We start from the raw sequence: 220942 nt of genomic DNA, 5'->3' as shown, positions 1-220942 counted from the left end.
ACAATACTATTATTATATTAATGATAATAATTAATTATTAAAACAATACTTTTATTATTTATCTATAATAATAATATTATTAAACATATTTATCAATTATCAGAACAATATTATTGAGGTTGAATGGAATCAGGTAGAAAGCAATAATAGAACAGATGTTCTTTTTTGAATTTCTATCATATTATTTTGTTATTTCCAATGATTACAACATATGTTAGAATATCACATGTCAATCAATAAATTATCTCATTTCCATATGGCACTCACCTTACCATGTTCATAACCTTACTTAAGAATGAAGGTTTGAAGAATATTTGTGCAAAGTTTCAAGTCTGTAGGACAATTAGTTTGAGCTGTAGTGTGATTTTACAACAAAATTTTCGAAAAATGCCCTCTCCTGGACCCCCCTGTGCTCCTGATCGAAATTTTTCTGCATAGATCTAATTTTTTTTCGTAGCTGAACAAAAAAGTTCCTCATGAATTTGCTGTGCAATGAGCGGTTAAAAAGTACAAAATTTTGGGGGGGCCCAGCTCCCTCAGGGGGGCAAATTTCTGAAAATCCTTTCTTAGTGGATGTTTTGAGGCTACCATAAACAATCGTGCGAAATTTCAAGTTTTTAGGCTCAGTAGTTTGGGCTGTGGTGTGATTTCAGTCTGTCGGGGCTTAGCCTTTTATAAGTATAAGAGATTATCATTACACTGTGAATTGTCAATATGGACAACAGTGGACAACAGTAGTGATATGATCAGTGATATTCGATTGGAGGATCGCAATCAACACTTCCACCTCCCTCCCTGAAGAGTGCTTGAAAAATATATGGTCAATACAACTATTCACTTGCCCTCTTGTAGTATTGAAAGATCTAGTGCATTTATTAATATATTATATGAAACCATGGAGTTGTAAAACACCGAGATACTCATTAGTCAAATAATTGAGGTATTTTGGTCCATTATATTTATATTCATATCTCCTATTACAATGACAGAAACGTTCTTTCTTATAGCCTGCAAATATGATTCCAAACTCAACAAGAAGGCATTTATTTCTAGTGAGGGAGACCTGTAGAGTGCGATCATCTCGTAAGATATGTTATTCAGTTTAAAATTTATTATAATTGAGTTTACATTATCTATTTTCACATTAACTTCCTGAAAATCAATACTCTTGCTAATATATAAACATAATCCGTCATTTCTTGTAAACCTATTGTTTCTGTTTACGGCACTGTAGCTTTCAATATTAAAAACAAACTCTGAGTCATCACAAATCCATGTCTCAGACAATACAATAAACTCAAATTTGGTTTTACAGTGATTAATATAATAAACAAATTCATCAAAATTCTTCTTAATCGATCTTATATTCATGTGAATAGCATTTACAGGAGTTAGCAATCTCATAGCATAGAAAATTTTCTGCCACTACCGTTTCATAAATGTCACAGTCAATTTCATTATTAAGGTTTTCAAACGGCATAATTTTACTAACAAAACAGATAAAATACGTGAACTGAAGTCATGGACCGAGTTTAGAGAGAATTTAAATCTTCCTTGCGACGTATTACAATTTATCAATTATTGTTACCACGCTTGTGCCCTATCCCCTATGGTAGCACGATTATAACAATTTATAATAAATTATACAAATGATTTTAATGCTCAAATGACTTATATATTGACCTATTATACTGATTTATAATGTCAAATGACATTATATAAAAGGAAGTTAAGTATCAAGAGTTAAGATAAGGTCAGTACATGTTCTCAATGGGAAGTACTTTTAAATCGACTCATCAGTTTGATTGCTATATTAAAAGATTTGTAACTGTGTTGTTGGAGTAGGAATGGAAATATTCCATATTGATCTAATACTGATTGACTGTTAAGATTCCTGATGACCTTTCCTTACCTTATACAGCAGATAAGCCGGCATTTGAAATGTGTTTATTCTTTCTGATAGGATAAAAAACAGTATCAGGTAACTTCCGTGAATTCACTAGTTTCTTTGTAGGATCTTACTATTTTGATGAATCTCAATAACATTCGAAAACCTTCACTATCCAGAAGCTAATATAGAAATGGATTTTGTAGAAAATAAGGTTCACATTTTCAAGATTTCTTTAACTTGAAACTAAATAAATACAGGGATTACAGACTAAAACGTTGAGCTATTTTTGAACGTTGCTCAGATAATAGAGAAGGCTAAAAATTGTGAATATTTCATAACTCAAATGAATCAAATAAATCGAACTTCACAAATCCAAGTAGCATTTTTTTAGATTTTCATTTCAATCAATTCTGTCAAATATCACAACAAATGATTCATTTCAAATCTTGATAATTTCGTATGGAATGATTTATTATTGTCAATATATATACTTCATGACTTCTTACACTTTGAGTAATTTTTAAATTAAAGGAGCCAAGATAGTCTATTATACACCCAAACTTTTGATTACGGTGCTAGTGGAACTACTTTTTTGATTTGTTTAGTTCTAAACCAATTAATTTAATATACTTTTGTATAATAAAGTATTTTTAAAGGGCTACTTGAATTTTTACTATGTTAATTGCTATTCATATAAGAATAATAAGATAGTACCCTTTTTCAAAACTATTTTATATAAACACATGGAATACAACTAGTTTCGGCTTCCAAGACATTATTAAGTTTTTCCAAAATTTAATATTAATCCAAGCAATGATACTCAAAAAAGAGTATGGAAGGAAAATTTTAAAAGTCAATTATTTTTGACCCTGCAGTTCTGTTTAGCGTAGTTAGGAGATAAACATAACAAAATTACTAGCCCCTACACCGTGTGCTAAGGGGGTGGGGGTGATTCAAAGGTAACATTTTCTGGTTTCTCGTATATAACTCGAAAACTATGCATCTTACGGACATAAATTTTCTATAAAAAATTAATGCTTACATAATATTCTACAATATTGATCATACAACTTTTTCTACATCTCACATCTATAGTTTACGAGATCCCGCTCTTGAAGATGTAAAAGTTTGGAATAAAACACGTTTGCCTCCAATTTTTTGCTATTTTTGCTTTTATAACTTCAAAAATCGATGTTGAGCTTATAGAGCATTAAATTCCAGTGGCGAGCGGTCAAATGAAGCAAGTGAAGCACTGCTTCAGTAACGAAAACCCCAAAAAAATTAATTTGAATCGTGCGAATTATTAATAGTATAATATGAATTATTGGAATATAAGTTGATTATTAATGCTCGATATATCAATGATTATCAACTGCTTTGATTTGAATGTCAGCGCCTCACCGCCCAGTTGCTAGTTGGTAGGAAGCAGAGCTCGACCTGCTTCATATGCTCTTGCTACGATTTGGATAACAAAGGTTGGTGGAAGGGGGAAGTGGGAGTGGTAAACATTGGAATAAAGCTGTGGAATAAGCTAGCAGGGCCCGGCTACGAAGATAGCCGATCTTGGCCGAATGTAATTTCAATTTCCGAGCATTGCCAACCTGACAAGTTGACAGCGCAAAGCGAACTAATAATTTTCTTATAATAATATTCACTGATAATATAGATTAACAGACAATCTCTACATAAATAATTCATTCCAACAATAAAGATGACTCTATATACAAAAAAATTGAAGACTTTGAACCAATAAAATTAAAAATCACGATGAAACATCTGAAACAGTTCTCATTTCTGTCCATGTTCAGTTCAGTTGGCATTGGTAATTTTCAAACTGTACAACTGCGTCGACTGCACGTGTGTAGTTGTAGTGTGAGAAAGTTTGTTTATCTAGTGCAGCGGTCGCCAAACAGTCGATCGCTCGTGGGGTAGTTTTTGCTAACTCACAGAGATGCTCATGCAAAAGAATGTCGTCCAGTTTGAATACAAACACTTTCCCAGTCTGAAGAAAATCAATGACGAGAAAAATCTTCCACAGCACCGCAGCAATGACCAAGAATACGTTGCAATTCTTTCAGACCTGAGACAACAGTTTGATCAACGATTTCAAGATTTTAAAAGCATATCGAACAAGTCATCAACTCTCTTTCGCAGAGATCAATGGAGAAGATTTTGCAGCTTGTATTGTAAAAGATTTTTGTGGAGATCAGGCTCCAGTTGAAATGGAATTTGTGGATTTTCAAAATGATCTGTCTCTCAGATCACTGTCTACAACTGGAAATATTTGGCCTCAAGTCCCCGAAGAAAAATATCCAAATATTATTCAAGTTGCTATGTTCAGCTCTACTTACTTGTGTGAAGCATCTTTTTCAAGTATGAAATTTATAAAAAATTGATATTGGAACAGACTGACTGATGAACATTTACAACTGTATCAGAATGGCGGCTACAGCCTGAACTCCAAACATCAAGAAAATACTTGATGACCATAAAGAGTTCCACTGCTCTCATTGAAATGTACATTTCAACTTTTTTATACTTTTTGCTATGACATGAGTAGATTTCAACACTAGAAATGTATCTTTATAGGCAATAAAAGTGTGAAAACTTCATTTTGCTGTACTTTCTCAAGTCTAATATTGCTTGGTAGCTCACTAGAAGATTTATAAATTCTATTCTAGCTCACAGGCTCATAAGTTTGGCGACCATTGATCTAGTGCAACGGTTGTAAATTAAATAATTAAGAATGAGTTGATATTTGTTGAGTGAGTTGATATTTTGTGAAGTTATAGTGTAATTAGGCTATAAGATCTATTAGATTAGGCTATTAATATTATTAGGCTATAATATATTAGGCTTATAGTTTAATTAGGCTAGTGTGAGAAAGTTTGTTTATCTAGTGCAACGGTTGAAAATCAAATTATTAAGAATGAGTTGATATTTTGTGAAGTTATAGTTTGATTAGGCTATAAGATCCAGGTATGTCTTGTGTAATTAAAAGTCTTCTGGAACGTCCGTTTTCCTCTCCTTCTTTTGAGGAGAAAAAATACCTTATGAACATTGTAAGACCAATACCTAACCTCCCAAACTTGATGCAAAATTGTGGGAAATTTACAAGACATTTTCAGTCGAATAATTATAAAAAGTGTGAATGGTTAGCTGGAAGTGAAACGTTGAATGCACTATTTTGTTGGAATTGTTTATTGTTTGGAAGGGATAGACATACTTCATGGACAGAAAGTGGATTCAAACACCTTGGGAATTTAAGCAAATCGCTTGCTTCTCATGAAATAACAGTGAATCACATACGTGCTTCATTGTGTGCTGCTTCTTTCGGTCAGATCAGGATAGAGACTGCTTTAGATGATCAATTGAAACAGGAAATTTCGCAACATAATAAAATAATCAAGCGGAACCGGGATCTACTTAAGAGACTTATTAATGCGGTTTGCTTCTTGGGAAAACAAGAATTGGCTTTTCGGGGGCATAATGAAAAAGGAAGTTCGATTAATCGAGGGAACTATATCGAACTACTGAAGTACACTGCTGATTACGACCCTCTCTTAGCAGAACACTTGGAAACAGCAACTGTTTTTAACGGTTTTTCCAGTCACATTCAGAACAACCTCATTGATGCGGTGGGTTCATCTTTATTATTGTCAATAAAGAAAGAGCTTGAGGAATCAAATTTTGTGGCAGTTTTGGTGGATGAAACAACAGATGTATCGAATAAAGCACAATTTTCTATTGTATTTCGTTATATAAATGATGGACAAGTGAAAAAACGATTTTTAGGTTTCACTGACATAAGCACTGACAAGCATGCTTCTGCTATTTCAATGCATATTCTTGAGTTTTTGAATAAGTTTGGATGCAGTGAAAAATTAGTAGCACAGACATATGATGGAGCAAGTACAATGGCTGGTCATCTATCTGGTGTACAAGCAAGAATCAAAGAGAGCCATCCTGAAGCACTTTTTGTCCATTGTTATGCTCATGTTCTGAATTTAGTATTGTCACAACGTGTAAGTGAAATTCCTCAATGCAAAATTTGTTCAGCACGTTAAATGGAATTGCTGCATTTTTCTCAAGATCACCAAAGCGTGTCACTTTTTTGGATGAATTTTTGAAGAGAAGGTTGCCCAATGTTTGTCCAACTCGATGGAACTACTCATCTCGGCTAGTGAACACAGTGCATAAATTTAGAAAAGAGCTCTGTGAAGTTTTCCAAGCAATGCTAGAACAACCTGAGGAGATAGAATCTGATATCCTTGCTCCAGTCGATGGATTCTTACCAGTTTTGGAGGAGTTCCAGTTTGTTTTTCTCTTAAGTGTTTTTGACAAAATATTATGTCATACAGACATTCTTTTTGATGTTCTCCAGCACCAGGCAAGTGACATTGTGTACTGCAGAAAACAAATTGAAAGTATTCGCGAGACCATTTCAAAACTGCGTGATGACTTTGAAAAAAATTATGAAGAAGTTTTGAGTGACGTTGGACCCCCAAATAAGAGAAGGCAGTTCAACTACAAACGAGTGTACGCGAAATTTTTGATAATATTGATGGCCATTTTCAACGCCGTTTTGAAGACTACTCAAAATTTGATTTACTGCAACTTCTTTCAACCGACAAATTTCCACAACATAAAGGAGATTTCCCAGAAGCAGCTCTCAATAGTCTTTTAAGCACATATGGGAACTTCTTTGACCAGGTGCGATTAAAAAACGAACTCATTGTATTTTATTCAAGTGAAGAGTTCAGAGGGAAGACTTTGAGTGAGCTTTGTAAGATTTTTCTGTCGAAATCCAACAATTTGCTCAGAAAAACATTTGAGCAAATGGGATTACTCGTTTCCTTGCTGTATACTATTCCAGTCACTACAGCCTCTGTAGAGTGATCCTTTTCCGTTCTTAAAAGGATAAAAACGTACTCTCGGAACACAACAGGCCAGAAGAGACTTTCTCACTTGGGCATCATTTCAATTGAATCCGAGTTGCTAGTCGAATTGAAAAACAAAGAGACATTTTTTGACGAGGTTATGAAAGTATTTGCTGCTCAAGAAAGAAGAATGGATTTTAACTTTCGCTAATCCCCAAGTTTTTCAATTTAATTCTTATTCAAGGAAATCTTCAATAATTATCACTTTATCACATTGTATTATACAATGTGTTGAAAATTTGGTGTTATAAATTATTTTAAGATTCTAAAGTTTCCGGACGTGGATTAGTGATTTTAGTGTTTCATTTTGTGTTTTTGGCTTTTTTAATCAAAAGATATTCCCAATTTGAATTCATGTGAAATTAAGAATAAGTATCGCAGTTTTCCATCATGGGAGATTGTGGTTCTGTTGGCGGAGTGGAACTTCCTACGGGACTCCCCACAATCCAAGCCATATGCTAACAACAACAACATTGTATTATATATTTCCATTTACAATAATCAAGTGCATAAGTGAATACATAACTCAATGGAACAGACTTGACTACATACTTGATCAACTTTGGTGAGTTTTTTTTTCAATTATATATTATTCTTAGATATATCTCTTGATAATAATAAATTGTAATGCAGAGTTTTTATGTTATTTCAAGTTTAGAAGGAAATCTCTTGTCAGTCTACAGTGAGATTATGCTTCAATAGAAAAAAGAATTAGTAAAAGGAAATGTTACACGCATGGTCAAGGAAAATTACCCACAAAAAACAAACCACAACCACCTCCCTCCCCCCGTCCCACCAACAAATTAGTGCTTCACTAACTTTTTACAGCACCGATCGCCACTGTTAAATTCTCTTCAATTTGATGTATAATTTTACAAGTTTACCCACGACTGTTGCAGCAGCTTTAGTGTTGAGTGTGAAATCTTCAGTTTTGCAACAATAGACCAATTGTCAAAAGAAATTTGGAGGGAATGTTGAAAAAATTGACTTTGCAGCTTTGTTAGGACCAGTTGGGGGGTGAATATATCAAAAATTCCCATCCCTACCCCTTGTACTGAAAGGGTGAGGGTGGCTTAAAAGTTGCGTTTTGCAATATTATTGCTTACACGCTTATATCTTGGGAATATTGCGTTCTACTGACATAACTAATAAAAAATTAAGCTTGATAAATTCCCCACAATTATTGCTCAGTGAAGTTTTGTTATATTTCCAACAGTTTTCGAGAAATTCACTCTTGAAAGTGTGTGATTGTTGAAATAACAGGTTTTCATCCAATTTTTTTTTTGCTCTTTCAGGGCTTATAACTATCCAAAAATGCATCGTAGAACTGATTTTTAATCGTAGGTTAGTGGAGCATTCAATTATCTTTAATCTAGAGTAATATGTCACTATTTCAAGATTTTCTTTCATTGCTTTAGCAGCTTCAATATGGGGGAGGGGGTGAAATTTTCAATTTCATAATCAATTTACTAAAACAAATTAAAATGGATTTGAGTTGTAAAAAAATGAAAACCGTAACATCGATGAATGAAGAAAGAAAACGTTTACTCGATGATAGAAATGCAATTATTATTGTGAATGTATTGTGTGTCAACACAGGCCCATTTATTGCTTCCTCTCCTCTTTTAAACAAGTTTAAACAATAGAACCCTTTATCAGATAGCGATCGCTAGGTGGACCAAATTTTTACGGTCACTGGTAGTACGGTAGCTGAACAGTTCTCAATATGAAAATTCATCCAAGTCTCATTTCTTGGAGAATCACGCTGAGGGGAATAACAAACAGCAATATTTACTTTGAACATATCAGCTGACGAAACGACAATATTCTAATCAGAATATACTGGATGAAGTTTTCTCATCTCAGCATAATCAGACAGAATTTAATTGAAAATGAAATCTTCAGAGCCTGGAAAAGCCCCAAAACTGCTCATCAATAAATCTTCATTATTCTCCTATAATTAAACCAGAAATCATTAGGAACATGTTGAATATGAACGTTGAAAATAATTTTTCCTACAGTTACGTTGAAAAGTGGCCATTGCTGCACTGATTACAGAACGCAAAGAATCACTTTTCCGCTCTAGTGCGGGAAAAATTTTTCTGCACTCCAGATTTGCAACATGGCAACGCAAAATACTTAGTAGGTTATATGGAGCAACAGTGCAGCAAAATCAAAATGAAGTTGGTAACAGTGACTGGGCTGCTATAGTGAGCAGAGGTGCAACGAAGCACAACGCGCTAATTATTATTCATTATATATTATAACCAAGGACAACGAGGACTTTGGGATTTTAGGATTAAGGTTTTTATCAATAATAAAATTACACAGAAAAACATTTGATGGATTTCAGGCAATTTTACCCATAATTACCCACTTTTCATATTCAATGGTAACTGTAGGAAAAATTTAATGTGCAATACGTGCGCAAAGTTCCTCTGCTGCACTCAAGAAACCATTCCGCCCTCGCCTACGGCTCGGGCGTAAACGTTTCTTTCGGTGCAGCAAACTGTCACTTTGCGCACTAGTTGCACAAATAACTATTGTTACATGTAGGCCTTAATCAATTCCAAACCTTCACATACATCACAGTTTATCAAAACCAAGCAAAACATAATAATCCATCACTCCAAATATCAAAATTTCAACACTTGAATTAGCTTCGTCAGCTGTTGTTTATAATCGTGGATTAGGTTTGGCGATACTTTATTTTTATTGCGGATGATACCCATATGAGCTTTTAAACATCCATGTCTACCGGCGGGATTCGAGCCCACGACCAGGTAGCACTAGCATACTGAGGAGTGCAACACCTTACTCGTTTCGGCTAACCTGTCCAGCAAACTATCCTATCCTGGTTCTGTCTACCAATACTCCTATACTCTATCAACTGTACTTGTGAATAAATTATTTTCCAGTTTTTCTAGATTGTTCAATTCTCAATTAATCATTATTTTACTGAAGATTAAAAGTTTCAATATTAGTCCATACAGTAATTTATGACCATAACATTGAATTCCGGCTGAATTCCAACAAGCCCGTCTTATCTCCTAAAAGGAAATTTAAAACCACAGCTCTTGATAATTATTCCTATTGAAAAATATTTCAGATAATTCAATCATGATACCTTGAATGAAAAATGTATGTTTTATTTGTAACCAACACACATATCCTTCACTGCTAAATCTTATTTGAAACCGGTAACATACTATTCCATACGAGGCAGATGTCCCTACCGATTTCCCTACTCTCATTCTTCTGAATAATACAAGTTTAAAATAATATGATAGAAAACATGATCGATGATCGATTAAACATTTATTCCGGTACAAGCAAGCTTTGAAGGAGCACGAACGAAAAATTCTTCCAACTGCTCATAGGGAAATATTTTTCAAATTATAAATTCGTATAACCAATGGATCTATTTTTAAAAAAAAAAAACAAATATTATTATTATAATAAATTGAAATATTTTTCCAAAAAGTGATAGAATGAATTTAGGTAGTATGAATTCAGGTAGTCAAGTGTGATAGAATGAATTTACGTACTCAAGGTTTTTAGATGAAACAATTGCCGCATACAGCTACCCCAAACGTTTATAGCTATAAACTAATTGAATCATAAAAAATAAGACTATTTGAGCAATTTTTAACGTTGCTTCCTCCTGAATGATGCACGTAGCGGGTATATGGAATTCCATGTACTGTATATGAAATTTCATGTAAATGGGATTTATTATTATTGTATATTCAATTCATTTTCCTCATTATTATTCTTGATTCGCTTTCAATATTATATATTGAATCACAAGGATTATTTTTATGTTGAGTTTTAGTTATGATTCATACATCTTTGAATAGCTACTTACGTATAAAATATTATGAACTATATGCTTTACTTTTGGGATTGATGAGCGGAATACAGTAAATACTAAACTGACAAAGGGAAAACAAAGGAAACAGACACTTATCAAACAAAACTGCCCTCAGCCAAGCCTCAGACCAATTAAAAATAAAATTCTACTATGTGCAGATAGCCATGGAAGGAACTTATCGTGGCATATAAATAATAAATTGAAAACTCCATATGAATGCGTAGGCTTTGTTAAACCTGGTGCTGGTACTGAATCAGTTCTGAATAGAGATAATATTGTGAGAGAAATTAAAAATGATGATGTTTTAGTAATATTTTGTGGCACCAATGATGTCGCAAAAAATGAGGCTGCAAAAGCTATGATGGGTATTAAGGATACAGTGCAATATTTCAATAACAATAAAATAATTTTGATTGACATACCTAATCGTTATGATCTAGTGAGTTGGTCATGCGTTAATAAAGAAGTAATAAAAACAAATGAATCTATGAGATCTATTGTCAGAGAGCATAAAAATGTTGTACTTGTGGAGGCAGGCAATGCTGATAGAAACTTTCACACGCGTCATGGTATGCACTTCAATGATTGGGGCAAGAGGTGGCTAGCAGAGAAGATTTGCAGAGCAATCGAGGATGATGACACAGCGTCTGAGTGTGTTGAAATGCTCATTTCTCTAACTGATGACTTCTCTTCATCTCGGACGGTAAATGAGGGTTCTAAGGACAAAACAGATGATTCCTCTCTATGCGGCTCACCAGTGGACCTGCTTGGAGATTTGCTCTCTCCTGTGACTGTGCCAGAGTATAAATCTCCTGATTCTCCAGCGTTGCTGTTGGACCGCGGGATTTTGAGACAAGATGTCGGAGTTGGGCCGCAGTCCCAACCAATCTCTCCTGCATTACTTCCGGGAAACGAGCTTCACTCAGTGGAATCTCCCCATACTTAGGAGCGGGCAACACTCAGGTTTCGGCGGCGAAGGTGGAGGATGGACAGTCTAATCAAACACTGGTGATTTCACACATTAACATACAATCTATAAAAAATAAACTCAACTCTTTAGAGGTTTTTAATCATAACACTTCATGTGATATACTTTGTGTTAATGAACATTGGTGCACACATGATGAGATAGATTTGTATAAGCCTGCTGATTTTACCGTGGCAGCTAGTTTTTGTAGGTCTACTCCCTATGGAGGTTCAGCTATTTATGTTAGAGAGTCTTTCAAGTATCCTCTCACTGTACTAAATATTGACTCCTTCTGTGAGCCCAAACAATTTGAGGCAGTTATGATAGCCTTACATACAATCAAATTGATAGTAGTTTCTGTTTATCGGTCCCCTGATACATCAATTGAGGTCTTCACAGATAAGCTGTCTCAACTCTTAGATTTTATTGATGTTACTCCTAAATACTGCAAATATAAGATTGTAATTGCCGGTGACATTAACATTGATCCTAGAGGTAAGGGCTCACAAACATTAGCTTTTCTCAACACATTGAAGTCTTATGACTGTTTTTGTATCAACTCACTTCCCACAAGATTAGATTCATGTCTAGATAACTACATCTCAAACCTTCACCCTACAACGTATACATGTGCTACAAATCAACCGCATCTATCTGACCACTTAGGGATAGTGTTGACGATTTCTAGCCTGACTCCCTTCAGCACTGGAGAAGTAGATGATGGAAGTGCGAAAACTAGCTATAAGTATAGAGTGTTGAATGATACCAGTATAAACAAGTTAAAACGTTGTTTGAATGAAGTTGATTGGTTTGCAACAATCTGTACAGATAATGTAAATTTAGCATTCAATAATTTTATGCAGGTTCTGTCTAATAATTTCAAAAGATGTTGTCCTCTTAAAACTAGAAAAATCAGCCTCAATAAAAATGGTCAAAAAAATAGCAGTGCAAGGAACTGGTACACTCCTCAGTTGAATAATATTAGAACTCTATTAGATTTTAGCCATATGAAATGCAAGACCAATCCTGAACTATTAGAAAATCATAGAAGATTGAAACAGCTCTATAGAGATCAAATAGATTTGGCTAAGAGAAAGGCAAATGATGATTTTATATTGAAATCTAATAATATGTGCAAAGCATCCTGGAGGGTTATAAATGATGAAACAGGGCGACTGCCAAAGAATAAGTCACAATCTGAACCACTTTTATCTGCTAGAGAGTTTAATGATTTTTTCGCAGGAATTTCTAATACGATTTCGGTAAAGAGTGATAGTTGCAACAATATTGGTTCTATTGATATTCTATCTGCATCTGGGTTGAAGCCTCAGACAAATCAACAGCCGTTTGTGTGGTGTGTGGTTGAACCAGACGTTATTTGTACGATTGTTTCAAGACTTAATAATTCCAGGGCAGAGGATGTTTTTGGATTATCCAATTTTGTTTTGAGGAAAATTATAGATGCCATCATAGAACCTTTAACATTCCTTATAAATTGGGCTCTTGGAGTAGGGGTGTATCCGGACTGCTTGAAAGTCACTGTGACAGTACCAGTATATAAAAAAGGAGATAAGAACAACATGAATAATTATAGGCCAATTTCTCTGGTACCTGTCGTATCCAAGATAATGGAAAGCGCAATAAAAATTCAAATTGAGAAATATTTTGAGCAGAATAGATTGTTTCAGTCGGCGCAGTTTGCTTTCAGACGTAATTTGAACACTACTAAAGCAGTTGAAAGCGTTGTGTCTTTTATTATTGATGGCTTTGAAAATGGTGAAGAGGTTAGTGCTCTGCTTTTGGACCTTAGCAAAGCCTTTGATATTGTCCCACACAAGCAACTTATAGAAAAACTGCACTACTATGGATTGAATGGTAATGAGTTGTCACTTTTCATGTCATATCTCTCTGATAGATTCCAGTATGTGAAAATGGGTGAGCTGAAATCTGATTGTAAGAAGGTCTCAGGAGGAGTCCCTCAGGGCTCTGTACTGGGTCCTTTCCTGTTTATAGTATATATGAATGATCTACCCTCATACATCCCTTATAAAACTGTTCTCTATGCAGACGACACGACGCTTCTGTGTTCAAATAAGTCTTCTGAAATAAATAAAATTATCACAACATTTATGACCAACAGAGCCAATATTTGGTTCTCTGCAAATAAGCTTATGGTGAACGAGAGCAAAACAGAATCTATATTGTTTGGTTTGAGTAGAAATTGTGAAAAAAGATCAGTAAAACTACTAGGGATTAACCTTGATTCCAAACTCACTTGGAGTACCCACACTGAAGCTCTTTGCAGTCGCCTATCCAGAGTAATATTTTTATTGAAGAGGTTGAAATTGTATACTAGTGCTGGTTTAACGTTGATGGCATATTTTGCTCTTTTCCACTCTCATTTACAGTATGGCACCCTATTGTGGGGCAATTCAAGTGGTGCCAGTGACGTATTTTTGTGTCAGAAAAGAGCTCTGCGAACCATTTTTAATCTTGGTAGAATGGATTCCTGCAGGCCATTCTTTAAAAGAAACGGCATATTGACTCTGCCCTGTATATTTATGCTGCAAGCTCTGACATTTGTCAAAGATAATCTGAGGCAATTCGATCTAAGATGCGATGTACATCAGCACTTTACAAGAGAGCGTAAACAAATAAATACCGGACGGGTACGACTTTCCAAAACACAAAATATGTATGTATATATCGGTATAAAATTATTTAATAAACTGCCTGAAAGTATCCGTGATAAAAACTCTAGATCGTTCAGGTACGCAATTTCCAAACTATTCAAAAATAGGGCTTTTTATTCGATTGAGGAGATGTTGGCAGCTGATATTTCATGTTAATATTTGACCTCTATTATAATATTGTTATTGCCAAACTCTCATCTGACATCAGAAAAGGGTTTCTTTTCCGGTCTAGGCCAGAAAGTGGTCTCTTTCCAGCCGGTCATGGAAGTCTGTAGTTGATAAGTCATCCGCTAGATCGGGCAAGTGTCCACTTTCTTCATCAGCTGAAGTCGCCATGATTTCAGTTCGAGTTTCAAATCAAACTAATTCAGCATTCGCTTCGCAACCAGTTTTATTCAATTATTTATTGTTGATTAGCGCATTCCAAATTTTCAAAAATGCTTGAAGATGACGACGCCCGTGATATTCCAAGTGAAATTTTAAAAGAATCTGAAATCCTTACTGCAAATCTTCTACCACTAAAATCAAGAGATAGGTACGATAACAAGTATTCTTTATTTTGTATTCTTTATTTATTTTGTCAGCAATACCTGTAGTGTGGCGAAAAATATCGTTCGCACCACTGGCAAAAATGTTTTTCCAGCTCTCAATCTTTTCTAGTCCTCGGCCTACGGCCTCGGACTTGAAAACCGATTTCGACCCGGAAAAATCTCATTTTCTGCTCTAGGTGCGAAATATACTATTTTGATTGGTTCATTTACTATGTTGTATAGATACAATGTGAATTATTAAACTTTGGTCTATCAAACACAACTCTTCCCATTAGATTCAATGGATCTAAGTATTATTAGTTTAGTATTGAATATTTTTAATATTTGTGCCCACCAAACCTAGATAAATACTTAATATCAGCCTAGCAGCCACTTGAAATCTGACTTATTTGACTAGCGAAATTTTTGACGAACCGTCAGATAAAGTCCATATGCGACAATATGGATATGAGTCTATCCATCTGTTTCTTTTTGTTTTATAGTGTAAATTGATCGATTGGATAATTTGGCACATGACCAAGCATTGATGGATCTACATTTGGTTTGTTGTATACATTGGAATAGAATCAGTTTTGGGATGCAGCCTGTGGTGTCTTACTTAAAGTTCTGATAAATTATAAGTGTTTGAAAACTATATTACAAGAAATAGATACTTTTGGTGACCCAAAATTTGAAATTGCCTGTAGCTATGTAAATAATTTCGTTGGAGTTTATGATGTAGGTCCAACCGCTGTTTCAAATCTGGATTAAAAAAATAGCTTTCAGGGAGTAAAAGTATAAAAATTCATGTGACTTGAATTCAAAAGTTTAATTTTAAAATTGACAATAGAAGGAGAATCCGTGTGGTTTTGTCCCAGGTAGGTCCGCCACAGATGCTTTGCACTCAGTGAGAATCCTTATGGAAAAGCAGAGAGACATCAAATCTGACCTGCACATGGTTTTCATTGACCTGGAGAAAGCTTTCGATCGAGTGCCCAGGAAGCTCATATGGCAAGCATTGAGGGCACAAGGGGTCCCAGAACACTATATGAACATAGTAAAAGACATGTACCATAATGCCACAACAAAGGTTAGGAGCCCGGCTGGGACTAGTGGGGAGTTCAGTGTAGATGTGGGGGTGCACCAGGGTTCTGCCCTGAGTCCACTCCTATTCAACCTTGTGATGAACTACCTCACTGCAGAATTGCAGCTCGCATCTCCATGGGACATCCTATATGCTGATGACATTGTCCTTATCAGAAAAACCCCAGATGAGATGCAGCAAGCACTTGACATGTGGCGAGCCAAACTGGAAGGAGCTGGCCTCAGAATCAGTGGGGAGAAAACAGTTTACATGCACTGTGGTTTTAGTGGCAATGTCAGTCGGGCACCACACCTGCAAGGTACTCCTTTGGAGGCTGTTCAGCAATGTAAGTATTTGAGGTCGATCATCAGCAACGAAAGAAGCATTGATGCAGACATTTCAAGCAGGATTAATACGGGTTGGATGAAATGGAGAGAGCTGACAGGAGTGCTTTGCAACAATAGAATGCCCATACACATTAAGGGCAAAGTGTATAAAGCTGCAGTGCGTCCAGCAATGATATATGGTGCAGAGTGTTGGCCTCTGAAAAAGCAACACGCAGAGAAACTTCATACTGCTGAGATGAGAATGCTGAGATGGGCCGGAGGAGTAAGTAGACTGGACCACATTAAGAACACTCATGTACGTGGCAGTTTTAAAGTTGTGCCGATTGCTGAAAAAATAATGGAAGGAAGACTGCGATGGTATAGCCATGTAAAGAGACGCCAACCCGAAAACATGACTAGAAAAGTGCTGGAGCGCCTAACATGGATGGCACTAGTGCTTAGGGATATGAGACAATTGCAACTAACGCCAGAGACGACCCTTGATCGCAATCACTGGCGACTATGATCCAGGAGAGCCGACCCCAAATAATGGGAAAAAGGCAAGGAAGAAGAAGAAGAAGAATAGAAGGAGAATTCAGATTTCGGTTATGCATCAGTAACCGCAAAACGTATGAGCTTCCTTCAAACGTATATAGCTCACATCATCTGATGATAAAGACAATCTACAGATACTTGCTCCGATAAAGAACTTCATATGAACGATCTATTCATAACAATGATACAAATATTTGGAGACACATCTCCTATACAATACAAGACCTGTACATTAATATACCTGTTTATACTAGTAAAATTTCAATGTATAAGACCCATGTTAAGACAATAAATTATTTGAGAATATAAACCTTTGTTATAATACCTTCCTGCCTTAACTCTGTTACGATTTGTATTATACTACATAGCCAATTTTGGTTTTGATTAATCTTATAATATTTTGTACATTTGAATCGCACTCGCTGCTGGTGAATAAGTTTCACTTATACCAGTAGTATATTTCTATATAAATTTGATGTATTACCACATACTTACTAAAAATGATGTATTATTAATATCTATTGTATTATTTATATTATGCCAGTAGTGTCTTTTGATATAAATTTGATGTATTACTACATACTTACTAATTGTATTATTTATATAAGTACTGATTGTAAATTGTTCTGGAAAATAAATCTTTGAAAAATAAATATCCTATGCTTCGAACCACACCATAAGCTGTAGGTCTACTCATATCTCAACATCATCCACATCATTACCCACGCAAAAGCTAAGTGTTCAAGAGGACATCACTCTCAACAAAAAATGATTCATCAAATTTTAACACTTGAATGACGACTTGAAAAATTTTACATTAGTAAATGTGAAAAATATGATATATTTTCTCACTGACTCGAGCATGCTTTCGTATCGCATAAGATTCATCGTCACCAGTCTGTTTCAGTGTTGACCAGTCAGTTCAATGTTGAACAGTCAGTTTGACTGTTGACAATGATGAATACCATGTGATTTGAAAGCATGCTCCAGTAGTTGGAGAATATATCTCACATTTTTCACAATTACTATAGTCTGCAAGTCGTCATTCCAGTTTTAAAACTTGATAAAACATACGACAGTTCGTAATGGATAAAGAAGTTCAAGAAAAAAATGTGTTACTAAAATTGCATTGTGTAGAGTGAACGAAAAGTCATGCAACATAGTTGCGCGATTTAGCTATCAATCTAATCTATAGTTGCATCATATTCACATTTTCCCTATGAAAGGAATTTTATATTTTCATATTTTAGAATTTGGGCGACTAGAGCTCATAAATCATTATTCTAGCCACACCAATTAGTTATAGATAATTTTTTACAATAAACAGCAAATCATTCAAGCAATTATTAGAATTATTGCATTTTTTATTATAGCTCAATAGAATACATTTTTCTGTAGAGTTTGTTTACATTGTTTTCCATAGCAGATTGTGTCTATTTCAGCGGGAGCGCAGCTGGAGTTTACCATTTTAATGAATAATAATTTACATCCTTCTGAAATAGACACAATCTGAAAGTTTTCTATCCGATGATGACGTCACGATTTGGAGATATGGCAGTAGATGTTGGCTTCAGAGGCTAGACTTCCCAGCGTGTCTATTCCATAACTGGTCTAAGGGTTAGAATAATACGATCTTGCACACATCTGGGATAGTTACTTCGAGAAAGCAGCACATTACTGTTCAACTCCTAGCTATTATCAACTGATCATAACTCTTATTTGATAGTTTATTGGAGTCTAAAGAAGCAGTCCAATGATCAAAGTATCTATACACTATGTCCTTAATACCAGGCGCACACCAACGCGAAAGTTTTGTTGCGGTGCGAATTCAATTCGCAGAACTTGCCGTGCGGAAATTTAATACCATTGTGGTGTATGTGCTGGCGCAAACCAATGCGTTGCGGAATATTCCCTTGCGAATAATTCGCAGCTTTTGCTACATGCAGCATTTGCAGCGCTTTTTCGTGTTGCGAATTTTGTGGCGAGTTCTGGAACTACACTAGTTTCGTCTGCCTTGTAAACAACATAAGTCAACTCAAATCCCCCGCTCTACATTGCGATTATTTTGCTTCCCAGTGTGCGTGCACCAATATTTCGCAACGAAAACTTCGTTTGGAAACCGCAGTCTGAATTCTTGAAAATTTCGCAACGAATTTGTACGCATCGGTGTGTGCATACCTTGACTCGAAGAATGAAACAGTAGTTTGGTACATTTGGTAGGTAGGCCTACTAGATTACTGGTTATCTGGAATAAATATAGGCTACGCATAGGCCTAAAAATAAAGTTTGTCATTGCACAACCAACAATATCATTAATTCATCATCATTGAAGCTTCAATCATTGAAATTATACAGCTGCTGAGCCTTTTCGAATATGTGCCTTTTCATCTATTGTGTAGGCCCTACAACAATATTAACCTAAATATACCAACAATATAGACTTACTGCACATAGCTCCCTACAAATTATATCATACCACTCACATTATATGTTATCTATATTATACGATAAGTAAAGTATCCAACCTGAAGGGATTCTCATAGTTATTTCATAATAATTATAAAGGATAACAACCAAGGGCAAAGAGGGTTAGGTTATAAAAATACACTTTTAAAACCTACTCAAATCTATAGCTTTATGAAGAATGTTTAAATAGGCTATTAAGGATAAATCATCAGTAGGCCTACCTGAGGATGATCAAAGCCAATTAATGGTCTTCTGTTTTGATAATGCAACTTATCACAAAAATATACACTGAACAAATAAAACTTAATTTCAACAAAATTATATACCTGCTTCCTGGACACAACTCGACGTTGCAAGCAGACTTTTGTCCTGATCCTGACGGCTGACGCGTGAGCAGATGGGAGACCTTAGTCACAGCATCGCCTACTAGATCTACATGGCCAGTACATACAGCCGATCAGCTGTTCAAAAGCGTACACTTCAACCCGTGTTTACATTGAAATCCCTATAGCCTTGTCCTATGCTTGAAAACTGTTGCTGGGTGGAACTCTGAATATTTGTCAGATAGCGGAATTGGAAATATCCGGAACTCGAAATATGTTGCTAGGCGGAATTGGGAGTATCTGGAACTCATATTATTTGTTTGTCAGATGGCGGAATTGGAAATATGTGGAACTCAAAATATCGGTGCCAAAGTGGTAGTACTGGTAATGTGTTTGTTATTGAAAAATGGTTCAAGTCTGACTTATTTTCTGGAATGATATGGACTATAGTGAGGTTCACGTTATAATGACAGTATTTGCTCAACTTTGGAATTGCTATCCTTGTCTATCATTTGACAAAGCCGGTGGTACTATCCTTTTCTAGGTCCACAATGATGAATTTATCCACTGTAGATGAATTTATTTTAGGTTACTATAGAACCCTTCATTTGTTTTGCGATAAATTTGTTTCATCCCACATCTAAACAGTCTCGCTAATAACGATCGATATTGTGAATTCGATAAATTTCCAATTCCACATACTTTCAATTCCACCAGCTGACAAGATATTTTGAGTTCCGCCGGCCTGCACGATATTCGGAGCTCCGCCTGTCAACATATTCGGAGCTCCATATATTTCCAATTCCGGCTAGCTGCAAGATATTTTGAGTTCCAGATATTCCCAATTCATGCGACCCGAATTAGGTTATGACGCCTTCAATGTTTACGTTTTGCCTCACCCGTATGGCAACAACGCGTCCACACGTACATTCAATGCGAGTCGTCCTAACGATAGAAGTGGAATTTGAAATGTTTACCAAGATGGCGGCCGACCTTCACAGTGAACTTGGAATGCTGACAGCGCTCCAGCGGGCGTTTTGTGAACTACGAGAGTTACGAGACATGTTTTTTTATTATTATTTGTAGGTTATGTTGTAATTTTAGCGGAAAATAATGGTTGTGTTTACTTATAATCAATAATTATTAGTTTGCAAGTTATATGAATATGTTAGCTACAAAATCCATAGTTTTAAAATGAAATTATTTTTCAAAATCGATTTGAGCTAGACTATATAGCTGTATAACATAAAATAATGATGAAGATTGATGTTATTCTTCACTGTACCAGGTTCCAGGTAAGACAAACAAATTTAGGTAATTAAAAATCAAACTTTTCAAAATAAACAGGTCCAATTAATTATTCAAAAAATAATGCATTTTTTGCCTTTTTATTATGTTATGATATAGTTAGCTTTTCAGGATAATCAATAATTATTCATTCCCGTAACCAGTAGCCTAGCCTAACTTTTGTAAAACCAACAAACATTGCTACTTGAAGATATGCCGTAGCCCTGTAAATTGCATATTCTTATAATGCATTTTAAATTGCATGTAAATATTCTTATAATGCATTTGACATTAAACACTTATTTTGTGTTATGGCGTCTGTAAAAATTATTGTTATCTATCTAGATCTTTATAGACTCACACAAGTTTTTAATGCACTACAATTGTGCATACTTGTCTATATATAGACACTTTACAAATATTACTATATTATAATATAATATGCTTTTATTACCGTTATAATAACAGTGGAGAGAGAGAGATAAAAGAACAGAGTTTCCGATTCTCTGTCTACTGTCTTCTATAAAGGATATCTGATGTAATATTAACTTTGCATTCTTGTTTGAAATAACTAATTATGTTTTATTCCTCAGGAAAAAAATAATGATTGCAGGAGGTTTGTGGCATAAGGTTCTAATCCATCCTGAATGGAGCAAGTCCCTAGCTTAAACTCTTAACCCTACAGAGGCACACTTACTTTATGCTAACACAGACTCACAGTAGACACACTGGGGTGTTGAACACCCCAATTCAATTTTCCATTTTTCTTTGAAAAAATATGAAAAAACAAGTACTTAGACCATACTTCATCATTTCTTAATCATTTTTGTTCAAAGTGCATACTCAAATCAAAAGTAAAGCACTTCTTATCAATATTTATACTAATTTTAGAAGTACGTATGTTCCGCCTAAGTGTTGGAGCTCCTAATCCGGTTTGAACGAATAGCTTGATCATTGCCAATGACAAATTCATCAGAAACTTACGTCTCTTCATTTTATTGTTTTGAATCTCTAGTTGTAGAGATTCATAGCATCTATTCCAAACTGATCCATCATCCTATACCACATTTGTAGTGGCAATACAAGTAAATCTTTGTAATAAAAGTGTTTGATGAAAGTCCCACGTGAAAGACACTCTGGGGTGTTAGACACCCCAAACGAAGAACAAGATGAGCTGATGACCTTGTACAATGCTATTACTGACTGGAAGTGGTGGAGGTGGAGAGTAGTTGACAATACTACAAACCTAATTTAGACTGGGTATAAATTCCCATATGTTTGATATTGTCAACTGCAGAACAGAAAAAAACACCCCAGTGTGTCTCTTAAGGGTTAACTTGTTTACAATTTTAGTTTTTTTTTCTTCCCATTCATATCCAACACTTTCTTATTTTTTAGAAAACATGCAGTCTGTAATCTACCCCCATGTCAGTGTAGAGAGGCCTGTTCATGAAGACACAAAATCCTTCGATGGTGAGTAATACGTTACTAGTTTTGATCATTGGTCTCAGAGATAAACAATTATTATTCGGAAATATCTAGAATCCATTAAACGAGTCTCATTCCCAAACAAAAACATTCAAACTTGTTTCACTTGCCTGCCAATTTGAAACTGTCAGATTATATAACTCTTATGCCCAGTTTCCAGGCCATTTATTAAATCTAATGGACCATTGAATCTTGGACACCACTTATTAAATCTAACTCGACCATTAAACCTATAAATTGTTTTGTCAGTGATTATGTTTAAGAGGGTGTATGATTTCAAATTAAGTTGGTAATTGACTAAGAACTCAATTTCAAATCAAACATCTCTTAACTTATGATGCAAAATTCAAGATCAGAAACATTTATTCCCAGGGAGTTGATTCCCAAAATTCATAAATGCCCGGGAGTTAATGATTATTTTGTATGATAACTAAGAAAACGCCTTTTTTAACTAAACTTATTGATAAATAGTTATATTGGAATGATTAGAATAAATAATTATTTATAATAATGATTAGAATAAAAATAAATAATTATTTATCACTTCTTGATGAGTGTGAGGAGGAATAAGCATTCATTTTCTAATAATTTAAGGCTCCGCGCCACGCTTTTGGAAACTTATTATTGGTTCCATTTTGATTTGAATTCTATCAAGATACTTGAATAGATCATATTTCCAAGGAAAGAATATTTTCATCATATTTTCGTTTTGATATATTAGGCGCTTTAAAAGCGCATAACGTTCAAATATTGGGAAAGATCCATCCTCAAAATTGTATGAATTTATTTGCTATCATTTATGATGTAATGGATCTGCCCCAAGATTTCAACTTTTGGCGCTTTCAAAGCACCCAATATATAAAAAAGTAAAAATGATAAGAGTTTTTTCTTGAAATTAGTCAAATCTAAATAAATTGATAGTATACAATTCGTAATACTTTGATAATTTGCCAGTAAAAAGAATCAAAAAGCGTGGTGCACATCCTTGATTATTGTATACGGCACCACTATTATGATGCTACTTCCATTTTATGTATTGTTAATTAAATCTGTTATACTCATATTCCTAACAGTCAAGTAAGCTTAGTCAACAAAATATTGGGTTTACTTTGTCTTGAATCGCTCAAGAAGTTGAATTTTGGGTTTACTTCGTCTTGTATTGCTCAAGAAATTTAATTATTATAAATCATCTATTATTTTGCAAAGAAGCTCACAATAATTTAAACCCAAAAATAAAATAATAAAGAACATACTAGAATGTTCGCTTCTTCAAAATTTCATTAGTATGTGAATATTTCATTTTTTGTGATAATAATGTGTAATATTCTTTCTACGAAGGCTTGGTTTTGAAGCATCTAAATTTGAAAATATTTTAGGGCTGAAAATTTTGTGAAGTGAAGAACTACAAGACTTGACATATTTCGGACTATGTGTAACTTTATCTAAATTTGGGAGAGGAACAGCACAGGGTTACCTTATTTTTCCTCTCCCTATCATTTTCATGATATACTTATTATGATAAAGAATAAAGAAGGGGACGCTTTGCTTTAATTGAATCAGTAAAATCGATAGTATATTTAATTAATACTATCTAACTAACCCAACTTAATTCATCGATATAGGTGATCACTGGTTCACTCAACGTAAAGTCTAGCCAAATTATATAAAAAATTGATGTAATTTGTGAGCTATTTACACTGCTTTTTCGAATGGATGATTTATTGATTATGATTGTCAAATGTGATTGAAATTGATAAATAATATAAACTATTTTAATGCAATTTATTCCCATGGTTTCTTGGGCAGAGAAATATTACTCAATCATAAGTTTCTTCCCAATGGGAATATTCCCGACTCACATTACTACCCTCAAAAATCAGCACTGACTACCCTGGAAATCTCCCCGTCTACTCACTACACCATGTTCCTACCTCACTTTGTTCAAGCAAATCAGTCTTAGCGCAAAACGCCTATAATATAGTCCAATACAAACAGAAGAGATTTATCACCAAGTCCATTCTGTTTGCATTGGACCATATTTCTATATTTGTAGAGGTGTGAGACACTACGACTCTATGCCACTTTGGTGTGAATTGGGTCTTATGCTTAGTGAACTGTAAGTAGAAGTATATTACAAAATATTTATTCTACCACTCCTACCTATCGCTACAACTTGAACATTCAAAATGTTATTTTCAAATTTCATCAACTTATTTTTTATCATTCGATCAATCAATAATTTGTTTGTTTTTTTCTCTTTCAGACACCAAAACATATTACACAGTGTAGATGGGCGGATAGAAAGCGTGAACATCAAAAGCCATCGTGTGTGTTACCCAGTTTCCATTCTGCATCTAACAATAGCAACAAAGCATCCAACATCATAACTTTATTATTATATAGTCCAGGCAATGAATGCTCAAAAGAGGGTATAGTGAGAAAAGTTTGGAAGACTATATTCGACCCCGCAATTTTGTTTTGGGTATTAAGGAGGTAAAAATATCCCCACCCCTACCCCTTGTGCTAAGGGGGTGGGGTGGTTCAAATGTACCATTTTTTGGTTTCTCGCATATAACTCGAAAACTATGTATCTTACAGACATAACTGTTACATACAAAAGTAAAGCTTATTATAATTTCCTACACTATTCATCTCACAACTTTTCTAGTTTTCGAGATATCCGCTCTTAAATGTGTGACATTTTTGAAAAAAACATGTTCGCCTCCAATTTTTTTCTATTTCTACTCTTATAACTTTTTAAAAATTGATGGGAAAAATCAATGCAGATTATGAGCTCATAGAGCCTCTTTCAGGGCTTATAACTCTCCTTGAAGTCCCTCATACCAAACACATCAGATGCATAGTTTTCGAGTTATATGTGAGAAACCAAAAAATGTTACCTTTGAACCACCCCCACCCCCTTAGCACAAGGGGTTGGGGGAATTTTGATATGTTTACCCCCTTACTACCCTAAACAGAACTGCGGGGTCAAAAATTGTCTTCCAAACTTTTCCCTCTATAACCTTTCCTTGACTGCACTGTATATCATCTAGTTAATTTTGATATCACATTAATTAAAAAGCTTCCCTCATATTATAATTTTTCAATATTTTACTAATTGTATAATACACAAGAAATCAATATATTGCCGAGGTTGTCAAAGATGTGAATTTTCAATGTTTTTTGATGTAAATTATTGCAAAAAACTAATATCATGGTTAGCTATGCATAAAGAGGTATGATAGCATGATGGTCATTCTTTACTGAATCGAAATAAGCTGTTATAACTTTTTCTACTATTAATTTGGTTTTCAATAAACTAGTTATGATCAGATGCCTCATTATTAAATGCAAAATTCATGTCAGTTATGTAGCTTTTCTGCAATAAACAAGAATTACTCAATAATTAAGATGTTTAATTTGCTGTTAAAGTTAGGCCACATTCACACCAGAGTTGTCAACTAACTGAGTTCTCAACAAATTGAGGCGGTTTCTGGATATCCTTGTTCTAAACAAAAAGTTTCGTTTCCCAACCAGTATGAGAAACACTGAAAAAGTTGTGAACAAAGTCTTTTACCTCTAGAATTCCATTAGCTTCAAAAGTTTGAACATGTCAACAATTCATTCGGGCTACTGAGACAAATGCGCAGGTACCAAAAAATAAATTTGTAATGGAATAAAAAAAAAGGTAGGTACGGTAATGGAAAATTAAGTGTCACTGTTTTGATAGAAGCTATACAAGCATTGTTTTAAATGATTCTAAGAATAATAGTTCTAATCTGAAACAAATAATAGCTATAATACTTTGAAATCATTTAAAAAAATACTGTATTTTCCACAGAATAGGCAATGTAGTTATTTTTAGTCACTTTGGGTATGCCTAGGCCTGTATTTCTAATTTTATTTTATTTTTGCAAAATCTCAAATTTATTTTTTCTTCATTCATATACAATATATAATCTTCAATTCCATCATGATACATTACATTAATTCCAATAAGTAAGCATATTATTATTATATTAAATTGATGGTTAGCTGTCACAGGAGAATAGAAAGGCTATTACGTATATATGAACTCAGTCATAGCCATCTCTAATACATGTATTACGGAGTGGTATATTGATTTCAGTGTCTGTATACTACATAAATTAGACATTCTACGCAAAGCATATAGACCTGGGGATATTTTTTTTATAACTTGGCAAACATGATTATCCCATGAAAGATTGCTATCTATTAACAAGCCTAGAAATTTTGTTCTCTCTTCTGACTCTAGAAGCTCGTTATTCACTGCTATGCTTGGGCATAATTCATTCCTACTCTGCCTAGTCATAAAAGGGACAACTATAGATTTTCTTGAGTTCAATAATAGATTCCGGCTATTCAAATATTCATTAATCGAGGACAGGCCTATAGCAGATGAGAGCTCCACATCTTCAGTCGATTTTCCAGTAAAGATTATATTGGCATCATCCGCATATAGGCATACAGAGGCTTGCGGTGGAACCACATTGGGCATACCCCTGATATAGCACAGGAATAATAGCGGACCCAAAATTGACCCTTGGGGTACTCCATATTTTAAACTTTTCAGGTCAGAGCGATAGCTTCTCTTACATATATGGTTACTGTTCTCTTGAGTATGCTCTATTTCTACAAATTGCTGTCTACCAATTAAATAAGATGAGAACCAAGTAAGCTCCTTTCCATGTACTCCTAAATCCTCTAGCGAATGTAACAGAACAACGTGAAGTACACTGTCAAATGCACGAGTCATGTCCAGAAATGTGCCAACAACTTTCTCTCCTTTATCTATATTATTAATTATTGTATTTATGAAATCCACTCCTGCTGTAATTGTTGATTTTTTTGAACGAAAGCCATGTTGTTCTGTGTCCAATAAATTATTTATTTCTAAGTACTCCATCAATTGAATATAAACCACTCGTTCAATAATTTTTGAAAATACTGACAATAATGCTATCGGCCTATAACAACCAGGATCTGTGATACTACCTTTTTTAAATATTGGAAAGACTCTAGCTATCTTCAGTTTGTTAGGAAAATGGCCTGATATTAGGGAGGAATTTACAATATGTGCTAGTGGTTTGATTATTGCTGGTAAAACTTTTTTGACAACTGTTATTGGAATGTCATCCGGACCAGAAGAGTGTTTGTTTTCAAATGACATTACTATTTTTATTAATTGACTCTCGCTAATAGGATTGAATCTAAATCTTAAGGAAGTTTGACAACTTTGTAAAACTGGTACATATACAGGTATCGAACTTTTAGGAATATCCGGAATTACAAAATTGTCAACTGCTGTAACGAAAAAATCATTAAAAATATTGCTAACACAATGAGGGTCCGTTGAAAGTGCACCATTACTTATTACACCTAAATTAGAATTATTCTTTTTACTCTTACCCACCTCAGCATTAATAATTTTCCAAGCTATTTTGTTCTTGTTTTTGGAATCCATTATTTTTTTATCAAAGTATTTCTGTTTATTTTTTCGTATCATAAGTTTGAGAGCTTTTCTATAATTTTTTATTTGAATCTTTAAATCTTCTCTTTTAGTTCGTCTATGTAAATTTTCCAACTCTAATAATTCATTTTTTTTATCAATCACCTCAGTACTCATCCTAATCTTGCTGTTATTATCCTTTTTATATCTTAGTATCTTTGGGAAATGAATGTTGAAGTAATGTGAAAATACTGAGATGAAGACATCATATTTTTCATCAACTGGTGATTGATAAATCTCCATCCAATTCAGATTTGCTAATTCTCTATAAAATACTTCCAAATGACTTTCATCAAATCTACGATAAAATTTCCTAGTTGGTTTATCAAGAACGCCACCCACACCCCGGATCTCAAGCAGTTGCGCATCGTGATCCGATATGTGAGTGATGATGCTCGATGCATTTAAACTATCGTCAACAATGTTCGTAATAAAGTTATCTATTGCTGTTTCGGATGTGGTTGTTATTCTTGTTGGAAAATCAATCATGTAAATCATATTATGCATTTTGAGAACATTCATTAACTTATTATAAGTATTATTTTTCTCTAAAACATTGATATTTATGTCTCCTGCTAAAATAACTTTCTTATATTTTTTACATAAAATTTCAAGTAGAATTTCTAACTTCTCTAAGAATGGATCCAAGAAACAATGCTGAGGAGTTCTGTATAAGCAAGCCATTACAAAATTTAAACCATCAAGAGTGAATTCAGTAACACAGCATTCAAACTCTTTTTCAGTTGTTATTGACAAAATAGCTGGCAACTTTACAGATTTACACTTGGAAAATATTTTATTATGTACTAGGATCATGACCCCGCCTCCAGTACTTTCTAGTCTAGAAAAGCTTGAGCTTATCTGATATTTCGGAACATTGAGTATTTCTATTTCAGAATTTGACATTTTGTGTTCTGAAATCGCTACTATGTCAGGCTCTAACTCATCTAAATTGATATTTAACATTTCCAAGCGTGATGGTAGGTGTTGTACATTTTGATGTAATATGGAGACCTTATCAACATTTGTTCTATTTTTATTCATTGGAATTTGACGAGGAAAAGTAGATATCTTACCATAACAAATATCTTTGGATTCATATGTGGGAATGATTGGGTTAAAATCTGGATGTAGATTGTCAAGAGGAGAGTCACTGTCAAAAACTAGATCAGAGCGAGAAGTATTGTAAATTTCAGTTACCTCGGTATCACTTATGTCAATTAAACTAAAAAAGAACTATAGAGAGGAATAGCTGGAGTCGATTTTCTATACAGGAAGTTACTACGCACGCATCCAATTATACTATCACAGATCATTTTCTTACCTAATTTATTGAGATGCAGACCATGAGATGTGTGGAATCTCCTACCCAGATGACTCATATCAATAAATTTACAATTAGAGAATAAATTACAAATTTTTTCCATGGCTATATTAGTTTTTCTAACCAGTTCATTTACACACGACCAGTCCGGTAAATCGTAGCGGTGTGGAATTGAGAATACTATGACGTTGGTTCCGTAGAGAGCGGCCAGACTCTTTCGCAGACCTGTCAGGACGTCGTTTGCTTCATTTCTACTGACATCATTTGTGCCTCCCTGAATCACCAGCACGTCATCACTGCCGAAGTCTGCCAATCTATCCGGCACAATATCACAAAACTTGGCACCTGGCTTTACGAACGAAGTAAATTTCAAGTTGGATTTTTTTGCAAACTCGTTACCGACTTGTCTGCCCTGGCTGCTGGCGTAGTGGTGGATGGTGATATTGGAAGGGGCTGTGTCGGACTCACACTTCTCTGCAGCGACATCACCATCATCGACAATAATTGGAGTACTTTGTCGACTTGAAGAAGCCGGTTTATTTCCAATTCGTTTGCTACCATCATTGGACCTGGTGCTCACCGAGCCTTTGCTGTTATTATTACATTTATTAGCATTATTCCTCAACGAGTTGTTCTCATTCCTCAAAGCAGCGTTATCGGCCTCCAACGTTTCAATTGTCACAGACATGCATTTCATCTGATCTCCAACGTCTTGTTTATCCCTTTCAAATTCCAGTGTTATTGATTTGATGTGTTCCTTTTGTGTTTCTGTAGGATTCCATTTGCATTTTCAAATCTTGTGAATAGGCTATCAAATCATTACGCTGCTGGAGAAGTTCTACTGCGCGCAGATCGGGCGACTCAATGGAAGTGACATCCCATGTTGTTGGCGTGTTGACACCCATATCACATGTCATCTTAGGTTGAGGTGAGGAACTTCTTTTTGAGCTGACAGGAGTATCTGTTAACTTACTAACTGGAGTTAATTTTCGCATCTCAGGGGTGTTCTTTGTTAATCCAGTAATCGCTAGATCCAGTTCGGGAGCCGGATGATTGTGCTGCCCGCTCGTCTCCAATATTTCATGTACCAGGGAATTTGTTTTCAAAGTAGCTGAACAACCATTGTTAAGACATCTCCACGAAACTCTCCCGTCCAACATTTTACGCTCCTTTCTGTAGTGAAAGCCGTCAATTTCAACAGCATCATTCCCTCTTTGAGTTGAAAATTTATTTATAGTTGGCGACATACTTGAAAATAGCAGTTGTACAGTATTTAATCAAAGCAGAAAGGTACTTATTATCCGATGCCGATATGAAGTAAGTGGACAAATGAAACAGATGGAGAGGAAAAAAGAGAAGGAAAAAGGAGAGTGCCTAGAGAGCTGTCAAGGCAGTATAAGGAAGCTCCTGAATAGATAAAGGATGTGGAGAAACAAGATGAACGACTCAATCACGTCGGCTTGCACAGCAATAGAAAGAGCGGATATCAGTTATTCAATTTGTTTAAAACTGCCGCGCGTGGTTGTCATGGTAACAGATAAACAAAACCGGCTGTTATTGTTGCAAGTAAACCAAAAGTCAGATGGTGATAATATACCATTGGACATTCAATAAATAAATGTATTCATCGCCAACAAGCTCTCAGACAAGACAACGTTTTTTGTTGAACTTGAGTAGAGTTTCTAATTGAAGCTTCAAAAATTGTATTCAGTCTATTTCAAGGAAGTTCTCATTCTTCTACGTTAGGGCCAGATCATATTCAATTTATTACAAGAACAATATTAAGCATTTCTTTTACCAATCGAAGAGCTTCCTGCTTTGCTGACTCTAAAAACGCTCAACTGGCCCTTGTATTGTTGATAAATAACCGGCAACATTAAACTTGTTCATACAGCCAAGCCATCTATTCTATATAGTAGATCTACAGTACTCGTATGCTACTAATTTATAAGCCTACGGTACGAATTACTAACAAAATTAGCAGATATATTTTTTACTAAAGTAAAATCCTCTATTCTTCATGTTTTCAATAAAATTGTTTATATTTTTGTTGACCGCCAACACAAATCTCATTATGGGTACTGTAGTCTATGATAATTCGATCAAGAATTCCTCAAGTAGCCTGGACACATTTATGATGTTAGTTATTCTACTAAGATTCAAAGCTGAAATAAACAAATATCCCTTTTCTATATTATTTTCAATATTATTATAGATGGTCGCCTACCTACCTATATCATTTAGTTTTCTTTAGTTCATGGTTAGCATACAGTATTTGAATTTGCCGGTTGATAACTTGAATTTGAATTTGCCGGTTGATAACTTGAATTTGAATTTGCCGGTTAAGCCAACTTGATAATAGTGTTTGAAAAATTTGAAAATAAATAAGAATGAAGAGTTAATCTACTAATGAATATTTTTTTTCAATCTGAATAGACTCATCAATGATTGATTTGAACAATTTTTCATTATAAAATATGAATATATTCCATTTGAAATTACAAAACAAATCAAGCTGGCCATGTTGTCAGCATTCCAAGTTCAGCTTGTCAGGTAAACATTCCAAATGCCACTTCTATGGTTAAGCCTTGTACACACGTCCGTACAGATTCGCGCGAACAATCGTATGTACATATGCCTCAACATTCACTGTACGTCCTTGTGGACGCGATCCACGTATGCCTCAGCATTCAAAAAGCTAACTGATTTGCAGACGACACGAAGACATGGTCAATGTAGATTTTCCACAACATGAGAACAATGGCGTCATTCCATCATTGAAGATAGTTATCACAAATTGCAGCAGTATCATTTTATTTCAATGACTTATATAATAAAATCAAAAATAAAACTTGACAAACGATGTAGGTGGGTTGAACGATTGTAGGTTGAAGTAAGGGAATAAATTGCTACATGACATAAGATTGACAATTCAATCTTTCTTAGGTTGTCAAAGCATTATGTTGTTAATATACTGAATCTAATTCAACTAGTTATCTAAACAAAAAATGATATCATCATGAGGGGAGCAATAACTCCACAAGAACGATTGGCTCTAACTTTGAGATTCTTGGCATTAGGCGATTCATTTGTTGGTTTCCAATATCTATTCAGAATCTCAAAAAAAAAATTCTACAATGATTCCAGAAGTTTTGATGACCTAATCAAAGCACTTAACACTGTCTCTCAAAATTGACAGTCTTCTTTAAGAAAATTAGCCATAAATTGAATCAAATACTAAATTGCTGCCCATTTTAAACTAACTATGCTCCTCATACACATGACAAAACAAGATTCTCCAAAAGATTACATTCAAGATTTACCTTCAAGGAATACTAGTTCAAAGTTTGTATAAATCTCTCTATAGATATCCTAGCTATCTAAAACGTATAATATCATATTGAAGATTACAATTTTAATTAACAACTCTGATTGATAACATGAAACAAACACAAGATGATTTGATAGCCACAGTAAAATAATATTTGAGCTATACTTCCTTGTAGGAACCCTGTAGAGAAGCTTTTTTCACTTAAATTATGCAGTTCTAAATTTGTTAATCATGATACGAATTATATACTCCATGCATGTTTCTATTTAAATATTTGACAATCCACATATCCTACAATTTACAATTAGTTATTGGATCACAATTTGATTTGTCATTCATTATCCTAAAGCCTTGTACACACGTCCGTACAGATTCGCGCGAACTATCGTATGTACATATGCCTCAACATTCACTGTACGTCCTTGTGGACGCGATCCACGTATGCCTCAGCATTCAAAAAGCTATCTGATTTGCAGACGACACGAAGACATGGTAGATGTAGATTTTCCACAACATGACACCAATGGCGTCATTCCATCATTGAAGATAGTTATCACAAATTGCAGCAGTATCATTTTATTTCAATGACTTATATAATAAAATCAAAAATAAAACTTGACAAACGATGTAGGTGGGTTGAACGATTGTAGGTTGAAGTAAGGGAATAAATTGCTACATGACATAAGATTGACAATTCAATCTTTCTTAGGTTGTCAAAGCATTATGTTGTTAATATACTGAATCTAATTCAACTAGTTATCTAAACAAAAAATGATATCATCATGAGGGGAGCAATAACTCCACAAGAACGATTGGCTCTAACTTTGAGATTCTTGGCATTAGGCGATTCATTTGTTGGTTTCCAATATCTATTCAGAATCTCAAAAAAAAAATTCTACAATGATTCCAGAAGTTTTGATGACCTAATCAAAGCACTTAACACTGTCTCACAAAATTGACAGTCTTCTTTAAGAAAATTAGCCATAAATTGAATCAAATACTAAATTGCTGCCCATTTTAAACTAACTATGCTCCTCATACACATGACAAAACAAGATTCTCCAAAAGATTACATTCAAGATTTACCTTCAAGGGAATACTAGTTCAAAGTTTGTATAAATCTCTCTATAGATATCCTAGCTATCTAAAACGTATAATATCATATTGAAGATTACAATTTTAATTAACAACTCTGATTGATAACATGAAACAAACACAAGATGATTTGATAGCCACAGTAAAATAATATTTGAGCTATACTTCCTTGTAGGAACCCTGTAGAGAAGCTTTTTTCACTTAAATTATGCAGTTCTAAATTTGTTAATCATGATACGAATTATATACTCCATGCATGTTTCTATTTAAATATTTGACAATCCACATATCCTACAATTTACAATTAGTTATTGGATCACAATTTGATTTGTCATTCATTAACCTAAAGCCTTGTACACACGTCCGTACAGATTCGCGCGAACTATCGTATGTACATATGCCTCAACATTCACTGTACGTCCTTGTGGACGCGATCCACGTATGCCTCAGCATTCAAAAAGCTATCTGATTTGCAGACGACACGAAGACATGGTAGATGTAGATTTTCCACAACATGACACCAATGGCGTCATTCCATCATTGAAGATAGTTATCACAAATTGCAGCAGTATTATTTTATTTCAATGACTTGTATAATAAAATAAAACTTGACAAACGATGTTGGTGGGTTGAACGATTGTAGGTTGAAGTAAGGAAATAAATTGCTACATGACATAATATTGACAATTCAATCTTTCTTAGGTTGTCAAAACATTATGTTGTTGATATACTGAATCTAATTCAACTAGTTATCTAAACAAAAAATGATATCATCATGAGGGGAGCAATAACTCCACAAGAACGTTTGGCTCTAACTTTGAGATTCTTGGCATTAGGCGATTCATTTGTTGGTTTCCAATATCTATTCAGAATCTCAAAAAAAAATTCTACAATAATTCCAGAAGTTTTGATGACCTAATCAAAGCACTTAACACTGTCTCACAAAATTGACAGTCTTCTTCAATGAAATTAGCCATAAATTGAATCAAATACTAAATTGCTGCCCATTTCAAACTAACTATGCTCATACACATGACAAAACAAGATTCTCCAAAAGATTAGCTTCAAGATTTACCTTCAAGGGAATACTAGTTCAAAGTTTGTATAAATCTCTCTATAAATAGCCTAGCTATCTAAAATGTATAATATCATATTGAAGATTACAATTTTAATTAACAACTCTGATTGATAACATGAAACAAACACAAGATGATTTGATAGCCACAGTAAAATAATATTTGAGCTATACTTTCTTGTAGGAACCCTGTAGAGAAGCTTTTTTCACTTAAATTATGCAGTTCTAAATTTGTTAATCATGATACGAATTATATACTCCATGCATGTTTCTATTTAAATATTTGACAATCCACATATCCTACAAAATTACAAAAACTCCTACAATTTACAATTAGTTATTGGATCACAATTTGATTTGTCATTCATTAACCTAATTCATTGGAATTAGGTTATGACGCCTTCAATGTTTACGTTTTGCCTCACCCGTATGGCAAAATCGCGTCCACACGTACATTCAATGCTCGCCCGAGTTGCCTTTGAGCACGCCAAAATACCGACAGGGTTCCGGTTCGCCCACATGCCTCAGCGAACAGTGTCCACACGTGCGAATGCAAGCCCATACACGTATGCTCACCTGAGGCAAACGTACGTGTGTACACCGTTTTAGGTACAAGGCTTTTAGCCTTGTACACACGTCCGTACAGATTCGCGCGAACAATCGTATGTACATATGCCTCAACATTCACTGTACGTCCTTGTGGACGCGATCCACGTTTGCCTCGGCATTCAAAAAGCTATCTGATTTGCAGACGACACGAAGACATGGTAGATGTAGATTTTCCACATGACAACAATTGCGTCATTCCATCATTGAAGATAGTTATCACAAATTGCAGCAGTATCATTTTATTTCAATGACTTATATAATAACATCAAAAATAAAACTTGACAAATGATGTTGGTGGGTTGAACGATTGTAGGTTGAAGTAAGGAAATAAATTGCTACTTGGCATAAGATTGACAGTTCAAACTTTATTAGGTTGTCAAAACATTATCTTGTTAATATACTGAATCTAATTCAACTAGTTATCTAAACAGTAATGATATCATCATGAGGAATCAATAACTCCACAAGAACGATTGGCTCTAACTTTGAGATTCTTGACATTAGGCGATTCATTTGTTGGTTTCCAATATCTATTCTGAATCTCAAAAAAAGAAAATTCCTACAATAATTCCAGAAGTTTTGATGACCTAATCAAAGCACTTAACACTGTCTCACAAAATTGACAGTCTTCTTTAAGGAAATTAGCCATAAATTGAATCAAATACTAAATTGCTGCCCATTTTAAACTAACTCTGCTCATACACATGACAAAACAAGATTCTCCAAAAGATTAGCTTCAAGATTTACCTTTAAGGGAATACTAGTTCAAAGTTTGAATAAATCTCTCTATAGATAGCCTAGCTATCTAAAACGTATAATATCATATTGAAGATTACAATTTTAATTAACAACTCTGATTGATAACATGAAACAAACACAAGTTGATTTGATAGCCACAGTAAAATAATATTTGAGCTATACTTTCTTGTAGGAACCCTTTAGAGAAGCTTTTTTCACTTAAATTATGCATTTCTAAATTTGTTAATCATGATACAAATTATATATTCAATGCATGTTTCTATTTAAATATTTGCCAATCCACATATCCTACAAAATTACAAAAATCCTACAATTTACAATTAGTTATTGGATCACAATTTGATTTGTCATTCATTAACCTAATTCATTGGAATTAGGTTATGACGCCTTCAATGTTTATGTTTTGCCTCACCCGTATGGCAAAATCGCGTCCACACGTTCATTCAATGTTCGCCTGAGGCGCCTTTGAGCACGCCAAAATACCGACAGGGTTCCGGTTCGCCCACATGCCTCAGCGAACAGTGTCCACACGTGCGAATGCAAGCCCATACACGTATGCTCACCCGAGGCAAGCGTACGTGTGTACACCGTTTAAATTGCATTCAATGCTCGCCCGAGGCACAGAGAAGGGATCAGAGGGAACATTCTTACTGACTATTGTTTCGCCTAATGTGTAGTATCACTTATACCGGTAGAAAGCGCTTGTATACGCAAATGACGATTTCTGTCTGAGCTTGATTAGTACTGTTGTAGGGGGACGTAGTGGGGAGTCATTGGCATCCTACACTTCCCTCTCCAACAAACCAGTTCACACCACTCTCTCACCCCAACAAAACAACTGCTGTCAGGATTTATGGCTTGAGGCATGCATGCATGTCATTGTTTTGCTAATAATACATACACTAGACATTCATTTTTCTTATTCTAATCACTTGCTACTCTCAACTCTCCAGATCGCATGAATGCTGCGTCTCCAGTGACAAAGAGGATTAATTTTTATTTCTAATCAACAAGAACTAGAAAACAATAAGTGAATGAGTAGCCAGATAAACTGTTGTCCATTATAAAAATGTAAAATAATGCAAACTTTATTACATTATGTACTTCAATTCAATAATTGAAAAAATTTAAATCAATCTAATTTAATCCATAATATTGCAATTTTGAACTTGAAAATTGAGAAAGAGCATGGAATAATTTTAATCATGACATGTTCTTGAGGTGCTGTGTAATGCAGCATTATATTTCTCTATTATTGTTCTAAAATGATTTTAATAAATGATGTCAAAACTGCTCATTAACAATAATATTGTTTCAGTTACTTTTTTTCATTGAATAGCCAAAGATTGTTAACCTTAATAATATTATTTCAGTTGCTTTTTGTTTTCATTGAATAGCCAATTGTTGTCAACCTTTTTCATGGACTGTACCCATAGTGGAAAGTTCTAATTTTGCATATGAACTAAATGCTGTTAGGCTAGCCGTCTAGCGGGAGATTGGGGAAGAGGGAGTAATTTGAAAATTCAATGCATTTCTCTCATTATAAACTTATAAGAATTATAATCTTCTTAGCATTCAGTAAAATAACATCCAGTTTCATTGTATATTATAAGGAGGAAATTGATTGATACTCTTTAAAAAGATTTACCTACCCCTGTTATTATGTATGTGTATTTTTGTCGTAAATGTATTTCCTTTGCTTGATATAATACAAAATTATAAGTAGAGCAATAAAGAGCAAAACTAAAATCGTAAATCGATTTTGAAATAATCTTCATGACCTTTTAGAAGAAACTTTGTGGCTGAATCTGCTAATCAATTCCGACCGTGTTGATAAACTTGAAACGCAAAAAATGCTGTTGATTTTATCATTTTTATTCATAGTTCACTTGGACGCACGGTACGATTCAATCACTTGAAAATATCAAGAGATTGAAGATATTCTCCTCATATTCACGATCTCGGTAGTTCTAAGATGGAAAACAGTAGTTGAAGATAAATATTCAAGGTAACTGAGCTCCTATAGGATAAAATTTAGAACCAATCATGAGTTTCTATGATGTATGATCCTCGTTTAAGCGACTCTTGATCAACAGTGGAATTCCGAAAAAATGGTAAAACTTAAATCGTCACTTTTTCAATCGGTTGCAACTTTCTAATGGTATTGAAATCGAAAATATTGTTGATTGGAGTGAGAAGAGGAGGAAATTCCTCACATCCTTGACTAGATTTTGATTTTATATCTGAATTATTTCATAAGATATGAAGCATTGAATAAATAAATTGTCATTATTTTGCATATGGAATATGGGTTGAAGTACAGTGAACACTCAACAAAAAATTTCCCATTTCTCTTGGGAACTTGACTCATGATATATGATTTCCAACTACCTTGACAAGCCGAAAAGAAAGAGCGTACGGGAAGATCCGAAAATTGTATCAAAAGTTATGAATGAAATTTCGATCCTTGAGGTGTCCTGAAAATCTTTGAGATAGAGCGTTCTACCTGTTCTCAGATTGTAGAGCACAAAATTACGCCTAGTAGGATGTTGAATTATACATTTTTGAATTGTGACAATCGGAAGATATTGTTGAATAAATACTATAAGATTTATCAAAATTGATTTTTCCATGAAATTCTACTCGTTTTGGAAAAACTGTAGGATAGAACTGATTGAAGTTAGAGAGGTCTGAATGATTTCATTTTATTCTGAATTTTATGTACAGTGAAAAAGGAGAGAGACGATTTTTTTTTGTCCAATGACTGGATTTGATTGTAATAGCTCAGAACTGGAGAATGAACCAGACATATTAGGTATTTGGGCCACTCTGTACAAGAAAATTTTGCATACGAAAATTGGTTCTGGACTTCTCTTATGCATACAAACCCTAAAAAATCAGAACTACAATGAATATAAAATATTGCCTCTTTTTCATGTCTAAATTGACTTGACTAATTATAATGTTAGTAATTTGTTTTCACAAAGAAAAAAGTACTCTGAAAACAATTATATATACACACATATACAGTAGTCTGATCGTAGTTTCAAATATGTTGCCGCCAATCGTCATTATGTTATTCCCCTAAATTATTCTCGTTTAAGAATGAGGCTTACAGTTCAATGAGCAAGGAAAGTTGTGTGAGTGTACCACACCAGATTTTTATGTTAGGAACAGATATGGTACACAATAAGAAAACATAATTAAGACGGTTGTTCTAAATCAAGAGACTGCAACAGAGTATTGGGCCGATTTAACTTGCTAAGTAATCAAAACTACATTTGCTACAACACGAGTTTGTTCATCACACTTGTTTAATTAAGTAGAACTCGTCTGACCTTTGCATAGAAAAATTCCTTCTCTAGTTCTTCTAGATCTAGGGACTGAGATATTTTATGTTCGATAGACCACTCAGACGTTCCTGGGACATTGTTGATCTTAGATATTTATGTCTTTATTAGCTTGAGTTTGGAAAAGCTTCTTATAAAATTTTACTATTCACATGAAATTTATTATTTATTTGCATTTAAAAATGTTCTGTTCCTTAAAATTTGCCACCCCTAAAAATCTGCCGCCCTGTGCGGCCACCCGGTCCGCCCACCCCTGGGGCCGGGCCTGCATGAGCATAACGCCCACACAGCCGCACACAATCATGAATGTTCCATTCTATCTGGTACGATTTGTAAGGTGAAAAAACATACTGTAATACCTATATCACGATGAATATTAAATCACTTATTTGAAATATGAAAATATAAAGATAAAACTAAGTGAAAAACATCAGTAAACAACAATATTTACAAAAAAATATGCACATACTCTATCACTACGCTTGGCCCGTGATGGAAAAACTTCCTTCTGACTTGAACAGTCTTTGGCCAAACTAAAAACCCTAACACCCTAACCTACCCAACTCTAATTTTCCAACATTGAAATCTATAACATGCATGAGTATAACGACCACACAGCCGAACACATCATGAATGTTTTTGCAATGTTCTATTCTATCTAGTACTACTGTATTTGTAAGGTCGAAAAAACATTATACCTATTATAAATTAACCCCTACACTGAGCCTCAGAGACACATTATTTAAAAACGGATTTTCGGTCTATTTAAACAAAAACATTTCCCCTCCCACAATGCTTCACCACCCCTAACACTCTATGGTGACAAACTTTCTCTTTTTCGTACATAAAATATGTAAAGAATGACAAGATAGGATCTTTTCATCACTTCCAAACAATCCTCTGAAGTCTGGCTGAACATCTCCATGACTAATTGGCTGAAACGAATTTCAGCCGTGGCATGTGGTGTCATTGTTACAACTTCTACCCCACTTTGCCAGTTCCGATCTACACCTAGCTATAGGACTATTCCAAGTTGCATTATAATACATTTCTATGATAATATTAATTAGTTACCCAGAAATCATTATCAGTGATATGTTAGACGCTTCATAAATACTGCAATGTTTTAAAATTTGATTGACAAATTTTGTAACTGAATAGCTGTTATAATCTTTTCTCACTTTCTCATCCTCGCTTTCACTCCACCAGACTTATGGAAAACACTCTTCTGATCAACAGCTACTTAAAGGACCAAAGAACCTTCCTTGAGGAACTACAGCAAGTTTTCCAGAGTTTAGAACTGTTTCAAAATATTTTTTTCATAGTTCTTGCTTTTATTGGTTTGAATGGAAGAACTCACACAATCTCCATTAAGATCAACACTTTGTATCACCAAGCCGCGCCCTCCTCAGGTGTGCTTAGTCTTAGCTTAATCTGATGCACTAGATTCTTTATGAAAATTATCAAACAATCAGTATTTTTCATCTCAATATGGACTTCCTATGAGCTTAGTTATTAGTTGTACAGCAGTTTGTATTTTTAGATATAGTTGAGTGCAGCTTGCTGGGAAATTGAATGCCATATCTCATTGCTGCTGATTTTCCCGTGCATATTCTAAATCTACAGCATTTCGAGTTCTACAAACAAAGTTTGGACGTCATTCCCACCGCGGCATTATTATTAGAATCAAAATTTTGTGAATCAGTAGAAAGAAAAAATAGAAAAATCTGGTGTGGCGCACTCACACAACTTTCCTTGCCGTTATGAGAAATAAAAAATAGTGCAGTCAACAAAAGATTATAGAGGGAAAAGTTTGGAACACAATTTTCAACTGCACAGCTCTTTTACGAATAGTTAGAGGAATAACATATCAAAAGTCCTCACCCCTACCCCCTGTGCTAATGGGGTGGGGGTGGTTTGAAAGTACCGTTTTCTCATTTTTCGCATATATCTCGGAAACTATGAATCTTATGAACATTCGTATTCTGTGCAAAATTGAAGCTTACAAAATTACCAACAAGTTTTGTCATACAAATAGACGGACAATGACTTTGTCCTTCAGTAAGTCAAAAGTTAGAACTCGCTAACGCTAGTTCAATAATTATTTTATTCAAAACCACTATAAATGAACAAAACATATTTACTAAGCTTAATTTATCATCTACCTAGGTCTCTATATAGGGCAATCAAACTGAACATTTACAATACGCTGATCTGACCAATAATCACCTATGGCTATTTTGATATTTCAAAAAAGATGTATTTTCTTTTTTGGTGGAAGGGGCATTTTATAGTGTTGACGAGTTCTTTGATAATGGAGCCTTACAATGATATAAGAAATTACTCATACTATAAATGATTGATGTAGTAGCCGACTGTATGGCATATATGTTTTTTGTTCTATGTTTTGATTTTATTTTTGACGATGTACTATTTGATACAGTTAACTTTTTGTACAACAATGTGTGAATAAAGAATTTGATTTTATTTGATTTGATGAAGTGGAGGATGATCTCCGGAGAATGGGACTGGTGGCATGGAGACGAAAGGCATGTGACCGTGATGTGTGGAGGGCTCTTGTGCGAGAGGCAAAAGATCACATCGAGCTGTAAAGCCAAAAGAAGAAGAATTTATCATGAGTACCACGACTGGAGTCCTGGGTACACAGTAATAAAATTTTGAAGGAAAATCAGGCAGGTTTCCGAAAAGGGTACTCGACAGCAGATAATTCATTTAATCTTATTTCATTGGCGGAATTGAAAACAGCAAAAAAGGTGGTAAATTATATGCCTTCTTTGTGGACTACCGGGCTGCATTCGATACAGTGAATAGAGGAGCTTTGTTTTATAAATTATCATCTATGGGAATGTCCACTAGGTTTCTTTCAGTAATAAAGAGCTTGTACAGTGTGGCACAAACTCGAGTGTGTGGTATAAGGGTAGTTTTGTGTTCTACAATTTGAGACAAGGTAGAGCGCTCTTTCTCATATAGATTTTCAAGTACACCTGATAACAATGCTCCTTGTATTTTGGAAAATACCTTATTTTTAGCTTCAATCATCACCAGCAACTCCATAATCTTGTCATAACATTGAGAATTCGCACCATGATATAAGTTCATTAGATCATGTTCTATAAGAATGAACATGAGTAATACTAATACAAAGAATAATACTAGGGAAAGTATCTTTGATTTCATGATTTTTTCAACAATCTAATCTTACACTAGGATCATATTCTCCCATGAATCGTTTTCAGCAACTAAAAGAGGAGATTCTGTTCTAAAATTCAAGATCAAGTATTTTTCTATAATTTATCTGAATATAGAAATTGGCCATTTCTTTGTGTACTGGAAAATGAACCATATATTTTAGGTATATTTGGGCCATTCTGTATCTTGCACAAGGAAATCTTGCATGACAAAATTGGACTTCTCTCATGTATCCAAATTGAGAATTCAGATCTACAATATAAAATGCAAGCACAGCCCCTTTTGATGTCTATAGTGACTGAACTATAGTAACTGTAGTTTTTTCAAACACCACTTGTGAAATAGGTGGGGGGGGGGGGATCGGGGCGATCCGCGCCTGTCGCCACCTTCTATAGAAGATAGATGTGACTCACGTTATAATTACTAACATTATAATTAGTCAAGTCAATTTAGACATGAAAAAGAGGCAATATTTTATATTCATTGTAGTTCTGATTTTTTAGGGTTTGTATGCATAAGAGAAGTCCAGAACCAATTTTCGTATGCAAAATTTTCTTGTACAGAGTGGCCCAAATACCTAATATGTCTGGTTCATTCTCCAGTTCTGAGCTATTACAATCAAATCCAGTCATTGGACAAAAAAAATCATCTCTCTCCTTTTTCACTGTACATAAAATTCAGAATAAAATGAAATCATTCAGACCTCTCTAACTTCAATCAGTTCTATCCTACAGTTTTTCCAAAACGAGTAGAATTTCATGGAAAAATCAATTTTGATAAATCTTATAGTATTTAATCAACAATATCTTCCGATTGTCACAATTCAAAAATGTATAATTCAACATCCTACTAGGCGTAATTTTGTGCTCTACAATCTGAGAACAGGTAGAACGCTCTATCTCAAAGATTTTCAGGACACCTCAAGGATCGAAATTTCATTCATAACTTTTGATACAATTTTCGGATCTTCCCGTACGCTCTTTCTTTTCGGCTTGTCAAGGTAGTTGGAAATCATATATCATGAGTCAAGTTCCCAAGAGAAATGGGAAATTTTTTGTTGAGTGTACACTGTACTTCAACCCATATTCCATACGCAGAATAATGACAATTTATTTATTCAATGCTGCATATCTTATGAAATAATTCAGATATAAAATCAAAATCTAGTCAAGGATGTGAGGAATTTCCTCCTCTTCTCACTCCAATCAACAATACTTTCGATTTCAATACCATTAGAAAGTTGCAACCGATTGAAAAAGTGACGATTAAAGTTTTACCATTTTTTTGGAATTCCACTGTTAATCAAGAGTCGCTTAAACGAGGATCATACATCATAGAAACTCATGATTGGTTCTAAATTTTATCCTATAGGAGCTCAGTTACCTTAAATATTTATCTTCAACTACTGTTTTCCATCTTAGAACTACCGAGATCGTGAATATGAGGAGAATATCTTCAATCTCTTGATATTTTCAAGTGATTGAATCGTACCGTGCGTCCAAGTGAACTATGAATAAAAATGATAAAATCAACAGCATTTTTTGCGTTTCAAGTTTATCAACACGGTCGGAATTGATTAGCAGATTCAGCCACAAAGTTTCTTCTAAAAGGTCATGAAGATTATTTCAAAATCGATTTACGATTTTAGTTTTGCTCTTTATTGCTCTACTTATAATTTTGTATTATATCAAGCAAAGGAAATACATTTACGACAAAAATACACATACATAATAACAGGGGTAGGTAAATCTTTTTAAAGAGTATCAATCAATTTCCTCCTTATAATATACAATGAAACTGGATGTTATTTTACTGAATGCTAAGAAGATTATAATTCTTATAAGTTTATAATGAGAGAAATGCATTGAATTTTCAAATTACTCCCTCTTCCCCAATCTCCCGCTAGACGGCTAGCCTAACAGCATTTAGTTCATATGCAAAATTAGAACTTTCCACTATGGGTACAGTCCATGAAAAAGGTTGACAACCATTGGCTATTCAATGAAAACAAAAAGCAACTGAAATAATATTATTAAGGTTAACAATCTTTGGCTATTCAATGAAAAAAAGTAACTGAAACAATATTATTGTTAATGAGCAGTTTTGACATCATTTATTAAAATCATTTTAGAACAATAATAGAGAAATATAATGCTGCATTACACAGCACCTCAAGAACATGTCATGATTAAAATTATTCCATGCTCTTTCTCAATTTTCAAGTTCAAAATTGCAATATTAAGGATTAAATTAGATTGATTTAAATTTTTTCAATTATTGAATTGAAGTACATAATGTAATAAAGTTTGGATTATTTTACATTTTTATAATGGACAACAGTTTATCTGGCTACTCATTCACTTATTGTTTTCTAGTTCTTGTTGATTAGAAATAAAAATTAATCCTCTTTGTCACTGGAGACGCAGCATTCATGCGATCTGGAGAGTTGAGAGTAGCAAGTGATTAGAATAAGAAAAATGAATGTCTAGTGTATGTATTATTAGCAAAACAATGACATGCATGCATGCCTCAAGCCATAAATCCTGACAGCAGTTGTTTTGTTGGGGTGAGAGAGTGGTGTGAACTGGTTTGTTGGAGAGGGAAGTGTAGGATGCCAATGACTCCCCACTACGTCACCCTACAACAGTACTAATCAAGCTCAGACAGAAATCGTCATTTGCGTATACAAGCGCTTTCTACCGGTATAAGTGATACTACACATTAGGCGAAAAAATAGTCGGTAAGAATGTTCCCTCTGATCCCTTCTCTGTGGTTCCGGTTCGCCCACATGCCTCAGCGAACAGTGTCCAGACGTGCGAATGCAAGCCCATACACGTATGCTCACCCGAGGCAAACGTACGTGTGTACACCGTTTATGTCGAATGGAATTTTTCATGAATAAACGTTAATAATTCAACTGATAACTACTTTTTCGAATAAAGGGTTGTTATTTTATTTTACCAATACAATTTTTATCCTTCATCATGAATTTCAAGGGTAGTAATCATCAAAGACCTTAAAGAGATATCTTAAAGATGCATCTTTAAGGTCTTTGGTAATCATTGAGTTCTCTTAATATTCTTAGTTATTGGTTAACCAATTTGTGGGTTACCCTTGTTTTAAATTAGCTTTTTCAAATTCAAACACGTATTTCAATTATTGTCAAAAAATAATATAGTGTTAAGTTGAGTTGCTTGAGCTTTGAATTAGGCCTACCTATTGGTTTTTTCAATTTTGATTATAGTATTGCTTAATTTCTACAAGAGGAATTACAACCAAGGCTTTTGTAGTATGCTAATATTTATAGCTTTATTAGATTTAAGGAATTTTTAGATTAAACATAATTTTTTTAAAAGGTAAATTGGTAGGCTATCACTCATTTTATTATGTAAGTCACTATTGGAATAAGAATTCTTCTCAAATCATAACAAGAATGGCTTGAGATAGAAAACTTTTGCAGTGTAGGTTATCTTTAGTATTAAAACAGAACATACAGTACGGTATTTCTAACAATATTATTATAAACGAAAATATGTGATCAATGATTATACTGCTAGCTTACTCAGTAAAGGATTTCAATATTCAGCCTAATCCAGTAACTTACATAGATCATTTTTGTCTAATCTGTTTCTACTCTTAACAAAGAGAGTTTGACACAATTTAAAAATTTGACGATTCCCCGATCCAAGACCATGAGGAATACATCTTACTCATTGGAAGTAAGTACCGGTAAGTAAAGTGTTCTTTATGGGTTATGGCTGATCGATACAGAGTAAATAATAATTTGTTGCAGAGTGAGATATCAGAGTTTTTTATTTATATTATATGTAAGATCATGTCATATGAAAAATCTATGTATATTCTTCAATAGTGCTTATGAACCAATGATATGTATATTGACGCTCTGGTAGGATACTACCGTACTTGAAAGATTTACTCTTGGTCACAACAGTAATATTAAGAATAATATCCTGATACATGAGAATAAGGGTATGATCACATTGAATGGGTATGTGCAAATTTAATTCGAATCATGCATGACCCGAAAAACAAAATTTGAAACACGTTGCTCACACTGAACACAACCAAGTGCACGCTTACAGTGTGAGTGTTCCTTTTGTTCTTTTCAGATATTGTACGTTTCTCGTCTGCACGCTTGTTTATGGATAATTAAGTGCGCTCTTGCACAAATTATATTAATACTTATGATGGTCTCTTCTAGCATGCAAAGGCTAGAGTCCCCCAACTGAGTAAAGATTATCTTCTAAATGGCAGGGGTATCATTTTAGCGCAATTAATAACCCAATACAGTGTTGCTATAAATTTGTCTTTCATTCCTTGAACTGTTATTTCATATATGCTAAAAATTTGTATAGAATTTGAACATTTTCTGCTCATTTGGTTTTGAAAATGCTGATAAAACACACATAAACACTGGAAACGCCAATATCTAGCACACCTTCTAGACCATGCAATAGCCTACATAACGAATACATCTCAAGTTACCTGAAATTTTGTACCAAACGTAAGAATTTTCTCTTGAATTTTTAAAAAGCTAAGAAAACGCTGGTAAGAGCAGAACAATCGCCTATTCTGGGCGATATAGAAGTCAATAAGGTTTAGTTATTTTGAATTTCTAAACCCTATAACTGAACTTGTATTCAACATTTTTTTGTCAATTCTTGAAAAAGCGCATACCGTATTGGTTGTCTTTGAAATGTTTTTCAATTACGGTCTCAGTCACTACACCTCCATGTTTACGGAGGTAGTGTCTTAGTGCGCCTCTAGAAGGTTGAACATTAACTTTATTTCATTTTGATAACTTTAAAGTGAAAAAACACTCACATTCTTTTGGTGTGGCAACTACTGTTTCGAGTTTCTGTTTGGCTTGAGAATGTACAACACACCAGCACTAAACGGTCGTCGTTACACGAAAAGAATGTGTTTTTTCAGTTTAGAGTTATCAAAATACAATATACTTTGTAATACTGTAATATTGATAAAAAATATGGATAATCAACAATGAATCAACTGAAACACGACTTTCTTACTTATCCGGGTGAGTAAATAGATTAATGGGTGAAAGAATGAGTGTCATTTTACTTCTACCTAATATATATTAATATAAAATATAATGTCAAAAAACTGATATGTTTATACTTCATTCAGTTCTGCTATTCGAATTACAGCACGATCTTTAATAACTTCTGCTTTATCAATTACCCACGGTTGTGGGATCAGAGGAAACACATACCGTAATTCAAAACACTACAGGCAGTTTTAATGAATCTAAACTTTGAAAAAAGTATAGGTATATACAGTAGTTCAATTCAGGGGTGCCCACAAGGGGGGGGCATGGCGCAATTTGCGCCATCAACATTTTTGGGGGGGGCATGATTTTTTTATATTTGATGTAAACATTTTGAATCATGGCTAAAAAATCAAGCTATTAAATAGAAATATTATCCTAATGTAGTTAATTTTAATACTTTTTCCCACCTTTACAATGTTATATTTTACTAAGTGTAACTCAATATACAGCATAAAAAATACAATTGATAATATTTTGTAAGCAGGAATTTTAGTAATTCTAAGCCTATGAGTTTGAAGGTAAATCTTTGACAAAAATAAATTATAACTTCAACATCCACTATTATTCTGATTTCCTTTGCTTAATTAATTTTCAATGGTCCTTTGAGTTTCCTTGCTGTTGCAACTTAATTTTCTTAAAAGCACAATGATAAGTTAAATTGTAATGTACATCTCAATCTAATAATTATTTTAATCTCGAAGGCGTTTCATGATGATATTAATGTCTCTGAAATGGGAATGCAATTATAAACAACATCGCAAACTCTAGTGAATTTGACAGGAGAAAAAACTTCTCTTGTCAAAAATTTGTGAAAAATATCAAATGAAGCAAATTTCAATCTTTCAAATTTACACCCTATTTACCACACAGTAATCAAGTAATTAGTGTAATGCTTTATTACTTTTTTCTGTTTTGTATAATAGTCCAGTCGAATAGTTGTTTTTCAGGAAACAGCCTGAAAGAATTTTTCGCGACGGTTCTATATGTATTTTGGGGCCCTGAATTCTAATCTGAAATTTGCTGACACGCCAGAGGGCGGCTTCACCCCTGAAATTTTGGACTTTTTTAAGTTTTCCATCTAATCTCGAGAACCTTGAATTTTTCGAGAAAAAGCATTCTCTATATAACATTAAAGATACTTAAATTTATATTTAAAATATAAAACATAATAAAATTTTCAATAAATTGAGTGGTTGCGCAGGATTCCACGATTTTTGATTCCAGAGCTAAGAGTTTTCAAAAAAAGGGGTATTTTTTTAAGGGGTTTCCAAAATTATGCAAACCTACCACTTCTACCCTATACAACTAGGTTCTTTTTCTAGTAATGATAGAAATCCACACATCACGTGAATTAACAATATTAATTCTGAACAGAATTCCTTTGGTATTTTTGAATTTAGTAGTGGTGGGAGGGGGAATACACCCAAAAATAAAAAATCATGTCCTACAGCCAAAATTCAAATTTTCATTATAATACCTTTTCATGGCCTTCCTAACAAAAAAGAATCACATTTCGGCTGAAATCACCTTACGAGGGTTATGTTCTATGAGAATCACTCGTAAGATTTCAGTATTTCCTAGTGGGGGGCACACATAAGGATACGTCCAGGATCAAAACTTTAATCACTTATGACTTTTGACTGAATGATCACATCTCCTCGTACTACAGCTCGTTCATATCAGCACGTCAAGGCGGTTAAAAATCATGTATCATGTCACTAAAATTTGTTAAAAGAATAGGAAATTCTCACTTTAGTGTATTTCAGCTCATATTTCAATGCATAGAAAAATGACCGATTTCTATATTCAAAACTGTCGGTAACTCAAAATGATACTTGGTCTTGATTTGAAGAAAATAATCTCCTCTTTTATGGGAGGTGAATGATTTTTGTAAAAAATATAATCGTAAAGTAAGATACGTTTGTTTCAAAAATCAAGAAATTTGCGATATTTTTCTTATTTTCACAGTCTTGACAGTTTTTCGATATAAACAATAATTCAAGATCAATTTAAGGCAACTCAGCTTATAGAGCATGAAATTTTCTCTCATTTAAGACCAATCGCAAGTTTCTATCATGTATTGTACTCATTTTAGAGACTCTTTAATGACAGTAAAATCGCAAGAAAAATTAGAAAATAAAGATACCTAATCATTCAATTGGCTGTAACTTTTTAACGGTATTGGAAACAGAAGTATAATTTATGGGAGTGAAAAGAGGAGAAAATTAATCACAACATCGACTACTTTTTGGATTTTTTATCTGATGTGTTCCACAAGATACGCACCATTGCATATGCGAGACTGTGAAAATGGGGGAAATATCACAAATTTCTCGCACATTTAAAGTTGCGTATCTTTTGGAACACTTCAGATAAAAAATCCAAGAAGTAGTCCTGCGCTACCACTCAATTCATTGGAAATTTAATTATCTTTAATGTTATATAGAGAATGCTTTTTCTCGAAAAATTCAAGGTTCTCGAGATTAAATGGAAAACTTAAAAAAGTCCAAAATTTTGGGGGTGAAGTCGCCCTCTTGCGTGTCAGCAAATTTCAGATTAGAATTCAGTGCCCCAAAATACATATAGAACCATAGAAAAAAATTCTTTCAGGGCTGGTTCCTGAAAAACGACCATTTGACTGGACTATAAGTTGTTATCCTATTATATTAAGCGAGCAATTTCTATATATCTGTTTATATTTTTCTATTTTTATATCTGGCTATCTGGTTATATGGTTATTCATGTTCAACGGATCTCGGAAACGGCTCTAACGATTTTCACGAAATTCAGAATGTAGTAGGTTTATGATATCAAAATTCGATTGCACTAGGTCTCATCCCTGAGATAACTCCCTGAAGGACATGAAAAGGATAATTCATCCTTGGAAAAATAGATGATGATTTCGTCGTCTGTCGATAACAGAAGATGCGTGTGCCTGTGTGGGAGATCAGCTGTGTAATCAATTAGCTTATTGTATCTCGCGAGAAATCTAGAAATTTTAATTGACTCGATCAAAATACAGTAATCTGATTTGTTGAAATGAGATGGTATATATCTTAATATTCAAAGTTAATCATTATTTTACAGTTCTAAGTGATAAGTGAGTGTTATTTTGTTATTCTATTTGGTATGTAAACAATCCAAATTAGAAGTTTTATGTTTTCAAATATTTGGACTAAAAATTTCACTTGAATTCAAGTGTATCCTACTTTTTGGAATATAAAATATTCCAACTATAAATTTTATAGTGTATAAATCAAAATTCGGGGAAGAAACAGTTTTGGGCTGTGCCTGTTAGTCCTTCCCCAATCATTTAAAGAATTGAGTTCTGTTTATCAATGAATAAATAACGAGCAAAGCTCGGTGCCCCGATATTTGGTATTAATAAATAGAATTTACAAAATGTACTTGTTCAGATGATATCTTTATTCCAAAAATCAAACCATTTAAAGATTTTGACTTGTGTTATTTACTCCTGTAATGTTAAAAAGCAAATACTATCAACAACACAACATCAGTGACAACCTGTTCCAATTTATGATAAATATCGGGGCACCGAGCTCCGCTCTGGAGTACCTACAAAAGCATATACAAATTATTACGAAAGAAGAAATTATAATAAATATTCATAGTTCATACAGAAAGGTTCTATCTAATCACAGTGGATTGAGATTGATTCCTAGAGGAATGCAAAAATTTCTCTCACAAAAGCATGTTAAATTAATCCTGATTAATTTCATGAAACAAATCACAGAAGACCATCTCAAGAAGATAGCTTATCTGATTGGTTCTACTGGAATTAATCAGGATTGAAATTGATAAATTTTTTCAATGTCCTTCAGCGAGTTTCCCCAGGGATGAAACCTAGTGCAATCGAATTATTATATTATAAACCTACTATGTTCTAAATTTCGTGAGAATCGTTAGAGCCGTTTTTGAGATCCGGTGAAATACAAACATAAACATCTAAACATTTAAACATCAAAACATCTCAACAGAAATCGCTTGTTTTATATTATAGGATTTAGAATACCTAAGCTTGCCGACATTATATATTGTATGAATAAAATCGTTCCAAATTTGTATGAATGTTTAGGTACCAAAATTGCTATGCAATATTCTTTTGCAATAAAGAATTATCAATTATATTATTATTCAACTTTTTATAAGTAACCTTAACATTCAAAAAGCAAAGCCTCCCCTACTTATCTTTCAATATCCTATTAAAATATTTGTCATGTAGTTTTTCCTGATGTAATTTAGTACTTTCTAGTCCTCCCGAACAAGAACGGGTGCACTGCTAGTCTCAAAAATGATATCAAAAAGATACTTTATTTCTATTTTAATAGAGATAAGGAACGATGGTATATATTTTTACAATATTATGAAAACAGAAAGAACTCCTCACAAGACCAAAGGTAAATAATGTCATTTAGAAGATTAGAATGTAAGATGTGAATTTTATTGTCATACACTGACTAATGTTGAAAACTAAAGGGTTGGGAATTGGGGTACTTTGGGGGGGGGGGGGGGCATTACACTTGAATTGGGGGGGGCTTGCGCCATTGCCCTTGGGGGGGCTGGGCACTTCAATTGAAATATTATTCATGATTGTAAATGTCATAATGTCAATAAAAAAATGACGGTGTTAAACTATACAGTTAATTTTGTAGACCTACCAGGGTACACTATTTTATAAATTGTAACTCATTCTCTATTAAATGTCAAATTCAAATTCAAATATTCTTTATTCCATACAAAATACAGATTACATTGTATTACAGAGCATGTTTTACTGGAATACCCCTACAAGACTATTCGTCTGAGTGTAGGGGGTTGGTTCTTGTTACAGTGGGTAGCCAATAGTCTATTCATAATATTATATAGGCAATAGAATGTCCGGCTTTGTTAACAAGAAGGTGAGTATAAGATAGTTTGTATTAAAATTATGAAATTAAATATTACCTATTACATTGTTCATTGACGAAATTTCATAAACAGAAAAAGATTGATAAGAGTAACATATACAGATTCAAGAATTGAAATATGAATAAATTCTTGAGATTGCACGAGTGAAATATATTTTGTATATACTTATTGTAAAAAATAATGGTAGCTTCTCATATAAAAAAAAAATTACCGAGGAACAGAAACCAGCCGATTCCCCAATGACCATCAAAAAGAATATAGTAATGAAGATATGTAAATCTATAAACGATTAAATAAAGTGTGTGGTAAATATAAAGAGAAGAAAGGTAAGTTATGAAAATTTATAATCTCAAAAATGAAAAAAAAATCTATGTATGTATAAGAAAAGCTATCAAATTAATAGAGATGATCTTAGTGCCAATAAACAGACTGAAGCAGGCTTTCTGACGACTCCCAGCCCAGGCGGTATAGCCACCACTCCACCTTACACTTGAATGCAGCCCCACTGCATTCATCCATATCAGTTCTTATCTCAGCGGGCAAATTACGATAGACCATTTGAGCCAAATAAAAAGGTGTCCTCAGCTCCACTCCATGAACCACCTGCGGCGTCGCAAAACCGAAGTTAGCTCTATACCGTGTAGGATAGGTATGTAAAATATCTGATAAAATTTTAAGTTTATTAGTTTTTAGGTAGATCAATAAAGATTTAATGTACAATTGCCTTACATTTAAAACTGTAAATTCTGTAAAAAGTTGTGCTGTTGGATATCGGCATTCCTTATTTAAAACAGTTTTGATAATTTGTCTCTGCGACACCGCAAGCGGTTCAAGGAGGGTAGCAGGAAGGCCTCCCCAAACCAGTATGCCATACTGTATAATAGACTGGACGTATGCGTAATAGACTGTCTTACACTGCTTCTTGGTCAAAACTTGACTCAACTGGGAAAAAGCATACAGTAGCCTTCTAAGTCACTGCTTCACCAACTGGATGTGCGGACTCCAGCTTAAGGTGTTATCAATTGTTATCCCAAGGTACTTATATTGATTAACTCTTTCTAAGTTTTGACAGTTGCAGGAAATTGAAGTAGAGTCCCCACATGAGTGAAGTTTCAGGTCTTTGTGTCCTGGATCTTGCTGATTACGGGTTACTATAGGCATGTACTTGGTCTTGCTGATATTGACAGTCAAAGAGTTGTGGTCAAACCAGGCCTTAATTCTAGACAAGTCAGCTGTAGCGTTCCTGTATGCGTCGTCCCATAATTTACCAGTTGAGACCACAGCCGTATCATCAGCAAATAAAAAAAGTTTACTTTTGATGCTCAGCAGTGGTAGATTATTAACATATATCAGGAAGAGAATAGGCCCAAGAGTACTCCCCTGCACAACCCCGTAATCAACTTGCTCCAGGCCACTCAAACTATCATTGATCTGAACATATTGAACTCTGTCTTTCAGGTAGCACCTGAACCACTGTAAAGCTGGTTGTTTGATACCCATCATCTCCAGTTTTGTCAAGAGCTTCTCCCTGTCGACTGAATCAAATGCTTTTGCTAGGTCAAGATAGGTAATAATTACTTTGTTCCTCGTTTTTATATTATCTGCAATATATTTAGATAAATCAAATAATGCATCAGAAGAATTTTTTGATTTCTGAAAACCGTATTGTGAGGTGGATAGAAGGTTATGTCTGTTCAAGTACTGCATTAATTGTATCTTTACGCATCTTTCAAGGATTTTTGAAAGTATAGACAATAGTGAAATGGGACAATAATTGGTGTAATTATTTTTTGTGCCTGATTTATAAATTGGAATTACTTTTGAAATTTTCAGAATGTCTGGAAATTCACTTGCCTGGAAGCTCAAGTTTACTAAATGTTGAATTGGGTGTAGGAGGATGTGAACATTTTCTTTGATCACCCTAGCAGGTATACTATCGTGGCCTGGGGCGCTATTACCTCTCATGCTATCAATTACGTTCTTAAGCTCATCTTGTGTAACAGGCTGGAATTCAAATAGGGACTCGATAGCATGATCGGAATCATTTATTTCTGGCTCACCCATAGGAGTTAGCGAGTCGGCCAAACTCTTCCCCACTGAGGCGAAAAACTTATTGAAATTGATGCTAACATCGGTAGCATTCTGTTGAGTCCGCCCATCCTGCGCGAAAACATCGACCGGAAATGCTACCTTTTTATTAGGTTTACCAGAAACTTCATTTACAGTTGACCAAATAACTTCTTGGGATTGTTTGAGACTTCGTCTAATTTGTTTTTATAATAATTGAATTTAGCTTGTTTAATCAGGGAGTGTAATCTATTTCGGTATTGTAAGAATTCATTTTTCAGGTTAGCATTGAAAGGTTGTTTGTTCAATCTCTTTTTTAATTTGTCCCTATGCCTGATTGATTGTATTAAGCCTATGCTAATCCAAGGCTTCAACTTATTATTTCTTGCATTTACATGAATTATTCTAGTATTTAATTTTATTGTATTCTGAAGAGTTTCTATAAAAAGGAGTGTTGCAACACTCACATCAGATTCATCACAGATGGAGTCCCAATTCTGTACTGAGAGAGCATTTTGAATTCCTGTCCAATCTACCTTTGAGAAATACTGATCTTTATTTGTGGTCTTTACATCCTTATTTGATAGAATACTCAAACATATGGCATAATGGTCGGACACAGCAGTTTGGAGAATAGCAGCTGAGGCATTAAATGATAGTGGCAATTTAACAAAAAAATGGTCTATGCAAGTGTTGCTGGCCGGCCTTGTCACCTTGTCTATGCATGCTGTTAGTCCTGCTTCATTCATCACGTCAATGAATTTTTCCTTTATGGAACCTGGGACAACGTTCATGATATTGCAGTTTAGATCTCCAGCAAGTATTTGCATTACTCCATTCCTTGACTCTTTGAGATAATTATCTAGAGCATTCAAGAAAAGAGGTAAGCTGGAGTTGGGACTTCGATACACAGCAAGGACTTCACAGAGTGTTCCCTTCCAGTCAAAGTTTATCGATAGACAGGTGGCCAGACCGCCCAGCTGAAGCTCTCTGCAAGTTACTGAGAGATCACAATCGATGTATACGACCACACCATCGCACTGGTATTAAATGTATGCCAGCTATGAATCATATTAAGTCTAAAAAAGCTTTGATAATATATATATATATAATATTTATCCTACACGATTCAAAATCAACACTTTAACTCCAGAATAGAGTTGAGCGCACTCATAAATACATCGTACTCAAATTCGTTTAAAAAGAAACTAATTTAGTTTATCAACAATGTTTTTATAATTTATTGTTGTTCAATAACATGATAATTCTTATTTATAAACCATGACTCTGCTAAACTTAATACTTTTGTAAAAGAAGTAAGTTTGAATTTGAATCAAGTCTTCTATCTTGAAACAAGTAACCTACAAATTGGTTAACCAATACGGTAACTAAAAATATTAATATAATTCAATAGTGCTAATGAACAAATGATATGTCTATTGACTCTCTGGTAGGATATTACTTGAAAGATTTATTCTTGGTCACAACAGTAATAATATGAATAATATCCTGATACATGAGAATAATGGTATGATCACATTGAATGGGTAAGTGCAAATTTACGTCGAATCATGCATGACCCGAAAAACAAAATTTGAAAAATGCTATTGAAACACGTTGTAACCACTGAACACAACCAAGTGCATGCTTACAGTGTGAGTGTTCCTTTTGCTCTTTTCAGATATTGTACATTTCTCGTCTGCACGCTTGGTTTATGCATAATTAAGCGCACTCTTGCACAAATTATATTAATATTTATGATGGTCTCTTCTAACATGCAAAGGCTAGAGTCCCCCAGCTGAGTTAAGATCATTTGCTAAATGGCAGGGGTATCATTATAGCGCAATTAATGACCCAATTCAGAGTTGCTATAAATTTGTCATTTCATTCTTTGAACTGTTATTTGATATGCTAAAAATTTGTATAAAATTTGAACATTTTCTGCTCATTTTGTTTTGAAAATCCTGATAAAACACAGATAAACACTGGAAACGCCAATTTCTAGCACACCTTCTAAGCCCTTTTGATAGCCTACATATCTAATATGGTACACCTCAAGTTACCTGAAATTCTGTACCAAACGTAAGAATTTTCTCTTGAATTTTTAAAAAGCTTAGAAAACGCTGGTAAGAGCAGAAAAATTGCCTATTCTGGGTGATATAGAAGTCAATAAGGTTTAGTTATTTTGAATTTCCAGACCCTATAACTGAACTTGTATTCAACATTTTTCTGCCAATTCTTGAAAAAGTGCATACCGTATTGGGCGTCTTTGATTTTTTTTTCAATTATGGTCTCAGTCACTACACCTCCATGTTTACGGAGGTTGTGTCTTAGTGCGCCTGTAGAAGGTTGAACATTAACTATATTTCATTTTGATAACTTTAAAAGTGAAAAAACACTCACATTCTTTTGGTGTGGCGACGACCGTTTCGAGTTGCTGTTTGGCTTGAGAATGTACAACACTAGCACTAAACGGTCGCCGTTACACCAAAAAAATGTGTTTTTCAGTTTAAAGTTATCAAAATACAATACATTGTAATAATATTGGTAAAAAAATATGGATAATCAACAATGAATAAACTGAAACACGACTTTCTTACTTATCTGGGTGAGTAAATAGATTAATGGGTGAAAGAATGAGTGTCATTTTACTTCTACCTAATATATATTAATACAAAATATAATGTCAAAAACTGATATGTTCATTCAGTTTCGAAGCTCTGCTATTCGAATTAAAGCACTATCTTTAATAACTTCTGCTTTATCAATTACTCACAGTTGTGGGATCAGAGGAAACACATACCGTGATTCAAAACACTAAAGGCAGTTTTAATAATTCTAAACTTTGAAGAAAGTATATAGGTATATACAGTAGTTCAATTGAAATATTATTCATGATTGTAAATGTCATGTTAATAAAAAAATTACGGTGTTAAACTATACAGTTAAACTATTTTATAAATTGTAACTCATTCTCTATTAAATGTATGCCAGCCATGAATCATATTAAGTCTAAAAAAACTTTGATTATATATATATATATATATATATATATATTATATATATATATATTATATATATATATATGTGTGTGTGTGTAATATGTGTCCTACACGATTCAAAATCAACACTTTTTTACTTGAAAGTTTTGAAATAATAATGCATTAATTTAGTCTTGAACTCCAGAATAGAGTTGAGCGCACCGGTAAATACATCATACTTAAATTCGTCAAAAAGAAACTACCTAATTTAGTTTATCAACAATGTTTTTTTAATTTATTGTTGTTCAATAACAATTCAAATTTTAACCTACATAATAAATTTCAAGGGTAGTTTCATTGAATTATATTAATATTTTTAGTTATTGGTTAACCAATTTGTAGGTTACTTGTTTCAAGATAGCTTATTCAAATTCAAACTTACTTCTTTTACAAAAGTATTAAGTTTATCAGAGTCATGGTTTATAAATAACAATTATTTATTTATAAACCATGACTCTGATAAACGTCTTTATCAAAAGTCTTTAATCAAAAAAAATTGCATGGTTGCCTGTAAAGTTGGTATACGGGCGAAAGTTTTACGTGACAACGACTTTGAGTGGTAAAATAATTTTAATGTGAATATTCATTCGTATAGTAGGAAGAAGGATGAAATAATAACTCACAATGAGAGTGAGTGAGAGGCACGCGTCCCTTCCACTCGGGCATGGTTAGCCCACGCCCACCTAAGAGCGAGAGAGACAACCATTGACTTGACATTTTGAATTAGTGGCGCAGTCGCAGGAGATTGCTTGCGGCGCCTGCGCAGGTTGACTGCTCCGTTTCACTCTCTCTCCAGGTGAATGCTTCGGGTTGCTGGGCTTGCTGCTGCGAGCGTTGCTTGCCACTGCTCCTATTCGTGCTCTTTCCAGATGACCGTGAACCGAAACGAACGCTCTCACTCGCTCTCATTGTGAGCGCATAACGTGGGAACGTAATGCAGTTTCTTGAAGTGTCTCCCGGCAAACCAATTTATAAGACATTGTCACGTCAAAAGTGATTATCAGTTGAATTATTAACGTTTATTAACGATAAATTCCATTCAACATAGGGTTTTCAATGTAAACACGGGTTGAAGTGTACGCTTTTGAACAGCTGATCACCTGATGGTTCTAGCCTTGTAGTTACGTAAGCGACGCTTGTAGTTACGTAAGCAACGGTAACAGTATACATACAGTATGGAAACTTGGCTAGTACCCTGACGCAAAAATCCGCCATCTTGTTAGAAAGCGCCGCATTATAGTATTGATGGTCGGTTCGGATCACTTTAATGATCCGGATCAATTGATCTCATTCACTGCCATGAGCCAATCAGAAGACCAGGATTGGAACTTCCCAAGGTCACGTGACGTGTCTAGTATTTGCGTCATGTAAAAAGCATTGGTTGGATAGGCGTTTTATTGACAGTTTCCATTCTGTACCTATTCTGTGGCCAGGGTACTAGCCGAGTTTCCATACTGTATGTATACTGTGACTAAGGCACAGAATAGGTACAGAATGGAAACTGTCAATAAAACTTCTATCTAACTAATGCTTTTACATGACGCAAATACTAGACACGTCACGTGACCTTGGGAAGTTCCAATCCTGGTCTTCTGATTGGCTCGTGACAGTGAACGAGATCAATTGATCCGGATCATTAAAGTGATCCGAACCTACCATCAATACTATTACAATGTGGCGCTTCCTAACAAGATGGCGGATTTTTGCGGCAGGGTACTATAGTAAGGTCCACGTTATAATGGCAGTGAAGAAAGATAGGAGAAAAACGTTGCCAAGTCTCTCCATTTTGCCACTGACTGTACACAGCTTTTACTCAATTCATCCCATTAAATTAAATCTAATAATAATCATCATTTCCTTGATGGAATAATCAATTTAATGTCAAATTGATCAAGAAAATATATTTTTTTCATAATTTGATTCAAAAATTTGCTTTCATAACTGAGATCAGATTTTATTTTTATACAAACCTGAAGTGGAGGCTAATTTAAAAAGCTGTGATACAAGAATCTGAATATCAAAACAACAGAAATCGAGTTATTTGGTTGGTATTCTATTCCAATTTCCTTTAAAAATAATAGGAAAAGAGAAATCCTATTTAAAAATAAGTAATTTCAATGGATTAATTCTTAAATAACAATATATAATATTTTCAATATTATTTATACCAGTACGAGTAGGTCTAACCTATATGGGTAGGCTAACTTAAGCATGGATGAAGTCTACGATGGTTATTTATCAACTTTTAAATGTCATTTCAGGTATTTTAATTTGTGTTTCTCATAAGGTAATGTTTAAAAATTATTTCATTGTTACAAAAATACATTTTAAATCATTATATGACTTGTGTACTCAAGTATTTTGATAGAATGAAGAAAAAGAATGGCAGCTGAGAATATGGTTTGTTCAGTTTTGTACAGTCACTGTCAAAAGTAAATATAACATATTCTGGCAAATAGACAACATTGCAAAGCGAGAGAGAGATAGTGCTATATGTTTTGTTGTATGATAGAAAAGGACAGCAACAGTATTGTCAATCGTACACTGCCATTATAATGTGGACCTCACTATAGCCAAGTTTCCATACTGTATGTATACTCTGCCCAAGGAGGATCTTGGAGACGAAACAATAGGCTATCCCCAAAGACCTTAAAGAGATATCTTTGCATCTTTAAGGTCTTTGGCTATCCCAATGGTACACTCTGACACCACTTTTTCCCGCACTAGCCATCTTGGATTGACCATAATTCAAATTATGTCATTCCAATTCATGCATTTTCTCATCATTTTTCATGAATGATTATTATCAATGGCTCTAGTTGAAAATAAGTATTTGAACAAAATTGATAATACCAATGTTTTTATGTATATACTAATAAAATCCAAATACCACTGACTTCTCACTGATAATGATTTGTGGAAAACTACTTTAGACTACCGTATGGATTGCAGTGATTGGAATAGATTCGTTATTTCTGCACTTTACAAACACATTGAGTTTTTCTCTATGAATAATATAGCCTAGTTCATAAAGCTATGCAGTTCCTATTCATAGTTGAGAAAATAATTCACTATATAGGCTCACTAAATTAGTAGTTTGCAAGTGATTGATAATGATGTAACAACAGAAACTAGTTTCTCAATTTCTTAATAAGTACATTCTGGGAATCTTACCAATGCGTTATGATAGTTGGAGTGGGGGAAACCTGCTCATGCGCATTCTGAGACAGTGCACCCTGACTTATGCTCACCCCAGTAGCTTCCTTATTGGCCCTAGGTGCTCACTAACAAATAATATTCTCAGGATATTCTTACTTTACGTTACAATAGTTCTAAAGGATTCAAAATAGACCATAAGCATTGATGAATCAATACAGTAATGTTGAAAAAAGCCATATTATTTTTTTCAAAATAGTTGAATGCTTTGTAATGCTAATACAGTTTATGTTTGAAGTATGATGTAGGATAAAAGAGAAAGGGAGACTCACCAAAACATAAATATGTTTCCAACTCTGACGAAAATCTTTGAGTGTTATTAATGCTAGGATTTACCAAGTCAGTCAAATAAAATTTGATAATGTAGTGAAAACATGCACTGGCTGACACTGGACTGGAGTAAATCACCCATATATGTGATTTTGTCTTGTCAATGGGATTACAAACCCATGTTTATGTCATCAATGGATTATTGAACCCGGGCCTCTGAATCATAAAGCCAGCATCTAATCCAATCGACCATGGCCACTCCATATCATGTTTTAAATTCAACATACTTCTGTGCAACTTGATGCATGGGCATATGTGTTATTCTATCAGGTAGTTTGTACTGTAATCTTGACTTACCTTACTTCACAATAATTGAACACGTTTCGATTCTCCATGATATAGTATACATTTAAAACGTAGTATAAAACACCACAATTATTGCAGATTCACAATAAAAATATTTGGCTACTATGAATATTCATTGGAGATGTAATTCCCAACAGAAATTGTCAAAGTTGATTTAAATACTTTACTAAAAAAAGGGTTTACAGAATAAATGAGTGAATCAGCTCCCCTATAAAAAATGAGAGGCTATTCAAAGTTCACTACAAAGGGGATTAAGTAGAGCCTATAAAGGATCCACTTAAAACAAAGCCTTTACTTCTCAGTCGATTACTGTTTATTCATCCCATAAGTTTATTATTCGTTTTATATAATATTATAAGCTATAACTAGATACTGAAGCTTTCTGTAATATCAGAATAAATTCATGCACAATGAATAACCTGATTCTCTGAATAAATTGATTATTGGTAAAATTATGTCAAAAATGATTGATAAACAGAGAATGACTATACAGATTAAACTATCAATTACTAAGATATCAATTATTTACATATGACTCAAAACATAATTCACGACCTTGTTTATTTGAATGCTAGTATTTTTAGTAACAAAAATGTCGTACTTTTCATTTTTAAATACTTTTGTTTGTATAAAATGAGTGTTGAATGAATTAACTGAATAACAATACATAGTGGAGTTTTATTTTCCATATCCATAATAATAATAATATTGAGTGACCTGGCTGGCTCAGGTCTGGTGTCAGAGTTTTCAGGTCGCAACTGATCAATTTCAGGGCCTCTGACATGACCTAATGACTGCTTTTTAGGCAGCTGGGACCGACGGCTTAACGTGTCCATCCAAAACACGGGAGTGGCCCAAGATAAATATCTTGCCCGGGCCGGGATTTGAACCCGGGCCTCTGAATCATGAAGCCAGCATCTGATCCACTCAACTACGGCCACTCCTTCATATCCATGTAACTGTGGTTAAGGTAATTGTTATGGACATTGGACATTTAATTCTTGACAGACTATTCTAGATAAAAGTATATTAGTGTTTTCTCCTATTACTAAAATTTTTTTCGGGAATGGAATTTGTGATAATTATTTTTTCACAAGTGCCTACAATAAGATTAAGATGTTTCCACCTTAAAATAATAACTATCAAATCTGACTGACAGCTTTGGTCATGCCTAAGAATTTTTTGTGTTCCTTTTGAATTATTTGGATGGAACTTGTATTTATTGTATTTAATCAGTATTGTATGCTTGAACTCAACAATAAAATTAATTATCCATCTATCTATCCAAGTGTAAATAAGTGAGCAAATTAGTAAATTTATAATTAAAGTTATAAATCACTAACCTGTGAAAAGTCACTCCTGGAGTCTTCTTTGAGCTTCGATTTGTACATCCAAATGCACAACAGGTTACCATTTTCATCAAAACTTTAGTTTTTTTATTTAAAAATCAATTAAATGACCACATTAGCACATAGGTACTGTAATGCTATGACTGCAGTTGCAGTGCAATGTTTTGGTCAAACAAAGATGGCCGAAAAGCTGCGCGGGCCAGAATGCGCGGAGACAGCCAAACTTTGTTTTGCCCTTAGACCATTTATAGAATAGACACGTTGGGAAGCCTAGCCTCTAAAGCCAACATCTAACTGCCAAATCCGCCCACCTTGACGTCACAACCAAGCTAACAACAATGAATTGAATAACAACAATGTAAGTTAAACGGATCGCATGAATTGGGAATATCTGGAACTCAAAATATCTTGCAGCTGGCCGGAATTGAGCGCGCCTATTGTAGCCAGATTCGATGGTGAACTTTGGTGTCACATTGTAAAAATTTCATATCAAAATCCTTAGCATAATCAATCATCCAACTTCAATTTATTTTGTCCACTCAAATAAATTGATTCAACCGTCAAAATATTGACCATTATATTTTTATATGATTTTGTCATTGCCATCTCGATCATACTGTCAACTGTTCCAAGGAGGATAATAAACTGGTTACCTACCATAGCATCGACAAACCACAGCCAATGAACTCTATACTAACTAGAACGGGCTGTCCAATGCTAAGCTACAGCCAAAAGTGTGTAAGGCGGAGTGAGTGAGACAGGCCTACCGTGTGGGATTCCCTTCTCTCTCGTACTCATACATTTAAGCAGGTTGTTGCAGCTCTTGAGTACGATTTTTCATTTTTAAAGTTGAAAAACGGATTTAAATGAGTATTAGGGCTATCAGTATTAGATCACAACCTTTCCTCTTGAATATTGTGATGTATTTGTCGTGAAATGCGTAGAATTGAATAAAAATACGACCGAGAAATTGTGATGTATTGTGTTGCATTAGGATGCAAGAATGGGCCTGTTAAAGGAAATGAAATACCATTTCACATGTAAGTCAAACATTTTTAGTAAAGAAAGAAAGAGATATTTATTGCCAAAATCATTAAACAAACTTTACAAATGTGAAAAATATAAAAATTTTCATATACAATACATTACAAAAACTTAAAATTAAAATATTTTCCATTTAAAAATCGATTATAATATTATCATTGGCGTTACCAGCAAAACTAAGTAGTTTGAGCGATGGCAACGAGTAATCAGTCGGCTATAATTAGTGGCTTGAGATTCAGTCGAAAATAGAAAAAATATAATAAAGAAAAAAGAAACATATGGAATGTATGAAAAACTAGAAAAAAAATAAAATTTTAATCCGAGAAGAAGAAGTACTAAGAGTGAAATACTAAGAGAGCAGAAAAACTAGAATGAATTCATAATAATTTAAAAACTCAAAAGAAAAAGAGATGATTCATGAAATTATTAATCTACAATTCACTGTACAAATGTAATCCATTTAGTAACATAATGTAATTCATTTGTAGCATATATGCAATTCCTTTTGTAAGCAAAGAGAGAATTAGAAAAATAATACAATACAGTACACATGACACAAAAAATAAAACTTAAACTCAGAGAGAGAAAATCAATCTGGGAGTATAGCCCTACTAATAATAAATTGAATGAGGTGTAAAAAGATGTATATGGTTGCTGATATATTTAACAAGATTTCTGATATACAGTTGCCTTACTGACAGAACTCCGAACTCCATAAAAAGTTGCTGGCTAGGGTACCTTCTATGCACTCCTAGTGCTGCCTTGAGGATACTCTTTTGAATAATATTTAGTTTATTGAAATGAGCATTAAAAGCACCACCCCAGACCCTAATTCCATACTGAAAAACTGATTGGGCGTATGCAAGATAGACCATTTTACTTAAAGATTTCTCTTTTAGTAAGCTCAATTTATAAAATTTATGAATCATGAATTTCATCCTGCTACACATCTTATCTATATGCTTATTCCATCTTAGATTTGGGTCCAAAGTGACACCTAAATACTTTGTTTCAGTTACCCTCTCTAACACAGGATATGAACAACTCATATCATCATTGTTGGGGTCATTTAAGCAAGTCCTTTTATGTACTCTAACTGCATTTACATTATCTATTTTGTCAGTTGGCTGTGTACTCGAGTTCGGAGAAAATGTCATATAAACACTTTTTTTATAATTCAATGTCAAAACATTCTTCACAAGCCAAGACCTCACCCTGCAAAGTCCACTGTTAGCAAGAGATACAACACTGTCCCACGAGGATCCAGTAAAAGCTAATACAGTGTCATCCGCATAAGACAATATCCTACACCCCTGAATAGGAAGACTCAATAAATCGTCTATGTAAGCTAGAAATAGGATCGGGGATAATACTGTTCCTTGAGGTAGGCCAAATCCTGACAAAGCTATTTTACTCTCCCTTCCATTCAAATTAATCACTTGTGTTCTGTTTTCCAAATAACTAGCAAATAGTCTTAATACTGGACCACGAAAGCCATTTCCTTCAAGTTTCTCAAGCAGGTTTGAATGAGGGATGGTGTCATACGCCTTAGCCAGTTCCAGGAATACAGCTAAAGTTTTTTTATTTGACTTATAGTTATTTGTTATTATATTTACAAGTTCAGCCATGGCATCCTCAGTGCATTTATTTTCTTGAAAACCATATTGATATTTGTTTATTAAATTGAATTTATTCAAGTATGGAACAACCTGTTGTTTTATATTTTTTTCAAAAACTTTGGATATATTACTTATAAGGCTAATTGGACGATAATTGGTTGGGTTTGTTTTATCTCCTGACTTGTGTAATGGAATTATGTTGGCAATTTTGAAATGACTTGGGAAATGCCCTGTTTCCATACATTTATTGAAGATTAAAGTTAGAGTTAGAGCTATGAAGTGGGCTATTCTTCTAAGACAAACGCTACTTAAATTATCGAAACCAGGAGCAGCACTATTTTTTAAACTATTTATCTGATTTATAACTTCATCATAATTTGTGGGACGTATGAAAAATGAATTCAGAAATCGAAAGTTAGAATTATTACCAGTTTCTTGAGGAAAATTTTCATTTTCTTCAAATAGTTTTTCTGCATATGTCTTTCCCACCTGTGAGAAATAATTATTTAATAATTCAGGATCAATATCAGGGGGGAGCTTATGACGTTTAGTGTCTAATATTTCCTGGATGCAGTTCCATACCTTTTTATTGTTTCCTTCACATGATTTCAGTTTGTTTTTATAGAATTCGAATTTAGCTGATTTAATAAGTTTATTTAATAAGTTTCTATAGGCTCTATACCTCTCTTTCAATGTGACATTAAAAGGTTGTGGTCTGGCCAGAGCATTCGAATTGTAGCGCCAAATCCCTGACTACAGTTCAGCCAATAGCAGGCTTGTTGGCACCAGTGCCGACCGTCCAGCTGTTTGGCTTGTCGAGAAAAAAAGCCCCAGTCATTCTTGTTTCGTCCATTCGCTTGTCTTGTCAGCCCGTTGTCTTGTTGTGAAGACCGAGTTTGTATTTTTGTCATGTAATTTCGATCGGAAATTTCTTGTAGATAATTGTTTGAGTGTAGTGTGTGTGAATTATGAATATAACAGCGTAAATAGTATTGAATTGAATTAATTTGAATCAGATTTGAATTTATAAAGAATCCAGTTTGAGCTTTGTTCAAACACAGTGTATGACCTGCAAGTGGAACACAGAATCAACACGAAAAAACAGCCTGGAAGCGAAAACCTGTCTTTTTCCCAGATTTCTTCCCACCCTGAATCTGATCAAAACACCTAATAAAGGCTTTGAAGGGCAAGTAGACAAGCTTGGATTAAATCTGGTGAGTTTTTGCTCTTTTTTATTGTTCATTAATGCAGAGTTTAACTGTACAAATAACCTGGCTCAAATTGAAGATTAAATTTTACCCCTTGTTTGTATTTGATTATTTGAATAGTAAATTACAGTACTCTAGTAGCTCTAGCCTGAGCTTTGTTCAGAACATTTCTGATCCTCCGAACCGTGATGAATTTAAATTTGTAATTTGTTGATTAATTCACACACATTGGATTTAAGCAGTTTCGTGTTTGTCCAATGTTGGCATGTTCAGAATGGTCTGATCTATGCTCAACTTAGTTGTTGTAGCCTTGTTCTAAGAGCAAGGTTTCTTGTCAATTTGTATTTGTCTGAAATAAAATTTATTTCAGTTTAAATTGTAATATTCCTGAAACTAGGCTCATTGTGCTCTTTTTCGGGAATTTGTTTGTTGGAATTTTGTATTGTCCATTTTGTTATACATGTTAGTGAAGGTTAATCACAGCATGATTTTGTTTGTTCAATTCAACAAGTTATCGTTTGTTTGTGAGTTGTTGGAAGAACATTATCTAATCATATAGTTTTGTCTTCAGCAGTAACTTATCTCGTGAATTGATAATCAAAGTTTGACTTTGATAACTTACTAGTCGTGATTCTTCCTTTCATCTAGTTTTTGAACTCATTCTTGTTTTATTGTCTGTTGTTTTGTATTGTTGGGGCTGAATTGTTTTGTGTATGAGTTCAAGATGGAGGAAAAATTACAGAAACAAATCAGGGTTCATCGCGCTAAACTGGAACAATTGTATGCCAGATTGCAAAGGATTTATGAACTGTCTAAAAATGTCTCTGATCCAAAAGTTGCTGAGCAATTTTTAGTGTTGTATCCTCGGGTGTCTCAGACCATTTCAGATTATGAAAAGACAGAATTAGTGGTTAATGAGTTGGAACTTGAGTTGAATAAAGACTATGTTGTAGCATTCAACGACTCACATCTAGATCTGTTTCAGTATATTGAAGTAGCGGCTAACACTCTCAAACAGAAAGAGGCGACTGATGCTATTGCTCAATCTTTGGCAGCTGCAGCAGCTAGTGCACAGCCGGTCGTGTCCGAGTCGGTACTGCCCAAAATCGACCTTCCGAAATTTGATGGGAACCAGACTCAATGGTCGGTGTTTTATGAACTATTTAAGGCATTGGTACATGACAACAAGAGTTTGAACGATCAGCAGAAGGTCCAATATCTTGTAAGTAGACTTACTGGACAAGCAGCAAATATTTGTCGTCATTTGCCACCATTGGCGAACAATTATCAAATAATTTGGCAGGCATTATTGACCCGCTATAACGATCCACGGGTGCAAGTCGGTGCCTATTTCAAAAAAATTTTTGAATTTCGTCCAATAAAATCAGAATCAAAAGCAGGTTGTATTGCGATTTTGGATGGGTTTTGCAGCTCAATCAATGCAGTGAAGAGATTGCGACTCACTGATTTGTCAGACTCGATATTCCTCTCTCATGGCTTGAGATTGCTGGATCCAAGTTCTCGTAGAAATTTTGAATCGGCCGTCCGTGACAAGGCTATGCCAACTTATGCCGATTATGTCAAATTCATTGAAAAGCAAATTAAGACTCTTCCTTCTGATGAGAAACAGTCTGAATCGTTTAATATGAAGCACAAAAAGGATAATAAATCAAAGGTGTTTGTGGTTCAATCTAATGATTCATCTAACGATGCATCTAGTAAAAATCCCAATTGTCTGAAGTGCTCAAAACCGGGTCATCGGTTAGTAGATTGTGCAAGTTTCTTGAAAATGACTCCTTGGGATCGTTATTGTTTGATTAAAGGAAAGTTTTGTTGTTTTCGTTGTCTTGATGTGGATCATTTGAGTAGAGATTGTCGTAGTAAAACTCAGTGTGCTCAATGTCGAGAATCTCATCATTCGTTATTGCACTTTTCCAGATCAAGTTCCAATGAAGGTGTTGCGTCCTCGTCAAACTCCAAGGCAGGTGGCACATCACCTATTAGTTGTTGTTCTACATCCAACGATGTAGAAAATTCGACCGTTGTGTTGTCGACTGTCACTGCACATATTCGAGATTGTAATGATCAGCTTTGTGATGTTCGTTTCTTGGTTGACACCGGGAGTCAGTATCATTTTGTTACAGCCAAATCGTGTCGGCGTTTGAGACTACCATTCCAGCCCATGAAAACCGTTGTTCGTGGATTCGGTGGTGGTACTAGTGAAGTTCGAGGTTGTACTTGTGTGTTGATTCAGTCGAAGTTGGATCCTACCATCAAGCTTTCGATGGATGCCACAGTGGTAGATAAAGTCATCGACAAGTTGCCTTCTTGTGAAATCGACAGATCCAAACTTCATCATCTTGAAAATCTCACACTGGCTGACGACAAATTCTACCTTCCTAGTAGAACAGATGGCATCATTGGTGCAGAGTTAGTTCCTCACTTGCTACGTGGGAGTCCTAGTATAGGTGAATCGCACGAATTGATGACTGTTAATAGTGTCTTTGGTCACATTCTGATGGGGAGAGCGCCGATTCTCACTTCAACAACGAATGTGTCGAATTGTTTTACAGCCATCTGTAGTCCATTCGTTAGTAGTCCATCGTTGGATAGTTTTGTGGAACGTTTTTGGGAGTTGGAATTGTGCCCTGCACCAAGCTGTCAACTGAAACCGGAAGAGTTGGAGTGTGAGGTAAATTTTCGGAAGTCTGTACATCGTGTGAATTCTGGTCGTTTTGTTGTTGCCTTGTCATTTGCGGAGCCGCCCAGCAGCTTGGGAGATTCGTATGCTGTCGCTAACACAGACTGCTGACTTTGGAGAGACGACTAGAGCTTGACAGCAATACTCGTATTTCATATCATGAAATATTGATAATATTGATCGATTACCTACGTCAGGGTCACATGTCGTTTGTAGCAGATCAGACAGACCAAGGTGGTTACTACATACTGCATCACGCCATCATGAAAGCAAGCAGCACTACCACGCCCATCCGAATTGTATTTGATGCTGGTTCCAGAACATCATCGGGTTTGTCATTGAACCAGGTTCTTCATGCTGGTCCCAGATTGCAGACTGACATTTTTGTTTTGTTAGTTAATTTTCGTTTGTTCCCAATCGCACTAACTGCCGACATTAAACAAATGTATCGACAGATATTAGTGGAGGATTCCTGCCGTCGTTATCAGCGTGTATTGTGGAGATTTTCGCCGGAGGATCCAATCGAAATTTATCAGCTCAATTGTGTTGTTTTTGGTGTTTCAAGCTCTCCATATTTGGCGCTTCGCACTGTCCACCAGCTTGTAGAGGAGGATGGAAATCGTTTTCCAGCAGCCAAGGTGAGAATACCAAGAGACATGTTCATGGACGACTTAGTCACATCTGTCGCCACAGAGTCAGAGGCCACGGAGCTGTATCGTCAGTCCAAGCAGCTGTTTGAGGGAGGAGGTTTCTCACTCACAAACTGGACTTCAAATTCACCATCAATGTTGGAGAAATTCTCGGAGGAAGAGAAATCGTTTTCGTACAAGGATTTCGAAGCAGACAACTCCTTGGCTATCTTGGGATTGAATTGGCAACCTAGTACTGATCTGTTTCAGTTTTCAGTCAAGAGTGGTGAGGTCGTCGCTACTAAGCGTTCTATTCTGTCAGTGATGGCTCGTATCTATGATCAACTTGGTCTCTTGTCACCGTTTACATTATTTCCAAAATGTCTTGTCCAGAAACTGTGAAAATTAGGAGTGGATTGGGACGAGAAGCCGCCTGAGTCTATATGCACTCTTTGGGAGAATTGTCAAAAAGAGTTGCCTCTATTGTTGAAATTTGCTGTTCCACGTCACGTTGGTTTGTTTCAGGATTCTCACATCAGTTTGATTGGTTTTTGTGACGCATCATTGTCTGGTTATGGTGCCGTTATCTATGTGAAGTCGCAGGAGAGCGAGGAGCCAAGAGTTGTATTATTGTGTTCAAAGTCCAAGGTAGCACCATCTTAAGTTGTTTCAATACCTCGTTTGGAGTTGTGTGCGGCACTCTTGTTGGCAGAACTCATGAATTCAGTAGTCACTATTATTAGTGAACGTTGTCATGTGTCTCGTATTGTCGCACTCTCTGATTCGACAGTCACCTTGTGTTGGATTAATGCTCCATCCGCGAAATGGCAAACTTTTGTTGGTAATTGCGTCGCAAAAATACAGGATTCTTGTATACAGGAGTGGATGCATGTTGCCGGAATTGAAAATCCCGCTGATTGTTTGTCTAGAGGTTTATCACCAGTTGAGCTTGTGAACTTTCCGTTGTGGCTCTCAGGTCCATCATGGATAGCAGAGGACGAATGCGATTGGCCCATCCGAACTCAAATGGAAGAGATCGTGGATCCACCGGAGGCGAAAAAACCGTCAGTGTTGACAGTCACAAAATCTCCTGATTGTAACAGCAATGCAGTATATTCATTGATTGGTCGTTGTTCGGATTATGGTTGTCTTTTGAGAATTGTAATTCTTGTTCTCAAATTCTTACGAATCTTACCCCAATCAGAAGAATCAGATTTTGATGTTGCTGAGAGGTATCTTTGTAAAGTGGTACAGAAGATACATTTTTCATCTGAATTTGTGCAATTGGAGAAGGGAGAAGATTGTTCTATGCGCCTACGTCGCCTGTCTCCATTCATTGATAGAGGTGTGATTCGCGTCGGCGGTCGTTTGTCTCATGCTGGACTGGAATTTGAGACTTGTCATCAGATGATCTTACCAAAATCCGACACTTTCGTATCGATGTTGATTGATTATCATCACAAGAAGAACTGTCATGCTGGACCTTCGTTATTGTTGTCCTTGATCAGACAGAAATTCTGGATACTGTCTGCTCGCTCTATTATTCGTATTTGTGTTTTTAAGTGTAATTGTTGTTTCCATGTTCGACCTAGTAATAATGCAATTATTCCAAAAATGGGTGACCTGCCTGCTTGTCGAGTGTCAAAATGCAAACCATTTGAAAATTGTGGTGTGGATTACGCTGGTCCTCTGCGTATTACTATGACAAGACGTCGTAATCCTTGTGTTTTGAAAGCCTACATTTGTCTGTTTGTGTGTATGGCAACAAAGGCGGTACATATTGAGTTGGTATCGGATCTATCAACGCCCATGTTTTTAGCTGTGTTTCGTCGTTTTTTGTCACGTCGTGGACCCTGTCGTGTGATGTATTCCGATTGTGGTACTAATTTTGTAGGTGCCAAGGAACAGTTGCGAAAAATATCTCAACATTTGAACTCATCCGAGTTTCAAACCAAATTGACTAGTCAACTCGCCGAACACAAAATTGATTGGAAATTCATTCCCCCTGGTTCACCACACTTTGGAGGTCTGTGGGAGGCAAATGTCAAATCTGTAAAGTTTCATCTGTTCCGAGTAATTGGCAATCAACTTCTCACCTATGAGGAACTGAACACTGTATTGGTGCAGATTGAAGGTGTCCTGAATTCCCGCCCACGGTGTGTACTGAGTGAGGATCCGTGTGAACCGCTGGCTTTAACCCCAGCGCACTTTTTGACTCTAACACCATTGAAATCGTTTCCGATGCGGGACGTGGACAGTGTCCCTGTGAATCGTCTCACCAGGTATGAATTGATTGGTCAACTCATTCAATCGTTCTGGAACCGATGGAGAAGAGAGTACCTGCACGAACTTCAAAGTCATAAAAAATGGTTGAAATCACCCACTTCTATCAGTGTGGGAACGGTTGTGGTAGTAGACCAACCAAACACACCTCCATTGCAGTGGCCACTGGGTGTCATTGAGCAAGTGTTTCCGGGAAGTGACGGCGAGGTTCGAGTGGCGAGTGTTCGCCTAAAAACTGGTATTTATAAAATACCAGTAACAAAATAGTATCCACTCCCAACTCAATAGTTGTTGTGCTTGTTGCATTTTTTCTTTGTGTTGTTTTTTGGTGTTGGTGTTTTTTGTTCTTTTTGGCATGTCTGGATTTTTTCCTTTCTGTGGTTTTTTCAGTTTTTGTAACTTGGCTGAAAAATAGTATTTCAGAGGCGGGGGTATGGTCTGGCCAGAGCATTCGAATTGTAGCGCCAAATCCCTGACTACAGTTCTGCCAATAGCAGGCTTGTTGGCACCAGTGCCGACCGTCCAGCTGTTTGGCTTGTTGAGAAAAAAAGCCCCAGTCATTCTTGTTTCGTCCATTTGCTTGTCTTGTCAGCCCGTTGTCTTGTTGTGAAGACCGAGTTTGTATTTTTGTCATGTAATTTCGATCGGAAATTTCTTGTAGATAATTGTTTGAGTGTAGTGTGTGTGAATTATGAATATAACAGCGTAAATAGTATTGAATTGAATTAATTTGAATCAGATTTGAATTTATAAAGAATCCAGTTTGAGCTTTGTTCAAACACAGTGTATGACCTGCAAGTGGAACACAGAATCAACACGAAAAAACAGCCTGGAAGCGAAAACCTGTCTTTTTCCCAGATTTCTTCCCACCCTGAATCTGATCAAAACACCTAATAAAGGCTTCGAAGGGCAAGTAGACAAGCTTGGATTAAATCTGGTGAGTTTTTGCTCTTTTTTATTGTTCATTAATGCAGAGTTTAACTGTACAAATAACCTGGCTCAAATTGAAGATTAAATTTTACCCCTTGTTTGTATTTGATTATTTGAATAGTAAATTACAGTCCTCTAGTAGCTCTAGCCTGAGCTTTGTTCAGAACAGGTTGTTTTTTCAAGGCATTATGCATTTTGTCTCTTGTTCTTATACAATTTACCAGGCCTGAGCTTATCCATTCTTTTAGGGGTCTATTCCTCCTTTTTAATTCTATTTGACTAGTTGGTAATTTTATATAAGATAACAACTTATTTACGAAACGGTCAACTATATTATCTAAGTTAGTAGAGTTATCCAATTCTGAAATCTCATCTATCCAGGTTTCTTTTTTTAAAAAATCTAAGAGTTTGTCAAAATTTATTTTTTCAATGAAATTATTGGAGTTATTCGATTTTTCAGATGCCTGTTTTTCTATTCTAATGTGAAAAGTTGTACAATAGTGATCAGTTATAGAAGTCTTTTGAATTACTCCTAGAATGTTTTCTTCACTAATTTTTGCACTTCTATAAAATATATGATCGATACAGGTTTTTGTATTATTCATTACTCTTGTTGGCTTGTTAATAAATGACTTGAGACCGTTTTTCTGCATCAAACTTATATATTCATTTGATATTCTACTGTTTTGCAATAGATCTATATTCAAGTCGCCCACCAAGATAATTTTTTCCATTCTGTTAATATCTCTCAGTTGTATATCAAGATCAGATAAGAAACCATCAATGTCAGCGGCAGGAGACCTATATACGGCAATCAAATTTATTATTGAACCATTCATTTTTAATTTTATTGTAAGAGTATCCTCTCCTTTGTTTACCCCAGTGACTTCATTAAATTCTATATTATTCTTTATAAAAACGCATATACCATTACTGTTATTCAGTTGCCCTGGTTTGCTTATTGCAGTAAATCCATCCAAACTATAGTCAAAAAACCCATTATCACTTATCCAAGTTTCTGATAATACTATGATATCATAACTCACTTTACAATTATGTAACATATAGACGAATTCATCAAAATTTCTTCCTATACTCCGAATATTCATATGAATAATATCAAAAAAATCATTGGATAACTCATTCTCAAACTGATTGGGGTGAAAATTTAATATATTATTAATCTCAGCCATATTGTAACATTCTAAATCTATAAAATCATCGAAACTATAATTATTATTTGTCATATATCTTGAAAGATACCATTATTTTCCTCCGTTTCCTATGTATGTTGTTCCTGCTGCTTGTCCTCCGATCTGTCATTGTTGTTGGTTGATGTTAACTCCTTCAGTGTGTGGGTGTCGTATATCCGAATCGCTCGTGAAGCTTCATCCTTCTTGACAAATATCTTCCCATTCCTTATCCAGTTGAATTTATAGTTGTTCTTCTTTGCCTCCATCTTAGTTTCGTTGAATAGGTGTCTTGTGTGAGGTGTCAGATTTTCGTTTACAAATACCGGTCCGTCTTCAAATTTTGTATCAATGTGAGTGCTCCGCAATCCATTACTGTTGTTTTGTCTCATTTCTTTTTGGTATGCTTTATAGTTTGTTATCCAATTGTCTCTGGTTTTTCTTGACGCGAAAGCAACAATAATAGGAGGCACCTTTCTCCTATCTCTGACAGGAATTCTATGAGCAGCCTCAATTCCCAGATTTCCTTCATTATTTATTTTTAGGACTCTTGCCGTTTCTTCGATTATTTTTTCAATATTCTCATTATTTGTTATCAGTATTCCATGAATTTCCAGGTTTTTCATTCTTCCATATTGCTGGAGCTCTGTTAGGTCTTTTTCCAACACAAACAATTTTGTTTTCAATACTTCGTTTTCCTTTTCCAAAATAGAGTGATCCACCTTATACTTTCCAATCATTACATTATATTCATCGATTTTATTAGAGAAAAAATCCACCGAGTTTCTTAGGTCAGAAACGTTTTCATTTGTTTTTTTAATCTCAGCTCTTATCTCTTTCATTTCTTCACTTATTGCATCTCTTATTTCTTGTTTTAGTTCAGCGATCAATTCTCTACTTAATGATACCTGGTTGTCTGGCATATTTATTAAATTATTATTCTTAGAACTCTTACATGTATTGCAACGCCACCTACTTGTAGCTTGTTTTGATAGTTTCTTGAAATTACTTTCCGTAAACTTAGCACATAGGTAGTGAAAATGAAGTTTACATGAAGAGCAAATTAATGTAGTTTTTGAATTGAAGACTTTATTACAATTGCACTCGCATCTTTGCATAGCGTGCAATCTTCATGAATCTTCTTACTTTTATTTACTATTTGTTAAAGAAAACCCAAAAGTTAAAGGAACACCCAGTTTAACTGGTCTAATAGACTTGTTAGTCTATTAATTAATTTGAAGAAACCTTCTTGTTTTACATTCATTTCCAATACTTTTTTCTATATTGATCAGTTTATTTGACCAAAAATAAAGCAACAAATTTGGTTATATTCCTAGTGGAATATGGTGATAGTTTCTATGCTAATTGAAAATTTAGGCCTACTTTAAAGCATAAAATAAAGAAACATAGTTGGAGAACAAATTAGTCCTTATTGAAAAAAGAATAAATACAAATGATTAATTATTCTGTGTTATCATTATGAGATGACATGATAAATTTATGTTAGGCACCTACTTTTATTTTGAAAAATATGATATTGATATTGCAGCTGAATTATGATTAATTTTTGAAACCTTTCCATTTCAAATAAATAATCGTTCAATTTACAATATTATAATAATTATTTAGCATATTTTACTGTTTTCTTATCATATGGTCATAGTTATAATACAATTATTAATATAAACGTTTCTTCATAGATTTCTTTGCATCATTATTTTCTGAAACTCCCACACATACAAGATTTGAAATGTTATCAGAATACCTAGTATATTGCTATAATTACATATTCAATAATCTCATGTTATTGAATTAACATGAGTCCACATAATTCATTTTATTTACCTACTTTTATTTTTAAAAATATGAGATTGTTATCAGCTGAATTGTAATTAATTTTTGAAACCTTTTAATTCCAAATTGTTCATTTTACTCTGGTAATTATGTAGCATATTTTACTGTTTGCTTATCATAGTCATATAATAACATGTTTCCTCGTTATTCGCTCCATTTCTGAAACTCCCACTCTTACATGATTTGAAATTACACCAATGCACACCTACATAATTCTACATTCATAGCCTGCTGTAAGTAGGCCTATATCATTAAATTGAGATATTTTCTTAAAAAAATCATATAAATCTTTCCTTCTACAAATAATCATATAATCCAAAAAACAATAGTATATCCTATCAAAATAAACATAAGACTGTGTTTAATAGTTTCAATCAAACACAGCCCTCCTTTGGACTGTGTACAAAGAAAACTCAGGATTGGAATAATAAGGACTATGAGCCTGTTTTTTCATTCCTAATCATTTCATGTCAGTTTATATTTGTCCTTGTTGAATAAATAAATGATATCGTTCTCTGAAATCTGGCCCAAAGTTATTCCCTTGCTTGTGAAAAGTTGACAATACTAAAACTACTGCAGTCACAAATGAAAAAAATCTTTTCTTTATTCATAATTCAACCTATTTCATTATTTTTGCTCTCAAAAAGTTATCAATGAACTGCTCAATAAAGTAAAAATAACGCTTCCATGGAATAAGACATACAATATAGAAATAAAATAGAAATTGAAACTGTGCAATGCATTTTCCATAAGAGCCAATGTGTTACAAAATGACGAATCCCACAGCAATGTGGGTTGCTTATCTTTACTAGCTGCCTCACTTTCTTTGTGTTGCTAGTCCATTCCAGTTAGTATAGAGTTCAGTGACCACAGCATCGACACGACATAGCATCGACAAACCATAGCACCGACACGACATAGCATCGACAAACCATAGTATCGACAAGTATTTAGTCCTTATACCTATTACACAATTTATTGGGGAACCACCATAGCATCGACAAACCACAGCATCGACACGACATAGCATCGACAAACCATAGCACCAACATGACATAGCATCGACAAACCATAGCATCGACAAGTAAAATTAAACGGTGTACACACGTACGTTTGCCTCGGGTGAGCATACGTGTATGGGCTTGCATTCGCACGTGTGGACACTGTTCGCTGAGGCATGTGGGCGAACCGGAACCCTGTCGGTATTTTGGCGTGCTCAAAGGCGCCTCGGGCGAGCATTGAATGTACGTGTGGACGCGATTTTGCCATACGGGTGAGGCAAAACGTAAACATTGAAGGCGTCATAGCCTAATTCCAATGAATTAGGTTAATGAATGACAAATCAAATTGTGATCCAATAACTAATTGTAAATTGTAGGATTTTTGTAGGATATGTGGATTGTCAAATATTTAAATAGAAACATGCATGGAGTATATAATTTGTATCATGATTAACAAATTTAGAACTGCATAATTTAAGTGAAAAAAACTTCTCTACAGGGTTCCTACAAGAAAGTATAGCTCAAATATTATTTTACTGTGGCTATCAAATCATCTTGTGTTTGTTTCATGTTATCAATCAGAGTTGTTAATTAAAATTGTAATCTTCAATATGATATTATATGTTCTAGATAGCTAGGCTATCTATAGAGAGATTTTTTCAAACTTTGAACTAGTATTCCCTTGAAGCTAATCTTTTGGAGAATCTTGTTTTGTCATGTGTATGAGCAAAGTTAGTTTAAAATGGGCAGCAATTTAGTATTTGATTCAATTTATGGCTAATTTCCTTAAAGAAGACTGTCAATTTTGTAAGACAGTGTTAAGTGCTTTGATTAGGTCATCAAAACTTCTGGAATTATTGTAGAAAATTTTTTTTTGAGATTCAGAATAGATATTGGAAACCAACAAATGAATCGCCTAATGCCAAGAATCTCAAAGTTAGAGCCAATCGTTCTTGTAGAGTTATTGCTTCCCTCATGATGATATCATTTTTTAATTATTATTTAACGAAAATCCTAAATAAATGCTGCAAATCACCCCGAAGACCTCTGGTTAAATAATAATTATATATTAATTAGCATTTGAATAAATGCATTCTCTATTTAATTCCATCTATATCATTTTTTGTTTAGATAACTAGTTGAATTAGATTCAGTATATCAACTAAGAAAGTTTGAATTGTCAATATTATGTCATGTAGCAATTTATTTCCTTACTTCAACCTACAATCGTTCAACCCACCAACATCGTTTGTCAAGTTTAATTTTTGATTTTATTATATAGAATATTCATTGAAATAAAATGATACTGCTGCAATTTGTGATAACTATCTTCAATGATGGAATGACGCCATTGTTGTCATGTTGTGGAAAATCGTGTCGTCTGCAAATCAGATAGCTTTTTGAATGCCGAGGCATACGTGGATCGCGTCCACAAGGGCGTACAGTGAATGTTGAGGCATATGTACATACAATTGTTCGCGCGAATCTGTACGGACGTGTGTACAAGGCTTTAAATTAGGCCTGCCACCACAGCCTCGACACGACATAGCATCGACAAACCATAGCCACAGTATACATACAGTACGGAAACTTGGCTAGTACCCTGACGCTAAAATCCGCCATGTTGTTAGGAAGCGCCGCATTGTATTAGTATTGATGGTAGGTTCGGATCACTTTAATGATCCGGATCAATTGATCTTGTTCACTGCTACGAGCCAATCAGAAGACCAGGATTGGAACTTCCCAAGGTCACGTGACGTGCTTAGTATTGGGGTCATGTAAAAAGCATTGGTTAGATAGGCGATTTATTACAAGTATCCATTCTGTACTTATTCAGTGCCATAGCATCGACAAGTCACGTGGTACATCTATGGAAGTGTGACCAACTTACTTAATGAACATGCAATAATACTGGGTGCGGCAGGAAGGGTGGATGTTTTTAGAACAGATAGTATTCTGATTTGGGTAGTCGGATTGGGCCAGCTGAAGTGAACATGTGTTCGGTAGATCATACCATTTTTTCTAGTCATTGTTTAATCGGCATCAGGGATTCGTGGAATGTGCAACATCGTGTGTTTACTTACAACAGTTTTGTGCGTAATAATGAGAGTATCATTACAGTTCAGCGCGAGTTTCGTCGTCATTTCAATCTTGCGAGAAATGAAAATGTACCCACTCGTAACACCATTTTAACACCAGTTGGATAAAATCATTTCGTTCAGTAGGAACAGAAATGAATAAACGACCACCAGGGGCTCATCACACTGTACGCACTCCACAAAATGTGGAAAGAGTTCGGCAAGCCATACTCCGTAGTCCTAATCGATCTGCTAGGAGACATTCTTCTGAACTGAAATCAGTGATCGGTCAGTAAGGCGTATTTTACATAAAGATCTAGGATTTCATCCCTAATGGCCATGGTTCAACAATTGAATCCTGGCGATTATGTAAAGCGGCTGAATTTTGCTCGAGAAATGGAGGCCATATTTGACCAAAATAAAAAAATAATTTTGTTTACGACAGATGAAGCACATTTTCATTTGAATGGTACCATTAATCAGCAGAACTATCGTTATTGGTCAGATGAAAATCCAAAATTTATTAATGCATGAGAGACCATTACACAGTCCCAAGGTGACAGTTTGGTGTTCTGTGAGCAGTATATTTGTTATTGGTCCATACTTTTTTGAAGACGACAACGGGACCACTGTAACTGTAACCTCAGAACGTTATAGACAGATGTTCACTGAATTCTTCCTTCCTGAATTAAGAAGGAAACGTATTCCTATCCGGAAAGTATGGTTTCAGCAGGACGGGGCGACAGCTCACACAGCAAGAAATTCAATGGAAGCAACTCGGGCTGTTTTTCGTGGTCGCATCATTTCTCGGTTTGGTGACATTGATTGGCCTCCTCGTTCTCCAGACCTGTCCATGTGCGACTACTTCTTGTGGGGTTTCCTGAAGTCACGTGTTTACCAGCATAAGCCACGTACACTTCAAGAACTAGAGGGAGCAATTCGTGAGGAAGTCGAACAAATTGGCAGGGCAATGTTAGAAAGAGTACAATCTAACTTCCAAGAGCGGCTTGTAAAGTGCATTGCTGAAAACGGCCGTCACCTGTCAGATATTGTTTTCTAACATTAATTTTCTAAAATTGTAAAATAATGTGAATATTGTTCTGTAAATAAATGTTTTTTTTATGCATAGGTAACGACATATTACTTTTTTGAAAACCGTTCATCCTTTCTGCCGCACCTTGTATAATAAATGAAGTTTTTAGTAGAATAATAAATAGTAGAAAACAATTATTATCAACAGCTTTTCAAATGAAATTTTCATTTATCATTGAAATATATTGAGCCTCAGGCTTAATTATATAATGAAATATACAATGTACGGACTTTTGTTTTCTTTTCAGGATAAGTTTTTAGGTTATTTCTATTTTGCGCGGTTATTCGATATCGGTTCTCGGTTGTTAGGTAGACTGTTTTTTAAAAGTCTTGAGTTAAAAGTTTAAAAAATTAAATGTTTTGCTAACAACAGCATTAATTACATTTTTATTCACTACAGAAACTTGAATAAATAATTTTCCACATTTCTTATTTCAGTTTCTTAAACAAGATGTTGGAAGTTGAATGTTACAAGTTTACTCATCACACTAGAAGGTAAGTGAAAACTTTTAGTTGTTATACCTACCTATTACATGATTAATTATAAATAATAATTACGTAGATGATCATATTTTTACTGTTTTGTTTGTTCATAGTCACGGATTATAAAATAGGTGCATCGGACTACCTATGATACCGTACCTACTTTAAACCATCCATTTGCTTTATAGACCTATAAACTATAATACAAGAAAAGCATGCATTATATTATTTCATAGTTGAATTTGCTTTTTGTATCTAGTCTGTGTTGATGTTAACCCATGAACATACTCTGGACTTGAGAATGATTTGTAGAATGAACCTGACTTGGATATGATTTTGATAGGATCAATTCAGCTTTTATTGTTGATTACGATGTTTGTTTTTTTTTGTGGTACTGATATAAAATTTAGCCTTTCCAAAAAGAAAAAAGGAAGACACTAAGCTGGTTCTTATGTTGTTTAGTACAGTACCTAGGTACCGTGAAGCCGGCGTATTTTATTTGTACTGCCAAACTGTAATTCAGTATATTCAGTCCATGACCGGAAGTCGCCAGACAGACTTTGTTAAAGTATAAATCAATTAATATCCAAATAGCTAGAAATGGCTGCAGATAGGTCGTTTCATTTGGCACTGTAGATGGACTGCAATACTAATAAATCATGAAACAATCTCAAACTGGTCCACAAGTCCACTGGTCTCATCATCTCTCAGTGAGTTCATAGGGTAGCTGATGAGTTTCTCACGTACCAGCCTACAGAACTTCCCATACTCCAGCTCACAAAGACAAATCGGCAGTCTGTTAAATTTCCGTAAGATATTAAAAAGTTAACTTATTGATATGTTACTAAAAGATCGATTAAAGATAATTTTTTCAGTCCCCAGTCTGTATGATGTGTACATTTAACAGTCATTTTGCAGAGTGAAAGTTGACTCGATTACTGGTGAGGATATTTATCATTATGGTACTCAGTCCAGAGGTTTGATTAGAGTAGAACAGCACAGTACTACAAAATAATATTTTTGGAGGAATACGCGGCGCAGAGAAATGGTGGAAGATTAGCCAATTACAGTGATGAATAGAATCATAGGTAGAAGCGCAGTTGCCAATTCGTCGATTAGACTCAGTTGACTGAGTGCTTTCAGACAGGAAGCTTCCCATGTGTAGCATGAGCACATAAACAGTCACTAGAAATTAGAGAACTCTGGCCGGTTCAGAACGGAAACATCGCGTCTCTGTATTTCCTACCTATCTCTGCTGCGCATGTCCCTCAAAAGTAATTTTGTACTGACTATAACTTATTACATATGAATCCAAATTATAGATGTAGGTAAGAAAGTATTCAACGCCCTGCCATTGAATTTTCAAGGCATGCCAGTCAACCCAGCAATTTAAAGCAGGTTTGAAAGAATGGCTAGTACAGAAATGTCTATAATTATCAGTCTCTTTAATATTGATGGGTAGACAATTTGTCATCAGATATTATCCTGTACAGTTTGTCATTTTTTATTGCTTCAGAGGCAAGGGATTTATTTTTGTATGTTTGTAAGCTTATTGACTAATTTTTTAATAATAACTTATGTGAATGCTCTAACCTTTAGGCTGATTGTAGTATTATTTCTTCCTACTATAATAGGTAATGATAATTGGACGTAACGTACCAGAGGCTGAGCAGGACAGGAACTGGCCTTGCCCATCTTTATGCGAGATTCTTCAACAAGCTGCCAATAGCAAGAGACCTGTCGACCAGGCGATTCAAGGGCGCACTGAGGGAATTGCTGGTGGAGAACCCATTGTATTCCATCAGTGAGCTCTTTATTTTGGACAATATGCTGGTGAGTTCGTATTTTTTACTTTTTTGTTGTTGTGACTAGCTATTATTAGCTTTCTTTCTCGTTTTTATTTTTTGACGTGTTCTTGTGGTCTTTGTGATCACATTATGATCCTAGTAATACTAAATCCAATATGAGTTTGTATATTCTAGTAATGATAGTAAAACAGAATTTGCTTCTCTTTAAGGGATACATATTCCATAAGGTAATGATATCAAGTGTAATTAAGAAATGTTGGGATTTATATTAGAAAGTAGTTTTGGTTGTGAGCCTCACATCATAGATTTGTGTAAGAAACTCTACCAAATTATCTTCCTTAAATGATTTAAACTAAGATTCCTTGGTACTTGCATACTATGTACTTTCTCATTCCGTCATATCTTACGATATATGCCTGCAATGGAGATGATATTGAAATAAACTTATTATGGGTTCGTGTTTTCTTCAAGATTATTTATTGATTTAGTTAATTAGGACCTTTTCAATCAGACTCAGTTGAATATTCTGTGAAAAATGTATTTTTCTGTTGAAAAATAATTCTATCACATGAAGATTTTGCTAACTTGCATCAGGAAAGTAGTCAGTTTTCAATTTTATGCAGGGTTGAGGTATTCTCACGGAACTGTATTTCCGTTAGCGATGGAAAATACACTAGTATTTGGTAATATTTCAAACTTGCATTTCTCTGTTCCCACGGAATTGTGATCTGTCTACACGTGGACCGTCGTCTCGTTGGTGGAAGGGGAACATAATTTGTAACTCGAATTTTTCTTCTAAATTGTATGAGGAGAAGCAGAGGATGTTGATTCGGTACGTATGGAAAGTGTAATGTTGAATTACGGTATGGTATCTTTTATGTTATAGTTGTAAAATAACACCTTTTTTATGAAAACAACTTTTTTTCATATAAAATACAATACCTAACAACTAGTTTCGGAATGTTGGATCCATTATCAAGTTTTTCTTGAACTTTTCTTAAGAGAAACTTGATAATGGATTCAACATATTTCGAAATTAGTTATTGTATTTTATATGATCAAGTTTAAAAAAAGGGTAGCCTACTTTAAAATTATTTTTAACTAACAAGTCAAGTAGCCCTGATAAAATAGGCTACTTAATTAGAAAATGTATGTCATTTTTTGCCATTACACTTCTTTCACTCCCTATTTTAATGCCTTTTTGTAGCAGGAGAAAAATATTTGTATGATTGTGAAAAAAGACAGTAGGCCTATATAAAACAACATACATTTCACATTCCTTGCCTTACTGAGGCTACTAAAATTTGCATAAGCATTTCTAAAGGAGGGATGAATAAGGTATTTCCTGTCACCACTGTGCCATGTGTTACCATACGAATAAGAACTGGCATTTGTAATATTTAAAGGAAATGAGAAGACGAAAGAGGTATTGGTTTTGGTGGGTGTGATTGATGACAACTCTAGAAGAGGAAAGGTAAACACTTTATTTTACTTTACGTTCACTGTTAAACAATATATAATAATATTATGCTAATAATCACGCGGACAGAGTTTATTTACTAACTTCAATTATTATTGAAACTAGAAAAAACTCGCTATGGCTGTTAATTAATATTGGATTGAGCTTAAAATTCCTATTATCTAAACTCCTACACCGTATGGACCCTGGTCTGCACCCAGCACATTTTTATAGATTTTTTCTTGCTATTTGTCTTTTATGAACGCAGCGTTTCTAATACAGAAAAAATGGAGGCTTTTCCCTGGATCGCTGGCCTGGCTTTTCAACTGGCTCGCAAACTCTATTAGCAACTTGATAAGGTCCATGGATTTAATCATAGATTAAGTTAGATCTGTGATTAAATAATGTCAACTTATTCAATAATAATAAGATTTCTGAAAGTGAATCCATATCATTAATCTTGTTTTCACTTAAATCAATTGAATGTTACTGGTGGTATAAAAGTTCAGGAGATACATATGTAACAATAGTTTAATATCTTGTTGTCTCACTTGTCAAGTGCCTGATTAACATATTCATTTCAAAATTGTAATAATTATTGGTGATTGGGACTTATATAAGTACTATTAGGATGACACAACAATGACGCGTACACGTCGGACATGCATTATCCAACATCATGGGAATACATGCCGTGCAAAGGCGCTAAGTAGGCAATGTGCATCTCACGTTCATAGAAAATAACACCAACACGGGTCGGTAAAATGTTTCATGTCACAATAATAGAAAATCCTTCAAATCTATGCTACGATATTTTTGGATCATAACTATATTTCCTGAAAACTTACCAATCTTCAAGCGTTTGATTTCAAAATTAATAGAGGTGGGTTCAACTGAAATACCAAATTTGCAAGGCGCCAAGTAGGCAATGTGCCTCACAATAAATTTTTAAGTTTATTCGGATTTTTGGACATTCTCAATTATTTAATTTTTATTTCAATCTTATTCTATTATGTTAATATATCAACTATTTCAAAATACGAAAGTTATTTTCTTGGTATGGTGATGTAAAATATTGTTCATTTTAAAATGTGGCTCTCATAATAACCTCTATTTTTGGACTGAGTGTTGTTCAAATTGGAATAGGAACAGTTTTGGGTTCAAGGCTGTTATTTTTTCCATAAGTAATATTGTATTTAATGTAATAACAAAATAATTCGCCAGAGTTACTAACTAATCTATTGGACCTCTGAAAGTGAGTCATCAATGAATTGCCAAGAGTATCAAACCATTTTCTCGATTGAATAAAATTCTTACTGTATTGTCCTACATCTATAATCAAGACATATAAAAGGTAAACTAAAACTTGTATACTTACCCTTTCCCAATTATTAAAATCCATATCTTGCGAAGGACAAACTAAAAGGTTAAAATGAAAGTTTTAATCAATGATTTTGTGGAAGTACCATTCAATAATAAATTGCATTCTTATCATCATACAACCCTGTCAATAAGAGAATAAGATGAAATTAGGAGCAGGATAATTCAAATAATATTTAGAAAATAATGGTATCATTTTTTCGTATTAATACGGAATTATGTGAATAATGTAGTTAGTTATTATAATCGAATGGCTTTATAGGTGGGGATCCCTGACGGAAGTTCCATCTTGCATAAATAGGTATTTAATTTACGTCGTCAATGAGCCTCACGACTATCAGTCGGGACCAACGATTCAATGATTGTCACCCATCTGATAACATAATCATCTATCTCTACAAGAATGATCTAAAAAATAATTCAGGAGCGAAAGATGTTCGAGCTGGAAGTCTAGTGTTACATTTGCAAATAATTGTCAATGGATATTACAGCAGTATAAGGGAAATAACGGATGCGGCAGTGCATTTTTAAGAATAGTTCATTATGAAGAATATTCAGTCTTAGTGAGATCATTGTTACCCTGAAAGATGCATGTCCGTTTTCGTATTTATTGAGAGTGTGCTATGACATTTTCTCCGGTTCTCATTCAGACATTTACCATTAATTTCATAATTTTATTATGATGAGAGCTACACTTTGTACAACGAGAACAATTTCCTCTCATGGAGGGAAAACCATTTGGCATGGTTTCGAACACCGTTGAGAACATTCAATGCGGTATAATGCGACGAATAATAATAGTAATTTATATTTGATGGTGTACAATCTACCACTTATAAAGGTGCGTACAGTAATGCATCATGAACACGCGCATTTCACTTTTAATCAGCTGATGCTATTCTTATATCTGTATTTGTACAGAAACAGTAAGATACATACATAATAAGCATAAACTGATAGGACGGCACGCATCGGACGATTAGATTTGATGCATTGTTTTCAATTGTAGTGCGCATGCCTATACGATGCAGATAGGTATGCGTACTCCAATTGAAAACAATGCATCAAAGTCTGTACTCACCTTTAGAAACAAAATCGACATCGAGCGTACAGCCTAACGGACACAGGTAAAATTATTATAAAAGCTCAAGACAGGGTATTTAGTAAATAGAGTTTTTAATAAAAATTTTATGCAATCTATTACACATTATGAGAATTATAATGAAATTATATAAAACAATTTCAGAGTATAAAATGTGACAAACTCTTTACATAAACAGACAACATTACTTTTCAAGTGTTAATTTCGTTTGTTCAAATACTCTTATTATTTATTATGTTTATTGATAAAACACTTCATAAGTGTATAAAAAATATTGGATTGCTCTATGTAAAACAAATAATATGGTGAGGTATCAGTGGAGTTGGCACGTTCATCAGTCTGAAAAAGAGAATGAAAAATTAATAGAGAATAAATAAATGAATTTATTTCTTCCTTGAATTAACATATTAAAATATTAAATTTACATTTTTAATTTACATATTATAAGTGCAGATGAAATATTAATCACGTCTTCAGTTGTCCGATCAGTGATTAAATGAAATATGTTTGAGAACGTAAAATATGCATGAAAATAACAAAATAATTACAGAGGAAAGAATTGGCTTATACATGTACATTATGGAAAATACACGTTTGACACATTACCACTTATGAACTAATGGAAGAACTGATCAACTTGCAATCTTACATGCAGATTATGAATTTACCGAGGTTTGATAATAGGCTTATTTTCATTGTCTTCAATCAAGCACTTTAAATGTAATAATTAAAACAAATTTATCAACAAAAGTCCATCCAAACAGAGCTTTCTCCAAGAGAATCTTTAGCGTAATTGGTAGTACACGCGACTCATGAATCAAACATAGGTTGCGGGTCGAGACCAATCAAACTCACTTTTTTCCTTTGTTGAGAATTTTCAACTCGGATAAAGATTATCCAACGGTATCTAGAGAAAGCAGCGGTGAGACCAAGTGTCCTTCCGATGAACCTATGTGAAAGATACAAGTATTTTTCTCAAATATTCCGGACCAGTACCCTCCACAATTATTTTGTAGGTTTCACATAGTATTGAGTACTTTAGTCTTTGTCGTAATTTCAGCATATCAAGTTCTCTGATGAGGTGTTACGTAATTATAAATTATGTGGTTATATCATTGCATAACTTTAGTCAACAGAGCATCCTCTAATGTGAGGAGACTCCCTCTCTTGGCGGCTGATAAACTCCAAGGACCAAAACGGACTCAGCGCCCACTCTCACATCAAGTAGAAGCTAGAAGGAATTCGGAAGAATGAGAGTGCACCGGCTTCAGAGACATTACCACTCAGGGCCGGAAAAGAGTATCTTACGTAGATAATCACTCCTCCGCCACCTTTACAAATGGTCGTTTCTAAGAGTAAATATCCAACAAGAATACCGTAAGCTTACGATTGTAAACTAGGTTTGAGTCAAGACTCGCTTAATACTACAATATCCAGAGGAGCTGAGGATATCATTGAGTTAAAATGCGCCGGCATAGATTGAATGTTTGTATGACATATTTTCAAGGAGTTGTTGATCATTGAAGAATGCATCAACGAAATACAGTCAAACATTTAGAGAGATAAAAGTAGCCTGGATAAATTTAAAACAAATTGTTACATTCTTTCAAGAACTGCTACATTACTTTGAAATGATAAGAGATATAGCATACGCATGATTCTCAACGTATCTAAGCGATGGCTTAATAGCGCAACCACTGAGTCAAACCGCTTCTTAAATTTTGCACCAAACCTTAATTAGTATATAATATTTATTGTTAGAGTTGTTGGATGTATTCCCTTATATCTTTGTATTGCCATTTGTCATCTTGTACCTGAGAATCTCACTATAAAAAGTCTACTGAAGTCATTAAAGCCAAAACGATTATAGGCAAGGAAAATTGAGACGGAAAGTTAGTAGCAACTAGTGCTTATCATCAAGTTATTTTCCATCAATTTTCACCACCAAATGGAGCATCTATGAAATGGAAATCAAGTCATGCTTCCTGCTAAAATTCAATGCTCACCGTACTTATATGTCCAGATACCAAGTTATTTTCGGACGCGTTTCGTCATACTGGCCTCTATCTTGAGCGTGACTATTCATTCAATTTCACTTTATTTTAATAATTACTTGATCATTGTAGAACAAAAATTGCACTCACCCAGCATCCAGCATCCCATTCTCACCATCACCGGGCCCGCGTCTGTTATTCATTTCGCATTCCCACCGCCTTCATCCATCTCGCGGGACGGCGCCTGGGGACGACGACAGCTACAGGGGGCACTTGACTACTGTGACAGGGTCGTCGCTCGGCTGCCCACTGGCTCTAGGGCGGTGGTTGCCTGCCTCAAATATCACACAGCAAATAGATTTTCAAGTGAACGCTGAATGAGACCACATCTTTCTTATGTCATCTTAAAAATTAAAAAAAAAAAACATTTTTAGACTTTCCAATAAAATGATTATGCAGGGCATGATGAATATGAATATATGCCATTTTATTAGTAATTTGCTAGTATGTAATTTATTGGTGGAAAGTACATTATTTCAAAGTATCCCGTTCCTTGCTCTATATACCATAACAGACTGCGAAAGCCAATTAATTGTGAGCATATCTTTTTTAATTATCTCAAAAAGAAACTTTCAACTACCTTTTTCGGATGGACACGTTAAGTCGTCGATCCCTGCTGCCCAAAACCAGTCATGAGGTCATGTCATGTCAGAGTCCCTGAAATTGATCAGGTGCGAGCAGAACCAGACCTGAACCAGCCAGCTCGATATTATTACACATATTATCAGCAAGGTTACTTCTACTGTAGATGAATATTATTATAACCATAGTTGAGGGTCACTGATGAATTATTACTCATCACTGCAAGTTGACGACAAAAACGACAAAATAATTCTACCTCTTATTTTGAATAAATAATTTAATATTAGTATTGAATTAAGGAGAAAATTCCTATTCCTATCATATTATCCTTGGAATGCAAAATAATTTCAAAAAACCTTACACGTATATCGACGCGCAATTCAAAAAGGAACATTCCTGTCAGTCAATTTAATGAAAAAGCTGTTGCCGCGTCGATAAAGCGAAATAAAGCGAAAAATATCGCGCGTTACTTGGCCGTGAATGTCTTGCGTTATCCTCAGGGCTTGCATAAAACATCATGCTCTCCCTGCTAACGGCCACTTCCCGGTCACGTGACTTGAATAGTCAGTAAGTTGAATGTGTTATTTTTATTGTAAATTTTTTATTATTACGAGGGTGAATCAAATGAAAACCTTAAAAGTGTTGTTAAGTTTCGATAAGTTATAGGATTGATCCAATAGTTGGCAGGGATGTTCGTTGAAGCTTACACAATGACTACTAGGTGCGTTAGTGACTTTGCTACACACAATTAGCAGTGACTTCAGTTACAATATGGCCGCCCCATTATCAATATGCACCGCATTAGATCAGCGATCAGTCACTCGTTTCTAGAGTAGTGAAGGTGTCAAACCAATGGAAATTCATAGCAGGATGACAGTACAGTATGGTGATTCATGTTTGTCCAGAAACAAACATTGTCATCAACCAGATACACGAAAAGGAAATGTTCCATAGCTCATCGCCAAAATAAAAAAAAAAACCTCCGAAATCAGCGATCAGCAGGAAAACTCTTGCTAACTCTCTTCTGTGATGTGAACGAAGTAATTTTGGAGCATTACATTGACAGGGGAATGACAGTTAACATTAATTCTTAGAAAATCATTTTCGACCAGCAATCAGGAGTAAATGGCGAGGACTTCTCCTTTCATGTGTTTTGTTACAGCATGACAACGCCCGACCACATACAGCCCATCTCTCGGTTCAAACTATCCAGAATATCACGTTTGAATGCCTCATTCATCCACCTTATTCTCCAGACCTCGCCCCTAGTGACTTTCATGTGTTCGGAAATCTTAAAGATGCAATGGAAAGCATTTCCAAAGTGATGAAGAAGTGAAAACCGCGGTGCACGAGTGACTACAGGCACATAACACTTCAAGGAGACTATCTCAGAAAATTATAAATATAAGTTTCACTTGGTTATCAAAATAAATAATATATACCGTTTCAAGGTTTTCATTTGATTCACCCTCGTATAAATTGATTGCAATACGTATTTTTAAGAAATTCACTGTAGTATTAGAGAGCTGTTGAAACGTCGATGAAAAAAAACCCACGTTTTTTGAAAAACTATTTAAAGTAGGTTCAACTTACAGAATGGTTAGCCTCTTTCTTATTAGAAGTAATCCACTTGTATAAATCGCTCGGATGAAACTCTTGTTCTGTCAAATTTCTCCTTGATTGGATAGTTGTATTTGATCCCTTGCTCCATGTTTGCTGCAGTATAAATCGAAATCTGTAAAAATAATAACAGAACTGACTAAGTAATGAAATTTATTTTTCTCAATTACAACTAAGTGTAATTACAACAAAAATAAGTGAATTTGAACTTTCTAATTGAATGAAAAATCATTAAAATAAACAATTACGTGTCTAAATAGTAAGGTTACGGCGTACAGAAGGCAAGCGTTAGGTCCAAACTTTACAAACATATTTTTTTCCGCTGAGGCGCATCTATTCCGCTCGACAGTGCTTTCCATAAAATACAATGCATCTTGTAAATTGACAGAAAATTCCTCGCTTCTGTACAGCTCTTTTACTTTGTGCCGAAAGGTATAATTCCTAATCGACGACTCTAGACGCGCGTCTATGCTAGAGCCGTCGCTAAGAAATTGTACCTTCGGCATATACTCTAATAATAAGTATATAATAATATTAGTAAAATTAAAATAATATAGGTATTGATGTCATTGTACTTGACATTATGTGGAACTAGGCTATTTATTTTCAAAAGTCTTTCATTTCATGTATTAGTACCGGTAGCATATTAAGCTGGGTTTACACCAAAGTTATTAACAAAATGTTAGTAACTTAATCCTTATACTATTAGATTATTCTATAGATTGAATATATTCTATTAGATTGAACGGATCTTGACAAACACATATGATAAGTTATGTTCAATCTGATAGGATCTATTAGGATTGAGTAATTGAAATTTTGTTATTAACTTTGGTGTAAACGCAGCTTTAGCCTATTCATTCCATAGTAGAATATTACATTAATCTACATCAATATAGAGAAATTGAACAACATTGCTGTTTCTAGCGTGAATAATATTAGTAATTTTTATTAGGGAATCTTCTTGCTACATTGATACTCTGTTGGGTTTTGATTACCAACTAAGACTTGATTAAAAACTATTTCCAACCTAAATTCATCATTTGATCATTAGTTTAACTGAAATTGGATTAAATTATTATGTATTATTTAACTAAAATTGTAATTAATTTAATGAAAATTGTAATTAATTTAATGAAAATTGTAATAAGAATTACTGTTATCAATATAATTTAGAATCGTCGTTTCTTCAAAGTAAGGTTAGTTTTGAAACAGCTTTTTTAATATTAATATTGAATTAGATTGTATCAAAATAAGCTAGCACGGTTTATTTTTCACCCCTGTTTCATTTAAAAAATTGAGTCAATATCTTTAATAATAGCCTAACTGAGATAACAGTGATAGCTGACCAGCTAGACTTTAGCTCAATTCCTTCAAACTTCCCGAATCGGATTAAGCAAAATCACATAATTATTTCAACTATAACCAGTACGGTAGCTACAAGACCCATAGCAAAAATTATAAGAATTTATCTACTTAATATAAACAAAATAATAACATAGGTAAGCTTACATACCTGAAACACAATCCAGACATCGTCTAGTAACTAGGCAAAGAAGTATAAAATAAACTTTATAGAACATTTCCTAGTTAAATGGTCTACCTTATTCAATTTACATAAACATATAAACTTTGTAGAAGAATAAAACTTCAAGTCAATTTATTTTGAAATTTGAAAACTTTCAAAATTGTGGTAATATATCGTCAATCAACATGTAACCTATAAAATTGAACAGTTTTGGAGTTAGAAGTTTTTCAACGGTCAAGACACAAGCCCTACAACACAAAAAAATCAGAATTATTCGGACGTCAGATACGTGATAAGTGGAATGTATTATTAAATAACAGATATGGAAAATTTCATTTTAAAAGTTGTTGATAATTGATTGATTGTTTTCTATTTATAATTCTACTAAAAACTTTATTTATTATAATTATTATCGCATGTTTATTTAGTAGGTTGGCCACATTTCCATAGATGTGTCACGTGACTTGTCGATGCTATGTCGTTTCGAGGCTGTGGTGGCAGCCTAATTCACAGAGAAGGGATCAGAGGGAACATTCTTACCGACTATTGTTTCGCCTAATGTGTAGTATCACTTATACCGGTAGAAAGCGCTTGTATACGCAAATGACGATTTCTGTCTGAGCTTGATTAGTACTGTTGTAGGGGGACGTAGTGGGGAGTCATTGGCATCCTACACTTCCCTCTCCAACAAACCAGTTCACACCACTCTCTCCCCTCAACAAAACAACTGCTGTCAGGATTTATGGCTTGAGGCATGCATGCATGTCATTGTTTTGCTAATAATACATACACTAGACATTCATTTTTCTTATTCTAATCACTTGCTACTCTCAACTCTCCAGATCGCATGAATGCTGCGTCTCCAGTGACAAAGAGGATTAATTTTTATTTCTAATCAACAAGAACTAGAAAACAATAAGTGAATGAGTAGCCAGATAAACTGTTGTCCATTATAAAAATGTAAAATAATCCAAACTTTATTACATTATGTACTTCAATTCAATATTTGAAAAAATTTAAATCAATCTAATTTAATCCATAATATTGCGATTTTGAACTTGAAAATTGAGAAAGAGCATGGAATAATTTTAATCATGACATGTTCTTGAGGTGCTGTGTAATGCAGCATTATATTTCTCTATTATTGTTCTAAAATGATTTTAATAAATGATGTCAAAACTGCTCATTAACAATAATATTGTTTCAGTTACTTTTTTTCATTGAATAGCCAAAGATTGTTAACCTTAATAATATTATTTCAGTTGCTTTTTGTTTTCATTGAATAGCCAATTGTTGTCAACCTTTTTCATGGACTGTACCCATAGTGGAAAGTTCTAATTTTGCATATGAACTAAATGCTGTTAGGCTAGCCGTCTAGCGGGAGATTGGGGAAGAGGGAGTAATTTGAAAATTCAATGCATTTCTCTCATTATAAACTTATAAGAATTATAATCTTCTTAGCATTCAGTAAAATAACATCCAGTTTCATTGTATATTATAAGGAGGAAATTGATTGATACTCTTTAAAAAGATTTACCTACCCCTGTTATTATGTATGTGTATTTTTGTCGTAAATGTATTTCCTTTGCTTGATATAATACAAAATTATAAGTAGAGCAATAAAGAGCAAAACTAAAATCGTAAATCGATTTTGAAATAATCTTCATGACCTTTTAGAAGAAACTTTGTGGCTGAATCTGCTAATCAATTCCGACCGTGTTGATAAACTTGAAACGCAAAAAATGCTGTTGATTTTATCATTTTTATTCATAGTTCACTTGGACGCACGGTACGATTCAATCACTTGAAAATATCAAGAGATTGAAGATATTCTCCTCATATTCACGATCTCGGTAGTTCTAAGATGGAAAACAGTAGTTGAAGATAAATATTTAAGGTAACTGAGCTCCTATAGGATAAAATTTAGAACCAATCATGAGTTTCTATGATGTATGATCCTCGTTTAAGAGACTCTTGATTAACAGTGGAATTGCAAAAAAATGGTAAAACTTTAATCGTCACTTTTTCAATCGGTTGCAACTTTCTAATGGTATTGAAATCGAAAGTATTGTTGATTGGAGTGAGAAGAGGAGGAAATTCCTCACATCCTTGACTAGATTTTGATTTTATATCTGAATTATTTCATAAGATATGCAGCATTGAATAAATAAATTGTCATTATTTTGCGTATGGAATATGGGTTGAAGTACAGTGTACACTCAACAAAAAATTTCCCATTTCTCTTGGGAACTTGACTCATGATATATGATTTCCAACTACCTTGACAAGCCGAAAAGAAAGAGCGTACGGGAAGATCCGAAAATTGTATCAAAAGTTATGAATGAAATTTCGATCCTTGAGGTGTCCTGAAAATCTTTGAGATAGAGCGTTCTACCTGTTCTCAGATTGTAGAGCACAAAATTACGCCTAGTAGGATGTTGAATTATACATTTTTGAATTGTGACAATTGGAAGATATTGTTGATTAAATACTATAAGATTTATCAAAATTGATTTTTCCATGAAATTCTACTCGTTTTGGAAAAACTGTAGGATAGAACTGATTGAAGTTAGAGAGGTCTGAATGATTTCATTTTATTCTGAATTTTATGTACAGTGAAAAAGGAGAGAGACGATTTTTTTTGTCCAATGACTGGATTTGATTGTAATAGCTCAGAACTGGAGAATGAACCAGACATATTAGGTATTTGGGCCACTCTGTACAAGAAAATTTTGCATACGAAAATTGGTTCTGGACTTCTCTTATGCATACAAACCCTAAAAAATCAGAACTACAATGAATATAAAATATTGCCTCTTTTTCATGTCTAAATTGACTGGACTAATTATAATGTTAGTAATTATAACGTGAGTCACATCTATCTTCTATAGAAGGTGGCGACAGGCGCGGATCTCCCCGATCCCCCCCCCCACCTATTTCACAAGTGGTGTTTGAAAAAACTACAGTTACTATAGTTCAGTCACTATAGACATCAAAAGGGGCTGTGCTTGCATTTTATATTGTAGATCTGAATTCTCAATTTGGATACATGAGAGAAGTCCAATTTTGTCATGCAAGATTTCCTTGTGCAAGATACAGAATGGCCCAAATATACCTAAAATATATGGTTCATTTTCCAGTACACAAAGAAATGGCCAATTTCTATATTCAGATAAATTATAGAAAAATACTTGATCTTGAATTTTAGAACAGAATCTCCTCTTTTAGTTGCTGAAAACGATTCATGGGAGAATATGATCCTAGTGTAAGATTAGATTGTTGAAAAAATCATGAAATCAAAGATACTTTCCCTAGTATTATTCTTTGTATTAGTATTACTCATGTTCATTCTTATAGAACATGATCTAATGAACTTATATCATGGTGCGAATTCTCAATGTTATGACAAGATTATGGAGTTGCTGGTGATGATTGAAGCTAAAAATAAGGTATTTTCCAAAATACAAGGAGCATTGTTATCAGGTGTACTTGAAAATCTATATGAGAAAGAGCGCTCTACCTTGTCTCAAATTGTAGAACACAAAACTACCCTTATACCACACACTCGAGTTTGTGCCACTACTGTACAAGCTCTTTATTACTGAAAGAAACCTAGTGGACATTCCCATAGATGATAATTTATAAAACAAAGTTCCTCTATTCACTGTATCGAATGCAGCCCGGTAGTCCACAAAGAAGGCATATAATTTACCACCTTTTTTGCTGTTTTCAATTCCGCCAATGAAATAAGATTAAATGAATTATCTGCTGTCGAGTACCCTTTTCGGAAACCTGCCTGATTTTCCTTCAAAATTTTATTACTGTGTATCCAGGACTCCAGTCGTAGTACTCATGATAAATTCTTCTTCTTTTGGCTTTACAGCTCGATGTGATCTTTTGCCTCTCGCACAAGAGCCCTCCACACATCACGGTCACATGCTTTTCGTCTCCATGCCACCAGTCCCATTCTCCGGAGATCATCCTCCACTTCATCAAATCAAATTCTTTATTCACACATTGTTGTACAAAAAGTTAACTGTATCAAATAGTACATCGTCAAAAATAAAATCAAAACATAGAACAAAAAACATATATGCCATACAGTCGGCTACCACATCAATCATTTATAGTATGAGTAATTTCTTATATTATTGTAAGGCTCCATTATCAAAGAACTCGTCAACACTATAAAATGCCCCTTCCACCAAAAAAGAAAATACATCTTTTTTGAAATATCAAAATAGCCATAGGTGATTATTGGTCAGATCAGCGTTTTGTAAATGTTCAGTTTGGTTGCCCTATATAGAGACCTAGGTAGATGATAAATTAAACTTAGTAAATATGTTTTGTTCATTTATAGTGGTTTTGAATAAAATAATTATTGAACTAGCGTTAGCGAGTTCTAACTTTTGACTTACTGAAGGACAAAGTCATTGTCCGTCTATTTGTATGACAAAACTTGTTGGTAATTTTGTAAGCTTCAATTTTGCACAGAATACGAATGTTCATAAGATTCATAGTTTCCGAGATATATGCGAAAAATGAGAAAACGTTACTTTCAAACCACCCCCACCCCATTAGCACAGGGGGTAGGGGTGAGGACTTTTGATATGTTATTCCTCTAACTATTCGTAAAAGAGCTGTGCAGTTGAAAAATTGTGTTCTAAACTTTTCCCTCTATAATCTTTTGAAGACTGCACTATTTTTTATTTCTCATAACGGCAAGGAAAGTTGTGTGAGTGCGCCACACCAGATTTTTCTATTTTTTCTTTCTACTGATTCACAAAATTTTGATTCTAATAATAATGCCGCGGTGGGAATGACGTCCAAACTTTGTTTGTAGAACTCGAAATGCTGTAGATTTAGAATATGCACGGGAAAATCAGCAGCAATGAGATATGGCATTCAATTTCCCAGCAAGCTGCACTCAACTATATCTAAAAATACAAACTGCTGTACAACTAATAACTAAGCTCATAGGAAGTCCATATTGAGATGAAAAATACTGATTGTTTGATAATTTTCATAAAGAATCTAGTGCATCAGATTAAGCTAAGACTAAGCACACCTGAGGAGGGCGCGGCTTGGTGATACAAAGTGTTGATCTTAATGGAGATTGTGTGAGTTCTTCCATTCAAACCAATAAAAGCAAGAACTATGAAAAAAATATTTTGAAACAGTTCTAAACTCTGGAAAACTTGCTGTAGTTCCTCAAGGAAGGTTCTTTGGTCCTTTAAGTAGCTGTTGATCAGAAGAGTGTTTTCCATAAGTCTGGTGGAGTGAAAGCGAGGATGAGAAAGTGAGAAAAGATTATAACAGCTATTCAGTTACAAAATTTGTCAATCAAATTTTAAAACATTGCAGTATTTATGAAGCGTCTAACATATCACTGATAATGATTTCTGGGTAACTAATTAATATTATCATAGAAATGTATTATAATGCAACTTGGAATAGTCCTATAGCTAGGTGTAGATCGGAACTGGCAAAGTGGGGTAGAAAGAAGTTGTAACAATGACACCACATGCCACGGCTGAAATTTGTTTCAGCCAATTAGTCATGGAGATGTTCAGCCAGACTTCAGAGGATTGTTTGGAAGTGATGAAAAGATCCTATCTTGTCATTCTTTACATATTTTATGTACGAAAAAGAGAAAGTTTGTCACCATAGAGTGTTAGGGGTGGTGAAGCATTGTGGGAGGGGAAATGTTTTTGTTTAAATAGACCGAAAATCCGTTTTTAAATAATGTGTCTCTGAGGCTCAGTGTAGGGGTTAATTTATAATAGGTATAATGTTTTTTCGACCTTACAAATACAGTAGTACTAGATAGAATAGAACATTGCAAAAACATTCATGATGTGTTCGGCTGTGTGGTCGTTATACTCATGCATGTTATAGATTTCAATGTTGGAAAATTAGAGTTGGGTAGGTTAGGGTGTTAGGGTTTTTAGTTTGGCCAAAGACTGTTCAAGTCAGAAGGAAGTTTTTCCATCACGGGCCAAGCGTAGTGATAGAGTATGTGCATATTTTTTGTAAATATTGTTGTTTACTGATGTTTTTCACTTAGTTTTATCTTTATATTTTCATATTTCAAATAAGTGATTTAATATTCATCGTGATATAGGTATTACAGTATGTTTTTTCACCTTACAAATCGTACCAGATAGAATGGAACATTCATGATTGTGTGCGGCTGTGTGGGCGTTATGCTCATGCAGGCCCGGCCCCAGGGGTGGGCGGACCGGGTGGCCGCACAGGGCGGCAGATTTTTAGGGGTGGCAAATTTTAAGGAACAGAACATTTTTAAATGCAAATAAATAATAAATTTCATGTGAATAGTAAAATTTTATAAGAAGCTTTTCCAAACTCAAGCTAATAAAGACATGAATATCTAAGATCAACAATGTCCCAGGAACGTCTGAGTGGTCTATCGAACATAAAATATCTCAGTCCCTAGATCTAGAAGAACTAGAGAAGGAATTTTTCTATGCAAAGGTCAGACGAGTTCTACTTAATTAAACAAGTGTGATGAACAAACTCGTGTTGTAGCAAATGTAGTTTTGATTACTTAGCAAGTTAAATCGGCCCAATACTCTGTTGCAGTCTCTTGATTTAGAACAACCGTCTTAATTATGTTTTCTTATTGTGTACCATATCTGTTCCTAACATAAAAATCTGGTGTGGTACACTCACACAACTTTCCTTGCTCATTGAACTGTAAGCCTCATTCTTAAACGAGAATAATTTAGGGGAATAACATAATGACGATTGGCGGCAACATATTTGAAACTACGATCAGACTACTGTATATGTGTGTATATAATTGTTTTCAGAGTACTTTTTTCTTTGTGTCAATTGTGAAATTCAATGATTTTTTAAAAGTCGTCAAAACAGCTGTTCTACAGATGAAATATCTCGACTATGTGTTATTTTAATAAACTGCTCTAACTACCTACCTCATGCACGAGAGGGAGTTTACAAAGTCCATTTCTCAAGGATGGGGTGGACCCCATCAAATTCTCAGGGAAAAGACTCATGCCAGCTGATAGAGCTGATAAATAAGTATATAGGGTATGAATTTGAAATAAATCAGTCAAGTCATTTTTGAGAAAATCGTGAAAAACATGGTTTTTTAGTAACTATCCGCCATTTTTCTCAAGAATATTACGGAGCTCCTACAATTTTCCCAGAAATGAGACTCATGTCAGTTGATTGGGCTTATAAATAGCTATCCATGGTATAAATTTGAAGAAAATTGTTAGAGCAGTTTTCGAGAAAAACCGTGAAAAACATGTTTTTTTAGAAATCATCCGCCATCCTGAATTGAATTCTATTGAATTTCTTATTGTCGGGTCCTCATGGTATAAGGACCTTAAGTTTAAAATTTCAAGTCAATCGGTTAATTAGGAATGGAGTTATCGTGTTCACAGACATACACACATACACACACACAGACCAACACTGCGAAAAGTATTTTCACCAAGAAAAATATTTTTTTCTGTATACCCAGTTTCGAGTAAGTTACAATTAATCCAGAAGATATAAAGAATAACTTTATTTGACTTCAATTTTTATTAATGGACTAATCATATGAATAGATGGTATGGTGATTTAATAATAAATTATTTGATTTGAAGTTTCACTTTGAATTGAAAAAAAAGTATAACAATAATTGATGGAGCCTCAATTTAATCATTGATAAAAATTATTCTGGAAGGATCTCATTATCAGATTATTTGTCAATGTGTAATAGAATCGATTCATTCATTTATTTATTTATGCATTCATAGAAATAAAATAATTCCAAACTTATTATGAATTACCTATATTGGAAAAGGAACAACAGCTTTTATGTTGATATCAGCAGCATGAGATAATACTGAGAGGGAAATTATGGAGTACTGTAGTATCACACAGAAAATATATTTTCCTTTCTCCTCTCTGAGAAGTTACTGTACTAGTGTGTGCTTCATAAAATTGAAAAGACAGCAGAGCAGAGCAAGCCGATCATCTACTAGTAATATTGGATAATTGCCAATCGTGACTTGTTTTTATTTTGTTGAATGTGGATGTGGAATGACAATAGCGGAGCAAGGGGAGGAGACGACAGAGTACTACAACTATTGGTGGGGGATTTCTGAATTAGCGGGGAAGGCCTGTCGATGGTACTGATCTCTCGTAGCGAGTTGAAGAACTAACTGTTAGTCACCCACTTTACCCCCCTCCGCACCCACTCCATACTGCTGGTCACCCATTTAGCGAAACATTAGCAGTGAACTCTAAACTAACTGGAACGGGCTGTCCAATGCTTAGCTACAACTAAAAGTGTGTAAGGCGGAGTGAGTGAGACTGGCATACCGTGTGGGATTCCCTTCTCTCTCGTACTCATACATTCAAGCAGGCTGTTGCAGCTCTTGAGTACGATTTTTCATTTTTAAAGTTTAAAAACGGATTTGAATGAGTATTAGGGCTATTAGTATTAGATCACAACCTTTTCTCTTAAATATTGTTATGTATTTGTAGTGAAATGCGTAGAATTGAATAAAAATACGACCGAAAAATGGTGATGTATTGTGTTGCATTTGGATGCAAGAATGGGCATGTTAAAGGAAATGATATACCATTCCACAGGTAAGTCAAACATGTTTATTCTGTTAATTAATTTAAAGAAATCTTTTAGTTTTACATACATTTCCAATACTTCTTTCTATATTGATCAGTTTATTTGACCAAAAATAAAACAACAAATTTGGTTATATTCCTAGTAAGTTATACCGTACTGTGATAGTTTCTATGTTTATTGAAAATTTCAGCCTACTTTATAGCATCTAAAATAAAAAACATAGTTGAAGAACAAATTAATCCTTATTCAAAAAAGAATAAATAATATCTGATGCAGAAATTGTGAATGTTTCCCTACAAAGACTATCATTCATTCTATCACACATTCTATGTATGATGTAATTTATGGATATAAATTTGGTGCATCAGCATATTATAATAAATATAGTATATTTATCATAATATTTGTATACGGTATATTATGTAGGTACAGTAGGCATATCATACATTTTATGTATAATGTATAATATAAATTTAGTGTAAGTAGCAGCATATAATACTAATAGAATCTGATAGTATAATACTATAATCTAATAGAATCTATTAGTACGAAAAAATAAACATTTAATGAATTTTGTGTGAACACAGCTTTACAATAATGATTAATAATTCTGTGTTATCATCATGAGATAACATAATTTATTTTAGGTACCTACTTTTATTTTGAAAAATATGATATTGCTATCAGCTGAATTGTAATTAATTTTTGAAATCTTCCCATTTCAAATGAATTTAATAATCGTTCAATTTACAATAATAAAATAATTTTATGTGTATAATTATATGTGTATTATTGTTTATATAATTTATAATTATAAAATAATTATTATTTAGCATATTTTACTGTTTGCTTATCATATGGTCATAATTATAATACAATTGATATAATGTTTCTTCATAGATTTCTTTGCATCATTTCTGAAACTCCCGCACTGATTTGAAATGTTATCAGAATACCTAGTATATTGCTATCATTACATAATTTAATAATCCTGTGTTATTGAATCATCATAATTTATTTTATTTACCTACTTTTATTGTGAAAAATATGAGATTGGACTATGAGCCTGTTTTTTTATTCCCAATCATTTCATGACAGTTTATATTTGTCCTTGTTAAATAAATAAAAATGAATAAATAATACGCTTCTCTTAAATCTGGCCCAAAGTTATTCCCATGCTTGTGAAAAGTTGACAATACTAAAACTAACTGCAGTCACAAATAAAAAAATTCTTTTCTCTATTAATATTCAACCTATTCCATTATTTTTGCTCTCAAAAAGTTAACAATGAACTGCTTAATAAAGGAAAAATAACGCTTCCGTGGAATAAGACATACAATATAGAGATAAAATAGAAATTGAGACTGTGCAATGCATTCTCCCATAAGAGCCAATGCGTAACAAAATGAACGAATCCCACAGCAATGCGGGTTGCCTATCTTTACCAGCTGCCTCACTTTTTTTGTGTTGCTAGTCCATTCCAGTTAGTTTAGAGTTCACTGAACATTAGATGAGTTCTCTGTCATCTTCTCTGTGCCTAATTTTATTTTACTTGTCGATGCTATGGTTTGTCGGTGCTATGTCGTGCTGGTGCTATGGTTTGTCGATGCTATGTCGTGTCGATGCTGTGGTTTGTCGATGGTATGGTAGGTAACCCTAATTTAATTTTACTTGTCGATGCTATGGTTTGTCAATGCTATGTCGTGTCGTTGCTATGGTTTGTCGATGCTATGTTGTGTCGATGCTGTGGTTTGTTGATGCTATGGTGGTTCCCCTAATATACTGTTCCAATACTCCTTCGACCATTAATAGAATAGACACGGCTTGAGCGTAGTCACTGAAGCAAACATGAATTGGGTGTGTGACGTCACATGAGAGAGACTTCGAACTACACACCATAATCAGCCTATGCTAAATGAGCAGTTTCATAGCTTCTGAATCAGAATTTGAACTGATTTATTATTCTATTTGAATAATTAATATTGGAAGTTAATTTATCCATTATTTATTCATATAATTGCATACGTGAAGCCTATGTTTATATTGCCTAGTAAATGTATTTAAACAGATTATGTTGTATTGAGATTTATTTCAGGGCTTTCTCAAGCCGATAATAACTTGCTTCTTCGCGAGAATCTATGAACAAGTATGAATAGACTTATTGAAAATTCAGGAATCATTGTATGTTATGCACACAATCAATAACATAATCTTGAGCCTGTTCAAAAGAATAATATTAACATTGAGTTTGAATTCTCGACCTAGACACAACAGATTTTCTTATCACACATAGAAACACAATAAAATTATGATGGCAAAAAACTGGAATACAAGGATTAGGGATTGGATGATTTGAATGAACAAATCAATATTGAAATATTATTACTACATTATATTCAATCAATATAATATAATAATCATGATATAAATTCTTTGTAGCAAATATATTGGCAGTAACAATAATTTATTGCATTCTATGATTAATAGAGTACCTAGTAGTTTACAGAAATATGTTAAAAGAAGAGTAGATGGAGAGCATGAGAAATTACTTATCAAAATTAAGTAGGTACATATGGTAATATTAATTAAAAATATTAATATATGGTAATATTAATATATAATATGGTAATATCAATATAAAATAGTGATCATTAACATGCTTGCATTTCTCAGCTTAGAATCAGATTTCTGACGAATTTCTCTATACCCATAATATACATTTCATATTATGCAATTCACGATTATATTACATGATTATATAATGCATGATTTGAGTTTCATTCTATAATGTGTATAATTTTTCATCGAATATGCACTTTATTGTATAAATACCTTTTAAGGAATTCATCTGTAGTTCAGTATACTCTTGTACTGAACTATTACAACTGTTGTAACTATTACAACAGTTTTCAATTGAATTTAGTACTTCGTGAAGTGGAGGAATATCAATGCCACAAATCAGGGAATTATTCATTGGTGAATTTTCATTTTTAATTAGCTAGTCTACTAGTGTAGAATCTTAATTCAGATAGCAACTAGGTCTATTGCTTGGTAGGATTGAATGGAATTATTAATTATCAATTGGGAAAGAGTTCAGCAAGTGACTTCTTCATTTCTTCGTCATATTCTCTGATGTGGTGCGATCTTTTCAATTTTTGAGGGACAAGACGTGCCCCTCAAAAAGGTGGAATGAACATAAAAAATGAAAGGAGAGTTGAACAAAAACATATTTCATATGGACTGAATGGAGGTTTCTTTGGAATCTAGTAACATAGCATAAAATATTATAATATATAATCTGAAACATGATAAGTCTGCACCTATATTTTTCTCTCATGACTCACTTTTACGCCAATTGTCTAATGACTCATCATCCATGTCTAGTCTATTCTTTATTCAAATGTTATTCACACTCTTATTATCTCAGTCACTGAATTCACTCCTTATCCAATGTCTCAGTTTTAAAAGTTTACTTAGTTTTTTTTTTTTAGTTTATCTCCCTTTTCTCCTTCTGATTATCAAGATTTATTGACTGATCCTCTAACCTTAAATTATGATTATTATACAATTTCAGAAGCTTCAATCAATGTAATTAGTGATTCCATTCAGGGTTGATTTCGATCATGAACTTCAATAAGAGTTCCAGTTCTATGCCAAACACCAGTTCAAATTTTAATCCACCAAAACCGTAGGCCTATAAGCCTACATGTTGTTTGATTAAGACTCTTGAATAAGCGGTCAACCCTTCAATAAATAGCTCTGATCAGTAATAAAATATAGCTCAGCTACTTAGTAATAAGTAAGGGACAATTATTGTCTAGAAAGCCTTATACCGTGAATAAACAGGTTTTCTATGTACTATCATCATAAAAAATTGTATACATAACAATCGATTGAACAATAACATTGATTACATTCAAAGTCTACCCTTAAAGAAAATCTTGATTTCATATGAAGATGTGTCAAATAAATTATTCTCTTGTATTTCTTCTTCTGTAAAAGGGGACTCAATTAATGAAACATTAGAGTTACTATCTTCAATATAATATTAGGGCATTTCCAGCAGCTGAATAACTTTTATAACTGAATACAATGAAAAAATACCGAATCAGACCAATTCAGCATTAAAAAAAGGCGCTGCACTAAACTTTAGTTCAAAATTCCAACACATGAACACTACAGGTTGGTCTCCTCTCCCCTGTATTGGAGGAGATTTTGGAAGGGAATATCCAAAAAGACAATGTAAAATAGGCTACTCGAGGATTGTTTGACACTCGCAATAGAAGCAAAATTCAAGGGAATGCATAGCAAACCATATTCAAGATCAATTCAAATCGGCTTTAACTGACAAGGGGTTTTCAAGGCAAAGTCAAGACTTGTTTGACCCATGCAATAAAAGCTGAATTCGAACGAATACCTATCGAGCCATATTGAAGATCAATTCCAATCAAGTCTGCCAGCTTTAACTGACAAGGGGTATTCAAGGCAAAGTCAAGACTTGTTTGACCCATGCAATAAAAGCAAAATTCGAACAAATACCTATTGAGCCATATTCAAGATCGATTCCAACCAAGTTTGTTAGCCTTGAAAAACAAGGGTATGCTGCTTTCGATTCCAGTATGGAAATTCAAGGGGATTTCGAGTTGAATGTCAAGCAAGATCGTTTCCAGCTGGATTCAACTTCAGCCTTGATTGACAAGTGAAGGCTGCTTCTAATTCAAGCCTTGAATCAAGCCTTACTGCTGACTGGGATAGCCTGTATCAGAGTCGAAGGAGAGGTAAATCAAAGATAAACCAAATTTCCTAACTCTTTTTTAGGATAGAGGCTCCCACAAACTTGATCACAATTTATCAAGAAACAGTACAAAGAAACCCATCAGGAGATGTTTTTCAGTTAGGTAAAACCTTTAATATTATGATGTTATGGGCAGTTCCAACACTTTGCATTTACTTTTTAATTTATTAATTCAAAAGTTCTTTCACACACTTTATTCACACTGTTCTTCCACACTCTAATTACACTGTTATTTCACATTTTATTTACACTGTTCTTTCATACTTTAATTAAATTTTCCACTCACACTTTATTTACATTGTTCTTCTACACTTCATGTAAACCGTTGTTTTGTAGAATTGAAGCTCTTTCTTCTTATCGTTCGTATACATTTTCGTTTCAAAGTATCATCTTTCGAAAAAGTAAAAAAACCGTTTTAAACTTTAAAACCGTACGGAAACTTTTGGAATCTTGTTATAATTCCCGCAACAATTAGGTACACAGCAGTATCCCAATGATTTAAAACCCCAAATTCATTATCACTTTTCACAAACAAATATTAGAAGAATGATAAACAAACCATATTCATTGAAATGGAACACCGTGAAAATTGAATTTGTAATTCCAATTTTGTTGATTACCATATCAGATGTGATAACAAGCATCAGCACCCTTATTTTGCTTGCTTACCGCCAGTAGATCATCGATGATCTACATGTGATGACGTCATAGTTTATTAGAGATCAGTTGTGGGGCCTGAAGTGATAGTAGGTATTGGTTAAAGCCGATTTGAATTGATCTTGAATATAGCTTGCTACGCATTCCCTTGAATTTTGTTTCTATTGTGAGTGTCGAACAATCCTCGAGTAGCCTATTTTACATTGTCTTCTTTACATTGTCTATTTCTCATTGTCACTTCCAAAATCTCCTCTAATACAGGGGAGAGGAGATCAACCTGTAGTGTTCATCCCACACAGCACAAAAAGTTTAAAAAACGTTTAATAAATTTATAAATGTTTAAAATGTATAAATCCGATAAACATTATTAAAGCAACGTTTAATAAACGTTAGGGAATTTTACTAAAATGAACGTTTACTCTATAAACGTTTAATAAACGTCAAGAATGTATATTACTGATAAACGTTATGAAAACAACGTTTGATAAACTTAGAAATGTTTACTAAAATAAACGTTAGAAAGGTTGGTACAGTATGGAATTTCTACAGTACCTACCCAGTCAACACACTAAGTGAAAATGTTATAAGTGAAAATCAAACATTTTTTTCAGAAGGTGTCTCCCCCCCCCCTCACCTGTGTAACTTAATCCCTAAAAATGTCTCAATTTAGGCTTTCTGACCAATAGGCCTAATTCCTAAGTGGAATTGAATTCCAAACCCTTTCTATCTTTTTCAAAAATCGTCTCCAACTCACCATTATCGAGATAAAGAAAATGTTTTACACAAATTAAGACTGAAATTTTTTTGAGTTTTCCAAAAAGTCTCACTTTAAGCTTTTTGTTAATCAATTCGGGTGCAGAATTGCAATTCAAATACTTTTTGTCTTTTGCAAAAATCGTCAAAAATGCACTGTTAACGATATAATTGACCTTTTGCGCTAAATCCAGAGGGACTTGGAAAAAATTTGCCAGATGTTCAAGTTTCCCAAAAAAGTCGAAAAATTGTATTTCTAATCAATAGTTCGGATGCAGAATTGAATTTCAAACACTTTTTGTCTCTTGCGAAAATCGTCTACAATGTACTGTTGATGATATAATACACCTTTTGTGCTAATTTTAATCCAGATAGGGACTTGGAAAAAATTTGATCGATTTCTAAGTTTCCCAAAAATGTTCAAAAAAGCAGTCTTTTATCACTTATTCAGCTACAGAAGTAGATTTCCAGCACTTCTTCTCAATGCAAAAATCCCGTTGACAGGCTACTAACGTTTAAAATTTTAAATAGTTGGTAATTGATGATGGAAAATTTTGAAAAAAATAATTAACGATTCTGTTCATGTTATAAACATTGTCCTAGAATTTCAAATGTTTCTATCCAAAATTGAAAAAATTATATCATTTTTCCAAATTAGATTCCAGTTTGTGCTAGAAATCATGTCACACACCAAGCCTATGAAATAATTTTCAAGTTTTAAATTCAAATAATAATAAACTAGGTACTATTTTATTGATTCCAACATTATTTCAGTGGAAGCACAAATGTCCCCCATAAAGAAATCATTAATCCGTCCCAGAAATATGGACTGTTTTAATGTTAACAATAAAGATTGTCTATATCAATAACTTTGAAATTCCTGGGGTGATTCATGCTTGTGCGCTACTGCGCTTGAGTGACAGCCATTAAAGATGTCCTGTCTCCTTCAGTTTTCAGTAGTTGAAGGTGAAGTTGGTTCGTTGTTTGTTTATCCTTTATTTTATTGCGTCATCAAGTTGATGATGATTTTTGATTGCTGAAGGTCTTAAATTAAGGTAAGATCATTCATTTATGTCTAGGATATTTATTGATAAGTTTAATAGCATACAGAAGTTACCTACTAAACAAAGCTGTTTAGCCTAGTTTTGGCAAAGCGTTATTCCCCAGATAAATTTGTAAAGCACATGTTGTTTTTAAAAGCACTATGGTAAATAATTATGTTAGGCCCTATTAATAACCCTGATACAACATTATTGCAATGTTTAGTGTGTATAAGTTAATTTTTTTCCATTTTTAAACCCAAACAGTTGATTTAACCAACTGTTAACATTGTTGGTACCTTAAACTTGTAAAACAACTATCAAGTGTGGTTTCGATTTTATGATTTAGGTAATAATTTCTAAACTAGTGATTATATGATTCAGTAATATCATAATAGATTGATTTAATTATTATGAATGTTTAAGATATAAGAAGCTATTGTAAAATGTTACAATAATAAAGCTAATACCAGAATAGGCCTACCCACTAATAATATTAGTTATTTATAGGCATATTAGGGACTATGGTTACATTTGACCTAATTAACTTTTTGAATACAGTATTTTGATTAGATAAAACATTATTTATTTCAATATGACTAGTATCAAATCAACCTCTTGAGAAATACTCTAAATAAACTGTAAATAGCAGCAATCATTCTTATTGATAGGCTACAATTTAATAATTAGTTCAGTACTATGTAAGGTCCTTAAATACTCCCTTGTATTGGTTTATTGTTTTAATACTATCAATTTATTAAAACCATACTAAATTATTACTTCAAAATTTTGGTGTAAATGTACGTCCAGTGCCAACATACCTGTCATCAAATTTTTGGTTGGGATCGATTATTAAGTATGCTATTTTGAGCACAAAATCACAAAAATTAAACGGCGGTCACTATTGTTTTTGAAATAAACTAAGTTCAAAGTAGCACAATTTTACATGCATTTAACCTATGAGTAGCAGCCATTTTGATTATTGAAATCATCAAATTATGATATTCCTAATCTGAGTTTTCCTAACCCAAAGCTTTTCCTAACCTAAGCTTTATTAACCTAAAGCTTTTCCTAACCTTAGCTACTTATGGTTGCTACTTATAGCATAGGTTAAATGCATGTAAAGTTGTGCTACTTTGAACTTAGTTTATTTTGAAAACAATAGTGACCGCCGTTTAATTTTTGTGATTTTGTGCTCAAAATAGCATACTTAATAATCGATCCCAACCAAAAATTTGATGACAGGTATGTTGGCACTGGACATGCACTTTAGCCAAAATTTTTTTCAATTGGATAATTGCTTTCATACATGTTCCATTTGATTTCAGACGAAGGTGGGAATAGAACTGCAGATACATATTATACTAAAATCCACCATGACAGATGAATATGATGCCAAGGATTAGATTTGAAAAAAGTTCTTCTCCTCTCTACATTTGATGAAAGCCATTTTCAGTAAGTTGCACTCTATCTCCTTCAATAATCAAATTTTTCAACATACATAAACAAACTTACTTGTAACCTTAACAAACAAACTTAGGCTACCTACAATAGCCTATATTCAAGAATTACTGGAGCAGTTTTAAGATTTTATGTCAAGCCCTATTAATAACCCTAATATAACAGTAATTGCAATTTTCAGTGTGTATAAGTTGAATGTTTATCATTTTCAAATACTAAGGCCCGGTTGCACAAAAGCTGGTTAAATTTTAACCTTGATTAATTCTGCGAGAGCCAATCAGAGAAGCCGTTTTATCAAAAACGCATTCTCTGATTGGTTCTTGTGAAGTTAATCACAGTTAAAATTTAACCGGCTTTTGTGCAACCGGGTCTAACAGTTGATTAAACTGTTACCCATGTTGGTTAACTTCAAACTTGTAAAAAACTATTAAGTAAGTGGTTTTAATTTCATGATTCAATACATTTTAAGCTAGTGATTATATGATTCAGTAATATTATAATAGATTGATTCAATATCATGGATGGTTATGATATAAAAGAAGCTATTGTAAAATGTTACAATAATAGAACTATTCATAACACCATAATAGGCCTACCTACTAATTATTAGTTATATTTATTAGGGACTATAGTTACATTTTTGTTAGGGACATGAACTAAATTTTTTTTTTAATATTTTGATTAGATTAAACCATATTTATTCCAATATGACCAGTATAAAATAACCCCCTTGAGAAATACTTTAAATAAATTGTAAATAGAAGCAATCATTCTCATTGATAGGCTACAATTTGATAATTAGTTCAGTACTATGTAAGGTCCTTGAAAACTCTCTTGTATTGGTTTATTGTTATATCATTTACTATCACTGATAAAATTCCTTTCAATTAGAAAATCGCTTTCATACATTTAATGTATCATTTGATTTCAGGCAAAGGTGGGAATAGAACTGCAGACGCATATACCAAAATCCACCATGACAGACGAATATGCTGCCAACTACAGTTTTAGATTTAAAACTCCTTTCTACATCTGATGGAAACCATTTTCAGTAAGTTGCACTATACTATTTCCTAATCACTAAAGCAGTTTTAAAATTTTAAAATGATAACTTTATAATTGAATAGGCTCAGATTTTTAATTTCATATGAAGCACAAATTTATTGTAAAACAAGCTGCAAATTAGTATAGTAATTTCCAAAGAACCATATTGGAGACTTAAGTCACAATAAATCTCAATAATGTTGGATATGTTACAAGAAGTTTGATGAATGAGTGAACTGGCAGAAGTGTGAACCGCGGCTAGAGTCGGTTTAAGGTTGTGCAAAGGCTAAAAATAAAATTTATACTGGTGATATTTTTCAAAGTTTTCCGGTTTGTATATCATCAACATATCAAAATGAAAAGGTATTCTCAGGAAAACATTTTTCCCAATCATTACTTTTTGAGATATGAGAGCCTAAGGTTTGAATTTTTGGGACAGAACATTTAAAATTCGGTAAAAGATAAATCCTTGAGATTTAGAGGATAGATTCTTCATAGTATTGTTGAACTATTAAAAAAATATTTTCTGAAAATATCCATTTTATCGAAAATACAAGGTTTTTGGGCCACTCTGTATCTATATAGAACAAGACAATTATTTATCATGCAAATATTGGTTGGTTCTGAATTTATTTATCCTTTTTGGATACAATCACAAATCATAAAAATATAATTTGGAAAGAATAGCAGGCTTTGCCCAAAACTATTTTATTCTCAAATTTTGATAATGAATAATATGTCCCAAAATGTTTTTATAATTTTACTGCTGAAAGTTCAAGTTTAATTTCCATTGATGTTTAAAAAAATATAGGTATAAAAATCAGAAATAAAATATAAATTACTAGCAGGCCCTCTTTTTCATGTCTATATTGACTGGACTAATATGGTTGCAACTTTGAGTGAGTTAGTGTGAACGCATTACTGGGATAAAACATACCTATAGTCTTTTTTCTTTAGGGCTACTTTTGAATAATACTTGAGAATAGAAATCAAAGAAAAATAAAAATAATATTATTCTAATATTTTTATTTCTAAAAAGAAATATGCCAATTTTAAAATGGGTACTTGAATTTCTGTTTTTATTTATATACCTACAGGTATGGTTTGAAAAACAAATACGGCTATCTACTACAGTGCAGTGTAAATATTGCCTTAAACGCTAACCTTGCTAACATATAAAAATTAACATACAATAAAAATAAATAACATCCATATTTACATAACCAAAAATGTCATATATTCGACTATAAAGGAATAGCACATTCGCTCCTGGGTGGCACATATATGTGTGACATGACTAATCAACTCCTCCCAATAAAAAATTAGGTTTACTTCATATATACCAGTCAATTAATACAGGATACTCCACACATTCCAAATTATATCACCTGTTGAAATGAATATTTCCTTAACAGTAATTTGAATTACTCTGGAATATCGTTAAATTCCTCAAGTTTCTCAAATTTCAGGGGTTTTTCACTCGTGACACATATATGTGCCACTCGGTCTTTATATAGAATGGTGAGTGTAAACCAAGGATAGTGTATAGCAGGTTGCCTCAATCGCGTTTACATACGCGGATGAGATGGCATGAGCCTACGTGGCAAACGCCGGCTTCCCATAAGAATTACATACAAAACACCACGTCAAATATCACTTCCTCACATAAAAACCGCTGTATTGATAAAAAATATGAATATGCTATTCAATTCAGAAAGAAACAAGCTCCACATCAATGTGTATTTTGAAAACATTAATTCATTTCGAAAAGTGTAGAAAGTCCTTGAATCTATCACTATATTCAATCGGTAAAACCTATTCATATTTGTGAAAAGGCTGGTAACTTATTTGTTTTGGACTTCTTTAAACAATAATATGACAAAATGAAGCGAACTTATTTAATTTTATGCTGGTCGTCCAATAATATTTAAAAATGATTGTTTCTTATTTGACAATTGTTTGTGAAAATTGATAGTTGTATCGTCGCCCGGAATGCTAGTTGCAAGCATTTGTATTAATGATATTTGTTTAAGACTTTATTAATTGACATATACCTAGAACCAATTTAGCGAAATCATGGAACTGTTCACCATGGTTACAAGTTATTTTTAGAACGTTGAACTGTCTGGTTACTAATAATTATTTCAGTTGTCTACTGGAAAGCGTAGTGCCAACACGTTGTTCTTCTATTGTGTTTTTGTTTCTGCTCAGTGCAGTATTATTATTATTATTGACGATTATTAGTATATTTTATTGATTATTTTCATGGGACACAAATTTACAAAGGAAATACCATATATTATTCACGGTAGTATGATATTTTTTATTTCAATGTGTCCATGGGATACTTATGAATGCAAAAAACACTTGTGTAAAGCAAGAATAGATCTTATTATAATTTAAATAGTTCAACAAATTATAACTTCAAATAATATAACATTAATTATTCATGAAATTATTCAACTACTTTACAGTACAGTAGTGTAATGCGCTTTATTTTTTGATAAAATAACAGCATTAAAGTCATTAAAAGTCATGATTATCTATTTTCTTATCATAATTGAGATAAATAAAAATCTTTATAATGTTTAAATGATGTTCATATATTCTTAGGGCTTATCTAGACTGTTTATTTTTGTGATAAAGCTAGGCAACCGTTGATGGGTTCGCATTGCTATGTTTCAGGAGTTGTTGATAAAATAACGTTAATATCCTGAAATTCCTAAAGAAGCTGTTAGTTCTTTCCACAGACTCCATAAGGATAAAATTTCTAAAAATGAGAATAGAATCTGTTTAAGAAAAAGAACTTAAACGATGCAGAAAAAACTAATAGAAAGTACAAAAACGTATTTGAAATGGTATTATCAAATCAAATTGTGTGTTCAAACGATTTGTTTTAGACTCGCCGGTAACATTTATAGGATTTTTACTGAAAATTAGTTTGATATTGTTTCAAAGGGGATAAAATGCTGAACATTTTGATGTCAATCACTTCTATGTAAAGTTGATGGTTGATTTGCTATGAGGGCTCAAAGTTGGCATTTTTACATTTGAATGCATGTTAAGCCAGGGCGAGAGGTCGCAGCATGACGTCACACCATAGCAGGCTGCGTTCTCCACGCGTCTTATGTGATCAAGGCAACCTACTATTATACTATTCTTGAGTGTAAACCACCTGAACCAACCCATTTTTTTTCAATTATAAGGAAATAGCAGTATCATCAAAGGCCAATGACATACATATACATACAAAAAATTCATCATTCGTAAATTATTATTATTGATCATGTTTTCAAAGTATAAAAATAAAAATCCAAGAAAATATTTGACTTACAGATAGAAAATTGAATTGTCCAATATGTTGTGAAATGAAAATAGTCCATTCAATAAACTTATTTGTGAATAAAACAATCATGTCAAAAAGGCTTTCTTTTATGAAAGTATGGAATAATCATAAATTAGTAGTCCCAATACATGTGGAGAAATTGCAAATCAGTGACTTGAATCAAAGAAGAACTCATCGTTTCGTACACTTCACCGCTTGCTCCCAATACTCTTTTCAAATTTCTTCCACATGTTTGCCTTTTTACAACCAATGTCCAATCACTGCTACCCAAAGACGGAACCTCCTTCAAACACAGTTTTTCAACAACCTTTGAAATTTAACGATACATATGCACATATACAGAGTGAGTCATATGTATGGGAACCCTTCAATAATTTGGAGACTGTTGTAGATATAATTCTGTAACTTTCAGGATAAGTTATTGATAGAATACTCTACCTTTTAATGTACAACCGAGTTCCAACCCCACTTAACGGGTTTACTTGGGGGTTGTAACTGGGATATTTAAAATGTAAACACCCATTGTGTGGTTAATCATTTTGAAGGTCTTTTTAAAACAAGAAAGATGACATCAATAATAATGTTCTATGATAATTGTATTCAAAATGGCGGCTGATTGAAGTTTTAGTTTTTGAAGAAATGAGGGTTTGTAACTCAAATATTTAAAATGTAAACACCCATTGTGTGGTACTTAATTTTTAACGCCTTTTTAAAACAAGAATGACGACATCAATAAAAATGTTCTATGATACTTTTATCAAAAATGGCGGCTGATTGAAGTTTTAGTTTTTATAGAAATGATTGATAAAAGTAATAAAACTTAAAACAACACTTTTTTTGATGAATAACGAAACACATTGAAAAACTGATTATTTATTTAGTAATCTGTTTGGTACTTTTTACTTTCCTTGCCCTATTACCATAGGTAAGGAAAGTATTGCTTTCTGAAAAAAATTAAGGTACCCCAATTTCTAAATTTCTATACGTTTGAAGGTCCCCTGAGTCCAAAAAACTGGTTTTTGGGTATTGGTCTGTGTGTGTGTGTGTGTGTGTGTGTTGGAACAAGGTATAATACGGGGAGACAATCAAGTATACACAGCACATTAAGGGGAGGTGTGTACACTAAGGGGAGACCCCGTAGTGTCACTGCTCAATTTTAGTAAAAATCACTTCTACATGCTTAAAACCATGTAAAAACGTAATAAAAAAAAATCTCCCCATTTTGTTAGTACTCCACCTAATTGGGATACACTCCAGTTTCCAAAATTGCCACCACGTTGTGCTACGATCGCTAATACACACTTACACAAAACTCATTTACGGATTGAGCATACAATGCGGGGTACTTGCATATCCCTGCATATCTCCATTGTCTCCTTCACTGTTCGAAGTAACTGGTTTGCTATGGGGCTTGCCGTGAATTTATGAATCAGCAACTTATCTCCTTTTTCGTTCAGACTCATTGAGTCACAGCTTAGCGAATTCATAGTTTATTTTTCTGTTCATTCACTTGAGACATGAGAAGGGAGGGAGGAAACATGCTGCCAGAATGTATTGTGGTACTGATTTTTTAGTTATTTGGTACAAATAGTCTGAAAATGATTCTTCACAAAAAAATACCCTCTGCTAACCTTACAGTGTTAAAAATACCTGTTTTTTTCTCCATATAACTCAAAAACCTTTCATAGTGAAAAAATCCAGAACTGCTTCCAAGAGAATAAAATCCTCTACAATTCAACGCCAAATTAGGTTCATCACAATCAATGGTGACTTGGTAACACAATTTCCCGAGAATTTTCCGCATTGAATTTGGGTTATTGCTAGAATGATGCGAATGGGAGGCTTGTTAAGATTCAAGAATAGCACGTCAGTAAGTTTATATTCTTGAACAGGCTTCACTGAGAATTCACTTACTGTTTTAGAGAAGCAGATGCCTCAAACTTTGCTAACCTAACATTGTATCTCAAGATCAGGATAGCCTATGATAAAATGAAATTTGTCTCTTAGTTTCTCTCCATATTGACATTTTCTTCTGTGTCTGTCAATCCTTGCAAAAACTCTCTTGTAAACCTTGGATTGAATATTTTACTTGTGTACGGCATGCTCACTTTTTGTGAAAAGACGTTGTTCCGGAGAAAAGATTTAGTAATCATACCCTGCTCAAAAAAAAAAAATAGTAGTCACAACACCTTTTCCAATTTTATTTGAGAAAGTAAAAAGTTAATTTGAGAAAGTATCAATTGTATTTGAGAATAGTCACTTGTAATTGAGAGAATGTCAGATGTAGCCTAAATGAGAATAGTCAATTGTATTTAGGAAGTCATCACACATGTAATTGAGAGTAGTGAATTGTATTTGAGAAATCGTCAAATGTAAATTAGAAGATATCATATCATGAGCAGACATTTGAAAATGAGAAAATTTTCCAATTGACATGTCGTGACTCTTCTGTAGCCTACAGTACAGGTTTGATTTGAGCAGGAAAGGATACTGTACTACGTACACAGTATTCCATAGGCTTTGTATGTGTGAAATTATTATTTTCAATTGTGAAATTTATTTCCCCTGTACTGTTCACGAATGATTAATGAGAATCATTTCTATGTATGTATTGGCAACACGACTTTTGTCTCCAAACATTTGAACTTGATGAAGATCAAATTCTCTATGTTCACGGCGCAATTGAACTTTATCATCAATCAATTGAATCTCTTGATCAAGCAATTCGGTAACTCTCCAATGGATTTTGGGGCTCAAAAATATTTTTTATTTAAAAACTAAACGTTTCATTTGAATATAAAATATATTATCATATTATTTTTTATGAGTACAGTTATGGAAAATAAAAGTATTGGTTTTTTAAAATCATTCCCCAATTACAACTGACAACTTTTCGATTTCAAATCGTATGTTCTCAAATTAGGAGTTGATAGTGAGCTGTTGAACGGAGGGGTCGCAGAATTGTTTTGCTCTCTTATCTCAAGTTTCCGGACGGGTCGTGCTTAATCGGTTCATTTAGTGCATGTTTAACCTAAAACGTTCTTTCGTAATAAATTGAATTATCAATTTGTTATTTATTTGTGAAATTGTTTTCAAGTGAATCGAAATATTCAAAGTTTAAATTAATAAAAACAGTATCCAGCAATACTTTCCACCAGACGGTAGTGCTAAAAAGAGACCTAGAGCTAAAAGTTCTTTCGTAATAAATTGAATTATCAATTTGTTTTTTATTTGTGAAATTGTTCTCAAGTGAATCGAAATATTCGAAGCTGAATGAATAAGAACAGTATCTAACAATACTTTTCACCGGACGATAGTGCTAAGAAGAGTCCTCGTGCTAAAAGTTCGCCTGAGCTCAAAGAGATGGAACAGAAAAAGCGTGCTCCAGACCCAAGTGTTAAAGCTTCCGGTAATGTGAACTCAGACTTTATTGAATCACTATTTGACCGTTTTGAAAAGCGGTTTAGTAAGGCTATGGATGAAAAACTCGCGCTGCTAGCTACAAAGGTGGATTTAAATGGTCTAATTGAAAAAGTGAATAAACTCTCTGTCGAGAATTAACAGTTAAGAAATAAAATTGTTGCTCAAAAAATTCAGAATAATCTCATAATCAGGAAGATGGAAAATTTTGAAAATAGATCGAGAAGGAACAATATAATTTTTCGCGGGCTGAAATATGAATGTGCAACAGTGGATTACGTGAGAACTGTCAAAGACTTTTGTGTGAGTCATTTGGGGGCACGAGCAGGTACCTGGGTTAATCAAGCACATGCATTGGGCAAGAAAATAGATAACGGGCCAATCATTGCGCATTTTCCGGACGATCAGGACATCCATTTCATCACGAGAAACAGTAGGAAGCTGAAGGGTACACAGTTTGTGATTCACAAAAACTTTGCTTTCGACACAAGAAAACGACGATCAAAGCTTTTCCGGGTGCTTGGCGAGTTGAAGAAACAAGTTCCGGGAATGAGAGGAGAGTATCGGTTGAAGTGGATCGTTTAATCGTGAATAGTCGGGTTTTCACGCTGGATGAGGAGAATGGACTGGTCTCGGAGGGAGAGGATGGGCTGCAGAAGATCGGGAGCATGTTCGATGAGAGTGTGATGCGGGCCGTGAGCGGGAGCATGTGTGATGAGGAGTGAGGCGGCGAGGACGAAGACCGCAACCGCTGAGATAACGCCATCAGTCCGTGTGAGAAGGGACAGTTGAGTATAGTAGCGTACAATGTGGCTGGATTAAGTGGTAAGATTGTTCAAGTATATAATTTTATTTGTAATTATGATGTTTTTGTACTATTGGAGACGTTTGTTGAAAGAGGAAAGCAATTGTATTTTGAAAACTGTTTTCCAGATTACAATTTATACTGGGAATTCGCAGTTGGAGAATCAAACTGAGGTAGAGCAAAGGGAGGAAAGTTGATAGAAATTAGTAAAAGAATAGAGAGTTTTTGTAAGGTAATCGATGCGCTTGAGAGGAAAGTTATTCACATGAATGCAGGACAACGGGATGAATATTATATAGTTCCAATTTACCTGAGTGGTGGAGGAGACATGGAATGGGAGAGAGAATTCAATACATTATGGGAGTTTATGATAGTGCAAGAGCATAATAGAAATAATATAAATATAAAGAAAATAATTGAAAATCTCAGTACCCTTTTTTAAAAAATATGAAATAATATGATTTTAATTGGAGATTTTAACGGTAGAATAGGAAATGGACAGGACATGTCGGAATTAACAGATGTAATAGAATTGGGAAATGCACTGAGTAATAAGCAAGAGTCAAAGGATGAGGTGATTAATATGAAAGGTAAGAAAATATTGGAGTTCTGTGAGGTTTTTAATTTCATCATTATGAATAGAAGGATAAGTGGAGATAGGTGGGGAGACTTTACTTTTATAGGCAGAGGGGCTTCCGTAATAGATCTATGTTGCATGGCTGTCGAATTAGCGCAAATAGTTGGAAAATTTTCTATTGTGCCAGAATTTTCATCTGATCATTTCCCAATTGAAGCTACGCTAATCACGGTTGATACTCTAGAAAGAGATAGCACAATTTTACCACTCTTACCGAAGTTGAAATGGAAGGAAGCGAGGAAGAATGAATATATATCTAAACTCACCAATGCTTGTAGAGAAATAAATGGTCTTCCCGAGAGTAGTGAAGAGACTTATGAAGTATTAAATAATCTTGTATATAGAGCTGCAAATTATGTGCCCCAACCTGATAGAAAGAGAGAAGGATGGAGAGAAAAGTGGTTCGACAAAGAGTGTGCGGTTATGAGAAAGCGAGTGTTCAGCCTATTGAATGTGTTTAGATAATCAAATTCGGAGCAGGTGAGAGAAAATTATATGAAGGTAGTAAAGGAATACAAACTGCTATGTAAGAGTAAAAGGCAAGCGTATTACAGCGATATAAAAGAACAATTCAGAAGAGTCAAGGATTCCAGTGATTTGTGGGCTCTGATAAAGAAATTCAAGTGTAGAGAGTTCAAGATTTCGGGAACTGTGAGTGCTGAGGATTGGGTTGAACACTTCAGACGAGTGTTTGGATCAGTTTGCGGGGTAGTCACATATTATGCGGCGTGGAATGTTGAAGATCAAACTCTTGACAAAGACATAGATATGAATGAATTGGAAAGTGCCTTCAAGACAATGCGCAACAATAAGGCTCCAGGTGATAACAGAGTTCCTGCTGAGTTTTACAAGAATGCGTCAAAAAATTACAAAGAGATTATTTTGACTTTTTCCAATGCCATCGTCAGAGGTGGACAGATACCAACAGGGTTTCCACGTTCAATTATATTTCCATTGCATAAAAAAGGTGATACTAATGAAGTGAATAATAATTATAGAGCCATATCTTTTATAAATGCTGTCGCTAAAGTATTTTCATTTATTTTACTGAGAAGGTTGCAGTTGTGGGAGGAAAGAGAAAAGATTATTAAAGAGAATCAGTGTGGCTTTCGGAGAGGTTATTCGGCTACTGATAATATTTTTGTTCTATTCAATATAGTAATGAAAACGTTGAATAGACCTACAAAGAAGTTGCACTGTTTCTTTTTGGGCTACGATAGTGTGGACAGAGAGGCTTTATTTTTTAAACTGAGTGAATTGGGAGTGTCGACTAAATTTATTGCGATGTTGAGGAGTCTATATAGAAATACGAAGTCTCCTGTATGGCATGGCGTGGAGGGTAACTTAACAGAATACTTTGAAACCAGAAATGGATTAAAACAGGGATGCGTATTCTCCCCGTTGCTATTCACACTATTTTTGAATGATTTGAGTGATGTTATTGGTGGAGGTATATTATGTTGGGCAGAGGCTGATAAATTCGCTGTTATATTCTGATGACGTGGTATTGTTGTCTGAGAATCCTCGACATCTGCAGTCAATGATAAATAAGTTAAAGGGATATTGCATAAGGTGGAATCTCACAGTGAACATGGCTAAATCCAAGATTGTAGTTTTCAGAAGAGGAGGACGATTGGGAGAAAGAGAGAAGTGGTACTATGGAAATGAAGTTATTGAAACAGTGAATGAGTACAGATACCTGCGAGTTGTTTTTTCATCAAGACTTGCCCTTACCGCACATTTTAAATGTAAGATAACAGCTGCCAGATTTGGGATTGATAGTGTATGGCGAAGACTCATTTTGAATGATGAAGCACCTCTGTCAATGAAATGAGGAATTTTTGATTCGATAAGTAAAGCAGTTGTAACATATGCAGCACAGGTATTGGGATATGCGGAGAGAGAAGAACTAGAAAAATTTCTGAGGTTGTTTGTCAAGAAAATATTTGGACTACCGTGTAATACGCCAAATTATATAGTATACTTAGTGACAGGAAAGGAAATTTTGTGGTTGTATACTTTGAGCGTTCATATAAAATTTGTATTGAATTCTTTTGAGATACCTGGCGACCGATATCGAACATTGATCGCAAGGCATTGTTTAAGATAAAAGTGTGGTTGGTATTCTGAATGGAGACGGATATTAAGTGAGTTTGATATTGAATTGCCGATAACAGCGGACAACTGGCAAGCAGCAAATTTCAGGAGGGGGTGGGAAGCAACGTGGGAGAGGGTAATGGAGAAGATAAAAGCTAAAGTTAAAAGTAAGTGGCTAGAGAGAAGAGAGCGGTCACAGTTTCACAGAATCTACGCAGATGTAAAAATTGACGATGGAACGAGAAATTACATGAATGATGAGTCCAAACGGAATGTTACCTCGATGATTTTCAAGGGCCTCCTCTGGGCTATTATCGCTCAATCACGCACCGCAAAGAGATGAGGGGATAGGTATCTGTTCTATGTGCAATAGCCGAGAAACGGAAGATGCTTATCATTTCATCGGTAAATGTTCAATTTTGGGTGAAATAAGAAAGAAATATCTGAGAGGGGCGATGCTAGAGAGAGAGACAGTAATTGAGTATTTGAATGGAAAATTTTGGACGAGTCTAGTAGGATATTGAAGGAGGCAGTGGAATACAGGCGAGAATTGATAAAGGAATTCAATTTTTAGGAGTTTATAATCGATAAGAGTCATTTCCTCTTTATTGTTATTGATATATTGTTATGCATATTGTGAAATGTACATTTTAATGTTGAAGTGGAAAAGTCTTTTTAGGATTATTATTAGAGTTATTAGCTATAAAAGTAGTATTTTATCATAAACATGAGAAGCCGCAAGACTTTATGTATTATTAAGTAGTGCTTGATCTATGCAGATGACTTAATTGATTGATTATTCTAAGATTTTTAAGAGGTTTTGTTTTACTTATTTATTCTTTCTCTCTTTTGTTTCTGTATATTATTTCTCTTTTTTTAGATTACTGATGAATTAATTGAAAGTTGACTGTATTTTAATTCAATTTTATTTTTGTAGAGTACAAAGTAAGAGGCGACTCTATTTAAATTTCAAAGTTTTGGTTTTTTGTTCGTGAAGTTAATAATTATGTTGTTTGTATATTTTATAAGTCCAGCCACATTGACGCATACAAGGTCCCTTAAGAGGGTGAATTTAAGAGTGTGAATTGCTTTTTAAAAGTTGAGTTACAATGTTTAGTTATGATAATTACGAGAAATTAGTTAGGTATGAGTTCGAACAAATATATTTTTGCAAGACCCAACAGCAACTCAGCATTCCGAGGAACAGATTCCATGAAATATGTAGCGAAAGAGTCTGGAGCAAAAAATATTGATAATCTTACCTCAACAAAATTGCGGAAACACATTGCTACTGTCAGCCAAATACTCAATTTAAGCTCCAACGAACTCGAGCTATTGTCAAGGCACATGGGTCACTCGCTGAACATCCACAAAGACTTTTATCGTCTTCCTGATAATACTCTTGAGCTTGCCAAGTGAGTAAATTACTTATCCAATTTGATAAAGGAACAATTGAGCCTGGACAAAATCTTGATAACATTGATTTGGAATTGTTATCAGAGCAAGAAACAGATGAAGAACCACAACCTATTGGAATCTTAGGTGATGTATCACCAGATGCACCAATGAAAAAAACGTGCAAAGGTAATAATGCTACCCATTTAAAAAAAAAAAACAAAAAAAATATCGTGAGAGAATCCTGGACCCCAGAAGAGAACAAAATTATCAAAAATTATTTTGCAAATAAAATTTTGTCTAAAGAAGTACCAGGGAAAATTGAATGTGGAAAATGTATTTCTGAATTTCCTGTTCTCAAGAAGAGATCTTGGGTACAGGTTAAATCGAAAGTACACAATATCATTAAGTCTGGGAAAATGTTGTAATTTCAAAGAAGAATTTCAACAGCTGACTGCTTCTATGTTTCACAGATTCATGTCTATGGACATATTAGTAGAATTATTATTCTTGTTCATTCATTTTTGTATTTCAATACTGAGCCGATATTTAAGGCTGAATTAATTGTTATATTTTCAAATATCAATTTTTTTCTTAGAAATTTGAGATCAATTGTTCATTATTCAATTATTGAAGGAGATAATTGATTTAAATTTCCCAAGTATCTGAATACCGAAGCCTGGACGAGCCGCCGAATTCATAAATGATTAATTCAAAGAATCCACGACAAGGAAAATTTACGTGCGTTATCTTTTATATTTGGGGCCCCACTCTTTGCTTCGAAAAAGCGCAGTGCAAGTAAATTTCGAAATTAATATTATGGCCACGTCGACATGCGCATTTTAATTATAAAGTTCTTAGAATTCAGATTGCTTTATAAATTATAATCTTTCATAGTTGATCAACTGTCCTCTGCCGCTAGGAGAGCAACCTTGATTTTCATTTGTAAATTATTTCATTATTAAAATTATAAGTTTTGTCAATTATAAAATATGTTGGCATGGTGCATTGTATCACACCATCAGAGCACAAATCTAGTAATAATTCTGTCGATGTTAAACTATTGTCAAACTATAAACCTTACTTCTTCATTAGCATTAAATCTTCACTGTCATAGCACATTCTATATTATATTTAAAATTCAGTAATTCGTCTTCTGAGTTCGATTATTTCTTAAGCCTTTCATACATTGTGCCTGCCACGTTATATCCTGTTCAGAGCCGATCAATGACAATCATTGAAATAATTGATACAAGTTTGAATATTGGAACATATATAAGTGGATGTATTGTGTGGGCTGGATCGAGATTATTTATTATTCTTTATCCTCACCTGCAGATAAATCAGCTCTTATCTGTGACCAACTTCAATCTTCAACTCAAGGGCGAGCCTTCTACTACATGACAGGCGCAGCTGGTGGTAATATAATTCCATACAATAGAGCATAAAGTCTGACAAGACTCTATCCTCGATACATTTTCCAAATATTTTCAGGTCTTAGAACCATATCTTATATTTCAGAATTTATTAGAGGCGCAGTCCTGCAAATTATATCAATCAGAGTTTTTGCTCGACCTGTCTGGTTTTATATAATTACGATTACAAGACAGGTAATAGTATTGAGGTCGCCGTACTCAGTGTTTAGCAGCTGCTACACTGCAACTTCAATTTCCAGAAATATTAATACAATCTATCTGAAATGAATATTAAGGGTGTGATAGTGTTTATGTCTCCTGCGATTCTGACGGTTGAACCAGATCTTGTATGGACTCTTTCAGTCTGGTGTTCATAACGCATTAATTCACACATTTTCTGGTTCATAACCTCAACACCGAGAACGCAATACAAGATTTGTTATAAGTGTGACGTCACAACCTGGGCATTGGCTGTTACATGTTATACCAATACCTACTATTACTTCATAGTAGGTAATAGTAATAGTAGGTATTGGTTATACTCAACCCCATTCTGAAAAGTATGAAACAATTGCCCTAACCTGTCTTGCTATTACACACAAAAACACACAAAAAGTAACTTCGATAATCTAATAATACATAAGCGCTGCCTGCAAAACCGGAGTTTGAGTACTGGCGGCAAAAGTATCAATATAAATGTTCAATACAAAAACTCCAAAATTAAAATGAATGATGTTTCACTTTATATTCATACTTTATCAACATGATATTAATCAGTAACTATCTATAATATATATTTTAATGTATTTTTTGCAGTCATCCATTCTTATAAATAGGCTACATTATTTTTAATTTTTATGTGAATAATATTTACAACAGTTTCGCATCACAATATTTTATTGTAATTAGTCATGTTCGTTTAATATTATGTTATCCTTTGCTATTTTTTATTTTGTTAGATTTTTCGCTCACTTCCAATCTCTTAGTGAATGGATGCACATTCGATAATTCCATTGAGTGTTTGATGTAATCTAAAGTAATAAAATCTTCAGCTTGGCATTCAAGTCTCAAAAATAGCCTAGCATAATTAATAATAGCCCACAAAAGTTTTACATCATAATAATTTAGTTATTGTAGTGAGGTCTATGTTTTAACTCGGATTTTCTTTTGTCTGTCTGTCTGTATGTATGTATGTAACGCGTTGATAGAATTCTATGAGATTTGGCAGAATATTCCTTTTTCAACTGCGCGTCGATGTATTAATACACAAGGTTTTTTTCAAATTTTGCATTTTAAGGATAATATGAAAAGAGAAGGAATCCCTCATTACTCCGACATCACTGTATATATTGACCGAGCGAAGTGAGGTCTAAGATTCATGTCGACGGCTGTGCATTTCTCTTATGTTTATATGTTGCGCATTCACAGCGATATACGGCAATATATTCCATGAAATTTAACAGGTATGTTCCTTTTTAAATTGCGCGTCGACATATATACGAAGTTTTTCAAAATGTTGCATTTCAAAGATAATATAAAAGGAAAAGGAGCCTCCCAAAGATACTCACAAAGATACAGAATATCTCTTGCAGTTAACAGAAGGCTTGATGAACATGGATCTTTGAAAGTTGTTTTTTTTTGCATGCATCCACTCTTTCAAATAGGATACATTATTCTGAATTATTCTGTGAACATAGGTGTAGACTACTTTCTAGGATCATGTAAATGTTAGGGTCAAGCTACTGAGAAGTCATGGTGGGGGGAGTGAACAAGGCCGTCGTGTTTTTCTTAGGCTAGTTTCACACGGCAGAATCCCGTCTCCTGAAGATCATATTTCAGATCATTTCATATTTCGCAGCTCGAAGGCTTTCACAAGGGGATCTCAAATTTCAGACGCGTTTGCTCAGAGTATGACTCATTACTTTTCTCAAAGTATTCGGATTTGGATTCAGCGACCCCAAATTTTTTAAAGCGTAAGTCCCATTTTCGAAAATACCCAAAAACAAGGGAGTTACAGCAGTTTTTAATATAGCTTTTACATTATCATAAAGTTATGTTTAGTAAAAATGTACCTACTAAGATAATAATACTTCTGCCTCACAGGTAAAGGTTTTTAGAAGCTTTTAAACACTCTTGAAAAGTTCAAACATGAACATTTTAAAACATTAGGGGCCGAGCTCGGGATTTAGCTGAGTCCAAGACTTTAAACAGCTGGAGTCAGAAATTTGGTTTTCCAAGACGGGGCGTAGTCGCAGTCATTGTCATAGTCACGTTTGAATTAAATCTCGAAAAACTAGAAAATTGAACACAAAATAAAATAAAGAGAAAATAGTGTAAAGTTTCAGCTATTTTGAATTATTCAGGAATGTCTAATTCCGTCAAGGAAAAACGTTTCCAATTATAGAAATGAGAAAATAAAAACTAAGACTTCTATTATAAAAGCTGACCTTTTGGAAAGCCAATTTTCTGACTATTGCTGTTTAGAGTCTGGGACTTAGCTTAATCCTGAGCTCGGAAACCGGCCCTAAAAGTTCTAGTTTAAAAAGAAATTCCAGCTTTGAAAGTTTCAAACTTCAAAAGGTTGAATCCAAATATGGAATCAGAAATCATCTCCCATTATCACTCAATAAAATACGAGAAAAAGTAACCTTGTACAGTTAACTTCACTGAATTATTTACGTTGTCGGGATTTCAATTTTGTCATACAACAATTTAATTCATTAGGTTGAAATCGTTGAATATTACCATGGATTTCCTGTTGAATCATTGACTTAAAATCTTTGCAACAATCAATAAAATCTATTACACAGTATAAATATGCAGTCAGTGAGTATAGAATGTAACATTCTATACTCACTGCATACAGTAGGCTATAAACATTGTGCTGATCTGAACAGTGAGTATAGAATGTAATTACATTATATTACTCTAACAGCTAACTGGATCTGAATTGATCTATTGTAATAATGGACATAATGAAATAATGTCTTACTATTCCAAGTAAAACGAAACTAATGTTTGTGTTTGTATAAGAGCTGCTGAGTGGATACTGCATACTAAGAAATTCATAAATGATCCAGACCAGCCTGGCGACTTTGATGCTATCGACACCGGAATCTCCTTTTATTTCTATCAATGAATGAATCTGAATTAAAACCATGTATTGTATCAACTATCGTATTATCGTATTGTAATTCGTGAAGCCTGTTTAGTAAAAGTCAGTTACATACACATCAATTTTTTACCGTCCTTATAAAATTCTATTAGATCAAACAGATGATGTTTGACAAGTTGCACTTATTCGAATTCATAAGGATGGCAAAAAACAATCGTACAAAAATCAACGTGCATGTAACTGGCTTTCGAAGACCCATACGATATTGTATTCTATGATCAAATAGAATAGTAAATATCGATATAAGTGTTGCAGCCAGAACTTGTGTTAAGAACCGGTTTTGTCCCCGCTTTGTAAGTTAAACTAAACACACAATTCCTCTCCGGAATGTGGGTTTGAAGTGTACACACCATTTCTCCCCGCTTTGTGCAGTGGAAGTGTACACACATTTCTCCTCGGTTTGTTCAGTGAAAGTGTACACACATTTCTCCCCTTTTTGTAGGTTTAATGCGTAATTTTTTTTTCAAGTTAACAGAAAAAAAAAGTTACAACTGTATTGAACACATATTAATATACTTTCTAAAACAAAAATTAAGTCTCCAACATGTGTGTAAATGTGTGTAAATCAGCCTCCCCGCAATGTATGTTCATTTCTCACCTCCCCGTTTGTTACCTTGTTCCAGTATGTGTGTGTGTGTGTGTGTGTGTGTGTGTGTGTGTGTGTGGTGTGTGTGTGTGTGTGTGTGTGTGTGTGTGTGTGTGTGTGTGTGTGTGTGTGTGTGTGTGTGTGTGTGTGTGTGTATGAGTGTATGTGCGTCTGTGTACACAATATCTCATCTCCCGATTAACGGAATGACTTGACATTTGGAACTTAAGGTCCTTTCACTATAAGGATCCGACACAAACAATTTCGATCAAATGCAATTCAAGATGGCGGCTAAAATGGCGAAAATGTTGTCAAAAACAAGGTTTTTCGTGATTTTCTCAGAAACCGCTCCAACAATTTTGATCAAATTCATACCTAAAATAGTCATTGATAAGCTCTATCAACTGTCACAAGTCCCATATCTGTAAAAATTTCAGGAGCTCCGACCCATCAATGCAGATAGAATCCCAATTATCAGGCTTCAGATACAATTGAAACAAAAAAATCAAGTGGAGTAGATTGAGCATGAAAATCTCTACAATTAATGTTCAGTAACATTTTCACCTAAAATTGAAAATAAGCTTTAAATTCGAGAAAATTTGATTATTCAATTGCAAATTATTGTTGATTCTATTAAATCATTCACTATGAAGAGATAGCAGACCTCATGTGTGTCTCCAGCGTTATTACCCTGTCACCAGCTGGCTCAAATCACTGAATAGTAGACTTGAGATGCGCGGGAACAATAGCATCAGGTGATCAATTTTCATAACGGCAAGGAAAGTTGTGTGAGTGCGCCACACCAGATTTTTACATTTATTTCAAAAGATGCTCCCGAAATGCTCCCCTTTATTCTCTCGTTTGACAGTGTGCCAAACTGTCATAAATGTAAATGAGATGTCCTTATGAAGGTCTAAGTCAACCACTTATGAGGGGTTGAAATTCATTTATGTATGTCAAAAGGTAGAGTATTCGACCAATAACTTATCCTGAAAGTTACAGTATGTATATCAGTCTCCAACTTATAAAAGTTTTTAAGCTACATAATCAGCATTCTGAGAATAGATTACCAAGAAATTTTATATTTTACTCATAATAACCTATTAAGTTATCCCACTAAACTGTACATTTTATATTTTACAGGACCAAGAGCAGAGAGACTACGCCTCATGAAGCTCAAATCGAGGACGATAGCAGTTCAAAGTAAAAATATATAATTAGTTATAAATTGAAAGTTCAATTTTTGTAATATTTAATAAAAATCATTGCATTTTATTGAAAATAATGCTTTCTTATTTACATTTTTCACTCATATAGATATACTCTGAAGTTAAGCTTTAAAGAAAATAAACTAATATAGATATTAATATATAATATTTAATATTTTAATAGATATTCAAAGTAATAATTGATGTATTACTCAGATGTATATGAACTGTATTCCATTTGAGGTGTTGCAAGCATAGAGGGCTGTTGAACTAGAGCAGATTTGATTTAATTAATTCATCGAATGGCGAGTGACTCATGCACTGCTCCCTCTCAGGACAGTCTGCAAGCTGTTATTGGTTAGAAGAGGTCGATCTCGACTCAATCAATACAGCTACAGAAACAGTTTATAGACTGCCCTGACAGGAGAGAATGAATAAGTAATTTGCCATTCACAGGAGAATTTTAAAGAATATTTCAATTTGAATAATATTAAAAATATAAAATATATATTAATAATCTGATTCAGTGCAATCCAATATAAATGCTTAATCATAATTCAAATTTCATCCAGAATTTGAAATAAATCTGTAATTCTTATTATTCATGATTCAATTATTCTTCCAAACTAATGCTCCAATCTTACTATTGCCTTAATACTCTATTTCTATACTCAGTGGACATCCATACATTCTATATATAGATGAAATATATATAAAATATATTATATATATATATATATATATAAGGAGAGAATGATATATTATATAATATATATTATATATAATAATATAATAATATTATATTATATATTATATATTATTATATATAATATATATATATATAATATATTATATATGGATTTCATCTATAATTATATAGAATGTATGGATGTCCACTGAGTATAGAAATAGAGTATTAAGGCAATAGTAAGATTGGAGCATTAGTTTGGAAGAATAATTGAATCATGAAAAATAAGAATTACAGATTTATTTCAAATTCTGGATGAAATTTGAATTATGATTAAGCATTGATATTGGATTGCACTGGCCTTGAATCAGGATTGATTCACTCTAAACATCCAGCTTGAATCCGACTCTAATTGATCTAGAATCACAATAGAATCGAGCTTGAATTTTGTGAAAGGTGTGCCAGGTGGCCTTGAATGGGGGGATTGAATCCAGCATGCGTTTCAAGCCTGAGTCAAGACTGCATCTCAATCCTGATTCGACCGTGCATCTCGGGCCTGAATCGAGCTCGCAACTCGACCTTGATTTTAGCTCGCAGCACCAGCCTGATTAGAGCCTGCATTTCGAGTTCGAAACTGGCTTGAACGATGTATAAACAGACTCTTGAATTTAACTCATTTCGAGCAAAACGCATGCGAATGAAATCTTGAATCAAGCCCTTACGTTTGACAAAATGAGCTTGTTTTGATTTCGATTCAAGTTGATTTTGCTGATTGGGATGTAGTATTACAAATATACTGGTAAGCACATATTGAAGATAAAACACTATTATTTATATGATACAATAAGCTGGACTAATTTGAAAATTAAGATTGACCATTTATTTTCTACATAATAATAATCATTATCTTTATTGTCATTAGTATTCTGACAAATAACTCACATGGACATCCTTGTTTATTTTTGTTTATTGTCGATATATTCCATTGATTATTACAATATGACAAAGACATTTCAATCATTTAGCACCAAAACTATATAATATACTTCCTGCAAACTGTTTAATCATCCTAGACAGCTCAAAAAAAATAGTACACAATTGGTTGATGAACAAAGGAAGACAAAACATAGAAAACATTATTTCAAACAACTCATATTTTTAACTAAACACCTAATGACTCATTAAACACTTATTAATTACTAATCTGCACACAACAAAAACAAACAAACAAAACCTATTCTAAAACATGGTACGCCATAATGGATGTAGTATTACAAATATACTGGTAAGCGCATATTGAAGATAAAACACTATTATTTATATGATGCAATAAGCTGGACTAATTTAAAAATTAAGATTGACCATTCATTTTCTACATCAACTGTTCTGATTTAACTTAAAAAAAAATGGTTGATAAATAAAAACATTTTTTTGCTTGTAAAGATAAGAAAAACGTTTTTAATTTGGACTTTGATGAAAACGAAGTGAGATCTGAATATTGAACCATCAAATTACAATTAAAAAAAAAAATGTATTCAAAGTTTTTTGAGTTGTGATGTATTGAAGAGGAATAAACGCAGAGCTTCGGGATGATGGAAGGTTCGTTAATTTTATTGTAAATCATTGTAGCTTTATTGTTTCATTCTTTTAGAATTTCAAAAGGAGCCGATGCCTGTCCAAGACACAGAAAAACGTATTTGTTGATGGCGAAATTTTTTTAAAAATGTCGGTTAAAAATTATGGGAGGCTGCATGGAGTAGGTCAATTTCCACAAAGAAAACTCTAAACATGTAGAAGACACTTTATAAGAAATTGCTGGTCACTACAAAGTTTACCAAAATGTTGAGGCAATTCCACCAAAATGTCGAGGCAATCCAGCTTTTGGACAACTCAACATTAACAAGGAGATTGAAAAGGAAGAAGCCAAGAGATCTGGTGTAAACCTCCAGGAGTGCTTAGTGAAAGTGCAAAAAATTAACATATCTATTTAGTGCAGTTATTATGAATGAGATAATTTAAAACAATGGGAAGCTATTACAAGACTCCCTTGTAAAATTACTTGAAGTATTAATTTAGGATAGAAATAAACTGATCGTTAGTCCTAGTAACAGTGATTTTCAATTTTTAAAAAATCTACAAAATTTAATACAGGAACGCCCTAATTAGTTTCCCCACAAGGCATTTGCACAGTGCGCATCTAAAAGGGAGCTGTAATGGTACGATATCTTCGTTTTCACCCTGCACGTCAGTATTGTGCTAGAACTCGTAGAGAACGGACGTATAGTGGAGTAGTAATAGTGTAGTGTAGAAGTAGTGAGTCAGCAGTCTGTTCGCGATTAAAAGTGGAACAAAAATATTGCATCGAGTATCGGTCGTCAACCTCGGTATTTTATGCAAGCAAAGCGACCTGCTTTTTGTGGCAGTAATATAGCTCCATTCTCGTTTCCATGTGCGTGAGTGTTGATTATGAGTGCTGTTTGAAATGTATGGTAGCGAAATCGCACTATGTTCGACTTAGTGAAGCCACCAAGTTTTCCTGCATCAGAGCCATTAAACGAGAGTATGGACACCAACAACATGGCAAATACACCAGAAATCCAGTGTTCACCAGATCAATACATCAAAGCAAATAAACTCAAATCTTCAGCCAAGCAGGTACTTTTCATCGCCTGGAAGGAATCTGATGAGAAGAGGTAGAAGCTAGAAAGAAGCAATGCCGAACTTTTGCAAAAAATTCAGGATTTGAAAAAAAGATTTCTCAATATTGAGAAGAAGATCCATAGCCCACAGCCTACCAGCTCAGCAGCCGAGCACTACTCGACAAATGAAGAAGAATTGGCTAAAAAAACTGAATGGATCAGAACTTGTACTAATCTTGGTAGCCAAGAAGAGGAAGCTTAGCACCCCATTGCCAGAAATCAAAAATGAGTCTGCAAAAAAGAAGCAACAAAATTTGAATAATAAAATCACTTCTGTGGAAAAACCAATCAGTGAGGAGGAGAAGAGGAAGAAGAAAGAAATGCCACCACCGCCAATCATTGTGGATGGTATTAAGAATCTGAATGTACTTCTTACGAGTTTGAAAAAAGTGTCACCATCTGACAAATTTAGGATAAAACTGTTAAGTAAAGAAACATTTAAAGTAAATGCAGTTGATTCAGAAACTTATCGGAATATCACCAGAGAATTGATTAAAGATGGGCTCAACTGGCACTCCTATGAAGATAAACAGTCGAGACCAATAAGAGTGATGATTAAAAAGCTTCATCACTCATGTAGTACAGAAATGATTCTGGAAGATTTGAAAGTAAGAGGATTGAAAGTTCTAGAAGTTGTAAACAAGCTGAGGTGGAAGACAAGAGATCCATTAGATATGTTCATGGTATCATTCAGCGCGGAAGAAGATATAAAAACAGTATTTGAATTGAAAAATATACTTGGATGTAGAGTGGAAGTTGGAGCATTGAAGAAGGCCAATCTGATACCGCAATGCAAACGTTGCCAAGCATACAGCCACACTAAAAAATATTGTAACAAGGAGCCTAGGTGTGTTAAGTGTGCAGGTAAACACCAAACAAAGGAATGTTTGAAACCCAACGATGCTCTACCAAAATGTATTCATTGCGGTGAAGCACATCCAGCCAGCTATCGAGGTTGCACTGTTGCAATCGAATTGCAAAGAATCAGGAATTCTACTAAAACAAAAACTATTGCAGATTCACGAAAGAAAATCATTCAAAATATCCCACCAAAAATCATGGAAAATACAGAAGCTCACAATCTAAACAATGGTAGTGCAGTTAAGAAATTGACTTTCGCCCAGATTGTCTCAAAAGAAAATAGATCGAAATTGGAAGAGCCAAAAAGTGAAGTAGAAGAAGGCACCAATGATATTTTGCAGCTAATCTTGGCAAAACTGGATAGACAAGTACTTGTCTATCAAGAGCAAATAATGACCTCACTACAATCTTAATTTCAGAAGTTAGAACAGAGTAGACTACTGAAATTCAAATGATTCATTCACTAAAAATAATGGAATGGAACGCAAATGGATTGTTACAACGGCAACAGGAGTTAGAAGCAGTTCTAGACATAGAAAAAATAGATATATGTCTTATATCTGAAACTCACTTTACAAATCAATCGTTTATCAAATTCAAAGGCTTTAAGATCTATCATGCTTTACATCCCAGCAATGTCGCGAGGGGTGGGAGTGCCATCATTATCAGAGACAATCTAAAACATCATGAAGAAGTGAAAAATGAAAGTGATAGAATTCAATTGATAGATGTAGCAAGCAGTTCAAGCAGTAAATTATCACTTCGTTGTTGCAGCTATTTACTGTCCTCCCAGATATTCCATCAGAAAAGAAGAGTATTCGACATTGCTTGATATGTTAGGAGAAAAATTCATTCTTGGTGGTGATTTCAATGCAAAGCACGTGCATTGGGGATCGCGCTTAACAACTCACAAGGGAAGACAGCTCTTCGAAGCAATGAAAGAGATGAGGTGCGAAAGTAGATGAGACTTGGGACTTCAAAGCCACTTTTTTGCTCGAGCACCGTATCAGACCCTATGTAGGCAGGCAGATCATTTATCATGACAAGAAAAAGAAAAGGGCCAAGTATTGAGCCTTGTGGCACGCCTGATTCTATATTTAACAATGAAGACTTATTATTTTCACTGCCTACAGTCACCAATTGCGTACGGTTTGTTAGGTACGACCTCAAAAGCTTAAGGGCAATGTGCCCAGAGTAGGGGTGTTTAGACAGTTCAGACGGGTTTTTTTTGCTCGAAATCCCCCTCCCCCCTCTCACCCCTCTCACATCCCACGTTCTAAAAAAAGATTTTCCCTTCCCCTTCCCCAGTGAAGACGAGGGGGCTCTCTCTCTCAAAATAGATTTTTCCCTTCCCCTGCTCCAGTGGAGATGAGGGGGATGAAGAAAGAGACAGAGATATATCTCTCTCACTCTCTCTCTCAAAATAGATTTTTCCCTTCCCCTGCTCCAGTGGAGATGAGGGGGATAAAGAAAGAGAAAGAGATATATCTCTCTCACTCTCTCTCTCAAAATAGATTTTTCCCTTCCCCTGCTCCAGTGGAGATGAGGGGGATGAAGAAGGAGAGATATCTCTCTCTCGTTTAGATTTTCCCTTCCCCTTCCCGAGTATAGATGGGGGGGATGAAGAAAGTGAGGGAAAAAATAATTTCCCTTTGAGGGGAAAAATTCCCTCTCTACATCTATACCGACAGATTAAAGTGAATTAAGAAATTCCCTATCTCTCTCTCTCTACATCTAATGCTATACTGACAGATTAAAGTGAATTGAGAAATTCCCTATCTCTCTCTCTCTCTCTCTCTCTCTACATCTAATGCTATACTGACAGATTAAAGTGAATTGAGAAATTCCCTATCTATCTCTCTACATCTATTGCTATACTGGCAGATTAAAGTGAATTAAGAAATTCCCTCTCTCTCTCTCTCTCTCTACATCTAATGCTGTACTGACAGATTAAAGTGAATTGAGAAATTCCCTATCTCTCTCTCTCTACATCTATTGCTTAATAATCTATTGCTATACTGTCAGATTAAAGTGAATCCTTATCTCTACAATAATCTAAGTTCTATAATATCCATATCATGCTTGGTTTCCAACTGACAGTCAAGAGTTCAATCAAACTGTTTATCAATATTATGCATGTGTAAAAAATTGAGCTCTTTTGCTGTACAAGCATCCCAGTCATTATTGTTAAAGTGTTTTCTCCGACAATATGTAAGTATAATTGGAATGAGCTAGCATATCTAAACATACTTACATATTCTCAGACCTATTTCACTCAGAGCGGCCTATCTTAATACTCAATGTCTATAGTTACCATGAAACTGTCTTAAGAATATACGATTCCCGCTCGCATTCAATTCCCATGAACAAGAATTAAAACTTCTGATGTTATCCTCATTCAAAACCACTGAATACTCTTTCGGTAACTTAATAGTGTGTTTAAAGTCACCTTCACTATCAATATCTATAATTTTAAGGTGAATTTCGCCATTATCGGCAAATGTTACCTTTGTTACTGCAAACCAATCAAAAGGATAAAATTCATAACTCCAATCGGCTTGTGGATTTGCTTCTACAGAGAACTCATTGAAACTTCTCCAATCAAAATAGTGAGACATTGTGTTAACTTGTCGGCTCGACTGTTTAGAGTGAAGTGACGCATGCGCACACGCGCGTGCTACGCTCCCTCTTGTTGAATGTTTCCCCAGAGAAATGACACGTGTGCTACACTCCCTGTGGGGTGAATGTTTCCCCTTCCCAAATTCTATAGATAAGAGTGTTCGCCTTCATATAACTCCTGTCTACAATTAATGAAGAAAGACCACTTAATTACTCTATAATAGTCCCAGCCTACACTTAGTTTTGTTCATTCGCTTATCATGGATCCGAGAAAGTGGTTGGCTGCTGACAACGAGTTGGAAGTGAGGTTAAAAAACTGTATTGATTGGTATGATGAGTGTGAAAGTGCAATTAGGAAATCAACTCGTAAAAATTATAGTTTGGCAAAACAATTAAAATACATTTTTCTAAGCATGGTTAATTTAAATGACATAAGAGACTATCTATGTTATTATCGTCCTCATAATTTGTGTATAGATAAGTTAATTAAAATTGAAGATGAAATTATGAATAGTTGTGGTGAAATGTGTAAATAAACTTTTTCTGTGTTCAAATGATTTTTCATTCCAATATCCCACTCACTTTTTAGTTTAGTAGCTGGTCAGAGCTAGACCTGACAACACCAGCGCGTGTGGTGTGATCTTTTTTATACAAGTGAGACACAACCCCCTTCAAGCATCTGTTGATGGTAATAAGTACAGGGCGTGCACATTGTCAATTTATAGAACATAGACACATGCCAAACATCTGGGAGGGCATTAACATGCAGTGTTATGGTTTTTCAAAATTCAAAAAATTAACTCGTCTCTTGATGGCAATTTCATTTAACGAATTTGATTCAAAAGAGGGGTGAGAGGAGAGGGGGATTTCGAGCAAAAAAGTGGCTTCGATGTCCCAAATCTCATCTACTTGCAAAGCTCTTTCAACTGGTAATCCAACCTACTGGCCCACTGATACAAGGAAAATCCCAGATCTCATAGATTTCTTCCTGACAAAAAATATATCAGTTAATTATTTGCATTTAGAGGATAGTTTCGACCTTAATTCCGACCACTCACCCATCATTATGACTCTGAGTGATTCAATTCTATGGAAGGAAAATACTTGTCCAGCGTTAGCAAATAGCCTCACTGATTGGGATGGCTTCCAACAGATGCTGGAGGAAAGAATAGAATTGAACTCACCATTAAGAAATGAAGAACATATTGATCGGGAGTTGGAGAAGTTTTTGACTGATATCCAACAGGCAGCATGGTGTAATACCCCACAAATCAGAAGAAGAACCACTGGAAATAATTATCCTGCAGAAATCAGAGAATTAATTGTTGAAAAACGAAGAGCTAGAAGGCAGCAATCACGTTCCTCCCAAGACAAGAGAGTTTTGAACAATCTAACTCAAGAACTAAGGAGAGAGATTCAATGTATCAAGGATGAATCAATTAATAGTTACTTGAGAAACTTGACAGCAGAATGCAGTATGGACTACTCACTCTGGAAGGCAGCTAAAAAAATGAAACAAACCATTCAACAATCTCCTCCTCTCAGAAAGCAGGACAGACAATGGGCAAGAAGTAGTGATGAAAAGGCACAGACATTTGGGGATCATCTTGTAAACGTTTTCCAGCCAATCAACTCAGATGAAGAGGAAACTTTAGAAGCGGATGAGAATATCTTACAGCCGAATCAAGAAATAATGTGTGTCACAGTAGAAGAAGTGAAAAGAGAAATAAGAAATCTTAATAAAAAAAACCCTGGATTTGACATGATAACCGGCTCAGTCCTCAAACACCTACCAAGGAAAGCAATAGTGAAATTAACAAACATTTTGAATGCTTCTTTCAGACTAAAATTTGTACCAGGAATATGAAAAGTAGCAGAGGTTATAATGCTACTGAAGCCAGGTAAAGAGCCACATGAAGTATCATCATATAGGCCAATATCATTGTTACCGGTCCTATCCAAGTTGTTTGAAAGGATTTTACTTAGTAGGCTAAAACCAATAATTGAGAGACAGCACATAATTCCAAATCACCAATTTGGCTTCAGAGTGAAACACTCAACAATAGATCAAGTGCATCAGATTATAAATGTAATAGAGATGTGCTTAGAAGAGAAAAAAGTTTGTTCAGAAGCTTTCTTTGATATAGGGCAAGCTTTTGATAAAGTATGGCCTGAAGGTCTCATTTTCAAGCTCAAAAAAGTGCTACCAAAGCAATATACAGATATATTACAATCCTATCTGACTGACAGATACTTTAGGGTCAGGCATGGAAGTTCATATTCTGATTTGAAGGAAATTAAAGCAGGAGTTCCCCAAGGCAGTGTTCTGGGACCAGTTCTTTACCTACTCTATACCAGCGATATTCCCAGCCTTGATGAGAATACTACAGCAACATTTGCAGATGACACAGCCATATTATCAATAGACAGTAATATCCATATTGCAACAGAGAAACTACAGAGATCCATCAACAAAATTCAAGATTGGACTAGAAAGTAGAGAATGAAATTGAATGAAACAAAGTCGATTCACATCAATTTTACCAATAAGAAGGACCTGCCCATACCAATAACTATCAACAACCAAGTTGTACCATATGCTAATGATGCCAAGTATCTAGGTATGACCTTGGACGCAAAGCTTCGCTGGAAGGACCATGTCAAGAAGAAGAGAGAAGAGCTTGGAATCAAATATAAGAAGCTGTATTGGCTGATCAGAAGAGACTCCATTCTTTCAATCCGAAACAAAGTACTTCTGTACAAATAGATATTAAAGCCAGTATGGACGTATGGTATACAACTTTGGGGGTGTACCAAAGACAGCAACATCAATATCATTCAACGTTTTCAAAACAAAGTGCTAAGGAACATTGTGGATGCTCCTTGGTATGTCAGGAACAGCGATCTTCATAGAGACCTGCACGTCGACCTGGTGTCCACCGAGATCCAGAGGCATGCGGAGAGGCATGAGGGGCAACTGCACCAACATGACAACATTGAGGTGATACAGCTGCTAGACAATGGAGGGTTGGTGCGGAGGCTCAAAAGGAGGAAACCGTTTGAACTAGTGTAGTGCTTGTTCAAGTAGTGTCCAGTGAAAGAGCAGAGCAGTGATTGAGTGAATCTAGCTTCTATAGTGCAGTCAATAAGTGTACATATTAATTAAACAATAGCAGTAAGAGTTCCTAATGAGAAATTCACCGTTCAATTTTTCAAGTAGTAATTTAGGATGGAAAAAATTAGCTCATTAGTCTTTAGTCTAGATGACTATAGTATTGACCAATAAAAAAAAACCTGCACGTGCAGGTATGTTGGCACCCTAATCATCCTTAATGTGCATTCTGCGCAACCTGCCAAATGCCCACAGGGCACCACAAGTCTGCTTGCTATGTTTGTAAGGCACAGCAGGCAGAGTGGCAGAGGGGCATTGTGTTGTAAGCTTTCTTCAATATTATTGAGAAAGTCAACCTCCAGCTCCCGTATTTGATTTGCTACAAACTCGGGAGGTGGACAATCTGCAATTCCCTGAATATCAAGAGCAATTGGTTGAGACCGATAATTCAAAAGATTTGGTCCTGTGTAGTCACCTTCTCCTGTATTAACAAAAATAAATAGAATATTATTCTACATCAAGTGGGTAACAAAAAACTAGTCTATCCATATTCAATTTCATTTTGCTGGGTGCATTGTAAACTAACATGCTAACCGCTTGATTGGTTCTCAGGTTATCGGGAGTAATGTTTGTTGGTCGTGGGTGGGAATTGCTCAATTCTTACAGAAATTTTTACAAAATGAAAAAAAAATCATTCACTTCATTCTATTCCATTTATTCACACACACTTTACAATTTACAATAATTAGAATATATACATAACTGTTCAAAATTATATATAAGGTGTCATTATTTCATGTTGACCCAGGTTATGTAAAATTGCAATATTGGGCTGTAAACAAATATTACAATAAAACAATGATTGGATAACAGGAAATTTTAACCCTCAATGTAAAATTAATAAACTTTGTATTATTGCTAGGAGATAATTTATTGAATGAAAACCATAATTTTAATAACTGAATATCATACTGAACATACCTTTCCAATTACAAAGCAGATTGTGAACAGGATCGATTGAACAGGATGTGATTTGAACAGGATTGGAATTGAACAGTTGGAATGTGTGTGGGGAGGGTCATTTACAATATTGCACTAATATAATAGGACATCAGATTTGGCAGTGATTTTTTTTTTTTTTTGCTGATGTAATAAAGAGAAGATGTGGCAAAGATGTTGGTTCTGAAGAGCTTTTGACATTTAATTCTTTTTATTCATGCATACTATTATTGGTGGAAAGTACGGTACTAATATTTGTGCTACTGTCCATGAAGTTTTCAGATAAAGGATAGAGACTAAAATAATACCGTGAATTTAAAAAATAAGACTTTTTACACTATAATATATTATTTTCTTTCTACCTTCTTCTAGTAAGTTTATAACTTACTCCACTCCTGGATCTCCTACTTCGATGTCTTGCCCCGCCGCTATATTATCATCTGTGAATTAAGAATATAATTTATAGTAGTTTCAGCTGCTTCTTTGTCTTTTGTGGTTATAATATTGTACATAGTAAAGATACGGTGATGCTGCTACTAGTAGATGCTGCTAATTTCATTTTGAATCAAGCTTTGAATCCAACTTACTTTTTTGGAATGGAAACTTGGTCATGCAATCCATGATTTCGATACAGGATTTCAAAAGAAAATTAATGGCAAAATCTGCACATCAATATCTCAAACTGTTTCAATTATCTCAACTATACTAATAAATTATACATAAATGAAATGAATGAATATATACCTACATTGAATCATCAAGTGTTAATAAAAACTAATAGTAGCTTCTACTCACAAATTTAACACTTCTGAACATCTGATGAAAATATTTTTCAAATATTTGAAAATTAATTTTTTTAAATAAAAAATATTATCATTTCTTAAACATTATTTATTTTTTATTGACCGAGCAAAGTGAGGTCCAAGATTCAAGTCGACTGTTTAGCATTTCTCTTTATGTTTAGATTTATGGTCCGCATTTACGGCAAAACGTGGCAATAGATTTCCATTAAATTTGACAGGTATGTACCTTTTTGAATTTCGCATCGATGTATGTATAAGGTTTTTTTAAATCATTCATTTCAAGGATAATACAAACGGAAAAGGGGTCTCCTTTTGATGCCAATATTAAAGTAAAAATAAGACTATGGAATTATTCATCATAAATCAGCTTTCAAGTAAATTATTAATTCCATGCAATTAAAACAGACCTCACAACGTTCGGTCAACAACGTGGACCTCACTATACCTTGGCATTCTCGTATTAGAAGAGGCTGTAGTTTATAAATGCAAGAGTTCTACTGTTTGCAGAACTAATAGTTATATGGAATTCTGAATTTTTATCATTCTATGCTGAAGAATGCATTATTATTAGAAGTATTACATAGGTCCATACTGATTTGAAAGGATATTTGGAAATATTATATAAAATGCACTAACCAACTGGTGGAATGCGCGCCACTGGTGGGCCCAAATCCTCCTCCTCTTCTTCATTGTTTGGTGATGAATTTTCATCATAATGTCGCAGATTCTACCCGATTGTTTCGGCTGCTGCCAATAGGAAGTCTCTGATGTTGATGTTTCCAGCTTCCAATTGGTGGCTCAACCGCATCAGGTTCTGGTCCCGCGAAATATATCGGGCCTTCCGCTCCCAAGACAAGGGTCGGTTCACCATGGCCCGGCCATAATCGTCACTTGGTCGATTTTTCAATTTTTTGAAGACAATCTATCAAATAAAAAATGTTAGTTCTCATAAAACATTCAAAATGTTACTGTAAAGAAAATAAATCATTTTCTTTATCACAGTATTTCGATACTGTTATGCTGTTTGATGGTGAGGGCTGGGTTTGATTTTGGAGAAAGTGTGAGCAAGATATAAAAACAAGATTCGTTTATCATACCTAACCTACAGAGCTATCATAACCTAATTTTTGGACTATTTATAGTGAATAAATCAAAATTCGGGGAAGAAACAGTTTTTGGGCTGTGCATATTAGTCCTTCCCTAATCATTTTAAATAATTGTGTTCTGTTTATCAATAAATAAATAAAAACTATGCTTTTATGCTTCTATGCTTTTTGTACTCTGGATCGAAGCCCGGTGTCCCGGAATTCATTATTGTGTGTTTAAACGAACAGCTGATCTAGCAGCGGCAAAAAGCTACCGTACCAGCGTAGTTTGTTAATAGCATATAATATAAAGTTAGCCTACTGTTTTCGAATTCAAAATACAAATACTATCATATCATAAAATCATATACATGTATATATAATTATATAATTCATGTAATCGTGTTTTTCAAAGTTTTTTTCACAGTAGTTTTTTTTTTTGGTTTTAATAAATTGTATAAGAGTCTTATTGTTGTATTAAGGAAGCATATTTGGGTTATTACCTGTTGTTTCTGTTGTTACATTATGGATGAATAAAATAAATGAAATAAATAAGAGAAATAAAATAAATAAATAAATTGAATAAAATAAATAGAATGAATGATAAATAGATAAAATAAATAAAATGAATAAGTGAGTCCTTGTTGTCACTGAATGAACTTACCAATAAAGTTCCAAGCATTTGGATGTACTCCAATTTCTCTCTTCAACTTCATGTTGAATGATTCTGAATTCTTGTTGGTGCGTCTTACACCCATAAACACACTCAAATGTTCCACACCAACTTCTGCAAATTACAGTACATTTTTTATTCATGTTGCAGTTATTTATCTATTTCATAATAGTTTTACAGTTGTCAAGTACATTTGATTAAATAATTCTTATATTTTCAACCATGGAGCTATAAAATTATAATTCAATCTACTTGTGTTTTTCAGTTTTTCACAGATTTTTCAAAGTGCAGGTTTTGGTCTGCTCATTGAAATAACGTTTAGTGATAGTGTAGTTTAGTTTATGATATGAAAATTCGATTTCACTATGTCTTATCCTTGGGAAAACTCGCTAAAGGACATTGAAGGGATAATTCATTCTTGGAAAATTTTGTTTAAATTCATTTTTGCCTTTTGTTTAATTTTGTTTGAGAGTGAAACTAAATTTTTCACCTTATTCGAACTACTGGTTATTAGCTTAGTGTGGCGTCCTTTTCTGAACTGTCGTCCCCTTACACTATATATTGTTATTATATAATCAATTTAGAAAAACTCTTGCAGTGTTCATGGATCTATCAAAAGCTTTTGATACGATACCTCACAATATATTATTAAACAAATTAGATAGGGCTGGAATTAGAGGTGCAGCAAATGATTCATTTTCTTCATATTTGACTGAAAGGAAACAATACCTACATCTTCAGGGTCAAACTGATATTAAATATACGTCAGGTTTCGGCTTGCCTCAAGGTTCTGTGCTATCACCAATTCTTTTCTTGTTATATGTGAATGACCTACTCAAACTAAACCACCTATAGCCTATAGCCTAAACCACCTATAACTCACCTAAACCGTCTATATTGCACCACTCTGTCTTTTGCAGATGACACTGTATTGATCTTCAGCGGCAAAAGCTGGGTAGAAACTTTCAATATAGTCAATAGAAACCTAATAATTATTAGAAAATGGCTTCAAGATCATATCCTGACTTTAAACGCTGACAAAACTAAGTATATCACCTTTTCACCCAATATAACTGGACAACCAGCAACAGACTTAAATCTTAAAATAGGGACAACAAATAATAACAATGAAAACTCTACAGATAATACAGGAGTACAAAAAACATTAGAAAGGGTTCACACAATTAAATATCTTTGTATATTATTGGATCAACATTTAAAATGGAACAAACACAAAGATCATTTGTGCTCAAAGTTGGAATACCTCATTTACACTTTTTACAAAATAAATAAAATAAAACACATAGACATTATATGGAAAATTTACTTTACATACGCTCATTATTTCAATATATTAATGAAGTATGGGGAGCTGCTTATGATACACATCTGAAGAAATTATTTATCTTACAAAAACATATTATAAGAGCAGCATTAGGAAGACCTCGACTCTATCCTAGTAGGGAAATTTTTCTTGAATTTAAGGTCCCTACAATAAGACAGAATTATATGAAAAATATAATACTCCATATCAATAAGAATAAATCCAATTTTCCTGCACCCATAATACACGTCCTAACAATAGATTTAACACAGAACTCATTAAGCTAACCATATGCAGGCATCAATTTACTTATTATTGCAGCTACATTATAAATAAAATTCCAAACGATTTTATAGATAAACAAATGACACGTAATTTAAGCAAAAGCATAGATTATTGGATTGAGCATAACATATTCTTCAACCAGTTGTATAAAGTATAATATTGTATCCAAGAAGCATTGTTACTAAAAGCATTGAGCAATGGTTTTTCCATTTTCATGTTCTCGAACCAGGTATTGTAAATGTTCCCTCATCATCTTTTTTTTATTGTTTTGTTTTATGTATTCCCTGTCTGAAATATTCACTTCATGATGGCCTCAAGACGTCACAGTGGCTAATTGGATTCTACTTTGTCATATAGTATGTACTATTCTTGAGTTTTTAATTTTTTTCTGAGCCTTTGAGACTTTTGTATATTGCTGTAATACTTTCTTTAGCTCTTTTTAATTTACCAGACCGTTTCTTACTTGACCAGAATTGAAGCAGAATAAGTTCACCGCAACTCACTGCCAACACACAAGGACTCTTATGTTGGCAGTGCCGAGTATTACATTGATCACATTGATAATTATTGTTGTGCAAGTTACAATAAATGTCTATTTGTAGGTAATTGTATATTGCATACTTTAGTGATTGTATTGTACAAATATTTGTATGTGATTTTTGGCAATGAATTCAATTCAATTAAAAAAAAAAAATTAATGTATACTAACTTTCTACCCAGTGTTCTTTGATGTACCTAGTCAAGGATGCAGACAATATTCTCGCTCAATCCCTCTTCCAGATCCACGTTCAGCACATGGTTTTCTTACCTCAGCCAAGCCAGGCTCTATGTTGTCAGCTGGCAGCAAAGGTAAGGACATGCACATGTGCAATACTCTTCTAGCCTCAGCATTGTGGCGAGCTGCACTAGGGATGGGATATCGAAACAGAATATCGATATTGGTATCATTTGATATATCGGTTCCAAATATCGATATCGATATCATATCGGTGAGGGAATATTGATATTATCGATAATATCGGTGGTTTTCAGGTTTTCACTTTTCAGTGTTTTCACTCAGCGTTTGCAAATCGACATTGACGTGGAGGTTATGTTATGTTATTATTACTAACTTGTTCTCGTTTCTTAGTTTTCACATAAGCTATAATTTGGTATATTTATTATATTATATGATTCAATTTATTTATTTCTTTTTTGTTTTTCTAAAATAATATCAAATTGTGTTCAAGTTCAGGATAGGCCTATGTCACCACCAAAGTCGAAGTGGTGGGTCTTTTTTTCTCGAGATGAGAAAAAAAATGCCAAATGCAAAACTTGTGGGCGTATTGTTAAAACATCGGGGAACACAAGTAACCTGAGAGCCCACATTCTAAAAACGCACCCTTCATTTGCTCCATCGACATCCAAGGAAAAACAGTCAACACAATCATCGCCAAGATCTCCTGTTGCTGACTCGGTATTGGATGAGGATGAAGATGATACACATACAGATTCAACAGAACCAAATGTAACTCCATTTTTAGCAGCTCCATCCACTTCAAGTGCAACAACAAAGTCAATAGGTAGGTCAAAACAAATCACTTTAGGCGAGTCTTTTGGGGTTGGGATGCTAGCAGCTATTCAAGAAGGTGGAAAAAGGCATGGACAAATTACTAACCACATAGTACATTTAATATGCAAGGCAGATCTGCCCTTTTCTCTTGTGGAGAATGAAGCTTTTGTCAAGATGTTCAGGACTCTATCACCACACTATAAAGTGCCATCAAGAAAAACGATTAAGAAATATATAATGGATAAATATGATGAGGCATCTCAGCTGTTCAAAGAAAAAGTTTCTGCTTTATCAAGTTTTTCTATAACAACTGACATTTGGACCGAGACACTTCAAAGTAAAAGCTTCCTTGGAATAACTCTGCACTATCTTAGTGACTCCAATCAAATACAATCAAGCACCCTTGGGGTATTTGAATTGGATAGTAGTCATACGTCTGACTACATTGCTACAAAAGTTCTTGAAGTTTTTGATGAATGGGGTCTTCAGAAAGAACTGCTCCACACTGCAGTCACTGATGGTGCTGCAAACATGGTGAAGGCCATGGAAATTGCTTTTGGGAAACATAAGCATGTTGTATGTTTTGCCCACCTTCTAAATTTAGTTGCATTTCGGTCCATGGAGGCTGTGCCTGAAATAAAGCCACTCATTGACAAGGTTAAGAGGATTGTCACTTGGTTTAAACATAGTGTTCGAGCTTCTGATGAATTGAGAGCTCAAAGTCAACTCAAGCTCATTCAGAGTGTTGAAACAAGATGGAATTCCACCTATTCAATGCTGGAGAGGTTTCTAAAACTGAGCCCAGTCCTCAACACCATTATTCACCGCCATACATCTGCTCCACCGATGACTACAGCTGCAGAGAACTGTCACCTTCTAGAAATTGTGGTACTACTTGAGCCTCTCCAAGCAGCTACTGAACATCTTTCAGGGGATAAATATTCTACATCTAGCTTAGCTATCCCAATTGCAACCAATCTATGTAATAAAATTTCAGACATCATCACAACATCTGATCTTTGCCAGAAATTGAAAGCTGCCATTCTTGATCAATTGAAGAAGAGATTGAAAGTTGAACAAGTTCTTGCATTATCAATAAGCACATTGTTAGACCCAAGATGGAAAAATTTATACTTCATGGACCCAGAAGCTAATGCTAGAGCTCTAAATGAGATAAAGAAGAAATTTGGAAAATCATCACCAACTTCATCTGGCCAGGGTTCAGACTCTGAATGTGGAGAAACAGCTTCAAACACATTTTTCGGGGATCATGCAAAAATGGTGCAAAAAACATGGAAGAAACATACATCATCTTTGTCGGATACAACTATGCCAGTTGAGCTTTCTCTATACTTGAGATCACCTGCAGAGAGTGACACAAAAAAGTGCCCTATCTCTTTCTGGAGGAACTCAATAGCAACCTACCCACAACTGAGTGAAATAGCATTGAAGTATTTGGCATCAATCTGCACATCTGTGCCCTCAGAGAGACTTTTCTCACAAGCAGGAAACATTATCAGTCCAGAAAGAAACAGATTAGGTGGAGAGACATTGAAAAAACTAGTTTTTCTTCGATCACTTGGGGAAGAGTACTTTTTTTAACTCTTTTGGAATTTCCCAAAACTAATTTGTTTTCCCCTATTTTATTTTTTTAAATATCTGAGGACCCATCATCTATTTTTCTACATATTGTAACTAGGTTGGAAAGAAAACACATGAATGTATTAATTGTAGATGAGTATATTTGAAGTATGCAGTATCTTATCAGACCTAGATAAAGTAGCAGTACCTATCTAGTGGTTATATTAGTTATGTATAGGTTATATTAGTTATGTATAGTGGCAGTTCCATAAAGAAAAGTTATAAGTTATCTAGTTTGGTAAGGTTGGCTATGGCTAGCTGTGCCAAGGACAGATAATCTACATATAGAATGCCAAAGCTAACCTAACCAGGCTAGATGTATGTAACCAATAACTTTTCTATACAGAACTACTGCCAAGTTGTATCATGGATAAAGTTGAATGGATTAATCTATTCATACAAACATGATTGTTTATTTTACAAGGGGTTGGACTTTGTTCCAGATATACTCATCTTTATTCTTTTTGCTAATTGCCTTTATATCCAACCTAGTCACTGGTAGGGCTTCCTTATTGCTATTCACAGCTATCGCTGAAATTAGTCATCACAAAACATTTAATATTCACCATGAAAGCATTAATTTTATATTACCCATGTGATCTCGGTAGAGTACTGAGGAATAAAATGGTTATTCTGTTTAATTGACATGATTGTGTAATAATGTCAAATTTTCATAACAAATGTACCATAGGTAACTTGAATAAAACGATCGCTGATGTTGTCAAACCACTCGATTTATTTTGCATAGTACCATGGTATCATAATGAATATAATAATGGGGTTACAGCACGACCTATTCATTATTAGGTAGGATATTATTATTATTGAAAGGTTAAAGGAAAGCATAAAATGTCTCATTTTACAAATATAAGTGAAATGAGCATACAACTGAATTGTGTATATTAGTATTATAGCTAATTTTTAGGCTATAGGTACATACAGTGAGCAACTTGGTGATAGCAACGCACCACAAACTTTTTCACAACATACAAAGTTGTATGTGTTGTTCAGATTTTTTAATATAAGTATACTTTCTGAGTTTGAGTTTTATAAGTATACTTTCTGAAGTTCGAGTTGTGTTGCTAACACCAGATGCTCACTGTATATGTACCTAGCCTAACAATGTTACTAGTTATAGCCTAATCAGATTCATTTAATTTGGCGCTTGCGCTTGGCATTAGACAGATAGATAGGTAGCCTATAGTAGGTTTCATGGCTGATGGCATTAGATATAGTGAGGTCCATGTTATAATAGCAGTGGATAAAGATAGGAGAATAGCGATGGCGATTCCCTGCATTGATTAATTATATTTCTACACTGTCAAAACATAATTGGCATCGATGTGGACCTGGAAAAGGATAGTACCACCGGCTTTGTCGAATGATAGACAAGGATAGCAAAGTTGATCAAATACTGTCATTATAACGTCTAACGTGGACCTTACTATAGATATCATTTCTTTGCCATCGTACTCTACGGTCATTTTTCAGCAACGTCGAAAAATAATATCTATCGATCTACCTATCTAATGCCATAAGACAACTCAAATGAAACCTGCTTTGTGTTTTCTTGATATTGCTGATGAACGTAGAGTACAATGGCAAAGAAATAATATCTATCTATCTAATGCAAAGAGACAAATTAAATTAATCTGATTATAAAATAACAATGTTGACATTCACTGTGGACTGTGAACAGTTTTAGCAGAGTTGATGAAAAGTATAATATCGAATCAAATCGAAACAAATTATCGATATTACCGATAATATCGGTTTCAAAATATCGATATGAAAGTATCGGATATCAGAACCAAAATATCGATATTTCGATAATATCGATATTGAGATCCCATCCCTAAGCTGCACCTGTCAGCCTTTTCTTTCTCATCTTTTTGAGAATGCTCTGTAAATACAGATTAACAATAATAATAATAATAATAATAATAATAATAATAGAAGTACAATGATAATAGTAAGCAATTTTTTCATTACACAAAAATCACACAAATATTTAAAATGAGAATTAAAAACTGACAACCTACTGTAGGCTACTCATCAACATAAAACCTCTAATTCGTTTCAATATTTTATAATATTTTATGGCATAAAATATTTATAGTGATGAAACAAAATAAATCTTATAGCACCCTTTATTCTTTAAAAAACTTTAAAATAGTTGAACAACTAGTTTTGGTTTACACCATCTTCAGGTTCTACAATAAAATAAAATTCAATAACTGTTTACAAATTGATATAAAACGAACATAATATGTTTAAATTCATATGACTAATCATTTCTGGTAAAAGATGTTAAATTTTAATTTTAAAATTTATTTTTTAATACTTATAGTGTTTGTAATTTTGATATTAGTTCTATGATTAATTTAGTTTATTACAGACGAATGGTTACCTACCATAGCATCGACAAACCACAGCATTGACACGACATAGCATCGACAAACCATAGCACCGACACGACATAGCATCGACAAACCATAGCATCTACAAGAGCAGCTTCTCTTTGTCTCAGAAACAGAGTAACGGCCAGCAACAGTCACAGTTATAACATAGTTAATCAAAAGTATTCTTTGAGTATCTATAGTGAGGTCCACGTTATAATGGTAGTGTACGATTTGCAATGGTGTTGCTATCCTTGTCTATCGTTCAACAAATGTGGAAGAGTTAGGGGTTAGGTTTTATTTAGGTTATATTCAATAATGTTTCATTAGGATAGGTTAGGTTTTTGCTTTAAAATTGCAATATGCTAGAAGGGGCTAGGGTCTAGGTGGAGTTATGTTTTTTGATGTTTGAAAGGTAAAAGGATTGGTTAGGGGGTTAGGATTTTGCATTAAACCACATGTTTGTGAACATGTTCATGAAATGAACCACATGTTTATGTTTTGTTCTAAAGATGATGAAAAAATCTAAAGTATTAAATGTGAAAGGGTTAGAGGTTAGGTTTAATCTAGGTTATATTCATTAATGTGTTATTAGGATAGGTTAGGTTTTTGCTTTGAAATTGCAATATGCTAGGAGGGGCTAGGGTGCAGTTAGAGTTATGTTTTTTGATGTTTCAAATGTGAAAGGATAGGATAAGGGGTTAGGATTTTGCTATGAAATCTAAATTATTGAATGTGAAGGGGTTGGGGGTTAGTGGTTAGGTTTTTTGGATTATATTCAATGATGTTTCATGAGGTTAGGTTAGGATTTTGCTTTGAAATTGCAATATGCTAGAAAGGGCTAGGGTCCAGGTAGAATTATGCTTTTTGATATTTCAAAGGTGGAAAGATGGGTTAGGATTTTGCTTTGAAATTGCAATATGCTGGAAGGGATTAGAGGTTTTTCAAATAGTTATGTTTATTGATGTTTCAAATGTAGAAGGGGAGGTTGAGGGTTCGGTTTTTGTTTTGAAATGACAATATGCTGACTTAGTTATGGTGTTTTTTAACATCAGTTAAATAACAATCATTATAATTTATTAATTATATTTTTCAAAAGTACTCTTTCTTTTATTAAATAAAATGATAATATATTGATTATTATATTGGATTCAATGATAAATCATCATTGGATAATAATATCTTCATCAAATAGAATGACGATTGGCTCCAGTTACAGTGCTCGGTAACCATCATCACAAAGAACGTTACATTCAAAGAACTGACTGAATGGAACGGGAAAACCCGTTGCTAACGCATGCGCGATACGGTGCTGTCTGTGACAGAGAGTGGTTTGTCGACCAGTGAACTCTAAAACGGTGTACACACGTACGTTTGCCTCGGGTGAGCATATGCAAGCCCATACACGTAAGCTCACCCGAGGCAAACGTACGTGTGTACACCGTTTACGTGTATGGGCTTGCATTCGCACGTGTGGACACTGTTCGCTGAGGCATGTGGGCGAACCGGAACCCTGTCGGTATTTTGGCGTGCTCAAAGGCGCCTCGGGCGAGCATTGAATGTATGTGTGGACGCGATTTTGCCATACGGGTGAGGCAAAACGTAAACATTGAAGGCGTCATAACCTAATTCCAATGAATTAGGTTAATGAATGACAAATCAAATTGTGATCCAATAACTAATTGTAAATTGTAGGATTTTTGTAATTTTGTAGGATTTGTGGATTGTCAAATATTTAAATAGAAACATGCATGGAGTATATAATTTGTATCATGATTAACAAATTTAGAACTGCATAATTTAAGTGAAAAAAGCTTCTCTACAGGGTTCCTACAAGAAAGTATAGCTCAAATATTATTTTACTGTGGCTATCAAATCATCTTGTGTTTGTTTCATGTTATTAATCAGAGTTGTTAATTAAAATTGTTATCTTCAATATGATATACGTTTTAGATAGCTAGGCTATCTATAGAGAGATTTATTCAAACTTTGAACTGGTAACTTATTCCCTTGAAGGTAAATCTTGAAGCTAATCTTTTGGAGAATCTTGTTTTGTCATGTGTATGAGCAGAGTTAGTTTAAAATGGGCAGCAATTTAGTATTTGATTCAATTTATGGCTAATTTCCTTAAAGAAGACTGTCAATTTTGTGAGACAGTGTTAAGTGCTTTGATTAGGTCATCAAAACTTCTGGAATTATTGTAGAATTTTTCTTTTTTTGAGATTCTGAATAGATATTGGAAACCAACAAATGAATCGCCTAATGCCAAGAATCTCAAAGTTAATGCCAATTGTTCTTGTGGAGTTATTGCTTCCCTCATGATGATATCATTTTTTGTTTAGATAACTAGTTGAATTAGATTCAGTATATTAACAACATAATGTTTTGAAAACCTAGGAAAGATTGAATTGTCAATATTATGTCATGTAGCAATTTATTTCCTTACTTCAAACTACAATCGTTCAACCCACCAACATCGTTTGTCAAGTTTTATTTTTGATTTTATTATATAAGTCATTGAAATAAAATGATACTGCTGCAATTTGTGATAACTATCTTCAATGATGGAATGACGCCATTGTTGTCATGTTGTGGAAAATCTACATCTACCATGTCTTCGTGTCGTCTGCAAATCAGATAGCTTTTTGAATGCTAAGGCATAAGTGGATCGCGTCCACAAGGACGTACAGTGAATGTTGAGGCATATGTACATACGATTGTTCTCGCGCGAATCTGTACGGACGTGTGTACAAGGCTTAAACTAACTGGAATGGACTAGCAACACAAAAAAAGTGAGGCAGCTGGTAAAGATAGGCAGCCCGCAATGCTGTGGGATTCGTTCATTTTGTTACGCATTGGCTCTTATGGGAGAATGCATTGCACAGTCTCAATTTCTATTTTATTTCTATATTGTATGTCTTATTCCACAGAAGCGTTATTTTTCCTTTATTAAGCAGTTCATTGTTAACTTTTTGAGAGCAAAAATAATGTAATAGGTTGAATATTAATAAAGAAAAGAATTTTTTTATTTGTGACTGCAGTAGTTTTAGTATTGTCAACTTTTCACAAGCATGGGAATAACTTTGGGCCAGATTCAAGAGAAGCGTATTATTTATTTATTTTTATTTATTTAACAAGGACAAATATAAACTGTCATGAAATGATTGGGAATAAAAAAACAGGCTCATAGTCCAATCTCATATTTTTCACAATAAAAGTAGGTAAATAATATAAATTATGATGATTCAATAACACAGGATTATTAAATTATGTAATGATAGCAATATACTAGGTATTCTGATAACATTATTTTCAAATCAGTGTGGGAGTTTCAGAAATGATGCAAAGAAAGCTATGAAGAAACATTATATCAATTGTATTATAATTATGACCATATGATAAGCAAACAGTAAAATATGCTAACTAATAATTATTTTATAATTATAAATTATATAAACAATAATACACTTATGATTATACACATAAAATTATTTTATAATTGTAAATTGAACGATTATTAAATTTATTTGAAATGGGAAGATTTCAAAAATTAATTACAATTCAGCTGATAGCAATATCATATTTTTCAAAATAAAAGTAGGTACCTAAAATAAATTATGTCATCTCATGATGATAACACAGAATTATTAATCATTATTGTAAAGCTGTGTTTACACCAAATTCATTGAATGTTTATTTTTTCGTACTTATAGATTCTATTAGATTATAGTATTATACTATCAGATTCTATTAGTATTATATGCTGCTACTTACACTAAATTTATATTTATACCATAAAAAAATTTATAATATACCGTATACAAATATTATGATAAATATACTATATTCATTATATGCTGATGCTTAACACAAAATTGATATCCATAAATTACATCATACATAGAATGTGTGATAGAATGAATGATAGTCTTTGTAGGGAAACATTCACAACTTCTGCATCAGATATTATTTATTCTTTTTTGAATAAGGATTAATTTGTTCTTCAACTATGTTTTTTATTTTAGATGCTATAAAGTAGGCCAAAATTTTCAATCAACATAGAAACTATCACAGTACGGTATAACTTACTAGGAATATAACCAAATTTGTTGTTTTATTTTTGGTCAAATAAACTGATCAATATAGAAAGAAGTATTGGAAATGTATGTAAAACAAAAAGATTTCTTCAAATTAATTAACAGAATAAAAATTTTTGACTTACCTGTGAAATGGTATTTCATTTCCTTTAACATGCCCATTCTTGCATCCAAATGCAACACAATACATGTTCTGAACAAAGCTCAGGCTAGAGCTACCAGTGGACTGTAATTTACTATTTAAATAATCAAATACAAACAAGAGGCAAAATTTAATCTTCAATTTGAGCCAGGTTATTTGTACAGTTAAACTCTGCATTAATGAACAATAAAAAAGAGCAAAAACTCACCAGATTAAATCCAATCTTGTTTACTTGCCCTTCGAAGCCTTTATTAGGTGTTTTGATCAGGTTCAGGGTGGGATGAAATCTGAGAATAAGATAGGTTTGGCTTCCGGGCTGTATTTTAGCGTTCAACTTGCAGGCCATGCACTGTGTTTCAAACAAAGCTCAAACTGGATTCTTTATAAATTCAAATCTGATTCAAATTAATTCAATTCAACACTATTTACGCTGTTATATTCATAATTCACTCAAACAATTATTTACAAGAAATTTCCGATCGAAATTACATGACAAAATACAAATTTGATCTTGCACAACAACGGGGTGACAAGACAAGAATGACTGATGAAACAAAACTAACTGAAAACTAGGATGACAAGGCAAAACAGCTGGACAATCTGCGCTGGCGCAAACAAGCCTGCTATTGGCAGAACTGCAGTCTTGGATTTTGGCGCTACAGTTCGAATTCTCTGGCCAGACCATACCCCCGCCTCTGAAAAACTATTTTTCAGCCAAGTTACAAAAACTGACAAAACCACAGAAAGGAAAAAATCCAGACATGCCAAAAAGAACAAAAAACACCAACACCAAGAAACAACACAAAGAAAAAATGCAACAAGCACAACAACTATTGAGTTGGGAGTGGATATAATTGCATTATTACTAGGTCGAACACGGAAACAACGGTTACACTTAAAGACACAAATACGAATAATAGAGCGAGCAGACAGTATCCAGAATTTCTGTCTGATCAAGGACAACAATAACGAAGGTCCAGCATGACAATTCTTCTTGTGATGATAATCAATCAACATCGATATGAAAGTGTCGGATTTTGGTAAGATCATCTGATGACGAGACTCAAATTCCAGTCCAGCATGAGACAAACGACCGCCGACGCGAATCACACCTTTATCAATGAATGGAGACAGGCGACGTAGGCGCATAGAACAATCCTCTCCCTTCTCTAATTGCACAAATTCAGATGAAAAATGTATCTTCTGTACCACTTTACATAGATACCTCTCAGCAACATCGAAATCTGATTCTTCTGATTGGGGTAAGATTCGTAAGAATTTGAGAACAAGAATTACAATTCTCAAAAGACGACCATAATCCGAACAACGACCAATCAATGAATATACTGCATTGCTGTTACAATCAGGAGATTTTGTGACTGTCAACACTGACGGTTTTTTCGCCTCCGGTGGATCCACTATCTCTTCCATTTGAGTTCAGATGGGCCAATCTCATTCGTCCTCTGCTATCCATGATGGACCTGAGAGCCACAACGGAAAGTTCACAAGCTCAACTGGTGATAAACCTCTAGACAAACAGTCAGCGGGATTTTCAATTCCGGCAAAATGCATCCACTCCTGTATACAAGAATCCTGTATTTTTGCGATGCGATTACCAACAAAAGTTTGCCATTTCGCGGATGGAGCATTAATCCAACACAAGGTGACTGTCGAATCAGAGAGTGCAACAATACGAGACACATGACAACGTTCACTAATAATAGTGACTACTGAATTCATGAGTTCTGCCAACAAGAGGGCCGCACACAACTCCAAACGAGGTATTGAAACAACTTTAGATGGTGCTACCTTGGACTTTGAACACAATAATACAACTCTTGGCTCCTTGCTCTCCTTCTGCGACTTCACATAGATAACTGCACCATAACCAGACAATGATGCGTCACAAAAACCAATCAAACTGATGTGAGAATCCTGAAACAAACCAACATGACGTGGAACAGCAAATTTCAACAATAGAGGCAACTCTTTTTGACAATTCTCCCAAAGAGTGCAGAGAGACTCAGGCGGCTTCTCGTCCCAATCCACTCCTAATTTCCACAGTTTCTGGACAAGACATTTGAGAAATAATGTAAACGGTGACAAGAGACCAAGTGGATCATAGATACGAGCCATCACTGACAGAATAGAACGCTTAGTAGCGACGACCTCACCACTCTTGATTGAAAACTGAAACAGATCAGTACTAGGTTGCCAATTCAATCCCAAGATAGCCAAGGAGTTGTCTGCTTTGAAATCCTTGTACGAAAACGATTTCTCTTCCTTCGAGAATTTCTCCAACATTGATGGTGAATTTGAAGTCCACTTTGTGATCGAGAAACCTCCTCCCTCAAACAGCTGCTTGGACTGATGATACAGCTCCCTGGCCTCTGACTCTGTGGCAACAGATGTGACTAAGTCGTCCATGAACATGTCTCTTGGTATTCTCGCCTTGGCTGCTGGAAAACAATTTCCATCCTCCTCTACAAGCTGGTGGACGGTGCGAAGCGCCAAATATGGAGAGCTTGAAACACCAAAAACAACACAATTGAGCTGATAAACTTTGATCGGATCCTCCGGCGAAAATCTCCACAATACACGCTGATAATGACGGCAGGAATCCTCCACTAATATCTGTCGATACATTTGTTTAATGTCGGCAGTTAGTGCGATTGGGAACAAACGAGAATTAACTAACAAAACAAAAATGTCAGTCTGCAATTTGGGACCTGCATGAAGAACCTGGTTCAATGACAAACCCGATGATGTTCTGGAACCAGCATCAAATACAATTCGGATGGGCGTGGTAGTGCTGCTTGCTTTCACGATGGCGTGATGCGGTATGTAATAACCACCTCAGTCTGTCTGATCTGCTACAAATGACATGTGACCCTGACGTAGGTAATTGATCAATATTTCATGATATGAAATACGAGTATTGCTGTCAAGCTCTAGTCGTCTCTCCAAAGTCAGCAGTCTGCGTTAGCGACAGCATACGAATCTCCCAAGCTGCTGGGCGGCTCCGCAAATGACAAGGCAACAACAAAACGACCAGAATTCACACGATGTACAGACTTCCGAAAATTTACCTCACACTCCAACTCTTCCGGTTTCAGTTGACAGCTTGGTGCAGGGCACGATTCCAACTCCCAAAAACGTTCCACAAAACTATCCAACAATGGACTACTAACGAATGGACTACAGATGGCTGTAAAACAATTCGACACATTCGTTGTTAAAGTGAGAATCGGCGCTCTCCCCATCAGAATGTGACCAAAGACACTATTAACAGTCATCAATTCATGTGATTCACCTGTACTAGGACTCCCACGTAGCAAGTGAGGAACTAACTCTGCACCAATGATGCCATCTATTCTACTAGGAAGGTAGAATTTGTCGTCAGCCAGTGTGAGATTTTCAAGATGATGAAGTTTGGATCTGTCAATTTCACAAGAAGGCAACTTGTCGATGATTTTATCTACCACTGTGGCATCCATCGAAAACTTGACGGTAGGATCCAACTTCGACTGAATCGACACACAAGTATGACCTTGAACTTCACTAGTACCACCACTGAATCCACGAACAACCGTTTTCATGGGCTGGAATGGTAGTCTCAAACGCCGACACAATTTGGCTGTAACAAAATGACACTGACTACCGGTGTAAACCAAGAAACGAACATCACAAAGCTGATCATTACAATCTCGAACATGTGCAGTGACGGTCGACAACACAACGGTCGAATTTTCTACATTGTTGGATGTAGAACAACAACTAATAGGTGATGTGCCACCTGCCTTGTAGTTCAATGAGGACGCAACACCTTCATTGGAACTTGATCTGAAAAAGTGCAATAAAGAATGATGAGATTCTCGACATTGAGCACACTGAGTTTTACTACGACAATCTCTACTCAAATGATCCACATCAAGACAACGAAAACAACAAAACTTTCCTTTAAGCAAACAATAACGATCCCAAGGAGTCATTTTCAAGAAACTTGCACAATCTACTAACCGATGACCCGGTTTTGAGCACTTCAGACAATTGGGATTTTTACTAGATGCATCGTTAGATGAATCATTAGATTGAACCACAAACACCTTTGATTTATTATCCTTTTTGTGCCTCATATTGAACGATTCAGTCTGTTTCTCATCAGAAGGAAGAGTCTTAATTTGCTTTTCAATGAATTTGACATAATCGGTATAAGTTGGCATAGCCTTGTCACGGACGGCCGATTCAAAATTTCTACGAGAACTTGGATCCAGCAATCTCAAGCCATGATAGAGCAATATCGAGTCTGACAAATCAGTGAGTCGCAATCTCTTCACTGCATTGATTGAACTGCAAAACCCATCCAAAATCGCAATACAACCTGCCTTTGATTCTGATTTTATTGGACGAAATTCAAAAATTTGTTTGAAATAGGCATCGACTTGCGCCTGTGGATCATTATAGCAGGTCAATAATGCCTGCCAAATTATTTGATAATTGTTAGCCAATGGTGGCAAATGATGAAAAATATTTGCTGCTTGTCCAGTAAGTCTACTTACAAGATATTGGACCTTCTGCTGATCATTCAAACTCTTGTTGTCATGTACCAATGCCTTAAATAGTTCATAAAACACCGACCATTGAGTCTGGTTCCCATCAAATTTCGGAAGGTCGATTTTAGGCAGTACCGACTTGGACACGACTGGCTGTGCACTAGCTGCTGTAGCTGCCGAAGATTGAGCAATAGCATCAGTCGCCTCTTTCTGTTTGAGAGTGTTAGCCGCTACTTCAATATACTGGAACAGATCTAGGTGTGAGTCGTTGAATGCTACAACATAATCTTTATTCAACTCAAGTTCCAACTCATTAACCACTAATTCTGTCTTTTCATAATCTGAAATGGTCTGAGACACCCGAGGATACAAGATTGAAAATTGCTCAGCAACTTTTGGATCAGAGACATTTTTAGACAGTTCATAAATTCTTTGCAATCTGGCATACAATTGTTCTAGTTTAGTGTGATGCACCCTGATTTGTTTCTGTAATTTTTCCTCCATTTGAACTCATACACAAAACAATTCAGCCCCGACAATACAAACAACAGACAATAAAACAAGAATGAGTTCAAAACTAGATGAAAGGAAGAATCACAACTAGTAAGTTATCAAAGTTAAACTTTGATTATCAATTCACAAGATAAGTTACTGCTGAAGACGAAACTATATGATTAGATAATGTTCTTCCAACAACTCACAAACAAACAATAACTTGTTGAATTGAACAAACAAAATCATTCTGTGATTAACCTTCTCTAACATGTATAACAAAATGGACAATACAAATTCCCGAAAAAGAGCACAAAGAGCCTAGTTTCAGGAAAATAACAATTTTAACTGAAATAAATTTAATTTCAGACAAATACAAATTGACAAAAAACCTTGCTCTAGAACAAGGCTACAACAAACTTAATTTGAGCATAGATCAGACCATTCTCAACATGCCAACATTGGACAAATACAAAAACTGCTTATCTCCTGTGTGTGAATTAATCAATAAATTACAAATTCAAATTCATCATGGCCAGGCGGACCAAGAAATGTTCTTAACAAAGCTCAGGCTAGAGCTACCAGTGGACTGTAATTTACTATTTAAATAATCAAATAATCAGGGGTAAAATTTAATCTTCAATTTGAGCCAGGTTATTTGTACAGTTAAACTCTGCATTAATGAACAATAAAAAAGAGCAAAAACTCACCAGATTAAATCCAATCTTGTTTACTTGCCCTTCGAAGCCTTTATTAGGTGTTTTGATCAGGTTCAGGGTGGGATGAAATCTGGGAATAAGATTGGTTTGGCTTTCGGGCTGTATTTTTGCGTTCAACTTGCAGGCCATGCACTGTGTTTCAAACAAAGCTCAAACTGGATTCTTTATAAATTCAAATCCGATTCAAATTAATTCAATTTAACACTATTTACGCTGTTATATTCATAATTCACACACACTACACTCAAACAATTATTTACAAGAAATTTCCGATCGAAATTACATGACAAAATACAAATTTGATCTTGCACAACAACAGGGTGACAAGACAAGAACGACTGATGAAACAAAACTAACTGAAAACTAGGGTGACAAGGCAAAACAGCTGGACGATCTGCGCTGGCGCAAACAAGCCTGCTATTGGCAGAACTGCAGTCTGGGATTTTGGCGCTACAGTTCGAATTCTCTGGCCAGACCAATACATCACCATTTTTCGGTTGTATTTTTATTCAATTCTACGCATTTCACTACAAATACATCACAATATTTAAGATAAAAGGTTGTGATCTAATACTAATCTCCCTAATACTCATTCAAATCCATTTTTAAACTTTAAAAATGAAAAATCGTACTCAAGAGCTGCAACAGCCTGCTTGAATGTATGAGTAGGTACGAGAGAGAAGGGAATCCCACACAGTATGCCTGTCTCACTCACTCCGCCTTACACACTTTTGGTTGTAGCTAAGCATTAGCTAAGCATTCCAGTTAGTTTTGAGTTCACTGTTGTCGAGAAACCATAGCATCGACAAGTCACATGACACATCTATGGAAGTGTGGCCAACCTACTAAATAAACATGCGATAATATAATAAATAAAGTTTTTAGTAAAATGATAAATAGAAAACAAACAATCAATTATCAACATATTTCAAAATGAAATTCTCCATATTTGTTATTTAATAATACATTTCACTTGTCACATATCTGACGTCCGAATAATTCTGATTTTTATGTGTTGTGGGGCTTGTGTCTTGAAACTCCTAACTCCAAAACTGTTTAATAATTTTATAGGTTACATGTTGATTGCAACTTATCACAATTTTGAAAGTTTTTTAATTTCAAAATAAATTTACTTGAAGTTTTATTCTTCTACAAAGTTGATATGTTTATGTAAATTGAATAAGGTAGACAATTTAACTACGAAATGTTCTATAAAGTTTATTTTATACTTCTTTGGCTAGTTACTAGACAATGTCTGGATTGTGTTTCAGGCAACGAGCTATTATAGTAAACTATGGAGTGGCTGTTGGTGTGCTTACAGCGCTCTCAATGTGTTACACGGCCAACTAAGGGCAGCCATGACAGAGAGAGGCAACAAGAGCCAGTCTGCCACTGCAGGAATAGATGTGTTTTTTTTTATTGAAATTGATTTCTATCAATATAAAATTATCATTCCAATTGGTACTTTTACGAAAATTGAATGTGGTATGTGTGAGAATATTTATCTCATTGAAATAACCTCTAGAAGGGGTTATTATAGCACTATCTGCTTTGTTGAATGATAGACAAGGATAGCAATACCATTGCTAATCGAACACTGCCATTAAAACGTGGACCTCACTATAGGCAGTTGTGTGGTCGCTGAAGAGAATGAATTATTATTGTTTGTAAGCAGGATTATACCAGGGTCATCTTTTTCAACCTCCGATTTCATATCATAAGACACAGATGAGCGATAGGGGGGCAACTTTCACAGAGCTGAACAGTTTTATATCATTCCCACCAAACGCCCTGTGATTGATGTGGCAGGATCAGATAAAGATAAAGATATTCATCAAGCCATAAACAATACAAGAAAGTACAGGCCAATTCAATATTTACAATAATTTAAAAAAGTCAAAAGACAATATTTACAATAAATTGTAAAACACTACACAAAATATATAAAAAGATATCACGAAAACTTAACATATATCGTCAGAATAATTCAAAATAGCCTAAAGAATGTCATATGAATAAGCATGTCACAGCCAGCAATCCAACCACGTGTATTAAATACTACAGACATTATGAAATAAACAATATTTATCTATCAGTGAGGAACTCTTCCACACTATAATACACTTTCTCCGCAAGAAAAGTATACAGATCTTTTTTAAAAGTTGCAGATGACATGGACAGAGATCTAGGTAGCTTATTTAATAGTCTCAGACCATAGTTTCGAGGGTCTTTGTCGGAAAACTTCAATCTATGCTGAACAATACATGGATTGCCACTACCTCGTGTATTATAGCCATGCATATCAGAATTAGTTTTGAATGAGTCTAAGTTATTAGCAATAAAAAGAACAACTCTGTAGATGTAAATACATGGTAAAGTTAGAATTTTTAAATCTATGAAGGCATCTCTACAGGGGTGATTGTAATCAAGCTTAGCCAAAAATACTGTACTGCATGCTTCTGTAAAATGAAAATTTTGAGTGTTTCCAATAGATGTACTTCCCCAAAGCTCAATTCAATAGACAAGATAAGTGTAAATCAGAGAAAAGTATACAGATTTTGCTACGTTTAATGTTACATACTTTACAATATATCTTAAGACAAAGAGTCCCTTACTAATTTTACCCACCACCCTATCCACATCCTCATTCCATGACAATTTGTCATCGACAGTTAAACCTAACAAATTAACTACATTAGCATTTTCTACAATGCTGTCATTTATAAAAATAGCTGGTTCAAAAGGATGTGTCTTCTTCAAATCAAATTGAATTGCCAGGCTTTTACTTGGATTCACAGAGACGGCACATTCATTAAAAAACTGCACAACTAGATTTGTGAATAAGTTTGATGTGATCTCAAGGTCAACAATATTTTTGCTATGAAATAACAAGGAAGTATCATCAGCATAAAGTGTGATATCCGAGATTCTGGGAATTGAGAGCTGCAAATCATTAATATAGAGAACAAACAGAAGAGGTCCAAGTATGGATCCTTGAGGGACTCCAGAGCTTATATTCAATCTATTAGAGGTCGCTCTATATCCTCCATTGCATACACTAACGTATTGCATCCTATTGGACATATATGATTTGATCAATTTGCCAGCAACACCCCTCACACCCAGCAAAAAAAGCTTTTTCAAGAGAATATTGACATTTATGCTATCAAAAGCCTTAGACAAATCAAGTAGTACCCCCATTGCATAGTTGCCTTTATCAATCTCTTCTATAACATTTCCAATAAATTTTATTGCTGCTGTAGTTGTCGATTTGCCCTTGACAAAAGCCCTTTGTCTTTCTTTTGAAGTTATTGTAGATCAGGTATGAGAAAGGGAGGTGTTGCTATTTTTGTGAATGACAATTTGCTCAATTGCCTTGGGGACAAATTATCAGTTTTAGATTTAAGTGATAACTGTTTAATGGGAACCATTGAAATGTGTGGTATGAAGTTGTGTCTTGGAAGGGAAGTATTTCTTGTATGTGGTGTGTATCGCCCTCCTAATGGAGATATTAACTTGTTTTTTGATAAATTCTCATGCTGTATTGAAACAATTACGGAGAGATTAGGCAACAAAATTATATTAGCTGGTGATTACAATATAAATGTTATGTCAACTTCACCTGAGCATAGAAATTTATCTCTTATACTAGATCAATATGACTTGCATTTTACCATAACTGAGCCAACAAGAATAAGGCCCAACTCATGTACTGCGATAGATAATATAATAACAAATATTGAAGATGAACTTTGTGAGTCATCCGTATTACACACATTACTGTCAGACCACTCTGCAATTGTTTTCTTGATTAATTCATCTCCAAATTACAATAAATGTCATAATAAAAGAGTCTTCTGGTATCAACTATAATTGCTCTGAATCAAATTTAGTTAATTTAAAAGCTGCTCTTAATAGAGAAGAATGGTCCTCTGTGTATGAAAAGAGGGATGTTAATGAACAGTTCAAGTCATTTCATAATACCCTCCTTCATCATCTTGGTGTTCAGTGTCTGGTGATGAAGAAGAAGAAAAAAGTAGGAAATGATAATAAAAATAGAAATATCAGAAACAGGGTAAACTGGCTTACTCCTGAGGTTGAACAGATAAAAGCACTTTTAGACATAACTAAGAATAGGATTGATCAGGGAGCTGCTATTGATGATTATCTTCTAAAAAGAGTTAAGCAGATATATCACAGTAAGATCATAGAGGCCAAGAGACAGTACTATGGTAATATAATCAAAGATTCTTCAAACAAATCTAAAACAAGCTGGAATATAATTAAAAGGCGCAATCCCTTAGCGACGGCTCTAGCCACGCAGAGGAAAAAAGTTGTTGGGAATAGCACTTTGGGAAGTAAATTGGAATAAAATGATTTTATATACCGTACACAATTTAACTCAGGCTATGCATTAAATAATATCAAATTGATTGTAAACAACAATTTTGGTATAGAGTGCACTATATTTATGGGCTTCTGACACTCAAGTTAGTTAGGTTTGATATGGGTTGTGTAGGTTTAAAATCCATACAGTACCGTACTGATCAATGTTTATCACAAAAGTCGATGTATATTATTTTACTCCCATAGGTTGCAGTGTATGAGCTTTTCTAGAAGTGACGTGAATTTTAAATTAGTATGAACAAACCAGATGATTTTTTGATGATCTTTCCATGCGATCAATTAATTACTGTAGATTCATACATTTGGAAAAAGGTTTAGGTCTACCGTATTTTATTGCCATTTGAAAAAATATTCAAAAGAACTACCTATTTAAATCATAAAGATTTATTGACAGGCACCCATATAGTGCACTTTCTCAGAAATTTCAAGCAATAGAAAGATTATAATTAAGCAGTATATAGGCCTAGTTTACTAAAGCACAGTTCCAAGTGGAATGTAGTTTATGTTACTCTTCATGCTCAAGTTACCGTACTCGTGTAAAAATAGTAATAATATTTGTTGTATGGAGTGCGACTTGACTTGAATTTCATATCAATTGTTTGTTTTATTCTGATTTGTATATTCAGATTGATGATTTAGTGTATAAATTGAAATGGACATACCTAACCTACATAATATTTGGACAATTAAAGACAACAAAACTAGGAAATTGAAAAAGTTTTGGCAATAGATGCTAGAGCACAAGATTTCTTTTTCTAGCCACGCCAATTATTTAACTACAAATTATTTATTCATTTTCATATAAAACTGTTGTTGACTAATTGGTGAATAAAATTTGATTGGATTTGAAAAAATTGCCCATTTCTTCTTTACCGACTATTGTATTGTTTGCTCTATCCAATAAATAAATAAGAGTTTTAAATAGATTAGCATCCTTGCCAACGAGCTATTATCACAGAATAGGTACAGAATGGAAACTTGTAATCAATCGCCTATCTAACCAATGCTTTTTACATGACGCCAATACTAAACACGTCACGTGACCTTGGGAAGTTCCAATCCTGGTCTTCTGATTGGCTCGTGGCAGTGAATGAGATCAATAATTGATCCAGATCATTAAAGTGATCTGAACCTACCATCAATACTATTATAATGCAGCGCTTCCTAACAAGATGGCGGATTTTAGTGGCAGGGTACTAAAGTGTGAGATAAATTACTTTTAACACGGCTCTTTCTCGAAGATGGAGAGGTCCGTTGCTCTATCCTCCACTAATCACTCCCACTACCTAGCAGCATTCTCCTTCTTTTGTGTCTGAGTGAGAGAGCTTTGTAACGCAATGCACCAACACTCCCCTCCATCTATTGCTGGCAATCTTCCAAGTAGTGTACTGGTCAGCAGGTATATTGGTTTGTGTATGTTACAGAGATGTTTTCATCACAAGAACATGAAGCAAAATGACATGGTGCATCCAATTGTGCGCAGGATGTCTGTCTGTGTCTATGCTACAAACTGTGGAGGGAGAAATGGGTTTCTCCTCTTCATGTTAAAAGTAATTTATCTCGCACTTTAGCCAAGTTTCCATACTGTATGCATACTGTGCTATTATAGTCAACTATAGAGTGGCTGTTGGTGTGCTTACAGCGCTCTCAATGTGTTACACGGCCAATTAAGGGCAGCCATGACAGAGAGAGGCAACAAGAGCCAGTCTGCCACTGCAGGAATAGATGTGTTTTTTTTATTCAAATTGATTTCTATCAATATAAAATTATCATTCCAATTGGTACTTTTACGAAAATTGAATGTGGTATGTGTGAGAATATTTATCTCATTGAAATAACCTCTAGAAGGGCGCATTGTATTCGTTTCAGCTTTGAAGTTACTCTCCAAATTAACATAATTGACACCTTTCTAAGAAAGCTGAAAGCGCCTCCCCGTGGTGCACCTGGGTATCCCTATTCAGGATGGAGACCTGAATTCGGAGAGCAAAATCGAATACTAGCCAGCCATAGTGGACTGGCCTTCCCTTCCCTGCCTTATTCTCTTCTTTCCCTTACCCGCTGCTCTATCGTTTGGTTCTCTTATGCTTCTTTCCCTGTTTAGTTTCAGTTGTCTTTCCTCTCTGTTGGGTTTTGTTTTTTCTGCCTGCTGCTAACTCCCATCCTATTATTTGGTTTCATTTTATTTTCATAATATTTCTTTCCCTATCTTTTCTATTTGTTGGAGAGGACTGGCAATTACATCTGCCATTGGAGTGAACACTCCAGACGTCTGTGGGGTATTGGTATTGGTTGGATATTGGCAATGATGCACGTTTTGGAAAGGAAAAAGTTTCTGCCTAAGTTCGTTTGGCGGCCAGACTATCTCTGATCTCCTGGCCTAGAACTAGCACACACACAAATAAAATGCTGAAGAACAGGAATTTCAGGGTTCTCATGGATGATAGGCTGAGCAGGAGAAGAGTATTGAACAATGGATTGCCACAGGGATCTATCTTATCCCCCCTTCTTTTCAATCTGTACACAGCTGATTTGCCAAATATCAAATCAAGAGTATTTGTGTATGTGGATGACATTGCTATAGCCATTCAGGACAGGAGTATGGAAAAAACAGCAAGCAGCCTGACTCAAGACTTGTCTTTCCTCTCAGCTTACTTCCACAAGTGGAGGCTCCAGCCCAACATGGGGAAAACAGAGGTTTGCTGCTTTCATCTGAATAATAAGGAGGCGAGTGTGAAGTTGAAGGTAAAATTTGATGATGCTCACCTGCAACACAATTTTTTGCCCAAGTACCTGGGAGTTACGCTTGACCGCACTCTATCCTATAAACATCATATCCAAAATGTTGCTGAGAAACTGAAAACAAGAAATAACATAATTCGAAAACTTTGTAGCACTACTTGGGGTGCTTCGGCCACAACTTTGCGCTGTTCTGCTCTGGGTTTGGTGTATCCAGCCGCTGAATATTGTGCTGCTGTATGGTTAAATAGTGCCCATGTGAATAGAGTAAATGCGCAACTGAGCCACACTATGCGTTTAATCACTGGGACAATTAGAAGCACCCCCATATACTGGCTTCCAGTTCTCAGCAATATTGCTACACCGGGGCTACGTAGATCTTCTGCTTTTGTACATGAATACAAAAAGATGAAGAGTAACAGGGCACTTCCAATCCATGGAGATCTTGTGAGTAGAGGGAAACTAAGATTTAAGACGGGCTTTTTTGCTCGAAATCCCCTCCCCCCTCTCACCCCTCGTCCATCCCTCCTCCCCTTCCCCCCGCCCGTAGGGTGGGGGGTGTTCTAAAAATAGATTTCCCCTTCCCCCTGCCCAGTGGTGGTGAGGGGGGTTGAAAAGAGAGAGATATATCTCTCTCTCTCTCTCTTTCTCTCTCCCCTTCCCCTTGCCCAGTGGAGGTGAGGGGGATGAAAAGAGATATCTCTCTCTCTCTCCCCAGGTGAGGAAAAAAAAAATTTCCCTTTTTGGAGGAAAAATTCCCTCTCTATAGTGACAGATTAAAGTGAATCCATATTTCTACATCTAATGCTATACTGACAGATTGAAGTGAATGCTAGATGAGGGAAAAAATCTCTTTGAGAAATTCCCTTGGTGACAGATTAAACTGAATCCATATTTCTACATCTAATGCTATACTGACAGATTGAAGTGAATGCTAGATGAGGGAAAAAATTCCCTTGCTGACAGATTAAAGTGAATCCATATTACTCTATACTAGCGAATCCAGAGTGAGGTCAATGACTCTCTCTCTCTACATCTAATTGAATTGAGAAATTCTCTCGCATCTAATGCTATAAATCTCTACAATGATCTAAGTTCTTTTACATTTTTTATCTGCAATATCGTACAAGCATTTCCAAAGTTCATCGGAATTTTTAACAACAAATAATGACGAATCATTTGTACAATCATAATGTAGATGTCCGCTGTCTAGAATATTGAGCAGTTCGAAAATCTCAGATAAAACCGAAAAGTGTACATTTTCTGTTTTTGTTAACGGTAAATCAACATCTTGACATCCTGTTGAAAATTTAATATTCTTTGCAATTGAATCAAATTCATTAAATGAAATTGACATCAAGAGACGAGTTAATTTTTCGAATTTTGAAAAACCATAACACTGCATCTCGCAGATGTTTGACGTGTCTCGAATGAGGGGGAAAGATATATCTCTCTTTCTAAATTGATGAGATGCATGTGTTATAGGGACTCGTGTCTGTATAAAAAAGATCACCCCACACGTGTTGTCTGGTCTAGCTCTAAGCAGCAACTAAACTAAAAAACGTGAATGGGATATTGGAATGAAAAATCATTTGAAGGCAGAAAACGTTTATTTACACATTTCGACACAACTATTCATAATTTCATCTTCAATTCTAATTAGCTTATCTATACACAAATTATGAGGACGATAATAACATAGATAGTCTCTTATATCATTTAAAATAACCGTGCTTAGAAAAATGTCTTTCAATTGCTTCGCCAAACTATAATTTTCAGGAGTTGATTTCCTAATTGCACTTTCACACTCATCATACCAATCAATACAGTTTTTTAACCTCACTTCCAATTCGTTGTCAGCAGCCAACCACTTTCTCGGATCCATGTTGTTGAGCGAATGAAGAAAACTAAGTATAGGCAGGAACTATTATAGAGTAATTAAGTGGTCTTTCTTCATTAATTGACGATAGACAACATGTACGCCCTTTATGCAGTCTCAATGCATGCAGGCAATAAACACATTGTAGATCCTTTCTGTTGTAGAAGAATCCATAACGAGCAAAGTTTCTTTTCTGTGAATTCGTGTACATCGGAGCCATTTTCATACTTTGCATTCGATTGTTTTCGCACAAGAAATTATTTGTTTGATACATATTTTTAAACAACAAAGAATTATAATGTTGGGCAGAGAATAAAGCACAGTGAGAATGTGGTCTATTTTTATGAATGTGCACGCAGCATAACACCATGAACTAGTGAAAAAGCTGAAATCAGGTTTTGGAAAATCCTCTTGTATACATTGAACGTTGCTATGCAATCTTCTTAAAAAATTTGCTTTCTCAGTTCCTTTTGTGAAAATTTTCTCATAAGCTGCAAGGTAATCACGTATTAATGACTCACTGTATTCTAAATCTCCATCTTCCCATTTTATTTTATGATAGTGACGTTCTAACCATGTTACATCGTTATACAATTTTGCACTCAATTCTGTCTTTGCAAATGGTGATTTGAAATGGAACACAATATAATTATTAAACTGATCAATTATGGCAAGTTCTTTCACAATAATTTGATTACAATCTTGTTTAAACCAGTGAAGATCAACCGTAGCAATTTTCGCACTCGCTTCCTTGTCCACTTCTTTCTCTTCGGCGACCTCGTTGAATCCTTTGTCTTTCTCCCTCCCCTCAGCGCACTCCTCGAATCCTTCTCGTTTCTCCTCCTCCTCTTCTCGTTTCTCCTCCTCCTCCACCTCCAGCGGCTTCGGTGTACTTGCTTCATAATAGAAACTATCAATATCGCACTGAATACCAATAGAGCGAGTTTGTGGTTTGTCCAAAATATCAGAACACAAAGAATAGGACATGTTGCCTGTTCAAAGGTGAAACTGATAATGAACTAAATTGAGCAGAATGCACACCTTATATAGGCGGCGCGCTCTATCAATAAAATTACTGAACTTCTTTCACCATGCTCGTGAGAGGTGTGTATTCCATCACACAATCGCTAATTAAAATGCAATAGGCGGAAGTATTTGCAGGTACTGCACTTTTAAATTCCATTTCAATACGAACATTTGTCGATGATTTCAAATGACTTGGTTGGTGTGAACAATCTACAACAATCAGCGGTGTTGATTCAAAAAACGTTTTAATATCGATTTCTGTTCCGAGTTCGCTATTGATTGAATGATTATAATACGAGGGCGCAAAATCCAGGAACATCCGGTATAAAACTTCCTTCTTACCTAGCAGATTTTCATATGGATAATACACACTGTTCAAATATACTTTAACATTGTAAATACTGCAGCTATCGAAATTAGATATTGATTTTTTAATTTTATTCTTACAATCAGTTTGAAATGCAATTATAACGTATTTTGGACTATCAAAACTCGATGTGGTACGAACTGCCCAAGAATGGTTAAGTGAATTTTGCAAATTTGGTAATTCACAAATTTCCCAATGCCGGAAACCTAATTTCAGTGGAGTGTCAGCATCGAGCAGTCTCAAAAATTTCAGTATTACATTATCTTCTAAAGTTATGTAGGGCATTCTCCATTGCAGTTTTGTAATTTTCACACTAACACTTGTTCCACTTGTAGACTCAACACAATTTAGATCTGTTGGTGACCTCAATAAGATGAGTTCCTGTTTCAAATTTAAAATCATTCTTTGGAAATCTTCAAAAAACGGGAGGATTAATTTCAGCGGTACACAGAAAGTGAATTTATTATCCGTTAGCTCATATCCTGCTCTGTCAAAACCAGCCAAGTGATATGTGTTTTTATCGAGAGTATTTTTCACCAATATAGCTTTAATTGTGGATGTTAATCCAATCAATCTTGATTTAGAAATTTGCTGACCTGCTAATTCATATCGTATTTCGTCAAAAAGGTTGCCGATTACGTTACTGCTTAATTTATAGTCTGCCGCAACTGGTGCATCGGCTGGGTCTGTTCCCGGTTTTGTACAGTTAACTGTTCCCTTAATCAATATGAATGATTTACAAGGTAAAGAATAGACATCTTAAGAATTTATGCCAATACGTGCCTCGTCAGAGTTTTTTATTTCCTGTCCCGAATAAACTGTATGAGTGTGAAATTGGAATTTAGTAATATCATTATAAAACTGAAGGTCTGTCTCCACATCCAGAATTTCACTAATTGCTGCCGCTCCCCCTCCTAACATTTTGCCAATCAACTATAAAACCCAACTTTTCTAATATTCTCGCTCTTTTAGCCAACAAAGCACGTTTGTTTTTAGGTGTTGACGCTATCGCGTTCCTTTCTCTAATGACTTGATTGTGCATGCACGTATTATTACTTGTGCGCAGGTTGAAAATAAGATAACCCATTACTTTTCACGTATGTGCAACCTAATTGTAATTGTATCTCCACGGAAATCAATAAACGATCCGTTCTGGTCCATTACCTTTACATTAATAGTTTGAATTCGATGTGTATTCAAAGGTACATAAATAATCGGTGATGGTACTTCGTTTATTAAATAGCCACTTGGAACCTTTGGTAAAAATTCATAGATTATATGTTTTTGTTTTCCGTCAGAGTAACTGCCACATGCTAAATTACACTCAACTACAATACTGTCAACGCTTGTTATGTTAACCAAATGCTGAGAATAATGCCATTTATTTGGCTGCAAAACAACATTATCAAAACCAAGTATCTTAGCAATCGAATCAGAACGTGTTAAATCAATGGGTTTATCAGAATGAATTTCAATCTTCATAGTATTTGCGTTTGCACGTATAATAAGTTTATTCTTCTTCCAATCAATATTCAATTTATTCTTTAAAGATTTTATAATATCCTCAACTTCATATGCACCCGTATCCAACTCAATTAATCTATCACCATATTTGAAGCTGGAATTTGTTCCTTTGTTAATGTTTGCAATACTATTGTAACTACAAAAATTAATCAATCCAATTTCCCATTCACGATTTTTATCCAATTCTATAATTTCTTGTAAATGTTCATAGAGGTTACTCGTGTTAGATTGTAATGTAATAACAACCATCTTGTGTGTGTGTGTGTGTGTGTGTGTGTGTGTGTGTGTGTGTGCGTTCAGCACAAACACTTAATTACAACTGATTTGCAAGAAACAATAATGTAAGATGACCACAAAAATCGCTATTTAATGGTTGCATATGCTCTACATTATAAAATATATTTACTCCATTTTCTTTTTTCCAATATTTGTCCAATTTGTATGGCGGTTGTAAATTTCCAATTGGATCAAAATACCAAACATTAGAGCCAACTTTCTTATATGCTAGCCAATGTGTGCCATCCTCGCTTTCCCTTGCTAAATTCACAATGGCATTCTCGTTTTTTAGAATCTTTTTGGGTAATGCATCTAGCATATATATGCCTCTTAGCTGAATCTGTAATAATTTCGACCAATCAATCAAATCATAATTACTCAATTCTTCTTCAATATTCATGTCTTTTACTTCTTCCTACTCTTCTTTGTCTTCTTCCTACTCTTCTTTGTTGTTCTACGTTTCTTAACTTGAGGGAATAAACTCACTCCATATGATGATGGGGGTAGGGGTGGAATTAAAACTCTCCCCCACTAGTTATTTGAGGAAAAGGCTTCAAAAAATAGCCTTTTCCTGCAATATGCTTTTCCAACTGAGCTATAGCTTTGCGTCTAATATTGTTACTATAACTTCTCCCCTCATTCTTCTTCTTCTTCTTTCTCAAAGACCCACCAAATGCCGCTTAAGCTTTCATGACGTTTGTAACAAGAAAGCTAAGTGCTTTCTCGGCAAGGGGTGTTTGAGGATTTTTGAAAATGTCCCATGCAGCGTTTGCTAGAGCTCTGTCAGCTACCGCTCGAGTTTTATTATTGCTATTTTGCGTATACGCTATATCATGTACTTTGCAAGCTCTATCTAATGAATTTATACCTTGATCACCTCTCTTTAACCTTTCATTAACCTTTGTTCCTGGCCCACACCACTCGTATCCCGGAATATGAATTTCCTCTTGCAGGTTATCAATTACCTTATTTAAAATAGTTGATGTCACATTACCTGCCAAACCTGACACACCTTTAAAAACTCTTGCCGCTGAACTCAAGATTCCTTTACCCCGTTTCCTCGAACTCTGCTTTCTCCTACATACCATTTTTCATTACCTTTCAACTCAATGGTTGAACATTAACTGAGGTTAATTAATCAATACACCAACTTGAATTGAATTGAATTGGTTTAATTTTCAATCGAGTTGGAAATGAATCACACGCTATTGCTATGATACATTGCTTGAATGATAAGAATATTATTTCAAATAGCAAATAATCTGAAAAGGTGAATGCAATTTGAAAAGGGGGGAAATGATGCTGGCATTGTGCGCCCACCCACATCTGCAGGAACACGTGCCAAAACAGATGTAGGAGGGAGCGAGCGAGAAGCCAGCGCCGCTTGGGTGTATGGCTGTGTGTGTGTGTGTGTGTGTGTGTGTGTGTGTGTGTGTGTGTGTGTGTGTGTGTGTGTGTGTGTAGCGGTAAAGACTACTGAGCATGCTCGCAACAAACTATAAAAGACCCAGTCACCTTATTTAAATATCATTCACAACAGAGCAGCTGAACCATTTCTTCTTCTGTGTGTTTTTACTATTCATTACGAACTTATCAACAACAACAACAACAACAGGTAAGAATTGAAAACAATTTTTATAGAAACAATATTACAATTTATTGAACACTACTTTCACACATACATATTAACATGTAAAGCATGTTAATGCTAGATGCTTAGTGACATAAAAATTGTTAAATGCTAATTTAGCATTTAACAATTTTTATGTCAGTCATAAAAGCATTAACATGCTTTACAAACAGAGATAAGGTTTTGCACTTCAATTTAAAATTTTCAATGTCTTTTGTGCTCAAAATCCGGGTAAATCTTTCTGGAAGATAAACATCTGTTGTTCGTAGTCCGGGTACCCAGATTTTGAGCACAATTCGCCACCCGTGCTGGTTGGACGCCTCTCTCACGTCACATATCGGATATGCCAACCCCTCTTCCAGCTCGCGCAGAGGCGTCCATGGCTTCTCGGTGCGGCTATTCAATAATCTTAGAAAGCTCTCCGATTGCATCTCGTCCTCTATCTCCACTTCCTGCTCCTCCTCCCTTCGTCGCACCTCCTTCATCAGCGGCACCATGTATGAGTTCTCGTCCTCTTCCGGCACACGTTTCTGTTGAAAAAATATTTCATTAGACTCTTATTTGTTTCAGATTTTTCATCATCAAATCATACGAGAGAGAGAGAGGGAGAACTTGCTCAACAGATTCACTACTCAAAACTGAAAGTAAGTAATAACTCGGAAATTCTCCGATTACTTGAACTCAATTCAAATTGCTAGATAATTGACTCGAAAAATATTTCAGTTCATTACATGCTCATTTTTATCAAAAATAATTTTGTTTCGCACGAAATATTGTAAACAGTTTATGCATGTGAACGCATTTTTCATAATTCAAATAACAATGTATTATTCGAATCAATATTTCAGTTCATTACATGCTCATTTTTATCAACAATAATTTTGTTTCACATGAAATATTATAAACAGTTTATGCATGTGAACGCATTTTTCATAATTCAAATAACAATGTATTATTCAAATCAATATTTCCGTTCATTACATGCTCATTTTTATCAACAATAATTTTGTTTCACACGAAATATTATAAACAGTTTATGCATGTGAACGCATTTTTCATAATTCAAATAACAATGTATTATTCGAATCAATATTTCAGTTCATTACATGCTCATTTTTATCAACAATAATTTTGTTCCACACAAAATATTATAAACAGTTTATGCATTATTCGAATCAGTAATTTGATATAGTAAGTAATATATATATAAGTAATAACTCGGAAATTCTCCAATTACTTGAACTCAATTCAAATTGGTAGATAATTGAATTGTTTCATGCAACATATTCGAATTTGTTATCGAAATTACTAAAACATGTTTATTTTGAATTTTTATCCAAATTTCAATGCAACCATCATGAAAATTTATCTGTGTTCGGATTGTTTTGATAGCACAATTAGAAGTCAAGCTCAGTCTTGACTTCACTCACAGTATAAGAATCAGTAATGACTTGTAATGTACACAAAAGATTTTATCCATTGGAAATTAGTTTTAAAGATTCACATTTTATAAAGATTTTATGCACATTACATGTTAATACAATAATAATATTTCTTTAAGCTAACCTTTGATTGAGTGAGCACGCCCTCGTCCTCGAAAACTAGCCTCCTCTTCACCGGCTGCTTGCTGGGTTGAGTTGACAGCACCGCACGCAGCGGCGCCCAGGTAGCCGGTGTAGATTGTGGCAGAGGACTGTCCGGAATCACGATCTCCTCACCCCTCTCTCGTTGAACGAAGATTCCCTGTCTCTTCAGGGGTGAGGCGGAGGAGGAGGCAGCGGAGACAGCGGAGGCGGCAGCCATGGCAGCGGAGGTGGCAGCCGAGCTGCGAGCTTTCTGCTGCTGCTGCCAGTAGTTGAGGATGTGTTGGTGTGCTGGTGGGCTATCTGGTATGATGAACGATTGAGAAGATGATGGAGAACTCATCTCGTACGATGTGTGAAGTATACTCGAATCTGTCCCTGATGTAAATGATAACTTTCCTCTCATCACTTCTGTTTATATAGCATATGTTTCTCTCTCTGTTCCAGGCTCGTGCGAGTGAGAGCGAAGTGTGCTACAAGGCGAAAAAAATTCAAATTTCTCCCCAACAACACGTGCTCCCACATTGTTATCGGTTTGTAAGTATTCTCTCTCCTATTACAAAAACTGATACTCAATCATTTTTCAAATAGCATCCTTGTACATGTGTGTTAGAAGACCGAAAAAAAAAATCTCATCTAGAACTCAGCATGAGAGGGTGAAAACACCTGCTAGAAGCTGAAATCCCCCATGTCAACTCACTTAAACATTTTTTGAATAGCATTCTCGAATGATTTCTAATATTATTGAATATTTCACAACATTTCAAGATAGAGGCTCACTCAATCATTTTTTGAATAGCATTCTCGATTGATTTCAGTTCAGTTATTAAATATTTCACAACATTTCAAGATAGAGGCTCACTCAATCATTTTTTGAATAGCATTCTCGAATGATTTCTAATATTACTAAATATTTCACGGCATTTCAACATAGAGGAATAGCATTCTCGATTGATTTCAGTTCAGTTATTAAATATTTCATTGTTTTCACAGCATTTTCTTACCTCTCAACTTGAGTTCCGAACCTCATAACCAGTTGAGCTCTCGTCGAGACAACACAGCTGAGAGGAATCAATCTGAAAGGAGTCAAAGGCGGTATCTACACCTGAGAGGAATCAATCTGAAAGGAGCCATAGACCGCTATCTACACCTGTACCATAGCCCGCTATCTACACCTGTACACTCGAGGAGATTCATGCAGCATCAACCAGTACATGTAAGTACATTTTTACTTTGATTTTATCCTCTGAAGAGGAGAGGAAAATTGTCCTCCGAGGACAATATTTGTCCTCGGAGGACAGTTTTTGTCCTCGGAGAACAGTTTTTGTCCTCGGGGCACAGTTTTTGTCCTCGGAGGATAAAAAACCTTCTACAATATACTGCATGCATGCGATTTTACCTCATCTTTATGATACGGTATATCCGGAACATCCAAGCCCCGCTCTTCATTCTCACACTCTTCATATAAACAAAACGGTAAATGTATTACTTTTTCAAATGTATTTTCGATAATATATTTGCAATAGACACATTGCAGATAGAATGGATTTTTATGTAAGAAATAACCATTTCTCGCAAAATACTCTGCTTTATTGCATAATGATTTACAAAAGTCACAATGTAGATCATGATGCTTTTCAATATACTCTCCTTGAACGGATGAATCTTCTACACAATTAAAAGTTAAATATCTTTCTTCATATTCTCGTAGAATATTATTATCGAAATTCTCCTCTTTAATTGTTATATTATCTTTCCTTCTACAGTTCGGACTGTACCTTGCATGTTCTATTGCTGGTATGTCACTTTCTTCCCATTTTCCCAAACAAATTGAACAAAATACACATTGCACAATGTCTGGTGCAGATGAGAATATAAATCCCTCTTTCGCCATGTTTTCCGCGGACAAATGCGGAGAAGATTTCGACCATCTTTTATCAAAAGATAATAATCTTAATCTTTCATACAACATTATGTGATCTTGAGATATCATTTTCACACACACACACACCCTTCTTCTACCAATGTCAATTCACAACTAAACATGCTGTTGTACTCTATCTCATCCTGATCGTTATTCTTTTGTTTTTCAGAATCATGCCGAGGGAACACAGACTATGTGGCGTGAATTCTGCAGCAGTCCGCCATCGCATCACCCTCGATGACGAACCTGAGGATATCGACATCACCAACGTGCTTGAGAGGTCGAAACGTCGAGTTTTCGACATAATTAGGGAACATGCGGCACGCCATGATGGGAATGTAAAGTGGTTTATAGTAACAAATGTTTTGCTGTATAAATTAGTGGTGATGGATGACAAGCAGGTTGGTGAGACTGTCTCATCTCTAATAAATCTACATAGTTACTCCAACATAGCGCTAAACGTGCTTGAGAACTATGAAGATTTTAATGAGCATTTTTTCTTGGCTGTGAAAAAAATCCTCTCATCTTTCGAAAATTTCGTAAGACATGGGAGTGGATGGGTGCTAAAGAAAATTGAATCACTGGATGTGAACGTGATTAAATTTAATCCTATATAGACATCCAGTTTCATTCAAACACCCCAGTTTTTGAAAAACAAAAAATGTATTATAAATGTCAAAAATCTCTCTGATGAAAAATGCTTTTTATGGTCAGTGCTCGCGTATTTCCATCAGAAGCCAAGGAACTCGGACTTGACTGTAAAGTATTTGAGCAAGTTTGCTCACACACTTAATATGCGAGGTGTAAATTTCCCGGTGATGACACGCGATATAAAGAAATTTGAAATACTCAATCCGGATATTGCAATTCACGTCATCGCCTATGACAACAAAAAGTTTTTCCCCTTCCGTACAAGCATTTTCCACACGCGTAAACACCAAATTAATCTTTTAATGCTAAAAGGCGATGCAGGAAAAACTCATTTCTGTTTAGTAAATACCGCGAACGGGAAAAACGGGCTATCACGTTTTCTCTCCCACCTTTCAAAATGCCACGGTCAAGTACACATTTGTAATTTTTGTTTCCATACATTTACATTGAACAAAACTAAGAATTGTGATGCTAATGCAAATTTGTTGGAACATGTGGAACTTTGTTCCAAGTTTGAATCTCAGCGCATTTCATATCCTAAACGCGGAGAGACAATTAAATTCAAGAAACTAGGCGCGACGTTGAAGAAAAAGTACACCATTTACGCGGATTTAGAAACTTATGTTGTTAATATCAGAGATGATGATGATGAATCCGATTCTGATGAAATTACTCGTAGTTACACAAAGAAAACGGCGCGTCATATTCCCTGCGGCTATTGTTTCGTTGTTATAGATGTTAACGGGGAAATCGCCTACGGACCTGTACTCCATAGATCGAGTAGTTTAGACGAAAAAATCATGGAGAAATTTCTTCAGGAAATTACAGATCTCGGCGACATTTTGTATGAGGATATGAAACGAGAAATTCCTAAGCAAGCTTTATCAGAAAGTCAAGAGTGCAAATTTCAAAATTCGGTAAACTGCGGGCTTTGTGCTGAACCGTTTTTAGACAGCAATATTAAATGTCGTCACCACGTGCAGGAAACCGGAAATTACCTATGTGCGGCACACGTTTCTTTTAATTTATTGGCTCGTACTCCAGAGTACATTTCGTGCTATTCACACAATTTCTCCAGGTTTGATTCACATTTTATTCTGAAAGTGCTCGGTAAATGTAAAAAAGAAATTTCCTGCATCGCAAATACGTCAGAGAGATTTTTGACACTTTCAGTAGGCAAAATTAAATTTTTAGATTCCTACAAGTTTATGTCTGAATCCTTGGAAGTATTGGTGCATAATTTGGTAGAAAGTTCAGACATGGAAAAGAAGTTCGAGCGATTATTTTCGGTGTTTCATGATCCACCTCGCGAACACAGACAGCTCTTGTTGAAAAAAGGAGTATATCCTTACTTGTACATGAGCTGTCCCGAAAAATTCGCGGAAACATTGCTTCCTCCCATCGAATGTTTTCATAATGATTTAACTGATACACCTCTGTCTCGTGAAGAATATGAGCATGCGCAAAGAGTGTTCTCAACATTCAAGCTGAAAAATCTGGGTGAATATCACGATTTTTATTTATGTTTGGATGTAATGCTATTAGCGGTAGTTTTTGAATCCATGAGGTCTACGCTTTTTAGCTCATACGGCCTTGATGTGACCCATTTTCTTTCTCTCGCGCACTTCACCTGGAATTGCATGCTGAAACACACTAAAGTCGAACTAGAATTGATTACTCATCCTGACATGCATCTTATGTTTGAGGCAGTGATGAGGGGTGGGGTGTCATTCATCGGTAAACGTTATTGTGAAGCAAATAACAAACATCTACCCGAAACATACGATCCTTCAAAACCGTCTAATTATCTCCTTTATATCGATGCAAACAGTTTATACTCGGAAGCTATGAGCCAAAGCTTACCTGTTGGAAATTTCAAATTCCTCTCAGAGGAAGAAATTTCCAAGCTTGATTTCGCGAATTTGGACAGCAATTCAGAAACCGGATATATAATAGAATGTGATCTCAAGTACCCTCAAGAGTTACATGATAAGCCCGCCAGCTTCCCACTCGCACCTCTCCACCAAACACCGCCGCGCGAATTGCTGTCAAACTACCAAACAAATGAGAACGGTCAAACTGGAACCAAAAAGCTCATGAATACACTTTTCGACCGTGAAAAGTACATTGTTCACTATGTCAATTTAAAGCTCTACCTTCAGCTCGGTTTGAAATTATTGAAAGTGCATCGCGTCATTAGCTTTTCCCAATCTCCCTGGCTGAAAAGCTACATCGACTTCAATATCCAGAATAGACAGAACATGAAAAATAAATTTGAAATATCCTTCTTTAAGGCCTGTTGCAATCTGATCTTTGGAAAAACTATTCAATCTAGTCATAAGCAAATCAATGTTAAAATTATCACGGATGAAAAACGGTTAGATAAGTACATTTCAAATCCACTATGTAAACGCTGGCAAATAATTAGTCCGAACGTGATCGCGGTTTTCTCTCGCAAGTTGGAACTTAAAATGAACAAGCCTGTCTATTCCGGCATTTCCGTACTGGAGTTGAGTAAATTCCATATGTACAATTTTTTCTATTGCAAATTACAAAAGATTATACCGTGGGATCGTATAGAACTCTGTATGACTGATACCGACAGTTTTCTTCTAAACCTAAAAGTCGAAGATGTGTATCAGTTGATTAAAGAAAATTTGAGCTTTTTCGATACTTCTAACTATCCACCTTGCCACCCTTGCTTTTCCATGGAGAGAAATAAAGTTGTAGGAAAGTTCAAGGATGAGACTGCCTCATAACCTGTCCATAGATTTGTAGGCTTAAGATCGAAACTTTACTCCTTTTTAGTATGTAACGAGAATGAAGAACCTGTAAATAAATGTATAGCAAAGGGTGTACAGACCGGAGTGAAATGTAGAAAACTTAATTCTAATTTATATAAGAAATCATTGTTTGAACGTAGTGAACATATTGAAAAATCTAATATGATGAGGTCCTATAATCACACCATGTATCAGGTTGAATGTGCAAAAATCTGTTTGAGTCCTTATGATGATAATAGGTACATTGGTGAGAACGGTGTTGACACTCTCCCTTTTGGACATTATAGAGTGCCCACAACACTCTAACTGATTGCTCAGTATGTCCCGTGACAATCATCCAACACCACTGATTTGACTGTTGTAAATATCATGAATATTATTAGATCTAAGCTAGCTTTAGAGCTTCATAGCGTGCCACATGTGAACTATGCCACTCGCAAATATGAACTGAAAAGTGAAAAAGACCTGCTTCAAGCTGACCTTATTGAGATGTCAAGTTTATCGCGTTTTAATAAGGGTTATAAATATATCTTAGCTGTTATTAATTGTTTTTCAAAATTTGCATATTGTGTACCATTAAAAGACAAGGCAAGCCAATCTGTATTTAATGCTCTCGAACCAATTATTTCTAAAAATAAGGGAGTTAAGCTGTTCCAAACAGATCAGGGAACAGAATTCTTTAATTCAAAAGTTAAAGCGTTATTAGATAGATATAGTAATAAACATTACCATGTTTTTAGTGATAAGAAAGCCTCCATAGTTGAAAGGTTTAATATAACACTTAAAGCAAAAATTTATAGATATTTAACTGAACATGGAACCAAAAACTGGATATCGCAACTAGACAATTTGGTTCGTAATTTTAATGCAACAATGCATTCATCCATTAGAATGAATCCTAAGGATGTGAGGAAGAAAGATCGTAATCATGTTTTAATGTCATTGAATTCTGCATTCAATAGATGATATAAATTGAAAAATTCAAAACCGAAATTTAAGCTAGGAGATGTTGTACGAATCTCAAAGAAAAGGGTTCTTTTTGATAAATCTTATAACATAAACTGGAGCGCAGAGTATTTTGTAATTCATTCTATATTTCCTTCTCAACCTGTAACTTATAGCTTGCGAGATCTAAACGGAGAAGTAATTAGTGGTAGGTTTTATGCAGAAGAAATTAAAAAAACACAATTAAAGGAATTGGAGAGACAAGTGTATTTGATTGAAAAAATATTAAAACGTGATAAAAAAGGATTGCTAGTGAAATGGATTGGATTTTCAATGCCTAGTTATATTAGTAAAGATCAACTATTAGATGAAAAATAATCTATTGTAATATCTCATTGTAAATACATTCCATTCAGTGTAAATATGTCAAAGATTTGGTGTAAATATAATAGCTCTTTATCAAAAATGCTTTTCATTTCAATCTGAAGTTTCATTTTCGTAATTTGCTAAGGTTTAGATAAGGGTCAAGCAACAGATGAATTCTCGTGAAGAGGGTGCGGGAAAGAGAGGGAACGATATGTTGAAGTGAGAAACTTCTATCAGTGGGAGAGCGAGTGAGCGCCTGTCGGGTGATGACCCATGTGCTGTCTAGCGCACACCCTCCTCCCTGATAACTTATCAGTTCCTTATCAGATCACATGCTGTACACGTGACTAAAATGATTCCGATAGTAAATTTCGACAATGTTATAAGAGAGAAAGAAATGCCAACATGGTGTAAAAATGGTAAGTTGTTACCACATAATGCAAGGATCCTTATAATAGGCTCTTCAGGCTGTGGCAAGACCAATTTGCTATTTAATTTAATTTTTTCAAAGAATGGCTTGAGATTTAAAACTATATACTTGCACACGAAGAGCGAGTATTAAGATAAGTACTTGTTTTTGAGAAAAGTCTTTTCAAAAATAAAGGATATTGAATTTCATATAAACAGCAATTCGGAATCTATTCCTCACCCGAACAAAATATCAGAATATTCTTTAGTAATATTCGATGACTTCCAACTTAATCATGTACCTCAAATAAGAGAATATTTTACTATGGGACGACATCGTAATATTGACACTGCATATTTAATTCAGAGTTATGGAGCTACACAGAAACATTTCACTAGAGACAATGCAAATATGATTATAATCTTCAAGATAGATTTATTGAGTCTGAAATTAATTCACAGAGATCATGTTGGAGGAGATATTTCTTATAAAGATTTCGTTAAACTTTGTCATAAAGTTTGGAATCGTAAACCTCATAATTTTGTAACTATTATGAGCGAGTGTGGAATTAATAGCGGCAAGTACCGAGATTCGCTCGATACGTTTCTTACCGTTCAGTAGAGATTGATTCTTTGTGCAGTCATGTTGTCTAAAACACGCAGCAGCAGAAAACTGAATAGAAAGAACGTTGGTTTAATCGAAAAGATTAAGAAATTGAGAAAAGTAATCAGAGACAAGCATAAAAGCTTAGTTAATTTTGAAAGACGATCAGAGGAATACAATAGGAAAACTCTATCACCATTGATAGAACCTATAATTGAATTGGGAAAAACCAAATCTAGTTTTCACTCTGGTGTAAAACCAAAAAAGGAAGAAGTAAAAGAGGAGAGTATGGAAATTGATGATAATGAGGAGGATGAGCAGAGTTATGAGAGTTCAACAGACAATTTTTTAAGCTTGACTAAATTTGAAAACAGTTTACTTGGTTCTAGCAGAAACGATGATGTGCTGTCACAATATCTAAAAACGTTTCATGCGGAAAAATTAAATAATTCAATCAGTTATGGAATTTCATACAATTCTAAAGATGACGTGTATTATATTGGAAATCAGCAAGTAATATTCGATAACGGTTATATAGATATTAATAATGAAAGATTTCGTTTAACACATGGTCTACTTGAGTTATTATTCAGTGCGAGACCAAACTCGAATCTTTATAATCAGAGAGATCTGGATAAGTATAAAAAAATCTTAACACTTACAGGCATACATTTAGATCGAAGAGGCTATGTTAAACGAAATCAGGGAATTAAATCGCAAATGATTCAAATGTTATTTCCCAGTAAAAAAGTTAGTAAAAAGAAGGGGTGGGGTTATTGAAATTTGCAAAAAATAATTCTCATGATAGAATTTATCAATACTTTGATAATTTTGACAAATTAGTGGAAAGATTAAATTTACTCTATTCCTCAAAAGCTTCTGGCAACACTGGACATGATATTGAGATCGCATCTATAATTGAAGAGCTAAAAGAAGCAAAACTAATTGTTTAGTGTTACGATGACTCTACATCGATTCGGTCGAATTGATACAGCTAGTGCTAGCGGTGCTGTTGCTAATCTTACGTGTGATATTGACTCGATAACACAGAAAATAATCGAATCGATAAATCAACAAGGAATCAGTGAAGCTGTGAAATTTTATTTAGATTCGCAAATAACCAAACTCGTTTCGGAAAATATAAAGAATATTGGAGTGAGCATAATTGAAAGAGAACATATTCTAAGTTCATTACAAAATTTCAGTGCTAATATCGATAAAGCTATTGCAGAGAGAACTCTAACTTCAGAATCTGCTCTAGGAGAAGTGAAAACTTTAACAGACAGCTTTTCATCTCAGTTGCTCAGTATTAACAACGATAAAGTTGATAAAGCTTATTTAGATGAGAAATTAAAAGCCATATCAGATAAAATTAAGAATTTGGAGGTGTTGGACAGAAACTATCTCAATACTAAATTAAAACAGCTTAGTACAGAAATTTTCACTAAAGTAAATGAAACACATCCATCGTCAATTGATAAGCAATATTTAGAATCTGCTTTGCAGAAATTGACTAGTTCTTCATTAACAAAGGAAGAGTTTGAAAAACGATTATCTGAAATGGCGAGTGCAATAAAAGCTAATATTATGGAGGGTATTGAACAATTCATTACAAAAGATGCTATTGCTATTCTGATTAATCAAATTGCAGAAAAGTACGCAACTAAAAATGATATAGGAGATTTTATTAAGAAAAACGAGATGGGAGTCACTGTGAAAAGCGTTCGTGATGAAATAGCTGAGGCAATTAAAAATTCGGAAGAGGGCACTGTCATGAGACTGCAATGTTCGGCTCCATTCATAGATTATCTAAATTTATTCATCCACAGAGTGGCCCTGGACATCATATCCTCATACGCCCGGGTTTCTTTTCATATGAACTGGATTGAAGCCAAACAACATAACCTTACAGAAAATCAGATAGTGCAAATTATTACAGAAAAAATGGACCTAGCACAGTACAAAGGGGTTGTATTGGCGCCGAAAACATAAAATCTTGTAAACACTTGCGTGAGAGAGAGAGAGTGAACTATAATGAACACATGCTGCTTCAAATTTCAGTCTAGACATTTTTGACTATGATTGATTGTATCGGTTTTTGCATAAATCTTGTAAAAGGATGATATATTATGAGAGAGAGTGAAGTATAATGAATTTAAACATGTGCTGCTTCAAATTTCAGTTTAGACATTTTTGACTATGATTGTTTGCATAAATCTTGTAAAAGGATGACATATTATAAGAGAGAGAGTGAACTATAATGAACTTTAAACACATGTCACAGATGATAAATCGACCTAGACATTTTTTCATGTAACGGAATGTAACGGTTTTCGGTGCAGGAGTTATCGGACTTAGAGGGGAACCTTGCAGAGAGCAGAGCGCACGTGTCTAGAGGAGGGAGACGCTCACGAGCGCATGTGCCACTTTATCGCCCAAACTGACAACATGAAAGATTTGACTGCACAAGTTTCAACGAGTTGTCTGTAGAAGCAGACCCGTAAGCCAATTGGGGTTTTATGCCTTTTGATTGGTTTGCAGTAGCAAAAGTTACATTCCCCGATAATGGTGAAATTCACCTTAAAATTACTGATAGTGAAGGTCGCAACACTATTGCATTGCCAAAAGAGTATTCACTAGTTTTAAACAAGCATAAGCTCAGAAGTTTTAATTCTCGCTCGTGGGAACTGAATGTTAGTGGAAATAGAATTTTCCTAAGAGAATTGTACAGTGAATGTAGAGCTTGATTTCCCCCAAGTGAAATAGGTCTGAGGATGTGTATTTTTGGATATGCTAGCTCATTCTAAATTTACTATAGATATTCTCGGAGAAACACTTTAACGCCTGCGGTTTGTACAACACATGAAAATTCAATATAAATTGATTGAGTTTTCTTAACTGTCAGGTGGAAAGCAAACCATTATTATTATTAAGCATTAGATGTAGAAATATGCATTCACTTTAATTTGACAGTATAGCAAAAAGGATTCACTTTGATTTGACAGTATAGCAAAAAGGATTCACTTTAATTTGACAGCATTACATGTAGTAATATGGATTCACTCTAATTTGACAGTAGAGAATTTGAGAATGGATTCACTTTAATTTGTCAGTAGAGAATTTTTCCCCCTCAAAGGGAATTTTTCCCTCACTTTATTCATCCCCCTCATCTATACTGGGAGAGAGAGAATTTCTCAATTCACTTCAATCTGTCAGTATAGCATTAGATGTAGAAATATGGATTCACTTTAATCTGTCACCAAGGGAATTTTTCCCTCTCAAAGAGATTTTTTTCCCTCATCTAGCATTCACTTTAATTTGTCAGTATAGCATTAGATGTAGAAATATGGATTCACATAAATTTGACAGTAGAGAATTTTTCCCTCAAAGGGAAATTATTTTTTCCCTGAGGGAATTTTTCCTCCTAAAAGGGAATTTTTTTTCCCTCACCTGGGGAGGGGGAAGGGGAGAGAGAGATATCTTCCTCTCTTTTCAACCCCCTCACCTGCACTGGGCAGGGGGAAGGGGAAATCTATTTTTAGAAAGAGAGAGAGAGAGAGAAAGATATATCTCTCTCTTTTCAACCCCCTCAACTCCACTGGGCAGGGGGAAGGGGGAATCTATTTTTAGAAAGAGAGAGAGAGAGAAAGATATATCTCTCTCTTTTCAACCCCCTCACCGCCACTGGGCAAGGGGAAGGGGAAATCTATTTTTAGTACACCCCCCACCAACCAGGCGGGGGGAAGGGGAGGCGGGATGGACGAGGGGGGAGAGGGGGGAGGGGGTTTTGGAGCAAAAAAGCCCGTCTGAAATCTTAAAATCCCTCTACTGGAATCGAATCTTCAATTCGAGATCTATAAAACTTGATAGTAAATATCAGAGTAATCGATATACGGACAACTGAGAATTTATCATAAATAATTGTGTTGCATATTCCATGGTATCACCGAAACAGAGTTAACAGAATTAACAGATAATATAGAGGATATATAAATTTAAAATAACAGTTTCGAAATAAAGTTTTATTGAGAACAAATGTAAAATGTAAATTCTAAACTTGTAATTTATAATTTTTTGGTGATGTGTTCATGAAGTCGTCACTGGTTTGAGGTGTGTCTACAAGGCTTTGCTCTGTACTTTGTGCTTTTCCTTCTTCTCTAAAAAAAATGGTGGCTGGCTACTGAAAAGTGTTTTGTGCTCTCTGAATATTTTTCTGTTTAATTGAAAATTTTAATGTTTTAAATTGAGTTTTGAACAGTTTATAGTGTTCTAATTTTGTTTATAATTGTTTCGTGTGTTTACAAGCCTATAGCCATTGTTTTCAACTACATAAACTGGATAAGTATTTTAGCTTGTAATGATGCTAGGATGTTTAAGTGTGTAAGGTATTATTTTTTTTACATTTGTGTTGTATATTGCCAAAATTCTTCTGAAGATTATAAGTTGGTTTGCTCTGAAAATTGGATTTCTCATTCATAGGCGATAGATCCATTCATAGTTTATCAAGAATCTACCACTTTGGAGCCGATAACTTTCCTTAGGTTAATAGGTGAAAAATTCTATCCAACCTATTTAGGAGAAATTGGTAGCATAGCATTGGTTTTTGAATTACTATAACTTGAATAATTTTCAACATACATTTAGTTTTCTATATTTCTGTGTTTGTTCAATTGTCAAATTTCAGAAAACGTCATAATTAACATTCGTGATACTGTAAAGGAAGAGCAGCAAACAAAGGCCAAAAGATAATCATGCCACCTAATGGAACGTCAACTACTTTGAAGCAGTTTTGTTAATTATGATGTTTTCTGAAATTAGACAATTGAACAAGCTCATAATATATAGAAATAAAATGTATGTTGGAAATTATTCTAGTTATAGTCACTTAAAAGCCGACCATTCTTTTTGGGTCATTCTGTAATAACCTAAATCTCTTGAATTGTATAACCCACAAGTTGATAAAATCTAATATTGGGGCACTCTGTTTGTTGAAGTAGTGTAATGGTGATCTTTTTTAACAATTTAATTATTTTGCCTCTAAAATAAGTGTTTTTGTTTAGAATTATATCGTAAAATTGTAATTGAGTCTATTTTTCACTATTTATGAATTAAACAGCATTATTATTATAATTATTGAATTCATGTCATTTTTTCCGTTTTCTCACTTTAAGTACTCTATTGTTATTATTTAAATCTACTTTTGGCGTCTACTAGACCTGGTAGTGGCTTCTGAAAATCGGTTTATTATCCCTGTGAGGAGGGATTCGGACGGGACGTTGCTAATTATATCCTGCCAAGAGGTGGAATCATATTTTTTTAATGGGTCACAATTTATCAACTCCAGTAATTCACTCATACATACAGCTGAATGGAATGAACGGACTGGAATAATTGGAGTGATTTGAAAATATAAAATATTAGGGCCAGTTTCTGAGCTCGGGATTTAGCTAAGTTCTAGAATTTAAACAACTGGAGTCAGAAAATTGGCTTTCCGAAACGGGGCGTTGTCGTAGTCCACGTTTAAATTAAATTTTGAAAAACTATAAAATTGAACACAAAATAAAATAAAGAGAAAATAGTGTAAAGTTTCAGCTACCTATTTTGAATTATTTAGAAATGTATCATTTCGTCAAGGCAATAAACGTCTCCAATAATTATAGAAATGAAAAAATGAAGATTACCATAAAAACTATGAATACACCCTTTCTCGGAAAGCCAATTTTCTGGCTCCAGCTGTTTAAAGTCTAGAACTTAGCTAAATCCCGAGCTCGAAAATGAGCCCTCAAATTTACTTGATGAACAAGTGGAAATGTGGCAGCACATCCACCAGAGACGTCACTCTTATTTTAAGGGACATGAGTTTTTTTGTCTTATTTACAATTGCATAGATATAACTGTGATTAATTATTTTGAATTTGAAGTTGCAATGGGCATTGAGATTTTATTCAATAATTTTATAGAAGATGTCGATATAAAAAACTAAAATATAATTTTTTAAACAATAAATAAAGAGCGCAAATGATTTATATGTTATTAAGAATTAAAAATTTTTATGATAGTCTGTTCTCCTATTTTTTGTGGAAGTTTTTCACTGAACGTGTTCCTCGAAAGAGCAGTACAGTATGTGAAATAATGATGATGTGGACATGGAAAGGATATAATATAATTATCAATATTTTTGATGGATATGATATAATATTATTCCAAGGTGGGGTTCGATTATTAAGCAGAGCCAGTTCAAGTGCGGTCATTGGTTTAAAGGAGTATGGTAGCAGCCTTGAATCTTTCATCGTTTTGAGCGATAAGATACAATATCTTGTATAATAACTGCATTCTATATTGTAGGCCCATACAGGTAGGCTATATAATTATGTGCATAATATTTTTTTAAATAGAAATCTAAAAAAGCATAGTTTAATTATTTTATACTTGACACAAGAAAGTACCGGAGCTATGCTCCGGGAGAGTATGGAATGCCTCCCATGGGGAAGGGATTATACTGTAGTCTTCCCCTGGGAAAATTTTTTCTTTATCTAATAAAATTGGCCCATTTGTATCAATTTTGATTACTGTTCAAACGAAATTTTTCCTGTGTCATGTTTAAATAAAAATCATCAGCATTAGGTCAATAGTATTTTATATCATGATGACGATTCATTTTCATGTTTCAGTTTTAGTTGAAAGACAGCATACATAACATACAGGATTAGAATAGGATTTAAATTCTCTTAAATGTATTAACTGGGATGAAATAAAACTGCTGAATATATGCCTAGGTAGGTACTAATATTGTTCACCTCTGTTGTGCACCGGTTTAAATCTAGCCCTGCTTGGCAGTAATATTCATGAAAAAAATCCTCATAATATTACTGAAAACGGAATGAAATAGAAATTCTCATGGCAAGTAAGTAGTTACCTATATAGCTTTCAAAATGTTTCATCAATTTACCAGGACATGAATCGACTATTTTTCTTTGCCATTTTCAATTAATTAAGTTACTGTAATTGAAAAATTAATCAATATTATAATCAAACATTTCAATAAATTACTCAAGAATTTTCATTCATTCTATCAATTTTGATGGCCATATAAGGAGAAATGAATATATACGGTAACTTTGTTTCCATATTGCAATTATTATTTTTATAATTTAATTTTATTTATTTACTTGCTTAGATCTTTCTAATTTTCAATTCAACAATATGCTGGATAAATAGGGAAGGATATTATTTATCTAGGAATTAGTCACCATCATTCAATTTTATTTGATGAAGTAGGCTAAGTTTTGTAGCTTGATGAAAAATAATAATCGAACCTGGCATTTGAAAAATCTCAATAATTATCAAAAGATCAATTTTGTCAGTCAAATCATATTTTTTGTTCATTTCAGCATGGTTGTAACAGCATACTTTATTGCTTGATGACAGGTTTATTGCATTTTATCAAAATTTTAGTCTCGTAATTCATCCATCAAACAAATTTATTCCTAGTAAATTAATATAATTTGCAATGTATGAAACTCGTGATTGAAATTAAAAATTCGCGGTTAAGTAGGAATAGGAAGTGATAAAAAGGTAACAGCTAACAAGAACCGCTATCCATCCGCTACAGTAGCGGTTACCAGGTTTAGTTGGTAGCTCTGTCTTATGACTGTTTCCGCTACCAAAGTCTGCTAGTGAAATTCGCGTTTCTTAGGCGACTCGTAGGGAACTATAAATACCAGGTACGCGCAGTCGCCATTTTGAGTCACAGAAGAAGGAGCCAAATTCAAATTACATCCGTACGCTATGTTGTATGGTTTTGGACAGAATTTATAATTGACATCACTGAAGGACTGAAGTGGCTTATAAAATTGATGAGAATATTTTTCTAACAAGGATAAATTCAAAAAATGAACGTATTGTTCAGAACAAAATGAAATGATTTGTATAAAATTAAACAAAACCTGGTACTGTACCTTACAAAACTAGTCCAGCTACAGTCCTTCAACTCTGTGCCTCAACATTATTAGTTTTGGAAAGGTGCAGTCTTCAGAAAAAAATTTCTATCAATCATAATTAATAGTCTACTCACTACTGCATGGATTATTATTAGATATAAAAATTATCAATACCAGAGTAGGCCAGTAAATTATTCATATCAGTCCGATTTTGGATGAGAAAAAGATATAGGCCTAGGCTATACTACTGTAGCTTGCACTAGCTTAGAAGACTCGCTGTTACTAGTGTATTGTAATAGTGAGTCTTCTAAGCCACTAGGATCGGTATTTTTTTAAGACAATATTAATATTCATTATAGAGAGCTCATGATATCAAGGAGAATTTGTAAGTAAGCCTATAAACTAGGTAGGTAGTGATAATATTGTAAACCAAGCTACTGCTCAGCTTCAACACTTACCTATATTAGGTACCCTATAATAGGTATGGTAGCCTACAGTTTGTAAGTTCACATTACAATAATGTCAATTATCCATGTAATATTGTTTTGAGATGATCAATTAGTAAGATAGAAAAAGCTTAGCGAGTAATAAATTTTTGTGAAAGTACCTGGACAGTACCGTACCCAGTGTCTTTGAGTCATGAAAAACAAATCAATATAATAATGCTCACAAACAGCTCATGTAAGAGTAAAAATGAGAAAATAGACCTTCGCAAACAGACCGCATGATTGCATACCAGTCAGAATCAACAATCACGTGATACCATATGCAAACGAGGCAAAATATGTGCCATTACTCTGGATGCCAAGCTTCGGTGGAGAAACCATGTTAAGAAAAAGTTGGATGAGCTCAACTACAAGTACAGTATCGTAGAATGTTTTGGCTGATAGGAAGGAATTCAAGCTTATCAACCTACAATACAGACAAATTCTAAGGCCTGTCTGGTTGTATGGTGCACAACTGTGGGGCTGTACAGCAGAGAGCAATATTGGCATCATCCAACGATTCCAAAACAAGTTTCTTCGAAACGCTGTCAATTCTCCATATTTCATCAGGAACGCCGACCTTCATAGAGACCTTCAGGTGGAGACAGTCAAGGAGATGATTGTAAAAACAGCAAGGACCTATGAAGAGGCTCTAAATGACCACCAAAATGTTGAGGCAATCCAGCTTTTGGACAACTCAACATTAATGAGGAGATTGAAAAGGAAGAAGCCAACAGATCTGGTGTAAACCACCAGGAGTGCTTAGTGAAAGTGGAAAAAATTAACATATCTATTTAGTGCAGTTATTATGAATGAGCTAATTTACAACAAGGAGAAGCTATTACAAAACTCTTCTTGTAAAATGAATTGAAGTAATTATTTAGGATAGAAATAAACTGATCGTTAGTCCTAGTACTAGTAAGAGTGATAGTCCATTAAAAAAATAATTAAACTGTTATGTACAAGACTTTAATTGCTCAAACACTTTCAAGAGCCTTTTCAAAAAACCAATAATCTTGGAACTGAATGTTGTTTGAAACTGATGACTTTAGCTCCACTAATGGCTACAGACCTAAAATTACTATCTCATTTTCTTTGCTTGATTTATAAATAGGAGTGATTTTAGCTTCTTTCCAGATGAGAGGAAATTCATTGCTTCTAATTGACAAATGAATAATATTTACAATAATGGTAAAATTAGTTATTTCTTCAATTCTTTGATGAAATAATGGGTGTACCATCTGAACCACTACTTCTATCATTCTTCAAATATTTGAAAGGTGAAGGCGTTAACTACATCTATCTCACTCACTTCTCCTAAATTGAAACCTAAAGTTTGAAAAAATATCATTATCTTTGAGTAAATCTTCAATATTACTATGGTAATATTTACTATAGTATAAGTTGCAGCTTCGTTGTAAACTAATTTGAAAACGGTTTGACTCATTTTAGTGAAAAAAAGTAACTGGGTATTTATAAAATAGAAAATTATAGTACCCTTTACTGACAAAGCAATACAAGCAGTTGAAAGGAATGCTATGCTATGACTCAAAATGGCGACTGCGTGTACCCAGTCTTTATAGTTCCTTAGGCAGGCCTAATTCAATTTTACTTGTCGATGCTATGGTCAGTGAACTCTAAACTAACTGGAACGGGCTGTCCAATGCTTACAACCAAAAGTGTGTAAGGCGGAGTGAGTGAGACAGGCATACCGTGTGGGATTCCCTTCTCTCTAACCTTCTTCTCGCCCTCCTAATGGAGATATTGACTTGTTTTTTGATAAATTCTCATGCTGTATTGAAACAATCACGGAGAGATTAGGCAACAAAATTATATTAGCTGGTGATTACAATATAAATGTTATGTCAACTTCACCTGAGCATAGAAATGTATCTCTTATGCTGGATCAATATGACTTGCATTTTACCATAACTGAGCCAACAAGAATAAGGCCCAACTCGTGTACTGCGATAATATAATAACAAATATTGAAGATGAACTTTGTGAGTCATCCATATCACACACATTACTGTCAGACCACTCTGCAATAGTTTTCTTGATTAATTCATCTCCAAATTACAATAATTGTCATAATAAAGAGTCTTCTGGTATCAACTATAATTGCTCTGAATCAAATTTAGTTAATTTAAAAGCTGCTCTTATTAGAGAAGAATGGTCCTCTGTGTATGAAAAGAGGGATGTTAATGAACAGTTCAAGTCATTTCATAATACCCTCCTTTATCATCTTGGTGTTCAGTGTCCGGTGATAAAGAAGAAGAAAAAAGTAGGAAATGATAATAATAATAGAAATATCAGAAACAGGGTAAATTGGCTTACTCCTGAGGTTGAACAGATAAAAGCACTTCTAGACATAACTAAGAATAGGATTGATCAGGGAGCTGCTATTGATGATAATCTTCTAAAAAGAGTTAAGCAGATATATCACAGTAAGATCATGGAGGCCAAGAGACAGTACTATGGTAATATAATCAAAGATTCTTCAAACAAATCTAAAACAAGCTGGAATATAATTAATAATTTTAGAGGCAAAAATAAGGTGGCTGAGCATGATATTATTCTTGAAGAAAATGGCATAAAAATTGAAGAATCTAAAGCTGTAGCTGAGACTTTAAATAGGTATTTTATTTCCATGGCTCCTGAGATGCAAACCAGTCAATCTTCTGTTGAATTTGCACAGCACAACAATATACCACATAATTTTGTTCTCTTTCCTACAAATAAAAAAGAAATTTTGAGAGTTATTAAGGGTTTGAAAATGAAGAATAGTGTAGGTTATGATAATATTCCAATGAAGGTGATAAAAAGCTGTAGTGATGAATTAGTTGAGCCACTTGTTTTCATTTTGAACTGTATTTTTCAGTCTGGAGTTTTCCCGGACGCCCTCAAGATAGCCAAAGTCATAGCCATTTTCAAAAAAGCACATAGAGCTAGCAAAACAAATTATAGGCTCATATCTGTATTACCTGTTCTCTCAAAAATTTTTGAAAAAAATATTCATAATAGAATTTTAAACTATCTGGAAAAATTTAAACTTTTGAGTGAATGTCAGAATGGTTTTGTAAAGGGCAAATCAACAACTACAGCTGCAATAAAATTTATTGGAAATGTTATAGAAGAGATTGATAAAGGCAACTATGCAATGGGGGTACTACTTGATTTGTCTAAGGCTTTTGATAGCGTAAATGTCAATATTCTCTTGAAAAAGCTTTTTTCGCTGGGTGTGAGGGGTGTTGCTGGCAAATTGATTAAATCATATATGTCCAATAGGATGCAATACGTTAGTGTATGCAATGGAGGATATAGAGCGAGCTCTGATAGATTGAATATAAGCACTGGAGTCCCTCAAGGATCCATACTTGGACCTCTTCTGTTTGTTCTCTATATTGATGATTTGCAGCTCTCAATTCCCAGAATCTCGGATATCACACTTTATGCTGATGATACTCCCTTGTTATTTCATAGCAAAAATATTGTTGACCTTGAGATCACATCAAACTTATTCACAAATCAAGTTGTGCAGTTTTTTAATGAATGCGCCCTCTCTGTGAATCCAAATAAAAGCCTGGCAATTCAATTTGATTTAAAGAAGACACATCCTTTTGAACCAGCTATTTTTATAAATGACAGCATTGTAGAAAATGCTAATGTAGTTAATTTGTTAGGTTTAACTGTCGATGACAAATTGTCATGGAATGAGGATGTGGATAGGGTGGTGAGTAAAATTAGTAAGGGACTCTTTGTCTTAAGATATATTGTAAAGTATGTACCATTAAACGTAGCAAAATCTGTATACTTTTCTCTGATTTACACCCATCTTGTCTATTGTATTGAGCTTTGGGGAAGTACATCTATTGGAAACACTCTATTAGAATGTCCTATTCCACCCTCTAGGTTTCCTAATAATTGCGAAGTATTGCTACAACGCGGACTAGCTACAGTCGGATATGGGTCGGGGTCAGTAGCCGTACTGACAGGTGGAGTTACCGGACCTACACTTCTCCCTCTATCCTGATTCTTTACCCTCTGCTTCTTTCGTGAGATTTTTAATTTCAGGGGAAGAGTGTTTGTCCGTGCCGTTGCTGGCTGATTCGGCCCTCGGCTTTTGGAATACAGGGTGGGTGTTAAGGGATATTAAGATAACCCTACACAAGGAAATGGATCTGACTATCAGATCCCTACCAATAATTCTATTTATAAAGGTGTTTGTCCGTGCCGTTGCTGGCTGATTCGGCCCTCGGCTTTTGGAATACAGGGTGGGTGTTAAGGGATATTAAGATAACCCTACACAAGGAAATGGATCTGACTATCAGATCCCTACCAATAATTCTATTTATAAAGGTAGTACACAATCTGAACCAACTGCGAATTGACGGCGAGCAAACTGTACCTGCAAGCCCGGGATGTGGTTTTTCTATGGGGTTTAAGGTGAAAGCTATGAGGTAAAGGTATGACGGAACTATGGAGTTATTAGTAGTATTTGAGATGTGGTTAAATAGGGCACGGTATAGGGTGTAAGCTATAGAGAATAGGGTGCAGGGTATGAGGTATACGGTATAAGGTATAGGGAACAGAGAATCAATAATAAGATTATTATTCTCTACAGCAAATAAATATCTGCTCAATAATCCGCAATCTGAGAATTGCGCTCTAGCTCTCAGCAGGCTGGACCTGCTAGCTAAATACAGTATATCAATTTCAATTATGTGGTAATTAAAATTTAGAGAATAAGGTTTGAGGTGTGGGATCTCTGAGTCGCGAGCCTGCAGCTGCGAAAGGATTTTCAGCAATTCTGAAACTGCTAAACAGGATTCCGTGCTAATCTGATGACTGCGCGCCGTTATTAAGGGCCAATCTGTGACTGCCCTTAAGGGTATGGGAATCACTCTCAATCGTCCGAAACGCTTTTAAATTAATAGTCAGTATGTCGACTATTATGAGAGGATAGAAAAGATTTTTCACAGACACAGTCTGCAGAATAATATCGGGAAGACAACAGTCTGTTGTTGTCAGGGTAGGAAAGGATTTTTCCAGGATTTTCCACAAGGAAAATATCGAGTCAGAGACTCCTAATTCAGGAAAAGATTTCAATAGACTTTTCCAAGTAATTGCCAGTCTAAGGACTACCACAAGATCAATCTCTAATTTGCAACTGAGATCACGGGAAAATTCGTGAATTTTCCACAGGGAAAACCAGCAAATAATATTTGCTATTAAAGAAGACAGGTTTCTAAGAATTTTAGAAAGGATTCGCGGTTCTGAAAACCCGCGACTAGGATGATCTCGAATCTGGAACTGAGATCAGGAAGGATTTTAACACAGGAAGAATTAAGAGAAAGAAAGAGAAAGGATGCCGCAGTCTAGAAACTTCGGCGAGGAAGTCCTCAAGCTGTACCTGAGAGCTAGAAGGATTTTAGAATAGGGAAAGTGAAGAGAGAGAAAGAGAATGGACGTCGCAGTCTAGAAACTTCGACAAGAACGAACTCAAGCTGCACCTGAGTTCTCTAGGAAAAGGATTGGACTTTTCCTACTTGGAATTACAGCAAGTCAGAAACTGCTAAGCGAATTTAAAATACAGGGCCAATCTATAGTATGAAAACTAAGCAAGGAAAATTTACAATAAATGATAATAATCTCTCTACAAGGATAAAAATTAATCGAGAAAACTTTTCTCAAAAGGAACAGGGATTTTCCCACAAGAATAAAAATTAATTGAGTATAACTATTCTCAAAAAGGACAGGGATTTCCCTACAAGAATAAAAATTCAATGGAGAAGAATTACTCTTTAAACTGAAGGCCACCTTACTACAGAGAAGGAAAAATATATGGACTACCTGTCCTGACATACAATTACCTGAATCGACGTGGATACTGATACGGAGAATAGTGGACCGATCCTCACTTCCCGTATTATAAGTTAATTAAAAACGTCGTAAAGCGACAGAGTCGAGACTTATAAATTAAGTACTCAAAAATAATCTGCTATAAGAGCCTAGCTAAATTTCCCACTCAACTATTTGTAGCACAAACTTGAGATCCCTTACAGGTTTCAAAACCAAGGATAACTCGTTCACCCCCAGTGATACGAATTTAGGAAAAAAATAACCGACAAGAAAGAAAATCCCCCAGGAGAATCCACCTTCAAATACAGTCAGCAATTCGACATACAATATTCCATTCACAAAAATACAGAATAGAATATTAACCCTCTAGTACACCACTATTAGGAGGGCCGCTCGGAACACAGCCGTACACGAACCCGTTCACCGAACAACTGCTTCTCTCTGGTCTTCTTGAAGCTGCACCGGGTCGCTGAAAATTAGGAGGCCGGGGGAAAAGAGCTTGCCGACCAATGGGAGTCTGAAAAGACGATCACGCCACTGGTCATGTGACAGGGTTTGACTCAGCTGCTCCTGATGCTAAGGGTGCAGCTAATGATGACATTGATACTAATTGCTACACTAAATCAGGCCGGTAAACAATATTTCTATTCCAGAAATTTCATGAAGAACGATACCAACCCGACTCGGTAGCCACTTATCGTTCTGATGACACGGATGCTGCTGATGCAATACAAAATGCGAGAACGCTCAGAGTGGTAAACAAGATCTGGAAATATCTGGTTTAATGAATCCGCTGCTGATGATTTAAAGGGGTTGACGGCGATGGTGATAATGCATATACACAACTACAAATCTAACAAAATATATCTGGCAGTCGATCCTATTCCTATTCTAAAACAGAATAAATTCGCTAAATTATACACTGGACGACTGCTCTCCATCCGTCACAAAAATTCACTTTGTGACACCCACTCCTACTAAGGAGGGGGGGGATTGGTGATGAGAAGAAAATACAGCATCCGAGGTACTGGTTGACTCCGTGTTGAACCCATGATCACACACCCGAAGTACAGCACTCAAGAAAACAAGGAGGAAGTGAAAGAGAGAAGATAACAGAATGAATAAAGAGAGAGATGAAAGAAGAGTGTCAAGCTGAAAAGAAGAATAATTAGTGCAGTAGGTCAGGCTTCTCGAAGCCACAAGATAAGCATCACCTAACGCTGAAAAAGAAATAACCTGTTGCTCCAACGATTATAACAGGAATATTAGCAATAGACTTCGTAGCTCGTTATCTCCCAATAACACGATAAAGACAGCCCCTAGCCGACAGCAACACAGGTATGGAGTAATCTGAAAAGAAAGGAAAAGTAAAACGGCGCACCTGTGAAGAATGGAAAGAAAAAGGAGAAAAAGATGAAAGATGAAAAGAGAACCATTCACCCCTCATATGGAACATATTACAGATCTACCTAATCAATACAGTACTGTTTCTACACTCGAGCGCCTTGAAACGCACATTCGGCAACCCGCTCCATACATCAGCAATACTACCTATTTCTTTCGCTCTTCTCCGTCGGCCCCTATACCGTTGAAAACTGTAATACAATAAATTATTATCAAAGTAATTCACCCCTGATCTCTTTACCACGGATCGGGTTTTCAATTCTCCTTTCCCACTAAATTCGCTACCGCTACGGCGATTTCCAATTGAATGAGTTGCACTACAACCTGAGTTAGCTCTATTCAACTCGCCCTCCTCTATATGAGGAAATCGTGACAGTACATCCCGTACCACAACCTTGTCCTGCCTATTCTTAATATTTAAAGCATTTCCCTGCTTCTCTATATTTTTAGGACAGGGATATAGTCTAATAGGTTCAACCCTCTTATGTAGCTTTACTTTTTTCCCGCTTACAGGAGCTTGTTCAGAGATAGGTGAAAACTTTTCAAGTTTTCTTACAGGGGATTTATCTACCTTCTCCATCCCTGAGACAACTGATAATTTTCCCTCAACATCCCTACTCCTCAAGCAAATACCATGAGGCTGTAACTCTATTACAGCTCTCATATCACTGAGATTTTTCAACCCTAAAACCATTCGCGAATTTATATTAGGTGTGATAGATACCTTCCAATTATAATTTTTCCCACAAACAATAACCGGTAATATGGGCTCCCCCTCTACTCCAAGACGGTTAGCTACTTCAGAAGAGATAAATGTTTTATCTGTCGTCGTATCAATCAAAGCATTAAGATCCATTCCACTTACTCCTACGTGGACATAAATCCCATCTCCATCACTCTCACTCTCCCATCTCTCACTAGCTACTGTAGCAACTTTTGAGATACAAGACTTAGACATCCCTTCACGCTTTAAGCTACCTGTTACTCCATTATCTACTATACTAGGTTCCCACTCTACAATTCTATCACGCATTTGAATATTCATATTATGATGCTTCATAAATGACATACCCAATGACACATCGTGGGAAAACCCCTCTACAACTACCGGTTGAAATGAAACTAAAATATTTTCTATTTTTAAGTTAGTTAGAATTTTTGTGGAAAAATTATTATACTTCCCATTAGTTGATACTTCATGGTGACTACACTTTTCTTTTCTAACACACCCTACTTGCTCTAACACTTTAAGAGCTTTTCCACTAATACAGGATACCTCTACTCCCATATCTAATAGTACAATAAATTTTTGCCCTGCAATTTCTACATCAATAAAAATGCGCTCATCCCCCAACTTTGACCTCATACTTAAAACACGTGATGACTTCACTACAGCGATACCTGATATCTTATTGGTTTGTGAGACACATTTACAATAATCAAAAATTTCTTTACACTTTTGACAACTAGAAATTTCGGGACAATTCGACTTCCAATGCCCTATCCTATTACAATTCCAACACTTAGGCTCTTGTATTTCTCCTACCCTATTTTCTCGCGTTTTCGGTGCGGCTTTAGACTGAAAATCACTCCGTTTTTGTTCTTCACTTTTCGTGCTTTTCAGAGATAACCTCCCGTTTCTCTCTTCAGCATGAATCGCCTCATACTCTCTAGTTACATCTAACAACTCATCTACATTTTTAACCCCTACACTACGAACATATAATTTATACCTCGGTAATAAATTTAAATACAATCTTTGAAGCATCCTATCCCCCTCATAACTACCTAACCATCTCATTAAGGTAAGCAAGGCTTCGGCATACTCCTCAGCCGGTTCGCCCTCCCTCTGCTGCCTTGCAATGATCTGACTCTCAAGGTCATTACTATAAGAATGAGGATAATAACGGAGTTTAAATGCCTCTACAAAATCAGCCCACGCCCTCCACTGGGAGCGACGATTCCGCATCCAAAGTAGGGCCCCTCCCTCCATCAGCTCTGGCAGGGCTATAAGAGATTGCTCCCCAGAGATCCCATATGCGCCCTGGAGTTCCGCGAGCCTCTTGATGAAACTGGGAGCATCCGATACACCATCAAAATGTAAATTCCAACTTCTTACCTTGTCACAGACTTCTCCCTGACTATACGTGCCTGAAGAGCGGGACAGTGCCGGCTCTGTACCTGGTTGAGAGGCAGCAGCGGTCCGGGATCAAAGGTGCTCAATCATCTTCCTCCTCAGCTCCTTCACAGTCCCCGCTGCCGACAGGCCGAGACTCTCTAGGTAGCCGACCGCTTCCTCCTTATTCAGCTGATACACCCACGACACTCTGGGGTCGGCTTCGCGTTCCGCGAGGTCCTCCCGGCGGACCGCCTATACAACTTCATCATCCTGATGAGTAGTCTCCTCTCCATGTACACTCATCGCAGATTGGGATTCACCTAAACCCTCTTCGCGATTTTCTTGGGCGCCAGACGTCTTAGCCCCACGTTCGGAGACGTCAGTTTTATTAGAATGTCCTATTCCACCCTCTAGGTTTCCTAATAATTGCGAAGTATTGCTACAACATGGACTAGCTACAGTCGGATATGGGTCGGGGTCAGTAGCCGTACTGACAGGTGGAGTTACCAGACACTTCTCCCTCTATCCTGATTCTTTACCCTCTGCTTCTTTCGTGAGATTTTTAATTTCAGGGGAAGAGTGTTTGTCCGTGCCGTTGCTGGCTGATTCGGCCCTCGGCTTTTGGAATACAGGGTGGGTGTTAAGGGATATTAAGATAACCCTACACAAGGAAATGGATCTGACTATCAGATCCCTACCAATAATTCTATTTATAAAGGTAGTACACAATCTGAACCAACTGCGAATTGACGGCGAGCAAACTGTACCTGCAAGCCCGGGATGTGGTTTTTCTATGGGGTTTAAGGTGAAAGCTATGAGGTAAAGGTATGACGGAACTATGGAGTTATTAGTAGTATTTGAGATGTGGTTAAATAGGGCACGGTATAGGGTGTAAGCTATAGAGAATAGGGTGCAGGGTATGAGGTATACGGTATAAGGTATAGGGAACAGAGAATCAATAATAAGATTATTATTCTCTACAGCAAATAAATATCTGCTCAATAATCCGCAATCTGAGAATTGCGCTCTAGCTCTCAGCAGGCTGGACCTGCTAGCTAAATACAGTATATCAATTTCAATTATGTGGTAATTAAAATTTAGAGAATAAGGTTTGAGGTGTGGGATCTCTGAGTCGCGAGCCTGCAGCTGCGAAAGGATTTTCAGCAATTCTGAAACTGCTAAACAGGATTCCCGTGCTAATCTGATGACTGCGCGCCGTTATTAAGGGCCAATCTGTGACTGCCCTTAAGGGTATGGGAATCACTCTCAATCGTCCGAAACGCTTTTAAATTAATAGTCAGTATGTCGACTATTATGAGAGGATAGAAAAGATTTTTCACAGACACAGTCTGCAGAATAATATCGGGAAGACAACAGTCTGTTGTTGTCAGGGTAGGAAAGGATTTTTCCAGGATTTTCCACAAGGAAAATATCGAGTCAGAGACTCCTAATTCAGGAAAAGATTTCAATAGACTTTTCCAAGTAATTGCCAGTCTAAGGACTACCACAAGATCAATCTCTAATTTGCAACTGAGATCACGGGAAAATTCGTGAATTTTCCACAGGGAAAACCAGCAAATAATATTTGCTATTAAAGAAGACAGGTTTCTAAGAATTTTAGAAAGGATTCGCGGTTCTGAAAACCCGCGACTAGGATGATCTCGAATCTGGAACTGAGATCAGGAAGGATTTTAACACAGGAAGAATTAAGAGAAAGAAAGAGAAAGGATGCCGCAGTCTAGAAACTTTGGCGAGGAAGTCCTCAAGCTGTACCTGAGAGCTAGAAGGATTTTAGAATAGGGAAAGTGAAGAGAGAGAAAGAGAATGGACGTCGCAGTCTAGAAACTTCGACAAGAACGAACTCAAGCTGCACCTGAGTTCTCTAGGAAAAGGATTGGACTTTTCCTACTTGGAATTACAGCAAGTCAGAAACTGCTAAGCGAATTTAAAATACAGGGCCAATCTATAGTATGAAAACTAAGCAAGGAAAATTTACAATAAATGATAATAATCTCTCTACAAGGATAAAAATTAATTGAGAAAACTTTTCTCAAAAGGAACAGGGATTTTCCCACAAGAATAAAAATTAATTGAGTATAACTATTCTCAAAAAGGACAGGGATTTCCCTACAAGAATAAAAATTCAATGGAGAAGAATTACTCTTTAAACTGAAGGCCACCTTACTACAGAGAAGGAAAAATATATGGACTACCTGTCCTGACATACAATTACCTGAATCGACGTGGATACTGATATGGAGAATAGTGGACCGATCCTCACTTCCCGTATTATAAGTTAATTAAAAATGTTGTGAAGCGACAGAGTCGTGACTTATAAATTAAGTACTCAAAAATAATCTGCTATAAGAGCCTAGCTAAATTTCCCACTCAACTATTTGTAGCACAAACTTGAGATCCCTTACAGGTTTCAAAACCAAGGATAACTCGTTCACCCCCAGTGATACGAATTTAGGAAAAAAATAACCTACAAGAAAGAAAATCCCCCAGGAGAATCCACCTTCAAATACAGTCGGCAATTCGACATACAATATTCCATTCACAAAAATACAGAATAGAATATTAACCCTCTAGTACACCACTATTAGGAGGGCCGCTCGGAACGCAGCCGTACACGAACCCGTTCACCGAACAACTGCTTCTCTCTGGTCTTCTTGAAGCTGCACCGGGTCGCTGAAAACTAGGAGGCCGGGGGAAAAGAGCTTGCCGACCAATGGGAGTCTGAAAAGACGATCACGCCACTGGTCATGTGACAGGGTTTGACTCAGCTGCTCCTGATGCTAAGGGTGCAGCTAATGATGACAATGATACTAATTGCTACACTAAATCAGGCCTGTAAACAATATTTCTATTCCAGAAATTTCATGAAGAACGATACCAACCCGACTCGGTAGCTGCTTATCGTTCTGATGACACGGATGCTGCTAATGCAATACAAAATGCGAGAACGCTCAGAGTGGTAAACAAGATCTGGAAATATCTGGTTAGATGAATCCGCTGCTGATGATTTAAAGGGGTTGACGGCGATGGTGATAATGCATATACACAACTACAAATCTAACAAAATATATCCGGCAGTCGATCCTATTCCTATTCTAAAACAGAATAAATTCGCTAAATTATACACTGGACGACGGCTCTCCATCCATCACAAAAATTCACTTTGTGACAACTCAAAAAATTTTCATTTTACAGAAGCGTGCAGTACGGTATTTGGCTAAGCTTGATTACAATCACCCCTGTAGAGATGCCTTCATAGATTTAAAAATTCTAACTTTAACATGTATTTACATCTACAGAGTTGTTCTTTTTATTGCTAATAACTTAGACTCATTCAAAACTAATTCTGATATGCATGGCTATAATACACGAGGTAGTGGCAATCCATGTATTGTTCAGCATAGATTGAAGTTTTCCGACAAAGACCCTCGAACCTATGGTCTGAGACTATTAAATAAGCTACCTAGATCTCTGTCCATGTCATCTGCAACTTTTAAAAAAGATCTGTATACTTTTCTTGCGGAGAAAGCATATTATAGTGTGGAAGAGTTCCTCACTGATAGATAAATATTGTTTATTTCATGTCTGTAGTATTTAATACACGTGGTTGGATTGCTGGCTGTGACATGCTTATTCATATGACATTCTTTAGGCTATTTTGGTTATTCTGACGATATATGTTAAGTTTTTGTGATATCTTTTTATAGATCTTGTGTATTGTTTTACAATTTATTGTAAATATTGTCTTTTTACTTTTTTAAATTATTGTAAATAATGACTTGGCCTGTACTTTCTTGTATTGTTTATGGCTTAATAAATATCTTATCTTAGCTTCTTTCCTAGAATAATCTTACTATAAGTTTAACAGAACTGAGCTCCACTCAAAAATAACGTTTTTGCGGAATGAATGTCCTTCATTTCGCAAACCATTTATGACTGATCATTTTACACAGTACTAATAAAATTGTTTTGATTTTTTTAGATAAAGCATATGAGGACAGTGGGGAGCGCTAATATTGGCCAATGTGTCAATAATATCTTGAGAAGAATAATGATTGATGAGCTGGCCATGAAATTCTCTTATACTGGCCGTGCATCAAACGGGAACACAAAAACTCCATTTCATGGGAGTGAGATATCGAAATACATACTGAGTAAGTAGGCTACCGTATTCCTTTATAGTCGAATATATGACATTTCTGGTTATGTAAATATGGATGTTACTTATTTTTATTGTATGTTAATTTATATGTTAGCAAGGTTAGCGTTTTAGGCCATATTTACACTGCACTGTAGTAGATGTATTTTCAAACCATATTTGTGCCGTATTTGTTTTTCAAACCATACCTGTAGGTACCTATGTACGAATAAAAACAAACAGAAATTCAAGTACCCATTTTAAAATTAGCATATTTTTCTTATAAATAAAAATATTAGAATATTATTTCTATATTATACTATTCCTATTTTTCATAAATTTCTATTTTTATGTATTATTCAAGAGTAGCCCTAAAGAAAAAAGACTATAGGTATGTTTTTTCCCAGTATGGTAATGCGTTCACAATAGCTTGCTCAAAGTTGCAACCATATTAGTCCAGTCAATATAGACATGAAATAGGGGGCCTGCTAGCAATTTATATTCTATTTCTGATTTTTAATACCTATATTTTTTGATACATCAATGAAATTTAAACTTGAACTTTCAGCAGTAAAAACTTAAAAACATTCTGAGACATTATCCATTACCTATCAATATTTGGCAATAAAATAGTTTTGGGCAAAGCCTGCTATTGTTTCCCAATTATATTTATATTATTTGAGATTGTATCCACAAATGGATAAATAAATTCAGAACCAACCAATATTTTCATGATAAATTGTTGTGTACTATAAAGATACAGAGTGGCCCAAAAACCTTGTATTTTTGATTATTTATCCAGTTTTCAGCTATTTCCTACAAATCCAGTAGGTACCTAATCGGACAGAGAAATTCGTTCTCGCCTTTTTCAGATGATGAAATTCTGAAAAAAATGAGATCACTCGGAGCTCTTTATCTTTTATAAGAGAACCGTACTGAGTTACAATTTTTAAAAAATGAGTAAAATTTTAATGAAAAAATCAACTTTGTTGAATTTTAGTTTTTGATTATCAATATCTTCCGATTGTTACCATTCAAATCTATATGAGATAGAGCACTCTACCTGATCTCAGATTGTGGAGCACAAAATCATGACCAGAGAGAATTCGAATTTCTCATTTAAATGGGAACAATTGGATGATATTGATGATCAAAAACTGAAATTCATCAAAATTAATTTCTTCTCAAAATTTTACTCGTTCTTGAAAAATTCAACTCAGTACTCATTGGAGAGTTGAGAATAATATCATTTATTCAGAATTTCATAATCTTAAAAAAGGCTACAGCGAGCTCTTCTATCCGATTACTGGATATGTTGGAAATAGCTGAGAACTGAACAAAATAACTGAAAATACGAGTTTTTGGGCCACTCTGTATCTAGTAAAGGAAATTTTGCATGAAAAAATTGGTTCTGGATTTTTCTTCTGTATCCGCACAATATATTAAGAAATCAGAACTACAATTTGAATTGCAAGCACTATATATATATATATATATATATATATATTATATATATATATATATATATATTATATATATATATATATATATATATATAGTGACTGGACTATTCTGGTAATCACAACACTAAGATTGAAGGTGGCATTCTAGCCACGGTTAACACTCCTGCCAGTCCACTCATTCGTCAAACTTCTTGTAACATATCCAACCCAACATTGAAACTGTACCTAGGAACAAGAACCAATAATTCTAAAATTTGAAATTTTGAGACAAGAGCATTTAAACAATTAAATCAAAATTATCTATAGCATTGAAATGCTATTTTTGTCATAAAATTATTCATTAGGCTATAACTAGTTCTACAATTAAGAGCATAACAATAATTCTTATGATCTATTGTAAGGCTGAACCTATGCTGCTTCTTGCTCATTGATGCGGGGGATCAAGGTTTTGCTAAAATATTTTCATTTTCATACCATACGAGAATGTTATTTTATTAGAATTTTTTGTGACAATTTTGCAGTATTTTTGCATCAATAGGATTCTGTGTTTCTCTTGAATAAATTCTGACTTATGATTATATGGGTTGAAGTTTGAAAAAACCCATTTGTTTACATTTTAAGAGAATTAAAGATGTTGGTAATCTCCAAGAGGTATATTTCATCATGAGTTCAATAATATTGATGCAATTTTTAATTTGCCACCTATTATGTAAGAAGGTGATCTAGTAGCCCATTGTTTGCTATACTATCACTGTATGACTGTATATATATCAATGTATTGCTATATTATTTCTTATCCAATTTTGTTACAGTTGCTGTTCAAACGTTTCTTGGTGACATTGCAATTGAAGTGAAATATGGATCGTTGGCGTCGAAATGGTTTCAACAAGCCAGAACAAGGTTGTTGAGAAGGTGAGTGAACAATTTTTTATTGTTTGAAATTACAACGTAAATTATTTAGGGGATCATTTCTAACCATGATTATTTGTTATTGATGAAAAAGTATGGAATAATCATGAATTAGTGGTCCCAATACATCTGGAAAAATTCCAAATCAGTTACTTGAATCAAAGAAGAATCCATCATTTCGTCCACTTCACCGCTTGCTCCCAATACTCTTTTCCAATTTCTTCTACATGTTTGCTTTTTTGCATCCAATATCTAATCACTGCTATCCAAAGACGGAACTCCTTCAAACACAGTTTTTCAACAACCTTTGAAATTCAACGATACACATGCACATATACAGAGTGAGTCATATGTATGGAAACCCTTCAATAATTTGGAGACTGTTGTAGATATGATACTGTAACTTCCAGGATAAGTTATTGGTCGAATACTCCACCTTTTAATGTACAACTGAGTTCCAACTCCTCATAAGGGGTTTACTTGGGGGTTGTAACTGGAATATTTAAAATGTAAACACCCATTGTGTTGTTAATCATTGTAAAGGTATTTTTAAAACAAGAAAGGTGTGGCATCAATAAGAATGTCCTATGATACTTGTATCCACAATGGCGGCTGATTGAAGTTTTAGTTTTTGAAGAGATGAGGGGTTGTAACTCAAATATTTAAAATGTGAACACCCATTGTGTGGTACATAATTTTAAAGGCCTTTTTAAAACAAGAATGATGACATCAATGAAAATGTTCTATGATACTTTTATCCAAAATGGGGGCTGATTTAGTTCTAGTTTTTATAGAAATGATTGATAAAAGTAATAAAACTTAAAACAACACTTTTTCAATGAATAACGGAACACATTGAAAAACTGATTATTTATTTAGTAATCTGTTACATTTAATTTCAAAAGATGCTCGAAATGCTCCCCTTCTCTCGTTTGACAGTATGCCAAACTGTCATAAATGTAAATGAGATGTCCTTATGAAGGCCTAAGTCAACCCCTTATGAGGGGTTGAAGTTCATTTATGTATGTCAAAAGGTGGAGTATTTGACCAATAACTTATCCTGAAAGTTACAGTATGTATAACAGTCTCCAATTTATGAAAGTTTTTTGCATGATATTTTTGAAATGGCATGGATATCACTCCAAGAACCATATGTTACCTTGCCATTAAGTTTTTTTGAGGACACGTAGACAAAGCTAGAAGACAAAAATAACTATATCTCAGTAATTTATTATAGGATTTTACAAAATCAGGCATAATTCTCTTGAGAATTGGAAGCTCTGAATTTTACTCATCATACACATTTCCATTGAACAATGATTCAGACAGTAAACTTAAATTTAAAACTTTAATGTAGACATGATACCATACTAAATTTTTAAGGAAAATGTTCATCCATTAAATAAATATGGTGAATATTTTAAAAAAATTAAATGCCGGATTACATGAAAACTATGGAGGATTCAGAATATACCTTGAAGAATAGAATACCGTGGTTGTGGTAGTACTGATGTATGTATTTCTTGGACACTCTGTATGAGTTGATAAGCTACATAATCAGCATTCTGAGAATTGATTACCGAGAAATTTCATATTTTACTCATAATAACCTATTAAGTTATCCCACTAAACTGTACATTTCATATTTTACAGGACCAAGAGCAGAGAGACTACGCCTCATGAAGCTCAAATCGAGGACAATAGCAGTTCAAAGTAAAAATATATAATTAGTTATAAATTAAAAGTTCAATTTTTGTAATATTTAACAAAAATCATTGCATTTTATTGAAAATAATGTTTTCTTATTTACATTTTTCGCTCATAATAATATACTCTGGAATTAAGCTTTAAAGAAAATAAACTAATATAGATATTAATATATAATATTTAATATTTTAATAGATATTCAAAGTAATAATATTGATGTGTTACTCAGATGTATATGAACTGTATTCCATTTGAGGTGTTGCAAGCATAGAGGGCTGTTTGAACTAGAGCAGATTTGATTTAATTAATTCATCGAATGGCGAGTGACTCATGCACTGCTCCCTCTCAGGACAGTCTGCAAGCTGTTATTGGTTAGCAGAGGTCAATCTCGACTCAATTAATACAGCTACAGAGACAGTTTATAGACGGCCCTGACAGGAGAGAATGAATAAGTAATTTGCCATTCACAGGAGAATTTTTAGGAATATTTCTATTTGAATAATATTGAAAATATAGAATATATATTAATAATCTGATTCAAGGCCAGTGCAATCCAATATCAATGCTTAATCATGATTCAAATTTCATCCAAAATTTGAAATAAATCTGTAATTCTTATTATTCATGATTCAATTATTCTTCCAAACTAATACTCCAATCTTACTATTGCCTTAATACTCTATTTCTATACTCAGTGGACATCCATACATTCTATATATAGATGAAGTCTATACAATATATATATATATATATATAATATATATATATATATATATATATATATATATATATTATATATATATATAGTCTATATATATTATATTATATATATTATATAGTCTATATATATATATATATATATATATATATATATTATATATATATATATATATATATATATATATATATTATATTATATATATATATATATTATATAGATTTCATCTATATATAGAATGTATGGATGTCCACTGAGTATAGAAATAGAGTATTAAGGCAATAGTAAGATTGGAGCATTAGTTTGGAAGAATAATTGAATCATCAATAATAAGAATTACAGATTTATTTCAAATTCTGGATGAAATTTGAATTATGATTAAGCATTGGATTGCACTGGCATTGAATCAGATTCATGATTCGAAGCTGAAAGAAGCTTACTTCAAGAGGGCAGTATGCCTTGAATCAGGATTGATCCACTCTAAACATCCAGCTTGAATCAGACTCTGATTGATCTAGAATCACAATAGAATCGAGCTTGCATTTCGTGAAAGGTGTGCCAGGTGACCTTGAATGGGGGGATTGCATCCAGCATGCGTTTCAAGCCTGAGTCAAGACTGCATCTCAATCCTGATTCGACCGTGCATCTCGGGCCTGAATCGAGCTCGTAATGCGACCTTGATTTTAGCTCGCAGCACCAGCCTGATTAGAGCCTGCATTTCGAGCTCGAAACTGGCTTGAACGATGTATAAACGGACTCTTGAATTTAACTCATTTTGAGCAAAACGCATGCGAATGAAATCTTGAATCAAGCCCTCACATTTGACAAAACGAGCTTGTTTTGATTTTGATTCAAGTTGATTTTGCTGATTGGGATTATTAAGTATTTTTGGTTGAGATGAATTTATCAATAGCTCTATCACTGAATCAAGTAGGCCTATGTCTATCAATCTGAAAATATGGATAAATTATTGCATTTGTGGAATAAAGTGTTTTTATTTCAATAAAATTTCTATTTATTAAAATACAAGTGTCTTTAATTTGAAATTTAGATAGTATTCCATCCAATAAAAATCGATACAGTAACAAAAGTTACATTGATAAGCTAGTAGAAACTACTACGATCTAGGAAGAATCAATCTACATGTTATGACGTCATTAATTAGTTGTGGGGCCTGAAGTAATAGTAGGAATTGCTTTAACTGACAAGGGTTATTCAAGGCAGAGTCAAGACTTGTTTGACCCATGCAATAAAAGCTAAATTCGAACGAATACATAGCATGCCATATTAAATTTCGATTCCAACCAAGTTTGTTAGCCTTGAAAAACAAGGGTATGCTGCTTTTGATTCTAGTATGGAAATTCAAGGGGACTTCGAGTTGAATGTCAAGCAAGATCGTTTTCAGCTGGATTCAACTTCAGCCTTGATTGACAAGTGAAGGCTGCTTCCAATTCAAGCCTTGAATCAAGCCTTACTGCTGACTGGGATCCATTATGCCATTATGGCGTACCATGTTTTAGAATAGGTTTTGTTTGTTTGTTCTTGTTGTGTGCGGATTAGTAATTAGTAAGTGTTTAATAAGTCATTAAAAATATGAGTTGTTTGAAATAATGTTTTCTATGTTTTGTCTTCCTTTGTTCATCAACCAATTGTTTACTATTGTTTCGAGCTGTCTAGGATGATTAAAAAGTTTGCAGGAAGTATATTATATAGGTTTGGTGCTAAATGAATGAAATGTCTTTGTCATATTGTAATAATCATTGCCATATATCGACAATAAACAAAAGTAAACCATGTGAGTTAAATAGGTTTGGTGCTAAATGAATGAAATGTCTTTGTCATATTGTAATAATCATTGCCATATATCGACAATAAACAAAAGTAAACCATGTGAGTTATTTGTCAGAATACTAATGACAATAAATATTATTATTATTATTATTATCATTCTAAAATTTTCATCTTATTCCTCCCAATAAAGTTTGAACCTCTCGTATAAGTAAGATACTATCAAAATTATGATGTTTGTATTTTCTCCATTCCCTAAAAAATAAGATTCATATCATTCCATTTTACCATATGAGTGTACTTTCAAACAATTTGTAAATTTCTATATGTTTCAAGGTCCCCTGAGTCCAAAAAAGTGGTTTTTGGGTATTGGTCTGTATGTGTGTGTGTATGAGTGTATGTGCGTCTGTGTACACGATATCTCATCTCCCAATTAACGGAATAACTTGAAATTTGGAACTTAAGGTCCTTACAATATAAGGATCCGACACGAAAAATTTCGATCCAATGCAATTCGAGATGGCGGCTAAAATGGCGAAAATGTTTCGCAGGAGCTCCGCCCCATCTATGCAAAGTTTGAATTTAGATTCCCAATTATCAGGCTTCAGATACAATTTAAACAAAAATTTCCAAGTAGAAAGATTCAGCATGAAAATCTCTACAATTAATGTTCAGTAACATTTTCACCTAAAATTTAAAATAAGCTCTAAATTCGAGAAAATGTTATTATTTCAATTGCAAACTATTGATTTTATTAAATCATTCACTATGAAGAGATAGCAGACTTCGTGTGTCTCCAGCGTTATTGTCCTGTCACCTGCTGGCTTGGATATTTGAATGGTAGATTTGAGATGCGCGTGAACACTAGCGTCAGGTGATAAATTTTCATAACGGCAAGGAAAGTTGCGTGAGTGCACCACACCAGATTTTTGAAAATGGTCTGCATATGAATGCCTGTGCTAAAAAAATACAAAACTGTAGGACTATTATAAGAAAATAATAGTTTGAGAATACCAGGTCCCAAAAAACCACATCAATACCATTTTGTGTGATATATTGAACATTTTAAAAATCGTTTTCTAAGAAGCCTGAAATCGATTTTCGATACAAGCTTAATTATTGGCAGAATTGATTCCTGCGCACCACTACTCTGAATAAAATTGATACTTCAACAAAATATCCGTGTTGTCAAATATTTCATGAAAGCCCATATGACTGGATATATTTTCCAATTCGACAACACCAGTCGATGCAGTTTTCAAAATCAATTATATTCAGTCCTAAGGACTTGCACAAGAATATTGAAATATTTTGCTCAAATTGGCAATAAAGATATTTAGTCAAGTCTCAACTTGTTTTATTCAGAGTATGGTAGCCTACATAATGCGAATTTCATGCCCAGGTATCATAATAATCCTATACTATCCTATACTATGGATCTCGAAAACGGCTCCAACGATTCTCACGAAATTCAGAACATAGTAGGTTTATAATATAAAGATTCGATTGCACTAGGTCTCATCCCTGGGAAAACTCGCTGAAGGACATTAAAAGGATATTATTATTCATCCTTGGAAAAACAGCTGATAATAATTATTTCGTCATCTGTTGGTAATGGAAGTAAGTGAGCAAGTTCATGTGTGTTGGACTGTGTCAAAATTATGACTCAGCTGTTGAACTTTTGTAATCATTCAATCAGGTACTTAGTGCCGGTTGCAAAAAAGCCGGGTTATTTTCAATCCTGATTAATTCCAGTAGATCCATCTTTTTGAAATGGTCTTCTCTGATTTGGTTTACGTGAAGTTGATCAGGGTTAAAATTTAACCGGCTTTTGTGCAAATGGGCCTTTGTGAGGGACATTTTTGCATTCCTCTGGGAATTAATCTCAATTTACTGTGATTAGATAGAACATTTCTCTCTCTCTCTCTCTAGAAGAAGAGGAAGAAGAAGGAGAAGAAGAAGAGGAAGAAGAAGGAGAAGAAGAAGAGGAAGAAGAAGGAGAAGAAGAAGAGGAAGAAGAAGGAGAAGAAGAAGGAGAGGAAGATGATACTCTCTCTCTCTCTCTTGTCATGCTCTAGTTAATATAGTCATGGCTAATTACATTTAGTCATGCTCAATTACATTTAGTCATAGATAGAAGGAGAGGAAGATGATACTCTCTCTCTCTCTTGTCATGCTCTAGTTAATATAGTCATGGCTAATTACATTTAGTCATGCTCAATTACATTTAGTCATAGTCTATTTGATGATTAATAGTAGAGAGAGATATGTGTGAGAGAGAGAGGTAATCTACTGACAGATTCAAGTGAAACGAACTTAACTGAAACATGTTCTTGACAATGGGTTGTACATACAACGAACACTGCCAGATTTAAGTGAAACGAACTTCTTGTGAAATGAATATCTTACTCTCAAATTTAACTGAAACATAATCTTGACAACGAGTTGTACACACAATGAACACCGGGAGATTTAAGTGAAACGATCTTCTTACTATCATAAATTCTAGATGAGATTTTATCATTCTTCCGAGAATATATGTCCAGTAGTAACATTCAAATCCCATCTTTTTCAAAACTCTTTATGTGGCAAGCATAGTTGAATATTCTTTGGAAGAATAATAGTGAATTCAAAGTTTTTTTCTGAATCTATATTGATATAAATCATTCTCACCAAATCTTACATTCTTAACATATTATCAAACTGAAAAACATTGTCATTTCTTGTTGTAGTTTTCACAACACTATGTAGCGATGTTTGCTTAGTGTGAGACAACCTTGGGTGTTATCATTACTCTTCTGCTCTTACCTGATGATTAACATGTTTCAAAATTTCACTTCGGAGAGCATACAAGCACGAATGCTGTTGTGCTCTAATTCAATACGTCACTATTGTCACGTTTTGCAATTTCAGTTCACATAGCTTACAAGGACAAATGCAGTTCCGCTCTAATTCAATACTTGAGTATCGTCACGTTTTTGCAGAGTTCACAAGGACGAATGCATCTCTGTTCTAATTCATTTCAAATTCGTGCATTAACACGTTTCATACATACTCTTGTTTCAGCTTGGAAAAATGCATGTGAAGATTGAAATAGAATGTAGCTATTTCTCCCAAGCAATTTGCATAGTGAAAATCAGTTAAAGATTGATATGATCCTAACTTTAGGGTTTTAGAACATCGGCGTAGATTGAGAGTCCCATCTTATCAGTTATTAAATCACCTACTTGATCTTCTGTCAAATTATGAGATTTCGCTTCAATCCAATTCATATGGAAACTAACTTTCGCATAATTTCACACTATTTGGTATGCTATTCGGTGAATAAATAATGTGAGATAATCGTTGAATGTAGCCGAACATTGTAATCTTGTCACTTCATCATTCTCTGTATTTTTAATTGAAGTTGCTATTTCCTCACGAATTGATTTGAGTGTAGCTTGTAATTCATCTTTCTTAATAAATGCTTGCATTTCACTACTCAGATCATTTTTCAATACATAAGTTTCGCTAAACGTAGTTAGCAATGTATTCAAATCGTTTTTTGAAACAAATGTTCAATCCCCTCCATAAGATTTGTCTTTATCGTATTAGTCATTGCAGATAATCAATCTTCTAACTCTTGTTTTGTTATAACAATGTTATTCAATGCCCGCACAGTTTTATCCAAATATTCCTTATCAACAGATAATGAATGAGTTTCATTTACTCTAGTAAAAAGTTCTGTGCTAAGCTGTTTCAATCTGGTATTCAGATAATTTCTATCTAATACTTGCAAATCTTTAATCTTGTCTGAGATAACTTTCAATTTCTCATCCAAATAATTCTTGTCAACTTATTATCGTTGATTGTATTCAAGTGTGATCTGAATATCTCTGTTGTTGATTTGAGATCATGAAGAGAATTCTCCAAATTGATAGATTTCTCTTCAAGTCCCCTATCGATATTGTCAGATAACTGTTGTAATGTACTGAAGATGTGTTCCTTTTCGATCTTGTTCAATCCAATATTCTTAACTATATTAGATAATTGCGAATCTAAATACGAATGCAGAGATTCACTAACACCCTGTTGATTAATTGCCTGTATTATTCTCTCACTAAAACTGGTAAGATCTGGTTCATTCCATACAATGTCTTTCTTCGCGGCGACTCTCTCGCTTTTACCTCCGAATCTGTGCACGCTCATTCTGCAACTAAACAATAATTTTACCTTCACGCAATTCTTCTATAATTGATGCAATCTCAACATCATGAGCTGAGTGCCAGCAAGTTCTGATGATTTTAATAAATGAAGTCTCTGAACCAATTCGTCATAGTTGTCATAATATTGGTAAATTCTATTGCTAGAAGTATTTTTTGCAAATTTCAATAAGCCAGAACCTCTCTTACTTGTTTTTTTAACAGGAAACAGCATTTGAATTAAGCGAGACTTTACACCACTGTTACGTTTCACATATCCTCGTCTATCCAAATGAACTTTTGTTATTGATAAAATCTTCTTGTATTTATTTAGATCTTTTTCATCAAAGAGATATGAATTTGGTCTTTGCGCAAATAACAGTTCTAATAGTCCATGTGTAATTCGGAATTTTTCGTTATCAATATAAAAGAAGTAGTTATCAAAGCTAACAACCATCTCACCCATAAAATATAATTTTCGGTCAGAATCGTAGGAAATTCCATAAGGAATCGAGTTATCCAATTTTTCACTATGAAATGTATACAAATATTGTGCAAGCACTTGATTCTTTATCTTCTTTATGTTAGCGCTTGTATCACTCTCAAGCCTAGTTGAATTAAATATACTTGATTCGTTCATGCTTAGATCTTTTTCAGCTGCTGATGGTGATGCAACTTCTATTGTTTCATCATCATGTTTTTCTCCCAATTCCATACTTTCGTCTTCTTCTTCTTCTTCTTCTTCTTCTTCTTCTTGTTCCTCCTTTTTTGGTATAAAACTCTGATCAGAGTGGAGAGAAGATTTAGTTTTCCCCATTTCAACTAAAGGTGTGATAATCGGTTTAAAAAGTTTTTCTCTGTAATTGTCAGATTGCTTTTCAAAATGTACAATGCTTCTATGTTTATCTCTAATAACTTTCCTCAATTTCTTAATCTTATCGATTAGAGCAACACTAGCGTTTTGTCTTCTACGAGACATCCTCATTCTTTCACTGCTACTCACTCTCTACTGAATGTCAATAAAGTTATCCAGACCCTGTCTATATTTTCCACTATTAGCTGTACATTCGGTCATAATAGTAAGAAAACTATGCTTCTTAGAATTCCACACATTTGAACACAATTTACTGAAATCTCTGAAGCAAATATCTTCACCCACATAGTCTCTATGTATTAATTTGAGTGATAATTGATCAATTTTGAATATAACAATCATATTTGCATTATCTCTGGTGAAATGTTTTTGTGTTGCACCATAACTTTGAATTAAATATGCTGTATCAATATTACGATGTCTACCCATAGTAAAATAATCTCTTATTTGAGGTGTGTGACTAAGTTGTAAATCATCGAATATGGCAAGAGAAAATTGTTTCAATTTATTGGGGTGGAGAATTCTCTCAGGAATATCATTGACATGAAATTCAATACCTTTCATTTTTGAAAAGACTTTTCTTAAAAACAAGTACTTATCTTGATATTGGCTTTTAGTATTTAAATAAATATGTTTAAATCTCAATCCATTTTTGGAAAAAATCAAGTTGAACAATAAATTCGTTTTACCACATGCAGACAGGCCTACAATGAGAATTCTAGCGTTATGCGGTATCAATGTTCCATTCTTACACCATACAGGCTTTTCCTCTTGTGCAATTAACTTATCGAAATTTACAATGTCGAGTTTGTTCATGTTGAGAAAGTGAGATATACAAACAGAACTGTTTCATGTGTCTGGTTCACTCGGTAATGAAGCGTTTCTAGGTGACTAGATGTACTCACCCATTCAACATATAGTCACCTTGTGCCACATGCTACTAGCACTTCTCTATGACAAAAATGAGAAATGAAAGAGCAAACATTCAATTCAAGTTGTTTTTATTTAAAAAACACACAATGTAAAGAATATTACAACAGATGTGGATAGATAATGTACATTATTTACATCATATGATCTTACTCTAATTATTTACAACAATGTGGATAGATAATGTACATTATTTACATCATATATGATCTTACTCTAATTATTTACTTTACATCATATGATCTTACTCTAATTATTTACAACAAATGTGGATAGATAATGTACATTATTTACATCATATATGATCTTACTCTAATTATTTACAACAAATGTGGATAGATAATGTACATTATTTACATCATATATGATCTTACTCTAATTATTTACAACAAATGTGATTCGATAAAATTATACCATGTGATCTTACTCTAATTATTATTTACTCTAATAAGTTCTCTCGATTTATGAATGATGGTTGTGGAAATCCAATCCATTTCACAAGCAACTTATCCTTATCTTGTCTCAATATTTTTTCTATCAAATAAACATTTCTTTCAGATTCATTCAAATGCGTTTTTTAATTTCTTCTTGATAAAACCTACCCTGTATTATCTCACCACTAAGATCTTCTAATGAGTAAGTGATAGGTCTTGTGGGATGTATGCTCACAATTCGGAAATATTCGGATAACCAATTCATTAGATATTTTTATCAAATATCTGTTTCTTTTCAGAAATTCTCACAATATCACCTAGCTTATATTTTGGTTTCAACACTTTTAATTTGGATCGTCTATTAAATGCAGAGTTTAGTGATTCTAAAACACGTTTACGATGTTTTTTAGTTACATCTTTAGGTCGCATTCCAATGCTACTGTGTACTGTATTGTTATAATCATCTACAATATTTTGTAAGTTATTAACCCAGTTTTTACTCCCACGTTCAGTTAAAGATCGATATATTTTGATTTTATTGTACGATTAAATCTCTCAGCGATACTAGCTTTCTTATCAGTAAAAACAGAATAATGCTTGATATTATACTTATCTAACAAATCTTTCACATGCTTATTAAAATACTCCTTCCCTCCATCTGTCTGGAAAAAACGCATATGTCTATTCTTACAAATAATGGGTTCGAGTGCATTATAAACACTTTGTGCAGTCTTATTCTTTAAAGGTATACAATAAGCGTACTTAGTAAAACAATTAATAACAACTAAAATATAACAATATCCTTTATTGAATTTAGATAAGCTACCCATCTCAATCAGATCTGATTGATATAAATCGTTCTCATTCTTCAACTCATATCTGCGTGTGGGGTAATTTACACGTGCAGCAGAGTGAAGCTCTGCTGCTAATTTTGCTCTAATATTACTCATTCTTCTTCTTCTTTGTGTGAAGACACGTTTGAAACAGAATTCGATGTGTTGGTCACTAGCTTGTTACACACACACTGATCTGTGCCATCAGTTTGCTATTTTGTAGTGACCGAATGGTAATGTATCGATTCTGTTCTCTGCAATAAAACGCTTGTCATCGAACGGGCTTAAACAAACCTTTGCACATTCAATTTGATGCATGTTATGATTGAAGGATCTCAACATATTACATTTTTCTATATGTTGGCATCGTTCAATCAAACATTTTTTATACAAGTCAAAACTAAGTTTTCTATTTTCCACATGTGTCTTCACACCTTTTGCTACACACTTATTTACAGTTTCCTCCTTCTCATTATTTACAAGATATGAATATAATTTCGCCCGTAATCCCAGAAAAGATTTTAAAGGAAATGAAGCTGCCTCATCCTTAAATTTCCCTACAACTTTATTCCTCTCATTGGAGAAGCATTCGTGCTCAGCTGGGTAATTTGAAGTGTCAAACAATTCTAGATTTTCTCTTATCAGTTGGTAGACATCGGGTGTCTCCAATGATAAGAGGAAGCTATCTGTATCAGTCATACAGAGCTGGATGCGTTGCCATGGTATGATTTTTTGCAATTTACAATAGAAAAAATCATACATGTGCAGTTTACTCAAATCCAGAATGCAGAAACCTGAATAGATTGGCTTATTCATTTTTAGTTCCAACTTTCGCGAGAAAACCGCAATCACATCCGAGCTTATTATCTGCCAGCGTTTACATAGGGGATTTGAAATGTACTTATCTAGACGCTTGGCGTCTGTGATAATTTGAACATTACATTGATGCCGATTTCCCTGTATCGATTTTCCATAGCATAAGTTACTCATCTGTTTAAAGAAGGACACTTCAAATTTATTTTTCGCGGCTTGCCTATTACAGGTATTGAACTCAATGTAGTTCTTCAACCAAGGCGATTGGGAAAAGCTAATGACTCGATGTACCTTTGTTAATTGCAATCCGAGTTGAAGGTACAGTTTCAAATTCATGTAATGAACAATGTACCTCTCTCGATCAAAAAGCGTGTTCATGAGTTTTTTAGTCAGAGTTTGACCGTTCTCATTGGTTTGGTACTCGGAGAACAATTCGCTAGGAGGAATTTGATGAAGTGGAGCGAGAGGGAAATTGGCATGCATATCATGTAACTCCTGTGGGTACTTGAGATCACATTCAATTACATAACCAGTTTCTGATTCACTCTCCAAATTTGTAAAGTCAAGAGCATGGATTTCTTCCTCTGAGAGGAACTTGAAATTTCCATAAGGTAAGAATTGATTCATAGAGTGCGCATACAAAGAATTACAATCTATATAAAGCAAATAGTTACTTGGTTTTGTGGGATCGTATGTGTCAGGGATGTGTTTGTTATTGGCTTCGCAATAACGCTTGCCAATAAACGAAACACCACCGCGCATTCCTGATTCAAACAATAGATGTATATCAGGATCGCTAATCAATTGGAGTTCAACCCGGGTGAACTTTAACATACAATTCCAAGTGTAATGAGCAAGCGAAAGAAAATGAGTCACATCGAGGCCATATGACCTAAAAAGCGTTGACCTCATTTCTTCGAAAACCTCAACTAATAGCATGACGTCTAGGCACAGATAGAAATCATGATACTCGCCGAGAGATTTCAACTTGAATGTTGAGAACACTCTTTGTGCATGCTCATATTCTTTGGGGGAGAGGGGTGTATCGTTAAGATCATTATAAAAACATTCTATCGGAGGGAGAGAAGTCTCAGCGAATTTTTCAGGGCAAGATATGTACGAATAGGGATATACTCCTTTTTTCAACAATAGTTGCCTTTGTTCGAGATCGGGGTCATTAAATACTGAAAACAGTCGTTTGAACTTCGATTCCATATCTGTACTATCTACCAAGTTGCGCACTAATACTTCTAAAGATTCATTCATAAATTTATATGAATCTAAAAACTTGATTTTTCCCACTGTCAATGTCAAAAATCTTTCTGATGTATTGGC

The 220942-nt window shown here is 34.6% G+C and overlaps 2 protein-coding genes and 3 long non-coding RNA genes across 6 annotated transcripts; 4 read left to right on the top strand and 1 right to left on the bottom strand.

The window, feature by feature from the left end:
- Positions 1 to 20690: 20690 nt before the first annotated feature.
- On the top strand, positions 20691 to 25178 carry LOC111046463. The gene is made up of 3 exons (XR_002605775.2): positions 20691 to 20944; positions 22335 to 22409; positions 24688 to 25178. It is a non-coding gene; the product is annotated as an uncharacterized LOC111046463 (long non-coding RNA).
- Positions 25179 to 46110: 20932 nt separating this feature from the next.
- Positions 46111 to 209090, top strand: LOC111054360. 2 transcript variants are annotated; one of them, XM_039443245.1, is made up of 7 exons: positions 46111 to 46436; positions 62494 to 62658; positions 81105 to 81161; positions 82784 to 82982; positions 204802 to 204973; positions 207233 to 207332; positions 208983 to 209090. In XM_039443245.1, the coding sequence occupies exons 4-7, from the start codon at positions 82977 to 82979 to the stop codon at positions 209044 to 209046; spliced, it is 342 nt and encodes a 113-aa protein (XP_039299179.1). In that variant the 5' UTR covers positions 46111 to 46436; positions 62494 to 62658; positions 81105 to 81161; positions 82784 to 82976; the 3' UTR covers positions 209047 to 209090. The 2 variants fall into 2 exon arrangements, with proteins under 2 accessions (XP_039299179.1, XP_039299180.1); XM_039443246.1 differs by lacking the exons at positions 46111 to 46436; positions 62494 to 62658; positions 81105 to 81161; positions 82784 to 82982 and adding an exon at positions 83003 to 83789.
- LOC120354570 lies at positions 71825 to 73987 on the top strand. Its single transcript, XM_039441917.1, has 3 exons — positions 71825 to 72064; positions 72095 to 72574; positions 73912 to 73987. The coding sequence occupies exons 1-3, from the start codon at positions 71853 to 71855 to the stop codon at positions 73985 to 73987; spliced, it is 768 nt and encodes a 255-aa protein (XP_039297851.1). The 5' UTR covers positions 71825 to 71852.
- Positions 108428 to 129213, top strand: LOC120355013. The gene is made up of 4 exons (XR_005573365.1): positions 108428 to 108565; positions 109879 to 110005; positions 110943 to 111062; positions 129075 to 129213. It is a non-coding gene; the product is annotated as an uncharacterized LOC120355013 (long non-coding RNA).
- On the bottom strand, positions 140155 to 145115 carry LOC120355016. Its single transcript, XR_005573369.1, has 4 exons — positions 145023 to 145115; positions 142670 to 142792; positions 141557 to 141842; positions 140155 to 140557 (listed from the first exon to the last, which is right to left on the bottom strand). It is a non-coding gene; the product is annotated as an uncharacterized LOC120355016 (long non-coding RNA).
- Positions 209091 to 220942: the final 11852 nt, after the last annotated feature.

This window comes from Nilaparvata lugens, chromosome X, assembly GCF_014356525.2.
Source record: "Nilaparvata lugens isolate BPH chromosome X, ASM1435652v1, whole genome shotgun sequence".
In the NCBI taxonomy this organism is placed as follows: Eukaryota; Metazoa; Arthropoda; class Insecta; order Hemiptera; family Delphacidae; genus Nilaparvata; species Nilaparvata lugens.
This window is presented reverse-complemented; position numbering and strand designations above follow the sequence as displayed.

Coding starts and splice junctions, on each gene's coding strand:
- LOC111054360 (XM_039443245.1), top strand. Junction 204,974..207,232: donor GATATCGAAATACATACTGA/GTAAGTAGGCTA, acceptor ATTTTGTTACAG/TTGCTGTTCAAACGTTTCTT. Junction 207,333..208,982: donor AGAACAAGGTTGTTGAGAAG/GTGAGTGAACAA, acceptor CATATTTTACAG/GACCAAGAGCAGAGAGACTA.
- LOC120354570 (XM_039441917.1), top strand. CDS start 71,853: ATGGGTGACCTGCCTGCTTGTCGAGTGTCAAAATGCAAACCATTTGAA. Junction 72,065..72,094: donor CCCATGTTTTTAGCTGTGTT/TCGTCGTTTTTT, acceptor TCGTGGACCCTG/TCGTGTGATGTATTCCGATT. Junction 72,575..73,911: donor TGGAACCGATGGAGAAGAGA/GTACCTGCACGA, acceptor TCGATTTTTCAG/ATGCCTGTTTTTCTATTCTA.